Source organism: Carassius gibelio, chromosome B18, assembly GCF_023724105.1.
Source record: "Carassius gibelio isolate Cgi1373 ecotype wild population from Czech Republic chromosome B18, carGib1.2-hapl.c, whole genome shotgun sequence".
Lineage (NCBI taxonomy): Eukaryota > Metazoa > Chordata > Actinopteri > Cypriniformes > Cyprinidae > Carassius > Carassius gibelio.
In genome coordinates this window covers 7592138-7825383 of record NC_068413.1, presented here as the reverse complement: position 1 = coordinate 7825383, position 233246 = coordinate 7592138, and the positions used below count along the sequence as shown (strand labels likewise).

The window sequence follows — 233246 nt, the reverse complement described above, 5'->3', positions numbered from 1 at the left end:
AATAACAATTCTGTAATAATTTAACTAACAAAGCACAGCCTGTTCATTCTTCTGTGGAGCACAAAAACATTTTCCCCAAAAAATATTGTATCTTATTTTGTTTTCCACAAAGACAGTTTGGATTGACATGAGGGTTAAAAAACAGAATGTTCTTTTTTTTAGGGTGAACTATCTCTCAAGATGTAGCTGCAGCATTACATTTTTATGTATCACTGACCAAGCCCTGCAACAGAGCTGTGCCATTTTTACAGACAATCCTGAGTCAATTATAGCATGGATGCAAGTGGTTTAGATGAATCCGGAGAGAGGAGGATAAACCTGGAGTAAAACAAGACCTCTAGTCCCTGTCCGGTAAGAACAAAGGATCCGTCTCATGGCAGTCATTAGCTGGTTAGCACACTCCTTACACCGATAAGCAGGTGTTTATCTGTGGGCCCAGAGACACAATGCCACAGGTGTTGGAATTAACCATTTCTGGCTATGCTTACTGTCCCCTGGGCCACGGTGGTTTAATATCCCATCACTGCAATGCACCAAGGTAGAGACGCACATCTGGTTCTTCTCAGCTGCTGTCACATATCATGCTAGAGGCGCTGGAACCGGATCTACCCTCATCCAATAATTAGTCTCATTTATCCTGCTGGTCCCCTCGGAGTGTTGCTCTGGGCTCCTGCCTGCTCCTCTATGCAGCTTTCATCAGTAAACCATTAAAGTTTCATAAGTATTAACTACTGTCTGATGACACTCTCTCTCAATGGAGCAGCTTTATGAAACTGATGGTGCCCATCACTCTGGAGCAGTTGATAGATCACTCTGCTGCTGGTGCCAGAGAGAGATACGAGACGGAGTGAGAAAATACGTGATCGTTGAACTGACTGCATATGGACACTTAAAAAAGGGAAACCTTGCATTCTTTGTTATTCATATATATTGTACTAGTTTTTTTTTTTTTATCTTATCTTAATTGTAACATCAAAAACCTTGGTTGAACCTAAAAGGACACCAACAAAACCTTTCTTTAAGTGTGTGGAGACATATAAATACATCTGTTTTAAAGATCAACTGACCTTTCAATGTCAAGTTTAAGGGTTACTGTAGAAGTGACTGTGAAGTATATGCTCATTTTGCTGATGCTGAGTACTGTGGATGCCATTTAAAACTGCCACATTCACAGCTAACCTTGGATGGATGATTTGTGGTTTGATATTTTCATATTTAATAGTGAATGCATTAATGTAATGTAAATATTGAAAAATGTATATTTACCATATATGTCATGAATAAAATTGCTATATTAACCAGTAAAGACCTAGATGGTACATTTAGTGAATTTCATCAATTTGAAGGTCTTTGAAGTAGAAACTTTGAGATTGCTTTTGTGTGGATACAAAGACAAATGACTAATGTATATCTGTATACTGTTGCATCTGTTACTGAGTGGGTCCATTGGAAGAGCATAATTGAATAATGTTATAATGTTTTTTTGTCAAAGCATGAGGATGTACACATAATTTTTTATTTAGAATTACAAGGTATTTTAGCTCTACTTAATGTTTCTGATGTTATTTTGCTTTTAAAATGTATGGTTAATGTCAATAATGATAGTGTGTTTTTTGTTCATGTTTCTTTCTTTCTTCTTCAACTAATTTGCCCTTTGTTGATCAAACTCAGTGCAGCGAGTTGCCTCATAAATTTACTTTGAGGTATTTTTTTATTTTTTTACAGTTTGGCTAAAAATGTGAATTTAATGTGTTACATTCAACTTGAAGCCATGATAGAAAGTGTTAAGGATCAGTTGGCAAGCAATGAGCCATTAGGCAAGAAAATAATCCATGTTATTCCCATGAGGGTGTAAACAATAAGCAAACACAGACTGCCCGCAATATCATGGAAATATTATGCATCCATTACAGATGCAACCTCAGAATACATCAATATTTGGAAAAGTTCAATACGCTGAATAAAGATAGTAGAATTATCCTGGTATATGCTGAAGTGGCACGGGTCCTCTTCAAAGTCTGTTAGATGATGAGAGGACGTGTTTTTGATGATGGTTGAATGAGCTCATACTAATGTACTCATGCGCGGTCTGTCTCCTGTTGTTATTGCAGACCCCTTTGCTCTCTCTCCTATTACTGCAGTTTCCCTCTCCATTGTAACAGCCTTAATTAAAGATTAATGGCAGGGTTTTCCCTGTGTGTAGAGTGGAGATAACTCATTTCCCTCGGCTCTTCTTTAAAAGCACCGCACTGCTGGGAGCATTAAAAACGGGAGAGACTGCAGTGCTGCGGAGAACAAAAGCACTCTGGCCTATCCCCTCTCCCACTTTCCCATTGCAGACCTTGTAATAACCGAGCGGAGCCTGTGAAAATAGAGGTGCGACGTTGAGGGTAGTCATTTCAATTTTGGCAGCCAAAGAGATGCAATCAGCTCATTTAAAAGCCTGCGTAGTGGCTACCTTTCTTTGCTCCCATGTGACAATTACTGGTGCCGTCTCCATCAGGCTCTTTAATGGCTCTGCTTGGAGCCTGTCGAAGACCATCAGGCTTCTTTCTTCCTTTTCTAGAGGGAGCTTTAAAAAGTGCCAGCAAAGGAGAGGAACAAATTGGATAAGGTTGCTATTTGCTGTGGAAAGGTTGCTTTTTCCTCAGACATTCCGTGTCAATGGGCGTATTTAATGACATTTCTTTCTTTGCTTTTTTAGGTCATTTGGATAGGATTTCTTTGTAGAATATGTCATTACTGTAAAAAAAAAAAAAAACAACATGAAAGTTCCAGCCATCCCAAACATAATCCAAACTCTTCACAATATGTTTTCTTATAATGGCCAAGAACCACCTACTTAGTCAGAAAAAGACTGTATGGCCAAACAAACATGTAGACTTTGTAATCAGACTTTATTTCTGCTCAAGGGAATGGATATTATTAATAGACATATCACAAAAAAGACAACATAAAAGAATATGCAATTTTACTTGCTGTCCCTAGTAAAAAATAAATAAATAAAATACTAAAACATATTTAAAATACATTTATTTAATGAAAAGTATACTACAAATATATTTAGATATTTATGTACTTAATAAAATACCACTTTAGTGTACTGAAATGGAAGCGTCTTGCAAGTTCTACTAGTACTCAATTGTACTCAATTGAAAGTACAAAAGTACTCGATTTTTTATGTACTTAGGTAAAAAATTACTGATAGGTAGATTTATTTTGCAATTTTATATAGGCTACTTAATTAAATTTTATATTAGCACATATTTTTTATACCACTACTGCCAGAGGCGTCATGTACTCATTATTTTTGAAGGGGCACGAGTGCATTGTGACACACAGCAGCCACAACAGCACTTATATTTTATTTACTTTTTCCTTTTTATTCAAAACATCACCAAACGCATTAACTATATAATGAAATATCTTGATTCTCACCTTATAGATTATGTTGATCTATAGTGGGCGATGGTCAAAGTAACCTAATAATGTAATCTATTAACATGCATAAATACCTGTCTGTTTACTTAATTAACAGATATGGGTGTCATGCCATAACATATTTAATATGACTGACTTTATATTTAATGTGAATTTAGCATTCAAAGTTAATGTGAATAAAAATATCGCAAGTTAGGCCTCTAATATTTTGTTTTAATAAACCATTCTATTTAAAAAGGTTTACATTTTTCTGACTATTATATATGGCTTTACAAGGTAACAGCAGCAGAAAGTGAGAAAAGAACATTATCAAAGAACATTTTCACTTAAAGTCTAGTTCAAGGACTCTCAAAAACTCCCATTAAAATAACTTAAGGTATTTACACTATGAAATTAATATCTTACAGATTCGTACATACATTTGTACTTTATTGTTTCTGGCTAGAGAATTTGCCAGAAAGAGGTATACAGTCAGCGAGCGAGAGAAGAAAACACGATGACTCATCTGAACACATTGAGCGCAGCGTTAGTTCAGTCAGGCCACGGAGGCATAGGCTGTGATCAGCTGATGTGGTCAGCTGTCAAATCGCTCCAATCACTACCAGTCTCCTATCAGACACAGGACATATATATGTGGCACCACTGCTCGGTGAGTATGCTAAACGGCTCGCATCCCTCCCTCCTCATTATAACCATGAGCATATTACAGTGCACCTTCTGGCTGTCGTCTTCTTTGTTTCAGATCACTAAGGCTTTCAAATCTTAGTGGGAATGGACCTCACTGCTGAGAGACACTCATCTTCATAACCATTGGTGTCAAAAGTACTGGCATTCATTACTCAAGTAGAAGTATAGATACTAGGGTTTAAAAAGACTTTTGTAGAAGTTGAAGTATCAACTCAAGCTTTTTACTCAAATAAAAGTGTAAAAGTACTGGTTTAAAAAACTACTTAAAGTATAAAAGTAAAAGTAATGTAGGGAAAACAAATGCCATTAAGAACAAAAGCTTTGGCCGCACCACAGGGGCCTATTGTGCACTACCCCACCTCCTCAAAAAAACATTTTTCTAAAGGCCATAGGCCATAATGACCATAATGTTATATTAAAATGTTCATGTTGAAAAATTTGTGTCCTCTGTTTGTGTTTAAGTGCGCTTGCACTGCTCCACCACGGTCTGCTGATTAAAGAGCGCTGAAAGATGGAGAGGAGACCGGTCTGACGCCGGTTTCTTATGAAATTTAAGGGGACTGACTCTGAGGCGATCGGATACCGGTTCCATAACCAACCCTAATTTTAAGAAATACATTTTTTTATAAACGAACCCAAAACTGGCTATGTCCTTGCTGGAGTGTAATGTGATTTGTGTCATGTGCAGGTGCGATGGATCGCGTACAAACCAATAGGGTGTCGGAATGACATGCTTCTCATCCAACCACAATCAAATTCACTCCATCCGGGTGGCACGATTTATCTGGATAGGTTTTTTTTTTTTTTTTTTTTTTTTTTTTTGAATGATGACAAGCCGGAATGAAAACAAACCGAAATGAAATAGCATTAACAAAGCTATTTTTAAAATGTAAGTAGTAGAAAGTACAGATATTTGCATGAAAATGTAAGGAGTAGAAGTAAAATGTCGGCTGAAAAAATAATTACTCAAGTAAAGTATAGATACCCCAAATTTCTACTTAAGTAAGGTAACGAAGTATTTGACTTGACTTGATACCTCTGTTCATAACCAGGCTACAAGATAGAAGTCACTCTGCCACATCTACATTATTATCACGGTTTGCTTTAAAGACATTATTAAGAGTCTTAATTGTCATGTATTTCTAAGCTGATGGTTCCGGGGGGTTAATGTTTAAAGCTCTTATATGTTAAATTATTCTGGGAGCAAGAACCCCCATAAGGAACCATACCGCCAAAGATAAATTGTGTTCAATAAAGTTCAAAAAATGACACTGATGTTTATGTGTCTGCATTCAAGCATTTCAGTGGGCTTAAACAGCAGATTTAGCTCACAAACAACAGTTTTGAGCTTGAGTTCCTGAAGGGGACCTGAATATATTTCAAAAATTTAATGAAAAACTTTAACAAATCCATTGATTAATTCTTCATACTGGTTCCTCCCCAAACTCCTGTAAGTTTTCTACCACCAGCCAATCAGATTGAAACTGGTAAAAGTGTCATTTTTGTGCTTCATACGCATCAGGTGATCAGTCAACCGCCACTACTCAACACCAAACTCAGCACCTTATGATATTTCTAGATGTGTCAACATATAATGATTACATGCCCTCTGGTGTCAATGTCCTGTGTTTTGTTAGGCCTCTGGTATATTAATCTGTAAGTCATAAGTATGGCTTGTTTAAAAAAAAAAAATAATTATTATGAGGACTCTGATGAGGATCTGTCTTTGCTTTGGACGAGGTCACTTCAATTTGGTTCACTGCAAGAAGACGGTAAGTTCAATTAGTTCAATTTCTCTTGTTAGAGTCTGTCACTTCTGAGCTGGGTAATACTGTCCATATGCAGGCCCTAATTATTTACTCTGCAGGCAGAGAACAAGGTCATACTTGTTATACCATCATCCAATTCACACAATCAGATTCAATCCACACAATCAGATTTCTCAAAAAGAGAACTAATCTCGTTCTTTCACAAGCAATTATCTTGATGTAACCGGCTGGTAGGAGATGCACCGCCCAGCCCAGATGAAGGCAATGACTTTCATTTTGCATCAGGCCCAGGATGCGGCAGAGATCCGTGACTAAGTTAAACTGTCAATCTGTGCTTCTATTGGAAAATTTGAGCTAAATTAAAGAGAGCTCCAGCACTGGATTGTGGCCAAAACAATTAAGGAGCACTAGTATGGACACAACAGATGATACTTAGGAGGACTGCATTTCCCCAGTGTCTATTTACAATCCATGACCTTTTTCAAAGTGTTGTGACATTTTTGAAGTGAAGTCTTTGAGACAGTTTTATATATATAATAGAAAATAAATTAGAAAATGTATAGATCTTTTTTATTCATCAAAATTTAATATTGATAAACAACAACTTTTTTATAAAATGTGTTGAGAACATGAAGAAATGCGCAGCTGCTGCTTTGCTCAAATATCCAACACATTGCAGCATACCAACACAACCATCAAATAATCAGTGTTCTGTAAATACAGAGATATGTTACTGTCTTCCTATCTGTATTGTGTGGGACCTTGTCGAAGGACACGGCTGTTTTTCCCTTGAATTCAGCAGCAGGCAATAAAGAGAGTGACAAACAAGACAAGCAGCCATATGCGATCAATGCCTGCAGAAATGTTTAAAAAGATAGAGAGAGAGAGAGAGAGAGAGAGAGAGAGAGAGAGAGAAGCACTCTCTAAACAGGACTGCACACATTTGCATCAATAAAAGCATATCATGTGATGTGCTGTAACTGAAAATACTCACACATGTTGTCTATTGATGTCTATGTGATGTCTATTTATAATCATCTCAGGCATGCAGGAGCAGTAAGTAGTGCAAAGGTAGCAAAACTTTTTCCTTTATCATATTTCAGACCATTTAAGTTGAAAGAGACAACTATATTTACTTTTCATAGAATGACAAATTGTTATCCCTCTGTATGAAAATGGCACATTCATCTAAACATGTATAGTCTTTCAGCACCCTTTAACTGCTGAAAGATTTATTTTGGCAAATTGGCACTAATGAATCATAGAATTGATAGCTATGACTCCCAATGAATTACACAAGTACACCGATATATAAAATATAGCTTATGCTTTTTGATATTAGAAATGTAATAGATTATTAAATATAGACAAAATAATGTTTATCACATGAAAGATAGCACTTGCTGCCTTTTGAGGGTCTGTGCTGCATTAGACTGTATTGCCATCTGCTGGTGAACAGGCTCTGATTACTACCTCAATTATCTGTAAAATGTTGCTGTTGTGTACATTTGTACTTTTTGTTGATATATAACTAGTATAACATGAATTTGGGGTTTGAATTGATTGATAATGTATCAGGATTATTATATTTGCAGCAGCCTACAGTCAGTGTCAAAAGGCCACAGGGAAATAATGTATTTGGTCTATTTGAGTTGTTCAGTTGTTCAATTACTTAGATGCATTAGTATTTTTAATTAGCAGTGGCCAATTAGAGAAATGGAAACCAACAAGCTTTCTCTTTTCCATTTCATTAATGAAAGTGATGTGCATACAGCTTTGACAAATCATTGTGCATTCATCAGAGAGATACTGTTTTGTTACTCATGAAATTAGTCAAATGTCCTTAAGAGGATTTTTTTTTCTTAATGGAGAGTAATGAAATATATTTCCCTGTTATTTTTTAATTGCTGTGACATCTCAGCTAGAGTGCAAGCAGTGCTTAAATGGAATTGTACAGGCTACTTTTTAGACAGTTTTTCTATTCTTGGAAGGCAGACTTACTAATATATATATATATATATATATACAGTATATAATTGCAAATTATGTTTTGGTCAACTCCTATCAGTCTCAATCCAAATTTACCTGTAGGTGCTAAATAATTTTCTTAAACTTAAAGTTCAAGCTCAATTAATAGCTTAATTTGTTTCTCACTGTGCTTGTTTATGATTTTGAACAATCAGTGTAACCTTTGAAATCTTGTGGTCCTTTACTTTTCTTCTGTTATGTTTTGTCATTTAAACTACATTTTGCTACCTGTGTGCCACCAAACCCTATACCGGTTACTTTAAGATGATATCTCCGGTCTCTTTCCCCCTTCTATTTCCTCTGTAGTATCCTCCCTCTGGATGTGAATGCAGCAACTGACACTTTATGCTCTACTTTAACCTCTTTTCTAGATGATATTTGTCCTCTCTCTTACTCCCTCTAACCCCTGGTTGTCCGATGTCCTTCATGAGCCAACCAAACCAAACTCAGGGCAGCAGAGAGAAAATGGCACAAATCAAAAGATCCGTCAGACCTGATCAGTTTTTGCTTTAATCTTTCTCTGCTGAAGTCCATACTGCCAAATCTTCATAATTCTACAACAAGAACAACATTGTTCCAGACAAACATATTCTCTTAAAAACATTAAATTCCTTCCTCTGTCCTCCTTCACCACCTCTCACCACTTCTATAACAGCTGATGATTTCGTCACATTCTTCACAGACAAAACTAGAAAAATCAGTAGTCAATCCACCCCACACAGGACTTTAAACCAACCACACCCACTGCTACAACTCCCATCTTCTCCTTCTGTTCCCTCACTGAGGCAGAAGTATCAAAACTTCTCCTCTTCAGTCATCCTACAACATGCCCTCTAGACCCAATCCCCTCACACCTTCTCCAGGCAATCTCTCCTAAACTTTTACCAGCACTCACACATATCATCAACACATCTCTAGACGCTAACCATTTAGGTTTCAGAAGTGGCCATTCAATGAGACTGTGCTACTGTCAGTCACGAAAGCCCTGCAGATTGCAAAAGCTTATTCCAAACATCAGTTCTTATTAGATCTACAGTATCTGCTGCTTTTGACACTGTCAATCATCAGATCCCCAAAGCACATCAACTGGTCACTGGGCTTCCTCAGGGATCAGTTCTTGTACCCCTCCTCTTCTCCATTTACATGACATCACTGGGTCCAGAAGTCTGTGATCCGCTAGTGAGCGCCACCTCATGGTACCATCACAGAGAGGCTCAAAATCACTTTCTAGAACATTCTCATTCACCATTTCTGGCCTGGTGGAATGATATTCCCACCCCTATTCAGAATGCGGAATCCCTGGCAATTAAGCAACAGCTGTAAACTCATCTCTTTTGAAGCTACTTGACTTCATCATAAAAAAACTTCCCCTTTATTTATTCATTCTCTTTGTACTTATTTGAACAATGCATACAACTTGGTATTACAAGCACTTCCTGTGTCTGTTTGACTTTTTAAGAAGAATCGCTTTATGTATCACCCAATTGTATGTCGCTTTGAATAAAAGCATCTGCAAAATGACTAAATATAAATGTTATGTGATTGTTTAAAATTTGTGTAGAAATTAGTAGTACTGTCCCGTGACAAGAATGAAAATATTTTACAAATGCTTATACAAGAAACCTGTTTCAGTTTTTCAACTTCAAAATGTCATGTTTTCTTTCAGTGCATTACATGACATTTCTTTATAATTATTTCAGAAATTTACTAGCATTTTTAAATGAAAATTTTTGTACACCATTATTTTTTTTGTGTATATGTGTAAACGCTAACTTATTTCTGTATTTGAGTTAAATACTCATAATACTTCACAAGTGTTCTTCTCATCATGGAAATGTGTGAAATAATAATAGATGTTTCATAAAGAGTTTTAATAAGTATGATTTAATTACATTGGAAGAAAAATAAATATACATTAAATAAATAAATATAATAAACTCTTGAATTGACTGCTGTTTTATTTACATTGTCCATCCCATAATGAAGAAGGGATTGATTTCTGAAGCGCATACAGTAAATACGGGTTTAGCTAAAACAGAGCATACAATTACTATATCGCTACTTTAATACTACAACATTGAAAACAGACACATATTCACAAAATGTAAAAACATCTTTCCGTCGGTTTGTCTTGGGCATCAGTAATACACACTTCTCTTCAGAATGTAAGGCCGTCTTGATTTATTGGTGCGCAGTTGCCTTTTAAGTATATACGGAGATTTCCTCTTCAGTGGACTGTCACTGTTTTGGTCCAGCTCCAGATATTCTTGGTCGTCTTGAAGCTGAAATGAAAGACAAAATGTTTGAGCTGTTCCCCCCCAATGCCACTCAGATTATTACAGGGCTGAAAATCACAGCAACTGGGTGGACAATGCTGTCAGTCAACTGCCATGTCGTGACTGATGCTTACTACATCGCCCGGCTCTTTCTAATCATTGCTCCTCAGAGCTGCACTGAAGTGTGCTTGAATAAGATGTATAACTGATGGAGTCTACTTCTCAAAATGATAGGGCCACACTTTAAAGGCAAGGGCAATTTTTGTGAATTTTAATGATCTGTGTGGTAACCCATCTATTTAAAAAATAAAATTATATATATATATATATATATATATATATATATATATATATATATATAAAGATAGATAGATATAGATATTGTTTTAGTTAACTATATATATATATATATATATATATATATATATATATATATATATGAAATTTGTACTATAGTGCTATTGAATAAAAATCATCAGTTAAATGACAATAATTAGAATGTCCATAAAACATTTGGCCTCTCTGTGTAAGCAATCTTTATTGGCTTGTGTTATGATGCATTTGGCAGCATTACTTTTGAATATGTTATTTCTTCCAAAAGTTTAATGTTTTGCTGCTTTTTTACATAAATCTGCATTAATTATTTATGAACCACCCTATATATTTAGTATAAAAATCAGTCCTAATAAACTGTTAGGTGACTGAAACTGACTGTTAAGCAATTATTGACTTAGGTGTTAGAACATGTAAATTGTTTATTGTCTCAATACCTATGTGTGTCAACTCTCACCTCTCTAGGCTGCAGGACCCTGCAGAGGTTCTGAAGGTCATGCATTTCCTCAAGCATTTGGGCTAGGGAACCTGAAACCCTCTGGTCATAGTCAGCCTGAACTTCTGCGTCCTCCTGCTGCTCCTCGCTGCCCCAGTCCTCCTGCCAAGACTCCCCGAGACGGTTTATCATCCTGCACACATCCTGGAGCGGCAGCTGCCACAGGGGGGCGATGTGCTTGCTCTGCTTTACCTGCACATAGGGTGAGAGTGCAAAAATGTTTACTTTCAATGACTCACTCTCACTCTCAGCTTTATTTCATCTTATAAAAAAATCACGCTGTCTCCAGTCATTACTCTATCTTCAGTCCACTTACAGGGTGCCAATACTGGATAAGCACATTTTGAGTTTTCTCTAGTGTTTTATTGGCCTTCACAGGATGAGTCTAACAAGATCAAGGCCTGGTGTGATATCTGGAAATCTGTTTTCAACCTGCTGGCTGTAGGTTTGTCTATGTCTTATATTACACTGTTCTTAAATAACACAATCACCTTTGAGTCCATATGTTTGATATTAAAAATGAGTGTAAAGGAGTAATTCAAACATATCAAAATGAAAGTTTTTTTCTTATTACATAACAGAGGAAAATGTCACCTGCAGCTGTATGCCATTGAAGTAACTATTTCGCTACATTTAATTAGACTTGGCCAGCTGTCATTTTAAAAGCATTAGCCTTAAAGACATCATATTTAATGTCGGTATTTAAAGTCATAATTTTTAATTTCCTCTGTAGTAGAGAGGATGTCTGTATAGAAAGTCACAAAAGCCAGAAATTGTGGTCCGGGTTAAAAAAAATCTAAAGAAAATTACAAACACTGTGACGCTAAACAATTCTCTATTGATAATGGATAACAGCCAGATGTACTGACGATAGGTGGATAATGGATGTTAATGCAGTGCAGAATATTGCTCAATGAATGAAGGCAGCTGAGCGTCATTTCAGACAATGACACATCATTTGGTCCACCAATAGAGCGTAAAAGCTTTATCCGTTTTGCTTTTTGAGTACACTGCTTCTGATTTGCTGCCTGATTGGAAGCATATCTTTTTTAATCACAGTTTACAAAAATATGTAATTTTGTATTACATTTAACATCAGTTAACATCTACATGTGTGGACAGCACAAAGCTACAAAGGTGGACCATTGAAGACAAAATAATTGTTGAATAATTGGAGCACAAACCTAATTTTACTATAAATCCCTGGGCTATTCTGGTTTCAATGTTAAGTGCCTCTCCAAAAGCCTTAGCATACCGAATTAATGCTTTTGATTGTAAAGTTAGCTGGCAAAGAATATTCCTTATTTTAATAAAAATTCTTCCCCTCTAACATGCTGTATTCTCAAAACCAGAAACCATAAAATAACCATGAGTTACATTTAAAATTCAGCTGCCCCACTGTCAAAGGGCATATCTATATTAAGGCTCCTTACAGTATTGCCTCTGTTGGTTTGCACTCAACAGGTGTTTTAAAAGCAAGAATGTACCTTTGAAGTGAGGAGACTTCTCAGTACCTCTTCCTCTATTGCCCTTTTTCCCTGGTCTATATCTGTAAAGAGGGAGAAAACACACAATGGTGACATGTTTTAAGGGTAGGACAGAGCATATACACATCAAAGTACAGAGAAACCAGATGAGTTTCTTGTCTGCAGCAGTGAATGTGTTTCAAGTCAATAAGATCTGAAGAAAATGTGAAGTGGGTCTGTATTTCATATTATTCATATATTCCAAGGTACTGTAGGTAAAAAAAAAAAAAAAAAAAAAAAAAAAAACATAAGATACATTACTTGCCCAGCATCATGTTTAAATGTATATGGTAAAAATGTCTATAAGACATTTAGAGCATTAAGTGAGTGTAAATTGTAATCCTGCCCAAATACTGTATAAAAACAGAAAATTGTTCGCCAGCAAATTTGACCAAAATCAAAGGACATCCATCAAATTATACATTTTATATATGATTCCATTAATTTAAGGTATTTTGAAGTTTTATCTTAATTCAGCTGCTAGTAAAATTATCTTGATATTTTACTGATTGTTTTACTATCAGTTAGATCAAGATATAGCAGATCATTATCAAAGTCAAAGTTAAAAAAAAAGTCAAGTCAAAGTCTGCTTTAGTGTCAATTCCTCCACATGTACAGCACTCACATACAGAGAACTGAAATTGTGTTACTCTCTTGGTGCAAACAGATAACAGTAGAGCATAAAAATACAGATAGATACATATTAAATAAAAATAAAAAACTATACAAAAAAAAGGGCATGTAAAAAATAATACATCAATATTAGCTATCAAAGATCATCAACATAAAATGTTTACATTTCTTGGTCATTTTGAATGTTAATTAAAATAAGCTTTTTTTTAGAGAGAGATGTCAAATCAGTCTGTATAAATTGATAAGTGTGCCTACCTGAACACAGTCCATTACACAATAAAAATAGGAGGATAACAGAGGTCAGCTGCATCTGCATTTTCTCAGTAGTCCCACAGTTTCTGCACATTCAAGCTGGGCCCAAGTCCCATAGGGTTAAAGGTCATAAAATGGTGTGAAAACAGATGGAAGAATATAGGAATGAGTTGTAAGAGCGTTACAGAGACAGAGAAAGAATATCAGTGCGTCCTGCAGAAGTCACAATGCTAGCTTCTTGGTTTCTTATCCAACCTGTTCGCTGTGTCTTCTCTTGGCTTTCTCAGGAGTGAAGTGAGGAATGGCAGGCTCCATTCCACCCGGTATATAAGAGCCTCTATGATGTCAGAGGAGCGCACTATCGTTCCTACCCCTCCCGTATCCATCTCCATATCTCTCTCTCTCCATCCCTCCCTCCATGCCCCCTTGCCCTGTGTCGCGATGACATCAGCAAACACCTCAGAAACCACTTTGATTGTTGACGTCAAAACTTTCATAATGCTCATTTGATGTTCCTCTCTTCATTCAGCTGGAGGAAGGGGGAGTGAAGAAGTGAATCTGTAATTAGTTCGTGAAAAGTGATGATTAAAGTTGGAGATGATGTGCAATGACTTCATCTGAAACTATTGATATCGACGGTCTTCAAGAATTACACATCAACCCAATAATAACTTATTGTAATTATTTCCATTGTTATAAGTTGCTCATCCTGTGCTGTACATTCACTCTGTACAGTTTGTAATGAAATGGTCTTTGCTTTTGATTGCTTCCAAAAACATACATTCTGTCCGCATGATAGCCAATGTCAAGGTTAAAGGAATATGATGCGTTATGATTCATCATTATACAGTATTAAAGACACTGTCAGTTTAACCAATCACTATCACACGACCACCAATCACCTGAGTTGTGTTAGAGTCTGTGTAAAATTATGAAAGAATTTGGCTACAGGAAAAATAGTATCCTGTTTGTAGTGTAAAAAATATAACATGAATTTGATGCCATCAAATTTCATGAAATGAAATTGATTATATTTGGGGAAAAAAAAGGTTTAAAATGAAAAGAGAGTGTGGCACTGTCAAAATAAAGAAAAATAAAGAAAATCCAAATTTGTGTAGAATATGTTACAGCCCATTAAATAAGTGGGTTAGGTTGTAACATTAACGCTCTTTAACAGTTTGTAATTCATTTAAACCGTGAGCTTATTTTTGACTTTCTAACTGGTTAAAATTGTTGAAGGTACATATGTGAACATTAAATTAGAGACATAGCGTTAGCTGGGGAAAAAAACAGTGAAACATGCACATCTCCATTCTCGAAAACAGGGCAGAGACGCTATCACAATCATCAGCTTCACACAGTTATCCAACAGGCGAGTTTTGTCGCCTCCCTCCGTGTGAAGTGGGCCGGCCCTGCTTGAAACTACTCTACTTTGAAGTTCGCAAGTTATTTAACTTTTTCCACGATCAGCACTTCAGTGGCTCTTTCTTGATTAGGTTTATGCGCCTCGTTCTGTCACACGATGTCTCGGATCTGACCTGTGATCACACTGACGCGCGATGGCTCCTTTCGGGAAAAACTTTCTGAAGGCGCGTTTGAAGAACAGGTATGATTCACACCATCCATTTCATTTAAGATTGCGCAGTCTTACCACAGACATTTGATGGGATAAATAAATATATATTTATTTAAAAAGGTCTAAATACGCGTAAACACTTTTTCTTCTTCTCAGAATCGGTCGAAATTAAACGCGTACAGTTATTGTTATGCGCTGTAAACGCTCGTCACTGTAACAACAGCAAAGTGTTTCGCTGCATGGTCGCAGAGAGTCGAGTTACACTTAATGCTGTCGTTCTTGCACTGGTGCCTCTCTTGGATGCTGGTAGTTAGCAGTAAGTAACGCAAAGTGAGTGTCTCCAAAATGAGTCATTTTTCCTAAATATTAATTCCTGCATGACGACGGATGCGCGTGACGGTGCGTCCTGGGGCGGAATGTTGTTGTGTTGTATAATTTGACCTGTTTATTTTGTTTAGTTTTTAGATTACTATTATTATTAATATAAAAGTTAGTACATATAGCAGTTATTCTTTTTGTCCTAACGTAGCCTACTCGTTTAGCGAATGATGGAGAATGTAATTTTAAGACAAACAACTAGGCTAAAGATTCTGTGTGTGAACTACAGCCTAATTGATAGATTTCCTTATTAAGGCTTGAACCCTCCTTTGAACGAGGTCTAAAAAAAGTTTTAAAAGTCCGTTCTTTTTAATTGCAAGCATGTAGCCTACTTCATCGTAAAAAAATATGCTAAATGTGTAAACTAAACAAATATGCGTAAGCAGGTAACCATGGCAACCGTAATTGCACGTTCTGTGTCAGTATCGACGGGACGGTACAGAAAGAAACATAAGTAGGACTATTTCATATAGTCATTATTTCTCGCAGTGTTAGAGGCGTACACATAATAAATATTACGAAAAAAATGGGTTGCGTGAGATGAACTTCATTTAAGCCTATAAATTACTGCCAAAATTATTTTAAAAAAGTGCTCAACTCTTTAAGGTTCATGTCATCAACAGCATAATTGACTTTGCAGTTTAAGTGCTTTGGTTTTACTTTTGATGTTTCCACGTTGGCTCGTCTAAATGGTTAATTATTCAGTAGTGTTTGTTGTGGGCTTATTAAAGAGGATTCTTTCATGGATGCCACAGTAGTTTGCATCAGGGTTACATTTTTTCTTCTTATGCATGTTCTATGCAGACCACTTATTGCACAGAAAGACATTTTAGCTGTCTTTATCAGTCTTTTTAAGCTTGAGACTCTGAGGGGATATTATAATTTTACGATTCTGTAAAATCACCTAAGCATAATCCAACTGTAATTATCTCAAATGTTCAGAGTGAAATCTAATCAAAGGTAATCTAACTCTTATGTCTGCTTTATTTAATGTGCTCTATGCAGAATATAATTTTAACTGTTGATTTATACATGCTTTAATTAATAGCCATTCTTTTTGTGAACATACATAGGTGTGTGTTCTAACAACGACAGTTTAAACTGGTGGTTATTACACTCAGCTAAACTACCCGTAATTGTATGGGTATTTTAGTGCACCAACACATAATGTCACTCTGTTTAGGCTTAACCTTCTAGAGCAGCATTACAATCTTTAAACTATGCTTTGCTCAAGCTATAGAGAGAAACTGATTCACCTAAACATACATTGGAGATGTTTTGTCTTCTCAGCATATCAAGTAGAGTTCTCTCTGAAAATCTTTTTTTTTTTTCATCAAAAATCTTTCATGCTTTTTACATAGGGCTCAGGAAGCACACTGTTTTTATCACTGCCGCTATGATACTGTTACACCAAAAAAGAAAAAAAGAAGCCACTGAGAAACTGCTAGTAAATTCCACAATTAATTACAAAGAAAAGTAACACATTGCATTAAGTACATTTTTAAGTAGAAAGACTGAATTTGTATTTTCTTGCAATACATGCTCCATTAATCTTTTTTTCTTAATTGAATTTTTTTTACAGTATAGACAGTATGTTTCCTTTGCATTATAATTTGAACAGTTCACTTATGAACTCATCCCTTCACTTTTGCCTCTCTCCAGTTTACATGGTGCTCACTAAAACCTCTCAGATTCCTGTTAATGAATCAGCTGACACAGGCAATACCCATGTAATATGATTTCACATCTGCTCTTAATTTAAATGGTCACAAATTTTACATCTGCCGCATAAAGATTTATTATGTAATCAATATCTACAACTTTGAGTACATGTATTATTAAAAAGATAATGAAAAATGGTAATGAGATATAGCGCTGAATGATCCACACATATTTGTTAAATCAATGTTTAATTTCCCAAGCATAATTTTGTACAGCCTAATAAACCTTGATAGACTGAGTTCAGGAGATTATGTTCCTTGTCCAGTCACTGTGTTGAGTCTGTAGAGCGATACACCGTGTTCTCTGAAATACAAGGCTCGAGTATCACACGTGTTTGTGTTTGCTCTGTGAGTTGAGTTGAGAGGCAGGGTGTTCTGTTCTTTTCACCTTCAGTGGTTCTCTAACAATGTCTCTGGTGTTGGGATTATTAGGGCACAACAGACACATTTAATCTACATTTCAAACCAGGCTAGTACATGTTTGTTACTCCATTCGTTTGCAGTATATCCACGAAATGGAATTCAAAATGTTCCATTGCTTCACAATGCATGAACTTGGTGGCAGGATGTATGTAACAGGATGCTACTGGTCACCAATCATTCCCGCAAGACAAACACAGGTGCTTCCATTCCCCCCCATTTGTTTCCTGTACTCATGACAAGCTTGGAAAAGACTAAATAAAATAGACCATGAAAACAATATTGAATTCCCAGTGTTGACAACAAGCTCTAAAAATGAATCAAAATTGTATAGCAAGCCAAGAAAGCACATTGTAAAGCTGAGTGTGAAGCCTTGTATTGTATTGTAGCATATTGTCTGTTTCAGTGTAATGTGTCTGACATGTGTGGACAAGCTACTCTATACTTTTACTTGCTTATTATGTAAATGATAAGGTTGTACAGTTCTGTTATGATGTCATGTTAATGATGTCATGCGGAATTACGAGCACAGGTGTGAATGTGGGATTAACCCGTAAAAATAGCATTGTATACACTAAAGTAAGTTATGTCATGCAACATTTAACAAATATGAAACTTGCACTTAGTTTGTATACTTTTCAAGCTAAAGGCCTGTATCCCTACAGAATACAGTATATTTGAGGATGTTTTTTTCTTCCCATGCCCCAACAGTGTATTTGGTGGTCTGCTTATGTAAATAGCTCAACTATTTACTTTTGTGTAGGGTAGCAGCAGGGTCTTCTAAATATTAACTAACCACCTGCATTCTTGCATATATATTGCATTCTTCTGAGGTCATTCATTGACAAAATACACCACTTATATTTTTCGTCACCTTTTACAAAACATCAGCAATCAAACTGTGTTTATTTATTGTTGAGAAATAAACATTACCTCTATAAATTTTACATTTATATTTGCGTTTCGCTTTTAATATTTTTGAATTACCCTCTACAGTTCTGAATTAAGAGAGATAATTAGTCATTACCTGGTGTTATGACCTGAACAGAGTGAAAAATTATGAAACAATCATTTCAGATAATTGAGGCTGTGATACACTTGTCATGAAGCCTTCTGCTCATCTGAATAATCTCAGCCATTTAATGTGGCATTTAAAATCTGAGCTATGGATGTGAATCCATCATCAGAGGTGCCAAGTACAGTTATAACTGTAAAATGACTCTTGAATCATTTACAGCTCGTGACGTGAGCTTTATGTATTTCACCTCATTCCAGATTGTATGTAGTAATGAAGAAACCACCCACTCCAGTCTGTCATCATATGGTGTTTATAGGCATGAGTGGAATCACTATACTCTTACACTCCAATGTTACAGTATTGCTTTTACTGTATACTAGCAACTTCCATATGATAAAAAAAACACTAGTGTGTAACAAATTCTTTATGAACAATATGGCTAGTTTATATAGCTTGTTACTGTTTTGTAATACTTGATTATTTGACTTTATTGTATAAAATGACCATATTCGTAGTCATTTTAAGGGATATTAAACTTGTGATTGTTGTGATTTATAATACACACTTGTTATATTTCTTTACCAGGTCTAAGCCTGTAGAGGAAACACCAGGCAAGGAAATCCAGGTGCTTGTGTGTCGAGAAGAAAAAGTAATCTGTGGCGTGACCAAGCACACAACTTGCGCAGATGTAGTCAAGGCTTTATTGGAGGACCACCAGACTTTACCAGAGAGTAAGAGGCTATTACATGGGGAACCTAAAGACTTCTGCATCCTGGAACGGTGGAAGGGCTTTGAGAGAGCACTGCCACCTCTCACTCGAATTCTTCGGCTATGGAATGCTTGGGGTGATGAGAGACCTTTCATACGGTTTGTCCTCATGAAGGTCAGTGATTTTGTGCCATCATCCAAAGCAGCCAAAAGAGTCTCAAAGTCTAGGGGAGCAAAGTCCAAAAGATGGGACCAAGGACCTGCACAGTACGCCAAGACTGTATCTGCGGAGAAGCAGAAGCGCATGGTGAGGAAGGCCTTCCGCAAATTGGAGAAGATCCAGAAAGCAGAGACATCAGAGGGATCCGAAGAGATCAGTAAACTGGTGCAGTTGATCATCTCACAAGATCAGACCATCCGGCAGCAGTTTCACCAGATGCGTGAGATAGACTTGGAGATTGAACATGCAGGGAAAGGACTGAGGAACAGCCCCACACCTCGCTCCAGCATCACAGAAAGTGATGGTGGCCAGTCGTTGTCCCAATATGAGGGTCAGCTTCAGGAGTACCTGCACACCAGTGATGGACTCGAGCAACTAGAACTACATGTCTGCAGGCACCAAGAACTCATTGATCAGCTCTCTCGAGATATTGACCTGGAGCTGAGGAACTGGACTTCAGATTTAGAGGACTTGAAAGGAGCAGCAGCTGCAAGTCCAGAACTAGAGCTAGAAGCTAACCTCTCATTGTCCACCTCAGATCTCTTAGAGCTGGAGAGCTTACGCAGTGAACTTGAGTCAAGCATGAGAGCTGGGCTTTCCCTTCATGCCCAAACTCAGGAAATCGAGAAGGAACTACAGCGGAACAAAACAGACCTGCAGTCCCAGAACCAAGAATACCAGCATCTGGTTGCTCAACTCAATGCACTTGAGCTGGGGGCCTGTCCGGACCAGCCTAGCCCTGTATCTCTGAAGACCCAGATCAGGGCCACTGTCTCTCAGCAGACAGCAGGCAAGGTCAGACTGAAAGGCTCTCCTACAGATGCGACAGACACGGACTCAGACACTGGTATAAGCTCTACTCACAGTCAGGACTCGCTGTCTCCCTGTGTGGACAGGTCACTTCCACTGGACACTGACGTTTAAATTCAGGATTGTCCAATTGTGTTTTTAAGACTTATTTAATGACCCCCAACTAGGAAACACACTGTAACACACTTTCTACCCCAAAAACTGGCATCATTTACTCAGCATTATGTCATTCCAAACAGAAGTTAACCACTGATTTCCACTGAAAGTGACATGGCATGCAGCCAAGTATGGTGACCCATACTCAGAATTCATGCTCTGCATTTAACCCATCCAAAGTGCACACACACAGCAGTGAACACACACCTGAAAGAGTGTGCAGCCATTATGCTGTGACACCCAGGGAGCAATTAAGGGTTCAGTGCCTTGCTCAAAGGCACCTCAGTCATGGTATTGGCGTCCCGAGACTTGAACCCACAACCTTAAGGTTAGGAGTCAAATGCTCTAACCATTAGGCCAAGACTTCCCCACCGTATGGACAAAACACATTGAGACATTTCTCAAAATATCTTCATAGAAGAAAGAAAGACATATGGTTTTGGAACAATATGAGGGGGCAGTAAATTATGGCAATTTTATTTATTTTTATGGTTGAACTACCCCTTTAAACTAATTTGTGCGGTTGCAGTTATACTATATAGATATTGATGCATAAATGAACTGTGTGAGTTTATGATTATCATCTTTAGTTTTTTTTCTCTTTATTAGAATTCATATGCATGTAAATTATGTAAAATAACTTTTAAAAACTTTGTCAATAAGCTGAAAATTTTTTTAAAATTACCCCTCTGATATTGTTTATTTTAAATCCTGCTGATATTTATTAAGCCCATATTTTACACAATTTGAAATATTTTTGTTCACCTAAATACAAAGTTTAGTTTATATATATATATATATATATATATTATAAGAATATATTGTCAGTCCCATTTTAAAAGATTTTTTTTTAAATGAATTAAAATATTTTAATGTAATCTGTAAATATCAATAGCACTATACAATGTTTATAACTATATGAACAAGGTATGAAAGAACATCAAATTGTTTTACATTAAAACAAACTATGGACTTTTTATATAAGCTTTACTTTTTGAACCTGTTTCTGTTTTAAAATGTACAGTATGAACAGGAAACTGCACAAATGACTAAATACAGAGATACATTTTAACACCTATGCATAAATTATTTTTTTCTTTAAAATGTTTTGAACTAAATTCAAATTCATTTGCAGCTTGGAGCCTTTTTAGCATACAGTAGCAATTTCCCATCCCATGCTTTTGCAATGTAAGATGTGTTATCAACTATAGTTTGTAGACTGTGACTCATGTTCCCTTCACAGCTAAAGTGGGTTGCGACAGCACTCTGCTAAAGAATCCATTCTGACACTAATACAAACACAAGCTAAGAATATTTGAATTCTAATGGGAAAACCTTTGTACATTTCTCCAGTCATTGCCAGTAAAGAGACATTCGAGCCCTTTTGCTTCAAGTAATTGCCTCATCCTTTCTTTAAAACCAGCGAACAGCAGAGACTAGCAGTCCTATTAGACTGCGGTCTCATTGCTTCATTGAATTAATGTAGGGGCTTTAATGCCAAGTTCCTGAAGGGTAACAACGTGTTAACGCCGTTGTCATTCAGCGTGACTCATAACAAATGGGATTTTAAAGAAGGCTCCATTTTGTAATGCAAAACAAATGGGTTTTAAAAACTTGCATTATGCAGCAGGCCTTGATATTCAAAGGGTGTTAATGAAGCCTTGCTTCATTTGCTCCTTCAGAGTGCCGGCTTCGCACTGAGATAATAACCAAATTCCCCTTCATTGGCTCTGATCCCACACAGCACCCCCTGCAGGGTGTTGCCAATACAAAGTCCGAAGGCTCTTTAATGTCTCCACTGTGAGCGTCGTGACTTGTTTACCTCCACTGTCAGTTCAGGAGGATCCAGAGAGCTGCCAGGACTCCGTCGTGGCCGTAATTTCCTGTGTGAAAACGGCAATTACTTGACTTTTATCTCTGCTTTAAGTAGTATTTCCAGCACTAACAATTACACCGGCCAGTTCTTGTAAACAGTCCTTTAAGATTGTGTCAGGACAGCTCCCTCATGTTGAACTTTCAGTTACGAAGACTTGTGCATCCTCACAGGCAGGAAAAACAGAACATACTAAAAGTGAAGTGGTATAAAAAGGGATGAGGAATGGACTTTTGCATGGCAAGTAATTTTATCCCCAAGGCCATCGTGTAACAAGACACTTGTATTTTCCTTCACTAGATCAAGGAACCCGTCTTTGCCTAACTTTTTACATTTCATAAAAACGATATAGGTTTTGATCTAACAAGTGATTGAATTGTCTCAAGACAAAATAATCCTGTCGCCTGCATGCTACAATCTTCAAAAACAACAGTCACCTTAAGTTATCTTATCTTTTCAGTTTACCTGAAAGGGCTTCTTTTTTTTTTTTTTTACTTTAACTAGTGATTTGTATGATAATGTTTCTCTCATACAGTACATACCAATAAGTTTTGAACTTGTTCCAAAAAGCAAATAAACTAATTTTAGGATCTCTTTTAGACTGTATTTTTTTTTTTGCCATTGTTAAGAAGAAACTACGTGGGTTAGGGTGTATGTTAACAGGATTACTGAAACCACAGAATAGCTCGCTTGACAGCAACTCATCGTTCTTTTGTGTTAAATCTCATAATTACATGTTGAAAGCTGTGATATCATGTATTAAAGAGTACCATTTCAAATCATGCTGTACACGAACCCGACCTTATGTGAATGACTAGCTAATTTAAGTTGTTGTCTCAGTTAAAACAGAATGAAAATACTCTAAATGTGTTAAACAGAAACAATTACTTGGCATGTTCAAGTTAACATTGCAATCTTAACATTATGCAAACACGTTTTACGGAGTTTTTCAGCCTTGTGACAAGAATGTTGTATCCTTGTATGTACGTTCGAAGCGTTCAGGCGAAACCGTGTGCACTTGCAGAATCGTGTCATGGAACAGGTTCATCTATTTTTTATGAATCTCATAAAAATAATTGCAACTGAAAAGAGCTCACTGTGTCTCTACCTCACATAAACTCACTCGACATGTCTGAACTTCTTCCCAAGTTGAAAGTAATTGGTTGGATAAAAGCAGTTCAAAAAGGTGACACCATTTGACCAAACGCTTTGAATTCAACTCAACTTAGTTTAAAAAGCACTCATAGCTGGTTTCAGTTTTATAAGGTACAAATTTTGATAAATGTATCTGATGAATTTATGCAATAAATATTGGCATTCATTTTGTGTCAACTCATTAATAGTTATTAATTTAAAAGACACTTCAAAATCTCTTAACGTGTAGTTTTATGTTTTCTGTTCATCTGTTTATTAAAACTAAATTTTGGTGGGATATATAAATAATTGTTTATCCCCTTTTTAATAGCCAATTCATCAATTATTTTGTACAGTCTTAAAAATATAGATCCTTTATTGGTAGCAATGGTTCTATACAGAACCTTGGACATCCATGGAACCTTTCAAATGCAGATTTTTTTTTTATAGTGGAAAAAGATTCTTTAGATTTTTTAAAAATGTTCTTCAGAATGGTACTTTTAGGAACTGTTCACAGAAAGGTTCCTTTGGGGACCAAAAAAATGGAGCCTTCAATTTAATCCTTAAGCATAATATATGTAAAATAATTTGGAACAGTCATTGTTTGCAAGTGGAATTAGGTAGAGTAACATTCTTATTCTCAAGATAAAGTCTGTAACTTTTATACAATATACTTTATATCTGATAAAAGGTTTATTTTGTCAACTTGGAAAAGGTCAAATAGGCTACAATTCTAACTTTTGAAATCTAAGTTGAATGTGTAAAGTGTAGTGATTTTACTTGAACACAAAGCCAAGCCTTCAGGGTTGTCATAAACTGGCAATCAATCTTGCTCCCCCAGACATACTGTAGAAGCACAGCAGTAGTTCTATTGCAGTGCTCTAAATGAATTTATATGAAGGCTCTGTAAATGCTTGCACAAGCCTCTGGTTTGAAACAATCGTCAAACACACACACACACACACCTCTCTGGGGTGGTCTATTGTCTCCAGAGATCATTCCCAGAAGGTGATGGCGGGTCTGAAACATCTTTATGTCTATATTTTTCTCTGTCTTGCCTGGCTCAGACATTAATGTGCTCTTATTACGGCTGTTGTTTCTCAGAGCATTTGCTCTGCCACAGGTGTTCGCCAAGGCTCATCAGCAAACCTCTTATTATAGCTCCAAATCTGAGAGAGAGGCAAGGGGGTTGAATGTTGAGATACAAAAGAGGAAGGAATTAGATTAAGACATTTACTAGATAGAAACAAGTGGCTCTGAGAGAACTTAACCTGACTTGGCGTAAGCTTTCAGAAATGCTGGTTAACCAGAAGGATTAATGTAGTTGTTTGGATTGTTGCCATGCAGGAATCTTGACTCTACTTTTTCCCTGTTGGTTTGTATGAAGGACTTGATGTTTTTACATGGGTTTGCATAAAGGCGAGACATTTTCCTGCTTCCCCTCCTCCATTTTACCAGCCCTCATAACCCTGGTGTGTCTCGCTGATTAGCTGCTTATATAAACATTGCTTTTGCCACCTCACCCTCTGTGCTTGAATCCTCCTCGAAGCCTGGTCCTCGTCTCCCAATCTCTTCCTCTGAGGCCCGCTCTGCGCTTGTATACGCTCTGATTGCCTACAGCATGGAGAGTTTATCCATTACAGCTAATCAGCTTGAAGCCATGACCCCATCTTGTTTCTGCTGATTCGTATGGGGCGGAGGAGACATTGGTGGTGCTCATCTACAATTGAAAATTGTAATGAACTGAAAACAATTTTAAATAAAATCAACACTTCTCATGAATATTATTTGTGCGAGTGAATATATTAACTTTCCTTCAGATTCCAGTTGAATTCAAGGCTAAATATTCTCACATTTGCCCGTTTTTCAGTCCCATTGATTTTAAAAGCCTTGAAACCTCATCAAGGCGGTTTAATCAACCTCAATAGCAAATTCATATCATCCTCATCTTCCAGATGAGCATTTCTTCATTTGTTTTTAATCTTTTGATTCACCCGAGATCAAAACATGAGAGGAGACGTCGCTGAGTGAACGCACAAACACCGATGCCGCTGTCTTTGTGACACCAGGTATATTCAGAAGTGTTTGTGATGAAGACTTTGAACTGAGGTCTTCACTCTCACCACTTTTATGGTTTGAAGTACCAATTATGGAGAACCCATCCTTGCCTGGTTGAGATCTTGTAAGGCAGGCCTTTGATCACATGGATGCCCTGTCTCGCTCTCTCCCGCTCCTCCTGGCTTCCTCTAGAATGTGCTGGGCACAACACTAATCTTGATGAACTTCAGTCTTCTGTTCTCTCCTCCCCAGTTTGCTTTGCCTTGATTGTATACAACGTTATACAATGCAAATGTACATTGCTAGCTTGGTGGTTGTATTGAAAGAATACTAAAGTGGGGTGTCATATATTAATGCATATTAATGCCATTGAAAATTAACTTGTGCTAACAAAGACTGCATTTATGTAAAAAAAAAAAAAAAAAAGTGAATATTTTGAAATACTAGTATACTATTTAAATGTTAATATATTCTTAAACCGTAATTTATTCCTGAAGCTGAATTGTTAGCAGCCATTACTCCAGTCTTCAGTGTCACATGATCCTTCAGAAATCATAATAATATGCTAATTTGGTGCTCAAGAAACATTTTATTGTCAATGTTGAATACAGTTAATATTTAGCTTAATATTTCTGTGGAAACTTTGATATTGAAGTTTTTCGGGATTTTGTTAAAGGAAAAAAAAAAGACTTTGCACTGGGTTTGACGGGGCAACAAATAAAAGTCCCACCAGATCTGTGAAGGCCTTCATATATCTGAGCTATACTGATAATATAGTGACGTTTGTGAGTCTCTTTCCTCTTGCTTTTGTACATTGTATGGGAGTGGTTTCCTCTGAAATCAATAGTCACATTTCCTGTTGAAATCCAGAGTCAGAGCTTAGGAAAACATTGCAAACAAAACTGAGCAGTTAAAAGTATAAGTCCAGCAATAATTAAAATGTATTGCTCATTTACCAATTTGGTGTAAAATGAAAATCTAGCTAATATTGCAAAACAAAATATTGCAAGATGCATCTTTCTTCAGTGGGTCCAGTAAGATAGATATACATTATACCTTATGTGAATGATGCTCACGTTTTCTTAACAAACAATTGTATTTCAGTCCAATTAAAAGCCATGTTGTTGATCTTGTCATGCTGTTTCTTTAGTAAGGTTGTTACAATTTTATTAAATATTTTTTTCAAAAAAAGACAAGTTTCCACAAATAAGAAACATTATGAGTGTTCTTGGCGGGTTCTTGAGGAGTATGCAGTTCTTCAGTTGATTTGCAATACAATCTCTGCAACAGATGGCTATATATAAATTAATCGTCGTTTTGAAAGGGGACAGTAGAAAGTGATATTCTAAAGCTTCTACAGTATAAAGCAAATACATTTTTGTCAAATCAAATTTGTCATTTTAATCTAATTTTAGTGTACCATGTTAGCCAAAATGAACCGCGGTTTTACTACAAATAGTAGCCTACCAAAAAAACCTCAGTTACTAATGGGAACCACAGTTTTGCTACACTAACAATAGTTTAAAAATGGTATTGGTAGTAAAAACGTGGTGGTTATTGAAATGGTGATCAATACGCGAAAAACAAAAAAAACTTACTATATTTTTCATATACTAAAATCATTGTTATTTTTTGTAAGGGCATTCAAGATAAAACCGCTCTTTAAAAGTAAGATAGATACAACAGTTAAGTAAACAAAAATGATCCATGAATAATGTTTCATTTGTCTATTTAGTCTATATTTCGTCGTCATACAGCACCAAATGAAGTTGAATCCGAGTCTAAATGTCTGAGCAGCACACAATCACGTTTAATTCATTTGTAATCCTGTTTTTGAACGAATCGATTCAGTTGAGTGATTCAGTAATTCACTCAAAAGACATTAATTCGTCAGTCACCACCTACAGGCACTCATAAGACCAGCAGAGAGCCACTGAAAATCCTCACCAGTGTTGCTGTCTTGTATCAGTACTCTGAAAAGTAGCTTTATAGTACAGTAAAGTATGTAGTATCCCAGTGAATGTGTAATGAAATTGGTGACCTAGTGAATGGTTTCTGTAATTATATTGTGCTCAGTATGTAGGAGGCAAGACATCTAGGCAGAAAAAAAAACACAAATCATAATTTGTCTCCCTGTGTTCTTATCTCTAGCTATTACAATAATTTTCACTTTTTACAAAACACCAAAATAGGTAAGTGGAAAATGCCCTAAAGATACTAAAATTGTAATCCAATTTGGTAACCATAGATTAATTTAATGCTTCCCACCCCTGACTGGCACAGTAAAAATGTTCCTGGAGGCGAGCAGATCGTGTACTTTATATGACTGAACAAGATTATGAACCATAATTTATTTTAAATAATTGGACCACTATCAAGGAAATGAAACAATGCTTAATGACAATGAGCTGGTCACAGGAGTAGACTGTCCCTAGAGTAAGACCAGACCGGCCTCTGGAGCAGTGGCCCAGATTCCCCATGCAAAAAAAAAAGGTGAATTGATGTAACCCCGAGGGACTGTGAAGATAGGATATCACTAGGAACAGAATGGAATGTGTATTGTAAGCACGCTTGCAGAAGGGAAACATAACAAACTTGTAGGCTTAAGACTGACAGCATTATTTTGTGCTAACTAGAAATTTGAATTAAAATGTTTTTTTTAAACCAAACTTAAAAACTATTCTAAAAATAAATTTATACTTTAATTACCTGTACATGTAGAGATATATTATACTTCGATGTAATTATATTGGTATGATTACATTTGTATATTATATTGCATTGTATTGCCTGTTTATTATATTATATTATATTATATTATATTATATTATATTATATTATATTATATTATATTATATTATATTATATTATATTATATTATATTATATTATATTAAAATAGGATACTTGCATATAAACTCCTAATAAACAAACCTAATAACTAAATGTAAATGTAATTAAATATGACCAAATATACTTAATTGTATTTATAAATATATATTTACATTTTATTATAGTCATATAAGTACATTTCTATATTATATTCTATTATATAAATGTAATTAAATATAAACAATTAAATATGAACAAATATATTTAATTCAATTCATACATATATATTTAAGTATTATATAATAATTCAATATGAATAAATATTAACTTCAAAAAATAAAAATACATCTTTTTTATTATACTAACAATGAAATATGTTTAGGTAGAATAAAATAAATAATTATTATATATGTGTGTGTGTGTGTGTGTGTATGTGTGTGAGAGTTATATTAAAATAATCATAATTTTTTATATTATATTTATATGTGTTATATTCTATCATTATTTCATGTTTTTATTCTATATTATATATAATTTTATTTGAATATGATTAAGTATAAAATATGACCTAACTCCATTTAATAATATTTAAATAGAAAAAACAAAATTATTTTTTGAAAACAAACCTAATTCCATGAACTATAAAGAATGGTAAGAGTAGACATTGTGTATTGGTTGCCCGAGGAGGATTGTGGTATGTTGAAGTATGTCCTGTAAAAAGTATTTTTGTATTCTGACCTTTCTTTCTCCGCTGCCTCAAGTTTTGCTTTCTTTGGCAGTGGTTAGATTTGATGTGCCTTTGTGTTGTAGGGTGATGTCAGCTGGGTTATTGGGAACACCTGCTGAATTACGCACAATGCTGCCAAAAGAGGGAAAAAAGGTTGAGACCTATCCCTTCTGTGAGTGCATCCAAGTTGCAGTGTGTGTGCATGTGTACACATGTGCAACCCTGGAAATCCAGCTTATTGTCAAAGAGGCAGCGTGCTTCCTCTGCTTTCTAAACTCCCTCACCATCCGTGTTCCTCATTTCTCTTCCATCACATTTAATGTCTCTAATCAGAGGGTTTGAACTAGAGAGTGAAAGCCTTCATTTTAGGAGGACAACACCCTTCATTGTGCCCTCCATGGCCTGAACAGTATTAGTCAGAATACTCACACAAGGTGATCAGTCTTTGACTTGAAAGAAATTGTTCAGTCAAAAAAAATGAAAATGTTGTTTCTGCATGACTTTCTTGGAACACAAAAGGATAAAAAGGATAAATGTCAATAAGTGCAAGGCAACTTATTTCTAATGAAAGTAAATGGGGATCTGCAGACCATAACGAGAATTAAAAAAAAAAGTAGCCATACAACCTTTTCTCATATATTCAGTTTCTTTTGAAGCCATAGAATATCTTTGAATGCGAGACTTGAAGCCTTTATTAATCGATAATCTTCTCCTCTCCTGTGACAATTGATTTTCTTTCATTTTGCAGTTCAGCAGCCTGAATCCACATTACTTTGTAATATTAAACTTTGAACTAGAGTTTAAAGCCTTACTATGCATGAAACTTATGGTGCATTTTTGCTCAATTGACAGCTTGACAGTCTCACTTTCATGATAATTAAAAGAATGGCCAGGATATTTAACATTTCTCTTTTAATGTTCTAATGAAGAATGGTCTGGAAGAAATCTAATCAACAATAATTAAAATGCTTTGACAATTAAGAAAACTTTTTAATACAGCCAGTTAATTACTGTAGAAGACTGTTCCCATCACAGAATAAAATAAAAATAATAAAATAATATAAAAATAAATAAATACAAATTAAAGGTAATTGATTTTGAGGCTTATTATTTATTAAGTGAAATTTTGAGAAAAGTCAGAATTGTGAGATATAAAGTAAGGACTGATTTTTTTTTTTTTTTTTTTTTTTTAAATACTAGATTATATATTTTTGTTTTGTTCTGTTGTTGCTCTTTTTGACCATGGAATAAGATCATTTTAAAAATGTACATTTAAAAAAAAAAAAAGTAATAGCAAACTTTATATTTCACAATTCTGAGATAGAGACTTACAATTAGCTTTTTTATTTTTAATCCAGTGGCAGAAATGGGCTTCCATAATTTAGTTTTATTCAAAGACTGAATATTCAAACTTTTACCCTTCAAGCTTGCTTGCTTGAGTTTGTTTATTCATTTATTTTTCACAAGCAAATTGCACTGCACGATTAAATCCCTATTGTAAATATTTCACAAGTGTAAATATTACTGTTTGCTTGGGTTTTAAAGAGTAATTTACTACTTGAATATACTCCTTCACTTACACCACCACTAAAATAAAAAACAAAACGATCCAACAAATAGTTATGTCTAGAGTGTGTTCTAATTCCTCAGCCGCCTTCAGACTGTATAGTCTCCCGTGTAGCGTTCAAGGCGGGCAAGCCTGAGGGGGAAGTCTTTGTTTTGACACTGTGGGAAAGCAAGCTTTGTTCTTACTTATCTTATTCCTCAGGGTTGCACTGTGCTCTCTCTCACAACCCTGAGCACAGAGCTGCAGACATGCACTCAGAAGTGGAAGCTTTGATGTGGCTGTATCAGCACACATCCACAGTCCCCCCATCTCCAGCGAAGACTTGGAGCAATGGAGGCATTTTCAAAATAGTGTGTGGCTTTGTCTTAGTATAAGTTAGGAAAGTGTTGAATATTGGGTCTTTTCATGTGGCATATATTATGACTGACCAACTACTGTCAGTGTTGGGAAGTAACTAGTTACATGTAACTAGTTATATATGTATACTAGCATATATATATATATATATATATATATATATATATATATATATATATATATATATATATATATATATGCTTTATTTTTAAGAGTAACTGTTTTTTCCAAGGCCATGTGTTTTCTGTCAAATCTCTGCAAAAATTTATTTCAAAAACAGTATTATAGCTACTAAACTATTTCTCATTATGCTTTTAAATCTGTATTTAACCTCAGAATGAACTCAAAGTAAGGCTGATTTTGTGGTGGCTGTGCTTTCAAAATTAAACTATTATAATCTTAATTCAACTGATGAAGGATTTCAAAAGTGACAGTAATCAGTGTTGAGTACTACTGTAAGGTTAACCCTGCCTTGTTTACTTTTTAGACATTTAGAAAAGTAATCAAATATAATCAGTTAAATTTGTTTAAGTAATTGAAATAGTTACACTACTTATTACATTTTAAACAGAGTAACTTGTAATCTGTAACCTATTATATTTCCAAAGTAACCTTCCCAAAACTGCATACTGTAGAAAAAAATACCTGTGAGAATGGTTAACAGTAAAACATCAAGTACAGAAGTCCTTTTTCATTCTAAAGCTAAAAGAGTGTTTGTTTGTTGTTTGTTTTTAATTTTTTTATTATTATTATTATCATATATTTTATTTTAGTTATTATTTTTTATATAGGGGACACTAGTTGTAATGCATTTTACTCCTGTAAACAACTTTTACAGAGTGAACTACTTTAATAAAGTTTCGCAAACAGATCTTTTTTGGTCTTGGGGCATGTTGTCACAATGGAACCTATTGAAAAAAACAGCCTACCATATGCTTTTCAGCTAAATTTTTAATTACAAAATACTAAGTTCTAATGTAAATTTAGCTGAAAGGAATTTTAGCTGAATTAATTTTTATTGTGAAGACAAAATTTATGAAACAGAATAAGGTAAATTATATATCAAGCTACTGTTTTGACCAATAAATAAAACAGAATTTTATTTTAATTTTAATAATAATTTTATTAATATTAAAGTGCCCCATTATGCTATTTTTAAGGTTGCTAATATTGTTTTACGAGTCTCTTAAAACAGGTTTACATTCATGCAAGGTAAAAAAATCTTTTTTAGTTTTCTCACAAAATTCATAAACGAATCGTGCAAAGCAGTTCAGAGAATCAGTCTCTCTAAACACCCCATTTCCGTGAGTCCTCACTGCTGTGATTGGTCAGATGGCACAGTCCTTTGTGATTAGTCCAGAGCTGAAGAGAGATTGGCTCAGAATTGGTCTAACGCGTACAGTACGTGTCAGAAACGAAATGCCGATTACCATGATAAAATGGCAGCCCTTGAGTCTAGTCAATACTTAGAAAAGATGTTATGGATTGAAGTCTACTAATTTAATCTGGAGTCTGATGATGAAACAGTTGAACTGGCTGACTGACATGAGACAGATTTGTAAGTATGACTGGATCAGGACATTTCTCAGTGGTATAAGTGTTAAGTGTTGACAAGTTTGTGGTAGCCTAATTATGAGTTGTGATCAAACACATTTACTCACACAGAGTAGGATACAGCATCTTCTCGACATGATGTTAACCGCACAAAAATTTTACTGTTTTTATGGGCAGGCAAGTTGGCGACTTAAAACTGGGCGGATAATATGCAAATGTGTTACTTTGTGACGTAGAGCCGTAACAGAGTGAGATTAAAATTCCTGACAACTCGTTTTGGCAATTGAGAGCTACATGTACATGAGCTACATGACACACTGCATTAAAGGTATATATATATATATACTGAACAAAATTATAAATGCAGCACTTTTGTTTTTGCCCCCATTTTTCATGAGCTGAACTCAAAGATCTAAGACTTTCCTATGTACACAAAAGGTCTATTTCTCTCAAATATTTTTCAAAAATCTGTCTAAATCTGTGTCAGCGAGCACTTCTCCTTTGCCGAGATAATACATCCACCTCACAGGTGTTGCATATCAAGATGCTGATTAGTCTGCATGATTATTGGCAGCTGGCAGCCATATCATCCTGGAGCCCAAGACCGGTTTCCCACTGAAGCTAAGCAGGGCTGAGCCTGGTCAGTACCTGGATAGGAGACCACTTGAGAAAACTAGGTTGCTGCTGGAAGAGGTGCTAGTGAGTCCAGCAGGGGGTGCTCATCCTGTGGTCTGTGTGGGTCCTAGTGCCCCAGTGTAGTGATGGGGACACTATACAGTCAACAAGCACCGTCCTTCAGATGAGACTTTAAACCGAGTAGAGATGTAACCTCGGCATCCTGGCTAAATTCGCCCATTGGCCTCCGACCATCATGGCCTCCTAACAATCCCCATATCCGCTGATTGTCTTCATCACTCTGTCTCCTCTCCACCAGTAAGCTGGTGTGTGGTGGGCGTTATGGCGCACTATGGCTGCCGTCGCATCATCCAGGTGGAATGTTGGTCCACTCCTCTTCAATAGCTGTGTGAAGTTGCTGGATATTGGCAGGAACTGGAACACAGTGTCGTATACGCCGATCCAGAGCATCCCAAACATGCTCAATGGGTGACATGTCCAGTGAGTATACTGGCAATGCAAGAACTGGGATGGTTTCAGCTTCCAGGAATTGAGTACAGATCCTTGCAACATAGGGCCGTGTGATAAAACTTCACATTTTGGAGTGGCCTTTTATTGTGGCCAGCCTAAGACACACCTGTGCAATAATCATGCTGTCTTATCAGCATCTCGATATGCTACACCTGTGAGGTGGATGGATTATCTCGGCAAAGGAGAAGTGCTCACTAACACAGATTTAGACAGATTTGTGATTTATTTTTATAGACTTATGATTTATTTGTCAGATTTATTATTATTATTTTTGTAATATAATATAATATAATATAATATAACATAATATAATATAATGTTCTGTCCTGAGGTAAAATATAAGTCACATATCCATAACAAGAGAGAAAACATTCCATAGGGAACATTGTGACAAGTAACCCAGACCGGTTTTCTTCTAATCCTATCAGATTTCTTAGAGAGGTGTTAAACATGAAGGGAGGGTTAAAAGAGGACAGTATAAGCTCAAGGCTATACAGAGAAGGGGTTATAAACTGCCAGTCACATTCACAGGACAATGCGTTTTGCAAACCTCATGGATTTGGTGCATAAACGAACACCCCCATTAAATGTTTCCTCTCCACCCCTAATTGAATGAACATCAGCGATGTTTGCCACAAAGACACACCCACAACCTGCCACTGGCATTAGATGTTTTTCATATTTTCAGCATCACATGATCAGATTTTTCCTGAACATTTACTAATGTGCACCAATGTCTCTTCACATTAAATGGTAAGTTGTGGCACGACCTCCCTTGGGGTGCATTTCCCACTTTCTCTGCTCCCAAAGCAAAAGCAAGATCATTTGTTAACAAATATAACATGCCTGACTGTAAAGTGCATAAACCTTATACTGAATTCTGTTAAAATGCATGACTGGAGTCCTGAAATGGTTCCAGGGGCTTATTACTTACACCTTATTAGGAAAAAAAGCATTGACGTTTTCAATAAGTAAAGTCATCTTGAGCGGAAAGATCAAGCTGCCTGTATTACAAGCAGCTAGCAAAATGTTTTCTTTGCTTTCTAAAGCAAAAAGATAATACATGATCTATCCTACAAGCTGCAGATTTTATCCACCCAAAAAGAGATTAAGATCTTTTGATGGATTACATTAAACGGAAGGGTTATGAGATGTCTGTTTTTACTTCTGTGATGAATCATACTGTAGGATGACTATGACCAATTATTGAATCTTAGACGTGCTTAAATTACTTGTATAGTCTTTTGTATTTGTTCATTGATTTTCTGTGAAAAATGCATGCATCTGGTTATGGTCTAAATGCTTGAGATATTGGTGGTTGAAAACTTACTGTTTCTGTATGATTTCAGAGGATAGACATAATGCAAATGCACATAGATTCCCAGTGCTCTTTGCTTAATATTCTAATATATTCTTTTTGGGGGCTTTTTATTCCTTATAATGTAGACAGTAAAGTTGAGAGATTACAGGAAATTACTGGGTTGAGAGATGGGAGCGGGACTGGCACAGGACCTTGAGACAGGAATCAAACTCAGGTCGAATGAAAATCAACCTGTATATGACGTACAGTACTATCGCCACTGACCATTTTACATTTAAAATTTTTAAGGAAATTGTGGAGAATTCAAAAAAAAATATTTAACTTCCTTTAAACAGACAAGTGCTGGTCAGCCATTAAATTATTTGTAGGCCTATATCAATATTTGCTACTAATTTTTGTTTATGGAATATGGACACTACAAATTTTCCCAAATTATTTTCTGCTCTAATGAGATTGCCCAGCCAAGCAACAGAGATGTTCATTCAGTGTGAGTGTGAATGTTATGCTAATAAAAGACATGCAGACTTTAGAAAGCACAGTGAGTAAAAATATATTTAAAGAAGACATCGCATTTTCCACAAGATGGTATCTTTAGCGTCTTTTCTTGAAATCTTGGTAACATACTAACCCAATCTCACAGTAATTCAAACAGAAATCATACAAATGAATATGATGTCACTCAGCCATTTCGTAAAATAATGTCCGTAAGATAGCGTTGAACATACTTTGGTTAAAATTCTTCAATAATCATGTAAAACAACCCCGTTTTATCTTTTCAAAAACATCTCTGTTCACGGCAACCCATTTCGGTGCATGTCTCTTTAAATGATAATGAGCTACTGCTCACCCCACCCCTCTCTTCCAATGATCCTCAACACTAGACAGGCAAATATATCCAACCTTACCTCATGGCAATTCATACATATTGGTAAGGTGGCTAATTTGTATGAACTAAAACCCATACAAAAAACTTTCTTTCCTTTTTTTTTTTTTTTTTTTTTTTTGTTGTTTAAATTGCATGTATTATTTTTTTTTTTTTTACAAGGTGCCAAATTTGTACAAATTCTGCAAAGGACCACCTCTAACCCGCACCTAAAACTACCCCTCAGACTAATCATACAAAATCATATGAGTGAGGTCGTAAGAATTTGTATGAATATATATGACTTGGTTGTGAGATTGCGTTGATATATCTCATGATAAATAAGATTGTACGAATTCAAACAAATGAGCCACCAATTCACCAAACCAGAAAATAAAAAACATTTTATTTTTTGTTTACACTGAGATTAATAAAGCAGTGGGTTGAAGACAGATTAAAGCAAGTAATCAAGCCAAATCTCAGATATGTGCATTACATACATTTAACTGTGAGTCCTTCATTTGTACCCATGATGGGAGTTTTTGATTCTGTAAAATCTTTCTGTTGTTTCCAGTATGGCTCAATATGTAAAGGCTGACCTTTCACATTTGAAGACAGGCCTGGGTTTTTGTGCTCCAGACATATTAAATGCTCCAGACAAGATGATGTGACATTACAGAATATTTCCATTAATTATTGTAATGTTGCTCTGTTCAGACCTGTTATTTACAGAGGCTGATGAGCTGAAGCAATGCATGTTTCTCTAATATGATATAACTGGTGAGTACGTTTTAGATTCTTTAAAGGGCACAGACAGTTTAAAAGCATGTCATATTAGCAAACTGCCAAATATTAATCAAATATAAAACCATCAGGTTTGTCCAAAAGGACATCATGTGACTTCTAATAGGCATTTAGCCTAGTCATGGGCTTACGTAAACCTCCTTGCAAAGGCGGAGAATGTTTCTTCTTGGTTTCCTACCAACGAGTAAATAAACTTTGGCCTTTATAAAATTGTTGACATCCCTGCAGTATTAAAACTGGATTCACCATAAAGTTCTGGCATATCCCTCAAAGCTGAAATGATTTCGACACCTCTTTCTTTTTTTCTTTAGATCCTCCTCTAAGTATTTCCAGCCTAAAACCTGGCAATAAAAATGTTTACTTGCAAGACATTGTCCATTTTTAGCAGAGAGCGGTGTTAGGATTTTAAATAGCAATTAGTGAGTGTGGGGCTGAGGAAATTATTTTAATTAAACAGCACAGCTGTGCACTACGAGGGACATTTTAACTAACTAATGCTAATATTGTCAGCATACAAAAGCGTGTCGAGTGAGGCACACAGCATGTTCACTGTCATTTTCTGGTATAGTGAAGAAGAAAATGATTTTGAAGAGCAATTTAGCAAATGCACAAAAGGGTCTTTTTATTGCTAAAGCAAACTGAAGAATGTAACCACTTATTATTGACATCCCTTGAGTTTCCTCTCCAGTAGATTCAGAGAAACCAGTGAATATCTGCTAGGGGGAATTGTGTACAATACTGCAGATTACTTTACAGTTTTTCAATTATGATTCTGGAAGCAACAATACTCCCCTCCATTGTTCAGCATGGAAAACATATGTATTTATGGACTATTTGTTTTGTTTGGCCAGTTGTTTTGCATTTGTTTCTTCCATTTTTTGGATCCTTGTGCCTTTATTGCTTCAGGCATTGGAAGGAAAATCAGTGCATGCAATTGTGTGTTTGTGAGATTTCAAAATGCCATCACAATGTCTCAGTAATAATAAGTAAGGCCAGGAATAGTGCCAACAAAAAGAGCCGGCCTGTTTTATATTTCCCTTCCTTATCAGCCTCAGTAAGTCCTGAGTGATTTCTAACAGGCCCATAAAAACACTCAATAAATCTGTCCAACTTTACCTTCAGCTGTTTCCCCCTGTCATTCTGGGGAGGGCATAAGCAATGCATTTCTCTTTGATGCGCTGATTCAAATCCTTAGCATCAACCTCTGTTTATTGCTTGGCATTAAAGCTGTCTTGGGCAGATATGTTCTGTATGGGTGAATGAGGCATGGGTTTAGAAAAAGGACATTAAAATGTGTCAAAATAAATGTGTTGGTCCCACACTTTTTTCCCAAGTTTTAAAGTAAGGATATGACATTGTGTTACAATATTAAGTGTATGTACAGTAAGCTCCAAAAATCTAAAACCTAGAAATTTGTCAGCATAAGAATTAAGCATAAGTTTTAATTTAACCTTTTAAAGCCTTTTAACCTTTTAAATGTAACATTTAAAGTCTATTAGTCCTATTAAATTTGATCTGAGTAGGGGAGAGCAGGGGCGAAAGTACCATTTTTCAGAGATAAATTTTAAAAGATAATGTTGTATACAGAGATATATTTCTGCTGTGGCCAGTAACTCAGAAGTGTGGTCTAACAATACCAGGTGGTATTTTGTAGAAATGTAGAAAGACTTCAGTATAATTTCACTTTGAACACAAGTTGCACATTGTTACTTTCGACCCCATCGGTTGGGACGAAAGTAACACACAGGTGGGTCAAAAGTAACACAACAATATAAGCTAGATTTTTTTCTGTTAGTCTTATTTTTCTTAAGTATACCTGATTGTGACCTTGTTAATAAATAACTGTAAAACTTATTTTGTCCTTAATCTTTGCAAAAAAAATTATTAAATTACATTTTCATATTTTCATTTTAAATTTAAGTTTAAGTTTCATCAGACTTTTTTTTTTTTATTGTAAATTTCAATGTATTTTTATATAATAATAAAAAAATTCTACAGAATGCACAATATAAAAATGTAATCACATTAGCATAATAAAAAAACTCTAAACATAATGTAACAGTAGGCCTTTTTATGTTTCCATCCAGTTGTTTTATGCATGAATTAAAAATGTGCATTAAAACATCTGGAAAAACTGCAAATTCACAGGTGGAGGTGTAAAGGCTAAGATATGGCTAAAACCTAAATATAAATGTGATGTAGCAGCTGCCCAGAGAGAGATGTTCCTCTATGTCCAGAAACACCCTCTCAAAAACATCTGGATAAAACCAGACCTCTGTCTGTCTTTCTGAACCTCACTCGGACATATTCTTTTGGTATAATATGACATTAACATTTGTAAGAAATGATGCAGGACACATAAATTCACAATATAGCTTGCACTGGAACAAAATAAATACTTTCTGTGACTTTAGCAGGACAAAAGTAACAACTGTTACTTTCGTCCCGACAGGAACTCCTGACATTTAAACTCGATTTAATTTTATATAAAAAAAATTTAAAATGCAAACTTTAGGATGTGTTAAAGCACTAAATAACCTGTAGATTGATCATTACTTTGAAAAAAAAATACTGCTTCAATAATTTACTTTTTGTACTCGAACACAGTTTTACGGACCTAGCTTCGGGAAACGATGAGGAAATCACATGATATTTCTCAGCTCCATCAAGGATTGCACGCTGGACATGCTGTCATAGCTGGGAATGCAAATGCAGAAAGAGGCTAGAAGAAAATCGCTTTGTTACTTTCGTCCCGTGTTACTTTCGCCCCGGTTCTCCACTACTCATCAATGCCGCATCTATTTAATTAGAAATACTGTAAAAACAGTACTATTGTGAAATATATGTTAAATATTTATTTTATTCTAATATGTTTTAAAAAGTCATTTTGAATTTCCAGCAGCCATTACTTCAGTCTTTGGTGTCACATGATCCTTCAGACTACAAAACAAACCAAATGTTGATTTAGTCCTCAGGAAACATTATATATCATCATCATATAACATATAACAACCAAGCAAAGGAAGTAGACAGAATAGAAAAAATTAAGATAACACATGGGAAATTGCACAAATGACAGCCAGCAACTCAATTCAACAGCCTTGATACTTCATTCCCTCCCCTCACATCACAAGTTCAAGTGGCTTTTATAACCTTGTCTTCTTCTAATTCAGCTGCCAGTAATTGGCAGCAATAATTATATAGGCAGTCACATTGCTATATGAGGTAGGGTGTGCCCAGGGCAACAATAGGATGATCAACTCATTCATTACCCATGGGAAACACTTAACATCTCTCTCTCCAGCTTAGCAAAGTTGCAAGCATGTAACAGACAGAAGATGCTCCATTCATGCTTCTCACTCCTTTTGGGAACCATTTCCTAATATTCCATGAACAATCTTTAAGGTTGTAGTTTTATAACCATGCATTCCACAAACGTTCTGGATGGGAACCAAAAATTGTTAGCTGGATCTATCCTCTTTAAAGGCAGCGAAAGAGAGCACTCTTCTGAAGTAACTGCAACTTTAATCAAGTATGGAACTGCATAGTCTGGCTTGCTTTCTTCTATGAGGCTTAAGGGGAAAAATGATAGTGTTAGAATGCACTATAGAACACAACGACAGAGGTGACTGATGCAGTAGTCGGGAGTCTATTATATTCCTCAAAGATAAGTTTAATGCCGTGACGGCGTATAGGGACAGACTAGAGCTATGAATCTCCTCAAAAGGTCAATCATACTCAGCATTGCTTTCCATATTTTATTTATATAGCTCATTCTTTGATGGCTGGGTGGTCATGTGAGGCTTGCTGAATCTTTTAACTTATTTTTTAACGCTTTTTAAGACTGCCTAAGAGCCAAAGCTGTTAAAGTCAATCCAAGGATCAGGAAGACAAAGCACTGAAATACAGACAGCAGACAATTCAGTGACTCAGTGTGCAATACCCATTAAATCAACCAAGCTCAACATATATATCTCTGCAGGGAGATTCATAAGCTATTTTGAGCTGGAGCAATTATGTGAATAGCATGCACTCTGACTTCCCTGTCACACTGTTCTTAAATTGATTTGGTTCATTATGGATCCTACGTAAACGTGCAGCATATTCCGATGAAACGGCCTGCTGAGTGTTTAGTCACTCTTACACAGGTTATTAGGCTACATGGGGGATTTTTGGAGGGGGGATGTTGAGTCATCCACAGGTAAATTGCAGTGGTATTAGACAAAAAAAAAAAAAAAATCAGTTCTTGTTAATTAAACATGAACAAACATCAGGCAAGAATTTCCATCTTCCTTCCTAAATGGACTTAATGCTCCATTTCCCTTTAAAACAGTAAACACCTTGCACCAATAAATGGTTAATCATTAGCGAAAAGAGCTATCATTTGGGAAGTTGAGTAAATACTATAGGCTTGAAAGGCTTCCTGGAATGTGAGGAATGTTCAAGTTCCTGTACACAAAGAATTAAAGTGTGGAATTACAGCCTCTGGAGCAGGCTATTATTGCATTTGAAATAAAGCATTACACAAAAGTTAGATCCAGGCATCCATTTTAATTGGCATTTCAAAAGTATTGTTAAGAAAAGAAAATGGGTTATATAATAAAAAGATGGGTATTATCCCAAATATCTGATAAATGCTGTTTTTAGTAGACTTAATACATGACCAATCAAATGTTTTGAGTCAACAAGAAATCTGGCTACATTTCAAATAAATATGCCTATTGTTTGAGATTCATGGTTATCTCACAGAATCCTGAAAAAAAAAATTATCATCACAAAATGATTAAGAAGCACTAATGATTTTAAAATTGGTAATAATACATGCACTTGAGTTAGAAATCATTATAATTCAAAGGTTTCTAGGATCATGTGACAACGAAGAATGTAATGATGACTGCTTGAAAATTCAGCTTTTCCATCACAGGAATACACGGCATATTACAATTTAAAACATATATTGCAACTTGTAATAATATTTCATAGTATTTCTGTGTTTTTGACCAAATAAATGCACCCTCATTAAGCATAAGAGCTTCTTTCAGATATATTAAAAATCTTAAACTTTTGAATAGTAATATTCCTTCATAATAATTAATATACTTAAATCTATTGAAAGGAGATTTTAGGTTGAGGCATTGCCAGGGTTAAAATAAAGGCTACTAAACTAATGAATGAATTTATTATTCAGTCCACTCATAGGCTATAAATGCTCGATAGGCTTTGCCCTGACAGATTAAGATTGTTAGTGAAACCACACACGCTGAGCTGATTGACCAGTATGGCGGATTGGCAGCTGAATACTGATGAACTTATATTTGAAAAACACAATCGCCCCTGGGACCCCCTTCTCCACGCACAGCAGAAGAGGTTGGCAGAGACCACAGAGCGTGGCCTCTCATTTCCAATCACTAGGGAGGCTTTAATGAGAGACAAACACCAGGCGTTCCCTCAGGACTATGAGGGATACGTTCACGCTGAGTGATTAAAATGGCAGACAGCACAGGTGCTGAGTTTGCTCAATGTCAGGGACATCACAACTTTCCCGTGCTGAGTTGAAGGGTTTCATATTGAGTTTAGTTTTAGGCTTTTTATGTCTTCAGGCTAAACATGTGCTAGACTGCCATCTGCTGGAAGGAGCACAATCAACTGCTTAGCCTGAATTAGTTTGACTCACAAATCAGAGACGGTCTGTGTAAGAACTATAAATGCTTTATCATATTTTAGGTGCCTGTGTGCAGTGGTAGATATATATTAAGACAACAAATGTTTGGAGATTTTATAAACTTCTTCAAAATCTTTTTGTCTGTTTAGTTAACTTTGTTATTATTATTTTTTTTTTTTACCAGGCGTGAATCAGAAGACTGCTCATTGAAGGAGAACAAACAGAAATGATGAATCACCGCATGATGTGTGTAACATCAAATTACACAGACAAACAGACACCAATGAAATATGTTCACAGAATATGAGCATCTTCACAACCATTCAATTTCGATTTGTCTTAGGCAGGCATAAAAAAAGACAAACGACAGAGAATGTAGTTATTACAGTGATGCCGAAAAACAAAAGCTTTGTTCATTATGGCAGAATTGATAATATTGCACTCCATTGACTTTCAGAGATCATCCAAGGATAGCGTTTATCTTCCTCAAAGGGCTGCCTTTAGTCTTTGGGTAGATATTTTTAACTTTGAAGGATAAAACTCAGCATGCAACATGGGTTGTATATGCTTATGTGGAGACGAATCCACTATCATACCAAGCAGATAATAAGTGTGTGAACTGCAGTGTTGGTTTTTGCCAGGATTCAGGTTATCACCACACACACACAAAATCACTGGCATGTATTTTACATCCCACTGGTGATTCAATTCTCACGCTGTTCTGCTCAGTGAATTCTCAGTGAGGTTTTTTTTTTCTATTATAGCCACTTATTTGAAGAGGAGTGCTTTTGATTCAGCCTCAGTTGTGCTGTCACTGCATCCTGAAGAGAAACAGTAAAAGTACCTTGAACCTGGTTACCGTACAAGTGGGTGGTATTTCAAAGATTTCAAGTAGCTTTTCTAATCTATTTTCACCTTCCCTTCAGAGATGAAATTGTTTTTCATTTAACACCTCAGTTCCCCTGCCTCTAAGTACCCTCACACTTGAGGCTGGATTTCTCAAAGGGTTTATTAGAATATAGCATAAAATCGTGACAAGTGGGTAAAAAAAAAAATGTTTGATATTTAAAATAAAGAATATTTCCTAAACTCTATTTTGTACAATTTTCTATTTTAGATGTTTTGTTCATCATTATATGCTCATTTTAATGCCACATGTATTTAGAGTAAGGATTATATTAAAATTCCAATTAAGGTAATACATTTATACTTAACGAAAGCTAAAACAAAAATTAAAACAATTCAAACATTTTTGGTGCTTAAAATACAATAAATGATAACTGAAATGACATAAAAATTCAGTAATGATGCAGTAAACTAACTACTAAAACGACAAAACACCGCAAAATTAAATTGAGAAAAAGAAAATATAAAAACAAAGGCTAATTCAAAATATTAATAAATATTAGTACCCCAATTATACTATAATAACAATGGTTAAATAAGATATTATTATTATTATTATTATTATTATTATTATTATTATTGTTATTATTATTATTTTAATGTCATATGTGTTGTACTTATCAGGGAATACTATAATGAATCTTTTTTTTTTCCTTAATTTTTTTATTTTATTATTTTTTTTTTTATTATTATTATTTTTTTTTTGCAGAACTTTTAGTAAATTCCATTAAAAAAATTCTACTTTATCATCTTGCAGGTTGTGCCCAACTGAAACTCAATTTTTAAATGCAATTTATCTAAAGCTGATAAATCAAATACAGCTGTTCAGTCACAATATTAGTTTGTAGGTTAACCAGCAAATCTAGCTATGCTATAGAAAAAAATAATAATAATACCTCAAGTAATGTTAACTACAGACATTAAAAATTGCCAAATCTCTTCCATTTCTGAGGATTACCAGATTCAATGCTATGCCTTACCAATTCTGTACCAGCAGGTGGCAGGATTCAACACTTTTTTTATTTTTTTTTATCAGACCCAGATTTTTTATTTATTTTTTTTTTTAGTAGCTTTACCTATTCTGATCAATGAAATCCATCTGACAGAGCGTTTAGGTGCTGCTTTATATTTGTAGAAAAGGATCTAAATGAGGCTTTTAGATAAAGTGCAACGTGACCTTTAGTTTCACAGAGAATAATTACAGTAAAATCAGAACTACCACTAAGCCTATCAGACTCTTGATTCTGTGCACCCCATGGGGTGAAATCCCAAAGGGGCTTCGGAGGTATGGACTTTAGCTACTTAGCCCATCACCCTGGCCCAATAATGAGAGCCACGGGGGGGTGTTAAAGCTCTTTCCTCAGACCTGATTAAAAGAACTCATTGGTTATCAAAGAAGCAGAGCTGTGTTTACAGTACAGTTCTCCGGCAGGCTCTGTTACATAACCCCCTTCAGAGTAAATCTGTAAAATCAGCAGCGTCACTTGAGAGGGGTCTAGCTTGAGGCGAGAGCCCACTGTCAGTCGACAGGTGATTATGTTCCTCATTAGTAAGGAATTCTTATCACCTGCCACAGCAACCTTCACAAATAAACAACGGCACCATTTCCAAAACATCCACTACGTTTTAAGACATAATCTTAGAATAAACCACTGACATCTTCAAAAAAAAAACTATTTTGACACCTATATAGCCTGGATATAATAGTATGTGGACCTGGATATAAGTATGTCAGATTTGATCCGTATACATACATTATACCCATGTACAGCAATATATACTGTATACACCTAGAAAGTGATATTATGGATAGAGGAAACGTATTTTAGCTATAATTAGAAGGTTAAGACGCAATCATGCAGCTTTTCACTTCACAAGAGAACTTTTGGATAATTTTATCAGCTGTTTGGACTCTTCTTCTGGCGGCACCCATTCACTGCAGAGGATCCATTGGTGAGCAAGTGATGTAATGCTAAATTTCTCCAAATCTGTTCCGATGATAACAACAGATTCATATACATCTTGGATGGCCTGAGGATGAAGTTGGAGTAGCTGGAAAATAAATATATGGTTTACCAAGTCTTTATTGTTTAAAGACAAGTCCAAGAGTAATTTTGCATGAAGGGTACTTTATGCTTTATGAAGTCGTTTCTTTAATATTTCAGAATTAATCTTTGAGGTGACTTGGCCCTGAGATTTTCCAGCTTGAGGAGAATGAACTTCAAAGCCAGTAGGAGAAGGGAAGAGCCGTGTGGGAGGACCTGGCTTGACATTGGAGATGTGGCTTCAAATGCCCACAGGGTCAGCGGATCACATCAATATACGTGATAAGAAACGAACATTTCTACCATTAGTTCATGAGATGGTGACAAGATGATATGTCACTGTCTGCAATCTAGAGATTACTTTTGGAGGGGTTTGAGATCCATGTGTTTTTATCATCAAAGGATGACTTACTTTCTCTTTCAAGACACCATGTTTATCTTTAAACTAAAGTCTGACTTTAAGGACAAAAGCATTTATATTTGGCTGCTGCCATTACTTTGAGTGACCGAGATGGATCTAGCCTGTAATTAAAACATCACATGTACAGTAATTTATTTGACGTAAGTTGCATTTAAACTCCAATGCCATGAATAACAGAAGTAAACAAGAAAGGTCATATAGAGGGGTGTATAACTAACCCCCATATTTCACTTTACTTATTATTAGCTTCTTTTGCAGTGGTTCTTCATAGGGTTTAATGAAGTAAGGCTGAGGGAATGGTGCTTCTCGTGATGTTTGTGTAGATAGAGAGATGAGCCAGTGCAGATGATGGAGATTGAGGGTTTTAGATGGTTCTCTCCTCCTGCTGGGAAATCAGTGAGAGTCCCACTCCAATCCCTGGAGAAGAGGCCACTTGTTTGTCATTTGATACGGGATTGTGGTTTCACCATGGGATGGTTTCAGATCATTTGCTTTCCAGAAAATCATCTAATTTGTGGTGTATGCATGTAACAAACTGAAAACTGCAAAAATAAATACATAAAATAAATACAAACTTAATAAATGCTCCATAATAAAAAGAAACTAAAAAAAGTTATAAAAACAACAAAATGATTAAAACTTTAACAGAAAATTTAAATATAAAAGAATCGTATTCAAAATATTATTACATTTAAAAAACTGTATATCAATGGTACTAAAATAACTGTGCATGTGATTTTTTTTAAATGTTAGGTAAAACATAAAATTAGACTAAAACTATTAAGTCAGCGCTGCAGACTGCTACAAAACTAAAAAAAATGTGACAATAATGTAAAATCAGAAAAGCTTTGTATTCATCCATATGCAGTTTCAATAGGTAGCCTACTGTATCATCTCTAACTTGTGCAAACATAATATGAGCCGTAATTTTCAGTTTGCAAAAAAAATAAATAAAACAGGCTCTTATGAACCACTTCTTTTTAATGAGTCAGTCAAAACGATTCACTAAAAAAGCTCTCAGTCTTTGACTCAGTCAATGAACCATTCGAAGCAGTTACCGAAGAATAGATCACCTCACCTTCACATCATTCTTCGATCTGCAAAACGAAGATACAGAGCAAATAAAAATAGTAACCGGAAGAGTTATATGCTTGATTCATATGGGTTTTATTTCACCTTTTTATGAAATAATTTTTGTTGGAATGGACTGCTCTCAGTGGAGGCCTCTCAGGTTGCATAACACTTTTTATTTGTGTTTCAAAGATGAATGAAATTCAAGGCTTTGGAATGACATGAGAGTACATAAATAATGACAGAATTTTCATTTTTGGGTGAGCTCTGGAAGCTAAACTGAAGAATAAAAAAAAAAAAAATTATAATATATATTTCCCATATCTTTTTCTAGATGTATATTAAGTTTTCATTTAATATTTAATAAATAGGTTTTTCTAAAATGTTAGAAATTCATTTAAAATTAAATATCGATGAATGCAGTATTGTTTAACATAGCCTACTGATGTAATTGAATGTCAAATACTCAGATCTAGACATTACAGTTAATTGGTCATGTCTTGAGTTTGTTTGTCTCTGATGGTAAATTGCCCTGTTTATTGTCTCTGTTTGTCTTGGCATTAGTAAACATTGTTCTCTCAATGGGGTCCCGTCGCATCTGACTATCCATGAGCGCGTTACACGTCACTCTCACAATGACTCACCAGCCACAACAAATGAAGCTAAAAGCTTTCTGCCCACTGATTCAACGGACTGTTATATCAGGAGCGAGTTTCAAATAAAACTCAACACTTGAAATAATTCCAGTTGATATTTTTAGTAACATTTCTATCACCTGATCAGTCTTTCTGTCCTCTTTGTTTTCAGTTCTCAGGTACTAACATTACTATTTGTAAGCGTTTACATCGATCACAGACACCAGCGTTGTGGCTTCTCCTCCTGATCTATATGACTTTGTGTTGATCTCTGAAACAGCCTAGCTCTGTGTGAAAAGGTAATAAAAAAATCACTTCGCACACAATAACTCACAGGGCTTCTTTTGCGCTGGAGACTCGGTTCGGGGAATGCTTTCATTAATCACGAAGCCCAGTATGGACTCTAGCACCACTGCTCCTACTGAACATACATAACTGTCCTGGCAGGAAGAGAGATCGCTGGCCCCTCGCTCGGCATAGGGCTAAAAACATCACGACCTGCTGCATGCTGGGAGTTTTTGTGAATGATGGGACCCAGCTGAAATGTCCATCAGAGAATGTATGTGGCATTTGGATAGAAAGAAAACAAGACGTGTGACTGACTTAAGCAAAGCGCTGTGTATTCTTGTCTGGCTGGTCTTCAGTTCCTAGCACACGAGCCATAAATACCCCAAAGGTCCTTAAATATTGCATTATCCAATATTTCATAACAGGCCATGTTTTCTTTTGTGTCTTGTAATGATTCATATTAAGCCCGAGAACATTCAGTATTATAAAGACAAGAGTTTTGCAGTGATCCATGCTTATGCTGTTGTTTCCTTTATGAGCTCATTGTTTGTATATTGTTTCTGACAATTGTTAGAGACAGGTCTATAGTGTTAATGTATGTCAAATAATATTATAATGTCATATGCAGAGAATGTGATGAAAAACTGTCATCTAACAATATAGCACAAGACAAATTCTAGACATTTATTTTCCTTTTTCTCTTACTAACCCAGGACTCTGGAATTAGACTACTGTTAAAAAAGCTCAGCAAGGCTGCATTTATTTGATCAAAAATACAGCAATATTGTGAAATATTTTTAAAATGTAAAATAACTGTTTTCTATTTCAGTATGTTTTAAAATGTCATTTATTTCTGATGGATAAGCTGAATTTTCAGCAACCATTACTGCAGTCTTCAGCGTCACATGATCCTTCAGAAATCATTGTGACCTGCGGATTTTGTGCATTATTTTGGAACATTTGGTACTTGGGACATTTCTTATTATTAACAATGTCAGAAATAGTTGTGCTGCTTTATATTTTTTTCTAAGAATGGTCATTTTCTCATGATTTTTGATGAATAGAAAGTGCAGCAGAACAGCATTTATTGCACAAAACTACACTGCCATTCATTTTGGCAAAAGTCAGCTAAAACATTCAGCTCTTCTCAGGTCCAGAGCAGTATTTTTTGTTTGCACAGTTTATGCAATTACACTGCTGGTAAAAGCATTGATTTGTATATTGCCCTTCACATTTTTCTGCTTTTTAATTTTTTTTTATTTTTTATTTTTTTTATAATTGTTTTATATTAACATATAAGGAAGTGCATCTCCTTTTTTAGACATTTAAAGTTTTGTATTTATTTAAATATTATATATTTATATATATTGTACTCTATTGGACAATTATGATTAATGCCAGAGTGAGTATAATGTAACGTGGGTGAATGATTGCACTTGGTTGCAAACTTTGACCGTTTGAATGTACTGTAATTGCCCTCGATACTTTCAAATCAAATAAACAAATAAACAAACCTCAAGAATTACAGTTACATATTACCACTGACAGTGACGTGACATGTCTGACGTGTGCTATTTCCTTTGGTACAGCACCAGTTGGACGTGTGGGTTGAGAGAACTGAATAAGCCTTCCACACGAAATACATAGTAAATGTGTTTACTTGCGTGCTGTAATTATAAAGACCACATTGTGCTTGAATGCAGAGTAGGGCCAAAAATGTCCATCAAGGAATTGTCTGGAGGACAGCCATTCATAATCAGGGCATACATTGTCGGACAAGAGGCATTGCATCACTTTCCACACAAAGTCCTGTGTGTTTTGTTTTTGTCGTTGCACTTGTCTTAGAAATGTCTTTCACAAAATTCATGCCTGCTGTGTGCAAGTCAGATTGTTTTTATTTATTATAGGTACTTTATGTGTGGTTTTTGTTTTACTAAACTATGAGTGCAAATGTTAATATGACCAACTAATTTTTCAGTACCATCTAATCACAATTTTATTTAATTTTATTTTAAAGAAAGATCAAAGGGAAAATATTAAATGCATAGGTACATTCTTGAAATCAATGTCAATGGTGCTTTAAAATTAGATTTTTTTTTCTTCCCAACTGCAGGTCTGGAGTGTTTGGCAGCAGAGAGATCCGTCTCTTTCACGTGCCTCACTCCCCCAAGCGTGTGAGGGTCTTTATTAATGAGCGTGGTTCACCCCAGAGGGTCAAACCCATTCGGCCTGCTGATGGAACTCATCTGCAGCAGAGTGTGCAGGGATCTTCTGCCTCACATGTGCTGCACCATCAGTCTCACAGTCAAGATAAAATACACAAATATTAACAAAGGTTCATATCACTACCGTCGATACAAAATACTAAGAATAAGTAATACATATGCTTTTATCAAGTAAATCATAGAATATAAAAAACACAAAAGATTAGATGTTTTTGAACTCGTTACATAAACATACTGTATGTAAAACTAACTTAATGATTACATTTCTTTTCAATTAAGATTTAGAATATGAATCCCTGTGTTATTTTTAATAAGTACTGGTATTTACTGGGTATATCCAAATTAAGAGTTTACCATTACTCCAGCTGTTAAGAAACTTGATAAAGTTGTGTTTATCTCAAAAGGAGAAATATGCAGGCAAGTGTAAGCAGAGGAGTCAATACTAAATCAGAATATTTTTAAACACTGCTTATTTTGTCGATTTACTCAAAAATGTATATGGATTTTAGATCATAACTTCATTTAAATAACTAAATAAAGGTGGTGGGGTTGTCACAGTATCAACAAAACTATTAAGCAGCACAACTGTTATTATGTAAACTGTAAATATATTTAAAAAAAATGCTTCATGATCACCAAATCAGCATATTAGAATAATTTCTGTAAAATCATGTGACACTTAAGGCTGAATGGCTGCAAAATTCAGCTTTGCCATCACAGGAATAAATTACATTTTTATAATATATCAAAACAATAGACCTAAGAGAGTGAAACAAATAGAAACACATACAGTAAACTGTAATTTTAATGAACTTTTATTACCATAATATAAAATAAACAATTGCAACTCTGCATGTGGCAATGTGGACTAAACCACAGCTAGAGAGCATTAAACAGCTTTGCTGCAAAGCACAAAGACATAGTGTTAGTATGTCGACCATAACATCTCTGTCAAAGTCATGAGAGTATAATACTGTCGAGATCTGTGGCCTTCATATTCACAATGACAAGAGATGCTAAGACAAAATAAGAACAACTACTGTTTAATCACGAGGTTTCTTAAATTATTTTTGAAAGGACAGACAACTTTTCCACAACAGTCTATAATTGCGGCTGATATTTTTTTGTTCCAATAAAAAATAAAATAAAAACAAATTCACGAAGTAACTGGCTGTACTGTTATAGGTTAAAACTGTTGAGATCAGCACTATTAGAATAAGTTCAGAGTTCACATGGTCCAAGATATGTTGGCTGCATGTTCCTTCGCCTTCATCCGCAGCACAGCAATGCTGGAGGACCGCCGTTCAAACTCAGGTTTGGTCTCGAACGCAGCGTGACTGTTCGCTGAAGGCGCCAGAAGTGAATCGGCGAAGAAGTTGTTGAGAGACATTCCAAACTGATTTTGCTGGTGATTGGGGAATCCCACGTAACTGTGCTCGCCGGCTCTCGGCGAGTGGGGATAGGGAGACGTCACGCAGGGAGGGGAACCGCGTGGGATCATGCAGGACGAGACTACAGAGCTGCCTGCAGTGGGACCTGTCCATAAGTTGTTGGAAATCTGTGTGGAAGGAGGAATAACGTAAAATCAAAATGAACTATAAAATCACAACACTTTAGGGCTTCTCAACTATAATAGTTAACCCTGCACTCTCAGAAAAAAGGTTTTTTGTACCTTATTAACCCCTAAAGGGGGAATATTAGTATGTTAAAGGCACATGTTAGTACCTATGGTGTGCATAGTAATACCTTAATGATACATATTAGTAGACTACCTTTTGAAAGTGTAATGTTCCAGTGGCAGCTTTTGAATTATTATTTTTTTACTCCGAGTGTAGGTCATTCTAAAACACAGGTAAACCTGATCCTGGGTAATCTTGCTTTTAAGTTTCACACTGCTCATATGTTACCCAGGGCTAACTGACGTTTCACACAGTACATTCCTAAACCCGGTTTAATGTTCTTATTTCCATATGTTGGGTGTCATTGTTTAAACAAACGCAGCACTTGATCTGTTTTCATAAATGCTGTTGACTAGCTATAATATTTTTTTTTTCATGAATAGACATTATACTGGGGCAGGAAGTCACGAAGCAAAAAAATCCATAATCAAAATAAAGATATCCAAATGTTTGGAAATTCATGGTAAATACACATAGATTGTGATTTGGAAAGTTAACTCGATTTTAAAATTTAAATCGATGCATTTTAGTATGCCTGGGAAAACGCTTCGTTATAAACCGCGATGACATCATATCAGATACACCCTCAATCTACATTAAAATACAGTCACAATTATGTCCAAGACTTTAAATAAATCCAGACCAGGCTTTTAAGAACAAACCCTGCAGCCCGCAAAAATGTATTTGTGTTTACCACAAAAATCTGGGCATAAGGCAAACACAAGGCTTAGCACCCACCCACCTCTCCTTACAACATGCCAGGTGCAATAAAGACCTCTCCTATAAAGGCACACACTTTTTTATGTGACTATGGAAAACACACAAGTGAGGAATCTACTCTCTGATGAAGGAAATTGAGGTCCCGTGGTGCCATCTAAATCTTCATCTCCTATAGCTTTTGTCAGTTAGCGTGAGGCAGCTCTCTGCAGTCTGACTGACTACACACACGTCAAAACAGTTTAAAGCGTTGTCAACAATTCATGCATTGTGTTTGAGTCTGTAAGGACCATATGCTATTCGCTGAAATTTGGTCAAATGTTTTGTGACTTTACAGTCAAATTTTCTAATCACACACAACAGTAAATACTTTGTCACCTTGAATAATAGGTCATGAAACCTACTTATACAATGTATAAATGTGATTTTTTTTTAGACATATATATATGTGTCTAAGCACAATAAAAAGTATGGTTTGCTAAAAACACCAGGGAAAGTATTCTTTTACATTTGAGTGGTGACCTAATAGACAGCCGTGCACTGGTTGATTTTATTTTTTGCCAATGTTTTTGTAAAACCATGGTGTAGATAAATAAAATGAATCACCTGTGAGTAGCTGTCTGTCCGGGGCAGCATTGATATGTCATAGGTCGCTGCAAAGTGGCTTTTGGCCTGCTGGATCTGTCCGTATCTTTCTCGCTTTCTCCACTTGGCTCTTCTGTTCTGGAACCATACCTAAAAAATAAAAAGAAAAGTTATTTTTCCATGATGTAAAATTGTTGATTAATATCAAGTTAGAATTTTACATAAGCACAAATTTACAGAAAAAGTTTTATATTATTATTTGTTTTTTTTTTGTAATGTAGCCTTCTTTTTATTAAAACATTTTGGTGTAGTGTAAATGTGAAGCCATAAATTCAGGGCTGTGAGATTAAGTTCATCAACTTTATCTGTTATAAATGTCAGGTATGTAAAACGTTGTCATCATTTTTATCACATTTAATTTTTATTAGTTTTATAGGGCTAAACTTAATTAATCGGTAATTACAGTCATTTACTTTTGGAAAAGAGGAAAAAACAGTGCTTGCTGTACGGCATCTTTAGCACCACTTTCATTTTAACTTCAACGATTAAGGCAAAAAGTCCGTTTTTTTTTTATGAGAATTACTTCTAGAGACAACTAAGGCTTTTTAAACCTCAAATGTAATGACGTTATTCTCAGAAAGGACTTAAATTAGCATTGACAATTATGAAGTATAAAAACATCCAGGGAAACTGAGAGAATCATCACAAATGAAAGTGAGCCGTTACCTGAACCCTGGCCTCCGTGAGCTCTGTTCTCATGGCCAGTTGTTCTCTCACATACACATCTGGGTAATGGGTTTTCTGGAAGACTTTCTCCAGTTCCTCTAGTTGAGCGCTCGTGAAGGTCGTGCGATGGCGTCTCTTCTTGCTGCTCGACACGTTGCTGTCGCATTTTTCGCCGATGTCGTCCAGGTCTGTTTTGTCTGGTCTGCAGCAGTTCTCCATCGCGTGCAGGCTGCTGTCTTCAGTTTTAGGAGCGCAGTAATTCACGCCTGAATCTGATCATTAAAACTCGAGTAGTTAACACAAGAATACACAAAATTTTAGCAGCACCCTATCTTAAACTACATCTAAAACTTTAAACCTTTTTTAAACACTAAATAATTGTCTCATAAAAACACCCGAATGGAGTAATTTTACATCGTATGATCATTTTAAAAATGACAAAAAACCTTAAGACCATAAATTTGGATATAAGCCTATTTGCATAAAAATAAGAAAATGCTCATGGATATTTATCAACGGCCAATGTAACTTTATAATGAAAGGAAAGTATTTGAATATAGCCTAGACCTGTGTAGTAGCTATTTGCCCATTTAGTTCATGTAGGCTACAATGAGGTTAAAATTATGTTTAGGCTATTTATTTGAATATTCAGCTTCAAATTTAAATAAATAAATTATTTGCAGCTTTAGATTTACGAATTACTTTTTTAATGAAAAGGTACCAAACAATTAGGCTAGTGGATAGGATTTTTTTTTTAAATAATAATAACAAAGTTTATTTAAAGTTATAAAGAATTAGACAAAGGCCACGTTCCATTAAAATGTTAAACCAATTTTATTTTTTTATCTTTCTCAACTTTTGAAAAACTATTTGTAATTGTTAGAAACAAACAGATCTTTTTTTTAATGCTAATCTTACAAAGGCTACTAAATCTGCTATATGTACTTTTTTACATTTACTTCAAACAAGTGATTTCATCAATAAAAAGCCTACAACTGCTAGTACCCTAAATGGTAACACATTTCTTGTAGGAAATACAAAACTGGCAATAGCTTCTAAATCCGACGTAATCTGGTTTTCTTATTTTGTTAAAAAATGAAAGTTATTAAATTACTTTTATAGATTGGTGCCAGGAGAACATTCTGTCATCCACAGAAGACTTTTGTATTTTCAGAAATCCACATAGAAAAGCACATATTTCGGTACTTTAAATAATCTAGACGACTCCAGCGCACTGACATGAAGAAACTCTTAAAACGTGATTAATATCTGGAGAGGCAAAAAACATATTTTACTGATCCAAGGTGTTGCAAAATCACCGAAGAATTTTAAAATGGTACGCAAAATGTTTTGTTACATTTAACAAAGAAAAAAAAAACTTTGGGTGTGTGTGTGTTTAAAGTCAGACTTACTGTTTTGGTTGTCACACGGAGACGATCTGTCCATGGTGGTGTGTTGATCATTGCTCTGCATCGAGAAGGCCTGGACGCATTTAGGTGATGTCTTGTTGTAGTACTGCACATTGTCTAAAGTCTCCATGACTTGGTCCATGTAGTAATCGCTGCCTTTAATCGCTTGACTTTTTAAGGAGAACTTGTCGCTCAAGTACTCCATCATGCTCCTCTGGCCTCGTCTCAAGCATGTAGCGCGTCAGTGGACACCATAAATGTTTTAGTGATGTCAAAAATGAAGCAATGCGGCCAATTATTTGTACAAGTCGTTAATTTGTCTTGTCTTAAAGAGACCGAGGGCCTCTCTTTATACGGCAAAGAGTGTGAGCTTCAAGCAGCCACCCAACTTCTGAATATGGAGAAGGTGAAACTCCACCCCCGCGCATTCACAAGCACTAAATAAGATTTATGAAACTCGGAGATGACCAGAAATTAAACAATTACACTTGCTTTCGCTTTCAGTGTGTTTGGATACCTCTAATGGTTATTTAACTGATAAATCGGACTCAAGCAGGGCGCTAGTGTTAAACCGTCTTAACAATATGAAGTAGCCTATTTCAGTAAACAGAAAAGTTGGAGACAGTTTAAAGAACAGCTATAGAGTATGTTATTTGTGAAGAACAGTGGAGAGTAAATCTTTAGGAGCAAAAATAAATATATTAAATAAAAATATTTTACGTTACTTTGTATAGCCAACCTGCAGTTATATTCTCTTTTTAAGTTAGCTTCTATAGCCTAATATGACGATGACTAACGTTTGTAAGAAAAAAAAGAAAAGAAAAGGAAAGTATGGCTACACTGCAAATAAGTATTTAGCATCCCATTTAACTTGGAAAATGGCATCTTTGTTCCAACGCATAACTGAGTGTTATTTAAACTACTTTTTTTGTTCATAATGGGGAAATAATTTTAAACTACCCAATTTTGGTTTTCCTGTTTATTTATTGTATTTTATTTAGCTAATTGTTTATTTTAATTTACGGTATACACATAAGGTTAGTTCCGCTTTGAATAGCTAGCATTACGGGACGGCATTTGGGAGGGTGACAAATACATTTAGACTACTTTTCTGAAGTTACATGTCATTAAATTACACAATGTTATTTAAACATTTTATTTAATCTATTATTAGAACTATTCGAAGGATTATAAAGCATCTTGTTTCAATAATCTTTAATATTTTAAATCGTCTTGTTAGCAATTATTTTTTAAGACGCCTAGCCTACACAAATATAAGTTTTCAGTTAAACAGTAAGAAGGTAATTACTACAGCATTGTTTTACATAATTACACATTTTTAACACATGTATTACTTTATAAACTAATCAACTTTTCTCACAATTTTAAAAATATATAGCTAGTCATTAGACTAATATGTTTACAAAGATTATGTTCTATATTAAGGGGAATGAATAGGCTATGTATGTAGGCTATATTATTTCATCCAACATCCAGGGCACAACAAAACTGTGTTTGCAGGTCTCATGAATGACAATATGAATCTTCCGAACAATAAACGAATAATAATATCACGACGGCATTCAGCGCATATAGCCAGCACAGAAATGCTGTTGCTATGACCTAAATAAAAATACAATAAAAATGTATCACGCAGATTTAAATGTGTGTTAAACATTTCCAAGTTGCATAGATTTTTTTCTAGAGGAAAATATGCTGTAAGAAAAACGATGACATGATCACACTAGCATAGCTAATATTAAAGAGCCTTTTACAGCGAACTTTATTCTGCTATTATCAATAGTTTAGCTCAGTTGACACGCTTGGGTTTAAAAAACAAACTCCACTGATAAGGCGAACAACGCAGAGCTTTACACACTCCGACAGTAACAGTGTCGACACAGTGAGCATGAGGCCGATTTTTGAATACGAGACTATAAAGCTCGGCACCGAAATGATTTTGCGACCACCTGAACGTGTATATTTCAGACAGGAAAGGCGTCATCCGATACCACCCTCACTCTAAAGAGTTTGTAAGAGATCACACATAGAGAAGCCCTCTCCTTTCTGCCAGCAAAACCTTACCACCTGCCAGGCTAGCCATATCTAAGGGTCACTTACAATGCTTGGGGTTTGATGGTGCCACTCCAAGAAAAAATGAAAATAAATAGGGGTGCTCTTAAGTAGCAGGGGGGTGTCTTATTAAGGCTCTGAAATGACCTTCTATTTGGACCCCTTGCTGAGGGGAAAATGTGAGAAATTCTCTGTGGTTTGTTGAAATTTTGTCTGCGGATTAAAATTAAAGCACATCAAAGTGCAGAAGATGCTATAAGTTACGGCCTAATTTCACTCAGTTAAGTTCAGAAGTACATCAAGAAATCAAAATAAGTGAGCATTAAAGATAGAAGAAATTTGAAACATTTGATCTGCCATTTGTTCCTTTTATTACAGAGTAAATATTCTCCATTTTGAGTCTTTTTTTAATCATTACTTTTTAATATTATTATTTTATTTTTTTGATTTTGCAGGCAGGCAACTTATGTTTTATATGTTTTAACAAACTGCAATTATTAATTTACATATGCTAACATAATGTTTATATCACATAAAAATATTCATACTGCCACCAAATTGTGATGATCCTTGCATGTCCCTGAAATTATCAAAAATATACAATAAGTATATATGTGTGTGTGTTATATAATATAACAATTATATAATTCAAAGTTCTCCTTAGTCTGAGCCATGTCAAATTGGTACAGAGAGATGTTAGTATTTTTCTTGATTATAAAGGTACATTTTTAAATCATATTAATGGTTTAGTACTGGCCACATGAGGCTTTCAGGCCACTGACATGTTTGCCATTGTTTATTGCCTCTCTCCGTTTTGTTCCTTCTCTCACTCTCTTATGTACAGAATGAATCTCGAGTGAAAGTCAGAGGTCAGTACGAGCGTGTCAGCTGGGTTTGTGTACATACGCCTTTGCAGTCACTTAAGTAATTAAAATGATAATAAACGGTTTGGCCACAGCCACTTCTTCCAGCTGCTGCGATCGAGCTGCTCAAGTCAGGCCAGATGCATTGAGCTTGCAAAGTCAAATTTGGTTTGAAAGGCCTCTTCACTTTAGTGTGAAGGATTATTCAATGAGTATTTTCTTTTCCCTATAATGTGTTCCCGGACAGTTAAATACAACGTAGTCTATTAGAAACTCAAACAAACCAATAGGTTTTATATGACTCTGAAGGGTTTTACTAACCGTATTCAGATCTGCTCTTGCTGGCACTTGAAAAGATTATCTCTCATGGTTTGCCTATGTTTTCTGTGGGTAACAACTGGCATGAATTACTCTCTGGCATCAGTCTGCGGATTCAGTCTGTTATTCTGAGATTCAGCTAAAGTGGAAACTTGGAAATGTACTGTCTTTGGAGTCCCACTATAACCTTTTTGCAGTCCTATAGTCTGTCTATCTATATACTTTATCTAGTCCATGTGCTCAGAAAAAAGGTACAAAATTTTCACTGGGGTGGTATCCTTTCAAACATTATCTTTTTATACCTTTTTTCTGAGAGTTTAAGTATATAATATATACTGTATACACACACACACACACACACACACACACACACATAGTTGCAAAGTTACTCATAGTCAGTATAGTGTAACCTTGTTTTATGCCTATTTACAGTATTTAATGTATATTTATGTGTATATAATTCAACAAGACAATACCACAGCAGTCAGCCAGTGTCTCTTAAGTACGAGACCTATGGGCCGTCTGCCCAAACATGATGCCAAAACTCCCACTAATAAGGCATCCCTTTAAAATATTTTACCATTTCTATAGCCATAAAAATGCGAGAATGTTCTTTTCCAATGACTGTTTTGAACACTCAGCTTTTTGAAATCCAAAGAAAAACACACAAACAAAGATATCCTTATCTGACACTAACACTAAAGAAAACACTTTTAACTCTGATGTATGCATTTCTTTTTACTTATTTTTCTGCCGCTTTTTGTAAGATTATAACATAGGTGTTTGAGGCAGAACTGTGTGTATAGCAAAACATTTATTGACAGTGAACTTTGATATATTGCTTTCAGTAAATGTGTATTGTCTTATTTTTAGCTTTAAGAACAACACAAATTCCCAGTATAAAGAAAAAAAAAAAACTAAATTAAAACAGGAACGAGCTGGTTTCTATTGCCTGTCATTGTCTGCATATTAAGCATGTCATTTGTAAATGGTTTCCACCAAGTCCATGGCTCGCAGTGCTCATGTTAAATGGAGTGATACTTGAAAGCAATACATATCCTGTGACTGCCTGCAGATATTTGGGCTATATCTCATCCATTGCTTCTAATTCATTTGCAGGAGAGGAAGCTGGATTTTAGTAAAAACAGCAGCTGCAAAGAATTTCAGCGGAGATCAAATGGGCATTGTAAGTCTTGTTAAGGGCTTACATCAACAAGACATCCATCACACTCTAAATATATACATGGACGCAAATACGAAGGGCGAAAACAAAAGAACAAACAGAATCAATATTATCTCAGTGCAACAAACACAAGCTGATGTAGTTATCTTTTTACTTGTTCAATTTGGCTCTCTTCTTTCCTCCACTCCAGCCTCCACTGTATAGTACTGGGTTGTCCCCAAATGAGATGCTTTCATTTGGATCGGAGCTGAATTGACTCATGTAGGTGATGGCACTTCTGTTTCTGTAGCGACAAAGATACAAAGATACAAATGCTAATACACCTGATAAGACTTTGACTGACATTTATGGAGTTTCCAACAAACACAGTTCTTTCAAACACATAAAACAAAGCAAGCTTTTTTTCTCTAGCTGATGCGTTCCACGTGTAGAACCCATGGCTGCGCTCAGCAAGAAGTCATATGCATTAAAATGAAACGGCAAGGAAAACTACATCGATTCGGGAGGCTACCGTGCACCACTTATCTTCCTGCACATAACTCTAAAACACAAGATGTTTTTAGAATTAAAAAATGATCCATTATTTTTATTTCAAAGATTCAAAGCCAAGTAACTCTTCTGATCCCTGGTTCTTAAGAAATGTAACACATTTTACAAATGTAGTAATTGTTTAGCTAACACACATTTTAGTTTTTACAACATTTGTCTTAATTTGTTCCCTGCCTTTGCCGATTCAAGTTGAAAAAAGCAGACATCTGCTCTTGATGGATATTAATCGCACTTCAAACCCTGGACATTTACATTCAAAGAGACACATGTTGTTGCCCGTGTTCTGTGGGCTGATATTTAATAAAATGGCCACACACTCACTTAACCGCTGTGACCAAACAAATTGTTTTCAGCCATTTTGCTTCCATTACCTTTGAAAGAGGGCAAAAAATGAGGCACCAGGAGATTTCCTCTACACATAATGAAAACGTTTATGGCTTCCTAAACTGCTCTTTATGGCTCGGCCCCAGTAAGTAGAGGGTATCTTGTTGCATTAAACCTAAGAAGTATTTATAGAGTCCTTATTGTAATTGAACATCTTACTAAGCATGTCAACTTTGTGCTCATGACCTAATGACTCACGATGATTTCATTCAAATGACAAGAGGCCTATGAGGAGCTGGGAAAATTTGTTTTATGTTAGCTGATAAACAGATTAATTCACGACGGGAATAAAGCGTTCTTTTCAGAAAATGAGTAGTGATATTTGCATGTAAACTGTAAAGTGAATTATCTAGAAGTAAATCTTTTCAGTTCTCTTTGATCTGTAGAATCAGCCCTCTCTCCAATAAATCGCCTATAAATACCTCTATGTGAAAGGCTTGATTGAGTTTGTCATTCAGACAGCCAGTCAGTCATTCAGTCAGGCTGTCAGCAGCCTCGTGGATTTCATTTTCAAATCATCATCAGAATCCAATTTAGCTTCATTAGGACAGACAGTGAAAAGCCTTCACAGTGCGTCATGACTGTGTTAAAAGCGCTGAGACCTGCTTGTGTCCGTCAGTGGTATCTTTGTCAGGGTGAGTCCTGAGTGGTATAGTGTGTGTGACAGAGCTCGCACTTAATCAGTGAGCTGTCAAGAGGTCTCTCGCTGTCCGTTTCCTGCTGAAAGAGAGATCCCCCACCCCCGTCCCCTCACTGACCCCGGCATCTGTCTGCAAAGATGACACACGCAGGCAATTATACACAAACACATTCTCAAAAATGCTTGCATTAAGCAGAAGTATCCAAGAAAAATGTTTATCATGCATTCACTTTTTAATAAGGTGGAACAAAATTACAACTCTGCATTAATATATATATATATATATATATATATATATATATATATATATATATATATATATATATATATATATATATATATATATATATCAATAACAAAAGTGCTTGTTGATGTAGCTTTCGACTATTTGAAATCAGATTTGTGTGAGGTTGTAATGGGTTATCAAGTGAGCCAGATGATGTGTACAGTCATGTCAGTTTCCATCATGTGCTTCACGTCACACCCACTGCACTTTGTGCGCAGTATTTGATTTGGCACCTGACCCATATGATTTAACTTCACATCATTGTGTGAAGTCTGCAGTGTTTTAAAATTCCACCTTAATTAATCCCATCCCTTAACATTTCAGAAATTATTACCGGGATAAATCATACGGAGATGATACTCTGAGTAGAACCCAAAAGCTGGCGCCAAAAAAGAGATATAGAAACAAAAAAATGTATCCAATGGTGTGCTGTGTGTATTCATAACAGAAGTGGAGAAGGGAGTTTTGACTGCTTTCAAAAAACATGCTCTTTTGCTTGTGTGGTATTATCAACAGTGCAGGCACAGATGTTTCTAATGTTAATGGGGCGTTTGCATACTCTATAACTTGTATTTAAATGGCAAAATATGGTCAAATGTTTGGAATTATTAAGATTTTTTTATGTTAGTGAGAAAAGCCCCTTGTGCTAACCAAGGCTGCATTTATTTAATCAAAAATACAGTAAAAACAGTAATGTTGTGAAATATACTGTATTATTTAATTTAAAAACAATTAAGAATTTTCAGCTTCCATTACTCCATTCTTCAGCATCAAATTATTCTTCAGAAATCATTCAACATTAAAATAAATAATTATTCCAAACTATAAGAATGGTAGTATATAGAAGAAAATAGAACACACGAACATGCAGAAATGTACTCTCCTGTAAACAAATTTACTTAATTCAAAATTAATTAACACAGAATCCAACAGTACTTGTAAAAAAGTGAACAGTGGCATGTTAATGTAGATTTTAGTATAATAAATGATCAAAAATAATAGCTCTTACCACAAGCTGCACCCTCCCACCATTTAGAATATCCTGGCCAATATCAGGGAGGAAATGATCCCTAAAAAGTCACTTTGAATAGATTACCTCTAACACAATTTACACCACAGCACATTCACAACATCTGAGACCACTATAACTGATCACCATTGTGAACTGTTAATAACTTATCTTCCATCTGTGTATATTTTTCAGAAGAATATAGTTCAGAGTAATGTGTCTCACCGTCCCGTGCCTGCGGAGTCTGTCGGGATGAACTGCTTGTGTGTGGAGCCACTGGTAAGTTCTCTCCTTAAAATTGTTTTTCCTCCGCTTTCGGTAATTTGTGAACCTCATTCACTGCTTGGTGAACTGCATTTGACATGAAACAAGAAGAAAAGCATCCAAAACCATTTTTTCTTCTGACATATCCATTTAAATATTTACAGAAATAAACACGTTGAAAGGGGTTGTTTGCCAGGCAACTCCTGATAAGTTAATCAAAAAAGGAGTAGTTTTGGACTGTAAATAAGAAGCAGAAGAAACAAGTCTGCGTGGTGGATAGCAAATGCAAACGACAGTTGTTATGGGAAATTCTGTGCTGTATATTTATGCCTTCTGAGCGAGAAAAAAGAAAAAAAAACTAAATGAAGTATGTAGGAAGTAGGGAGATTTATGGACAGTATCAATACCTGTCACCAAAAAAGCCCTAATTCAAAATAAACATGTTCTTGTTACAAACTAACATGAATTGATAACGACTTCTGACAGCCAAGTGCTGGAACTAATGAGCCATTTATTTAAGTAATTTTCATGGTTTTGCCAAAAAGTAAAGCGCAGACAAGGTTTATGGGTTACAGTTGTCATGGGTTAATTGAAAATCCACTAAAAATGTCAAGTGATTAACTCCTCCCTAAGGGCTGAACAAGAAAATGGAAAAATGGAAATCTACATTTATTCCTGATGAAAAGTCCACAAGTTAAACAATTATTCAGCATTAACAGTATGTTTGCACTTTCAACAGACTTTTCATACACTTTAGGAAATGCAATAAACAAATAAAAAGAATAGATTTAATACAACTATTTGGACCAAAAACATTTGGACACTTAAATATGAACGCATAAAATGTATGAATTATATTGCATTCTATAACAAAATATCCAACAAAGAGGACCCTGCAAACACATAATGTTGTTTAGTCATTTTTTAACCAACTGGCCCTACAGTCATTTTTATTTGAACAGGGTGCTTGTGCTAATTTTCTTTAAAATGAATGGAAACTAGTTTGATGTTAAATGCAATAATATTCATATACATTAAAGTGAGACTGTGTCCAAATACCATTGGGGCCACTGTATGTAAAATAAGTATTAGAATAGAATAGAATAGAAAACATTATTTATATTAATAGTTAATTTATAGCATATATAGCACTTGATAGATTTAATGTACTTGATGTCAACAATCATAAAACTGTTAGTTGAGTTCATAAAAAGTGTGCATTGAAAGGTGCATGGTTCAATAAGTATTACTATTTGCTGAAAAGTTGCAAGAAAAACAGGGCCGAAGTTGTGTGTTATGCAGCAAACACACAGATTTAAGGGAATGACCTCTAGAGTTAACCACAGATGTTATATGATAGAAACTCATGCAGCATCCAGTAGCTGTCAAACCAGCTTCCCCCCATCAATCCCACCCTCAGGACATTGGGGGGCCAGGAGTCACGGCTGTTAGAAGGGCTCTTAAGTACATTAGGCTGTGTAGTGCTGCTATGGCGGTGACAGGAGTTAGAGAATCAGCTCTTTCACGAACGAGGGTCAGGATGACAGAACCAAACTGCTGGGGGTGAGTGGCTCAAAGTCATTTCCTTAAGGATACTGTGCAGGTATTTTCAGAAATCCTGCTCTTCCTTGATATGGATACTAGGCAATAACACAAAGTCAATCCTGATAAAACCAAGATAACAACTGACCTCTCCTATAAAAGAAGTATTTAAAATATAGATTATATTTTGATGCGCATATATATATATATCTCGCATCTCATGTAATGTCTATCAAAAATGCTTCCACAGACTTTCCAACTATTTTTGGGTCTGACTTACTAAACTGGAATTTGGAGTCCAAAATGCCTAAATTGTTTCATTGCAATGAAGTCACTCCATGCACACACGCATAGGCTATGCACAAGATGTGCATGTGGGGGATTCTTGAGTGTGTGTGTGTGTGTGTGTGTGTGTGTTTGTGGGACTATGAGACATACCCATGGGGCTTTGATTGTTTGGGAGTTCTCCGAGCAGACTCAAAGAGGGAGGTCAGGTCTTTTATCGTGAGGTTCTGTCTCCCACTTTCCTTTACCCTGGGTCAAACCTTCACCTCCAGAGAGCAGGCCACAGGCGGTCAACCAGCGGTCAACACACACACACGAACACACACTACAGAAAGGTTCGTATGAATGCATGAAGTTTGTCGATAACATCAATCTGAAGGAATCAAAAAGTGCACCGAAATGGAAGAAATCTGATAAATCTTTGCGAAATGGAGGCAATCTTATAAATCTTAATATGAGATTTTGAGAAACAAATCCTTAGTTGCACTGGTGCAGAAAAGCAAAAAAAACAACGTTCATCTGAACTTTCTAAATTTAAGAATTGATGTTTTCCTTTAATACCGTGGAAAAAAGGGAATTAGTAATTTGTTTAGAAAATCTTTTTAATTTAAGACCTGATGTTTTAAAAATCATCTGATTATTTTAATTTCTTTTACTAAAGTGCACAAACATACACACACAAACAGAATAATTAGGAATGAAAGGAATCTGCTAAATCTTAATGTGAGATTTTGAGAACCTGTTTTATTTGAACTTTTTACATTTAAGAACTGATAATTAAAATGACCTCTGATAACGTTAATTTCTTATTACTTAAGTGCATAAAAACACACAAAAAAATATAAAAATTAGGAATTTGTTGAAGATATTGAAACATTCCGATAAATCTTAATGTGAGATTTTGAGAACCTATAAATCCTTGGTTGCACTGGTGCAGAAATTCAAATAACAAAATCTGAATATTTTATTTTACTAAAGTGAAAAACACACAAATAATAATTACTCATTTTAAGGTGATTGCCAATATATATATAAATATGGCACATATATATGACCTTAGTAAGACATTGCATTTCAGTTAATCTCTTTCAACTGATCTAAAGTATTATTTTCCACAAAATCTCACTCTCTTCTGTGATTTCCATGCAAAGGAATCCACTCAAACCAAAAGCATCATCTACTTGAGAAATGATACAGTGCCAAGCCCAGCAGATACAGGAGACTGGAAATAAATGACACATACTGCAAATCAAACACAGGAGAGCAGCGAAAACTTGCAGGTTAATGCAAAGCAACTTTACTGCATTTGACAAAAAAATAAAAAAAGTGTCAAATGATTGCATTTCTTACTATTAAAGATGCTTAAACCAACATAAGCAGGGCATCGTGAAACTGTGTGTCCTGGCTTTGGGGTTGGGTAAGGCTACCTGCTCTTCCCCTATGCTGACCTGCGGAAGGCACCAACCCCATTAAGGACGGCCCCAAGCCTCAGGCTACAGGCTGGCCGCCGCTCCCCTGCTCTCCCCCAGCAGGGGCTTACATTTCAGCCGAGCGCTCCAAGCCCCCTTCTGGAGGTGATTAGCCCCCTGAAGCCGTGACAGATTCTTTCCGAGATATCCGCCTCACTTGTGTTTATTTTATCTGAGCTCTCTTTTGTGGATGTGCTGGACATGAAGTAACCCACTTGAAAATGGGTATCAGCTTACATACGCCACGGGACTGGCGGAGGAGTCGGAACAACAACAAAAAAAAGTAAAGACAGAAAGCAATAGTTTGCATGTATAGAGTATATCTTTTCATTTATTTGCCCTGCTCTTTAACATGACCCTTCATCTAAGCCTTATCTCTTACGCTCGACCCCGCCTCGGTAGCATTGTGCTGAAAGCCAACCCCCCTCGGGTGGCACTAGGGCTGCAGACGGCGCTCTCTCTCTCTCTCAGTCTGGAACCCCTAAGTGCCCTACCTCCTCTGTACTTAACTCAATTTCACACTTCAGGTCCGCTACAAAGTCTCCTGAAATACAATCATCTTGTTTATTCTACACCATCCCAAACAACCTAATAGCTAGCTATTTACGATCCCATCATGTGCATTCAATTTAATCGGGCGATGTGTATGTTTTCGTGTATTACACGCAAGGTAGATCCAAGCGTGTCCCAAATGACTGGATGGATCCAGCCCGTGGGGAATAATGAAAATGGATCAGTTCTCTTAGAATTCAGGAAATTATGCAAACTCCATCAAATGTTGACTTGTATATTATATAACAACTTATTTCCTATAACTAATCAATGGATTTATATGGAGAATCACTTTTATTTATACAAGGAATAAATGTATTTGAATGGTGAATCATTTGATTAGTACTGGGTACCATTCAACTGATTCAAATGGTGAATTCTTTTATTCAAATAGTGAAAACTAGATCCATTTGGTGAATAAATTGACTCATATAGTGCCGAAAAAATTATTCATATTTCAAAAGTGAATCAACTGAATCATAATGATTCAAATGATTCATATAGTGAATCAATTCATTCATTTAAATATAAGTTGTGTCCCAACATCCCACACTTAAATAAGTAGTTCATTTGGGTGTTTAAAGTAAAAATACATTTGTTGGAATTTTCTGTGTGGATACACTAATCATGGAATTTATCCTACAAAATGGCATCTGATATTATGTAAAATGAGAAACATATTCTTTTAATTTATATAGTGACTCATTTGAATAGTAAATCAATTAATTCATAGAGTACAGAGATTCAGTTGATTCATATTGTTGCAACAACAGATTTATAGGTGAATAAACTAGTTTGTATAGCAATTTAACTTATTCATATAGTAACTCAATTAATTCATGCAAATATATATTTTAGATGTATATAGTAATTTGTTTGATTTGTGGTGCATATATGCATGAATTCAGCCATACCTTTAAAGCTGTCCTTGAAAGTAGGACGTGTTCGCCTTTTAGTTTTTGTGGAAACATACTAGTTAACGTAGCTACTGAACAGGGCCAGAAGTGGATTTGGGTCTAGAACACATAACGCAGACAGGAACACAGTCACAAATGAGCTCATACGAACGCAGGATTCATCGAGCAGACAACCGCAAACAGAGAACTGACAGAAACCAAAGCTTCATTTTCCATTACGAGACCAAAGGACCAGTGGAGCAGTGGCTCTGAGAGTTTGACACAGGCCCTCATTTCATGGGGCCATGATTGGATTTGTGGCATTAGAGTCACGCACTTCTGACCTTGATCAAAGCCAGCTTCAGGCCAACCCTGGAGGATCCAGACCAGGGCCAGCACTACCGTGTCTGGGATTCTTCTCAGACTCACGCCCCATTGAACTTACGAGCACTGATGTTTTCCTAGCTCCTAGTAATGAAGCTGGTTCTGGGCCCTTGGACCTCAAAGCACGATGGAATATATGTAAGAATGTTTGCAGACAGGCCAATCGAACATGACAAGGCATGGAGAAGGGTGGAGCTGGTTGATGTTATGGCAGATTAAGCTTCTCATGGAATCACAAGCTCCATGCTAGTGTGGCATGACTGTTTACCAAAGACGTAGAGAGGGAAAAATTATAGAAAAGGGTTCTGAAGACTGGCATAAAGTTTTAAGGAAATTGGCATTGTTTCATTAAATGGATAGTTCACTCAAAAAATAAAACACTATACATAATGTATTATATTAAGAATTTGATTTTCTTAGAAGTGTCTGTGTCAGTACAGATTGATAGCAGTCTTTTTAGAGGTAATGCTTTTAACTTGACTAAATATTATATTAGTATTATCCACTGTATCTGTACATGCTAATACAATATATTGTATCACAGACAGTGGTTCTTAGCCTTTTTGACTCCAAGACCTCCACTGTTCACAACAATATTCAAAGGCCTTTTCCAGTTGTTTGTGATTTCCTGGATAAGGATTAAAGATAACAGCTGTTGAGGGAGTGAAAAAAAAAATCAATTTTATTAAAATGTTTTAGGTGATTTTAATGCTTGTTTTTTTTGTGTTTTGAATCATTTAAGTCATCTTGAGGCCCCCTAAGAAGTTTGCTGAGGCCCCTAATGGGCCCTGGCCCCCTGATAGAGATGCACTGATCTAGGACCCAATAAATGGTCTATTGATTTAAAAGTTGAATGATTTTAAGTATAACTCAATTTTTGGAAATTGAGATTTATACATTACATAAAAGCTGAATAAATAAGCTTTGCATTGATGTATGGTTTATTAGGATCGGAAAATGTTTGGCCGAGATACAACTATTTGAAAATCTGGAATCTGAGGGTGCAAAAAAAAAAAAAAATCTAAATACTGAGAAGATTGCCTTTGAAGTTGTCCAAATGTTTTTAGCAATGCATATTACTGATCAAAAATGTATAATATATTTACTAAATTTACTAAATATCTTCATGGAACATGATCTTTACTTGATATACTAATGATTTTTGGCATAAAAGAAAAATCGATCATTTTGACCAAGACAATGTTTTTTTTTTTTTTTTTTGGCTATTGCTAAAAATATACCCCAGCGACTTAGGACTGATTTTGTGGTCCAGGGTCACATATAAATATGCTAACCAAATAACCTCTTCTGCTTCTTGCCTTTCATTTTGTCGGCTCTCTTCGGCATGAGAAAGACAGTGGACTCATTAGTGATTCCCCTGAAACAGAAGTTAACAAGAGTAACTACACTGGTCTATAAACATTTAAATTTAAAATGATTTCCTGATAAATTTGATTAAAATTGTGGCACCAAAGTGAAACGACTAAGAAACACGAAGACAGTAAAATAAAAAAACAGCATAAGTATGCAGTTTCTAATACAAAGACTTGCTTTTTTTTAAAAGATAGATAACATTCATGCTGCCTGGTTGTAGAACATCAAAGTGCATTCAACAATCTCTACATTTCCACAGCAGCAGCTGCATCACATCACAGTGCCGCTACCGTGATAGAAATGGCCAGCTCTCTCTAAAGAAAAGAAACCGCAGGAGAAAAAGCACCGGGCTGAAAAATGACATCTGCTGACGAGAAGGAAGTTTGAGGCGGCCTAGAAAGTAATTGTGTTTTTGGAGGCAATAAATTCGGCACTTAATCACCCAGAGAGACTCTGATTGTCCTGGCCCACAGACAGAAGGAGGGTCCGTAGGGCTGTTACCTTTGGCAATGGCAGCTGTTCTGAAAATGGCATCATCTTGGCCGGTAAGGCTTTGGAATCCAAGGTTATCCAGGCTCTCTCAACTGCTTTCTATTCACAACAGGACACAAACAAAACCCAAGAGCTGAACACGGACTGCACCAATCCAAAATGCCATGTGATGTGATTCTACAGCTGATTAAGTGCATCTTGATGTTTTCATTATTCCTTCAAAGCAAGTAGCAGATCACATTAAGCTAAAAGCACTGAACTGGTTTCCTGTGTGTGACAAACACTTGAAAATGTATCCACTTCAAAACCGATTTTTTTCCCCCCGAAGTCGTGACATGCAGAAATTGGAGAGCCAACACATGAAAACCTCCAGAATTGTTTGATGTAGACCAGTAATACAGATCAATTTAACATGACATCGTAATACACTATAATGAATCGCCTAATAAGCTACACAGATGAGCTCACTTAGCGTAATGTGTAGGTTAAGCCAATGTTAAGTTGAGTAAACGTGATGCAAATGGGCAGAAAATAGCAGGTGACATAAGACAAAGAAACAACGTTTTCCTTCCCCTCTTTCCCGCTCGTTGACTGCTCTTTTTCAATACGTAATCACAGCTGACAGCCGACCGCCTCACGGTTCTGAGCGCTAGTTTAAGGACTGTCAGCACAACGGTCCAGGCTATCTGTCTACCGACTTCACCGTAATGGCAGGAACACCAAGCATCTGCTCATACCTCATCAAAAATTAATTCGTCCATGTCCACCTCTTCTAAGTCCTCATCGCTTTCTGTGATCTGAGCAGCAGCTAGAGCACAGGCCAGCTTTTTCCGCAGAAAGCAGCCCCTCCATGCAGCCCACAGGGGCAACACACACAGCCATGAATCACATGCAAGCATAAATATTGTGTGTTATCCCATTAGGAAGATAAAACATGTTAACCTCTGTTTAATTGCCCCACGGTCTGCAGTTTGAACTTTTGGTGACTTTGGCTTTATAAGACAATTGTAACACCGGGATGCCTTTAAATCTGTGTATTCCCCGTGGGGAAAAAAAGACTTAACGGATCAGAACCCTAGCGCTCCCACTCCAGCGACACGTTGGAATCTGATTAATCATTTTTTTTCTTTCAGTTTGAGTCCTTGGAGACTCATTAAACACATAGAGAGAGAGAAAATATCCCTTAGAAGTTACATGTGAAAGAAATAGCCTGTTTTCAAAAGCACTAACGTTACCTGACGACTGAAAACAAGCCCTTGGCAGTAATAGGTGTAATGAAGATGATTTAATTTTATTCAAGTTATTTATTGCATTCATAAAAGGAGGCATGGAAAACACATTTTCAGAGATATATCAAACAATCCTTGATCAAAACCAAAGTGAACAGAGGATTAGTTTTTTGTGAAAGGAGCAAAAAAATGAGTCTCACCTGAATAACAACAGTTAGCACGTTCTCTCAGGCCCCCCAATGCAGGTATCTTCCACCTTATGAAGATGTGATTTTGTGTTAGTTTTTTCAATTAAGCCTGGGAGGCCCTCACGTCTCTGCAATACGCATCTCCTCCGCCAACATCGCTGGATCGCCACAGCTGCCGCTCTGAGTGATAGCAGAGAAGACAATTTTATCTGATGACTCACCAAAGTCACGAGAGACTAAATGAATGTCACTGAACTCATGCCTTGGATGATTCATCTGCGTTAAAACATCTGGAGAGAGACCCAGCAGGGGTGTAATGTCCACCGAATGATTTAGAGATGAGCTTTATTTTGATTACCTTTAGCTAAAATTAAATGTACCTTCAAATCATGGGAGATGTTTACAACATACAGAAATTAAATGTAAAATTTAAAAAAATGTGTGTGTGTCATACACTTTAAGGTTCAGGGCCTGAACAGGTTCCTTCTCACTTTGTGTCTGCATGCAGTCAGCAGATCGTAGCTCAAGGTCAGCTTGAGAAAATTGAGTCTTTTTGTGTTTCTGCCAATCTGCTGTATCCCGGAGACACATCTCAAGTCTTCTTGTGATAAAGATGCTTCAGAATAAGTACATGAACTACTGTAAGCAGCTGCTGCCAGTGTAGAATCCTCCGTAAAACAGCTGTTGATATATTCATGGGCATAACACTGGTCCACTGCCATTCTGAGCAGGTCTGTTTGGTGGCCAATTGCAAGAAGCTGGGCATCCTGTTGTGAGGGTGCAGAACTGTGCAAAAAAATGCAGACAAAAAGCACAACATTTCAGATATTAGGAGCCGGAGCCATTCACATAGAAAGCATTTTTGCATTCCACTTCATTGCTTATAAACTTTTTATATAAACATGTGGTGGACAGATATGTTTGGCCATAGTTCTTGCGACTTGAGTCTTTTGCAACGTCTTGCAAGTGACACTTCACTAAAAAAAGGTGCCGTTCAAGTTAAAAGAACTTTAAAGTTTTAAAAACATTTTCTTTTTCATTCTGTGGCATTTTTTTAAATGTAAAACGCAAGTTTGAAAGGCTCATTAGAATCTTGGTAACACTTTACCTAAAGGTCTCATTAGTTAACATTAGGTAATGCATTAATAACAATAAGCAATATATTTGTTAAAGTATTTCTTAATCTTAACGTTAATTGATAAAAGTACTGTTCATTAATAGTTCATGTTAACTCAGTTCCATTAAATATAAAAAAAAGTAAATAATGATATTAATAATGTATTAGTAAATGTTCAAATTAACATTTATCATATGCTTGATGAATTATATTTCCATGTTAGATCATGTTTACTAATGCAGTTAACAAATGGAACCTTTTTGTAAAGTATTATTGATGAGGATTTAAAACTAGCCTTTACCACAGAAATATGAAAATTTCTTGCGAGATGTGAAACTGGCTTATAATGAAGTTTTTCAACAAGTCGCTACAAAGGTGTCTCAATCCCATTCTAATTATTCTATTAGCCGTGGCTGGTTCAGCCCTCCTGCCCGTGACCCTTGAGCCTGTCTTTGCTGTCAACATCAGAAACCAGCTCTGTCACTATAGAGTCCCTGCTATTCTAATCCTCTGACACGGTTAAAGGGGCATTTGCAGCCCTCCAGCATACACTTTGTCCAGAATAGAGTCATAAAAAGAGCCTTGCAAGAGTCAAATGCAATGTACATTTGTTCTGGAACACAAAACTACTGTCGAAACATGTTGAAATTCAGTACAAGGACAAAGATGTATAACAAAATTGCTAATTTGATTACCTCATTAAAACAAATTAATGTCAAATTGCATATACAGTCATCAACGAACATTCCGAAAGCCAAACATTATTACAAGCTCTAAAAATCAAGCCAAGGCAAATAAATACAATCCTAGACGTTACACAGTTTCCCTACTTACTGACATCTGAAATTACCTCCGAGAAAAACCGGGAAAGATTTTCTTTTTTTAGATATTTTGAAAAACGTATGCAGCTTTTGCAGTAACACAACATCATTTATGATTCAGTGGCATAGATTCAATTTTATTGCTGTGGTATTGGTTTACCATTGTATGGCGGTCAGACGGCAGTCTTCACCTTGCCAAAGCTGGGGACTGACACTGGGTCAGGTCAGATGTTAAACGGCTGCAGTGGTCCCGACGGGTGTGCAAAAGACCCTTTGTGCAAAATGTGCTGCGGAAGGGTTAGGGGGTATCTCTAAAGTCCTCTAAGCCATAAGAGACCTCAGTTTGAACCACAGGACACACAGACTTCTGCCAATCATGTTTCATGAAACATGGCAAGTGTTCTGGTGTATTTGCTGGTGGTCTGCAGCAGCATCTGAGGGGTCTTTTGTATCGAAAGAAGTGGATATATAATTTAAATTTGTTTTTATATTCAGCATGAACAGGCTCAAAGAACTAATTATACATTTCTACATACCACAAAATGTGAAAATAATTCAACTCTCAGTTTAAAATTTCTCTGCCATACCACATATAAAACATAAGTAATTTTATACATAAAAACAAATTATTATAATAATAAATAATTATATTTTTAAGGCCTGGATTTTCAGATTCTCTGCAAAGATCCTCTGCATAAATTATCATTTGTTTTTAATTTACCTACTATTAAAGTGATTAGTAATTAAAATTAAATTAAATTAAATTTATGCATTTAGCAGACGCTTTTATCCAAAGCGACTTACAGTGCATTCAGGCTATAAATTTTTAACTATCATGTGTTCCCAGGGAATCGAACCCCCAACCTTGCGCTTGATAACGCAGTGATCTACCAATTGAGCTACAGGAACTATAATTTTAATTATTAAACTATAAACTAAATATCACATGCATTTTGCGTAATATACTAAATGATTTACATTTTCAATTGGTCTTTATTAATACAGTACTTTTGAAAATACTTTTAAAAACATCTGAAACTGCTAGTGTACCTGATCTCCATCTTTTGCTGCTAGAGAAGTGAATCTCGTCGCTCTTGTTGTGCTTGACAGAGGGCCTGGAAACGCCACTGCTGTTCTGGACATTTATGGGGCACAGCAGCAGCAGCAGTCTGCTCATTATTCAACTTAATCAAGCCAGGCACTGTCTCCAAAAGCAAGGACCTGAGGGAAAACAGGCATTTACGAGATTTACCTGATGAAAATGTAATGTGAAATGACCACACATTGTGCTCAAAGCTATTTGAAATCATTGCTTTAATTGTTAGTGACTGTTTTATTTTATAAAGTTAAAAAAAAAGCTATAAAGTTTTAAAGCAAAGTTATATAAAAGCAAAAAAGGGATAACAATTTTTTTTTTTATTTATAAAAAAGATTCTAGATTAAATATAAAGACACAAAAAATTATAATAATTATACTTTAAATAGCTTCTTTTGCAAAACAATTAGCTGTTCAGAATAATATGTAAGGTCCATTGCAATCATAAAAAAGTAACGGGTAAACTTTAGTTCCAGCCCCTCCCTCTCTCTGTCTCCATGGGCTATCTATTGGAGAATATTTATACTGAGCAGATGAAATCACTTAGGAAACGGGGAGAAGACATTTAATGAGTTTGACATTCTGGACCCAGGAGAATCAACAGAGCGCCTGTGCATTGACTAAGAGGTTTAGTCGGAGCCTGCCTTTCTCAATGATGACACTCGGCTTGGATTAGAAGTGAAAAAGGGTTTGCTGGCCTCATTTCAGAGATGTGACAGCCACTCAAGTGAGCCTGTGTTGTTGTTGTTTTGGATCTGTGTATTAATTTGCAAAAGCGTATGAGAAAACACAGGTGTAGCCTAGTCTTTGCTGAACCCTGCTGAGTGAAGAACAACTGAAGAACCAATGAGTGTTAATGACTGTTATATTCAGTAACAATTAAATTGCTCAATGTTTATTGCAGTCACTAATTTGAATTTTTTTTTTTTTTATCATTTATTATTATTTTTACATAAATTGTAGCTTTTTATCTCTTTGTCATAATGAATACTTTTACATGTGTAAAATATTTAAAAAAATATATAAAACCTTTTTACAAAATTTTCTTTGTTATTGTTTACTTTAAAGACAGTATTTGTTCAAAAATAGTTTTTCAGTTGTGGTATATTAATACTCAGTTAATTGTAAAAAAAAAAAAAATACACTTGGATAGGAAATATAATTAAGTGTTGGGAAATTCTATCCAAGCTGATATTAACATAAAAGAGGATCAAAGAGGTCATTTCTAAAAGCCAAAACTGGAGGCATGGTCATGTGACACACTTTTGCCCATGTTGTGTCCGGCAGCCAGGCTCCTATTGCTACAAAAAAAAAAGAACTGACTCCATTCATTACTCATGAAAACTTCCCTGTAAACAAAAGAAACTTACAGAAGTTTGATTAATCTAGCTAAAGTCTCCTCTCCCAGACTCTGAACACTCGTGCGCTGTGTATTTCTCTGAAATATCCTTCGGTTCTTTAATTTAGGCTGTGTTATCACTGGACAGGGATGAAAGGACCAGAGGAGAGTGAGAAAAACACTGGGTCTAATTCCGTTGTTGGCATTGAGGGTTAGACAAAGTTCAGTGGAATTCTAAGCCAGACTCGAGTGAACTTCCTATCCGTCATTACAGAATAAAACAGAAACAGATATATTTTAACTAAAATCTTCTTTTTGAAAGCCACATGCAAAATGTGGAAAATAAAGTTTAAAAAATTACTATTAAAATAAACAGCTAAAAATATCACAAGTCAATTTAGTAATACATTTTTGTCAGAAAAACAAATGTGTTGCCAACATTAAACTTTTTAGGCCTTCTAAACTATAAACTCATGACAGTCAAGAAATCTCTTTGGTATGTATGATGTTATTTTTTCCATGTTGGCTGAATGGACTGGATTACTTCTTGAGAAATTAATTCCAACATGGGTTTGTATTTTCCTGATATTCCTATTCTTTCTCTCTCACATTTTTTCTAGCACATAAGAACATACAATTTGCAAATTTAAAAAAAACACTTAATTGCTGGCACTTTAGGAGCACATTTGCTTAAAAAACATTTCCCCACTGAACAAATATTTTCAGAATTACGAGCACATAAATCCACGTGTGTACAGATGTCACTGGGTAATCCAATAGCGGACACAGATACAATGGCCGGTGCAGTGATATGGGCCGGAAGCTCAGCGGTAAAAAGGAATGTTTATTCTACTTTAAACGCCTGGTGCATTTCCAGCCAATGTCCCCATTCACATTAGTTTCACATTCTCTGACAATTATGAAATGCTTAGTGACTTTTGCTGGAATGCACACATGACAGCTTCTGCCCAATCCAAAATAAAGCTCTCCATTATAAAAAGAGGAACCTAATTTCCTTTACATACTAACATTAATTCTCAACAACAAAAATACTCCGGAATTTAACTTCGTGCCAGTGAGAAACTGAAAAATGAACTTAACTGTCAATGTAAAAGGTACTTAACTGGGTCCTTGGGTCACACCTACCTCCAGTTGCTTTCCAGCTGTAGTGGGTTACCAGTCAGGTTAAATTTTTGAAGGCTGGTGCGTTTCTGGAGATTCAGACGCATGTTCTGTAAATCTAAAAGGGAGTCAGAACAGAGATTCTTAGAGAAACGTTGCAATTTACTCTGCAACTTAGGTCGCAGGTTCCGTCGTTACCAATGGAATTCAATGGAACCAAAGTCCCTTTGAGGCAAATCGTGTCACTCTGCGGCCATCTTTGAAACGACTCTCTGGCATACGGTACAAGCGCAGATCCTATAACTTTGTATGGAGAAACATTACATTCTCCCAAACTGTTCACTTAGCTTAAGATTAAATTTCATATTTGAAATCACCAATTAAAACTGACAACAACTGTGTCATAAATGTAGTTTATTTTGCTCAAATAACTTTATAAAAAGCTTATTTTTTCAGGCTAGATTAGCCAGTGTGCATGCGCAGTCCTAAGCACTCTTCTCAGAATGCTGACTGTTTCTGTAGCAACCAGGACGCTTCTAAGGGCAGCTACAATGATGCGCTTATTTTACTGGTTAGTGATTGGCTCTTTCATTCAGAAGGCGGGGGGCTTCCTGCGATTAAGCAGCCATATTGAGCGTAGCATTTTCCCCCATTCAATACTATACGACTGGCCCGTCTTGCATATATTATTGTCTTTGATGGAACTAATGACCATAGTTATCTAAATGCTTTTGGGAAACGCACCCCTGGTCTTAATTGAAGATACTCAAATACTATGAGTTGCTATTCAGATCCCCGCAGATATGTTTATGTGCATTCGGGCCCTTTTTGCAAATAGCCTTTGAGTCTAAATATTAACGTTATGTTGTATAAATAACGAAGCATATTCTATATTAAATTATGAGTTGAATCCCACTGATTAAAAACTTGCTATCAAATGCATCAATCTACTGGTCATGTTCAGCGCGCGCAGCTCAAAACAGAATGCAGAACATTAACTGCCAAACGTTTTAGGCTAACGTTAGAATAAGAACACTATTGTAGAAAAAAAAAAATGTGTTAATTGTTATGGTTTCGCCGAAGTTAAGTGTTAGCAATCTGTTCATCAAACCATACAACATTATTTACCCCATATATATCTGCATGGTGTTTGTTACACATTTTCCCTGTGTGTTAACATCAGTAATTATGTTAGTCGAATATCTCACTTGACTCATGTTAATGTATTTTGCCCCACTTCAAACATATGATTCAACTATCCGTCGAATATCGGCAAGATCCGAAAATTCCGATTCGACTATGAAAATACTAATAAACACAAAGACTGTTATTGTCGATGGTATTTTAAGGAACAGTACAATAATTCATTATTAATAAGTCATTATTGACTCATGTCATTCATGCCAGTTAAAATGTGATTGTTTATATTTTTTCAGTGGACCACACAGATTTTATTTTGAAAAATATTTATGATTCTATTTATGAAAATGACATGCAGAATCTATACAGCTCTATTTCATATAAAAACAATATAAAGTGTCTATTTGACTTACACTAGTCATCTTCTGAGGTCATCTGAAGTTTAATAATAGTTATGTGTAATGAAAAGAAAAAAAATAATACATAACAGCATATAGGTAATACAGGGGAGTAAGTGATTTTTTTTATTTTGGGGTGAACTATCCCTTTAAGAATGAATGATATAAGACATGGAGATATGAGAACAGAAGTCTTCTTTTAAAGAACTGTTTGTTTGTCACAATGATCATCCATCCATATTCAAGAATAAAGACCCTTTCAAGCAGCCGAAAACAAAAGAAGCATGGTCAAGTTGACCCACCCTACTTCATAAGCTCACCTGACAGACAGTTGTGACTGGCATCCTCAGAGAAACCAGGTCCAAGAGTGGAATTAAATGAGTTACACTGAGGGGAAAGTGAACCCTCATTTGAAACAATAAAATATCTTAGCACTGTATAATTGTAGGTTTTTATATTACATTTTACTTAAGAACTTACTGTATTTAAACAAAGTCTTAAGACTTCTGTGCTTTAGTAGAATTTAACTGTAAGACAGTGTTAAGTTCACAAAACGAATAGGAAGAGACTCAAAACACTGTGAGCTGCTAGCCTAGACAACACCTGCAGTACGATGCCTTCGGTAGGCAGCTCACTAGGTTTTGAGAGACAGCTATTCTGCATTGAGGCCTACCTGTTATGGGACATATTGAGGTTCTGGAGCAAAGGCAGCCGATAGGATTCCAGATCATCAACAGAGGATAGAAGATAGTCATCCAAGTACAGGTCCCTCACAAGAACTTGGTTCTGCAGGACAGGCCCGGAAATAAAAGCAACAACAATTCCTTCTTGACCAGATGATCACACAGGAAGTCATTCTTTCTGTTCCAACCATGAATGTCCCATGAGCTGAAATGGGTGGAAACTCATGGCTCATCATGAACATGACTAATATCTAAACGATAAGCAAAACAGATAATGATAATTCAATTAAAGTGATGGCAGCCCAGGATTGCAGTCTAACCGATGAGGATTTTTTTTTTTTTTTGTATCATGTAATGAGCACAGTCAAGTTACACATTTTCTGGACACTGGGATAGGAAATATGTTCCTAAATAAATTTTTTAAAGTGGTGAAATGTCGGGCTAATTAGAATAAGAACATAAACCGTTCTCAAATACCAAAGTAATGAAAAATTGTGATTATTGAGTGATATTGAGATCATTGCTGAAGACATGATAAGTCATGATCTCATCTTTCAACTTGTTGTTAAGCAGAGCACAATTCTCCAAACCCTCAACATGGCTTAGATGGTTGTACGAACAGTCCAGATGGAGAAGGGTATACATTTCGTTCAAACCTCCTGTGCTGAGCAGCTGGTTATGGCCCAATGATAATCGCAGAAGCATTTTCAGGGGTCCTAAACCACCTAAGAAAGCAAATATATATAATTTAGTCAATGCTGGTGTAGATGGAGTGAATGAGGATAATTCTAGGCCATGGTGACAATATCTAATACCAGCCAAAGGATAATCTAATATAAAAGGCAGCAGTGGCAGGACATCATCTTACACTGACAGCAAATACCTTTAAACTGCATTTATCCTTTTCTTTATGATACATTTATTCATATTTATTCAATATGAGGCCATTTTCTTAGAAATGAGACACATCTAGACATATTTTAAGAGCAGAGTGAGGGCAAAAGGCCATTTGAAGACACCAAACTGGAACAATGGTGCCCTCTTCTGGATAATGACAATGTTGAGCATTAGATACTAATTCTGTCACACGTGAGATCCAGATATCTTCAACTGACCAACTATCAGCATCTCTTTCTCGAGTCCTACCAATGCAAAATACATAAAAGTTAATGAACACTTCTAATGAAGATACTCACTTATGTGAGAGATGTTGTTGTGTGAGAGCTGAAGAATTTGCAGGTTTTCAGCTCCATCAAGACCAGGAATGTTCATTAGTTGGTTCCTGCCTAGAAAGAAAAACCTGAAGGTTGGCCAAACCTCTACAATCAACAAATGATTTATATTTTAAATAAATACTGCTCTTTAAACCTTCTATTTATCAAAAAATTCTCAAGCACAAAATCAGTGTATAAGAAGGATTTCTGAAGAATCATGTGACACAGAAGACTGGAATAATGGCTTCTATAAAAATTAAACTTTCCCCTAACAGTTATTTCATTTGTAATAATATAAGTGTAATAATTGTATAATATTTGAATCAAATACAGTAAAGTAGACCTTAAAAAAAATAATTAATCTGAACTTTTTAATGGTAGTGTAACTGTATATCATGCATAATGGATCATTTGACAAGGAAGTTTGAAAATAATGCAGACTGCACTGGATAGTTTGTTTCTTATTTGTACATCAATAAATTTGATCTAAGCACACTGGTTCAATACATCCAAAGAAGTGAGGCCGCAGCGTCTTACGGTCAAAGCCTGCAGATTGTTACACTCGGACAGTGTGGACAGACTACATCCTGGTAGGTCTTCCAGCATCACTGTCATAACCTGATTTTATACAAGACAATTACAATAAAGCCAGCATTAACATGTCATAAACATAAAATGGGCTTTCAAGTTTAATTTCTACCTGTTTGAAAGAGCTCCAAGCTACTGTTTTGGGAAAAGTGTCCACAGGTAAGCTGGGTATTCTTCTTTTTCTTGGGCATCTTTTTTTGAACTGGATGATTCTTGGCTTTATGGTTTATGGTCCTCAAGCTCAACAGCTGTAGTATTTTGAAGCCCCCTTGGGTCCATCTCTGGTGCTGCATCTCTCCATCTTCTCCCTCTGAGCGTGCTCTTCTTCCTCAGTCCTGTTTCTCTTCTGTTCTCTCTCCTTCTTCAACTTCTCCCATTCCTTCTTCTCTTCCTCTTTCTTTTTCCTACGCTCTGCTTTGCTCCTAATGTTCCTCTGAGAGCAGCTTGAATCTTTGTTGCTGCTATGCAATGAAGTTTCTGGATTCTCATTGTCCTCTCTTCCTGAACCTTCTCAAAAGCCTGTTTTTCCTCGTAACGTTTGAAATTAACCAAAAAATATTGACTGAAACACTTACTTCAGTAGATATTTGTGAGGCGGTATATAGTATAAGGTTATAGGAGAATAAGGTTAAAATCGAATAACGTTTTTAAAATAATAATTTTACTTAGATACACATTATTTACACAAATATACAGTACACATTGGGGAAAAAATGGTGTAGAATTTACTTTACTTGTGTAGGGTAACAAATTTCACTCTGCTAGTAAACTAATTACTGACTCAAGATTGAAATAGTATTTTTTAGTAAATTGTTCTCCAATAAATTTTGTTTTATTTTAAACTTTGAAAAAATATTCCTCACATTATAAGTTCAACAAATTATATAATTTTTATATGTTCTATTTTTTTTTACATAATACACCAACTCATATATCATACAACTGAATTAAAGGTTAAAATTTTCAAAGTTAAAAAGGTTAAAATAATAAAAGGACAAAACACAGATACTTCTCCTTTCCTCTGTTATGACTCAGATGGTATAACGATCCCATTTCCATTTAACCACAAACAAATAACCATGACTCATGACTCACTTGCTCTTTCCACTTTATGGGGTTGTCTATGAAATCTGAAGCTGGCTCATTAGTAGGATTATCATTTGTGATGAAGGTGAGACAGGTTCTGGCTTGAGAAGTCTATAAGTAAACATAACGGGAGAAAATATACAATGCCCCCAATAAACAATTTAGATCATTTTAATTAAATGCATTATTTTAAATGCCTTCTTACCCTTCTCTTCAACATGTTCAAAGATTAATTGTTCAAAGGCATTCTCTCACTTTCTTGAAGCTTCAGCATATGTGAATACAGAATCAGGCAACTCATCTTCTTTATGCAGCTTTTCTGAAAACAGAAGTGATAGTGCTGCACTGACAAGTAAGTTATTAAGTAAACATTCATATTTTTGGATGGACTACTTGAATTATCAGTTTATGTTATTATAATGTCAAAAAAGTGGGATAGATATAATATTCAGTTTAAATAATGTTGCAACTGTACAAAAAAAAAAGCTTTTTATAATAAAGTGGTCTGAAAAACAATGTTGAAAAGTAGGCTGAACTGTAAAGAAAAAAAAAGTAGAAGCGAAATTAATACCTAATGAATATAAAAGCCAGTTACATCGTCTGACTCGGAATCATTTTCAGAAGGATGTAACGTTTTTGACTTCTAGATAACGTTTCATTTCATCAGCTTTTTGTGCGCGAATCTAACGTTACAGTAGAGGCGAAAATTTGCCAATGAACCAAACTATATCAACGTCATAGCAACGGTATAAAATACTAATGATTAATACAGAAAAGCGTATCACAAGTATTTATAAACACACCGTCTTTCTGACTCTGCCTTTATTTGACGCCAAGCACCTGTTTCTCTGTTTACCTCATGTTTGTACATTCGCCCCCCCAGTAGTTGCTATGAAAACAAAGTGTACAGGTTGGCGTGAGGGACAAACTTCCGAGGAAACCTTGTGCTGTGCCATATTTGCGGATGCACCTCTTTCAAATGTTTTAATCAATTTACGAGTACATTTTGATATTGATAAGTAACTAAGTAAGTAAATACATGTACAGAACCAAATGGAAAATTGTAAAAAAAAAAAAAAAAAAAAAAAAAAAGGAAAAAAAAAAAATAATAATAATAAAATGTTACATAAAGATTTTAACAACTGTTTTTACTGAAGCACATTTGTTTTAGTTATTAACTGGGCAGTTATTTCCAGCAAACATTATTTTTTAAATCAAGTCAAGTCTGCTTTATTGCCAATTCTTCCAAGTACAGTACATACACACAGAAAATTGAAATTGCGTTACTCTCAGACACTTGGTACATACAGATAACACTAAAAGTAGAACATTAAATACAGATAATAAAATATAAAGTACAAATATACAAATAGGTCATGTAAAAAAAAGAAAGATAAGTAAAGCAGCATAGTGGCGTGGCGCTTTAGTACACACAAATTGAAACAAGACCAGTCATTAAAAAGAAAAATAGTATTTTGTGGTTAACAACTATTAGGCACAAACTTATTTCAAAGGGAGGCTGAGATTAATCATTTGATGAACTAGCAGAATCATTTCTCATCTCTCTACAACAGAGTAAGTATTTTGTCATTTATTTCAGACTAATGTTGATGTTTTGTAGTTTTATTGATAATGTCTACTGAGTTTGACCAGCTTCTCACTTAAATAAGTCTTTTATTTACATTATTCATTTGGTGTGCAGTCTTTTTTTTATTAAAAGCATTCAACTACATATTTTATTCCCTGAATATGGGACCAATTTTGATTATCAGTTCCTCTGAGTGCCTGCTGGAGTCTGCTTTTGAAGTCAAATCAACTGTCCGTGTTTCATCAGATCCTGAAGAAACATTCACCAAGTTCAATTGCTCAAAAAGGCCCCATCAGCAAGCCTTGTCCGCTTCAATTAGCGAAAAGTGGCATCGACCCCTTTGTTAGTGGGCAAGGTGTCCGAAGCTTTTGTCTGAGAGCATGGAACCCAGACAGAGACTAGACAGTCAGTGGCTGCAGATTTACACTGCAGATTAGGGCAGTCAAAGCCTGCTCAGCTCTGAACAGAGCTCAAGTTTGGATAGTGTCCCTGTGTTTATACTGTGCAGGGTTTTCTGTTACTGGTCTGTTGCTCTTCAAACTGATTGTTTCCATTCATTCTTTTAGAGTGGGTGAGAGGGAGAGAAAGAACTTGTTGAATAAAAGGCAGCTTCGGATCTGGGCCGCTATCTGTGATCGTGGATTCCTCCTTATGGGCTACTATTATAAACCACATAAAATTACTGGTGAAGAATTAGCCGTAGCATTATTGATTTCAACTACATATATATATTCTGTTAACCAAACTAGTCCTTATTTCTAGGTTTGCACAGGTGTCCCTTTTTAACCCTGTTACTGCAATTGCCATATTCCATTTCATATGTGAATGTTCCAGTTTTCAAAGTCTGTTGTAACTCTGTATTTCCTTCCAGTTTCTTTCTCAACCCTCAGATTATTCCATAACTAAATTAAACCCAAAGTAACCAGCCAATTTTCCTGAGAAAGAAGACTTTAGGACCACACTGAAATTAATCTCCTCATTGTCAAACATCTCCAAGAGCTTGTGAAGGCACCACTGTCCACTCCAACTGTCCCACAATAATTCCATTATCTTGGAACATGGACATTTAAGATACGACTAAAAGTATTGGACAGATGGAGATAAAAAAAGTGAGATAGAAATAAAAAAAGGTGGGGAAAGTGTATTATCTATCTATTTTTATCAGGATAAAGGTATACATGGGTGGGTTTCATCAATGCTTTGTTATGTCAGACTATATTAAATACTGGTTCACTCAAGGATCTTGTGAAAAGCCTCCTGTTCTTTTGAATGCTGGACACTCATTCAGTCCAGCACTCTTTTAAATGTATATTTTTAAGATTGATATTTAAAAATCTATAACTGAATACTTTAAATTATCACGATGATTAAACTATTCAACTCAAAATATTGTATTTTGATTGCACCACAAGTGAGCCAACAACTTTACCATCTGTTATTGATGGGGGAAAAAATAGAGCAAAACTTGTGACAGCAGCAAAGCATCGTGTTACCTAATTCATGGTGTAGTTAAGCACATTAACTATTTAACAGTTAGATAGAACAACTTGCCATCTGTGACTGATTGGTGTGTGTTTTTTATCATCACATGCTGGAAACATTCTCAAAATAATGCCCTTCACAAAAGAGCTTGATTCCGATGCAGTGATATTTCAATATTTTAGATTTAGTTGTAGTCCATTGAGCTCTCTGTAGCATATACGCTTCATGTTTCATCTAATGATGTCATGGATTAAACCTTATCATTAATGGAAACTGCTCCTGTGCCTCATCGAAATGTGCTGAGTGCATTGCAATGTCACACTAAAGTCCCGGGAACATCTGACATTATGATCACCCCCAGCTATCAGCAGAGGATAGTCACATGTCACAAACAGCCATCAGCCTACTGGGAACAACAAAGCCCTTTATTACTAAAAATTATATACATGTTTTCCAATTAGCATAAACTATAGACTATCAGAGTCATTTTCCAGAACTTGCACACTCATTGTTCCTCAATGGTGGGAGTGACTAAAAACAGTTTTCTGCAAGCACTTGCTCCACAACCTCTGAACACATGTTCTTACAAGTTCAATTAAACCAATTTTAGGAACAAGCTCTTAAATTAAAAAAGGGCCTTTCCCACAAGAAAAACTATGAAGGCTGCTAATTATTTTAACAAGTCATTTAAGTCATGGCAATTTATTTAATTTATAAAGTAAGTGTTACTGTTATAGCACACCCTTTTGCTAAACAGCATCAAACTTTGCATGCTTCCACAAGTTCTTGCTTAAAATAAGTATACAGAATGAGTTTTATGGGAATTTTTACAATTTTATTAATTTGAATGAATTAGTTTTACTTCAAATAGTGCATGTATTCATTGATCAACATAAGAGCCATGCTGATCTTAAACTTGTTTTTGACTTCTAGATAATCTTTCAGCTAGATATATTGAGCTCAGGTACAATCCTAGGATTAGTCTGCAGAATGTGTTTTCAAAAATTAAAAATTAATGACTGGAAATAAATTAGAACATGCATACAAAAAGTATTTGTGGCGCTTCATAAAATTCAGACTGAACCACTGATGGCAGATGGACTATTCTGACGATGTCTTTCATACTTTTCTGGTCCTTGATAGTGCAATTTATTTACTTGGCAGTCGATGGGACGGTCACAATCCTCCCGTTTTCATCCAAAATATCTTACATTGCTTTCCGAAGACGAACAATGCTTTTACAGGTTTGGACATGGGGGTAAGTGATTAATGACAACATTTTCATTTTGGGGTGGAGTATCCCTTTAAGTCATTTTGTTTTCTTTATAGCCACCAATAGTTTAATTTACCCATATTTATTTCCTGAATAGGGGCGCGCATTTCAGACCTTTATTCCAAATGTTAAATGTATAGTTAAATGTATGGATATAGTTTTAAAGCCTATATCCAGTTTTAAGACAAAACAAAAGGCATAATGAGATTCCAGACAAAACTGCACCAAGCACATCGTTACTGGACTCACATAAGCCTGTGTCATTATCTTAGCCATTATTGTAAAGCTGATGTAAGACATCCAAGCATGAGGTTACAATACCGGTACACCCCTAAAAACCAGCTTGTGGGCGCTCTAGTGGGTTGTACCATTCTTTCAATTATTAGGGGTGGATTTAGATTTAAAATCATTTTACAAACGTAACGAACGCGATTAAAAGCAAAATGCTATGTATTACTGTCATATTATTTGATATGTTCAAATGTATTAGCCTACACAAGACACGCCTAGTTCAGTCCTTCAGGGAACTCAAATCAGTTTCCTCTACAACCTCCTGTGGGCGAACGACACAGATAGCATCCGCGCGCGCCTCCTGCATCATTTACATCAGATTGTGTATGAGCTGTACTTCTATGTCCAAACCATCCAATACAAAACGCCTGCAAGTCAAAACAGCCCATTTTAAAACCTAAGCTCATCTTCTTTTGGTTCGTTACAAGGTAAGCTGTTTTTTTTTCTTATATTTGATTGTGCTTATTTGACACCCGGTAGGATGAGAGAACGGCTGCGCAATCACATGCAGTGAATGATGAAACCTCGCACATGTGTGACATAGTAAATTGGGGGTGGGGGGGAGAGTTATTTACAAATGTATATTTATATCGTAAATAATAATTGCTTTCCGCATTAGCGTAATTGCATATTATGAGTCAGTGTAATAAAACCGTCAAATCATTTTCCCTAAAATAAGAGGAATTTCATAAATAAGAGCTATACATATAGACACAATGGGTTTTGCTGATAACAAATTATTTACTTTAGCCTATAATCTTGACATCCTATACGCATATAGATTTCATCTTTTTTTCATGCGTTTTTGTATGAGCGAATCTTATATTTTTTATAAACATTTTATAGAATTTAGAGTAAAATTCAAGCCTATATTCAATGACGAAAAGGCCAACATGTGTTCTACTGTAAACTGGATTATAAAAAGGTGCCGCCTTGAAGGAAATCTATTCATCACACGAGAGCGCGCGGCGCAGCATCATTCACATGTGTACACTCAAGGTTCAATATACAATGTACAAACCAGACCTTCTGAGCCACAAAGGATCGATTTAATAACGTTATTACCATAATATTATTTTTTGATATCAAAGCTGCAATCTGCTTTTCGGGGGCGCTGCGGCCACGTGACTAAAGGCGCGCTCTTGTCTGTTTGTGTTCGTATGCAAATGAACCGACCTCGTGCTCAGGAGAGGGGCTAAATTATTTAGATGCGAAATATGATAGTGTTCCGAATGGTCCAGTTGGCCTGAGTGACATTTAATGTCAAATGTAGTAAACTGTGATACAAGTGATGGTTACTGACAGCCTCCTGCCACGGAACACACTTGTGTTGTGCCTTTGCATTGTGCATCACATAGGCTAAGATGTGAATACAATAAAGGTGAAACCAAAATATGTACTCTACGCGTTTTTTCCGTTAACATAATGCATAAAATTTCCCAAATTCCTGAGATATTCTGGGAATTACACTTGTCTCAGCAATAGGATATAATCGGGGTAAGGCGCGCTTATTTATCCGATTTAAAATCAGATGTGTGTGCCTGTCAGTCACTCTTAGCGTTGGGTTTGATTGATAAGCCTTTAAGGTGGAAGTTTTCAAAAAGTGAATTGGAGTCTAGTGAAAGTTATTAAAACTGTGTGCAATTTAGTGACACATTGCATCATGTGAGGGGAATTAACCTGTCTAGTTTCTGTTTCATTGTTTTTTTTTATCTAACAGGAAACCTCTGTCATGAAAATGAGAAGATAAATATTTCATCACCCACACTTTCCTCTATCCATTGACACAATCCCATTCTCTGACATCATTTTGTAAATTTCAACTCAACTTGCCCTGCCAACACACCAAATAATTTAACCCATTGCTAAAATAAAAAAGACATTTTCAGATGCCCAAAAACAGCAAAACCGTCAAGAGAGAGATTGACGATGATGAAGTTACAGAATCTGTCAAAGATTTGCTCTCCAATGAAGATAACTGTGAGGACTCTTTCAAGAAGAGCTCTCTAACGGTAGGAGATGTTCCACAGAATAAGGAGCGGGATGTTGAGGAGGGCTCAGAGGAGGAGGAGGAGGAGGAGGAAGAAGAAGAGAGGCCTGCATGGAGCAGCAAGCTCCAGTACATCCTTGCCCAAGTGGGCTTTTCAGTGGGCCTGGGCAACGTCTGGAGGTTCCCATATCTGTGCCAGAAAAATGGTGGCGGTAGGTTAAGGTTATATTTGGATTATATAAAGTAATTCACCTTGATGAGTAGATCTATATCTTTCTATAAATCTAGATATATAAACAAAACTGAAACTGCTCACAATTCTAAAAATATTCTCCATTCAGATAGATAGATAGGAATGGAGAATATTTGAGAGTGAAACTGGGCTGTATCTGTTCATTAATAACGTACTTAGACACAAAGGAAGTTTGTTTCTAGACCGAAAGCCTAAAGACAGACATATGCCCAACACCTCATTTGCAAGTTCTCATTATGCATTTCCTCCTTCATTTCCTTCTTCAAGTCAAAGGTCTTTCTTGAAAAACCACCCTATTAAAGAACAATTATTAGCATTTTGGGGTAGCATAATTTATATTTTACCTAAGCAATGCATTTATAGTCAATACAAAAAAAGACGTACCATAATGAAGTGATAGTTTAGCACTATGTGTGAAAACTCTTCAGGCTAATCAGCTTTAATTTCTTTTGAAACCATAGAAAGTTATTGGAGTAAGAATTGTACCAAAATGACGATAAATACATTTATTGATCAATAAAAACAAATTAGAATTGGCTTTATGAAACAGAGATCTATGTTGCTTGGCAATGAAATGAGTGTTTTGCATGTGCAGGATAATCACAGGCTATATTACACATCTCTGATTATACAAAGCTGTTTAATGTCTAGATAAAGCAGATTACAGTTCTTTACTCTGGTCTCCCTGATAGCAATGACGTACATTAGATATGATTACTCATCTCTTTGTTCACCTTATTTCATTTTCAAAAGACACTTTCAGAGTGAGTGAATGAAAGAAAGAAACAGGAAAGAAGCAACCGATGTAATGGCTATCGTTTTATAAGGAATGCCAATTTCTTACATTTGGGTTTCACAAAGTAGTAACTATTGTGTTTGTACTGTATACAGCTGAACAGTAGTTTGTGTCAACTAACAAGGCCTGTTGTCTTGCATGAGAGATTGACCACAACCTGCCCTGTCTTACTTTCCAGGTTATAATAGGTGAGTGTGACCACCCTGCAGTGCAGGTCAGTAATTAGATTAAATAGGTCACTGTGTGTGGGCCGTGTCTGTTTGGTCTTTGTCAGGGCAGAGCAACCACATCACTGCACCATCTGCGTGCCATCAATGACAGCAAGTTTTATCCTCAAAGAAACACAACTACAACATTTTGCTGCCTTAGTCTGCCAGATGTCATCTCATTGACAACCTGTAGAGTCTCCAATTTTTCAACCAGCATCCCACAGTGCCCCAATCTGACCTACATTACAAACCTTAAAGGAACACTCCACCTTTTTTGAAAATATGCTCATCTTCCAACTACCCTTGAGTTAAACCGTTGTGTTTTAACGTTTCTGAATCCATTTGGTCTAGCGGTAGCACTTTTAGCTTAGCTTAGCATAGATCATTGAATTTGATTAGACCGTTAGCATCTTGCTAAAAAATTACTTTGAAATTTTTCCTATTTAAAACATGACTCTTCTTTAGTTTCATTGTGTACTAAGACAGACAGAAAATGAAAAGTTGCAATTTTCCCGGCTGATGGCTAGGAACTATACTCTCATTCTGGTGTAATAATCAAGGAACTTTGCTTCCATACCATGGGTGCAGCAGGCGCAATGATATATGTAGTGTTGTCACAGTACCAAAAATTCAGTATTCGGTAGTAATACCAGTGAAAATCCATGGTTCTCAGTCCCAATTTCATTACCAAAGCAAAACACAAATACATGGCAATTAAAAAATTGGACTATACTTTCATTTAAATCTAAACTGTGTAAATATAAAATTTTAAAGGGCTTTTGAATTCTAAAGCCAAGAATAACAACTAAGTTAGCTAAAAAAAATAAAATAAAAAAAACACCCCTGAACTGATTTTCTGACTGATATGACAGAAACAATGTTAACCATTTTTACATTCTCTAACAGGCATATTTTTTATTTTAGAAAATTTTTAAATATCATCATATCCTCCTGTTTTTTTAACCTAATATAAGTTATAGGAGCATTAAATGGTTAATAAATAAACTTAATTCTAATTCTCAATATATAAGCGTTAGACACGCATATGCAAAGAATTAACTACACTAATATCAGCGTTCATTTAAATTCGACATTGAAATTAAAATATTTAATTCATAACAAGCATTCTTTCCCCACAGCCTTGCACTCTATTTGTGGCAGCATATATATGCAGATCCATTCTCTGCCAGCAGGAGGAGCTTGTAGAGCGAAAGAGAGGTTTCCCCGGTAACGGCTGTAATCAGATAAGCACTGAGCCTGCGTTCACAGAATTACAGGCAAGATTAAATGAAAATGACATCCATAACTTGCTGAAGACATTCGGTTTTCTTAAGAAATACAGTGATATCAAAACACCCGCCCCAGGTTTCGACTTTGACATGTGCAGTGCTCAAGTTTATTCAACGAATTCAAAGAATTCCCAATGTATGGGAAACACTATGAAACTTACCACCATGAACGCTTTCATTTGATCTAAAATCAACTAAAACTAAAACAAATGTTGAAATAAAATATACGGAAGTTTACAGAACATAAATGACACTTCAGTTTATGTTGCAATCATCACAATTGTCTTTGAAGCTCAGTAGGGTTCTGTGTGTTAAAGCACATGACTTCAACATGTTGGAGGAGCAGCAGGCCTAAAGTACTCTCAAAGCAGTGCCATTGTATTGAAGTCGTTCCCCATAAGGCACTGGGAAGGAATGTTCTATCCTGTGCCACTGGCAATGCTTGAACAGTTTGAAAATGTCAGTCTTGTCCTTCTTTGGCTCTCTGAAAAAGAGTTTAATTCAAGAGACAAAATATTTGCTAATATTTATAGTGGGTTACTTCATTCATTCGTATTTTGTAAAATACTGCAAGACCAGTGTTGTTATTGTAAACTAAAAATAATATAAAAAATGTGTTTTGTTAATTTAAATAAAATAGAATTCATTCATTCATTCATTAGACTTTATTGTCCACCTTAGTGGAAATTTGTCTTCGACTTCTCCGAACAGAAATACATCAATGACATTTAAACTTACATTAAAATACACACAGTTAAGAATACAATACTAGAATAGAAAGTTAAGTAAAATGTTGCCTTGACCATTTTGACATACTAAAACATTGAACATCGAATTACAGTAAGTAAAGTTTAATTTAAAAAATACAATTCAATTTGAAAATATAAATAAAATATAAAAAATATTACAGTTCTTTTCTTTACAGTTTTTTTTTAACACACATCTCCAAACTCAGGTCACTCTTCTCAAAATAGTTACAGTATAGTGAGCTGAACACTTTGTAAATGTCCTTAACAGACTGTAGTATTCCTAATCATTTACAGATGTATCACAAATGCAATGACATTCTCTTCCAGATGTAAATGAAATGCAAAATCAATTATTCAGGATAAATCATGTATACAGCAAACACACACACGTGTGTGAATACAGTGGTGGCCAAAATGATAAGAACACCAGTATTTTCTCTAGCTAAAATCAACCACTGTGCTGTAAAAGACTGATCTTTAGCTATCAGAAAAGTTTGCAGTTCTTGCTGTTAAAGGTGGCATAAACAGCATAAACATATTTTAAGTTTAAATGGTGATGGCATATTTTGAGTAACAACTTTTATTTCATTTAGATATACACAATATATATCAACTCCCTGTCGAAGAATTGCAAAAAACATGTATTTTTAGTAGCATATTTGTGCATCTACAGCTGAATGTGTTTTCTAATCAATAGAGAACACACCTATAAGTTTGATGTTAATATTTACTTTTAATAAATGCATTACTAGAAAAAAAATTGTATATCTCAAGTCCTGTGCATAACAAGAAGTTTGGAAGTTTGGTTCCTAAATAAATAGGGCCATAACCATAAGTTCTCCTTTTGTAGGAGCGTATCTGGTTCCCTACCTCATTCTGCTGGTGGTGATAGGGATTCCCCTCTTCTTCCTGGAGCTAGCAGTGGGCCAGCGCATCCGAAGAGGCAGTATTGGGGTGTGGAACTACATCAGCCCACGTCTGGGTGGCATCGGCTTCGCCAGCTGTTTGGTGAATATCAGTGCTTTCATAAGGACGCACCTTACTTCAAGTGCACTGTATAAAAATAGCCTAAGTCCGATACTGTCTTTACCCAGGAGAAAGGCACCTAATTAAATCTTTCAAAGAGTATAAGCTGCAGCATATACATTTGACTGCATTCTCTTTTATTGCAGGTGTGCTTTTTTGTGGCTCTTTACTACAATGTCATCATCGGTTGGAGTCTCTTCTACTTCTCACAATCCTTCCAGCAGCCTCTTCCTTGGCACGAGTGTCCCCTGGTCAAAAACAAAACGAATACATGTAAGACAGCTTAAAGAATTACACTTAGAATTTTTCAAATCCATTCGTTTAGGCAGAAACTACACATTTTCATTTACCGAACATCTTTTCTGATCAATCTCATTATGCTATACAAGACTGCATGTTTCATGTTTTTGTTTAGATGTCGAACCAGAGTGTGAGAAAAGTTCAGCCACTACATACTACTGGTATCGTGTGGCCTTGGACATCTCTGATTCCATCTCTGAGAGTGGAGGACTTAACTGGAGGATGACTTTGTGCCTGTTGGCTGCTTGGACCATGGTGTGTCTTGCTATGATGAAGGGCATCCAGTCTTCTGGAAAGGTAAATAAATGTGTTTTGTATTTTGTACTAAGAAAGTGTCCCTATGGTCACGCAGTAAATGTCAGCTAAGACCTCAAGGGATGTCCTAAAAGCAACACAGAGAGAAACACTGACCTTCAGACTGATCCTGCCTATGTCAGTGAGAACCACTGGCCTCTCATGTGATCCATGCCTGCATGACGCTGTGAAACGTGATGCAGCATCATACGGATAAGACCACATGTGGTACTCTGGCATCCGTGTGTTTCTGACCCAAGCTCACTTTAGACAGCGGAGAGTTTTCTCAAATCTTGTGAGTACTGAAACCTTCTTAAAGGAATAGTTCAAACAAAAATGAAAAATTTCACACCCTCAGGCCATCCAAGATGTAAAAGAGAACAGATTTAGAGAAATGTAGCACTTGTTTACCAATGGATTCTCTGCAGTGAATGGGTGCTGTCAGAATGAGAGTCCAAACAGCTGATAAAAGCATCTAACATCTTGTGAAGTAAAAAGCTGAGTTTGTAAGAAACAAATCCATGTATTGTATGATAAGCGTTAAATGCCAAATTCCTATAAATACTTCTTCATATCTGTTCTGTTTAAGAAACAAACTCATCCACATCTTGGATGGCTGGAGTTGTGAGAATGTATAAGCATATTTAAATTGTTAGGTGAACTATTCCTTTAAAAAATAGGTTGAGGGGGTTAATTTTTTTAATTATACATTTTTACAGTGGCCCCATACTGCACAATAGTGATGAACAATAGAAAAATATTTGGCCCACCCCAGACCGCCACGCAAATAATGTAAAATGTATTTATCCGCTCCGACCCGGCCCACGGGGTCCGCGGGTTATGAGACGACCCGCGCATCGGGGACATCACGCAAGTTACGTTGCTACATAGACCTTCGTATTGTAACCTTATCAAAGAACCTAATAAAATATGAAAATATATATTCTAAATATTTAATATAGGCTATAGTGAATTGCATGCAACATACATGTTTTTTTTATTATTATTTTGTTTTTAATGACCCACCCCATAAATAAAGTACCAATTTCTTTACGTGCCCGACCCACGGGTAATGAGATGACCCGCGCATCAATACTGCACAACACAATGGAAACAAACCACAACAAAACTAAATTAGCAGCAGAAACAAGCCGCAATGCAATAAAATTAGCACAACACAATGGAAACAAGTCGCAACACAGTGGAAACAAGCCACAATGCAACAAAATTATTCTATTCTCAGCTAAAGGGATAGCAGATTGATTCCTACTGTTTAAGTGTGGCCTCTCAGTCAGTATATTATGGTATAGGATATAGTATACTATAGTCTGCAGGGGATAAGGACAGTCTTTGAAGCTTAATCTGGGATTTACCTCACAAAGGAATACCACTGTCTCATTCAACATTCCCTGAATGCATATTTCCCAGAATATAAAAAACCCACAGTGGCATTCTTTTTTCTTTTTAGTCATTTTGTGTGCACAAATAGCATGGCAATGCTGGTTGCCATGCTTTTATGTGCACCATCTCCATTCACAGTTCAGTGGCACAGCACCAAATAACCATACTCAGCTACAATTATTGGTGACTGAGGATACTGTACTGTAGAATTAGAGCTGTGTCTGCAGGAAGAGGACTTGATGGATTTAATGGATCTTTGTAAAACGTTCATGATGCTTCATTTTTGGGAAGCCACAGAAAATGTGTGTCTTTTAATCTTCAAAGCTGTGGGATAGTTCAACTTTAGCATTTGTTCTTACACTTTAAGGCTGGTCCACCCTTGATGAATCAGAATTGAGTCAGTAGCCTTTTCAGCATCATGGCCATACAGTAAAAGCAAGATCAAAGAAAGCCAATAATTTCAATCATCTATGTAATTCTTTCCGTTTACTTTAAAAAGTGCTTTTCAACTTAGCTTGTTGAACCTATTTGAATGCCACAGTACATGTCTCTAGCAATGCCAGAGTCATGGGTTCAATTCCCAGGGAATATATAAACTGATCAAATACAATGAAAATCACAGGTTAAATAAAAATGTCTGGCAAATGCATAAATGTGAGTGTAGAAAAGTATTTACTGTGTCATTGCAAGCATGGTCTGTCCATTCTTGTATCTTCATGATCAGCTATTAAGGATTAAGCTAGTTATGAAGTGCTGACATTATAATTCTTGTTAAGTAGATAATTATGAAATGATGTTTGGGGTGTGACTGCATGACTTAAGTAAACTCTAAAAAAGAGAAGCAACTGTTCCCACTAGCGCTGGATTCTCAGTCACACCTGGTTTATTGTAGTATATTTATTTATTGTAGTATATTTATTTATTTAGCAGAGGCTTTAATCCAAAGTGACTTTAATATTAGTTTAGTATTATGTATATATTTGTTATTTATATACTGTTATAGTATTGAATAATATTTTTAATATTTATTTTCAGTTTTCATCTGAATTTTAGAAATTTTTGTCTTTAATTTGTCTGTTTTTGTTATTTTTTTATATTAATAAAAAGCTTTGTTTCAGTTTAAGTACTTAAACTTAGTTTAAGTTAGTTTTTATTATTCGGTTATTTACTTCAATGTTTTAGTTAAACAAATGTTTCTGATATTTATGAATGTATCTGATAATTATAACAACAATACAATAATTTAGCAGCTCTATTTCTGTTAGATAGAGACATGTTTAGAGAACATTACTTAAAAAAATCTTTTCTTCATTCTGTGGATGACTATCACTGTATTGACAAGATAAACTCTAAACACTTAACTCTAGGCTTTGTTCAAACAGGCAGCAAAAATAATATATCTGATTCAAATGCATTTAGTAAGCACTCTGAAAAATAAAATATCACATTTTCTTAGAACCACATCCATTTGCAATGGTTTTGGAAATATATTTCAGTCTGATCAGACTGGCCAGATCAGATTTCAGAAGTAGCTTTTTAGTCAGGGATGTAACATACATCATCCACAAAGCACAGTAGTGTCTGCAGCTGTTTCTCAGTTCACTCTGTGATAATAGCATGTGGCATTCAGGCTTAGTTAATTTTGTCATTCAATATTAGCTGCATTTTTTCACTAAACGTCTTTGAACAAACAGATCTGAATTCTTCACTTTCAAAATGATGGACTGTCAAGGTGTGAAAATGTAACAAATGTAAAGATTTGGGAAAGAAATCACAATTGGATGCACTGTGGAAAAAGTCTGTTGACTGTCAGCAAGTGAGGGCATTTTTCTGCCACCTATGTGTAGAAAATGATTTAACAGTTTAAGAAACATTAACATAGAGAAAAACATGCAAATGACTCTTCATAACAGAGGTCACTAGCCTTCTCTTTAATACTGCAGTACTACAAACTACAAAGCACATTTTACATTGACATTTTTCGATAATCTGTTTGGTCATGTCTAATTGCAGGTGATGTACTTCAGCTCTCTGTTCCCGTATGTTGTGCTTATTTGTTTCCTGGCCCGTGCTTTCCTGCTCAAGGGTTCTGTTGACGGCATCATTCACATGTTTACACCAAAGGTACGACTCCAAAGAACATGATCAGTGTATGTGTGAACAGATGACACATTACGACAATGGTTAGACCAATTTACTTTCCATGCTCTGGTTCATACAGCAGCAATTAATCCACTTTACTAAGAATTATGGTAACCATCCATTACTAATTCCCATGTGTATCCATCATCTCAGTCTGGTGGAGACCAGTAGATGTATCTATGGAAACAATACCCCAGCCAGATATCCCAGCATGCATTTGTGATGTGACTCGACAGAAGTGTATTAACTCTTCCATCAGCACGGACTGAAATGCAGCAGACTGTCTTGTTGTGCCAGCTATTTTACACAATAGTACACAGCTAACACAAAGACACAAGATGTGGTCACATTTCTCCTCAGTGCAAGGGGCTATCAATGTGTCCCTTGTTGTGCTGTGTGTCACTTCAGTGTCTAATCAGTGGGTGGTTTGTGTAACACACAATTAAATGATAGTATATAGCCTCTGCTTTGGCATAGTACTGCCATTGCGTTACAAACAATGATAATTAGAACCGAGCCATTACGAAAGCTACACTGTAGCTGAAATGCAGGGAGAAAAGTAAATTTGATAATTAAATATTTAACATTTTTCTTATCATATTAAATCCCATTTTTAATTAGACCGGAGCACTGATTTTACTTCTTTGTTATCAAGGATGCAACTCAGTATTTAAAAAAGCTGATTCCATAAAGTCCATCACTCATGGTGTTACATAGTATATACAATTCTTTTTTAATTAGCTTTAATTTTTATATTATCAATTGTCATTTACATTTAATCTTTAGGTCTAATTTATTTTTTATTTTTTATTTCCAGTAATTTTTGTGCTTCAACTTAAACTTATTTCATTAAGTAGCTAATGTAAAATTTCAAATTTTCATTTAGTCAAAGTTCTCATATCAAGACATTTTTAATATGTTAATTCATATGATTAAAAAATTGTCCACTTTGAGATTACCGGCTTCAGACATTAATCATAGCAAGATTAATACATGTTTTCAGATATTTAAAGTGGAAAGCATTTCACAGCATCCAAAATGAGCATGTGACAAAAAATAAACTACAGTATCTTCCTACAGCTGGAAATCATGCTGGAACCCAAAGTGTGGCGTGAAGCTGCCACACAGGTCTTTTTTGCTCTGGGTCTTGGTTTCGGTGGTGTTATCGCCTTCTCCAGCTACAACAAGCGAGACAACAACTGCCATTTCGATGCTGTGCTGGTCTCTTTCATTAACTTCTTTACCTCAGTGTTGGCCACTCTGGTTGTCTTCGCTGTACTGGGCTTCAAAGCTAACATCATGAATGCCAAATGTGTGGAAATGTAAGTTCAAAACAACTTAACCATGAGAAGCAGTTTAGTAGAATATATTCATAATAATAATAAAATACACTTGCAGTTTTTTTTTGAAACCGTATACAGATCAAATGACCTGTGGTTGACTTTCTTGTATTAATGTATCTTAGGAACTCAAAGAAGATCATTGGTTTCCTTGGAAAAGAAATCAATCCAAGCTTGATCCCACACCATATAAACTTCAGTAATGTAAGCCCTGAGGACTACCAGCAAATGACCAACATTATCCAGGGCGTGATGGAAAACGATTACCCACGCCTAGGTTTAGATAGCTGCGACATCAAAGAAGAGCTCAACAAGGTGAGGAGGAACTTAAAGTGAACGGATACACCTCGGGGAAACCTAAGAGACAAACTTTCCATGGAATACAACCCCGGTAGCAAGTTAATACAACACAAAGGAGCACTACCCATCAAAATCCATAGTCAGTGGCTTCAATTCATTTCTTTAACTCAGATTATTTTTAAATGTCAAAAAGAATAACCCCAAGAAAATGTAAAATTAATGATATTTGTAAAAAAATAAAAAAATAAACAAATATTTTCAACACTATTAATACAAAATTTATATTTTATTAGGCAAGGATGCATTGAATTAATCAGTAGGTGACAGTAAAGACTTTCAAATAAATGCTGTTCTTTTGAGCTTTCTATTCATCAAAGTATACTTAAAAAATTTAAGAAAATATAAAATAAATAAAAATATTAAGCAGTACTACTGTTTTCAAAATGTGTAATAAAAATATTTTTTTCTTGAGCACAAAATCATCATATTAGAATGATTTTGAAGAATCATGTGAAACTCAAAACTGGAGGTAAGACTGCTAAATATAAAATAAAAATAAAAAATATATATATATATACACTAGACAACATTGTAGAAGATCAAAATTATTATACCTTTTTTTTAAGCTTTTAAAGGAGTTCTCAGACATAATCTCAGACATTCTTATCTGTGACGGACACACAAATGTAAAATGCTTTAAAAAAACAAAAGTTTCTGACCACAAAAAAGTAAACTGCAGAGGAAGTAGTTTAGCGGACCCATAATGCAGGAGGCACAGAGGCTTTCTGCTGTGCTGTCATGGAAAGAGGTGTGTGTGATCAAGAGAACACCGCATGATGAAACAAACGGAAATAAACGCGGTGCGTGTTGGCTGAGGCGATGCCATAATGAGATTAACCACAAACACACTTACAAGAACCGTCACAGGCTTTAGGCTTCTAGAATATAGGGCTCTTTCTTGACACAGTCACTTAACTCCTGCTGCTTTGATGTGTTTTCTTTTACTCAGACCTATTTTTCAGTTCCTGCTAATTTCGAGGAAAACCCTTACGCTGAAACCTGAATAACTATAACTATAAGCAAGCAAAATACAGCATTTTAACAGAATAGAATCAACAGCTATATGTATCACTGTTATAGCGCCGATCACAATTTTAGAAACCTCAGCTATATGATTAAGTAAATGTCACTTTTCTGAATAAATATGTTTGCCAGCACAAAACCAGTCAAGCCTTGTCCTTATACTCGTCCAGGTTTTTACTAATCAGACATCATCTCTGTATTTATATGTGTTTTTACATGTTTTTGAATGCATGCTCAAGTCCAACCTTTATCTTTTTTCTCACAGGCTGTGCAGGGCACAGGCTTGGCCTTCATCGCCTTCACTGAAGCCATGACCCATTTCCCAGCCTCACCCTTTTGGTCTGTCATGTTCTTCCTAATGCTGGTCAATCTGGGTCTGGGCAGCATGTTCGGCACTATCCAGGGCATCCTCACCCCCATTGTGGATACCTTCAAAGTCAAAAAGGAATACCTCACAGGTCAGAAGTTCTTAAATCTACTATATGGAGAAAGGACGCATCCTTTAGTTCTTATTTGCTCACATATGAGAATAAGCTATAGCAGAGCCTAAATGGTATATTTGCATGAAATTTGAAGTTAATCAAACACTAATATGGCGTGTAAGTCAAGATGCGAACATTCTGAAAGAAAAATTCTAATATAAAAGATCCTGTTTGCACTAATTCAAAAGTTCGTTCCTCTGTATCACAAACATTACTTCTCTCTGCTTTCTCTACAGTTGGTTGCTGTGTACTTGCCTTCTGTATTGGTTTATTATTTGTCCAGCGATCTGGGAACTATTTTGTAGCCATGTTTGATGACTATTCTGCTACTCTGCCTCTCCTCATCGTTGTTCTTCTGGAGAACATTGCTGTGGCCTGGGTCTACGGCACCGACAAGTATGTTACGCTCGCTTCCTCCATTAGACAGCTTACAGCGCCCTCTAGTGGCACGAGCGTCATATTGCTATGAAGAATATTTGTTATCTACCCTGATTGAATTCAATTTATGATTACATACCAACCAAAGAAAATTTAAATTCAAATAAAATTATAGTTTAAAAAAGGGGGGAATTATAAAAACCCTATAGACTGCTGTACAACACAATCAATCTCTGATTGAAACTCATCTTGAGAAAAAGCCAACGTTTGTTTATTAGAGAGAAACACATTCCATTCAGACTTTATTTTTTTTTTTAATTTTTTGAAAACTTAAAACTTATTCACTTTTAAGTGTATTATTAAAACATAAAACTATTTAAGATAAGTAAAACTAAAGTTAAAATAAAACAGTCATTTATGTGAGACATTTAAGATTGAATAATGAACTTCATATTGATATGAAAAGTATCTGTTGTCAACTCTACACACACACACACACACACACACAGATATATAAATATATATATAAAATGTATATATGTATGTATGTGTGTATAATTAATCATAAAAAAGAAATGACAAAAAACTAATAGATTGCTTTTAAAAGACAAACATGATATTACATAGAAAATAAATAAACATAACAATATATCACAATAATTATTTACAAAATCTTAAAAACAAATCTTGAAACAATAATAATTTGCAATAATTGTCTCCTGTGGGTTCATTCAGGTTCTTTGAGGATCTAAAGGACATGCTTGGTTTCACTCCATACCGCTATTATTACTATATGTGGAAGTTTATCACACCAGTGCTGCTGCTGGGTCTTCTGGTCACAAGCCTAATTCAGATGGGACTGTCGCCTCCAAGCTACAGTGCATGGAACCAGCAACTGGTGGGTGATCTCGATCGAAGCTCTGAGAAAAGAGGCCAATATGCAATCTAAAAGCCTAATACTTTAGATACAGTATCTGAAACATGTTTTTAGTTCAAAATATGTCCAACTGTTTTTGTTGATTATTTCACCTATAGGTGTTCTATATTTTGTAAACTATTTAATATTTAAAAGTCACTTAATAATTCATTATTAATACATTTTGGGTGTATTATTACTTTAAGCCAGGGTCAATTCTAAGGCTTTCAATCCAGTTTTACCACAGAATTAAAGTGGCATTATTCCTCTGCCAGAATAATCCAATTGCAGTGTCTGTTCTCAGGCTCAAGAACAGTCTCTCAGCTATCCGCCCTGGGGCCTGGCTGTCTGCATCTCACTGGTGGTCATTGCCATCCTCCCTGTGCCTGTGGTTTTTATCCTGCGCTGTTTGAACATCATCGACGAGAACGCAGGAGGCCTGTCTGCTGTCTCCTACAAAAAAGGCCGCATTATAAAAGACACCGCTTGCAGGAACAGAGAAGAGGACGAAGACGATGCAAGTCTTCTCAATGCGAAGACGCCGAGCGAAGCCCCGTCACCCATGCCAGCCAATTACAGGAAGCTGAGCGGACCTGCTTCACACGCAGACGTCATGCTCAACGGTAGCTGCAACACTGGATACGTAATGCCGAATATTACAGACATTCCGGACATGCCCGAATCTAATTTGTGAGGACCTGTTTAGCCTCACCTGTAACTGTGAGGACCAGTATCAATTCATTTGCCCTGTAAGAACCTCTTCATCGAGTTCCAGACCTTGTCAATCATGATTCATTGAGTGGGAATGGAAAAAGACAGCGTCCTCCTATAGCTCCCTTCTAACAGCCATCTTCATTTCACAATGGTGTAGTACACACATTTCAACATTTCCTTGTATTGTATGTGTAGCTAGCACTATGCTCCCGCCCCCATCCCATCACCCAACTGTTGCACGCACTTAACCCCCTCTGTAGGGGCCTGTAGTCCCCTGGTTTATGCTCTACTGTAGAATGGCTTTTTGTACAAACAGATTATGTTGCAAGTCAGGGCAGTTACTCTCTACAAAAAAATCGAGATTAGAAGCAGCTTACTATCTTTGGAAAAGTCTAGGATGTAAATGTATGCGTAACATGTGTAAAACATGCAATACTATTATTTTGGATGTAGTTTTAATCATTGTACATCGGTGTATGGATTTCATTTAATACAACCCTAACTCATTGTTCGAAAATGTGTGCCTAATTCTTTCTAAAAAATTTTAATAGAATACAAGGCATGAATGTTGTACATTTAAGGTATTCTGTAAATATATTATGAATAAATTTATTCAAATATAGTTTGGAATACAGATCATGTTTTTGGTAAGAAGAGCTTAAAAACCCAGTACGCTGACTTTTTTTGTTTGTTTGTTGGATTGTATGGTTGCTGATGTGCTATCATTGTAAGTGGAGTCTCGACTCCTCCCTCTTCCTGTAAATATTTGGATTTTTTTCTCTTGCTATGCATTTCCTCTCAGTAATGAAATTAAAAGATAAAATGATTCAAACACACCATTTGGCTTTACTACTTTGCTGCACTCCACAATAACGTGACCGGAAATGAAATGAGAATCTGGCTGATGTCAATTATTTTAATTTAGTTATAACTGGCTGAATTAAACAAATAAAGTTAAATTAAAATAACTATTTTGTTCAATAAATCTCAAAAAAATAAAACCACACATTACAAACAACTGTAAAAAGTGATACAACAGAATTCATGCATATAATGAATCATTTTGGAGATTTAATAAAGAATATATTTAGTAGTAATATGAATTTATCAGCACCTTTAAAGATGATAGCAATGGTTTTTGGCCAGTATTTATCCATTATGAACATAATTTAAAAAGAAGAAGACAAAAAAAAAAAAAGTTAAAGCTCTATTACCTAATAATAACTGATTAAGTACCAATATATCATGCATCCCTTTAAAAAAACAAAACAGGTTTGACAACATAGGTGGGTTTAAAACCTTTATTGTCCATATTATCCGGTTTTGATTTGTTCACACATTGGAAGGTCATTTTCAACAATAAAAATCTTAAAACAGGTAGTGTCTAAAAATCAATGACATGACAGTTATAAAATAAATGTTAAAACATTGTTACAATCACATATTCAAATAAGCCTCTGCTAAAAAGCAAATGAGTGTAACTTGTCATCTATTTGACTTTTCCCTGAATCATTTTAACTCCACATGGTTCTTTAAAATGAAAACATTTGAAAGCTAAAAGCAGTGCAAACAACAATCATACCATTTTTTTTTTTTAAGTAGACATGATGTTTCTAGATTTCTTATTACTCTCATGACACGTCTTAAGTGTTAAGGTGTACAGTTTGGCTTATACTGACTTAGCAAAGCCCACTCGGTTGTTCTCCCGATCGAACACTGTATAGTACTGCCCAATGAACACATCACCCAGAATCCACAGGGGTCCAGCAGGGGGTGGGATATCCAGGCCCATGAATCCACTCAGACAGATCTCCTTTCCTCCCTGGCTTTCCTGTAAACACATACAAACAAAAAGAGAGCGATACCATGTTTAGAACGTTGTTGTGATTAGCAAAAATCCCTTTAGTGTTTTGCTTTCCCAATACTGGCTAGCTGCATGTGGTTTACAAGGAAACAAAACTCCAGATACATTTTATTTTTTTATTTTTTTATTCTGACTCATGCATGACCTTTTCACAAACAACACCTCAATTTCACAGCTCCACTGATGCAAAGTGTTGCATCAAAGCAACAGCAAATTCTAAGACTGACCTTGAGTATGTACTGTTCTCCAGTCAGTGAGTAAGTCTTTCCACCCAGGATGAATGAGATGGTGGGCAGTGTGGGCACTTTCTTACAGTCCACCATATACTACAGAGAAAACATGTTTAATTAGAGAACATGATCAAAACATTATACGTTTCAATAAATAAGTTGCCATTAATAACGACACACCAAGAATGCATACTTTGTTGACCAGTCTTGCAATAAATAAATAAAGAGTTCATTTTAAGGCCAGTTCGTTTTGTCCTTACTATATTTAAATTTAAAAAAAGGAACTACAAATTTTTACAGTAAATGGTACTGTATATTTGTATTCAATTTAAAGAAATTATACAATATTTTATTTGAATTCCACATTATTAGAGATCTATTTAGGTCACAAGGCTTCGATGACGATAATTATACAAAGATTTAAAGTTGCAGTACCTCTCCCTGGATCAGAGGGATTGCACCAATAGCCTTCTGCAGGGCTTTGATTTCAGCAGCTGGGCCGGTGATCAGAGACGTTCCAGTGTCCACGATGGCTTCACATCCTCCTTTACACAGAGTCAACCCACTGCCGATGCTCATGCTACACACACACATAAACACACACAGAGCACTGTCAACACTAGATTATTGTTACAGGGATTTCCTGCAGGGGTGGTTCAGTGGTAAGATTCTTGCCTCTCACGTGACAGACCAGCATATTTCACAACATATTACATATGCATGCACGCCTTCCATTTTTTTGATTGAATGAACATAAAAAGGGTTTCAAAGGTAATGCAATTTTTGTGTGAAAAATAAAAATCACATTGCCTTTACAAGCCGTTATATCTTACAAGTTAGTGTTTTCAAAACAGGTGCAGCTTTCATGTTAACTCTATGAACTAAATAGAGCATCAATAATTACAAAAATATAAAAAGTTTTCACTTTTATGCATTTGAGTAAAACAGCACTGCATAACAGAAAAGCTGAAACAGCAATTAATAACTTGAAGTTAATTTCAGGCAAGAAAGTATCTAATTTCATTTCCTAGCTTTGATTTCTAAACATATATTTGCATAAATAAGATAAAAACTGCATTACACAGTACAAGTACAGAAAAATCTCTCACCCATCCATGTGAATCTGCCAATAGGCCTGTCTGCTGATGGCCACGTAGTTAAAGTCTCCAGTGTAATATTTAGGGTCTGTGCCTCCAAGGAGCAGCTCACCACCAGGTTGAGTGTCCGGGTTTCTGTGGAAAAAATAAAAACTGGGTCATCCACAACAATCAGGCATGATTTTGATAGAACATTGTGTAATTGTTTAATTCATAAAATCCAGAGACAGATGAAAAGGACCTAAATAATAATGTACCTGTTCAGATAGAAAGAGAAAATATTTTTCTCCACTTTCTTCTGGCTCATCATCATGTCAAAAACAGGAGGAACCCCATCCACAGAGATGCGAGGATAAGCCATGCCCAGAATACCATCAAACTTGGCTGCGATGAAGGCCACTCCTGGCTGTTTGATAGCTTCTCCAAATATCTGCTTCTCAACCACAATATCCCCAATCTAACAGAGAAGTAACAGATCAGTTGCTGTCACCATTTGAACTGATAAAATCAAAAAATATATAAACGTGTTGCTTCTTACTGTGCACGTGTCCTGGCTGAGATAACCAGACAAGCTTCCAGAACCATATTGTATGGCAAATTCAGTCCCGTTTTTCACATAGGTGCTTGACTTGCCTCCATTGTACTTGTGATGAAGCACTACAGGGTTTAAAAATATTATAATAGAAAATAAATTAGAAGTAAGCATCATGCTGATATAACTACTTTATGTAACATTCACAGAGACCAATTATTAACCTTAGTTTACACGCCAAGCCCTTTATTCTCTAGTAGAAGAACAGAACTGAATGTATTAATGTTTTAAATCGAAATGTAATATTTAAATATTTGTAATTATATATTAAGTGTAGGCACTTTTTTATATATGTAAATTAATTTCTAAAGAGGGTTACGTAAAAAGTATCCATAGTACATTATTTGACTAAACATGTAGAAATAACCAATTATTCACACCAAGTAAAGGACTTCTACATCGTCACTGAGGCAAGGCTCTTTATTTGCAAGAGTTAAATGCATCTAACTAGTCTGAAAGGGTGAGATACAATCACTGACATGTTCAGATAACAGGAACAAACATGCTACCATCAAACACGCCACTAACAAAGTTGAGCAACATTTGGCCTTTCGTCATCTTGTTTTATGAAGAAATCATTTTGAGGAATTTTCATGAAGGTGATCATGGTTTGATAAATGAATTGATAAAATGACCAAAATGAAATAAATTTTTGAATATTTATTGGCACTAGACCATGATTAACTTCATATAAATAGCATTCCTCAAAAAAGCATACCGTGTGTGAGTGTGTATAGAGTTTTAAGATCTTAAAATGCCTAGGCTCTCGGTGGACTTACAGCAGGCAATGTCAGTCAGGGAACAGTGGATCGAGGGCACCCACAGGTTGGAGGATCCCGTGTCAAACACCACAGTGAAGGTCTGGACAGGAGTGCCAAGACCGATCTCTCCATAGTACTGAGCCTGTAAACAAAAACCCTCCAATCATTCAAAATTCAGTGCCATAACAGACCGTCTAAAACGTTTCCTCACAAGTTTAGAATTAATAGGTCTTCAGAAAAAAAAATGAAACCTTAAGTCCACAAATTTCAGTTTCACTGTGAACTAAATTTTTTTTTTTTTTTTTTTTTTTTTTATGAAATAAATGTCAGGTTAAAAAAAGGTTCATTCATTACTATGTATCCCATTTTTTACAGAGTTACTGATATTCCAATGTATAATGAACTAATGGCAACAAATGTAAAATTTTGTCAAATTAATTGACTTCAAAAGATTGAAAGAAAACAAGACAAATCCTTTACTTGAATCAATATGTATATCATGCAAAAATTAATGAGAGTCCAAAGAATTTGCATCAATTACCAAAGCTTGGTTACAAAACTACGATCAGCAATAATATCAGCTGCTTAGTGCTTTTTCCAAAGAGGATTGTTGTGGCCTGCTTTGGTAGAGGCTTTGTTTCAGAAGCATGACAAACAATCTCATGACCAGCTGTCTGACACAACCACACATACCATCATGGTTATGACTGGAAACAGACAGGCAAAATTTTTTGCTGAATAACAACTATTGTCAGTCACATTTCAACTTGCAGACATAGTGGAATTTATTAATCACATGACATGATTAAGCAAAAGGATTGTAGGTTAAACTATAACAACTGCTTGGCCTCACTTTTGCAACTTCCTGGATGTACACAGCTTTGTGTAATGTATGCAGTCTAAAAGAGCACAGACATTTACGTGCCTCTGACAGCAAATGCTCTGATTAGCAAATGAAAGCATGCCCAAATTAGAGATCATCTGAGAAAAAGTATAAACTGGCCAACTAGTGATGTTTGGTAAATGATTAGGGGCCATTTACTGTAATTGAGTGTGCAAGATCAATGTGGATTACAAACCACGGCCACCCTACACAGGAAATGACATTTACAAGCAGTACTCACATCGAGGTAGTTCTTCAGGGTTTCTGGAGTAGGACCATTGCTTGCTGGGAAGCCCAGGTTGTATTTCAAGGATGCAGAACTGGACACAAGCTCCTCTACATCTCTGCCAGAGTCACTCAGTGTCCGTCTGATGGAACGAAACTTCTGTAGAGGAATCCTGGAGAGAAAAACAGAAAACATCAATGAAGTGGGCAGAGTTCAGTTCAGTCAAAGCTCCTGCAGCAAACTACAAACATTCTCATTCAAAAAGGGATTTCCAAATCACACACTTAAGCACTACTCTATGACGTTTTGTAGTATAAATAGTGAGAGTAGTGAGTTCACACTGAAAATTCCAAAAAAGAAAAAGCTGCACTTTAAACACAATAAAATAACCTTACATAATTCATACACTACATGGTTGAGTACATATTGAGTGCATAATGTATAGTGTGTCATTTGGGATGCAGCTTCAAAGCTCATTTTCACCTACTTCATTTTGATGAACTCAAGTTCTATTTTGTATTTATAGACAATGCAATGTAATTTGATTTGAAATGTGTTGTAAAAAGGCTAAATAATGCAAGCTGGGTAAAAATGTTGTCAATTGCTGACTATGCATAATTGCAACAATACACAGGTAAATTAATTCTTTAAATTAATTACTTGATTTAATTGCGCACTCATTGCATGTATATGAAAATATGTGATGCTGTTAAATCATCTGTTTTGGACTTTGATAGGGTGGTGGTGAGTCAAACTCAGTATGTGTGTCAACTTCAAGACAGACAAATCAGGTCAGTTTCTAACATTCAAAACAAAGGCAAAAAAGAAACAAAGGGCTTCCACCATAAGGACTAAAATCAAGTCATAAGAGATCACCTTGTGTAACTGATATACATACACATTATCCACGTGTTTTGAGCCAGCTGGGATGAGAGCTATCAGCTTAAGTGCACTAAACTGGATTTCTAAAGGTTGAATCTTAAAGGGCCCTTCCTACTGATCTATAAACAGCTATTAGTTTCTGCTGAGTCACAAACCATCTCTCTTTTTCTAGTGGGAGAACTACATAACCTCTGGGCGTTTATAATCGTCAAAACAAGGGCTGTGTTTCAAATTCTGCGTTACCTAGACAGCGTTTTTATACGCTTAAAAATATATAACGGTAGAAAATTCTCTAAGCTTTAAAAGACAACTATTCTTTGTTTCAATTGCTGGATAAATTTATATTAAAACAGTCTAGACTACAATATACAACCCACATGAAAGAGCAAGAAAGATCTCACTGTGTGGTTTAGCTCTAATGATCGGATTGTGTTGCCGTTGTTGTTATTGTTATGTTTGTTTGTTCGACCTTACCGTACAATCGCGTCGGACGTCCAGAAAAAGGCAGCAGCTAGCAGCAGGCAGGCGACTCTCATGTTGGCGAGACTTCGGGAGCTGTTAACACATCTGAGGAGTAGTATCGATGTGTTGTTGTGTGACCTGATATGTAACGTTAGGACAAACGGCTACAGTCAGCTGACGCGAAACTGCTGCTGAGCAACTTTGTCTCACAGTCATGTGATGATGCTTTGAAGGACGTCAAGGCTGCGCGGGTTTCTGCGCAATCAGTGGTTGAATAATGGTTCTGAGGAAATGGTTATTAGATTATTGGTAATTAATCGAATTACTTTTTGTATGTAATAAATTTAAATAAATCAAATTAATCTTATTTTTAATTCAATCGAAATATATGTAGTATATATAGACACGCACGCGCACACACACACACACACACACACACATAAAGTAGCAAATTAAATATCTCAGTATCGACCTTTATAAATATATATTGATACGCATGGCTAAATAAAACCAAAATATTTATATTTCTCTTAAAGATCCAGTTGGAATGAAATGGTGCTGACTTGGTTGACACTGGTCCTGATCATTTTAATTAACTTAACCTTACATTTAGTTATATAATTTACATACATATTGCATAGGTTAAAACGATGGAGGACTAGGAGAGACACTTAAAAAAGAAGAATAAATTATCAGTTTAGTAATTTAAAAAAATTGAAATAAATTAATCACTTATAGAATACACAAATTAATAGACCTTGTTTATTTTATGTAATGTAATATTTATTTAGTTTCTAAATTGCATTTAAAAACATTAATTACACACATATTGCATAGGTTAAAACTATGGAGGACTAGGAGAGACACTTAAAAAAAAAGAATAAATTATCAGTTTAGTAATTTAAAAAAATTGAAATAAATTAATCACTTATAGAATACACAAATTAATAGACCTTGTTTATTTTATGTAATGTAATATTTATTTAGTTTCTAAATTGCATTTAAAAACATTAATTACACAGTGAAAATTACAGGTGGATCTAAATAAATTAGAATGTTGTGGAAAAGTTCATTTAATTCAACTCAAATTGTGAAATTTGTGTATTAAATAAATTAATAGCACACACACTGAAGTAGTTAAAGTCTTTGGTTCTTTTAATTGTGATGATTTTGATGATTTCACATTTAACAAAAATCCACCAATTCACCATCTCAACAGATTAGAGTATGGTGACATGTCAATCAGTCAATCAACTCAAAACACCTGCAAAGGATTCCTGGGCCTTCAAATGGTCTCTCAGTTTGGTTCACTAGGCTACACAATCACGGGGAAGACTTCTGATCTGACAGTTGTCCAGAAGACAATTATTGACACCCTTCACAAGGAGGGTAAGCCACAAACATTCATTTCCAAAGAAGCTGGCTGTTCACAGAGTGCTGTATCCAAGCATGTTAACAGAAAGTTAAGTGGAAGGAAAAAGTGTGGAAGAAAAAGATGCACAACCAACAGGGAGAACCGCAGCCTTATGAAGATTGTCAAGCAAAATCGATTCAAGAATCTGAGTGAACTTCACAAGGAATGAACTGAGGCTGGGGTCAAGGCATCAAGAGCCACCACACAACTGGCTAAAGTTGGTGTTTTCCTGGTGTATGTTAATCCACTCCTGAACCACAGACAACGTCAGAGGTGTCTTCCTTGGGCTAAGGAGAAGAAGAACTGGAATGTTGCCCAGTGGTCCAAAGTTCTATTTTCAGATGAGAGCAAGTTTTGTATTTCATTTGGTAACCAAGGTCCTAGAGTCTGGGGGAAGGGTGGAGAGGCTCATAGACCAAGTTGCAGGAAGTCCAGGGTTAAGTTTCCATGGTCTGTGACGATTTGGGGTGCAATGTCATCTGCTGGTGTTGGTCCATTGTGTTTTTTGAAAACCAAAGTCACTGCATCCGTTTACCAAAAAATGTTGGAGCACTTCATGCTTCCTTCTGCTGACCAGCTTCATTTTTCCAGCAGGATTTGGCACCTACCCACACTGACAAAAGCACCAAAAGTTGGTTAAATGACTATGATGTTGGTGTGCTTGACTGGCCAGTAAACCAGACCTGAACCCCAGAGAGAATCTATGTTTTGAATTACTGAAATAAATGAACTTTTCCACGACATTCTAATTTATTGAGATGCACCTGTATATTTTATAATGTAAATTAAATAAAAATAATGTAAATGTCTAAATAAAGTGATTTATTTATTTCCATGTTATGTGTATTATTGAACTGATAAATGACAATAAATATTCAAATAAAATCCAAACAGACATAAACTTAGATATTTAAAATACTTATACATTTTAAGATCTTTTGAAAGAAAAAATACGTTTAACTACAAACAAATATAGGGGAGAGCGGGGACGAAAGTAACAAAGCGACTTTATCAGACTACATGCCTTCCAAGCTGCCGCACATTCAACACGCAACCCTCGACTTGGCTGAGAAATATCCTGTTTCTATCATAGACTGTGGGTTTTTATCATATCAGTAAAATAAATGGACACGGCGACCCCATTGGATTCAACCATAGACAGTAAGATTTTATACAGTCTATGGAAATATCACGTGATTTGATAATCGTTTCCAGTGTGGGGGAGGGGTTAGGATTAGGCAGGGCAGGGGGTGGAAAATGAGCACAACAGATGGGCTGTGTATCTCGTATCTCATGTGTCACAGTTATGATCAATTTACATTAGTCATATTTAGATTTGAGCCACACCTTAGCTTTTACACCTCCACCTATGCATTTGCAGTGTTTCCAGATGTTTTATGCTCTTTTTTTAATTTATGAATTTAAAAATCTAGCTTTTATTGTTTAGTTACTTTTGACCGGGGTCGAAAGTAGCTAATGTGCAATTTATGCTAAAATTTAAATTATAACCGAATATAGCTACTTGTGCGATTTTCAATGTTTCCCTAAGGACAGCACACTTCCTACATCTCTTTCATTCATCCGTATTTGAAACTAAACGTGAGTTCGCCGTTTTACCACTAGATGTCAGTGTGACCTAGATTATGTTCTCACTGCGGGCTGAGAATGTGATGAGGGACTGTCCGGACAGCAGAATCTACAAATTTGCAAGAGTTTGTGCTCTTTAACTTGCTCAGTATAACTGAATGCTACAATATAAAACCAAGTGCCCCCTTATCACTTTTCATGTCCCCAAAATGGGTCTCCTGGCCTGGGGTAACTATGTAGCACTCTTTCCAGTTAATTGCATATAATACTGTTTTAATATTATATCTATCTATCTATCTATCTATCTATCTATATAGATAGATAGATAGATAGATAGATAGATAGATAGATAGATATATAAAATACTGTTGTTAAATCTATAGCTAAATGTTTACATCTGAATTTATTATATGAGTCCTTGCTGTTGGGTTAAATGATTTTATTTCCCATATGATTTACAGACACATACTTTATGAGCAATAATTATTTTACAAATAAGCATTCAGAATAATTTCCAGGGACTCATATCATGTGAATTGTGTTAACTTTGGTTGATTTTACATTCCAACGTTATGAATCTCATCTCAGCTGATTTTCAAAACTTACTTTTTTTGATAAAAAGAATAATAATAATTTAATAAATTATTAACTGTAGTAACTGTCTTTTTCCTAGCTTCTTTTGTTAATGGTTCACTATGCATAAAATCTGTTTACATGTCAGCTGTAGGTAATTGGGTGTTTCTGGGTGGTTCATACTGAAATTAACACTCTAATGGACCGAGTGTCACAAGCGTACTTTGACCTGTAATGAAGTCTGAATGATTCTGTCAGCCTGTTTAAGTGTTTTACAGTGTACTGAATAATGATCATGTGCATTTGAGTGCTGAAATAAATGAGGGGGGTGATAGCATTTTGTTCACATGAGCTTGTTTATTTGACAACTGAGCTGCATAATTTCAAACAGCAAATGTGTAAAGCATTAAGGAAATGTGCAGCAGTCGCTCAGTTTAGGTTTAAAAAAATCCATAGATTTTTTTCTACAACATGAACATTAAACATACAGCATATTCACAAACTATATACATCCACATGCCACTTTTTAGGCAAATGACACTATAGGGCCCATGAAATGTGTTACAATGCAGAAATAAATGGTAGCTGGTACATCACTGTTCCTATGCATTCATAAACCCAGGTCTAAAAAATAAACACATTCAAGAAAACTTCCATGATCTCCTGATTGTTAAGATCTATCCAATCTAAAAGGTCCGGTTACATGTTTATTCATGTCCTGTTTTACAGTGCTCCACAACATTAAACAAGGCTAAACACATTTGATATAATCACGTCTTTAAAGGTTTTACCTTCCATACATTTCAACCGCTGTCTCAGACCAAAATGAGCCAGCTCACACGTTTGAATATACCAGCTCAAGAGTATTATGATGTCATACATTTATAGATACATATATTCCAACACTTGCCTTGTATTTAAGAAGATTTTCTTAAGAAAAGCATATCATAGTTTGAGTTCAAAGGGCATTGGCTTAAAAACGAAGAGTGAGGATTGTGTTATAGGAAACTGAGAAGGCAAGAAAAAGTGCACTTTACCTCTGGATTAAATAACTACTTTTATCAGAATATATACAGTACAAATTTTTATATCTACCAAAAGAACACAGATTACATTCAATATCAAAGTTCCATAAGGTGCTATTATACCTTGTACATTTTTGCTAGAGGTGACACAGGACAATGATGTCAGATTGTTGGCAAAGTACTCTCAGTGATGACTGACAGGTGATTGGTCCTGCCATTCTGATCTGGACTGTTGATTTCCTTCAAAAGAGATTCAGACTAATTGTTCAGGAGAGGGAGAGAGAGATATGGGGACTGCTGTGACATTACATCAGAGGGTTGTTGCTTACTCCAATTGTCCAATTAAAATCGCTCGAAATGTTTTGTCACCACCCCTACCAGAGGAGCATCTCTAAGAAATGAGTCCTGGCCCAAACACTATGGTATGTTGAGGTATGTAGGTAACTCTTTCAAGCACTGAACTTTGAAAAGAGCAATATACAACCGAAAACCAGTTGTACTATAATAGAAAGTTATATATCTGACAAATACTGCAGCAGTCACACCAGCCTGCTTGAGGTCAGTATCAAACATTACATCCAAGAGTCCAATATGTGACTTCCAAATCTTTGAATGGAACATTCCGCTAGGATAAGTGCCGTCCGTTAGCTTAAAGAAGGTTAATATGTACTGTGCTAAACTAAGATTCTTCATAAAAATGAAAAAAAAAAAAGACACAGTTACAACAACGAAAAAAAAAAAAAAGCAAAGTCTGAAATTTCACACATTTTCTGGTCAATACTAATACGCCATTAAAAGGCGAGACATAAAAGTTGCTGTCAATTGGATTTTCATTCAAATATCTCAAGGAATCAGTGCAAAAGGCACTGGCTGTCCCTCACTCTCCACAAAAAAAAAAAGTAAACCAATATGTTTTGAAATTTTGAGTCCTCATAATAATAATGCTAAAAAAGCAACAACAAAAAAAACAAATAAATGAACAGCCTTTGCTTGGAAATCCATAGAAACACTATAGTAAATACTCAGTGACAGATCAATTAAGATGAACAGATAAATAGCAATTTTACAAGCAAACTAGTGTGCACTCAAAAGATCAGCTTTATGTACCATCGTTTTCATTTCTTTGGGGCTGATGAATGGCATCACTCTCAGAGCCATGATGATCCCCAGACACAGGAGAGGCCAGGTCGGCCTCGTTGGACAGGTCACCATCGGGAGACGGCGGTTCGTCGTCTTTTAAGGATGATGCATTAAATCCAGAGGTTTTATCACTGGGGAAAGCGATGGCAGCGGCGGCTGCGGCTGCAGCAGAGGCTTGCGTGGGAATCCCAGGGTAAAGCCACGGGAACGGGGTGGTCAGCGCCGCTGCTGCTGCTGCTGCTGGATACACCAACTTCTCCAAATGACTTTTATCAAACAAAGGCATGTACGATGCAGCTGCAGACGGGTTTATGAAGTAAAACGGCATGCAAAAGGGAGTCTGTTGTCCACTAACACCTGCCATTCCCATTAAAGAGTTCATTAACGCCACATCCGGCCGGGTATTGGTGGACTCTGACGCACCATTCGCGGACCAGTTCATTTTGGCTTTTTTGGTGACACGTTCATCTCCAAACTCCTGCTTGATCTTAACTCTTTTGGCCATGTCACACACTTTCTCGCATTTGCCATCACCTTTCTCCGCCTCTCCTCCGTATCCACTGTCGGTGTCCGTGTCGTTCTCATTGAGCTCGAGGTTCTGAGTCCTCTGGATGACAGGGACACAGTTGGCTTGAGTATCTCTCTGCGGGTCCCGATCTGGAGCATCGTCGCCTGGCAACGGCCGCTGCAGGATCCCTGCGCCAGGCTGGAACTGCGCGGAAACTTTATGTAAGTGGTTGATGAGTCGCGTGCACATCTGCTCGCGTGCCGTCCAGTTCTCCACCTTGTTCAGATACTGCAGGACTTCTTTGGCACATGCTTGAAAGCCTGAGTGAAACGTGTCTAAGTCAGCGTGGAGGGAGGACTTCAACGACCGCTCCCCTGTCATAAAAGAGACAAAACTCCTGTCATAAAAAAACTGAAATACAGACATACTGATAGATAGATAGATAGATATTCAAAATAACCAACATATATAGTGTAGATTTTTTTAGACACGAATACATAGAAAAATAAATAAAAAAAACAAGATAGATGAATAGACAGACAGACAGACAGACAGACAGACAGACAGACAGACAGACAGATAGATAGATAGATAGATAGATTATTAATAAATCAAGAACACATGCAACAAAAAAGTGGTCTATAAAAACCCAACATTGATAAGAATAATTGATATAAAAAAGTATATACATAACTGCAGCTATGTGCATTTTTTTAAATTGCTGTACTTTAATCTCCATTTACTGTTTTACTCGATGTGGCATTGATGTTTCTCCGATTGCACTGTGTAGGTTGCTCATTATGTAATTTACCGTTCTGCAAAGCGATGATCTTCTGGTGCTGTTGCTCTGTGACAGCTGTCAACGCGTTCAAATGCTTCAGAGTCAACTCAAGAACTACAGCCTTTTCCAAGTGACCTAGAGTCTGTAAGACAACACGAACATTTATCGGATTTCCCTACTTTCTTGCTTTGCTTATATGGGTTTAAAATTACAAAACACATTTTAACAAGACCAAACTAAATTCTTTACCGTAAGTTTCAGATGTTCCGGTAATAAATCTTTCAGCTGCCCAATACATTCATTTATTCGGTCCCTCCTCTTTTTCTCGATCAGTCTGTGTGGTAATTTATACGCATCCTGCGAATAAGAAGTATTAGCCATTGCAAAAAGTTCTTAAAGTAATAATTATAACATGGATTATTAGGGACTCGCGAAACAAAGTGATAGCCTACGTGAACTTGACGGACATCACGTTTCCATCACGGGTCACAGTTTGCTTACCTTTCCTTCCTCTCTCTTCACTCCTCTTTTGGATTTGCACATGTAGAGGGACGAATATTCAACCCTAAAAAAAAAAAAAAAGAAAACTCTAATTTTTGCTAGTCTATTAATTTCTTCATCAACCTCAGACATTTAAAAAAACGTAACATTAGTTGCGTTATAAAAAAATAAAATAAAATGTAAGCATAAAAACTTAAAAATTACCCCAAGAAATCCGCGTGATCCAGGAACTGTCTGCCCTGCATTCTCGGAATTCTTTCATCCATAACTTTGTCCAACTTTCTTGTGTGCTTCTTTTACAGTCAGGTTTGTTAATCCAGTATCTGCGGAGCGCAGTGCGTTGTGTTTGGTCTCGCGCAGCACCTCTGAATGATGATGTGTGTGCGCTCGCCTGAGCTGACACTCTCGCGCGCGCACTCTGCGCGTGGCGACTACCGCGCACGCGCGCTGACTCACGTGTAAACTGCACCAGCTCTAGAGTCTGGGAATTAAATGGGCTTGAAAGTTGTCAGTTTATTACTGAAGAGAGGTTGAAAAATAAAACCCACCAACATATTGCTCAGACGCGTTAAACGAATTGTTTTTGAGCTCCCAAGGATAACATCTAGCCTACATACACATCTAAATGTGTAATCTAAATAAGCATATGTCTTATTGCTTTTACATAAAACCAGTTAGAATTAGGCCTATTATAGTCTAAGTCGACTTTTTGGCATACAAAATAAAAACATTATTTTATGTTTTATTTTCTTTCCAATTTAGGCCACCCCTAAAGGTCTGCAAACTAAGTAAACAAACATTTATGGACACATTAATTAACTTGGCTAAATGCATTTTCAGCCATGCTTCCTATTATTATTTATCATGTTTACTATATATATATATATATATATATATATATATATATATATATATAGACTAGTAATTCATATCTTTGAGGAAGAACTTCTGCAATGTCAATGTGTTATTATTATTATTATAAATTATTATTATTTTATTAATATTTTATTTTTTAGTAATCTCTATAAACATTTAACATGTACCTGCACAGTATATTTCGTCAATATATTTTTAAATAGGCAACATCTTTTTAAAGATTGGTAAATACTTTGCCTGCTAGTCTAAATTGTAAAAAATTATAATTGTTCTTTACGTAGATCAACAAACTGCTAAGAAAATATTTATGATAAATATTTTATGACAAATAATTTATTTGCAGCATTATAATAACATTTCTGTGCAGCATGTTTAGCTTGAACTAACATCTAAATGTACTGAGATTGCTTTGCCTATTCATGCCATCTGATACGAGGTGTGACATAACACAAAAGCACATAGAATAGTCTGACTGAAAATATACCACATTCCATCAATATCCATCCTTCAGAAGGCTTTAGCAGATGAAACCATTATGAGATTATAAATCAGAGTTTTTCCAGCATGTAAAAAATATAAATTGAGTCTTACAAAAGCTCTAGGTGAATACAGACATATTCATTATAAGAAACATGCCCTGCATGTGGTTAATGACTTTCCATAATTAACAAAAAATGAAATGAACACGTAGCATTTCTGCTTTCTCTCATAATATTCATAAGAGATTAACTGTAACCCGCTCACATGCCCACAGGTCACGTAACTTCATCAAAATCATGTGACTGACTCCAGGCTGTTATGAATAGATTACACAGTGTGTTGCAGGAGCTTGGCAGGACTCGAGCACTCGCCCACATGTTTGCCAGAGACAAAAACTGTTTCTGCTCTGTAAGATCCATGTTTCCTGTTTAGTTTTCAGGGAGACTGGTAGCTGTCGTGTGTTGGAGTCCCCCTTTATGTCTTCCCTCCCCTTTCCAACCCTCCCTCCTTTCCATCTCCTCTTCGGTGCTCTATATGTGGCTCTTGTGGAATCTGCTCCAAATGTTTTCCATATTAGTTCAGAGTACTTTCTGATTCCGAAAAGCAGGTATCGCGTAGGGAGCGAAGCCTCCAGTGAGGAGTGAGGGGAAGGGCACGGGAACAGTCCAGCTAAAGGTAGCAAAAGAAACGGCAGACGAGAAAGAAAAGGAAGGACAAACAGATAGAGGACGAGTGCAAGAACGTCCAGTCGGCCTCAAAGGAAGATTAAGAATCTCATCACGAGACAGGAGGAATTATGGGGTCGGGGACGAGTCCGATGAGGTCGGCTGGAGAAGGCAATGCAAATGCTGGCACGGAGAAGAAGGGACAAGCAGAAACTGGAAGCCCAGTGCTGGAGGAAGCCCAAAAGTGTTGTGGCTGCCGCTTTCCTTTGCTGGTCGCTCTGTTACAGCTTTTGCTGGGCATCGCAGTAGCTGTTGTGGCCTTCCTCATGGTTGCCATTAGCTCCTCTCTGCTGGCCAGGGAGACGCCCCATTGGGCCGGCATCATTGTAAGCTTCCTTTTGCTTCTCCCTCAACTCCCAGCATGCCTTGTTTACTCTTTTTGGGCCATGCATGAGGCCGTCTCATATCAGATCCATCGGCCACACTGCCAGACTGTACATAAGCATACATAAACAATGTTACAGAGAGCATGCATGCATGTCCAAAAATTACATAAGTGAGAACAATGAATACATCCCTAAAGAGACTCATAAGTTTTAAAGCTGTTATGAGAATCATCACTGAGGGTGTCATATTGCAAATCTGGAAAAAAATACAAGCTCATATGCTAATGAAATTAGATTTTGCTTGCTCAGTTGTGATATTTAAGTCTGTAACAAAAAAATAATAATATTTTAAGTTTAAAAACAACACAGGTTCCATAGATAAAAAGACTACTAAAAATGCTACAGCTGTATGTTTGTTTGAAAATCACTGGAGAGTTAGAACAAACTGTACCTTTATAAATAGAAAACAAGTCTTCAAAAGATTGAAAACCATCCCTCTGTGCAGACATGCATGTCCAGTCACGTAGGCCGAATGACAACAAAACAGGGCTGAAACATGCACAAGGATAACTTTGCAAGCATCCTTTTTTTTCTCTCATGTGCTTACATAAAAAAGTACATTACTTAATGCTTGTTAATTCTAAATTGGCATTGCCACCAGCCAAAAAATAACTGGTCTTTTACAAATAGCTTGTGAGTGCTACATTATATCATCACCAAACCTTAGATTAGGTCTTTTCTCTCTCTCAATTTGTACAGGTTTATACAGGCCTATGGTCAATCATTTACTAAAAGAAGTACAAATACCTGCGCTAATTAAACGAGGTGATAAAGTGAAAAAGAGAATCTTTTGTGTAACAAAAATAAAAAAATTACATTTGAATTTCTTTACATTTTTATTTAAGTTTGCAATTTTGAATCGTGTTTGCTACCTACATTCAACAAAATCCGAAATGTAGTCTCGGTTTAATTCTAAATGCCACACAAACCCAAAATAGAACTGTTTTATTGGGTAAAACATTAGCTATTATGGCAATAAAACAAAGTTTTATGAGATCGCTATGTTAGATAAACATTTAAATTAATGGATGCACATATAATTGGAGCGATAAGGTAGAGCAGAGAACATTCTCAAGTTCAGCCCTCACGAGACCAGTGCTGCTGTTCCTGGAGAAAAACACTGAGGTCACCAAGACTTCTCTGCCTTAGATCCTGGGAAAAACAATCAAATTAGATACCACACGTTAGTCACAAGACTCCAATCATGCTGAGAAAAGGAGCGGGGAAAACCCAGAGAGGGACAGAGGAGAAAAGTGTGAGATAAAAAGCATGAAAGATTAAGTTATCTTGGAGGTTGGTGGGGGGGGGGGGGGGGGGTCAAGCTATTCGATTTGCAACAGCAGTCAATATATTATCAGATGACAACTCAATGCTGAGTTGCACAATGCTGATTACAATAAGGGCTATGCTTGGCTCATAACAAGCCTGGCAGACGCAGAGGACATAGGAGGTCTGCTGCACTGCAAATGAGATTAGAGCAACCCAGTATTCTGGTATGTGTTCATGACAACAATGACAACATTTTGCAACAATGGACTCTGAGATGCACATGATCATGGTGATCACCCTCCAAATGGCCTATTAAAACCTGATTAGCATGTATGATTAGTTTATATATTGTTTATATATAAAGTCTTGTGATTGTGGTATGCTTATTGCTTCAAAAGTTGTGATCATTTGTGAATGTTATCATGATGAACAAAATGTGTCCTAAACGTCATAGTCACAGAGCTCATTTTATTCAATAGTCCAAAAGCCAATACACAAATGTCAAGGGAATCAGGGTGATGCTAATTTCTGGGTTGGCCTACAAAAAATGTCATCACTGCAGTACTCTATAAAAATACTCTACGTTGTGTTTTGCAGATGATTGTGGTGTCTCTGCTGGGATTCATCCTCTTCTGCATCACCAGAGTGCCTGATGAAAGAGCATCAGCTCAGTTTATTGTAAAGGTAAAAAAAATGAAAGCATTTTTTGGATGAACCAAGATTTTCCTCATCTGTAAATGCTTTAAAAACATGTAGAGATGCGACTTAGCTCGGATAGCAGGGGATTCTATGGTAAAAATGTAGTCGTTATCCAGCAATGGTCAATTTACACTGTATTGAAAAAATAAAAATTTCTGGACACGTTTAAAGTTGAAGTTGAATCATGACTTGAATCGAATAAAATGGCTAATTGGGATGGTTTCATTCAAGTATGGCTGTATACGAAATTACATGCTTTCTGAGAAGGTATACTTATTTTGAAAGTAGTTACTTTGTGAGCATTAAAAAAATAAGCTCTATATGAATCAGCATGTCTGTCTTGAATATGAATGAAAATCCAGACATACTTCATTTGACATTTTGTCAGTGTCATCATGTGACCTACACTTCATTGCTCATTCATAAAAAGATTTAGGTTTAAGATCATTGTTATGTTCTGGGTTCTGATTCTGATCTTCTTTTGTGTTTCACAAGAGTGCTAATGACAAAATCAACATTTTCAACTGTTTCTGTAGGCATATTTTTTATATTTAATGACCAGTTGACATTGGCAGTAACATTCCTGAGTCATCAAGTAGGATTATTGAGCTGGTTTTAAATGAGCAAGTACAGGCATTTTAGTCTATTTAAATCTGATTTCCGGCACCTTGCCTTAATCACCACAGATGACTGTAACAGCTCTCTCACTTCTGCCCAGCTCCTGTACTTCTTTCTGTGCACGATGGGGCTGGTCATTTCCGCAGTGGTCATCGCCTTCCAGTGCTACCATTATGCCCTGACTAACAGCTACAGCTGCAAGGAAATGGGGGAGCATTGTACGTGTACCCTGGACCCTGAGGATCCCATCGCCCGCACTTTTTCCTACAGCGGTGTGACAGCCTGCAGTGCCATCGTAAGCACTCTACCCATGTATTACCTTCTGCAGATGGTGCTGAACCTGGCTCAGGCTATCGTCTGCCTGGTGGGAGCCTTCCTCATATGGAAGCACAGGTACCAGGTGTTTTTCGCTGGGCTACAGACGGGATCTCCTTCTGCCCAGACTTGGCAGAAAGTTTAGGGAACTGAGAGATTTCTCTGGAGAAGTAAACATGTGGAGCCTGGGAGTGTTTGTGCCTTTAGGGAAGAAACTGTTTGCTGCAATATCTGCCCCACTGGGAGTTTTATGCCATGTGACCTTTTATCAAAGCAGCCGAATGACTCTGTGTTTGAATTGCCATATTATAAAATTTTGGAAAGTTTTATGCAACCTTTAGCATTATTGTAGCTTTCTACATTGGCTGTTTGAAAATTTCCACTTGTTGAAGTGAACTTTTTACACCACTGCCAAGGAGAGTCTTTTTATTTATAAAACCAGTAAATGGCACAAAACGAGACATGACATTTTAGAAAAATGAGCGACACAATGTGTTGTTGTGGTTGTTCTTGATGTGGCGATGCCATGCCTAAAAATTCCTCTAACTGCCAGCATTAAATGTTACGCAGTCAAAAAATAGCAAAACACGTTTAAAATGCAATTATTCACAAATTGACCTTTTTCTAACTTCAGGTGCATTCATTGTTTCTGAGACAAAACTCCTGATTGTTCAATTACTGTTGGGGTAATTAAAATATTGTACAATTATGCAATATACAGTGTATTGTATTAGATTTCATATTTTCATGTTTGCATTTTTATTATGTGAAACATTATCTATTGTTGAATGCATGTTTTAGCAAAATCAAGTAAAATATTGGTCTCTAACTATTAGACCTACAAATCTGATTTTATTGATCTTCTAGTTTATTAATAAGCCATATTAAACACTCATGAGAATACATACAGAAGCAACACTCTTTAATATTTCTTAGATGAAACATGATTTCTAAAATATAACATATCAATTAATAGAATACAGTACTGCTTTACCTGAAGAACTGTTTAGAGCACTTAAAAACAAAAAGCACTTTGTACACAGCAGTCAGAAATAATCGGTGTTTGCAGTGACGAGGCTGGACAGGCTTGTGGACTGAAGTCACAGTTCATGCAGCCAGTGAACAGCAGTCAGTCAGGGTACGGGGGAACTCAAAGGGGGACTTTGACAAACAGCAGGTCATTGCCTCCAGATTCATGCAATGCAAGGGCAAATGGCCTTTAATTTTTTTTTTTTTTTTTTTGGTCTATTGCATTTTTTAAATTTGTAGCAAGGTGAAAATTGAGCAAATGTAAAGCCTGACAATCAAACCAAAAAGCTCTGTTTGTTATCATTAAGTCCTTGTCAATGACGCTTGTAAACCAAATTAATACAACTGAGTGATCTGAACACTGCCAACAGGAAGAGAGCTGCCTGAGGTGTTAAAAGAGTCTGTTGCTTTAAAGAGACCTTCAGTCTGGTGTTTGGAAGAGATGGAACATGAAAAAAAAAAAACACCCATAAATGTAAGCTTTGTATGACTCATCTTTCCTTTGAGCTGATTTCTATTAAAAGGCATTTACATAACCTTCTCTCCTTCATCATTCAATTGCATGTCCTTTAAATATTATTTACTGAATTTTATACTTGTGTGTTTCTCTCTTGTTTTCAAGCAATCACAAATATGCCATCTTTGGATCCACAATGATGTAAATGTAATCTAATTATAATAATAATAATGAATATAATATACTAATAATAATTTAACATATTAAACGTTTGTTTATTATTAAAATAAATAAGGTTTGTTCAATTTTATAGTTTATTGTGACCAATACTGTACAGTGCCGTTCAAAAGTTAGGATTTATCAAAAACACAGTAAAAAAGTAAAATTGTTATATATTAATAAAATTTTAAATAACGGTTCTCTATATATATTAAAATAAAATGTATTCCTCTAAAGGCAAAGCTGAATTTTCAGCAGCCATTACGCCAGTCTTCAGTGTCACATGACCCTTCAGAAATCATTTTGTTCCCCCAGAAACATTTCTTATTATTATCATCAGTGTTAAAAATGTTGCACTAAGCATTGTTTTTTTTTTTTCCGTAATTCTTTGATTAATAAAAAGTTTTTAATTTGCAATATAAATCAAGTCCTTACAGTCACTTTTGATCAATTTAATGCATCATTGTTGAATAAAAGTATTTATTAATTTAATAATAATTATAATAATAAAAAAATGAACGGTAGTGTTTGTGGCTCTGTAATGTGAATAGTGACCATTGGCTGAAGCCCAAAAAAGAAAGACTGATATGGTCACCATTTTCTTTGACTGTATGGAAAAAAGCAGCATGAACATTTTAGATAAACATCTTTTGCATTCCACAGAATAATGTCAAATGGGTTTGGAATCACATCAGGATGCATAAATGGCATAATTAAAATTTTTGGGTGAACTATTCCTGTATATATTCTTGCAGATCTCCTCAGTCTCTGCAGCAGAACTTCAGCGAGTCACTCTGTACACTATTAAATTAAGCAGGAACGCTGAGTCAAATGAAAAACCCCCCTTGATTTGCAGTGCTTTTAGGAAAGAGTGCAGCAGGGGTGATCTCTCGCTGCTCAGATACGAGCTCATGTGACAGATCTCATCTGCTCTCTGACCAACCAGCATGACAACAACACGCACAATCACATGCAGACCCATCACATGCAGAAAGAAGGAAGGGAGGGTGGTATATTTAGATTAATGAGCGTGTTTATGAGTGTGTTTATGCAGGATGTTGTTCAACTGCACACCTGCATGACTGAACTGTGAGAAAGAAGGGGGGGGGGGGTCAAATCTGATCATCATTAAAAGCAATTAAATTTTTTTTTTTTTTTTTTTTTGCAATAGGGCATTTCAATGACATGAAACGATGGAGGCAAAAAGTGGAAAGGATCGGAAAAGGTCCAGAGTGTTGCCAAATCTGCGGAATTGGGCTACTTTTGGCACTTGGGTGGTTTTTCATGTCCGTCTGTTTAAGCGACCCCAATAACGTGATATTTAGCCCCTGAAATGCTAATTCTATCAGAGGATCCACTTCGAAACAAGACTGGGCTAGTTTTGAGTAACAATTGGGCAGGTTTTGTTGTAAAAAAAAACAAAAAAAAACCTTGCAACCCTGGCTGGGACTCGAACTCGGGACGATATATCGATGGAATACCTGTTCAAATATCAACATGCACGCTGAGGGAAAACTGAATTTTATGTAGTATAAATGACACAATAAACCATTGAATAACTGCTATTGACCATATTCTCCAGCGAAACAAGCACGTCATTATCTTTAGAATATTGTCTTTGAACTTCCATTTGTGTGGTAGCTCTGTATGACATTGCTGTCAGAGTAATTTATGCCGAGTTCACACTGCATGATTTTCAAAATCATTGGATCACTGTTGTTTTCACACTGTAAGACTATAGGGATATAGCATTCATCTGCTGCGACAGGAGATTACACACTGCGGGACTCCTCCCCAAACAAACAATAACAAAGATTCGTTGTTAACAACAGGGGCCTACTTCTGCTGGGAAATTTTTATATAGGCCTACAGAAATGTACCCGAAAGTGAAACATAACGTTTTGTGCATTTTACAATGAGCTTGTTTCTTGATGATACAAAAGCCCTCAAAGTGATACAAATGAAATAATTTCATTTATAGAAGAATATGATTTACAGGAAAAATCCTAGCCCCCTTTTATGTTTAATTTATAATTCATAGCCTAACTGTAGCCTATGTCTATTTTCTAATGCAAAAATCTACCGATATGCTGATTTATTGGCTGCAGGTCATCGCCGATGTATTGTTTTTCAGTCAGAGCTCATTTCACACAGCAGGATTTTGATTCGCCGACAGGTCCAGATATTTAGCATGCCAAATATTTCACGGGGGTCGGCGACACATCTGCTCAGATCGCGTCTTTGATAATTCACACTGCATGACTGTCACTCACGTGAATGAGTAGGCCTACAGATTTGCCTCCGATTTCAGACATTTGTCAGAGATTTCGCAAAACCTGTCGGCGAGTGAAAATCAGGGCTAAAATCGTGCAGTGTGAACTTGGCATTAGCTAGTAAAGTGTATCTATGTAGAGTTAAAAAAAGTAATGTTCAAAGCAAAAAATACGAGCGGGTCCTTCATAAATTGGTTAGATTACATTGGAAAATTGGAAATAGCCTTACAAACGGAAAAAACAACAACCGACAAACACAGAGCTAAAAAGGGGCGGGGTTACATAAGGTCAATATCCATGACATTTGTTTCTATTTTTGATTGTTCCTGTTTTATGTAAAGACGTGCCTGCCGACGGATAAGTGATCAGTAAGTGAGAGTGGCAGTTATCCAACGGTCTTCTCCTCCCTGATGGAGCATTCCAGACATGCTGGACTTTCCCCTGCTTAGTGACAGCTGTGGGCTATAATGGAGCCGTCAGGGGCTAATTTTAACTTGTGCCCGAGTGAAGGCACGAGCAGACGTGAGTCTTCACAATCTCACGTAGTTAAACTGAATCATGTACCCAAAAACAAGAGTAGGCTACTATAGGTTAAATAAAAAGTTTACCCAAAATAACATTTGCTGAAAATTTACACACCCTCAGTTACATCACTTGCTGACAAATGGATCCTCTGCAGTGAATGGGTGCCGTCAGAATGAAAGAAGTCCAAAACATCACAATAATCCACGACTTCAGTCCATCAATCAACATCTTGTGAAATTAAAAGCTGATAGCTATAATAATATAGGCCAAGCTGATATAATATTAGAAAAACAATTATATTTGAAACAATTGCGGTTAGTTTCTACAAAAACGTTAAGTAGCACAACTTTTTTCAACATTGATAATAACAAAAGTTTCTTGAGCACCAAATCAGCATATTAGAATAATTTCTGAAGGATCATGTGGCAATTCTGTAGTATTTTCAAAAATTACAGTATAATGCTGCATGTCTGATTTAAATCCACTGTTTTTGTGTAAATCTGAACTCTATACACAGATCTGAAAACAGATTGCCTCGTATCAGCAATCAGTGCGGACACAACAAATACATATTCATCATTTATAAAATGATCTTTGATATTCTCAATCCTTGCATAGATGCCTAAATATCCCAAAAAAGGACTGCTTCTATGGTTTCACATAATTTAACCCTCTAAACCTTAGAGTTTCTAAATGGTTTAAAGAATAGTCACAGTAACCACTGTAATACCAAATATACATTCTTTATTATTTTCTGTACAACTTTATATAAGGCAAGCACAAATATGCTAGAAACATCTCCAACATAAAATACATAATAAAAATGATCATCATTTAAGAGTTAAGACTAGCGTTTAGGTCTTCGTAGAAGGTGACACTAACAGATTCCAAGGCACATGATTGTCTGATTATGAGATAATAATATTTCCAGTCTTACATCTTTCATTGAAGTTATTGTGAGTTTGAATTATAAAAAACTATTAAATTGTTTAAAGGCACTTTATCTTTCCAGTATTTCCCTCACAGACTGAAGTCCTCCTTGAATTACAGCAATACTCCAGTTGGACAGGACAATTAAAATGTAAAGGAGTTAATACTTGAAACTTAAAAAAAAAAAAAAGAAAAAAAAAGAAAAATTCAGTCAGCCCTTCCAAAGACTGTTTGAGTCATCTGATGTGAGCCCTCATACGCACAGGGGTCATGATTTTCCAAACAAACACACTCAGTATATTTCCAAACGTAATCCGTCTATACGATCTAAATGAGAAAACGCTTAGAAAACGACACTCATTAAAGCAGGATCTAACTGGACAACCGTCATGTCATGATGTAAAGTGTGATATCACCATGAGTGTAGTGTTGTCCGTGCTGTGAACATCAGCATCTGTGTGTGAGTGTGTGTGTGGAGAGGTGCGATGGGTCGTCCTCAGTGTGCAGGGGGAATTTGATGGTTCACCTGTGATGGGCCCAGGAAGCCCAGTCTCTGTTTATTCTTCCTTTGCTCTGTCATCTGTACAAGTGCAGAAAAACACACACGTAAAACAGGGAAGCCAATTCAGTTGCATCAGATCACAGCTTAAAATGATCAGCTATCAGCTCCAAATAAATAAATAAATAAATAATAATAGTTATTTTAACAGTAAAAACTGTAAAATGCTGCTAAATGCCAAAACTGTTAATTGGTTAATGTAATATTTACTTATCATATGACTGAATTTTTTTTTACAGCTCTAATCAGATAATATTACAGTAAAATACTGTTTTGAGAAGTGAAAAACAAGTCATTTGTGTACCAGCTCACATTTCATCTTAGTTTTATCAGATATGCTTATTATGGTTTTAAGTCTTTAAGTCATCTAATGTTGAATGAATGTTTATTGCTTTATGTGTTTTATATTTATGTATATTTGTGTTTTATATTTGTGTCTGACACCATGCACCACATATGTTATATTCATAGCAATATAAGATATATTCATAGCAATCCCAAATGTTACAAGATTTAAAATAGTCTTAATAATAATTCACTGAGCTGTATACAATCATTTCATAATATTATTTTTCCAAACCAAAATATATAAAACACAGTCTTATTTGATATTTCAATTTTTTTTTATATTTTTCCAGAAGAAATTAAAAAAAACATCCTTAATGTAATTTATGAGTAAAAATAGATAGATTAAATAGATTGAATCATGTGGCTTTTTTGGTATCAGTATATTGTAAATATTTTAACTGTAAATTTAGAATTTTAACAGTAAATTAACGGTCAATCAATCTGTAAATGATACATTTTAACAATAAAATTCTAGTAACCAAAGCTAACACTATTTACATTTATGATTTTGTGGGCAATATCTATTCAGTTTGAAAATGTTTATGCAAATGTTATTCATTTTCAAGTCATTTTCAATAATCTGCCGTATTGACCAACAGAAAGCTGCTTGGTTTGAAAGTGACTTCTGAGCAACTCTACTGACATTAAACAATGTTTTTTTTTTTTTTCACTGTGAAATTTTACCAATGTGACAGCACAGACACAATTATTCAAGTTGCCTCCATAATAACCATTTTAGAGTGTAATTTCTTCACTCTCAACGTGAAGTCTGTTTAAAAGGATAGGACTTGACAATGACAATTTTCATTTGTGGTTGAATTGTTCCTTTACAACATTGTGTCATTTGCAGCAATATCAAAACAACCTCTCATTCCATGGGTCACTTTTTACTTTCCCAAAAACACTGGCTTTAAACATGTATCTTTTTTTGACCTCATGGCCACTCCAGACAAAGAGAAGGAACTTTCAAGTAAACAGCCCTAGCAAGAAAACGGAGGAGGAACACACTGTGCTACACTGAATCAGAGAGAGAGAGAGCCTGTTTGTCTGAACACATGACAAGTTTGGATTTCGCCTACCGCGTCTGAGCTGGAACTCAGCCTGGCTCGAGCTGAGAGGTGAGGAGGATCTGTTTAATTAGGCCTGGCTGTCGGAGAAGAAATCACTTTAATAAGTTATTTAACATCTAGCACTGCCAGGAGAATTACAGTAAGCCCGCTCCTCGTGACCGGCTGGAATCAGAAGGACCGCTGGAGGATGTGAGCGGCACCACGATGTGGTCAAAAGTTCTGGTTCCACTGTTTCAAGCTCACTGGTTTGGATCAGTGCCGATTCCCAATGACTGTGCAGTTTCTGTGTGTTTACGTGCGAGTACAGTTCAAATCTGAAGTCTAAGGTCAAACAAACATTCAGACCTTAGTGAGGAACTTAAAAAAATGAGCCATTGGGCAGCATTTTCTTTCTAACATCATCCCATTAGAACCCAAAGCTCTCCCTCTCCCTGTGTCATGTGAATCGGTTAAACTGTTTGTGTGGAATCACATGTGGGTCAGGCAGGTGATGGCAGTGATCCGACACAGCGGAGCACAGCCGGAACATCCATATGACCCCGGGGCACCGCCCCACCCCTGCTCTGACGCACTTCCACAGCAGGGCCTAATAGTAAACACTTCAGAGGCCCTGTGAGGAGAAACACTGTTTTGCTCTGTGAAACCCGGGTGTCGCATTGCTGTATGTTACCTGCTCTTTAAGCTCAGACAGCTGGGAAGACAGCTGAGCCACGAGATCAACGGTGGTTTCCAGTCTCTCCTGCAGCAATCGGATCTCGTTCTGTTCGCTCTCTCCCTCAGAGCTTACCAAAGACATGGCCCTCATCCGTGGAAACCAGTCCAGATTCTTCTCCTGAAGGGGGAAAAAGAGACGTGAAATGTCACCTGGAAAACGTTCCAAACATCTTATAAATGAAACAGAATGTAACTATTTTGTAGCAGACAAATTTTTCTTTCAGACATACTGGATTTTACACATTTACATTACCATTCAATTCATTAAGCTTTTTTTTTTTTTTGAAATTAATTAATTCCTTTGAACTTTATATTCATTGAAGACTCCTGAAAAAACAAATAGGTTTCCACGTCTACTTAATCACAGTTTCTGCTGCTTAAAATATTAAGCAACAACTGTTTTCAGCATTGATAAGGAATGTTTCTTGAGAAGATAATCAGCATAATAGAATGATTTCTAAAGGGTCATGTGATGCTGCATTTCCATTAGCCTTCAAATTGCATAAACTGAAATTGCGAATTGAAAATTTGTCTAATGCAAATGCGTACATTTTGCAAAAAACTCCCATATATCACAAAAAGGCAATTAGAAAAATGAATATAAATCGCAAAACAATTTTTTCTGCATTTATGTGTCACCTGCTGTAAGTAAAAGTCACATGATCAATGTAATATAACCTCTGAGAAACACCTCATATGTGGCCGCTCTAAAGTATAAAGCACTTTCCTTGCCATTAATGTGTGGATAATCCCTTTTTGTTTTTTTTACACTGCGTTATGGCTCTGATACAACCACTGGCCACTCTAAGCAATGATGGTTTATACCAGCTGCGCTGCGGCATGCTTCGGAAGCGTCCCAGAAGTGTCTCTCCGCACTGCTTCACATGCCTGTCTCTTTTGTTTAAAAATAATAGCAAGTGCGGTGGCTGCAACATACGTAAACCTACGAACATCCATCACCATAGCTCATCACTAGAGGAAAAAACTACATTTTAGTCACTTAAAATCGGTTGATGGAAATTCATAAATAGATTTTTATTTAACAATGTAAAAGTCTTAAAAGTGTAAAAGTATTAGAACTTTCTGACCCAACGTACAAAGTTTAATTAATCAGAACACAAATTCATTGCATGGAGGAATCTATTCATATTAGATGTCAACATTAAATTGCTTTGTGCTAACTAGACTAGAGCATGGATGACAAAGTTGATCATCACGACCCATATTTACATGCAAAAGCAAGCTCATAAATATGAGCCAGTGTGCTGAAACTCCCTCAAGCTTTTTCCTTCAAAGGCTAAAGCATATAGCTGGTAAATCTGGACACTTTAAATGCCTGGATGCAGGGACAGCTCTAGAAACAGGAAGTAGTCATGCAAATGAACTGCAGTTTTTTTGTGTTTTAGATAATAACAGTGAGTCATTCTGTTTGTAAAGCATGTGTGCCCACACAGTAGCTCACATACACGATATTTGTTTGCGTTCTACAATTTGCTATGTGTGTGAGTGTGTGTGTGATTAGTGTGTATATATGAGTTTATCTAGTCTGGGGTGTGTGAGATGGGGGGGGGGGGGGTTAAGAGAGCGGTGGCTCATCACAACAGTTATGTAAGGTGCTTTTCACAGTCAGCCTGACGGGAGCACTGCAAGGTGCACAGAGTTTCAGGATATGTTTAGAGGTGGGAAAAGACTGCCTTCTCTTACACAATCATGAAACACGCTCACGAGGTGACACACCTGGGCATGCGCATCTTCTGATTCGAACACAGTGCTTTTATCTGCTATACAATAGGGAATGAGGCTTTCCAAGAAAAACACACTGGAAAAACACACTGCTCTTCTAAGAAGCAGGCACATGAACAAGGTCAAGCACACATTCACATCAAATCTCGCTGGAAAAGAGCAGTCCGGTTTTGCTGAAGCTTGCAATGGGATCTTTAATATGAAGAAATGGAAAATTAGAATTAGCTGCTTATTGGTTCCAGGGAATGGTGCATTATGAATCTAAAAAAAAAAATTAAAGGATGTGGAAAACATAGGTGAAGTGAGGACAGATGAACAGAGATTAGATTGTGAGGGGTTGAGTCTCATGACCCACTCCATTTTTCACGAAGGATACAAAGGGGGCTAAAAATCTAACAAACAAGAAAACATCATTATTATGACCGTTATGAGCGAGGGGCATGAAAGCTGGACACCACTGAGCGAGTTTAGTCAGGGTCAACTGATCATAACTTATATTATACATGATTAATGAACACTGAACATTCAGTGATAAGGGCCTTCCCGATTGAGGCAAGAAAAATATTAACATTCATATATTCAGTATGCACTACTGTTAAAAGGTTTGGGACACTAAAGACTGCTGAAAATTAAGCTTTGCTATCACAGAAATAAATGACACTTTAAAATGTATTTCCATGGAAAACCGTTAGGATATTTCACAATATTAAAATCTTTACAGTATTTTTCTCAAATAAATGCAGCTTGGTGAGACTTCTTTCAAAAACATTTTAAAAAATCTTACCAGCCCCAAACCTCTGAATAGTGTATGCAAACAAGCAAAATAACCTGCAACTAAGATAGACACAAATATTTTACCGTCAAAGAATGACACTAATCGCAAATAGCACCTTATAACGTAGCAGCTAACACTTCACAAAAGTACATGCACACATATACGCTTCAGCATTCAGCATTAACGCCGCTGCAGACTTGCGTGTGGGAAAGGTGTTTGAGCTGTCATTAAAGTGCCATTAAACTTCTTTTCCCATCTGACAGACAGCATAAATCGTTCGATCACGTGTCCTCAGCTCTCATCACCATAAAGCTGCTGTTTTATAATGGAAAGGTGGTTTCAGAGCATTGCCATCAAACCGGCTCTGGAAATAGCAGCAAGATTGCAATAATCAGTTTGATTAGCGTGGCTGGCCACTGCACATGCACTCCTGCAGTTCCGTTCACACACACACACACACACACACACACACACACACACACACACGAGAAGCAAATCCAATGGTGAATACGTGACCTTTGAACTCGCATTGATCACAAGTCTAGAGGCCGATGAGTTTTTTTTATTCTCGTTCCTGCCGACGGTTCATGACGATGGTGTTGCCAAGGAGATGCCTGACTCACTGTGTGATAATGAGCGGCATAGCAGGTGTGTGTGTGTGTGTGTGTGTGTGTGTGTGCGTGTGTGTGTGGGACAGGAAAGCACGTGTGAGGATAGGCTGAGCTAATAGCAGGCCACTTGAGATGGGTTACATAATGCTGTGACTGCTGCAGTACCTGCTCGCACTCTTTCCAGCAGCCTGTGAGTGATAATCACACACACACACACACACACCTGCTTTGATGTAAACCTGCAGATGAAACTCTGTGCTGCACTCTTCTCTTTGAATACAAGCAGTGAAGCTAGCGTGAGCTGGTTTGCAGAGATCTGCATAAGTTGTGTTTTCAGGTGACTGGGGTCCACACACACACACACACACACACACACACACACACACACACACATCATTTAAAAGCTAGACTGTAGTATTTTGCATTCAGGTACTGTTTCCTGCTGCCTGCTATACTAGAAAAGCTGAAGATCCTTGTATGAGACAGAACAAACTAAACCAGCGTTATTTATGCGTCACCCATGCCTCATCTCTCCCATCTCAGCTTTAATGAGGGCCCTTGTGTTTGCAGCAACTCACATTAATTAGTTCATATAGTACTAATAGAACTCTGTGTGTCATCAGTAGGGCTTCATGGAATCTGGGCCTGCAGAAAGCTCTGTAGATTTCCACAGGATACAAACACCTGTCTACTAACATGCCTTTTTATTGGCCAGGCTGATAAAATGGGCAACCTTCGGCCCTTTTCAGCTTATCAAAAAGTAAAAGTATGGCAATTATGTGCAGTTAAAAATAATGTTAAAGGGGTCATATGACGTTGCTAAAAAAAGAACATTACTTTGTGTTTTTGGTGTAATGAAAAGTGTTTATGTTGTTTAATAAAAAATAAAAAAAACATATTTTCCATATACTGTACATTATTGTTTTTCCTCTATGCCCCGACTTTCTGAAATGCGTCAACTTTTACAAAGCTCATCGGTCTGAAAAGCGAGGTGTGCTCTGATTGGTCAGCTATCCAGTGCATTGTGATTGGCCGAATATCTCATGCGTCTGACGGAAATGTTGTTACACCCCTTTTGTCACCATATTGACAAAAGCAATAAAACTCATTATAAACGAGGGATTTGTAGCATCCAGTGGGGACACATTTACTAATTATAATGACTTTAACTGTCTTTTTATGCGTTGCATCATGCAGCGTAAACATAAAACCACGTCTGCATTTTTGATTGGAGAAATGACAAACAATAAGCGCTACTCTAAACTGCTAAAACTCACGTTTGAATCATCAGTGGCAAATTCTTCAAACATGAAAACATACTTACAGGCTGTGAGTTAGAACAGTCTGCATTATAGGTTACTCTCCCAGGAAACATTACTTGTCCTCTGTAAAATGTCCTGCACCTATCTGAATATTTGGGTTGAACTGTTCTGTAACAGTGTTGTAAATACAACTCAACCACTGATTTCTAGTTGTGTCCTCTTTTGGAAGACCAAACAAAGTAGTTTCACTTTTACAATGAAACAGCGTCTCCATGACATGGCGGCAGCAGCAACAATACTACAGCAAGAATAAAAGTTACACATTCTTTCTTTGTGTGAACATTTGGGCTGTGGTATGCAAATCTTCCCACACAGTGACGTAGTCTTGTGGGGGCATTTAAACGAGCCGTTTTAGGAGGGTGTGGATGAGTCTTAACTTTTATAAAGAATATCTCTTTGGGTTTGAGATTTTAGTATTTGCAACTTTATTCACGAACAGCTTGTAACATTCCAAAGAGAAAGGAAAACTTGAAATAGCATATGACCCCTTTAAACAAATCAACTATTATATTTTCTCTTCAATACTTCATGCGGCTTTTTAGCAGCAGTACCAATGGCGGGTTTTTTTGCCACAAAATTGTATGTATGTATTTAAATACAATAAAACTTGAGCAAATTCTATATGTGTCTAGTCATTTAAAACAGTTTTCTTGTGCAATATTCATTATTGCACAAAACATAACTGGTTTCCTTTATGAAACCACACAGACTTCTGTTCTCCTCTCCTCCACTATGAACATTTGCCCATTATTATAAAGAGGAAGCATTCTTAACAAGGGTTCTAATTACTACACTACTTTCAGTATGCTCTGAGATACCAGCAGAAACAGAAGGTCACACACACATATAAACAAACAACACACAGACACACACACACAAACTTTAGGAACTCCATCTAGGGAGTCTTTCTCTTATTTTAAGGAAGCTCATCTGATTAATTAAAGGAAGTCTCCTTTTACTGGTGTCTACTGATGACACTCTGCTCCAAGTCAGAGACAGAGATATAAACACACACACACACACACACACACACACTTTCCCAGCCAGTCCTTGGTTTGTCCCTGCTAACAATGTTCTAAAATGACAATGCAAACAAGAATCCAGTTATATTATATTAACTGTACAATTAAGTGTTTTAGTATTCATAAACATATTATTCATGAAGTAAAAGACATATATTTGACACATTGTTAATTAATCACTCATGAATTACAACTGGAGTTAAAACAAGAAAGTCAAATGATGTCAGACATACAGGCACAGACATAACTGAGTGAGACGAAACAAACAACATTCCTGAAACTAAATCAGCTGATGAACATACAGCTGAGTCCAAAGAAGTATATGGACATTTGAAATGTCTGAATTTCACTGCATTACATAAGAGAATTATGTAAATCAAATTATGCTTTTCTTATAACTACTTTTTTTGTCTTTATGTACTATATGAAAGCTTTTTTCTGCCACAAAACCAAAAAATATAAAAGGCAACTGTGATTATCTCACAACATTGACTGTTTCAAAACTACAAATTTACGTATATCACAATCACAAGTTATAAGTCACTACATCTCACAACTCTTAAGAATTGAGAGCTGAATTTACATTTTAAAATTACATCTCACAATTTTGACTATTCTCGTAACGTAATCCAACTGCAGTCTTAATTTGGACTTCTCCATATTGCAAATTTATCTCAGAATTGCGGTTCTAAGTTTATGATCATGACTTTTTTCACATGGTGGAAACAAGTTTCCCTATTTACATTTAACCAACTGGTGTGGTAAGTAATAGTTGATGTATGAAAACAGTTTCACACAGGTGTTCCCATCAGAGTAAATACACATTAACCATGAACACGACAACCAGAACGTATCCAAACACATTTTAGGGGTCATGGCACCAAATGAGATGATGAACTAACCTTAATCATTTGGGCTACGTAGCTCTCGGGGCCCGTGTACTCAGTGGGGTCCTTCACCTTCACCAAGACCAGGAAGTACAAATAGTGCCACATGTTGTGCTCTGACTTGATGTGCTCCTCAAACGACACGGTCTTGTTATCAAACTTGTCTCTCTCAAGGCCTAAAGAGGAGCAGATCATAAAAATGAAAAGTTCTTCAAAGAAGGAGCCCACTCGGTCTATCAAAATCAATCATTTTATTCATGGTATTCCACTGTTTATAGTCACTATAAAACTTTCTCCCACATCAGTTATACTCCAACATAAACTTTATGCCCTCCTTAGCGGACTAAACGTCACCATGATCATAGTTGAATCTATCAAATAAAAAGCCCTGTCACAGTCCTTATACACAAATTCAAAGGCAGTCAGAGTAACAGAATGTGACAGGGCATGACATCTGCTGAGAGTCGCCCCACTGGCTAGTTCCAAGCCATTCTAAGATGTTTGAGGCTGTGCAAATGTTGAAATGAGCTGTTTTAAAAAGGGCTATATCAGGGATCCTCAAATATGGACCTTGAAATTCACTTTCCTGCAGAGTTTAGCTCTAACCCTAATCAAACACACCCAAGCATGCTAATCAATGCCAATCAATGTCTTTGGGAACATTAGAAAATCACATGCAGGTGATTTTGATCAGGTTTGAAGCTAAACTCTGCAGCGCATTGGACCTCATAATTTAGCTTTATTGGACAATTTTCTGCTCTCACTCTATCCCTAATGAATAACCGTTTTTGCTACTTTAACTATAAAGTAACTTCTGCATGTGGAGTAGACTGAAATATTATGCTTCATTATAGCACTCAACTTATTCAAGGATTACCAATTTTTGGGATCAATTTGATTCTTCAAATTGATATTCATTTGTACTAACAGGATAATTCATTAATTAATTCATACCCATTTCTTAAAGAATCATACCTAGGATTCACTGATTCAGTGGAAAGATTCACATGAAAAAAAAATGAATCTTTGGACGTTTTTAATAAATCACATACATGCAACTAATTTTGAAGTTTTTAAATTCAGCTAGATATCTTTATGTTTTACAGCAAGGATCACTGTTATGACTGGCTAACCTCTGTTTACTAATCCCGTCTCTCAAAATATGTTCCCTTCAAACAAGACATACCACAAATGAAGCAGGTCGTCTTCAGAATTTCTTCCTTTCTCTGTTTCTCACTCCTCAGGTCAGCGAAGGTGTCAATGATCACACCGAAGATGAGGTTCAACACAATGATGATGACAATGAAGAAGAACAAGAGGTCATACACGACGCGTGCCGGGAACATGGGCTCCTGAGGAGCAACAGTAAGGGAGTTATAGTTGTATATACTGACACGTTATGTATACTTTATATACTGTTTTATCTCTAAAAGCAATTTTTTTCAAAAAGTCATCCCTAAAATAGACCCTTTGAAGCTGGTGCGACTGATTTTGCAATGCTTCAAAGCATAAAGACATATGCTCAGAGAGAGTAGAGCCGAATGCAGGGGTCTGTAAAAGCATGATGTACAGATGGCTGCAGATTCCACAGTGTTAAACATGGATTATACTGACAGTATTAGTGATGCTGGAGAGGATTTATTGGCGTATCTCATGTCTGAGTGTTCTGCGTTGATGATATTCTGTTCACCTCTTTAGAGAGCTTGCGCAGAACATCTGCGATTCCTCCTCCGTTCCTCAGCCCGTGGTTCAGAACCGTAATGATGCACATCAGCAGGGTGTCACAAACGCGCTCTGTACCATCTTCATCCTCTTCTTCCACTGGGATGAACATACACACCAAAATACACAGGCACTGATAAAAAAAACTGTTTCATACGTTTGTGACTATGTATATATTCAGATTTAAGGCTTCATATTCAGGATTTTTACTAAGCAGTACTTTAGATGTTGCAAAAATGTTAGAAATCCATATATATATATGTATATATATATATATATATATATATATATATATATATATATATATATATATATATATATATATATATATATATATATATATATATATATATGGATTTATAACATTTTTACATATGTATTTGCATATATGTACATAATATATTCAGAACTATAACTAAACATTCTGTATAATTAAATTAATTATCTATTCATATTATATATTTTGAATTATTACTTATACATTTATTTTGTAAATACATTTGATTCATTTGTTTGAGTCAATAAATCAATTCATCCCTCTATTTCTATTAAATGATTATTTGAGATTTACACAGGTGGACTCCACTGTATATGCAGTATATATAAGTTTAAAAGGTATACACTTATATATATATATATATATATATATATATATATATATATAACTTTTAGTACAGACCAAAAGTTTGGAAACATTACTATTTTTTATGTTTTTGAAAGAAGTTTCTTCTGCTCATCAAGCCTGCATTTATTTGGTCAAAAATATAGAAAAAAAACCAGTAATATTGTTATATATTATTACAATTTAAAACAATTGTTTTTACATTTATTGTACTTTAAATTATAATTTCTTTCTTTCTTTTTATTTTTTAGGATCATTATCACATGACCCTTCAGAAATCATTCTAATATGATGGTTCATTATCAAAGTTGGAAACAGTTCTGCTGCTTAATATTTTTTCAGAACGTGATACTTTTTTTTGGGATACTTTGATGAATAAAAAAGAAGAAGCTATGTTTTTAAAATATAAATATTTTGTAATAACAATATACACCAATGGTCAGTAATTTGGGGTCAGTCATTTTTTTCTTTCTTTTTTGTAATAAAATCAATACTTTTATTCAGCAAGGATGTGTTACATTGATAAAGTGATAGTAAAGAAAATATATTATTAGAATATATATTATTAGAATTTTTATTTTTATTTTGAATAAATGCAGTTCTTTTTAACCTTTTATTCATCAAATATATTAGACAGCAGAACTGTTTCCAACACTCATAATAAATCATCATATTAGAATGATTTCTAAATGATCATGTGATAGACTGAATGTAACATGTGACACTGAAGGCTGGAGTAATGATGCTGAAAATTCAGCATTGCATCACAGGAATAAATTATTTTTTTAAAGCATATTCAAATAGAAAACTATCATTTTAAGTTGTAATAATATTTCACAATATTACTGTTTTTTCTGTATTTTTGATCAAATAAATGAAGGCTTGATGAGCAGAAGAAACTTATTTCAAAAACATTAAAAATAGTAATGTTTTCAAACTTTTGGTCTGTACTGTATATATACACACACACACACACAGTATACATAAAGAAAAACAAAGACAAAGCAAGAAAGACATGGAGATCAAAGAAATGATAATTGAAAGGTAAGTAAGGAATAAGTGAAGGACATAGAGAGACCACAGAGGTCAAAAGAAGGGAAGAGGGTGAGCGTGCGAGAGAGAAAGAACGTGCACGTGTTGATATCTAGAAGAACAGTTGATATTTAAAGACTCACAGGGCAAAGCAGAACAAAGAAGCACGAGTCATCTCCTCAACACACATACACACAATGTCACGGGTCAACTCAGCTTCTTAACCCCTATAACAGATACTCAGGACCAGCCCTTTACAAACAAACACTTAGGAAAACCATAAACACACACGCACATGCAAATCACATGACATGTCACCACTATTACAGATTGTGAAAGATCATTTAGCTGAAGGGTGAGACGCAGGTGAAATCACAAGAGGAACTGCAATGCTGCACAGTAAATACTGAATTATTCTTGATATCCTTCATAATATGACACTCAAATCAATTAAAATCCAAGATTTTACAGCCTAATGATAGACAAGCACAGCTGGATGGAAATCACACTGGAGACATCATGCTTCTCAAACCATTTCATGGTTTGGTTTATGGATCTATATAGTGAACCACGGTCCTAAAAAGTATCACTTTAGTAACACCTAAATCACCAAAACGAGAAAAAAAAAAAAAAAGCATGGTTGTCCTCACAATATATCAAACCAAGTGGCAACAGTGTAAAATAACTAACAACAAAAAAAAAAAACTCCAGTTAAAAACCATTTGGGTGTCCAAATACATTTTATATTGTAAAAATTACTTAACATTACGTAAATTTAATTAAAAAGCTTTTTTTTACAAGATTCTTATGGTGACATGTTTTGCTTGAAAGTGTTGCTATATTGATTATAGCATTTGTCTATATATATTATATGTGTAGCCTCAGTGTCCAGAAATTGTTTGGGGTCACTGTAAAAATGGTGACTTACCGTGGTGAGAACTAAAAGGGGAGTTAGAACAGGTCTCACTCTGACAGCTCGTGGGCTCCTTCACATTCATCTTCTCTAAAAGAAGAAAAAGAAAATATACACAAGTTAAATACGGTCTCATTTTTAAAAAGGTCAAAATCTACATTCATAGCATATGCTTAATTCAAGAGTCAAACATTTTGTATTGCCACAAAATAAAAATGTTTTATTAAACGGTGTATTCCAGTGCACGTGTGTATGTGTGTGCCCTTTCTGTCCCCAGTGCTTGTACAGTGATGCAGTGCACAGAGGAAGTGATTACGTAAGGGAGTGTGGCCACTGCTGGGTTATGCAACAGGTGCCATGTGCTAGCAGGTCCTCTCTCACCTCAACATCGCTACATGGCCATGTGTGTTCATATAAACACAAATATGTTCACATGCGTACATGAATGCACAAACTGAATATATCACAGATGTGGTCATCGCTCTAAAAGAGACATTTTAGTGCTATTCATACCAAGTTGTTCACACAAACGAAATGCAGGGATGCATATTAGCAAATGATATTGACTTCAATCATGCAGAACATTTGGGAAATTTGAAATGAAAAGACTAAAACCACGAATTCTACATAATGTGCAGCTGGAAAGATAGGAGGCCACCACAGCAAAGAGCGTGACGGGGACACCGTGTACACTTTATGCTTACTTAAAGCAGGGAGGCGGTCGACTTCCATGAGGAAGTCATCTTTAAAGAAGAGGAAGCCCACAATGGAGAAGAGGTAGACCAGGATGATAGCCAGAACAGCTGTGAGGAAGATGGAGCGGCCGTTCTTGGTCACGCTCCTCATCACGTTTAGAAGTGTTTCCTCTCGTCGCACAAGATCAAACAACTAGAGGGAATAGAAGAGGAAATTATAAAAACATGTTGATTATGAAATCGTCACTAAATCCAAAAAGAAATTATACATTTAGTATTTCATTGATCAAGTGTCAGTGAAGACTTTTACATTGCGAAAAAGTTTTTATTTGAAATAAATACTGTTCTATTGAACTTTTCATTCCACCAAAAAACGGAAAAAAAACCCTATACTTTTCCCACAAAATAATAAGTAGAACAACTGTTTTCAACATTAATAAAAATAAGATTTTTTTCTTGAGCAGCATATTATGAACATTTTTGAAGAATCACGTGACACTAATGATTGAAAAACTGGTAGCTAAACATTCATCTCTTTAAAATATACACAAATTTTACAGTTATTTAAAATGTTTGACAATATAAAATGTTCTTTTTTTTTTTTTTGAATAAATGCATCCTTGGTTAACATAAGAGATTATAAAAACAACAAAATAAATTGCCAACCCCAAACTTTTGAACAGTAGTGCATATACTTTACAGTAATAACATTTTTTTTCCCTTTGCTGTTAAAAACTAACACAGTCAATAAAATAAACTAGTTGTAAATTAAATTTTTAGAAGCTGGAATGAAATGGTAAGTATCAGTTAACTTTTCATGGTTCGGTTTGTTTCACGTTTTAGAGTCACAGTTTTCGGTATGGTTCGTTATGTGCTATGTTTATGGAGAAACTATATATATAAAAAAAAATCTAACCACGAGCAACAGCACAAATAAATGCGGAGCGGGTTTCTCACTGCTCGCACAAGCTAGCGTCCTCTGGCTCTTAAATGTTTAAACTGACAAAGATTAAATGAGTTTGGTTTAAACACAGATATCAACGAGTGCTGTTCAGGTCTCATCTGTGCTCGCACACTATCAGCACCCAGGTGATGACAGAAAAAATGACTGCTTATATTCCAGCATAAAAGACATTCACATTGAACAAGAATGCATGGATTGTCCAGGTTTTTTATGTCTGGGAATCCAGAATGCGCATGCATCAACATAAACATATATTAGCTGAACCCTGTTTGTTTTACGTGCTACTTATAGCAAACCATATTACAGATGCTTTGTCAGATTTAAGTTGAACCGCGGTCCCAGCACGTGCCAAACCGTGTGTGGTGAACCAAATTTTTTTTCAGCGAACCGTGTCACCCCTAGTATCAGTAAAATAATATTCAATAAATGTATTCAAATATTGTGCTAACTTTTTAATTCATATCCTAACATTATAATTTGTCAGCCATTAAAATACATAGTATTTTTCTCCAAAAGCAAGCATCCATGGACTACAATTTTTAACCTCTAAATTAAATCATTAATTTCATTTATGGCTAAAAATTATACTGGAAAAGGTGTGAAGTCTTACCAGAATACTGTAGAAGAACTCGTGTACGAACAGACCCAGCATGCAAACGATGACGTAACTGACATGCAGAAGGAAGAAGACGTCCATGATAACTGCTTTGTATCCTCGTGTGAACGTGCCCTGGTTCCCCACAAAACTAACCAGGAACACGATTTTATTCAGCAGCTGTGAAAAGACATTAGAAGATAATGCTCTAGCAATTAGCATCCTTATATAATAACATTAAAATATTCAACTGCCTTCAATTAAAGCACTCTTCTATGGAAGTCCTTTCGACCTTTTATCTTACAATTCAGACTCTTTTTCTTGCAACTGCTAGTTTACATTTTACAATTCGGACATTATATCTCACATTTCTGACTTTTCTCACTTAATTGAGTTTATATCTCACAATTCAGTTTTTGTTTCCACTAAGTTACAGAAAATATTTGATTTGTGAGAAAAAGTCGAGAAAAAATGCTTAAATACTTTTGAGTAATAAAAAAAAAAAAAGACAGCTGCACCTAACTATATAAAGCATGCACAGTTGGGAAAATATATAAGGCTATAATTAAATAACTTGTAAATGAAAAAGAAAATGTTTCCATATCCTTTTTGGCTCACATCAAAGTAAGTGGGTCTTGGTTGAAGCTAGCATGATTAGGCAGACACCAACATGGCCAGTTGTGTGACAAAACCCTGAGCAAGTTGGAAGAAAATATATACACGAGTTCACTTGCAGTGAGGATACACAGTTTGTGGCGACCACTAGAAGACGTGGCGAGTGGCGTGTAGTATAACAGATCCCAGACTCCTAGAATCTGTTTCAGCACATGTCTCTGTTGGTTCTTCATGTGGTGCCATAATGGCTGAGGAGACGGCAGCTTGAGCAGACGCAAACAGACTGACACAACAGAGGGACGTGTCAGCAGTTTGAAGGCTGAAGCTCCAGTTGGCTGGGAAAGAGGCATGAAATCGCTCTCATTTTTTATCTGAACGCACATCAAGCACATCAGCCGCTTCTGTCATCGTAACTGACACTGATGCAAAATGGCAACACTAGTTCCTCTTCTGCCATCTTTCATATTTATCCAGCTATCGAGTGGCTTCTCGTAATTAATCGGTATTAGTGAATAATCAGCGAACATGAGGTGTTAGCGGCTGGACTTTTCAGTTGGTTTATACATTCAAAATACACTTTGACATTTAATCAATTCATGGATGCAGAGTGCTGATGGGCTAAATGAAGTGTGAATGGTTGATAATGAATTTGCCTTACATTGGCGGCCCCCAAAAGCAGCAGTGTGGGTCCTAAGCCCAGCGTGTAAATAGAGCGGAAGATGACTGTGACCAGGAACACCAGGATTCCTCCACGCGGGGGAAGAACAAACAACGTGAATGTGCTCACGACCACTGCAACCCAAAGCAAGATGGACAAGAACGACGGCAAGACACCTGAGAGAGAGAACAAAGAACTGCATGAAAATCCCTTTAAATAATGCCATTATGTAGGGCCCTATGAATTCAGTTTGATTTCCCTCCCGCCCAAATTTGGTGTTTTCAGTTTAAATGATTTTGAATTCAGTTTTAATAGTTTAAATTTTATTAATAAAAAAGGATATCAAATCAAGTCAATACGTAAAACGTTAACAAAATTTATTGTCGATTTAAAATTGCATTGCCCAATGAAATGTTAAATTTTTTGTGAAATTTTTATCTGTTGTAATTTGTCTGGTTTTTATGTTTTCTGATTGATTTTAAAAGCATACAACTTAAACCATTTAATTAACTTTTAAAATATATTTTTTCCTTTTTTTTGTTAAACAAAATTCTGCACAACATGTTTTAAAGTTTAAATTTAAACATGGATTAAACAAAAAGTGGTATTCCTATAAAAATAATATTTTTAAAAAATATTATCATTTCTGTACAATACACAGTATATTTCTGTCATAATTTGTTCAAGTTAAACCAACCAACTATGATTTAGTAATCCAAATTTGGTAAATTTTGTTATATTCTGCATCATACAATAAATAAATAAATTTCACTATGACTGGATTCTGTTATTCTGTCCACATTTTCCACAGTTTGGAAACAAAATGGCTATAATTAAGCAATTTTTTTTATGTATCAAAAATCAAAGCCATACCTTCATCTCCATCATCTCCAAATGGGTAGAAAAGAGCAACAGCCAAGTTGATTAGCACAGCCAAGTTAAAGGAGATACTACCCCACAGAGATATATGTTTTGACACCCAGAAAAGTGGTGCATTATCTGCAAACACACAGCAGTACATCAGCATAATGACTCTGACACAGGCTCGAACTGGTGATAAATTGTTACATTGTTTTTGCAGAAAGCAAAACAACCCACTTCTTATTTTCTTCTGCCACCTCATCTCATTGTAGAGGTCATCAAACTGCTGGAAGAAGTCGTTGACCTTGCTGCCCTGGTCGTCCCGCTCGGTTGTTGTGAACACGCGCACTTTTGATTCTTCTGTTAAGTACTCACAGATGTTAGGAACAGGAAACACAATCTGCTCCATTGTGCGGTCATGGCGGACGATCTGAAATCAATCATGTTTAACGGATTTGTTTTGAATTAAATTGTCTGATAAAGGCACTGATAAGTAAACGAGACTTCAAATATGTCATATTAAAGCTATAGAAAAGCCAATTAAGTGCAAAATAAATTAATAATGGGAAACAAAGGTATCTTTATAAGTTCTCAAACTGTCATACCTCTATCTGAGCAGTGTGGTTGGCATAGTATAGGAGCGCTGCTTCTCCTTCTATGGATGGATCTGGGCCAGGTTTCAAACTCTGCTGGAGGTTTTTTCTATGGCGTGCCAACTGATCATCAAAAACACTTCAGTCAAAATCACAGATTCAACAGATTCAGAAACCGCAGCTCAACGTCAGGGCATTTCTTCATAGACTCACTAGTTGATTTGTCTACTAATAATGTCAATTAGACATAGATGCATTACAGGAAAATTCTGTAATTTTTGCTCAAAACCATGACCATTTGCTCCACATTTGTTACATTTGTTAATGTTTATTTTATTTGATTAATATCATCATAGCTTTTAACATGCAGTTTATAGTTTAATACTTCAAATATGGCTCTGGGACAATGGTACACACTAAAATAAACATCTACACATCTGAAAAGTAGCAAAAATAAATGGAGGCATTAAAAAAAAGTTAACGTTAGATTCATATACTATAAAAAAAAAGATATAAATGAATAAATATAGCTAAAAGTCAACCTCTAAGACTTCAAAGTGTTTGAAGTTGCAGGGACAACCATTAATCTATTAGTGACACATGGGTGACTTGGCTAACACAAATCCCATTAGCAATTTAGCAGTTTCATAATGCCAATGCAACCTCTGGACGAGTCAATTCATAAGGGGTCAGGACTGATCAATCGGATTACTTCAAAATCAAAACATTTTAAGAGCTGCCTACACAGAGGAACTCTGATGTTTATCTCAATGACTGAATACCCTCAGTGATGTGGCCAAGATGCATTAGTGAGACAACAGCATTCAGAGACAACCTAATCAAAAACAGTGCTCCAAAAATCATTTCCAATAAATGACAAATCAAAGGGCAACCAATGATCAGTGACGCTCTGCAAGATTGAAGCAATTCATTTAATTAATCTTGCAGTTTATACATAAGTCTATTGAATCAAACTAGTTACCTTTCTATTAAGCACCATGTCTGAAAGGAAGACGGACACTTTTAACCTCCAAAAAGGATGTGTCCTTGAAGCAAACAAGTATTCATTCCACACCCTCAGTGTCCCTTTATCACATAATGGCCTTAATGCATTAAATGGGAGCGAGGGATTTACATGCTTGTTTTCTCACAGGCTGAAGGAGCACAAAAGATGTGCGCCACTTGAGACACCAAGAAGGTGAAATCACTTTGTCTCCTTTTAGACGTCTAAGCCATCATGTTCACAGTGTCCTTTTGAGTTCAGATCAAAGGTAACATCAGGAATCGGTTTATAAGAGCTGGAGGAGAGTAAGGCATGCAACAGAGACCTAAACTGACACCAAATAATGTCATTTACTTTGTCATGTACCAAGTAAACACAGGAGGATCTTGTATTTGGCAGCTGTTTTTTTAGCACTGGAGCTAACACAGTCTAAAGAAACAGTGTCAACAGTGCTGAACAAATAAAAAGAAATTAAAACCACAGGAGAAAAAGGACATGGGGATGTTCTTTGTGAAAACCGCCTACAGTACTATCATTCAGTTTAACTTTCCTAGGGCCAAAGAAACGTACACACATTTCTACAGGACAATCCAAAAATGTTTACGGAGCTTTCTCGCAATAACTCAAAATATGACTGGTTCTGGGTTGTTCAAAATGCAAGTTACGTAGTTGTATTATTTTATCATGTTGCCACGTCGAGTATTCTGGGTGGTTGCTTACTAGAGAAAAAGCTAATTCTAAGTACAAACAATTGCAAAAGTGACATTTCCTTAAGCAAACACTATTAATTAAAAATAAATGTCAGTAATTAATAATAACCGTTCAATCAGTGTTTAAGCACTTCTTAAATTCATTTCTGTTTATTTCTTTCTCACTGTCAGCAAGACTGGAAGATTTGGACTTATTCTTATTTTTGTTGACAATGAAAAGGACTTCTTTATTGCTGACTAAACAGCAAAATGAGACTGACAAACACTGATTTAGATGGTCCAACTGATACAAAACCTCCCCGACCAGATCATCCAGCCATAGGCCAAAGTTTCTCAAACCAGAGGGTCCGAGTAAAAGTCTTGAATTCTGAACAAAAATCTCACCGAAAACTATGTCAAGAGTTTGCCAGGAGATACATTATTCCAGGAAAGCTAACAGCGAGAGAACTACTGTATGCACACTTCCACTTTCTTTCAGTCATCTGTGTGAGTGCGTTTGGAAAAACAGAGATAGACGTACACCTGAAGTTATGTCATTATGAAAGCAGCCGGTTAGACAGAAATAAACTGTCTAGCAGATGGCTGAGCCTGTCAAGAATGCATGTGGAAGTGAAAGTGAAGACTGAAACTGAGAAATGCACAACTGGCTTGAGGATTTCCTCGCAAGAGACCTTAACCCTTCCTTATGAAGAATTATTCTATTTTTACAATAGAAAAACTTAATATTACACTTATTATTATTATACTGGATTGCCATTATTATTATTAAAGGCAAAACTATAGACTTAGTTGAAGGAAGACAAAGCCTCGCAATGTAACATACTCTTCTTTTTCCTTAAAAGGAATCTGAAAAGTTCCTGTGTGATTAAGCATTTAAATTTTACCTGATGGGCCAGGATGTAGATGTTGTGGCCAACATCTTTAGGTCTGATCTGATCTGATATCTCTTGATCAATCTCACTCTCTTCTCCTTGAACGTAAGCCTCCTTGATCACGTCAATCTAGAGATGTGACACCAGATCATCACTTTAGTTATGGCAAAGAACAGGCCTGTTTTTGCTGATAAGAAATTATCCAAACTATATTCATTAACTACAGTAAATACTGTCATAACTGCAGTACTATTGCATAATATTAGCTCACCAGTTCATTGGGTCTCATTTTGTACAAGATCTTCTCTGCATTCTCACTGTCATGACGACTCTCCATGATGGCCAGAAGAAGTTTAGAAGCATTGTTCTGATTTTTCATGGTAAAGACAAGAGCAGTTTTGAATTCAATTACTGTGAAGTAAAGAATATTCACTATTTTCCTCCTGGAGATATGTTTTTACATGCCAAATCAAAAATTTGCAATGCTTCAGAAAATTCTGTTATCTGTAAAATTGCATTATACATCCATTGCTTTCTTATTCAAACTACGTGAGTGACTGCAACAAACAAGTACCTTCAGCTCCAGCACGAGGTCAAGTCGGTTCTTCCCCAGCGGATCAATTGGATTCACAATGAGAGCGATGATGATGTCAATGCCGTTTGACTCATGCCTGGCTATGCATGACTGCGGAGGATGAAATACACAATTTATGATCCCAAACAGAGTCTTAGATATATAGAAAATAAATTGTTCTTATTCATGCATAACCATTAATAAAGATTTGATAGCAAATCTGAAACTTTTTTCATGTGGAAACAGATTTGTTCCATTTTTCCAATGAGCACGATTTCCAATTCCTGTTTACCATGGCCTGGCTATAAATTATTGGGACAAGATGTTACCCTTGGATTCAGTTTTCCATGTGGAATAAGATTTGTCCCCATTTTCCAAAAAGGATGCCATTTCAATACCTGGTTTTCGTGGCAGGGACCCTGGCAGTACTCCGTGATGGTCTCTAGTGTCTGTTTGACCAGGTCCACATTCCTCTCATTAATGTAGAGCCCCAGCAGCCCCAGTCCTCCCGTCGTACTGCCACAGATACAGTCAAGAAACTGCAGCGTCTCACACACCAGGTTATAATTGGTTTTGTTGTTCTGATCTCGCAGAAAGTTCTGTATACAAACGAACAAAGATTTGGACTAACAACACAAGTCAAGTCCTGAGTGGCAGTAATTGGTATCTCTATTCAGACAGACTCGTTCATACTAGGTCGGGGGGGTCCCTTGAGATTTTTTTGCACAGGAAAAAATGTTTACTTTTCAAACATCAAGGTGCTTTTTCTTCTCACAATGGAAAAACATTTATTTAAAGCCCTCTGATTTGCTGAAACGGTGAAGGCAGCGTCACTGTATTTGAGTTCTAAGCACACCATGTACCAATTCACACTGCGGTGTTTAACACAAGTAATACACTCAAATGATTCAAAGCCAAGACAAACAACAGCTGAACAAAACCGGAACAATGAAAATGATTTGCATCACCTGCAGGTCCCGGTTATGATTCTCACAGAGCAGCTGAAGGAAGCGTAGGATGGGATTCATGATGATGATGGCCTGGCTCATCTGGGTCTCCTCCACCACCTCCTCCATCCCGTCTACCCCCGATCCCATCGGCTCAATCTCAGGGTCCACTTCCCGGCGAAAGGTGCTGTAGGCTTTGGAGGTGACCGAGGAAGCGTCTTTTAGCTGACCCCGAATGTCTTCTCGGAGTTGCAAGTCTCGAACTTCAATAAGACACGAGAGATTTGAGATTACTAAACTGTTATTTATAGTTCTTACCATATCGGTGTTATTTTAATTATTAACATATTATTATAGTATTAATAAAAAATGTAAAAAAAGCTTTTATATTATCGGTTTTCATTTTAATTGTAGTATTTTTATGTGCTTTTTTATTTTTTAGCTTTCTATTTAGCTTTAATGCATTTTTTCAGTTTTAGTAATTTTAGTACTTCTGTACAAGATGTACAATTGTTTGCACTGCTGACAAAACACATTTAGGTACAATAATATCACACAATTAAGAGCTGTGATTCATTAATAAGCATAATATTGCTTTCATACAATAACATGAGGTTATATTTAAACTTTAAACAGTACTGAAATGAATTCAACAGTTTCAAACAATGCCATAGAAAAATTCATTGTCCAATCAACACACATTAATAATGTTTCTGAATGAGTCGGTGAAATTGATCGAGTTAGTTTGTTAAATTATTCACTGTGATTTGCTGCAGAATAAATCAGTATTTTTGAATCAATCAAATAATTCACCAGGCTGTTCCAGAATGAATCACTGCTGAGTCAATGATTCACTCATAAAGACTAAAAGCCCCATAATGATCGACTAACATCCTGAATATTTAGAGAACATGTTCGCCTCATTGTTTATAGTAAGCAACTGCCACGATTATTTTCCTTCAAAAAAAATCACTGATTTTTGAACAATGTACTAATTGAGAATTGATATATCTATCCAAAGTTATCCATAGAACACTGTAGGTACTGATATTGAGAGTTTTAGTCGTTTTTGGATATATATTTAGGCACATTTGAAGCTTTTTTTTAAAACTTGAGCGGTCAACAATATTTATTTTATCAAACGATTATGTCTCGTGCACCACACGAGGCGAACTTGAAATCTTTTCTCCTTCTGAAGTGTTAAAAAGAACCTTCAATAAGGTGCCATTGACCCCCTCAGGTGATGCAGCAGTTATAATAGGGACAGATACTATTCTTATGCCTGATATTCATTTCATTTATGCTGCCTCAGGCCAGAGCTGAACTCACATGAATAGCTATGCATTAAGGCACACTTGTTTGTGATAAATGGGCTATTCAGGGGACCAATGACATACTTCTAGTTCAGACGCAGCATGTCATTAGAGAGTCTAGGTCTGCTTTTTAAGATTTAAGCATGATGAAGCAGAACATTGCAATTAGGACACATCCCTATTTTCAGCGAGACACTGAAAGAGTGACTTCTAATGGTTTATTTTTAGACTTTAAGACATCACACTTGGTTTGTGTTTCTTTTTTTTTTTTTGAGGCCTGCCTTTGTTAGAGATACATTTCCAAAAAATGACCAAAGTCAGTCAAAAAAGCATTTTTTTTTTCCACCTATTTCACTTGTAGTACAAAAAGATCATGATGTGGAAAGGCAGCATCATAATGGATACATATGAAGCTCATCCATAGACCAGACTGTAGATTTGATATATTATTAAACTTCCACTTCAGATTATACCAATTATGCATGGTAACTTCTAAATTTTTTCATTCAGATCATTATTTTAGTAAGGTGACCTTCTGAACTGGAGAAACATTTACACATATACACACACAGAGTCCTGTGTGTATATATACACACACATTATATATATATATATATACACGTGTGTGTATGAAAAGACAAGTGTGTGTGCGTTTGTGTGTGTATTATATATTTATTATATTAGTTTTCTAGTCATTAGTCTGCTAAATAAAGGCATAAATAAATATCAATCAATCATTGTATTATTAAAAACAACAAAAAGGCAGGCTAGATTTCCTTGAAGGCACAATATGTATGTTTTTGCTGTTAGAGGTCGCATGTTCAAAACAATAGAAAGCTATGTTTGATGACGCTATGAAGGAAAACGGACTGATGGGAGATGTCATTTTCACCATCATGGAATTCACCAATCATGTTCACAGATGAGGTAATACATTTTTTCTTACCTGTATGCTCCACAGTTATTCAAACAGCAAAGAAATTATACAAAAGCGAGCAAAGAACATTATATCTGATTTCAGTCTAGCCAGAGTTTAAGCACTCTCAAAAAACTCCCCTTATAATCAGTAAAGCCGTCTATACTCTGTTTGATTAATCAATCTCTTAGGAAGATCATAATTACATCTGCACTTTGTTTATGATGAGAGAATTTGTTAGAGGAGAATTCAGTCAGCATGCACGCACAATGAACAAAAACTCTGGCGTTTCAGCGATGACTCATGTGGACACCTCTGATTGGCCATTGTATTCATAAGATCAACAGACTCATGTGTGTGATAAATTATAACGCGCAACACTTTAAAAACAAGTAAAAAATAAAAAAATAAAGAAAATAATAAAAAAACAACAATGCAACATCTGGCAGATCTAAATTTAATGCTGCAGTCACCACTTTTAATTTCAGCCATAATGGATTTAGTTGTCCTGTGCAGCGGCATTTTTGTTCATGCTTGTAGAAACTGAGGATAGTGTGGATATTACATCACTGATTGTCTGACTAGGGACGACCGATTTGACCGATTTACAAATACTTGGGAACTTTTGGGATAGCAAAGTACAGAACTCTGTGAAATATATAACACTGAGCAAGTCGTTTTTGGATATTACTAAAATCTTACATACTGTGCCTTTTAATTGCTATTGTTTATTGTTCTTTTGCTGTTAGTGTAAAATACAATGAAAAATGTCTTTACTGTTTTCATAATATTCACTGTGCTTTAGTAAATCTTTTTCTCATGTTTAGACAGAAATACCTTTTTTATGTCTGATCCCAGAGCCCTCGCCCTCCTCCTCTCTCTTCCTGCAGCTGAGCTCAAACATGTTGACTGACACACTGGAGCGGATCTCTTTCTGCGCCAGCTCCATTCGATCGTAGAAGACCTTGAAGAACTTCTCAGACTTCTTCTGCTTGTGCAGTTGATTGTAGAAAGAGTTCTGCAGGGAGACATGCAGAAAATGACATCACCTGAATCTTACATATTTCCTGTTGGGAATGTGTGACCCGTTTATACCTGAATCTGTGTATTTCCTCCTCTTAGGAGTGCAATGCCCAGTAAAATGCTCTCCTCAAAGATACGGTCGTTCTTTGTGCTGACGATGAGGTCGATGACCAGCTCAGATGCTCCAACGTTGTCCAGAGCACACTGGATGTCTGCTACGCTAGTGCCTGGCTTATCAGAGTCCTGTCCTGGAGAACCACCTGTATGAGGCATGTATGAGAGGAGCAGAAGTTGGTCGAGAGGATGTATATGGTGAGCCAACAGTGCTTCTACTGATGATCATTTGTGAGACGTACCTCCAGAGGAAGAGCTGTTCCCGCCGCTGTACTCCAGGGCTTTGGCGTGGGGCCGATGGTTGCCAAAGTAGTGTGTAAGGAGACTCTTCCTCAGTGTGTTACCCTGAGGAGACCAGAGAGGAAGGCAGGCATCCTTTAGAGTGGATATTTCAGAGATGAACATGTGTCAAATATTCAAGAAACCCCATTCAGAAAGGCATTATTCTATAACTTACAATATAATTGAAAGATTAGAAATGGTCTGAAACTACAGTATGTTTTGCACATTTATAAAAAAAATTTTTTAAATTAAAAACACTTGCAGCTACCTATATACTATATATGTGTATATGTGTGTGTGTATATAGATAAATAGATATCTATATCTATATATCTATATATCTATATATCTATCTATCTCTCTCTCTATATATATATAAAATAGATAGATAGATATAGATATATATAGATATGCTATTGAGACCATCTTAGCAAATTTATCTTTTATGAATTTATCACAAACATTTCCACCCTAGCTCCACTTGTAAAGAAAAAAGAAAAGAAAAAACCTGGAAGCACAAAATTACCACAGAAAACAATAACCTTAAATAAATATAATAAAATATAGCTGACCCCAAAAAATTCTTTAATTTATTATAATTTTTTTAATTAAAAAAGCCATTTTAATTTAAAAAAAGCCAAAGCCATAGCGGACTGTGTGAAGTGGCGAGTACTTTTCCTGTCCATCTTGATTCTCTTCAGACTTTGGAGTGTTTTCCACCCAACTGTGTTGAATAAAAACACACACTCGCATGGAGAACTTTTACATAACTAGTATAAACTCTAGTAATTGCTGTAATTATGCCAGAAGTGTAGCGAAACCTCGGGGAGGCGAAGGGTGAGACGGCGAGTGCTGAAGGTAGAGAGCAGACGGCTGCTTTGAAAATCTGTTTCCCAGTGGGAGAGAAACTGAACGTGTGAAAAAGACCAAGGGTGGGGGGAGAGTGGCTGGCATAGAGACTGACAGTGAGTGAGAGAGATAGATTAACACAGAGAGAGAGAGAGAGAGAGAGCGAGAGTTATGTAACACCTGGTGGCGGCTTGCTGAGAGACACGAGGAAGACATGGTAGAGGGAGCTGGATGGTACTGATCGTTTCTCCCTTCTTCTGTCTCCTGGATGAATGTTCTTTCATTTCTTTGAATCCTTTCTGTCTGTCTCATTTTCTTGCTTTTATACTTCTGGCTAGGGATGGTTCCAGCTATTTTTGAGACTGAAAGACTGTATTCACGCAGTCAGTGTTTGAGATTGACAAACCTATTTACCAACAGGTGTGACTAGAATTGTCCTGTTCATTCGACAGCTTGCAAGAGCGCGTCAAACAGCATTTGTATGAAAGAATAGCAAAGTCAAGCACCTCTTGGAAAAGATGTTAATAACAGCTGTAACTATATTGACAGTCACTAAAAGAAATCTCATAGATGGACACTTTTATTGCACCAGAAAGTCTTCACAACAATCATGGCATTTCATGAAGGAATCTAAAATAAAATAAAAGACGAAATGAAAAAATAAAATGAAATGGGGCATAACAATAATAAAAAAGAGGAATATAAAATAAAATCCATAACTAATAAAATGGTAAAAATAAAAATAAAATAAACTGATAATAATAGATAACTAAAATAATTATGAAATAACTGACTAAAAATAATTTTATTTTATTATTGAAACACCATTAAAAATTCAATAAAATAAATTAAAAATATAGAATAAAATAACAAATATACCAAAATAAAATAAAGTAACAGGTAAAATTTAAATATTAAATAAAAGTGGCATGAAAATGGATAAACAGAGGTGTGACATGCATTCTTTTCAGCTCATTAAAAATTAATCTTGCTGCCACGATTTAACATAAAAATTTAAAGTCTAACCTTAAAATGATAATTTAAATTACCTTTCTAGTTTTATATACTTTATGTAGTTAATAAGAATATTGGTAACACTTTAGCGTCCAGCTCTGACTTTTAACTAGAGTAGTTAGTAAATAGCATGAATATTACTGGGATATAGGCTGTTTATCATTATTTAAAAAACACATATTAATCTCTTATTCTACAAGACCTTATTCTAAACCCTTATCCTATCCAATTCTTAAACTTAACAACTACTTAGCTAAGTATTAATAAGCAGTAATTAGAGTATACTGAGGCAACAGTAATAGTTAGTTAATAGTGAGAATTGGACTCTAATCTAAAGTGTGACCAGAATAATTTACGCAGTTATCTATTATTTATTTGAAAGAATTAAAAGAACGGTTTCATGTCTATCCTTGTATCATTAACTTTGAGGTTGACACAGAATTTAGAAAGTAATTAGTAATAAGTAATTAAATACTTTTTGGAGAGTTATTTGTACAGTAATCTAATGACACTATTGAAGATATAATCAGTAACTAGTAATTAATTATGTTTTCAGAGTAACTTACTCAACATTGATTGACAAACATAAAAAAACTATTAAATAATAATAAAAAAACAAGTAATAAAATGGTTCATATAAAAAAACAAAAACATTTAATGAATAAAAAATTTAAAATGTAATAAAATAAATATTTTTTTTTATTATAAAAAAGTAAAAATAAAAATGAAATAAAATTAACAACAGTTAGAAAATGTGAAAAAATAAAATGTTGAGGTATTCAAAATGTTAGTTCTAAAAACATTATTTCCCTTCTGAGAAAAAAGTATTTAAATATTGACAACTCAAACTGCACAATACATTCTACCAATTTTGTCCATTCAAAAGCCAGAATGACGATGACCCTCCTGCTAACAACACCTGCAACCAACTATTAAATCTCAAATAACGGTTCATGAATACCCTGTAGATGGCCAGGAAAGGAGTAAGGTGGTGGACAGACCCTGACATTTTACTGACTTCACCCTTCCACACTGTCACCCAGGAGGATAATGAAACCCAGGGTGGCCGTGTGGCCAAGCATGCGCCGACACAAGAGTGACAAACTGCCAAAGAGAGAAGACACTTCTCTCTCTCACTCTGACAAGCACGTGTTGTTGCTGTTCCCACTCTCTCAGTAAACACTCATCAGCAGTCAGCACAGACTGTGTCTGCTTCCACTGTCTGGACGAGCCGTCACACAAACACACACACACACACACCGAAACAAAGCAAGCGATGAATTAGTGAATTAATGAAGTAATGAAATGGCTCATCAAAAAAATGAAAATCCTGCCATCATTTACTCACCCTCATGCTGGTCTCAAACCTTTATGACTTTGCAAAACATGAATAATATAATGATAATATCTTAAAAAGAATGCTGGTAAACAAACCATTTCAGCGGCCATTCACTTCCACTGTAAAGTATATGGAATAAATTTAATACAGAGACATTTTTCAAAATATCATCTTTTGTGTTTCACAGAAGAAAGTAAGTCACTCAGGTTTGGAACAACATGAGTGTGACTTAATGATTTTAATTTAATTTTAATTTAGGTGAACTATCCCTTTAAGTTTCATAAAGCATCATCTTTAACCATATTTGCCCATTTTCAGGGCGTCGTCATGTCATTTTCTTCTCCTGTTCACTGTAATTGGACATGCTTTACTAGAAGCTGCTCTCTTTCCTACAAAACCAGCTGTAATGGGGGAGTTTAGTGTCTCCTGATGCTGCAGTCTTTCTTGCACTTCTGCGGAGGACTTGATGAGAAGAGCGAGGAGGAAAGTGAGAGATGAAGGTAGCAGTGCCGGTCTGACTCATCCGTCTGCTGCTGCATGGCAGAGAAAAAAAACCTGCGCAGGTGAAGTGAGGACAAAAGAGAGAGAGACAGAGAGAGAAAAAAAACAGATAGGAGATAGAGAGAGAGAGAGAGAAGGGGGGTGAAGGAAAGATGGAGGGATAGATAGAGCAGTGAGGAGGAAAAAAACAGACAGGCCGACTTTTTTTAAAATGTGCACGGGCACGCCACACTGCGGCTGGCCTTGCTAAGCCTGGGATGCTCCAGCAAGCTTCAAAAAAGCCCTCCGCTGCTGTATGCAGGTACCTGAGAACTCAGGATGGAGGGATCTAGAGAATGAAAGAGAGATGCAGCAAAAGGGAGGGGTGCTCTGCGTTGCTGGACTCATCAAATCAGGTTCTGTCTAAGGCCTCAAGGTACACCCCTGGGTCATATCGCCTCCCGTTACAACACATGGGGCTCTACTCTAAGGTTACAGCTGCCAGGCCTTCTTCTCCAAGTTTTGGATGTGTTAAAAAATTGAATAGAGGAGGGAAAGAATGGAGAAAACTAAAAAGTAAAAAAAAAAAAAGATGACAAAATATAATATTTTCCACACACACACACACACACACACACACACACATATATATATATATATATATATATATATATAGTTAGGGAAGTAATGATTCACTCAACTCGCAATTCAATTCGATTCACAATTCGATTTGATTCATGATTTTATTTATTTTTTAAACAAAAGATATTTAAGAAAAATTATGAAATAAATGTGTCCTTTTATTATTGCTTGGACAAAATTATGTACACTTCTTTGTGAAATTTAAATATAACTATGATAATATACTAATATACACTTGCATTTCATTGCTCTTTTGTTGGTTTTGATTGCTTTTATTGTCCTCTTTTGTAAGTTGCTTCGTATAAAAGCGTCTGCTAAATGACAAAATTTAAATAGAATGTAAAATGTAAACAACAAAACAAAAATGACATTTTAAAACAAGCACCAGATCAAATAGGTAACAAATAAAATAAATATCTTCATATAAACAAAGTAAGGCTTTGTCTGTACTTTCCATTTAAAATTAAATGCAGCCACGGATGTAAATTATCAATCATGCTGCAAAAATCCGTCAAAAAAAAAAAAAACCTTTCTCACCCAAATTAAAAGGCATTTAGTTTAAATAAAATGCTAGTAGCAGGTTTATAAAATGAATAGATGTGATTATGGTCATTTAATAAAATGAAGAGAGCGTGCCATACATTTGAGATCATTTTACTGACTGCTGAATGCTCCTCTTTAAACTTTTTCCTGGTGCTCGTTGTTGTATTTAAAAAAACAATTGCAATGCCCTTAATCGTTGACATCCCTAAATGCAACATTAACATTTTAACCATGATCCAAACAAAGATGCTACATACATGCAACATGAGTATTCTTTTAATTAGATTGTATAATTTCGAAATTCTGAAGCAAAAACAGAATGGTTTGACTTCAGTTTTGTAAAACTATACATTATAAAAATATCTGCATGAAATGCAGATTCACTCTCTGCCAGCAGGTGGCGCTTAAAGAGTTTCCTTGGTTTCTGCTGTAAACGAAGCAGTGCCGCATTATGAACTTTAAGATGCATTATATAGAGGCAACATGAAAAGAAAAAATACCATGTAAACTTTTCTAAAAGTAAGTTCCCCTCAGACATGCATTCATATTAACTTCTACCCCTAACTGAATTGCGATTTGTTTAGCATCGCAACCGATTTGAATTGTCACATATTTTAATCGATTTTCAACCGGCTCGTAGTTATTTGTTACATCCCTATGGATAGCATTAGGGATGTAGAATATGGTCACGCAGAATATGTGCTTTATGTCCATTTCGGTGGAAACGCAGCAAATGCTGTTCTTTTGAAATTTTTATTGATCAAAGAATCCTGAAAAAAATATATATAATTATTTCCATAAAAATATTAAGCAGCACAACAGTTTAAAACATTAATAATAATATAATAATATAAAAGTATTTATTGAATGACAATTCACCATATTAGAATGATTTCTAAAATATCATGTGACACTTAAGACTCACTGGAAGACTTTGCCATCACAGGAATAAATAATATTTTAAAATACATTAAAATAGAAAGCAGTTATTTTAAATTGTAATAATATTTCACACTATTACTGTATTTCTGTATTTTGATAACATAAGTGCAAGCTATGGTAAGCATAGGACACTTACAATGCATATAATCTATTATAAATATAAAATAAACATATAATGAATTAAAATAAATGCAGCCTTGGTGAGTATAAAAGTTTTTCAAAATATTTTACATTTCTGACCAAAAACACATTTGCAGTATAATAATATAATTTGTTCAGAGGGTGATCAAATTTTAGAATTAAAGTCTGTGAAAGGTGCTGAATTAAGCCAGATAACAAATTGTATGTGCTTTATGCATTGAAGCGGTTGTGTAAACATCTCCCACACCACAAAAGGCCTTCAAAACAACTTCATTGGCACTTTAAAATTAATGGACCGAAACTTTTCTACGATGCATTCCCATTTTTAAGAGCAGAGGGAGGAGTATAAGTTTGGGTGGAACAGATTTATGGAAGAGAAAGAGTGTGAGAGAAAAATCAATACACCTAAAATCTTGTCAGGCAGTCTAGACATGAACACAATGAACACATCTTCTCAGAGTCGAGATCTTGCATAACAGAAACCAGGGAAGATAGTGGAAAAAGAATGAGAGAAATATACTAGTTCATTTAATAAAGGATAGCTCACTCAGAAATGATAAATAGTTCACTTTAATAGTGCTTCTGCATTATTTTTGAAGCTTAAAAGCATTCCAGGATGCAAACCACAATGAAAATCTATTAATAATTACATTTAAATCGATTTAAACTGTTGCAAATGTAGATGAAATTAAAGTGATTTAAGTGTTAATTATTTAGATCTTCTCACTCTGCATGAGAGTTGAGCTTTACAACCACCAATCACAGACATTTCTGTTGAATTTATGAATACAATGGCCAATCAGGGGAGTTTAGATGAGTCATTTCTGAAAATGCAGTTTTGTTCTGTCTACATGCTCATTGACTGAAATGTGAATCTGCACTCTCACAAGTTTTCTCTTCATAAACAACAAAGTGCAGATACGATTCAAGTAAGAGATTCATTTTGCAGAGTGCTTCAGTGATGGGGGACATTCTTGCTGCAATTTATTTAAATTACTCACAGTTTGTTTGTTTCAACTAAAATAACCTGAATTTCTGCAGGCTATTGTTTTTAAAAATTAATTTAAGTTGTGTTTTATTCTATATTAAATACATAGTCAACCAATGTACATTTAGTAATTATAACAAAGTCCTTAAAAAGGTTAACAAATTCAATTAAGGGGGGCAATAAATTAAAAGTAAATTTTCTGATCCTGTATGAAAGTAATTTGCACTTTATACGAAGTTTTCTGAAGCCAAAATGTAAGTTATTATTCACTTAATAGCTCTCACTATTCATAAGTGTGGGACAAATCATTCTTTTGAGTTAGATCATTTCACTAAATCTGGCTTACAAAACTTATCTGAATGACTCATTCACATGTGAATTTCCTCACGCAATTCTGAAGTCTTCAGAATACATTCTTTTACTTTAAAAACATTTCAAGATCATGATCATGAGCTCCATTTGCATTGTTCTGGACTTGACACCTAACACTACTCTCCAATATCAATCTCTACCAGCATTTATCTTCCCACAGTCAGGAGGACAAGTGGGAGTCTCTAAGTCTGGGTTCCTGTAAGCATCCGCCTAGTCCAGTGGCCTGACCACTCTGCGATTGGTCCAGAGGTCCCTTGTGACCTGCTCTCAGAGGTAGCAGTGTTCAATGTGGCTCTCCTCATAAACAGTGCTACAAGCAGGAAAACAAATTAGCCTTGCATGTAAGAGCAATTGGAGAAATTGTTGATTTGCAGGCAGGGCCAAGACAAACAGCAGCAAGGACATAAACAACCATTCCTGAAGATGACGGACCCTGGTGTCGTTCAGAAGTGGGGCATGTGATCACCTAACGTCCTTAGGTCATTGACCCGTGGATGCTTGGGCCTGGGTTTCGGACAGACCTGAACACTTGGAGCCCACCGAAGTGAGCATTTACACACAAACAGTACTCAGCATGAATTCACAGATGCTGAGTCTCATGCACAATTAATCTTCATGATGAATCCACTTAAATCTATCAAATATACAAGCAAAGGGCTGATAAACAGCCAACATTAATAACATCTGTTCCACAGCCTTTCGTGGAGGCAGTTATAAAAGCATGCAGGAAAGAAATATACATCTGTATCTCTATCTTTGCATGTATGGAGAGAATGTTGATTTACAGGCAAGGCAAATACTTTCTCTCTTTAAATGACATTGCATTCTAAATCCACAGACATTAACATGCAGTTGCTCCCCTCTTTATGGCTTTAGCAGCTTCCAATCATCTGAAAAACAAAAGGGCCTTCCCCAAACTGTTCTCACAATGTTGGAAGCATAGCATTGTCCAAAAATGTCTTGGCAATCCCTGAAAAACAGCCCTACAACAGTTACAGTCTGCATAATGCAGTCAGGCAGGTAACATTCTCCTGGCATCTGCAAAACCCAGACTCAGCCATCAGACGGCCAAAGCAAGATTTGTCACTCCAACATGTTTCAACTGCTCTGGAGTCCACTCCATCTGATGCTTGGAATTGTACTTCACCAAGCTCTTCAGACTGACCCATTTTTTCACAAATTTCACAAAAAGCATGCCTAGATTTTTTAAAATATTTTAAACAAGGCTGTATTTTATTAACGTAAACTATAGTTAAAATGCATGCCCGGGGCCCAAGACTGCTCTTTAGATTTACCCATAACAAATTAGATCTCATGTTTAACCATTATAGAGACAACAGAAGTAGTGGCAAATTCCAGAAGATTTGGTGTGAACGTGACATGAGTGCTGAACGGCCTCTGACAACCTGGAGCCCACACCTCCAAAAAACTTTAAAGCAAATTTTCAAATAGACATTATCTTTAACAAACCGCATATTTGAAGTCTTAAAAAAGTACATTCTCACCTAAAAATAAGAACTCTCAAAACTGTATTCCATGACACAAACACAGTATTATTTATAAAATTATAATGGATTTGGACATAGCTTTGATACTCACAATAAGAAATAACGCAAGAAGAGTGATGCAAACAGTTAAGAGTTCCAATATCACTAGAATTTATTTATCTTTTTTATTTTTTTTTAATACAAGATTTCTGTTCTCAGCCATTTTTGATAAAAAAAAAATACAGCTTATATATTTAGTCGAGCTGTAATACTTTAGTAATGCCCTGTAAATAATAATGTGGTGAAGATTCAGACACTGTACTAAGCACTGGCCTTGCTTGGATTTTCCATTTGCGACCCTGGATCAAAAAACCAGTCATAAGTCGCTGGTGAATGTTTGTAGCAATAGCCAAAAATACATTGTATGGGTCAAAATTATTGATTTTTCTTCTATGCCAAAACTCATTAGGATATTAAGTAAAGATCGTGTTCCATGAAGACATCTTGTAAAATTACTACTGTAAATATATTAAAACTTACATTTTTGATTAGTAATATGCATTACTAAACTCTTCGTTGGGGAAAATTCAAAGCCGATTTTCTCAGTATTTAGATTTTTTTGCACCCTCAGGTTCCAGATTTTCAAATAGTTGTATGACGACCAAATATTGTATTATCCTAACAAGCTTATTTAAGCTTTCAGGTGTTGTATTAATCTCAATTTCAAGAAATTGGCCCTTATGACTGGTTTTGTGGTCCAGCGTTTTTTAAGATTCTATTGTAAAAAATATCCTTACAAATTAACTATGGTGCTTTCCAATGGTGTGAATGCAGGACAAGCTGACCAGGATGAATATCAATACAGAACATGATCTAAGCTGTTGAGAACATTCTGCTCTTAAAGTAAGTCTCTTCACTACAGCTTGGTCCTGCTGCGTACTCTGGACCTCCTGTGGATCATCTACAGGTGTGCTTTTCTGAGGAAAAGGAGCAGTACAGCATGTTCTGGGCTCATTTCCATGGTGATCACACACCTCTTGCACCATGTTTGATGACTTATTTAAACAATGAGGGTGGGACGGCAAAAAAAGCAACACCCTTACAAATACACAGTTGCTAGAAGGAAGAATTTTCTACAGTGTAAGAGATAATGCATTAAAACACAGTACAAAAATTTGGCCCCTTTATCGACACCTGTGGCTAAAACATGAAATTGCAAGTGATATACAGTAGAGTCGAACGGAAGGACATCTCTAAATCTAAAATTAAACACTGTAGGTTTACCAGGGTGACTTGGGGGTAAGACAATATTTATTTAAACACAGATTTTTGGATGTACTGCTTTTTTACAGTGTATTTCATTTCTAATTTAGAAATATAAAATTTAATTTGAGCAATGCAAAACTCAAACCGTTTAAAAGTGCAGAAAGAAAAATTTGTACTTAAAAAAAAAAAATCATATAAAAATATATACATTTCATATTATTTTTATTTAATTTTTATAAGATGAAAAAAAGTGTATTTATATAAAAAAAGAAAAAAGGATTACTTAAGATTTACTTGTTTACTCATTACTCATTTTACTTTATGGTTTCTTTATTCAACATTTTTTTAAATCCTCAAATTTAGCTTATATTCAACTTTTTAATCCCAGATATTCAACGTGGTCTCAAACCCGTTTGTCCCCGACTGTCCAGTAATTAAATGCACTGCAAATGTGTTTTGTATAGATTTTTTAACAGTCGGGACACTACCTCCCTGAACAGGTATGCTAGCATGTGGCTTTGGTGAGACCCCTGGGTTAAACGTGTGTGTGTGTGTGTCCATGTAGGCTTCGGTCTAAGAGCTCTGGCAGGATTTGTGTGTGGGCTGAAACAGTCGTATTCCACCGCAGTCATCGGGGAGACCTGCTCGCACAGAGCTGATTTATGTGCATATATTTTAGAGCGTGTACATGTCCTGTTCCCACCCCCAGCCTAGCATTGTGTGTGCAGTGATGTGTGTGTATCTGCATGTGTGAGGAGCTTAACCACTTGAGGTTGGTAATCTGGAAAGCTGCTTTGCCTTTTGGGCGGTAGTGTGAAACTTGGCTGAAGAAAATACAGGCAGGATGAGAGAGAGAGAGAGGTTGTTATGTAACAGGGCTTTTCTTTCCTTGGTCAACAAACAGGAGAGTCCTGTTTATACACACAAACACACACAAAGCTAGTCACCAAATACTGGTGGGAGAGAGAGTTTACTTCAAGGGTACACCTAACTCGTGAGACTCGTGAGGTATTACTCTAAATAAACACTCTGGGACAGGCTGCGGTTAATGATTTGAAACAAGAGCTGGACGCAATGAACAGAAACATCTTGGAAAAGAGAGAAAGTATGCAAGGACCAGAACTGGCCTGGCTGTCTTACTGAAGGGTTTCACACGTACACCGAGCCACACTCACTAACACATTTATATCACGTTCTGCAAAAACACAAAGTCTGTGTGGTGCATCATGAAAATGGTGCTGGTGCTTGTGCCAGTATTGGATATTTGGCCAGAGGGATTTATAAACAGACTAGTGTTTTCATTGACGTAGTTCACTGTTTGAACACAAACATAGCACAGAACATGACGGTCTGAAGTTTCAGATCTTTTTGTTTTAATGCCCAAAGTCATTTAAATCTGTGCCTTAAAGCAGTGAGCATCAACAATTTGGCTTGATTTAATAAGCAGAATTTGTTCAACAGATGTAATTATTTGTAATTTGTAATTACTGTTCTTTTTTTTTTTAAGAAAAAAAAGGATGCATTCATTTGATTAAAAAAAAAAAGAAAGTACAGATTTTTACATCTTATATTAGAAAAAATAAAAAAAAATGAAATAGGAAAGAATTACATTTAAAAAAAACTTTAAAATAGAAAATTGTAAAACTTTTTATAATATTTTTAATATAAGAATACTAATATTAATAATATTCATATTATTACTAAATAAATGCAGCCTTGGTGAGCATTTAAAAATTCTGTTAAAAATCTAACTATTAAATTCATAATTTTGAGATGGATAAATAAAGTGACTACACAGTAATTAACAGGGAATGTGGTCACAATACTATTTGAAATGTAAAAAAAGAATTAGAAATTCTAGAAAACTTTATTCTTAGTTTATTTTATGACTATGTCATGAAAATATTTAAATGATTGCAGGGGCTAGTGGAAGTTAGTATTTTTAATGAAAGATTACGAGGGAACACAGAAAAAAATATGCTAATTTAAGTCAATATATCAATTAAAATTAGAACAGTCAAAACCACACCCTCCCTGGAACCACAAGTCCTAAACACAACTACACATACGTCTTCCACACTGAAAAAACTGAATAAACACACAGGAAAATACACGGATACTCTCGCCACTTTGAAGCTTTGTGCTTGGCTTTCTCTGCTGTGACCGTTTGGCCAGTAACACATATCTAAAATTACAGCAGAACAACAGCACCTGCTTGACATTTTAAACATTTTGTACACTGCGTGCAGACACATGCTCACGTTCAGCTCACCACACTGACACAAGTGATCATTCGAGAGAGAGAGACCAATTATATCTGCTCATGAGTCATGACCTGCTGCTCAGCAACCAAATCACCAAGTCATTGGCGAGAGATAGAAAAAAAAGAGAAAAAAAGAATGGCTTCGAGCTAGTATGAGAGAAATTCAACCCAAAAACAAAGACTTAAGAGAAAAGGGACTGAGATAAACAAGTGCTAAATGATGGGAGAGACCGAGCGAGTGAGTGAGAGCGAGAACATGATGAGCCACGTGAGGTTGGCTCAGACACTGCAGGCCAGTTATGTAAACACCCCCCGCTCCGTCGCCTCATGGACTCGGCAGACACCGCACCTCTCCAATCCCTCCGCCTGCTGCTGTGCCACGCTTTTTTCTCTTCCCTCACATGGCTTATCACATGCTCGCTCCCTCCCTCCTTCATTCCTTCGCTCTCCCTCCTACTCTCTGTCTCTCCGGGGAGCCAGCGGTCTGTGCCGAGCAAGTCTGCTTGAAACCGCAGCACCACTCTCAGGGCGGGAAGAACACGACAAAACAGCCAAACCCTGTGGAGAACGAGAGCTCCAAGATAAACAAACACATATGGTCGTGGAATTACGCAAACTATCTTTTTTTGTGGTAGAGAGGCGGAACAAATCAGAGTCACTTTTACACTTCAAAACTTAAAATACATTTAAGACTTTTCGCCACTTATTGTGATGTCATAATGACATGATGTCATAATGTTTATGATGCAACAACATGGCAAACAGCCAAACCAAGTGGAGAACGAGCATTCCAAAATAAACACATACAGATTTGGAATTGCGCAAACCATTTTTCTTTGTTGTTGTTTTTTGTGGGTGGAGAAACTAAACAAATCCTTTTTAAGGTGTGGCCATATTTATCGCTGCACTGCGATATTTTGAGGGTGAATTCCAGCTGTTCTAAAATATATCTGTGCGACTGGACGGATTGCGCAAGGATAAAAAAAAAAAAAAGTTCCCCGCACAAATTTCGGTCACGTTGTGCTCCATACAGCTCGACATAATCGACGGATCTGTTTTTCACACATGAAATTTAGCTGAAAATTGCTTATTTGACCGAACCTTCTAATTTAGTCACAAGTCTTGCTTGTTACGTTTACAACATTCTGCAATGCACTGCGATATCATAATTAGGAATGTCCCAAGCCGATCTCAATCGGGGCCGATTAAGTTTTTTTTTTTTTTTACTAATCATAAGCCAATCCACCGATGATTCATCAGCTGTCATGCCGGTGTCGTTCAATAGGTGGCGGTATGCACTTTCAACAGCCCACTGCAAGAAGACCCTCAAATGTGCGTGTGAGAAAGGCAAAAGCAATGAGGTCTTTTCTAGTGCATCACACGTATTCAGGAATCCGTGCTTAATGTTTTGCACAAGAAATCACTCAACAGTAATTTATTCACTATTTATGTTTATCTGCCCTCGTTACCATAATGTTTGGGCTATGTGCTGACTTGAGTCTTATTTTGGAAATGACTGACAGACTGGCATTCACAAATGTCATGCTTTCTAATCTTCTCAATTTTTTTTTCCTTTATGTTGTAAAAAATTATGATTATGAGGTCAAAATATTTATAATACACCAACACAGCAAACACGGCCAAAACACGGACATAGATAAAAACTATTTTGGCAGAGAGACGTAACAACTTTCAAGGTTTAGTAACATCTACTGTTCAGTCAAATTCAGTCGTCATTCTAATAGAAATCAGTGTCGTGTGATTGGGAGTTTCGTGTAAGGGTGAAAAAATTTCAACGCACAAAACAAAAGAAACCTACTTGGTTTGAAAGCTGTACTCCATGTCACTATACTATTGAAAAAGGACCTTTTTTTGCATACAAAATTGTGCTGAAATCTCGCTAATGAAACCATGCCTTTATACTTTTAAACTTGTCACATGTCTTGTATGTTACAATGTTACATTTAAGACATTCGACCAGTAATCACTTATGACATGTTTATGATGCAACAAATTGGAATTAACCTGCTAGAGCTTTTCGTGTCCTTTATTCATTATTTTTCTTGTCTTCCTTTTCTTTGTTTTTCCTCTAACTCTCTCTCTCCATGTGCAAGGCCATAGTTAGATCTCTGCAGTATTGATTTGTGGCGCTGGATGATTTGGCTACTTGCTCCAGCACTAAGAGAGTGTCCTCATGTGCCTTTGCTTATGTAACAGAGCGGGACTATTTCTCCACTGAATGCTGATTAACTGTCTGGAGCTTTAGGACTCCCAGCATTCATCCTGCTACAGATGCCAACAACACTGCAGAGGCCCAGGAGCCGCGCTTCACTATGCACGACTGCACGCACACACAAGCACTCTTGGCTCAACGGGTTGAGGGGAGGGGTCATCAGGTTCACAATCCTTGGTTTTGGCACTATCGCCCTCTTCTGGTGGTTACTTGCATGGCAACAACATTCTGTAATGGCTTTATGACATCACATGTGGCAGGTGCGTTTCTGATGTTCACTATAAACCCTGAGCTGATCTGCTGTTTGTTACTGCTCATTAGTGGCAGGCTGTCTAAGAAACACATTTTCATAATTACAGACAAAGAAAATATTCACTCATACAAAAAAAAAAAAAAAAAAAAAAAAAAAGCGTTAGCAAAAAAGGCCAGAATAAGGTTACGGAAAGTTCCCACCACATTTACCTTTTCCTCGAATATTTCTTTCCTATCCAGCATCTCTCGCAGGGTCTGCAGGATCTTAATACACAGCTTCTCCTCCTTCTCCATCAGTTTCTTGGTGTGTTTGATGAGCCTGAGAAAAAAAATATTGTATCACATTTCACACTAAACATGTAATATAATTCAAGTATATCCACTTGGCCACTTGACCAGTCACATCAACTACAAATGTTTTGCAACTACTGTATGCATTTAACTATAATCAATACATACATTTAATAATGTATCAAAAGTTATTTTCAACTAATTTTTTACCCTAAAATATTTAGAATTTAATTATTTGTATTTCATTTGAGTAACACTGGCTTAGATTGTATTTCTTTGGAACAGATAATGCAGGTAACAGTCCCATTTACAGGCTAGACATGTGACAAAACTGGATTTTATATAACAGTCAGATGTTATTTAAATATTTAAGGACTAAAAATACACTACTGTTAAAGTTTGAGATCAGTAAGATTTTTTACTAAAACAAGATTTATTCCTGTGATGTCAAAGCTGAATTTTCAGCATCATTACTCCAGGCTTCAGAGTCAAATGATTGCTCATAAATCAATCTAATATGTTGATTTGGTCATCAAGAAAGATTTCTCAATGTTAAAATCAGTTGCGCAGTGCTATTTTTTTCAAGATATTTTTGTGACAATGAAGAAGTCCTCACTGTTGCTTTTTCTCAATTTATGTATCCTTAAATGTACAAAACTATTAATTTCCTTTAAAGGAAATAATAATAAAAACGAACTGACCCAAAACTTTTGAAAAGTAGTCTACATTGCAATCAATCCATATATTTGATATCTGTAAATAAAATCAAGTGATTTGCAAGCCAGAATTTAAGAAAAAAAGTCCAGCCACATGTGACAATATCACATACTATTGGGTTGGCAGTTTCAGTTCCATGAGTCATGTTATTTCAATAAATGGAATATCCAAAAACATTGTGACACATAAAACAGGAAGTCATGTAGACTTATATAATCACACACAGACAGTCTGTGATTTTAAATCTTGCTCAGACTCGGATATAGCAGAAATAAATTCTCATGGATTTATAATGTCATACCTATGGCTATTTTTAACACTGCCAGTGGACTTGTTTAATATATTCGTCGCATATGACGCACGGTTTTAATTAGTTTGATGTGGGTGCGTGTCTCACTTCGACATGAAGGCTCCATCCTCACTGCGGAGCTGAGGAAACAGCATCTCTGGGCTTTGCAGTACGTCTACTAATACAGAAAACTCTGCATGCACCTGCGGACTAAACTGCTCCTCCAGATACACAATGACCCCCTGAAAAACATACACATAACATCCAATCAAAAGCAGTAGTCAGTGTAAAAGACAGAAGACATTTAACATGCACAAACACTATTACTGTTATCTCATCAGCTGTGTAGCATAAGGTAAAGATTGGATCAGTGATGGTGTGGTATACTATTCTTATAACTTTTTTTTTTAATAATAGCTTTCTGGAAGGCCATATTCTGGAAGGAAAACACAACTGCACAGGGTCAAAACTGAATTGTACTGATGTTTGTCATGAAAATCTTGAATAAATACACTTTCACATAAAAAAAATAAAAATAAAATAAAATAAAAAACATAGTTGTGGCATCACGTTATTATTACATTCAACTCAAATGATATTTCAGTATAAACAAACGAACTATAGTGGCATTAATTACAAACAACATTTCTTATAAATGGCAAACCTAAATGAACTTATTTAAATCGAAACTGAAAGTAAATAGTCGCATTACACTTCCGATGATAAAGCAAATTTACAATTTGCATTCCAGAAAATATGGTACTTGATTCTGATTGGTCAGCTGCCTTTAGAAAACTGTCAGGGACAGTTTTAGATCTGAAGGTGATGTTACCTGAAGTTTCTCAATGATCCTGTAATCATGGGCCCCAAAAGGCTCCTTACGGGGCCGGCCGCGGGTCGACAGCTTCCAGTCTTTCACTGCGCGCTGCACCATGCTGGTGTGTGTCTTTAGTGACAGGGTATTGACCTGACCGTCCAGGTCCACTGGAATGGGGATTGCCCGGCTTTTTGCTGGACAGGGTTGGACGGAGATGCTTTTATAAACTTTATGCATTTTCTTACATTTAGCTTGTTAAATGTTAAACACATTAATATTCTCAAACACTAATGGCAAACACTCTTCTGTATTTTTCTTTTATTTTCTGGGGACATTTTTATAGTATTTTTTAGTTTAAATGCTTCCAGCTAATTATTCAATGCTGACATGTTTTTTAAATATTGACCATCCTCCTTCAGATTTCTAAATTCTGAAGGAGGGTGGTCAATATTTAAAACATGCGAGCATTGAATAATTAGCTGGAAGCATTTTTAAGCCATGGTGAAGCTACCATATTTGAATATTCATAAAAACAAAACTTTAATCCACAAACCAAATCCCTCTGTCACATGGGGGCATTATATTTGGGTTAAGAATCATCACTGCCAGATGTGAAACTTACCCACGTCAGCAAGGGTTTTGATGCACCCCTCAATGTTAGTCTTCTGCAGGGAGTTGAGCCAGGTGCAGTTATAGAGTTTAAAGGCATTCTGCAGCAGCTTAACGAAAGTTGCTTGATGAGCCTGACAAAAAGATAGAAATATCTTAATGTCAACCAGCATTAGTAAAGCAACATTAATATGCTTCATAGAGCATAGGGAGAGAAATACGTCTTCTCTTCACATCAGACCGAGATGAGATGAGGGGAGGAACTCGTGGATTGAACTTTGTAGCTCTACCTGCAGGTTTGAGTTGCTGACGGAGAACTGCGAGCCGAAGAAGCCCTTGACGATGGCCATGATGGTATCTGTGACGTATTTTTCAAGCCATGTATCCGCATGCTTCCTGTCTGTGGTGTTTTTATACACCTACAACATCATCATCATTAGTTCAGGATGCTTAGCACCCACAAAGCAAGTACAAATCAGTCACAGATGATTTAAACAGCTCTTTAAGCCTGTCTATTATGCCTCACCAATTGCGAGGGAGGGAAAACGGGAGAGATAGAGTTAGTTGGTGTCAGTTAACTCACAGTTTCTATATCTCCAAGGAAATTGTCAAAGAGTTTCCAAATGTGGTTGCTGGTGTAGATCTCCTTCATCTCCACCTCAGTGTCCACATAGCAGTGGTTCACGAAATTTACGTATGCTATTTTTACCTGCAACAGATATAAAAACAACAATCAAAAAGTCTTGCTGAGGTCACTAAAAAAAAAAGTCTAAATGTAAAAAAAAATGTTCTTTGTAATGCCATAAAATATCTTGGAGTACCAGGTAAATACCATGTATTCTTTAATCATTCAGTACCTTGGTATACTGTGGCCTTAAAAAAGGTATTTGGAGATCTAAGCCAAACTTAAAAAAAAAAAAAACTAATTTTTGAAAATTATTGTATTGGTATGGTATGTTATCTAATGCAATCACATTCAAATGTTTTAAATGTGTAGGGAAAATGTTCAAATGTTTTTAAGAGAGATCTCTTATTTTCACAAAGGCTGCATTTTTTTTATTAAAATATAACACCAATAATGGTTTTCTACTTTAATATACTGTTTTTTAAAATGTAATTTTTCTTTAACGTCACATTAAGAAGATTATATTTTGTGTGAACTGTAATATATTTTTTCAGGATACTTTGATGTTCAAAAGTACAGAAATAATTTGAGATAGAAATGAAATGACTTTTCCGTCAATTGTGACCAATTTAATGCATCCTAGATGAACGAAAGAATGAATTTTTTTAATCCGACTTGATGCACACAATGGTTGCCAGATTGACGACACCAACAAGAACAATCGCACTTTTTCGATGAATGAAATTAAATGCACAGTTTTTTTCACAAACTGGCAACCCGAGGTGCCGAAATTCTATTAAATTGGCAGAAGGCGGGTTTCAAAAACCAAAACAGAGATGGACATTCCGGCCCGGAACGCACATTTTCAAAAGACAATAATTGACTTAAGCATTGCTTTTCAAATAAACAAGTATGTTTCTTAAATATCTGCAAACATATTATGGTATTTTTATGCTTTAGTAGAGTCAAAAACTTACATACATAGCATGAGCAAACATTTTGTTCAACCATTATTAGACTAATGTCATTAGATAACTTATAAAAGCATCATAACACCATAATCAACAGCTGTAGCACTTTTCAAATATGCCATGGTGAGTATTTCAAGAGAGCATTCAGGTAGGGGTTAATGTTCCATCACCTCTGGAATGCAGCCTTCGTACATGACCACTTTGACAATGTCATCAAGCGGCAGAAGTGAGTTGCACTTGAGCTCCGTATCAACGTTCTTGCCCTCGGTGCAGGCTGCCAGCAGCTCCACTAGGGTGATGTGGTACGCTAGAGCATCATTCTCCTCCCGCGGAGACAACATCATATTTTGCAGCACCGGGAAAGAGGCACGGTCATTGTAGAAAACCAACACGTCTTCTCCTCCATTCACCAGCTACAGCCCAAAACAAACACAATGTCCGATTTCGCTCTACTAACACATAACTTCACTTTTATGTGAAGGGAAGTCTATATTGACAATTAGTGGAGAGTGATACAAAAATGAGTATTACAATATTTTCAAAATAACTAATAAGCATCACAAAATTATAAAAGAATAAAACAATAGATATTAAAACCTAATTATTTTCAAAAGATATGATTAATTATAATTATTTTAAAATATGTTCAAACATTTTAATATTATAAGTATATATTCTAAGTCCTTCTGACCTCATTCATGACTTTGCATTGGCATTCCTTCACGTATTTGCCATCGGCTTTCACGATGGTTTGGAGGAAGCGCAGGTACTGCACGTGGCGGCCGTGGGTCTCGATGCAGTGCACGAAGTGATGTACCACGCGGTCGCTGATCTCATTGCACAGGTGGTAGTTGTTCCTGAAGATGTAGCACATGGTTTTCGCCTCCAGAAGCTGAGAGAAGCAAAGTGAGAATGAAATAAAACAGCATCAGAATTCCCTTTTAACACCAAATAATCTTTCATTAATAGAAAGGACGTGTAATGCTCATTAACAGTATCCTCAGCTGAAATCAACTCAGTGGTGACACGCACCCCAGGGGTGAGGAAGAGGTTGAGGTGTTTGTGCAACAGCGCCTGGTTCTGAGGGTTATCTCTGCAGAAGTACTGAAGGAAAGTGTGGGCTAGAGACATGATCTCGTCCATCTTTTCATCCCCCTGAAGACAGAGAAGCAATAGTTTGGCGGCATAAGGATCTCAATATGACAATCTCCATGTGTATATTTATTTTACAGGAGCATATGATAATGTTACGATATGGTTAAACCACTTCTTAATTGATGAACAAAATTCGTTAATGCCTGGTTGTGGAATCTATAAAATACTGAACTTATCTTAAAGCACTGAAGGTATGTCCACTCACCTTCTCATATGGGATCTGGAGGAGGTCCAGCACTACAGTGTGAGCTCCCATGTTCTTCAACAACCTCTGCTGCTGCACACGGATCTTCTTACCGGGAGAGCAGAGTTTACTGAGACTCAGCAGGATCTGCATCAGGAACAAAATCACAAGTTTGAAGTTTTCAAAAAATATTTCAGAATTAAAACTGAAGAACTCGGTTTAAAAAAGTCCCCACCTCTTTGACGATTTTGTAGTTGTTGGCTTTGTTGCTGTCTATTTGAGGTTTATTGTTCCCATCCTGCACTGGGCTCAAGATACCTGCTTCCTAGAAACCAGAAATGAAGGTGTGAAATCAAGAAATTGTGCGCCTCATAAGAGATAACCATTTAACTCTTTATTTTAGAATTATTTATATACTACCATTATATTATATATTATATTTTGAATAACATTTTATTAAAAAAATGTTTTTCAATTTAAGTATTCATAATTGTATGTAAAATATGCAATTATGTATACATATAATTTTATATATATATTTTTAATTTATTATGTGCTTTTGATATAGATTTTTTAAAATATTTTGAGTAGTTTAGTAATTAAACTTAAATTAATATTAAGATTAAAAGAAGCTAATTGAAAAGATTCTGTAAGGTTTTTATTTTTAGTTCTTTATATAAAGTATTTATATTTTATTTTCAGCATAATTTCAATAAATAATTTACTTGCTTTTTGACAACAAGAGCAAAAAAAAATTATAATAATTAAAAATCATCACTTAAACTACAAAGAAAATAAAACAATGTGCATTATGATTATTACTTATATCAGTATTATGAGTTTATCACAATTTATCAATCTATAATTATTAGGACAAAATTATTAGTGAACTAATCTTATGAGGGTCACAAAATGAATCCACATCAAACATCAACTGCTGTTTCAAAGTCTTACAAAATAAGATGGCAAACGTATTCTCTTTGCTGTATCTACAATACACTGCAGAGAGGAAGCAAATCTGCTGTATCACAATTTAGCAATATGCTTGCAGTGTTACTCCAGTAGGTGCACACCTCCAAATTCTGCTCTTTGTTTTGATTCTCCCCCATGTCTTCATTGCTGTAACCTCCACTCTTCTCAACCCAGAGCTCAGACTTCTCCACAGTCAGCCGCAGCTGGTCCAGACTTGCCTTAATCTTCTTATAATTCTCCACATCCTCCTCAGAAACCAGCAACTGGACCTGCAAAACACCATTTTAATTGGCCATTAGCACCAATAAAACATGTGGTTTTCCATTAAAACAGAATATTTAAAAGCTGTGCTATAGTCTCCATACACTGATGAGAAGTATGAGTGAGAGTGAGACCTGTTTGAAAGCCTGCAGAACTTCGGCTCTCTGGCTGAAGTGTTTGAAGATGAGCTGAAGAGAGCCGGAGACCAGCGGAGGGTAGTCCTGCATGATCAGGTGAATAAGCACCCTCAGAAACGTCTGACCGCCTTCATCATCGAGGTCCACCGAGCTCCTCTCTTTAGCACTGTCAACACAAGATCGGAATCAGTAATGATGAAGCCAATCCTAAAATCAAGTGTTTACATGGAAGTCCTAAAGACACAGCAGCAAAAAAAAAAAAAAGAGAAAAAAGGCACAATTACAGAAATTTAAACTAGTAGAGTTTATTGTGTTATATCTTGGGCAAGTTTGTTCATATTGTTTATTTTTATTATTATTATTCAATCTGAGTAGCTAACAGCACACTGCTTCTTTTTATGGTCATTAAAAAAAAAAAACACATAAAAGGTAAAAATGCCTTTTGAAATAAATTTTTTTTAAAAGGGGGGAAACGTTTTATTTACACTACCGATCAAAATCTAAGGTCAGTAATATATTTGGTTTAAAAGAAAAACTTCTATTAAGCAAGAATGCATTAAATTGATCAAAGGTGAAACAACTTGTAACAAATTGTTACAATACAATTTCAAATAAATACTGTTCTTTTGAACATTCTATTAATCAAATCCTGAAAAAGGCAATTTCCACAAATAAAATATTATGCAGCACAACTGCTTTTAACATTAATAATAATAATAAGACAACATTTATTGATCACAAAACCAACATATTTAATTTTTGAAGGACAGAATGATTTCTTAAGGATTTTAAATAATGTAACGACTGCTGAAAATTCAGCGTTGCAATCATATGAATAAACTGAATATTTAAATATATTAAAACATCAAACAGTTATTCCAAATCGTAACAATATTTCACAATATTCCTGTATTGACAGTCGGACTTATTTCAGCTCATTTAAAAAAGGTAGTATCAGTGTTAAAAGTGATTCAGGTATCACATATTAATCATATTTTATACACCAAAAAAAAAGAAATCATTCCCTCACCTCCCTGAAAACATGTTCTCTGCTTTCTCCGCAATCTCCTCAATGTTTGGCTCTGGAACATACCACAGTAATATTAAAACATACCAAAAATAAACTAATCAACTGCATGGTGTGGTTGGAAATGAATTTATATGATTGTATATTTCATGAAACTCTCACCAGCCATGACAGGAACTTCTGCCAATGAAACAGAAGTGTCCAAAGTCTGGTCACCAAACTCTTTTTTATAGATAGACAGCAGATAGGTGATGCGGTAATCGAGACGCACATTCAGAATGAACTAGAAATAGAAAAGGATGCCAACATTTAACAGAACCTCCAAAACTTGAGTCCGTGTTGTATAACTGCTCAATTTAGTTCATTGAGATGCAACGGTCTACAAGGGCATCACCTGCAGAATCTCAATAATCCTGAGCTTGGTGTCCATCACCATGACGTTCTGGTTGTCAGGGAGACAGATTTGCTTTCCGTGGATTGGCTGAGCATCAGGGAGACAGTGAGGCATTATCAAGCCTCTGCTCAGAACCATCTGAGTCACCATCTCACCCACACCGTGGATGGTACGCATGACATTATTACCTACACAAACACAGCCTGAAGTGTTACACCGCCTCAAGGACAAGCAGCTATTATCTTGCAAAACAAACACTGAAGACAGCTTTAAAATGGGGTCTCACCTCCCTCGGGGGTCTTGTTGAGTTTGAACATAAATGTGGAAGTGGGTTGGATAATGTCAAGGATGGCCAGCAGTGTGCGTGTGAGGCACAGCAGCTCATTAAAACTGTAGAAGCCAAAGTAGACCAGGTTACGCGCCAGGTGGACCACCTGTTAGAAGGACAGACAGAGGAAGAGCAATTCAAATTCAAAGTGTTAGAGACTGAATCATCCGTATTCTGGTAGAGCTAATGCAGCCGATCTGCTCTGTCCTCTGGACACGTCACATAATACACTGTAGAAAAAACATCAAAGCTGGCACACAAATACAAAACACACAGACACACGAGCATGAAGTGCAACATAAGCTCCATGTGACTGATTCACTAAAAAGAACACAAAATGAGGCACTACAAAGAACCAATTCAATTGTTCAGGAATCAGTTTGACTTCAAAATAATGCCTAACAAAACACAGTACACCCTTTTGGAATCCAACTACATTGGATGTGCTGTATGCTTTTCATTCACTAATAGAGACATTCACTCAGGAATCGACCATTTGTGCTGAATGGATAGAGTTGAATGATCAAATTAATTTGGCAGTCAGACTACACTGGATGTGCTGTGTTTTTGATTCAGTAAATGGAGCCTATTCCTTCGAATCACTTGTTCAGGAATCAATGCACTACATGAGTAGTCAAGATTCACTAAAATAAAAGCAGCTTGTAAGAGACATTAGTTCAGGAACTGTACTACAATGTTTGCGCTGTAAGGATAAATCTGATTTACTAACAAAAAAACACAAAACAAAAAAACTCTTTAATACCATTAAATTTGAAGAATTATACTCTACTGGCCATGCAGTGATTTTAACCAACTCACAACTACAGTGAGTCACCAGCACTGACTAGAATAGTCATGCTATATGAACAAATCTGCATCATTAAAAAAAGCCTAATAAAGTCATCAGTCTGAGAATTGGACTACACAGTTTGATGGTTTTGATTCACTTTAAAGAATCAACTCTTCAGAATGATTCATTGACTACACTGATCTTGCTACATGAATCAATCTAAACCACAACCAGAAAAAAAGACTCATTTTCAAGAGAATTTTTTTTTAAATTGACTACTCTGGGGTGCGTTTCCCAAAAGCAACTATGCTTGCAAGTTCCGTCATTACCAATAGAGTTCAATGAAACTTAGCACCATAGTTAGCTAACTATACTTTGGGAAACGCACCCCAGGTCAGGCTCTATGTTTCACACTGTAGATTTGGTGTTGGCTGAATAGTAGTGCAGGAAACAATGTCAGAGCATTTCAGAGTGTTTATAGTGTTCTGTCCACATTGATGGAAAACTGCACACGTGAGAACCGTTGACGGAACCAAACATCATCTCACCTCAAGGGTCAATTCATTCTTCTCTCGGTCTCCAAAGGGATCAGGCTGACTGACCACATCTTTCAGATATTCATCCACAAACTGCATAGTAGGCGCAAACTTTCTCTTCATGTCCTCTCTGGAGGTGTCTCTGAACTCATAGTCATACCTGTTCAACAATTGTACAGTCAGATAATCTGAACAACACAAAGCAGTCTTATAAATAAAGCCACATAATGGTAGAAGCACCAGAGGCAAAGAGCAGTTTCCATCTTACTCATTGACAGAGATCTTGGAGGGTATCTCAGTCCAGAGGCGTGCATAGCGAACAGGAACCACAGCCTCCTGAGGGTCGCGGTCCACATGCATGTGCAGCATCAGACGACAAAATGAGGCACGCAGGTTGTAAGGCAGGCAGTCATCAAACATGCAGCGGAGGATTAGATCTACTGGCAGCTGACTGGAAATCTGATTGATGGCCAGATACTGCCGATCCAGGCACATTTTAGCGAAAAGATTGAGTTGACACCTGAAAATGGATAGACATTTATACGTATTTATACGTTAAAAATAATAAAAAACCCTGCCTATATGATAAATCAATAAATAAACTAAATAAAATGAAATACACTATCTTTCAAAGATGTGATTGAACTCTAACCTGTAGTAGGTGATGACTTCAACTTCTGATTTTTGTCCATCCTTGGCATCCTGAGCCAGGTGTCGGATGGATTTCCCATGAGGCTCTTTGTCGTTATCAATCCAGTATAGCCATACCTCTTCATCATCACAATCGTCCGGGAATAAAGATGACTCCAGAGAACTCTCTGTGTGTGGGATCAGTCTACGGAAACATAAACCCAGTCATACATCTTAATATAATGCAAAATGACCTTGTCACTATTAGAGTTATTAGAGTTTCATCCCATTTTTCGGAGTCATTGTTATATAGCTAATCCCAGGATCTCACTTGGTCTGGATGAGGATGTCGGCGTTGGTAGGGTTCAGCATGAATTTGCAAATCAGTTCCTGAGTGACAGGAATGGCTGTTTTGTTGGAGACGCACAGGTCAGACAAATAATCCAGAAACCTGGGGAAAAAATGCACAAGAAACTATACAGTTTACTAAGAGACCACCACTAACCAATGAGAAAACAGCACTTTTATCAAATGCAAGAATCAAAGCTTCATTCACGCTACTGTTTGAAAGTATCAGTAATATTTTTTATTCAGTGCATTACATTTATCTTAAGTGACCGTCAAGACTTTTACATTGTTGCAAATTTTTTTTGAAGATAAATCTGGTTTCTTTTCATTTTCTATTCATCACAGAATCCTACGAAAAATATATCACTGTTTCCAAAAAAATTGAAAATCAAGCAGCAACTGTTTTAACACTTACAATACAAAAAAAGCACCAAATTAGCATATTAGAATGATTTCTGATAGATTATGTGATCCTGAAGTCTGAAGTAACAGCTGCTGAAAATTCAGCTCTGCCATCACAAGAGTGTATTTTATTATATTTTAAAACATAAAATCAAAAATGTCATTTTAAATTGTAATATTTCAGAACAGAACTAATCTGGAATATAAAATGTACTAATGGGACAAATAATCTTATAAATAAATAAAATCCTAATTTGAAAAAACAATAAATTATTGTCTATCCAGCAGAATATTACAGTATGTGTTTTAAAGATCTCTTATTTGATCCCAATACATTGGTTCCAAATTACAGAGGATCCATTCATTTTCCTTAAAGATTTCATCATTCCTTTAGCATTTTCTGCCACTACTGGTTAGTGCCAAACATTTGAGAGGATGTCTAAATCTCTGGGTCAGACCTGGGCTCTCGGTTCCTGCGCAGAAGTTTGACAAAGGTCTCAATCTCACGTGCAGTGATGTGTTTCTCTAACAGCTTGCGGTTGTTGTGCAGGAGAGCAGTGATTGTATCTTCGGCCAGGATCTCATAGCCGATTTGAGCCTGCATGATGGAAAAATTCTTGGCTATGTACTCCTGTGAGAAAGAAGCACGTATATTAGTCTAATGGACAACCCTAATAATTCGAACTTATAACTGAAGATGTTCCTTGCCTGATTCTTGCGGTAATCTTGTTGGGAATGGCGCAGAATTCTGTAACACAGTTGTAGCATGTACTTAAATGGAGCATTGCGCTGCTCCCCCATATCTTCCAGCTTCGGCATGGGCGAGTCTTTAACCTCAGAAAATGGGGCTTTAAGAATTCCAAAGATCTGCAAAGATAAAAATGACAGTCAGAAATTTGCCATGCAATTCACGGTCCTTTAAGAATCAACTGTTCGAGCAAACCTGTGCCAGGATGTTCTGCTCTCTCATGAGTTTCTGCCGCTCTCTGTTGGGGTTCGAGATGACCACAGACAGCACGTCCTGTCCGTTGTTCGGCACATCGCATACAAAGAAGATCAAATCCTCCAAAAGCTTAATAGTAAACCTAAACGTAAAAATGAAAGAAAAAGTATGTTTTTAAAACTATAAATGCATAATAGTGATCTCATTTTACTTCCTTGGCTTGAAAGTGAGTTCTGTGTGAGCTGTGCTTCATACATTTCTATGCTATTGACAATGGACAATGATTGTGTGCAAAAAAAAAAAAAATTCTATTGTGACTGCACCTTAAATTCAAAGGCCTTCAGTGAGTATGATGTATACCTGCGTTCATTTGCTACTGCGAAATTGCTGATCTTCAAAATATGCACAAACATCTCCAAGACCTTGTTGGCATCGTTGGCAAAATCCAAATCTCTGACTTCTGACAGGGGGACAGAATTAATGGAAAACGCCTCCTTGTCCTCCTTCATGTGGCAGGTGCCGATCTGGTCAAATAAACAGAGAAATTACACAAGCTTTCATTGACTAATTTTTCTTCAAATAAAAAGAAAGGAAATAAACAACCTTGAGCATAACGGGTCGTTCCTCCTCGACATCGATGGGAATGTTAGTACTGGTCACCCAAGTGTTTGTGCACAAGTTCCTGAGTCTCACATAGGAGTTCCTAAAAAAGGACATATTTTCAAGGAATCGAACCCATGACCTTGCAGTTGTTAGAATAATGCTGATTTTTCAGCTACTAGAAATACCCAACAGAACATTTGGCATAGTACAGACTCCTATCCCATCGATAGCATGTAATAGGGACTTGAATAAAAATACTAATCTGGAAAAATGGCTTCATAAGTATATTTTTAAATCTAAATGGTTGCTCTAAAAAGGCTTTGTGAGCACTTGAATGCATTGGGAGCACTTGTTCTAAAATCATTACTCCCTTTCAAACCCTTACTGCTGCTTTTCCACACCTACATCTCTTAGCTTGTACTTCTGGCCAATTTTGGAGCTTGTCTCTTTAGGGAAGATTGCTTTTCCCTTTCCTCATTTACGATAAAAGGGTTTGTTAAACAAATAAATGCAAAATCTAAATTGAAGTGGTTTTCATTCTAATTTGATGGTTTTAATGATTAAAAATCATTTTAGTGTACAGGAACAAACCTGGGAACTAGGCAGTCTGCCCGCTGTAAGGTGGTGGCATCCAGTTCGAAAAGAGAGGCGATGTCATTGCCATGGGGCACTGCAAGAAGGGTGTAGGGGATCTTGTCAGCCTGCCACTTCTTTTTAGAGTACAACGTGTCTGTGCTGGTCTGAGGTTTGCACAGAGAGACAGGGGAAAGTCACACTGGAGTATAAAAATCCACATATGACAATGCAAGTAACACAGAGTCTGTGTGTACTGTACCATTAATAGTGGTTATAATATATACCTTTTCGTGAATATTGATTACTGTATGTATTTTTTCCTGAATCTACACAGATTTATTTTTACTTTAATTTCTTTTACATTTTTACATAACTCAAACCATGGTTATTATAGTTAACTAAAATTAATCTTAAAACCTTTAAAAAATCTGCATTAATGCTACTAAAATATGAATATGTATTATATTATAGCCAGTTGCCAGGGAAATGTTTCTCATTTTCACTGATGTCCTAAGATAACAGAATAAGAATTTTTTTTATTTAACAATATAAAAAAAAATCTAAAGCTTACAGAAATGACAAACAAAACAAAATTACTAAATGGAATTGATTACATTTTTTAAGGAAAACATTAAACTAATTTAAACAACAAATAGTATATCAATAATAGTAAAATAACAAAAACTGCCCCGCTGAATAATAAAATAAAGTAAAATATATATATAAAAAAATACAATAAAATAACCTATTTATAGTAATGCACTTCCAACGGAAGTCTATGGGGCAAAGCATTTAAAAGCAGAAATATGCAACTCTTATTTTTGTTAAAGCTCTTTGCTGCCTAACAGGATTTGAAGGTTGCATATGACAAGATCCTATTCAACTACTACACTTTCATTGTTTATGTCTCCTGGCTCTACTTCCATAAAATACTGCATTTTAACTTTTATTCGGTTCCAATGTTATTGCGCAACTGTAAACACATTTTTGCTGGTTTTTACAAAACTGAAAATTGTTATTCGACAGCATTGAACCTGCAATTCCTACATGGCCACAGCTCAAATGGATCTTGCAAAAAAATAAAGAAAATCCAGAGGAAAAACCCAGAGGTCATCTACAGTGGGGATATTATTCAGGACTGCATCTGTGGCACTGACTGTTTTCACCGCAGCTTTTTGATGGAGGGCTATTTGCAGAGCAGCATTATAAATTCTCCTCTGCTCTGACTCTCTGCAGCTCCTCTGACTCACTCCTCCACTGAAGCAGACAGCACGTCTGCCTGACTCTCACGGGGCACCCCCAGATTCAGACATTATGTAAGGAGCCCCCTCTGCGAGTGTGCGTGCGTGCGTGTGTGTGTGCGCGCGAGTGTGTTTGTCTGCGAGGCCGCTGAAGCAGAATGCTAATACAGTGGAAAGGTGCAGTGAGAGATACAGGCGGAAGAGAAAAAAAATCTCTGGAGAGTAGGAGGACGGGAGTTGTGTGAGTCTGTCTGTTGCAGCGTGAAGGAGGGGTGAGAAGCAGATTACGTAATAGTGAAATTGTGCAGGAGAGTTGGGCTGAGCCGCAATGCTGTGTAGACGAGACAGAACGAGTTCTGTTTACTTCAGCAGAGCGAGTCGGACACAAAACTTCAAATACAGTTCAACACAATCAGCAAATCTGATTAATACTTCAAAGATAGTGTCTGCAAACTTCTGTCACACTTTGTGGTGGCTTTGAGGGGGAAAAAAGTTTGGATTCTGAAGAATGGGAAAAGGATCTTCCGTGGAACTCTGCAGATATGTGTGTGGAATTCTGCCAGCCTAGTTATGACTCAGATGGGTTGATCCAAGTGAGGTCTGACTTACCTCGTTTTTGGTGCTGATACTGTCGGTACGAGCTTTGAAATCAGGATTCACCTGAAAAAGAAGCAGAAGCGTTCATGAAGGTCTTATGGAATACACACAGACACAAAGGGGGGGTTGTTACATCATTTGTATCTGGACAATAAGCCCTCTGTCTGCCTTGTGCACAGTGGATGGCTGAGACTGATTCTACAGCACTGTGACAATAACAATGAGAAGGCTGCCACCTGCAGCCCATCTTCTGCACTTTAAAATGTATATAAAAAAATAATGATCAACCTCTGAAAATGTTATTTTGGAAAAGTTGATCTTTTTATAGTTTAGAAGACTATTGAAGTTACATGTATTCTACCATTCTAAAGTTTGGGATTAGTAAGTTGTTGTTTTTTTATGTTTTGGAGAGAAAAAATTGGGGGCGGGGTGGGGGAATTTTATTTATTTGATCAGGAATACAGTAAAAATAACAAAATTTTAAAATATAAATTAAAAAAAATAATTTTTTTATTATTATTAATGATTTTAATAAAGCAGTTGTGCTACTTAATATTTTTGTCAAAACTTTGATGCATTTTAAGTTTACTAATTCTTTGTAACATTGTAAAAGTACGATCACTTTCGATCAATTTAATGTTTTCGCTGAATTAAAGTGGTAAACAAGTATTCAGTTGGTCTCAGATGTTTCTCCTAAACAAATAGTAATTGAAAAAAAAACCGAGACACATATACATATACATATACACACACACACACACACACACACACACACACACACACACACACACACACACACACATATATATATAGACAGATCGATTTATATTATTTATATTTTTCACTTGCTATTGGGGCAAATGGGAATGTAAAAATTATATTTGTTGTAACGACTTCCACTTCTGAGAATTAGGAGAGAGTGTCCATGAAATTATTTGGAATATTAAAGTTCAGATAATGAGGTGTTGGAAGTGTTTGATGAGAAATATTTGAGTTGATATTAAGATCTTCTTAAACTTCTCGCTGTCTACAAGAAACAATAGTAATCTCAGAGAGAACTGCTAATACATTCTTACATTCTTCTGAAATCAGCATTCAGTTAATGTGTTATTGATTTCAGGGTCAGTTGAGTAAATGCAGCTAAATCACCCAAGTGGTGCAACAGTGAGCTTACCGCTCAAGGAAAAGCTTCATGCGTGCAGCATGCAAATCGTTTTAAACCACACAAAGGACAAACAATATAGTAAACAGCTCTTTGACCATAAATGAATAATGCAAAACAGGCAGGGAGGAAAAACTGGATGAGTTTCAGGGAAGGACTAAATGTAGTCAAGGAATGCACACCTCCGCTGCAAGGTAGTGTCCTGTGGCCAGGTGTTTGAAACGAAACAGGCTGTTCCACTGGCCAGCTCCTCCTCTGCAGGGGTCATAGTGGACAACCTGAAGCACACGGGGCAGGATAAGAGACTCCAGATTAATTCAGTGGAGCGTCATATTGTTCGAAACTTCTAAGTAAAAACATATACATTCAAAAGTTCTGGGTACGATGAAGTATTTTTGTACAAGAATTTAATATTTATACATCAGCCAGGACAAGTAAAATAGATTTAAAAAAAAAAAAAAGACAGAAAATAAAATAAAAATATTAAGTAACATTATTATTTCAAATAAAGGCTGTTCTTTTGAACTTTTCTTTTATTAAAAAAAAATAAATAAATATATGAAGTTTCCACAAAAATATTAGGATGCACAAATGTTTTCAACATTGATAATAGGGGTGCACCGCTCAAGATCGGCCGATCAAATGCGCATCTCATCAGTAAAGCCGGTTCTCTAATCAGCGGTAAATTGCATCAGGTGCGTGATTTCACATAATGCATCTGTTACTACACAGAGCCGGTGTTAACTGACTAGCAGCGCAAATTCACGTTCATTATCAGCGTTTATTTGCGCAGCTAGTCAGTTAACCACGGAATTTGCCGCTGATTAGAGAACCGGTTTTACTGACGAGATGCGCATTAATGATCGGCGCACCCCTAATTGATAATAATAAAAAATTTAAAACTGGAGTAATGACTGCTGAATATTCAGCTTTGTCATCACAGAAATAACTTTAAGTTACTCAAAGATTTTTCAATTAAAAAAAAAAAAAAACTCATTGACCCCAAACTTTTGAACAGTAGTGTGTATCCCATTTATAAACCATAAAATTTTATTATACATTTTACTTCACTACATACATATAGATAACTTTTAAGTTTGTGAACAAGAAAAACATACGTACCTCCACTTCCCATAGTGCTTTTGAACTGGTGGCGGAGGTTGCTGATTGACGGAGAGTGGTTCGTAAGAAGACATACTGCTGCTTTTTGTACTCATCACAAGTAAGAAACTTTTCTTGCTCGGCATGAAACAACCTCACCACATCCCCCTGAGTGAATCAGAGAGAGAGACAAATGATTAGACAGATATTATAAACCACATTCAATACATCACTTCCCACATATCTTATAAACCCCAACATAAGACTCACCCCTTTTAATACGTCGTCTCTGTATTCACTGAACTTCATGAAAAGAGTGACCTTCCAACTGGTGTTGCAGTTCAAAGCGTTAACCTGACAGACCGGAAACACAAAACATCGTTATTTCCATTACTTTTTCATGACATTTCTACTTATGTGACTGATTAACTGAAAAGAACCAACTCTAAAAACAATTATATCACAAATCAAAATTTCTTTTAATATCACTTTTCATACTATATATTTTTACTTTAAGACATTAAGATTATTGCAAATATTCTAAAAGTACATTCAGAAGATTTTTTGTAATTTACAGTAATGTTGTAAAACGATTAAATCACATCCAAAATAAAATATTTTGTTTACACGTCTGTGTATATTAACATATTTATATTCATATATATTTCATAATATATAAATATATATTTAACAAAATACATGTACAGTATGTGTGTGCATTTAAGATAGATAGATAGATAGATAACATATATAAAATATATATATATATATATTTTTTTTTTTATTTTTTTTTTTTTTTTGTGAACAAAAACTTTTATTTTGGATGCGATTAATCATGATTAATTATTTGACACCACTCATTTTTTTATTCTTCGTGAATGTATTATCTAGACTGATATATTTCAAAACAAAGCAAAACTTGAAAATCTCTATAGAAATTTCCTTGACTTGTTCAAGATTTATAACATTATATGAATTTCTAAGCCTGGAATCCCACAGTTTGCCTCATATTTACAGGTTTTCCACCACCATGGGAACCCGGTAATTAATACAACGCATCTCATGATCTCACTAACAGTCTGACCTCTTTGCAGCCACGGTTATCCAGGAGTTCGATGTTGCTGGCGTGGAGAGGCTGTCCTGCGTTTACAGGCATTAGAACCACTTTATCTCCAAGCACCACCTACAAACACGCACATATATAACACTTCATCCAACCACAGAGGTTTCTGTTGTTCTGTTTCTGTTGTCAACAATGGAAGAAACCAAATGACATCACATCCTGTGACATGCAGAGTTTGGAAACTGGTGTTTTAGACAGATTTATACTTGACCCCATGAAATCTGAAACCACGTCTTTTTTATGCTAGTATACTAAGGAGTCAACTGTGTTAAAGCAAATAAAAACATAATGCCACTTATCCCAATTTTTTTATTCCATTAATAATAATTGATTAAATAATCATTTGTACGTCAATTAAGTTGTTCATGTGTAAATTATTTACCTTTTAGATGCTGTCAATACATCAGTAAACACAGTTTATAAATTGTAGTCTCTACATTGTTTACTATGAATTAACTATAGTTAGATGTATATATATTGTACTACTGTATTCAGGTAATAATGTTACCAACAAAATAAAGGTCATTGGATGTTAAGAAAGAAAAGTACATTGTCACATGGGAAAGAAACCTGCACTTGTCAAGCCATCTCATGGGGTCATTAAATAGCATATACTAATGAAAAATGACAGAGATCTTGTTTATACACACATATATAATATCCACTGCATGCTTAAAGATCTAGTGTAAATGCACAGTTTGTGAAGAACATGTGAGTGAAGTGTTTATTATTCTTTTTCTCTATACATAATATAACAATTGCATACAACCAATCTCACCCAGAACACAAGCCACTGATGCCAACAGTGAATCTGAACCGGCTTGGATGACATTTTATAATTCTATTCTGATTTGAAAACTATTTGCATACTAGAACTGATTGTATTTGGATGTAATTTTAATAGTTCAAGACTGCAACAGGCAGTTAGGGTTGCATGTCACATGCATGTTAACATGCTGCATACTTCTCTGTGTACAGACACACACACACACAGCATTCGCCAAATATATTATATACCTTCATGATTCAGTTGCTGAGATGAAAACAAGAGAAGAGACCAGATGAGGTAACAGCAAAATGTTAATATAACGATGAGAGGTGATTAGCTTTTTAAAATAATGATGCAGTAATTTCTTCATTGCATGTTTTAAAAAATTAAAACATGATAAAGGTCAGAATCTAAACACAGTGATTGTTTCTGAAGTGTTTGTTGCGTTAGTGGAGTAAAGCTTACATTGTCTCCTTCGCTGCGTAGCTTCCAAAAAGGTTGGATGTAGAACCAGGAACCCTCGTTTCCTGAAGGGTCCAGAGACACACGCATGGCGTTCTTCTCTAGCAGGGCCGGAAGACGCTTATTCACTGTCAGGAACTTATTACTCTTAATATGGAGAAGCTGAAAATATAAGGACAGATTATTGTATTAAAAATACTGTATTACATACATTATGATAAAAACATTTGTGGTCTATAGGATATTTTTTTTGAGCAATGCATTTAACTGATCAAAAGACATTTAAATGACAGTAAAGACATTTACATATTACCAAAAAAATAAAAAAATAATAAAAAAAAAATAAATTATATATATATATATATATATATATATATATATATATATATATATATATATATATATATATGGTATTTCTAATTAATGCTGTTCTATTGTAATTTCTATTAATCAAATAATCCTGAAAAAATGTATTGCAGTTTCTATAAAAATATTAATATTACAAATTTCTTTAGTACCAAATGAGCATATTAGAATGATTATGAGTAAAATAAACTGCAATATAGACCAATCATAATTCAAAAGTGAAAAGTCTGGCTCTTTGAGACTATACTCTGATACTAAACTGAAACTTTCAGTTTATTATCAGATGCTAGATATACATAGCTAATTTCAAATCATGTTTTTGAAAGAAAAACTCAAGGCCACTCGCACACACACACACACACACACACATTAATTTCAGTCAAGTCATTAGCCTTGAAGCCAACTGCAAAACTCAAAGGAAGAGGCACGTTTGGTCCGATATGCTTGGCAAAATGTCAGTCAGCATGGTTTTTGTATAAGCCCATAGAAACACTTAAAGTGACCAATCAAACATTAATTTCCCTCTATCGGTTCTGGAGCCGTATATCACCCACACTGTCAAACGCCTCTTTGGCCCTTGAGCGGGGCACTGGCAGCCTTGGCAACAGTGTGAAAACAAACAGAACGTTCTTGATGTCCAACCAAAAGTGTAAAGAACAAACATTTGTTGATAAGAAGAGGGAAGCTCAACTGTACCTGTATAACCCGGCTATATTTGACAACCTCTCCCAACAATTTCTTGTTCTCTGTGTCATTTTGTTTCTGCTCCAGTTCTGCTGCATGCTGCAAAACATAGTAGAAAGCACAGAAATCTTTAATAAGCGATCCTTAAATGTCCAATATTAGAATTCTATTGCATAATCAGTGATGTTAAAAAAAACGAAGATGCATATCCACTGTGAGCATGCAGTGTTTTTTATAAGGGCACCTGTAATTTCTTGAAGAGATCTCCCTGTGTGTTGTTCCCATGTTTACCCTGTTTTGCCTTCCAGAACTGTCTCTGTGCAGAGTACCTATTCATAGGACACACCTTGAAGAGACAATCTAGAAGACAAAAAGAAAAACAATTAAGAAGTTTTTTTATACATGCTTTATGCAAATATTTTTTAAAGCATAATAGATATTTCTATATAAAATTATTTGTGTGTGCATATACATACTTTTAATTATATTATACTATAAAAATAAATGTACACTGTAACTGTAACTGTGTCTTTGAGTCAAATAAAAGGACAGCACTGACAAACACAAGTCTGTAATTTTTACTTGCAAACCAAACAGATCCAGGATTTCCCCTTGATGTGAATCTACTGGGCACAAACAAAACACTTTGAATACAAACTCAAATACACTTCCTCAAATGTTCCTTTTGGCAAAGTGACAACTGAGTAAATCCAACGGAGTCAGAGTTTATTTACTAATTGAGCGTAAATATGGGGTTAAGGTCTGGTGAGTTTGCTGGCCAGTCAAAGCACACCAACACCAACTTTTGGTTCTTTTGGCAGTGTAGGCAGGTGCCAATTCCTGCTGGAAAATTAAATGCTTCCTTCTGCTGACAAGCTTTTTGATGATGCCTCATTCAGTGCTCCAAAATGTTTTGGTAAATGGGTGCAGTGACTTTTGTTTTCAAAAAACACAATAGGCCAAACCCAGCAGATGACACTGCAGCCCAAATCATCACAGGCTGTGGAAACTTAACACTGGACTTCAAGCCAAGGGCTATGAGCTTCACCTTGGTTTACAAATGAAATGCAAAACTTGCTCTCATCTGAAGAGAGAACTTTGGACCAATGGGCTACAGTCCAGTTCTTCTTCTCCTTAGCCCAGGTAAGACGTCTCTGACATTGGGTCTCATTCATGAAACAAGAGCAGAACGATTTTTTGTGTAAATCATGTGTAAAGTGGTTCTGGCATAAATTTTCGGATTCATTCAAATGTTCGTATTTTCCAAATGTTAGTTGGTACGAAAGAAATCTACACCTGCTATCAGCCACGCGTAAATAGTGCGTTTAACATCTGAACTTTTTGCTCATTAATACGGCTGCATTATAATTCACCTTAATCGGGTACATATTTACACAGCATTTTGAAAAAAATATTAAATATAGTAAATACATACGGTTTTTCTTTTTACTTCTATTATGAAAGCCAGTAATAGGATCTGTAATATGCTGCCAAGCTTCCTTTTTTAGGACCTGATACACCACTATGTAGCTACGCTTGAAAATAAAATGTGGCGTTTTGAATGAACTTCTGATAATAAAACTTCAATTTCTGCAGCGGAGAAATTTGTCTTTTTCAGTCGCTTTTGAGAAGACATGTTGAAATCCTTCATTTGTTGTCATAATATGATGCCCATATATAGTTGTCAGTCGGATTTAATGGGCAGGATTTATGGTAATTGAGAATGAGCGTGCACGCGCATCCCATTTACGACTGATTGTAATTCATTAACACACACACACATTTCACTATCACATCTGACGTTTACAAAGTATTTGTGAATCAGGAGAAGAGTTTTCGGGAAGGTCTCTTTACGCGCAAATCACTCACATATTTACTCGTATATTTACGAATGTTTCATGAATGAGACCCATTGTTTGTGGTTCAGGAGTGGCTTAACATACGACAGGAATACATAAACTGTAGCCAAATTCCTTTACACATCTGTATGCCTTGACCCCAGCCTCAGTCCATTCCTTTTGAAGTTAATTCAAATTATTGAATTAATTTTGCTTGATAATGCTGCGGTTCTCTCGGTTGGTTGTGCATCTTTATCTTCCACACTTTTTCCTTTCTGTTAACATGCTTGGATACAGCACTCTGTGAACAGCCAGCTTCTTTGGCAATGAATGTTTGTGGCTTACCCTCCTTGTGAAGGGTGTCAATGATGAAGTTTCACAATTTGAGTTGAATTACTGAAATAAATGAACTTTTCCACGACATTCTAATTCATTGAGATGCACCTGTACAGTGATATAAAAACACCTGCACCGGTTTTTGATTTTGAAACGTGCAGTGCTCATGTTTATTCAATGAAGTCAAAGGCTTTTAGAAAATCTATTTATGGTGCTCAATTTTGCGGCCCGCCACAAATAAATCAATGTATGGGAAACCCTGGATCTCTTACTTTGAAAAATCACCAAGTACACAAAAAGCACAAGTTATCACATGTGTGGTGTTCCAAAGAACAGGAAGCTTGTATTGACTTGTACAGCCCTTTGGAGCAAGTGTTTCAACCTTATACAGTCTATGGTTTCAACAAAGACCTCCAGGACAAGAGGAAAATAAGAGTTTACAGTTGCTGCTATTTCTGATTCTCCAAATTGCACTTGAGGAACAACATTGTTTATCCACCTCAGCTAACAATTCTAGTCATTAGGCAACAGCCAAGGCACCCTACTGAGATCTCACTATAAAGCTGAAGATGTGGGGTTGTAACAGACTGCGTGGCCTTGGCGAGAGCAAAGATTCAGTGTGTAGGAGGCTGCTACTGCTCAAGGGCTGAGTAATTAATCAGTGGCTGAGCAGGTGTTAAGAAATACACAGAAAACTACAGCTACATATTTATTTTGCCCGTTGTTGGGATTTCTTTTTGCCTGCCACTTTTTATTGGTACTACAATGCTGGGGAGTAACTAATTAAAAGTAGCGACACTAGCTTAACTACATTTTTCTTTAGCATGCAGCTCAAGTTTTTCAAAACTGCTTTACAAGCTACTTCTTCCACCAACTAGTGTAGTAGCTTGTAACACAGCTATTACTTGACTGTAGCGGCGCCTCCAGCTCAGACTTGGCATCGGCACGATTCCTATTCACCGTAACTGGCCCTTGTCTGTCTGTAGAGTCCGGGCCACTTCTGGAAATGACTCTGCTCTCTCATAGAAGGTTACATTAATATAGCAATAATTAACATAAAACTGTTTTAAACCTGACTTAAGACCTTTACAGTTTCCATGTTTAAATGGCGTGAATGTCAAAAACTAAATATCTGATATAAAATGTAAAAAACAAATAACCAAAAAAAAAAAGAAAAAAAATTAAAAAGTGCTTTATAGGACAGAACATTCCCTAATATTTATAAACAATAGCCTTTCTAGATTTACGTAACGCAGCTGGTCAATCTTTTATATGCTTGTATGTATTTTGAACACGCTTCATTTGCGCTCTCAGGTGATTCATTCACCTTCACTCGTGCAGTGTGGGTTCAGTCTCATACCCATGCTCGTGATTGCTGTCCGTCATGTTTTTGCGGTTTGGATGCAAACAAAACAATGGATTATTTACCAAGAGATATGGATGTATGGACAAATATAAAACACTTCTGGTAAGCATCGTTGAGCATTTATTTTTAGTATTTTACTAGCGCAGGTGCTCATAAGCTCATAAAGGAACTCGCAAAGTTCACCTCACGTGTGAAACGCAAGTTAAAAATAAATGACCGATATCTTTTTCATCTTTGATCTAAGTATTGTTGTGTGTGTCTAAAGTAGAGTGTCTTTAAGCATCGATATCGCAATGTACGAATCCACGATAGTCACATCGCAGGATGAGCGTGCGAGCGAGAGAGAGAGAGAGAGAGAGCAAAAGAGCGAGCGAGAGACAGAGCGCGAGAGAGCGAGCGAGAGAGAGAGTGCGAGAGAGAGAGCGAACGAGAGAGAGAGCGAACGAGAGAGAGCGCCAGAGAGAGAGCACGAGAGAGAGAGAGAGCGCGCGAGAGAGCGCCCCGGCAGCACGCTCACAGTCTTCAAACACCACAAGCGTCTTGCTCTCTCTCCCTGGTGCATATTAATCAACTGACACAATGGTGTCGATGTTTACATCATTTAATATGAGAATGTAAGTGTGCTCACCCCATTTTTGTTTGTAAGAAAAATTTGATTAGATTTCATATCACAATATAGATCACAGAAAAATAAAATATCGCAATGTCATTTTTTCCCAATACCATGCAGCCCTTGTCTAGAGTGTTTACACTGCAGAAAACTGACAAGCAACACTATGGTCCGGCAACAAACAGATGAGGAGGATTATAACGACCAAGCATTTAAAGAGAAAGGTTTGTTTGTATTTCTAGCCTCCACTTTCTTAATTTTGTAAATGCAGTTGCAACAAACATTGTTTTCCCACATTTTTCTAGCACGTGAGAGTGAAGATTTGTTTTAGTGTTTATAAGATTGTTGTTTTCAAATAACGTCAACTAAATACACAAGCTAATAAGCTAGTTTCAGTTATTTTTATGAGAATGTACTGCAGTCATATGTGCATCATTATGTCTGAGATCATCTGCAATATGAATTGAAGCAGACTGTACATGTACAGATGCTCATCTCTGCCAAAACTACAACACAAACACATCATCACTGTTCATCACTTTTGTTGCTACAGTAATTGCTGCTTCTTCAAACCTCTGACTTTTGTTTTTCTGAGATCTCAGAAGAAGATACTTTGAAGAATCCTGGTAATCAAACCCACCAAGTTTGTCAGGTATGGACAGTATGAAGGGCACTAAATTAATTTCTTTTTTTTTTAAATCATGCTGGCCACAGCCACTTTTTGTGCTGTCATTGCAGTTAGTGCTGCAAATAGTCTGTCAAATAATAGGTACATTGCTACAACATAAATGTAATGTAGTTCACATTGATGCCTTTACGTTATACCTTTACTTATAGATAATTGTATATTATTTGCTCTTTACAAGTGCAGAAATAAAAGCTCCCAAACAAAGATGTCACCAGATTAAGATGTGGAAAGACATGTTACACCACCGCAACCATATATATCCTGAGTGATTTGAAAATGGGCAACAACCAAGGAAAAGTACTCATTGTTTCACTCAAAAATAATCCATGGTAATAGTTGTAAATGATTAGATTACGATTAGAATAAGGTATCATTAGTTAACATTAGTAAATGTTGAAATAAACATTCAATTATTTATCAAAGCAATACATTTGCTACAATATGCATTAATCTTTGATACTGCTAAAAAATGTTAGCTCTGATCCATTAAATAATGTCAACAGGCACAACTTTTGTTCTTAATGTATAAGTAAATGTTGAAATTAACTAGGTTAATACATTAACTACAGTTAACTAAGGTTAATATTAAGTATTTGCCATGTAAGGTCATGTTAGATAGGTAGCTAATGTTAAGAAAAGAAACCTAATTGTAAATTGTAATGTGTCACCTGAGTGTTTATTGTTTATACTTGTTTAATTTTAGTATCCAAGTATAAATAAATGCAAAGGTAATTTTGCTAATGTTATGTTTTATATATACTTTCTATATAACTTCTGATTTATTTATTTTTTTATTATTTTTCTGTGATTGCATGGTATTGTTAATAAATTGTTGTGTAAATAAATTGCATATCAATTTTAAATTAAAGATTAGTGAACAGTAAGTAGAGATTAAAAATGAATCCTGGCTATGTCCGGCGTGCTGTGCACTTTAATGTCAGGCCGATTCCAGCGTGGATGTGGCAGTGTCAGCTAGCTAATGGCTGCCGCATGCGGCCCAATTGACTGGGACCAGATGCGGCCAGTGAGTTCACAGGCATCCGGCCCGAGTGCGGCAGACGAAGTCTCCGGCAGGTGAGAATCTAACCAGAAGTGGCCCGAGTGTATTTTGCTATCTGGGTTGGGTGATAATGGTGCTAATATGTTAGCACTGGGTCATTTAATGTGATGAATCATGTCGGACTAACTCACCTCTGAATTTTTTCGGGGGGTTTGTAAGATCCCCAGCCTCTGGTTGCACCACACATCTGTCATCCACCAACCTGAAAGAGAAAAATATTACAAAATATGGATTTATACATTAAAGGATTAGAATTTTTTTTAAATTAATCTTAGACAAGCAGCAAACATCAGATTAAAAAAAAAAAAAATACAATTATGACCCTACCCAACAAGTTGAAAATGTATGCAATTATAATAAATATTATGTAAGCACCAAATCAGCATTTTACAATGACTATTCTGAATCTGTGAACAAATACACACATATTTGTAGGGATGCACCGAATGTTCGGCAACCGAAATTATTCGGCCGAAAATAGCCAAAAAAGCACTTTCGGTGTTCGGCCGAATAAGTACAAAGGCCGAATAAATTTTGCCGAACAATGCCGTTTTTAATGACGCAATCAAATAACCCGCGTAGAGTGATAGGCGCGCGCTTTATGCAGCAAACATGTCAGCAGTGTGGAAACACTTTAAAAGTGTCAGATAAAGATGCAAAAACGGCCGTTTGCAGACATTGTTCTGGATTTGGGAAAGCCGCTAGGTGATGGAGACTGTCAGGTGATGCACAGCGCAGGAGATGAAAACAGCTCAGAGAGTAAACGGGCTCGTACTACAGATGAGCCGCGCACAGTCTCGCTGTCTGACATGTTCGATGAGATCCTCCAAGAGAATAACCCATTTGCAAGACAGAGGACAAGCTCGACTGCTCAACAGTTAGATGGGCAGTGTTGTGCCTGAACGCGTTCATTGAACTCGTTCATATTTTGGGCGAACGTGAACTGAACGTGCTGTATTACTGCCTGATGAACGTTACTGTCAACTCGTTCATTCTGGTGTCTGTGAACGGCACGCTCTCTCAGGTTAACTTCGTTCAATAGGGTGCCAGATTTCTATAGAGCTTTCCAGGCGAAACCCCGGCTAAAACACACAGTAAACGGGTCTTAATATGTAGCGAAAAAACACCCAATCTGGCAACACCAGCCACCAGTGGCGCACAGTCGTCCGCCGCATGCGCGACGCGTCATCAAAAAAAAAGAAAAAAAAGGCGACAGCAGCATGTAGCAAGAAGGTGTATGATCATTTAAAAGAATTTTTTATGATGTTTATGACAATGTCGCTGAGAATGGGAGACAAAGCATTAAAGCAACAATGGGGGAATGCTGTCCCTCAATCCTAATGTAAACCCTGTTTGGATAAGGATTCAAAATTGGATATTATATGAAGATGAAATCTGAGCATAGCTTCATTGTTAAAACTGATAAAATAATTGCTGTCTGTGATTCTATATGGGCTGTGGCAATAATTGTGAAAAATAATAGCTTGCAGCAACATATGGAAAAAAAGAACTATGAACTAGTTCATTTTTGGAACTTAGTGAACTTAGTTCAAAATGTTGTAGTTTGAACTATGAACTGAACTAGTTCATTTTAAAATTTGTGAATTGAACTTTGAACTAGTTCATGTAGAAAGTGAACTTTCCCAACACTGTAGATGGGTATCTCTCAGAAGTCCCCATCCCCAGGAGCAATAACCCTCTCGAATTTTGGAAGACAAATCAAGGCCGCTTTCCTGACCTGGCACAGATGGCACGCAGGTAGGCTCCTTGTATGGGAAATTAATTTAAGATTTTATTTATATTTTGGATTATGGTAACACTTTATAAGTAGTTTCTATTTTCAACATTAACTAACAATGAAAAACCCTTATTAAAAGCATTTATTAATCTTAATGTTAACATTTACTAATACAGTATTAAAATTAAGTATCACATTTGTAATTTCTGAATTAAAAAGTATCAAAAGTGGTAGGCCTATTTGTTAAAATTGTTAATGCACTTATACTAACATGTCCATACCTGCAAACTCAGAAGGACTGAAAAAGGTGACAGATTGGCAAAATAAATGGAAAAAATGCGAAACACCGCGTTCGGTATTCGGCCTTCGGCCTTCGGCCAAGCATTTCATTATTATTCGGCTTCGGCTTCGGCCAAGAATTTCATTTCGGTGCATCCCTACATATTTGCTCACTTTTTCCCTTAATAACCAACTATGAGATACTCAGTTTGAATACAGTATGCATTTTTTGGAAATAGTCTCAATCACTTATGTTTGCTGGGGCACCCTGCTCAGCATGCATGTCATGGTAAGATGCTATGTTATACATGGTAAACATGCAAAATTTTCACTAGATACTGAACAAATGGAAAATATTATATAACTTGCAGACAGCCACTATTAAAGATCAGATTTGAAACCAAATCAAATGTGCATTTAATCAGTGCAAACAAAGTTTGATCAGTTTCTAAGCTTGCACTTTGTCCAGTGGTGGATGTACAGTAAAGCAGCAAATTAGTCCAGCATCATTTACTGAAGTCCCGCTGTGTGACTGCTTAATGTGATTAATTATGAAAATTTCTTTCAAAACACAAGAAAAGATACTCAACGGAGTATATCAATCAAAGCAAACAGTTTCCTCTCATGAAGGACTCAATTGCTTGTAATCCTAAAATCAACAAACTATTAAGCTCTCTTTGAATGCAGAGCATATTTGCCCACTCTATGGTCAATGCAAAACCACCCAGTTAAATTTAATTACACACTATCCTCGGTCGCTGTGACCACAGGCTCCCTTAACAGAGTAAGGCTATGTTGAAACCTTTCGGAACACAATTTTCTTCAGTTTAAAGGAATGGTTGACCCAAAATTAGCATCATCCTACCCTCAGTCCATTCAAGATGTGGTTTGTTTCTTCATTAGAACAGATTTGGGGATGTTTGCATGTTTGTAATAAACTGCTTCTGACCAAAATGTGTCCAAAAAAAAAAAAAAAAAAAAAAAGTACATTCCATTCAGTACATTCAAAAAGTTGCCCTCCCACATGCAGCTTTTTGCTTAACAAAAAAATCAATCATCAGTCATGTGGATTACTGTAAATTTTTATCAGTTGTTTGGACTCATTCTGACGGTACCCATTCACTGCACAGGGTCCATTGGAGAGTGAGTGATGTAATTCTAAATTTCACCAAAACTCATCTACATCTTGGATGGCACAAGGGTGAGTAAATTTCCAGCATATTTTAAAGTTATTTCCTCAGTATTAATCAATCAACCAGAGATTTAGGAGCCAATTTAACTGAAACGCCTCTTTGTAAACATAAAGAGGCTTTTTGTGAAAGCCTGAACAAAGTTTAGATAGAGGAGGAAGCCGCACTGCTCTTTGTAGGCCTGATAACCACACCAACATTCAGGCTTTCCCCACTGCTGCAGTTCATACTAAAAATAGGAAATTACTTATCAAGGGCAACTCATGGTTTTCTTAATGATAGCACTTGTCTTAGCTTGGCTATCTTGTGAACACAGTTGCCTGAAAATAAATACTTCAGCAATAAAATGTAGAAGTTCACACTGCTGTGTTGAACTGACCGGAGGAATGTGGGTGTGCACAGACACTTAAAGGTCACCTACATGTTGTTGACAGTAAAATAGAGTTGTTCTTACTACATGTTTGTTTAAACTGAATTCATGAATGCTTATTTTGTGAAGGAAATCTAATCGCTCAAGGCATCAAGTAAATCATTGTTCAATTAGAAGACACAAAAAAGAATTGAATTGTGTAAGTTCACACTACATACACTACCACATTTAAAGGAAGTGCCACACATCACAGCATATGACAGAAAGGCCTTATCTGAGCAGTAGCATTACTTTGTAAATGTTGCCCAAGAGCTGGGCAGCAGCAGTTTCCCCAAAAATGTTTGCACCCCTTTGTACCTCAAATACCCTTTTGTCAACAACAAATAAGAAATGTGTTTCGCTTAAAATGACAAAAACATGAAATATGAAGTGAAACCCATCATTTATGAAAATTAAATGACTATGTAGCAGCACAGTATTTTTGTAAAAAATGTATCATTACATAAGACCATAGAGTGTGGGGGAAAATTTTTGTAGATTTAGAAAGAAATGTTTAGTGTTCACAAGCATTTTGATGCATTTCAACTTACGATTATGGATTATGTATTACTATGCTTTGTATTACTATGCTTTGAGACACTGGAAATGACAAATAATTTCAAAGCACAGAATAAACAGCACTGAACGTTATACATTAGAATTGTTAAAAAGAAGGAAGTGCAAATAAAGCGGGTAAAGAGTGCTGCTTCCTGAAATCTAATTCTGTCTTGTGCTGTTATAATCTATTGACAGCCATAGTATGTTCAAATCACAAATACTGTTTTTAGGTTTAACAAAGCAATATTTTAAAATTGCTTATGTGGTATGCATAGACTTTTTATAGGTTATAATGTGCAGGCTATTAAATTCTGAGGGCGCACCATTCAACATTTTAATTACAGTAAAAAGTAATTTCTCTTGAATTGAGTCGAAATTGCAAACACCTGCCTTTCAGGTCTACATCATCAACTAAGTAAAGCTAAAAAAAATGTACAATTGTTTTTTTTTTTTTTGATGACAGTCTTCAAGGTCACAGAAAACTATGAAAGCTCTAAAGTGTATGTATGGGACATGTTATGCTATTTATATTAAATGCCGTCTTATCAACAAGGTAAATGAGCAAATATCAGTTAAATCAGTAAAAAAAAAAAAAAAAAAAAATGTAAAAACCTTAATGTTTTATTTTTAAATCAGCAACCACTGTGCTACCAAACCACCACAAAAAGAGCCACTCTTCCGATTGACGATGACGAAGCCAAGTAAATGCTGCAAATGGATATTTTCATAGTGACAAATTGCTTTATTGCTATAAATGACTATGCCAGCACACTTCCTCATCTTCCTGTGTATCTGTGCAGCCATATTAAACAAAAGGCATTAAGTACATTAATAGGATGTGTTTTAGAAGAGGGAGTGGAAGGCAGGAAAGGTGCCAACAGCCCAATTTTAAACGCTCATAAATGAGTAACAGAGGGCTTCTAGTTCTTTTTAAACTCTTTGACAGCCAGCAATCTTCAAAAGACACAATGAAGTACACCAAGTTAAACATGAACCAAATGCAAGCCTGGTCGGCAGTGTTCAAACATACTAATTATAGCTCCATTACTTGATGACATGAGGTAAAGGAGTTAGACCTTGTCCAAAGCAAATTAATTGTGCCTTGCTTGCTACAAGCTAAGTATGTTATAAAAAATCCTATTCTTTCACTTAAACATTTGTATTTTATATGGAAGAAACTGGGAGTAAGTCTACACAGCCATGAACTGAGCCCTATATAGAATGAACTGAGGGACCACCTCTCAAATGATGGTCATAAATGTTTATTATGTTGAATTTCAACCAATTAAGCTTCTTATCAGTCTTTTTCCTCTACTAGGGTTCTGCAGTACAACAAGTCCTTGGTACCTAAACAAAGAAAACCCCATTCAACTTCCATTATATCTCTACAAACCCATGCCAGCCTCTGGGAAATAATCCAAGAACGCCTTGTTTAGGATCAGAAGAAAAGCTCTGGCAATGTTCGGTATGGAATGCAAGCAAATTACGAAATACTGCACAAGATACACTGCATCCTGACTACGAAGTTTGCAAAATATTAAGAATAGGCAGTGCAACCATAAAAAACAACAACTGTAGTTTGATTCATATGTGAAACGTTTAAATTATGACCATTTTTTTTTTTTCGTTAATGGTTTATAAGTTATAAATCCGTTGTTCTATGGAGAAAATAATTGGAATTTTAACTTCTGAACCTGAATGTTGTAATCTTTTGCAGTTTTTTTTACTGTACATTTCAGCAGATACAGTCTGTCTGTCTGTCTGGCTGATCCGAATACCAATTTTTGAGCTTCAAAGCTTCGGTAGTAATCAACACCAAATATTCGAAGCTCCAGAGGGATGGGCTGAACATATTATTCTTTTTAATACGGGCAGGAATCTCAGCGTGTCTGTCTGTTTGCATTTTTATAATGGCGTTAACTGTTCATTCAATTGACTTCAAGCATGGCGGATGTGTAGCTGCGGTGATACACTAGTGATACAAAACACACAGGTCTGTTAAAAGCAATACTTCTAATATAGACAAAATTATTATTATGCGGGGCTACTGTACGTTTTTTATGACTGCCGCATTCTCAAGTGTTTTCCAAGCAAATTAAGAGCATGTTTTTATCATGTGCAAAACTACTGATTAACATGGAGGATAAAATACACTTTTTTTTTTTTTTTTTTTTTTAAACCAACAATATACTATACTATACTATATATACTATAATACACTATACTACTTACTAGGGCTGCACGATGTGTCGTTTAAGCATCGATATCGCGATGTACAAATCCACGATAGTCACATCGCAGGATGTGTGATGTAGGCTGTAGTAGTTGATCAGTTATTCATTAACTGTAAGAGCGCACGCGCACGAGAGAGAGCGAGCGCGAGGGCCCCTTGCGCATATTAATCAATTAACACGATGGTGTCGATGTTTAAATCATTTAAAATGAGAATGTAAGTGTGCTCACCCCATTTTTGTTTTTGTTTTAGGCCAGTTTAAAATATCTGGCACACTGTTTTTGTCTTGTCCTCACGCAATTTAAAGTGCTCCCACGCAGCTGAGGTCTTCTGAATTTTTGTCTTCTCTTAGCGGTTTATTTGTCTTTTTGATCAAATAGTGTGCATCCACTTGGCTAGCTATGGAGAAACTTGAAAATTGAATGCCAACCCACCAAACGAATATTCGAATAATCAAATATTCTTGTCCAACCCTACTGTGCACACACTCTCAAATAAAAGTGTAAAAGCGGTCACTGGGGTAGTACCTTTCAGAAAGGTAAAGATATGTACCATACTAATGGGCTACTAATATGTATACTTTAGGAAGTAATTTGTACCTTTAAGGTACTTACATGCACACTTTAGGGTAATTATCCTTTTGAAAGGGTACCGCCCAAAATGATAGCTTTCGTACTGTACCTTTGTTTCTGAGAGTGCAGTATAAACATGCACTGCAGAGACAGTAAGAGTAGTATGTTAATAACCTATAATCAACATACTCTGCCTGTATGTCATATCGGACAACATATCTGGACAAACAAGTGCAAACAGAAGACAACAAAAACTGGAACATCAACTATGCACCACAACACTGAACATGCAGTCTGACAGCTCTCTTTGACACAAAGTCTGCTCAAACTGAACACCACAATTTTCAATGCAAGTGCACATTACTACAAATGTGTGTAAATGAGCTTGCATTATGCTCCAAATAAAACCTAATCACTTACGTTTGAATCATAGCAAGAAAGTGAAAAACCACACATTACGATTTACAAACGTTGAAACTCCAAAACAACTAAACAGCTCTGTCGTGAATTGTGAAATGACCACAGCTGTAATCCCCCGATGCAATGCCACAAAAAAACTTTAAAGATTAGACACTGAAGCAAAGACATGTTGTACATATATTGACCGCACCATTCTGAATGCCACAGAGTTTAATGCAACGGTGCACTGAAGCCTCATTTATTCTGCACCTTAATTGCTTGATGAGTCATTGCACAACAATGCAAAAGTGATTCAACGTGCGACCTGAAATGGAGCTGGGCGTTTCACCTCCATGTGGTTAGATTCATGATACTCAAGATGTGTTCCTACATGCCATATATATATAAAAACACACATACACACACAAACCGCTTATTGAACAGTGCAATCTCAGAAACTGTAATATTTGATTAGATTTGACATTAAAGAAATAGTTCATCCAAAAATTTAAATTTGCTGAAAAATAAATTCACCCACAGGCCATCAAAGAAAGTAGATGGGTTTGCTTCTTCATCAGAACAGATTTAGAAAAATTTTTTATTTTTCTAAATCCAAACAGGAGATTCTTACAAACACACAGCTTTTCACATGACTATAAATGACTGACTGAAAGCATGGTTTACTTGTAGATGATGTTTTTACTCTCATTCTGATGGCAGCCATTTACTGCAGAGTAGGGCTGCACAATTAATCGAAATTTAATCCCCAAGGAAATAAATCGTTAGGCAGAAGCTGCGATTGTCATGCATATCTTTCAGTGAAGCATGGTTCTGTGATCAGTAGTAAACCTCCATGCAAAGGCCAGAGGACGCTCTCGCACTGAAATCCAAATTTGCCCCGAAGTAGAAATCCAAGAAATGCCTAGATGCAGCTGAATAAACAGATGATTTAACTGCTTTCATTGATTCGATATGAATAATAAAGACATGACTACAGCAATACATGTTTTATCGAAGTTCTTCATATTATAATTTTCATCATCATAAAGTGCATCTATAATGAAATGCTAATGACATAGCTTTTATCACTGCTTGGAATACTATGAAATATTGTGTGCCTTAATTCTTCTGTTTATGAAGCCACATCATCTCACAGAAGGATTTCAAACACTTGACTGCATTATGAAGTAAGTTTGGAGTTAAAAAATGTTATTAAATGTGGGGGTTTTTTTCACGTTCTCTCAGATGGAGCAGCATTTACTACAAATAGCCGTAGTTCACGGGGAAAATACGCAAAGAACTGTCATTATCACAAACGATTTCATCGACTTCATAATCCTACAATTATATCATCTGCGATTATGAACGCAATTTTTCATAGCTTGTTAGAGAACTATAGCTCGGTCTAGTAAATGCTGCTCCACCTGAAAGCAGGTGATGGAGATTTACTGATCCATTGTGGAGCAAGTGATGTAATGCTACATTTCTCAATAAAAATCACCTACATCTTGAACGGCCTGAGGGTTACTACATTTTCAACTACTTTTATTTTTGGGTATTCCTTTAATAATTAAACGTGCACTCAGTAAATTTGAATCGGAGTTTAGTTGGATTTTACTCATTCCAAAAGTACCAATTATCCTCATTTAGTTTGGATGGGTAATCGGCAGGCATCCTGGACCATACAGTTACCATTTATCCACTCGGTCTGGTGCCGGAGCTGGTGCTCTGCCAAGAATGGCACTCATTCAGAACAGGATCGCATTCCACTTCCAAACTGCATTCAGAGGTTCCCTTGTTCGAGATCAGTACGAGTCAAGGGCCGGTTCGGAACCTAGATCTGTAATCCAAGACTATTTTTCCAGCTCCAGTGGAAAAGTGGTAAGTGTTAACTAAGATTCCATGCCTGCAGCATGTATAATGTGATTGTTGTTATAATGTAAGGATCTATAAATTGAACATACTAATAATCACAGCAAGATTAATATTTAATCAACCATTTGCATGACAGATCAGGTCAAATGATATAAAAAATGGTGCAATCCAAGGGGCAGTGACCTAATCCATGTAGATAAATTCAGCTTGTTGTGTTTTATTTGTATTTTTTTAGTAGACTAATATACTTGGAGATTTTATTTCATGTGATGCAAATAACTGCAATGCTATTGCGGTTATTTTTTTCATGTAGGCTTTAAAGCTTTTTAATTAGCAAAAACCACTACATGCACCTTTAAATTGTGCCTACATTGCTATATTAGCGTCACTATGTAAACTAACTGAAAACTTTGCATTCCTGTTCAATGATTTGCATGCTTCTGAAGCAATGCTGTCACATTGCACCTCTGGCCTGCAGTGTGTGCTCAAATCACTTCCTACTTCCACTCAACAAACTTCTGACATGAGGAGGACAAAACATACATGAAACAGTATTGCATGTTTAATATTTGTAACACTGGATTTTAGAAAACATATTAACATCGACGTATCTGCACTCAATATCTAACTGCCATGATTACTCCCGTTTAAGACTAATATAATGAGCAATGGGAGGCAACTTACCCTAAAGTGCTGATGAAACCATTGACAGTTCCCTCCGCATACAGAGACACGATATCCCCAATGTGAAGGAAACAGGACCGGTGTTCCGACATATCTGCAAATGTTTGGTAGTTTTTCGGATACTTTAGCCCCTCTGATCAAGCGCAGTGTGTCCAGGCGACTCAGTGTCTCAAGCCACTTGTTTCTTCGCTTTGACAGTAACACATTGTAATACAGCCGTCCAGAGAAGAGATGTGCTGAGCCCGTGACTTTTGAGTTGTGAATCCTCTAACTGTCGCGTTTCTTCATGTTTTCAACTTCTTCCTGTGAGACAAACGAGGCTTTTTCTCACCAATATGCCACTCGAGTGGGAGGAGACTCGCTCTCTGTCCCGTGAAATCAAGGAAGTGATGCTGTCCGTCTGTCTTAAATGCTGTGGTATGTTACTCAAAAAGTGAGAACACGACCCGTATGTTTGCGCATTTGTGCAGTCGTGCTTGCACTTGCGTCGGTGGTGTACAATTATACCGGAAGTTTGTCGTGAAACTTTTTTAAAAATTTTATTTTATGAATGAGTTTAAACAATACTGTTATTCTTTTGTATAGGATAATGTAAAACAAGTATTAAACGTTACTATTTAATATAAAATCTGCATTTCCGTGAATTGTCATCCAGCTATTTTTTGTTTGTTTATTTTATTTTTATTATATATCCGTTCGGTTTAATTTTATTTATATAGCACATTCAAAAATAACCACGGTTGATCAAAGTGCTTAAAAAAGTTCAGTTATTGGATACATTAATTACACACACACACACACACACACAAAATACTACTTTAGAATCCCCTCTGCATTTTATGAATTGGTACAGTTCTAAATATTTAATAAAACAAATAGCCTAAAAAGCATAGAAATAAACGTTTGCATATATTAGCCTATGTTTTAAAAATGTAGGCTACTCTTTGTGTTTGTCTGGTTGATGTTCATTTCATGCCTCTTTTGTGCTAGATGAAAAATCTAAGTCCCTTATCTAAGTCCCTTATATAGAAAAATCTAAGTCTGCAATGCAGCATAAATGGCTGCCCACTGCTCTGGGTGTATGTTCACTGCTGTGTGTATGTGCACTTTGTATGGGTTAAATGCAGAGCACGAATTCTGAGTATGTATGGGTCACCATACTGTATGTCAATTCACCCGCTTTTTAGCCAACAGTCCATGGGCGTGACATCTGAGGCTGAGACAAGAAATCCTTAGACCAACTGGATTCGATCAGGTCACTTCACCAGTGTAGCAATCGAATAATTAAAAAGACACACTTGAGGGTTTTAGGCTTTCTTTTTATTAACGAGAGCTCCTGAAAAAACCAATGCTTGACCTCTCCCTAATAACTGACAAACTTCTAGAACTTTCCCGCGAGACATAACACTGATCTATATATGACTGGATCGCTCATCACGTTCTAATCTGCCAACAGTGAAGACATCAGAAATGTTCGATCCCCCATCTTTCTAATCCCTACCGGCAGAGAGCACCACTGAGTCACATGCAAATAGCTGACCTAAATTGGAAGCAAATCAGTCAAACAGGATTAGTTTTAATATTATGTGTAAGTAAATTCATTTTTACTTCAGATGTTATCTGCAGTGTTTATTATGGTCTTTTTGGTCAGGTCAAGCAATATATTTAAACCGTTAAGGTGTGTCTGCTGCGCACTGCCGACACAGGTAACTGATCCAACACAAAATATAGCCTATTTCTTTATATACGTTATTATTCAGGAATTAATAAACATGAACGTATTAGTAGGCTATAATTAATTGTGCCTTTAAATCACACCTGACAGAGCATAACACACTTTTCAGAATTGCTACAATAGAAATGAATATACATATATAATAATGAATTGTTTTACATGTTTAATTGCTGTCCATCAAGTTTTATTTTGATTATCGGGCATACACTTTTCCACTTTCTTTTTTTTTTGCTTCATTGGTTTTGAGGATTTTAATGTTCAGTGACTGCAATGTACAGGTTTACAGAGATGCACAAGGAAGGTGTTCAAGTGGTTCAAACATACAAGTATTTGGGCACAGTATTTGACTCACACTTGAATTTCAGAGAGAACACTGATAGCATTATTAAGCGAGCAAACCAAAGAATATACCTACTGAGGAAGTTGAACTCCTTCGGGGTTTGTAAAAAAAATTTATGTACATTCTATCAGGCATTCATTGAGAGTCTATTAACTTTTTCTTTCTTGGGTTGGTTTAATGGTTTAGCTGTGAAAGACAAAAAGAGTTTGAACGACATTGTTAAAGTATGCTCAAAAATTACTGGTACCCAATTAAATGATCTCTGTTCTCTCTGGGGGAAAAAAGAGTGGTCCAAAAAGCAGATAGAATACTGTGCCAACCAGATCATGTGCTCAGGTATGGATTTGTGCTCATGCAGTCAGGTCGGCGGTATTATGTGCCAATACGGAAAACGAATCGTTATGCAAACTCATTCCTTCCCTCTGCTATAAAATTCTTGAATGAGAACTCATAACTACATAAACGGCTCTTGGATTCCACTGCTTTGTTCTGTCACTGGCAGGTGAATGTGTGTGTTGTGCTGTATGTGTGTGTTAGGGTGTGATCGTTGTATACATTTTTAACTTTATAATCCTTATATTATTGTGTGCTAATAACCTTATTGGATGGGTTGGCTGTAGAACTGAATTGCCCCTTTGGGGCTAATAAAGATATGTGATACTGAATCTGATAAAATTGTCATAGCAATTGTAAAAAAACTAACAAGGTGTAAGATTTACTTAACTAACCTCATTTATCTTATATTAGTTTATTTACTATATTACTACTTTGTGTTCATGTGGTGATGATTTGTAAGTAGTAAAAATAGAAACATAAAATAGAATAGAGCATAGAATTGATGGCTGGATGAAAAGAAGGGCACAGAAGATTCCACATATATCATATTATTATATGAGTAGGAGTTATTTTAAAACCAGGGAAGACGAGTGTGTTTAATTGCAAACTTTATTTAACAGATGACTGAATTAATAAGGCAAATCTATAAAAAGCAATATGTATGTGTGTGTTCATGTACATGTTGTGTGTTCTTTAGGAAAAAATTAGCAGAGATCTTTATTTTATTTTAACAATGGTCTGATAAATATTAAATGAGCAAAGCTTAAAAATAACATCCATCAGACTTTTGCAGGTCATGTGCTAGACATGAAACAGGTCTTCAAAAGGAATAAAGCTTGTATTTGCCATCACTTTAACTGCAGTTTTCTTGGTTATTATCTGGTGTAGCATCATTTCTATTTGCCTCAAAATGATTTATTTTCAATTCTATCACAGGCAAGAATAACATGCTGTTCCAGAACTTTGACTTTCTTGACTTGCTTCCTATCATTGATTTCAACAGTGAAGAATGTGAGTGGCTCCTTGCTGATGCAGAGGTTCCCTCGAAACTTTTTTCCTCCTGTAGAACACACAGCTATCACCCTGCTTGCTTCACTGAAGGGAAAGAATGACTGAGTTGGCCTGTCCCAGGTGTTGATTTTGTCAACAAATTTCTGCCATTCATTGTTTTTGTTTGGATCAGCTGGTGTGTCTTTGCGTAGGTGATGGTCAAGGAAAGTGGCATATGCATTCTGGTTTACCGCATCATTACATGGCTGACTCAGAGAAGTGTGGAGCACAACTGTCAAGATGATCATGGATGACAGCATTTTTTGAATCTGAGGGTGTGGCGAGTGGGGCGGGGCCGAGAGGTGTGGGAACGAGGAGTGAGGCCAGTGTAGTGATTGGAGATGAGCTACACCTGCGCCCCACAGCCAGTATCGAGTCCCACGTAGGAGATGGAAGGATATAAAACTGGAGCGACTATAGTGAAGGACGAGAGAGGACCAGGCCTGGGTCATTATTTTATATTTTGGCTTTTATTTGTGCACGTCAGTCGCCGTGAGGGGCTGACGCGCTGTTTTGTTTATTTTTTTATATTAAAATTATGTTTTGATTGTGCGCCGGTTCCCGCCTCCTTCTTCCCGATGATTACAAAGGTTATATCGTTACAGTGGTGCCGAAACCCGGGAGAAGGAGGGACGCGCTGCTGAAGATCCCTCGCCGCTGTGGTGAATCCGCGGTGCCCTCGAGCAGGCGAGGTATGTGCCGCCATGGATGCTTGAGGCGGTGGGCTGGAGCGAGTTGCCGGGGATGGGCGAGCTCGCTGCCGACCGCCCACGATATGGAGGGGCGCCTGCCGTCCGTGAGGGAGCGGAGGAGTCGGCGCCGTTCGCCAGGGGGCCGGAGCCTACCGCCTCCGTGATGGAATCCGGAGGGGCAGGGAACGGGGGACTCCTGCCGCTGCCCAAAATCGGAGGAGCCATCGCCGTCCACCGGGCGGCGGAGGAGTGTCGTGCCGTCCGCCGAGGGCTGTCCAGTGCCACCGCCGGGCACCGCGGAAGAGATCACCCAGCTGGTGGAGGGCCGAGCAGCAGTGCGTCTGGGAACCAGATTTTTTTTTTTTCTCTCTCCCCTCTCTCGTCCCTGTCGCTCCTCCTTCCATCTCCTTTTCTCTCGCCTCGTCTGTCCTACCCCCAGGTTCCCGCAGGTCCCCGTGAGCGCCCCCCCCCCCCGGAGGGAAGGGGGGGGGGGAGTAGAGCGCAGTCTCGAGGGTACCCCCCGGCCTGCGAGGGGCGATGGGGGTATGTGGCGAGTGGGGCGGGCCGAGAGGCGTGGGAACGAGGAGTGAGGCCAGGTGTAGTGATTGGAGAAGAGCTACACCTGCGCCCCACAGCCAGTATCGAGTCCCACGTCTCTCGGCCCCGCCCCACTCGCCACAGAAGGTTTTAATGAAAGATAAAAATTTAATATTTTACATTCACTGCAAACCAATACAAAAAAAAAGTTAATATTTTACTTGTTAAAGTCTATTTTTGCTTAAATTCAGAAAGAATGTGAAAAATAAAGGTCATACATTATATGAAATGACTTTACTATGGAAAAAAAAAGAGGTTAGGGACAGGTTTCATGGTATGATCTGAGGGATAGGTCTAAAGTTATAGAAGTAATTACAAAAGTGAATTAAATGTAATTGTATGAAGGTATTTATTAAAATAAACATGTATGTACACACTGGGTGCATTTAGGGCTGGGTGATATTGCAAAAAATGTATCATGATACAATTTTTCATATCATTTCATATCGTTAATTATTACAATGAATTACAAGTTGTAACCGGACCATTAACTGTGGTTTTAAACTAGGGTCAGATCATGACAAACATTTTAAGATTTTGAAGTTTTTTTACTTTTTCAGTTATTTTTTCCTTTTTCAGTCATAATTTCCTCGTTTCTGCATGTTCTAATGAGTGATGATTGTTTCAAATCATGAAACAGGTTTGTGTTGCCTGACTTAGATGACATTTATCTACAGCCAAGTTTGTCTTGGCTGCAATAATAAAACTACAAAAATCATAAATTTAACAATATTAGAAATGCACATTTGACAATAGCTTGAGTTGACGGTAGTAACAGCCTGAGTTAGAATGCAGATATTAATTTATGTTAATGATCAAAAACAGTAACATCTGTAAAAAATAAATAAATAAATAAATAAAACTCATTTGTATATGATTAAATTGAATTATTCTGATGGTTTGAGTTTTATTCAAATGAGCCATCGCTCTTCCATAGTAGCATACATTTAGATCATAATACCATACCACACATTGCATCTGGTAAAAATGTAACTATATGGTTTCTAGGTATTTGTATGAAAATAAAAATTGTCTGAATACAATGTCACTTAGTATAAATACACAAAAGAAATAATACATGTCTACATTAACAATATAATACAATTCTATATGAATATCCCACATTTCTTCTTAAGTGTTATTACTGCAACACCCTTTACATGTACAGTATAGACTGCTATAAACTGCATAGTGAGTTCTTGATGGGGATTTCTCAGTTGATTTTTTTTGTTTGATTGCTTACACCCTCAACAACTGTGTGCTAGTGAGCACAAATGAGAAGGGTCTAGACAGCACCATCAATTTGACAAGTGCCAACAATTGGACACTTAATACTACTGCATATCACTAGAAACAAAATAGGACAGGATATAGGCTTCAAATGCCATCTGTGCTAGAGAGACATTAACAGAAGCCACTAGACTATTGTCATCTCCAGACTGCCAGCATGACTTCTTAAATCTTTGCATCTAAGGAAATAATGGTCTGAACGTTGAATCAGTGCCTTCCATGCATATTCCTAACTATCTCTGCAGACCGCCACCATTTCTAGGAGAGGACTTTGTTAAACACTTTGTATTTCCCAGAGGAGAGGAACTGGTATTCCAAAATTAAAAAAAAAAGTATAATGGTAAGGACACCATCACAAACAACATCACCGGCACATGCATACAAGCACGTGTCCATCATCAACAGCAACATTTTTTGATGCTTCAGAGCGATTGGTTATTAGTGGTTATTAATGTTAAAAGCTACAGTGACATAAGCAGTGACACTTTTTTTAAATGAAAATGAAATGTAGACTAACAATTATATATAGCAATGATACATACCATGATGACTGTGAAGGATTCTAGAGAAGATGCTGAGAACTTAGTGTTGAATCTGCTCTGGATTGCAATTTGAGACGAGGAAATGTGTTTCATTTATTCTCTTCTTGTGTTTGCCCTTATGTAAAAACGAAAGATAAGCTACAGTTCTTGTAATCCTTAGCAGGGATGTCTCTATCAATGTCTGTTTGATGAAATTTGCAAATAATTCCGTTAACCAGATATAGTTAATAAATTACTACAGTATAATAAAGTCATTATAATTATAACACGATATTACCTTTGATGCACATTGTAAAGCATGTGTGTCATGATTCTGCCTTCATGTCCTTGATTTTTCTCAGGTCTTGAGGCAGGATCATGACAGGCCTGTGTTTTGTGTGCAAGCACATGGCCTTGTTTTTGGGTCATGTGCTTGTGTTGTCTTGTTTCCTTGCCCTGCCCCCTTATCCTTGTTCTGTAATTATTGCTTCACCTGTGTCACCTGTTATGTTATCATTAGTATCCCTATTTCAATCCCCTTGTGTTTGCTGTCTAGTGCGGTTCATTGTTACACTTTGACAAAACGTTGTGAGACCTGTGGATTGTTTTTCTGTAGTGTGAGTACCAGAGTGAAGAGTCTTTTGTTTTATTGTTTGTTTCTAGTCTAAGTCTTGTTAAGTTATTTGTCTATTCCCTAGTCATTGTTTTCCCCCTCGTGGGTTTTGTTTTCCCCTTTTGTCATTAATAAACCCTGTGTGTAGTGCATTCTGTCTGCGCCTGAGTTCATCCCCCGCACCCGCTCGTGACAACCTGAAATACATTGTAAGGTTGGAACCAGCAGCCTGGATTAAGAAACTTCTATAGGCAGCGTATGGCAAGATGCGTCTTCTGAGAAAGCATGTCAGAAACCAAAGCTGAATGATTTCAAACTGTGTTTTATTAAAGCACAATATATGCATTGCAAATCATTTTGGTAAGATATGGCCAACAGTTGTGGAACCTTTTCATCAGTGAAGACTATTTTTATGTTTTACTCCATCACTGTTTAAATACGTTCAGGTCATTTATTTCTATTTACTGCAGATACTATGGTTATCTTCAGAATACCAAGCATTATGCTTTGGATGGGGGGCTTCTACTGCGGTTATAAAAACAACCTTTCCTTGCCTTTGTTAAGTTTAACTTGCATTTATTAAATGCATTTTAATTTAAAACTGAGCTAACAATGTGATTTTACTTTTTATAATAAAGAGTACAAATGTTGACCTATTTAAAGAAAGTTTCCCTGCGTCAGAGCCAAGTCTCTCAATCCCCTTAACGCTTAAAAAACACAAGTGAAGCAGGCAAAAGAAGAAAAGCATCTTCAGTGGCCTCACGTATACGTCTAATCTGAACATGACAAAATTGTAATTACTGAGGAAAATAACTTATAACAGCATTGAACGTAGTGCTCCATAAATGTTTCTGCTTTTCTTAGTGTTCTCATAACCCAATTTCTATAAGCCTTCATTACTGTAATATTTCAGAAAACAAATTCATGCATTCATGCAGCATATTATATTTTTTTTTTTTTTTTGCAAAAGTGAGAAAACTACAGCATTATCATTAAAAAGTCTTCAATATTGTCTATACAACACTGAATCACAATTGTTGAACATTTGGCCATGTTTCAAACCTGCACAACTCTAACTGGCTCACATCAATTATCTTTATTTCCATAGCCAACCAACCCATCAAGGGACTTCTTGAATTTGTGAGCTGTCTAGGTTCAGTGTGGAGAAACTGATCTGGTTTGACCTGATGGGACCCAACAAAAATAAAAGAACGGGCAGTAATTTCCTCCGTTTATTAGTGTACTACAGTATAAACAGAATAATTAGATTAGAATGATTTGCATGTTGCTATCATTTTCACAAATGTTTTGTAAAAAAAAATAAATACATATACATCTCCAAATAAGTCATGTGACTATATGCTAAAACTCACAGTATTTTCAGCACGCACAATAAAGCCAAAACTAATAAAGTGTTTTTTTGTTTGTTTGTTTTTTAGTCTATGAAATTGTGCTGATTAATGAGTAATGGGAAACATGAACATAAGAAAGCAACCTGATGAATACAAACTTAAAGTCCATGAAAATGAAAGTAACATAGCATAACTGTGACAAATTTCTAAATCTGTCATTGATTTACAATCTAATAATTGTACCCTATAATACAACAAATTTTACTCTATAATAAGATCATCGTTCATTGCATTTTGTGACTATACAGAGTAGGTTTTGCCCCCTTTTGTGCAACACTCTTAAAATTAAAGGTTCTTAAAGCAAACTTATTCTTAAGTTTGCTGATGATACAGTTATTGTGAGTTTGTTGGTTGGTGAGGAGAGGCAACACGGCCAATTGTTAATTATTTTGCAAATTGGTGTCGAGAGGCTGGTCTGCTTCTGAATGCTGAGAAAACTAAGGACATGTGCATTGACCTGCGGCGAAATCAGGCAGCAGTTGCATGTACTTTTGTCAATAATCAGATGATTGGTTGAATTGAATTGATGAATTGGTTGATAGTTATAAGTACCTAGGTACTATCGTCGATAACAAACTAAATTTTGCAGAGAATACTAATAGATTGTGTATGATGATAATATTGATAGGACACTGATGATTGCTTTTTATATGGCATAAATTTGGTTTAATAATGTAACTCATTTCAAAATCACACAAGGTCCCCATATAATACTAATCCCGTACGAATAGTGGTTTAGTTAACAAAAATCAAATAAAAACCTATTGTTAACATACATATAGAAATATCCCTTTATATTACTCATTTCACCACCATGCTTTTCCCCTGTGTCATTCCCTTTTATCACACGTAACTTAATTTCTGAACTTATTTGATTTGTTTTATTTGTATGTTTGGATTACTTGAGTTGTTACCGACATCTGGTGAAAATTTTGTGTTAACACCACCATTTCCCCTTTCTCTTTTTTGTTTTCTTCATTGGTTTTGAAGATTGTTCAGTGACTGCAATATGCAGGTTTACAGAGATGCACAAGATGGTGCTAACCACAAGCATTTCATGGAAACATGCATACGTCCCTATTATCAATAAATTTTCTCCAAAAAATTGCCCCATATATATTTTGTGTATATCATAGCCTACATACAGTATATGTGTATATTTAATGCTAGAAATTATCTTAAATACATGTAGCAAGCACTACACTATTTTTTATTTTCATCAGTAGGTGGTGTTGCTTTTAAAAATAGTCCTGCTTCTAGGTCTCATACACTGCACTTAAACATTTATTGCTTTTAATTTTTTTATATTTACGCCTTTATGTGTTTAAAATCATCAAATATCCAAGTTTTCCACATTATAAGACCAGCAGCAAGCCCCCCCCCCCCCCCACCAGAATATAAGTGAACGAGTGTAACTGCATTCATATGTTTAATCAGTTATTATGATGAATTAGCTTTTCATAAAATCAGTAGACATCTTTGGTCCGTCAGCATTTATATACTATATAAATATACTTATGAGGTCCTCATTCAAATACTGAACACTACAGCATGAAAACACTCACCTGTGAGGGCCCTTGAGCAGGTAATTTATTTGAAAGGCTTATAAATGGAAAAAAAAATCTACAGATGTCAATAGATTTGTATGACTGGCAGATTTATCATGGTTGGGGTTTAGAAAATTAGATTCATAGAAAAACCACTGTGTCTATGAGTTATCCCCAATTAGCTATTTATCCACCACCTGTCATAAATGACAAGACACCTCATGATTTTTTTCTTCATGTTTGTTTTGGTGATGTAGTGGAAGAAATGTTTTTATACTTCTATCTGGGAAGCCCCTATCTATGTGGAGTCCCTGGGGATGTGGATCTGCATTTCCCTTCAGAATGTGTTCAGGTTTGATTGACAGACACTTGTCAGGGAAAATATATTTAAGAGCAACACATAAAAAAACGACCAGATCATTCCAGAATGACCAACACAATCTACTAAGACTAACAGTGCTAATTAGCATCTGCTTTAAGACAGGCTTTTTTGGGGTCTTAAATAACTGCAAAAACAACAGTAAACTGACTGGCACAAACCTTAGTAAATCATGTAGCATGATTCATATAAAAATTCCTCTCTCATGAATTTTGTGTCTAAAAAGAAAATTCGGTAACACTTTAGAATAATGGCCCATTAGTTAATGTTAGTTGCAAGAACGATCCTTCTACAGCATTTATTAATCTTAGTTGATGTTAATTTCAATATTTTCTAACGCATTATTCAAATAAAATGTTGTGCTTTTTAACATTGCACTGTGAATAAGCATGAACTAACAACGGTTAACTGTATTTTCATTAACTTACATTAACAAAGATGAATAAATACAGTAATAAATGTATTGCTCATTGTTTGTTCAGGTTAATTAATGAATTAACTAGCATTACATTTTTATCATCTAAAGAGTTTATTCTGGCACAAGCCCTTAGTAAATTTAAACATGCTAATTGTGTAACATAACAGATGCAAAGAGATCTCAAATAAATAGACTCAACATCCCCAAAGCAATAGCAAAGCCACTTTAATAACACAGAACACATCTCAATTTATACACAGACAGAATATCTGAAATTTAGTTAAGACAATTAATCAAGCAAGAGAGTCATTGAACATCAGTACCTTAGCACTGTAAAATTAAAATAAGCATTTAAGAAAAAAAGTTAGTTAGTTAAACAAGCCCCCTTTATTTGAGTGTTTGAACCACAAAGGGTACAGTTTTCTGGTTCACAGCGGTAGAGTGGAATGTGACTAGCAATCATCTGAAATTTCTCTCTCAGCTCATTTGTTCTGTTTCGATCATGATGCCAGATGTTTTTGAAAACAAAAGCTTTAATTCCCCCATAGTTTTTTAATTTATTAAGCCCACCTATAATGTTGAACTTGCCTCTGTCATTGAGACAGGTTTTCATACAGGGAGAGTTTAAGGTGTAGAAAACCACACAACCATTCTTTCTCTTATTCAACAATCTTGTCAAGGGTGAATCATCTGGAGGGTTCATCAGTAAAAACTCTGAATGAGCAGGGTTTGGTGTCGTCTGTACACCTGCAGCAATGAGTTCTTTGCCTTCATAAACTGGATTTTTATCAGCACTTATGATCTTTCTCACATCTACATTTCTGTCTTCTCTCAGGAAGTCGCGAGATGTTGACGGTTTGAAACCTTTCTTACACTGTTTCTTTGGGACATTGATGGCTACTGCATACTGCCCTATTTCATAACTGAAAAAAAAAGAGAAAACAGACATTTTCACAATTACATATTCAAAAATGAGGTACTGGTCAAACATGCGTGCTGCAAAAGTGTGAATGAGAGCAAATCGATCTATTATCTCTTCTTGTATTTAGTCTGAATATAATAAATTACATGTAAAACTCAAAATGTAATCAGAAAGTGCCAAAATTCCCATAAACAAATACTTCAGTAAAATGAAAACTTACTTCTGATGAAAGAATCTTGTAATTTCGTGCAGAGTGTTAATGTCCACAGGCTCACACTCCACACTTTGAGAATAAAGATGAAGCAGAGAGACTAGGAGAAGGGCTCTGGACAGCACAATTAAAACCTAAATTGTTGAAAAAAGCAAAATCATCAGCCGTCCTATTGTATCTGTGTATTACTGTATATTACTGTTTGAACTGCACAGCATACCTCTCCAGTTTTATGATAAAGTTACAATTTTATTCAAAAGAGTGCATTGATAAATGAGGTTAAAAGGTTAAAATGGACTAACTGAATATAAAATATAGTAAGGTTGCTTACCATGTTGTCCTTTTTGGATTATCTAACAGAATCTTTATTGCGCTCCAAAAATGATGTGGACTCACAGTGGTGATGATGAGGAGCAAATTAATTTATTCAGATTTTAGACCAGCCCTTTTAAAACCCAGATTGGGATAAAAATAGTAACTGTTTGTAAACTGTCATTTATGGTGTTAAAAGGGAGGTTTATTTAATAGCTTCTTTTTTTTTTTTTTGACTCCTCTATAGTGAGACGTGTAAACCACAGAAACTCTCCACCCTCTCAGTCACATCTAAAATATTCTCTGAAATGAAACGTAGTGTATTTTGACACAGAAACAAGAACATTTTATTTGTTTAACCCAAGCTAAGAAATAATAATATGCATTTGATCAGACATAACTGCAGTCCAAGATTATGAGATGCATTATTTGAATGCTTGGCCAAAGAGATGAGTCTATAATCTAGATTAAAACAGAGAAAGCATTATCAGGAAAGCTATTCCAGAGTTTGGGAACCAAATGCAATAAAGCTCCAACTCCTTTAGTGGACTTTGCTATCCTAGGTACTACCAAAAGTCCAGAGTTATGTGAACTTGGAGACCGTGCTGGATTGTAGCATGGTAGTAGACTAGTGGTATGCAAGAGCTAAACTATAAAGGGCCTTGTAGGTAAGTAATAATAATTTTTAACTGATACAGAACTTAATAGGTATGCAGAGACTGTTCTTTACACCATGACAATAACCACTCATTTAAAGCAAAAAGTCTACTGAACCTTTCATGTCCTTGTTGATATGTGGGAAGAGGTCCTGACAAAATGATTGGTGTCGCAGGCGATGTGCTGCACACCATCTCGATCAGGCTCCTGAAGTCCCTCTTTAGTGTCTCCGTCAGCTGCAGCTTGGTGTCATTAACCCCGGCGTGAAACATGACCGCTCCGGGGCTCTCGTTGCCCTTTATGATCGTTGGTATCTGCGTATGTAAACGGAGGCCAGCGAATAGTGCTGTGCAGGTAATCTTCAGTCCCCGATCTAAAGACACGCAACAGCAACTGACGCTGGTGGCTGTAGCTACCAGCTTTGAATACCACTATTCCATAGTTTATTACAGTATAAGCTTGGGTATACCATCCGTAATGCTGTAAAGTTGCAATAGCCTACCTTTAAAAATGAGAATTCAACAGTTTTTACTTCCATTCAGTATTTTATTTGATTATTTGTTTAGTTAAAAGAAGTTCATTTGCAAAACATTGTACAGTAATGGCAAACAGCAATACGATATTTAATATCAGTTCATCATTTTAATTGTAACAATTGAAAAGATGAACTAACCTGTTCATGTTTAAAGTGCAGGACAGACTTATCTGTAAAATAGGCTAACTGAAGTTTTGTCTTTGTTTTGTCTTTCTTACTGTATTTTAAAGGACATTATTATTATCTACTGCAAAGTTACAGTAGTAATTTAGCACACAAATGTTATGAACATCATTTTATAATACTTTTAAAGGGAGCTATAGGGCAGATAACAACACAATCCTTACAAAGAGACTCGAACCCACAACCTTTCCAACCAGTCAAACTCTCTAACCACTAGGCCACGACTTTCCCAATAGAGCATGTTAGACCACAGTAACCAGAAATTAACCATGCTTTTGCTACACTAACCATAGTCTAACAAATTCTAGTAAAATTATGTTTGTAACAAACCACTAAAAAAAAACATGGTTACACTTTTACAGTTTTTTACAGATGCTAGGACACATTTCTCAATACTTAGGTCACTTTTGCAAAACTCTTCACACAGTGAGCACAACAGAAGTCTATGTGGGCTAAACTGAGGATCGATTATCATTGCTTTGGCACAAAATGCATTCAATGACTACATCTCTCAAATTTCATGAATTATTTTCTCATTCAGACACAACAACTGCCAAAACTCTTATACGTACAAGTCAATTTGCACATGCTTACATACTGTTTTCAAAACTGTTAAACTTATGTTCAAAACAATAACATAATACAAAACAGAATTTTGTACATTTCTACAGTAATATTTGAATGAAATATATTTTAAATCTTAAAATGAAATGCTATAATAACAATTGGACAATTAGTAGATTAGCATTACTATTGAATCTGTATCAGTGGATGGTGTGTATACAATATCTTTTATTTAGGAATTAATTATTTATAAAAATAAATAAAGGACATAAAATATTGACAAATTTTGCATCATGTCTGATTCCTTCCAGTAACATGTATTGCAGTGAATTATAAACAGAGATGTGTCCTTGTTTTACACAAGAAAACATTGTATAATGCTACATGTTGTTAGTGTTTTTTAGGTCATTGTTTTGTGGGTGACAAACTGTGTTTGTCGGCTGTCAACCTTTGCTAGTGTTCTGGAAGAATGAGTTGATTTGAGACCTGAATGAATTGTTTTGGTAGTTGTAGTGCATTTTGAATGTGAAATGAACTGCTTTGCCAAGCTGAAAGCTGGTTAGGAGAACTGTGTGAAGAGTTTTGCAAGAGTGACCTAAGTATTAAGAAATGTGTCCTAGCATCTGTAAAAAACTGTAATGTAAACCATGGTTAATTTTCGTAAGGGAAAACCATGACTCATGTTCAGTATTGTGAATTTTCTGTAAAGATATTGTCATCGTGTAATTATTATTGTACTAATTTTGACATTTAGGCAATTTAGAATATATAGTTTTGTTAAATTTATAGTATTTAAGTTTTAAGATAAAACAACAACACATGTGATACTTTAAACTGAACTATAATAAAGTTATCCACATAAAAGTCATCCACATAAATAACCACAAATATAGTGGTTTAGATAGCAATAAACACAATTTGGTTTTGCAAAATGTTTAATTTACTGGAACTGTCAAAGCAGTTACATTTACAAATTTAAATATGACGACAGTCAGTATTTGTTATTAGAAGGGCTCACTGAAAAGTAATTTCTAAAATAAACTAAAATGTAAAAGGAATATGTAAGAAATGATTTGAAAGAAATAACATCAGACATCACATGAAAGAAAGGCTACATCGTCTAATGAGCACATCAATTAACCTGAAGCCTTACTTGGAGAATATGAATTAATTTTGTTAATATAATTTCTAAATTCTTCAGTTGTCAATGTACACTCCTCTGCTATTGGTGTGCTTGCACCTGGTATTCCACAAAGGATACATTCATAGAAACAGCGGTAGAGAGGCACAAGTTCAGCAACCTTACCCAGTTCTGCACGCAGAATACTCTTGTTTTGTGTTTGGTCAAACTCATAAATATGTTTGAAAGCAAAGGCTTTAATTCCTGTGTGTGCATTTAATTCATTAAGACCTTTTAAAATGCTGTCATCATTATCACTGAGACACTTGTCTATACAGGGGGAGTTTAAGGTGTAGAAAACCACACATCCATCCGATCCTTTTTTTGCTAACAATTTTTTCAAGTAAGATTCATTTGGAGGATTCATCAGTAGATCTTCTGAATGTTTGCCTAGAAAAACTCCTGCTGCAATCAGTTCAGTGCCTGAATAGATCGGTATGAATTTTTGGAGATCTTGCCTTACATTGTTCTCTCCTTTCAGGAATGTTGACTCATCAAATGTGAAACACTGAACCTTTGGGACATTGATGGCTACTGCATATTGCCCCATTTCATAACTGAAAAAAGAATAACATATTCAAAGCAAACTACTACTCAAACATGCATGCTGAAAAGGGTATGAGTCCACACAGATCTGTTATTTTTTATAGATTTTATCAGAGATCTCTAAAAGTGTGCACAATCAAATGTTTCTAACCTCTGTTACAGTATTGTGAGAACTTACTTATTTCGAAAAAACTCTGTAATTTTGCCAAGACTACCAATGTCTACAAGTTCATCATCCACACTTTGAGTACAAAGAGGAAGCAGAGAGACCAGGAGAAGGGCCCTTGACAGCACAGTGAAAACCTAAAGTGATAAAAAAAAGCAAAATCATCAGCACAACTGTACATAATATGTTTAATATAATAACATGAATAAACCTCTGCTGACAGATTTAAATGAACACAAAGTTAAAGGAGAAGTATGTAAGCCTCCTTTCAGGAGCTTCCTTCAAGCCTCACCTGGACCAAAGTTAGAAGGTTTAAAATCAGAGAAGGGCAGAGAAATCAATAAAACAAAAATAAACATCACCATCGGTGCTAGATTTTGATAGTACAGCTGGGATGGCTTGCAGTGACAATGAATGTTGGTATTACCATAAGCATCTTTTATGGTGGGGATGAATGGGACATGTCCCCACCATTTTTGCAATGGACGATTTTGACCCCACCACTTTTTGAAAGCTTATGTGAAAAAGGGAAAATTGCTTGCAACAGAGATATATCTTATACAGGAACTATTTGTACAACAAGAGTTTTCATTTCATTTGTGTGTTATAAGTAGTGATGTTGGTGTTATAATTTACATTTTTTTAAGTTTTGCTGTAGTTGCATTAGTGGAAATGTTCCCTTGAGCACAGACGCATACTGCACTTCTCTATCAATGATCCATGGCCTGCTCTACGTATATACAATCAAATCATGAAACAAAAGCAAACAAATGTAACCCTGCACCCTGCAGATACAAATATGACTTATAGTACAGTCGGACTTGCAAATGTGGTGTGTGGATAGACAGTAGCATTTTGTTCCTTAAAATGTCTCTGGTGGTAGTGCACACAGACGGTGCACAATGACAAGCACATTTACCTTTAAATATCCACTCCCCTACCTGTTGTAACTTTGATTAGTAAAAATTCCAATTACAGAGCGCTCTAATTCAAGTTTTACTAAATATAATTCAGTTAACATAACAAAAATAGCATTTTTATTGTTAAAATTACATTACAGAGATCTACAGCTGAATTACAGATATCAACATATACGATACATTATATACTGAAAACTCACCTCTGTAGCCAGGCATACAGAACATTTCATATAGTCAAAGGAGTTAAGTTGGAGGACCATGGACATTTTTATTGAGCTGAAATAATGCTGCGGGCTGCACCTCTTACACGTACAGTCAAGTGTTAACATCCTCATAGTGAGTTCTTTATGGGGATTTCCTTTTGATTTTCTTTGTTTGATTGCTTATTGCCTGAGAGAAGGGTCTATAGGCAGCACCATCATTTTGACACAACTAAAGTGTCAGCAATTGAACAATTAATACAACTGCATATAACTAGAAACAAAATAAGACAGGATATAAGCTTCAAATGCTGTGTTTATAAGAGAGACATTAAAAAAGCCAGTAGCTTATTGGCATCTGATGAGACCTATCCAATCCAACAGAATATGCCTTTTTAAAAATTTGCGTCTAAGGAAATAATGATCTGAACATTGAATCAGTGCCTGACATGCATATGCCTCACTATCTCTGCAGACCTCCACCATTTCTAGGAGAAGACTTACTTTGTTAAAGGCAGTCAAACACTTTGTATTTCCCAGAGGAGAGGAACTTTCAGGTGGGATTCCAAAATGTAAAGTATAATGGTAAGGACATTATCACAAACAACATAACCGGCACATGCATACAAGCACATGTCCATCATCAACAGCAACATCTTTTGATGCTTGTGAACGATTGGTTATTAGTGGTTATTAATGTTAAAAGCTACAGTGACATTAGCAGTAACCATTTAAAAAAAAAAAAAAAAAAAAAATTTAAATGTAGACTAATAATTATATATAGCAATGATACATACCATGATGGCTGTGAAGGATTCTAGAGAAGATGCTGAGAACTGAGTGTTGAATCTGCTCTGCAAGAAAATGTGTTTAATTTATTCTCTTCTTGTGTTTGCCCTTATGTAAAAAAAGAAAGATAAGCTACAGTACTTGTCATCCTTAACAGGGATGTCTCTATCAATTTCTGTTTGATGAAATGTTTGACATTGGCAAATAATTCAGTTAACATCGCAGAAAATTTGAATATTGTGAAAAGGTTCAATATTGAAGACACCTGGTGCCACACTCTAATCAGCTAATTAGCTCAAAACACCTGCAAAGCCTTTAAACGGTCTCTTAGTCTAGTTCTGTAGGCTACACAATCATGGGGAAGACTGCTGACTTGACAGTTGTCCAAAAGATAACCATTGACACCTTGCACAAGGAGGGCAAAAGACAAAAGGTCATTGCAAAAGAGGCAGGCTGTTCACAGAACTCTGTGTCCAAGCACATTAATAGAGAGGCGAAGGGAAGGAAAAGATGTGGTAGAAAAAAGTGTACAATCAATAGGGATAACCGCACTCTGTAGAGGATTGTGAAACAAAACCCATACAAAAATGAAGGGGAGATTCACAAAGAGTGGACTGCAGCTGGAGTCAGTGCTTCAAGAACCACTCTGGAAAGATGTATGCAAGACATGGGTTTCAGCTGTTGCATTCCTTGTGTCAAACCTTTCTTAAATAACAGAGAGCATCAGAAGCGTCTCGCTTCAAAAAGGACTGCACTGCTGCTGAGTGGTCCACAGTTATATTCTCTGATGAAAGTAAATTTTGCATTTCCTTTAGATACCAGGGTCCAAGGGTCTGGAGGAAGAGAGGAGAGACACACAATCCATGTTGCTTGAGGTCCAGTCAGTGTAAAGTTTCCACAGTGAGTGATGGTTTGGGGTGCCATGGCATCTGCTGGTGTTGGTCCACAGTGTTTTCTGAGGTCCAAGGTCAACACAGCCGTATACCAGGATGTTTTAGAGCACTTCATGCTTCCTGCTGCTGACCAACTTTATGGAGATTAAGATTTCATTTTCCAACAGGACTTGGCCCCTGCACACAGTGCCAAAGTTTCCAGTGCCTGGTTTAAGGACCATGGTATCCCTGTTCTCTGTTCATATCCCTGTTCTTACTCGCCTGACCTTAACCCCAATAAAAATCTATGGCGTATTGGGAAGAGAAAGATGCAATATGCCAAACCCAAGGATGCAGAAGAGCTGAAGGCCACTATCAGAGCAACCTGGGCTCCCATCACACCTGAACAGTGCCACAGACTGAACGACTCCACGCCACGCCGCATTTCTGCAGTTATTCAGGGAAAGGAGCCCCAATTAAGTATTGAGTGCTGTACATGCTTATACTTTTCATGTTCATATTTTTTAGTTGGCGAAGATCTCAAAAATCCTCTTCTTATTGGTCTTAAGTCTATTCTAATTTTCTGAGATACTGAATTTGGGATTTTCCTTAGTTGTCAGTTATAATCATCAAAATTAAAAGAAATAAGAGCCTGGATTAAGAAACTTCTATAGGCAGCATGTGGCAAGATGTGTCTTCTGAGAAAGCATGTCCAAACCAAAGCTGAATGATTTTAAAATGTGTTTTATTGAAGCACAATATATGCACTGAAAATCATTTTGGTAAGAAATGGTCAACAGCTGTGGAACCTTGTGCAGAGTACACATCAGCTAAGACAATTGTTATTTTTTACTCCCTCACTGTATAAGTTCAAATAAGTTTATTCATTTATTTCATTCATTTATTTTTATTTACTGCAGATACTACTTTATTGTCTTCAGAATACCAAGCATAAGGCTTTGACTAGGGATGGTAAAACATTAAATATCACAAGGTTATTTCCATTTTAAAAGTAGACATATATTTTTGCTTCTACTGAGAAAATATATCTAGGTTATAAGTATAAACAACTTTTCCTTGCCTTTATACAGTATTGTTCAAAATAATAGCAGTACAATGTGACTAACCAGAATAATCAAGGTTTTTAGTATATTTTTTATTGCTACGTGGCAAACAAGTTACCAGTAGGTTCAGTAGATTGTCAGAAAACAAACAAGACCCAGCATTCATGATATGCACGCTCTTAAGGCTGTGCAATTGGGCAATTAGTTGAAAGGGGTGTGTTCAAAAAAATAGCAGTGTCTACCTTTGACTGTACAAACTCAAAACTATTTTGTACAAACATTTTTTTTTTTCTGGGATTTAGCAATCTGTGAATCACTAAACTAATATTTAGTTGTATGACCACAGTTTTTTAAAACTGCTTGACATCTGTGTGGCATGGAGTCAACCAACTTGTGGCACCTCTCAGCTGTTATTCCACTCCATGATTCTTTAACAACATTCCACAATTCATTCACATTTCTTGGTTTTGCTTCAGAAACAGCATTTTTGATATCACCCCACAAGTTCTCAATTGGATTAAGGTCTGGAGATTGGGCTGGCCACTCCATAACATTAATTTTGTTGGTTTGGAACCAAGACTTTGCCCGTTTACTAGTGTGTTTTGGGTCATTGTCTTGTTGAAACAACCATTTCAAGGGCATGTCCTCTTCAGAATAGGGCAACATGACCTCTTCAAGTATTTTAACATATGCAAACTGATCCATGATCCCTGGTATGCGATAAATAGGCCCAACACCATAGTAGGAGAAACATGCCCATATCATGATGCTTGCACCTCCATGCTTCACTGTCTTCACTGTGTACTGTGGCTTGAATTCAGAGTTTGGGGGTCGTCTCACAAACTGCCTGTGGCCCTTGGACCCAAAAAGAACAATTTTACTCTCATCAGTCCACAAAATGTTCCTCCATTTCTCTTTAGGCCAGTTGATGTGTTCTTTGGCAAATTGTAACCTCTTCTGCACATGCCTTTTTTTTAACAGAGGGACTTTGCGGGGGATTCTTGAAAATCGATTAGCTTCACACAGACGTCTTCTAACTGTCACAGTACTTACAGGTAACTCCAGACTGTCTTTGATCATCCTGGAGGTGATCATTGGCTGAGCCTTTGCCATTCTGGTTATTCTTCTATCCATTTTGATGGTTGTCTTCCGTTTTCTTCCACGTCTCTCTGGTTTTGCTCTCCATTTTAAGGCATTGGAGATCATTTTAGCTGAACAGCCTATCATTTTTTGCACCTCTTTATAGGTTTTCCCCTCTCTAATCAACTTTTTAATCAAAGTACGCTGTTCTTCTGAACAATGTCTTGAACGACCCATTTTCCTCAGCTTTCAAATGCATGTTCAACAAGTGTTGGCTTCATCCTTAAATAGGGGCCACCTGATTCACACCTGTTTCTTCACAAAATTGATGACCTCAGTGATTGAATGCCACACTGCTATTTTTTTGAACACACCCCTTTCAACTAATTCAACTAATTGCCCAATTGCACAGCCTTAAGAGCGTGCATATCATGAATGCTGGGTCTCATTTGTTTTCTGAGAATCTACTGAACCTACTGGTAACTTGTTTGCCACGTAGCAATAAAAAAATATACGAAAAACCTTGATTATTCTGGTTAGTCACATTGTACTGCTATTATTTTGAACAATACTGTATGTTCAGTTTAACTTTATTAAATAGATTTTAATCATTTAAAACTGAGCTAAAAACGTGATTTTACTATTTATAATAAACAGTACAAATGTTGATCAAATTAAAGAAAGTTTCCCTGCGTCAGAGCCAAGTCTCTCAATCCCCTTCAAGCTTAAAAAACACAAATGAAGCAGGCAAAAGTAGACAAGCAACTTCAGTGGACTCATGTATGTCTAAACTTAAAATGACAAAATTGTCATTACTGAGGAAAATAACTTATCACAGCATTGAACATAGTGCTCCACAATGTTTCTGCTTTTCTTAGTATTGTCATAATCCAGTTTCTATAAGCCTTCATTACTGTAATATTCAAGAAAACAAATTCATGCATTCATGCAGCATATTAGAAACTGTGTTGTTTCTAATGTGAAATAAAGAACACAATTTTAAGCTTTTGGCAGAAGGGGGAAAATTACAGCATGAGATGCTGCAGGTGTCAAAGCAAGTTTTCCTGTACACTAAAAGCTTCATCTGTTTTGATGATATTCAAGTTTTATATGTGCACAGATGCTTTATTACACTGAACCTAACTCCAAAGAAGAAAGGTAATAAAACTCACAACTTGCATGTAAATTTCCAACAGACAGATACTAGAAAGTACTCAACCACAGACAACATTCAAATACTGTACTGTTTTACTGCGTCCATAGACAGGTAAATGAATATAGATGTAAGTTGAAGTCTGACAAGAAAACCATTCACTGAGAAGGCCCTTTTGCATTTGATAAGATATGCATCTGAGCAGAACCTTTGGTCATGTTTAAATCCTGCTCAACTCTAACTGGCTCACATCAATTATCTTTATTTCCATAGCCAACCAACCCGTCAAGGGACTTCTTGAATTTGTGAGCTGTCTAGGTTCAGTGTGGAGAAACTGATCTGGTTTGACCTGATGGGACCCAACAAAACAGAAAGAACGGGCAGTAAGTTCCTCAGTTTATTAGTGTACTACAGTATAAACAGAATAATTAGATTAGAATGATCTGTATGTTTTTATCATTTTCACAATTGTTTTGTAAAAAACAACAACAACAACCAATAAATGTAAATAAGAAGTAATTAATGAATTAGGTGTCCTGCTGGATAATAATAAACATAAATAATTAAAACTTTTTAGTAGGATTTTTAACTGATGTTCATATTCATCATCTCCAAATAAGTCATATGACTGTATGCCAAAACGTACAGTATTTTCAGCACTCACAATAAAGCCAAAATAAAGTATTTGTTTTTAAATCTATGAAATTACAATTATAATAGACAATTACAGCTGTGATGATTAATGAGTGTCAATAGAAACTGATGAATAATGGGAAATATGAACAAAAGAATGAGTGATGAATACAATTAATACTGATGAATACAAACTAACTGCTGATGAATACTTTTTATTTTAATTTTAATCTTTTTTTTCACAAAACATTCTTCTGTTTTTTTACCTGTAAATTTTCTTTATTTTTTTTACACATTAAAACAAATTGTTTTATGCATTACTGGAAGTACATTTTACAACTATTTACAAAATAGCTGAGGTTTAACATCAGAATTTTTTTATTTTTATCGCAGCCCTGTCTCCATGTTTTCTGTGGACTAGGGTCTTGATTGTGGCACCCCATCCGTGTTGCACTTCACCTCTCAGAAGATAGTAAAGGTGTGTACAGTATTGTTGCGGAAGGACATTGTAGCCGGAGCTACTTCTCTCTGTTTATGTCTATGAAGAATCACCAAGGTACTGGGTTACTCCGCATCGGTACCCCTGAAGCAATCTAAAATAGTCAGAATATAAACACTTATTATAGGTGCACCCTAGTGATTCAGGACAGGCTAAAAACACGGTTTGGAAAATGGATTCATGGTGTACTCGCTTATTATATACATTTTGTATACTTTGAACACACACAAACAAAAAAAATTACGGACCGCAGCTCTGATTGGTTCTTTCTCTTAGCGCTCCCGGTAAGAAACATTACTTCTGAATATACTGAATTCAAGGTTATTAAATGTAAAGTTGCCTACTAAATATACTGCTGGGTAGTTTAATCTACAACAATGCATCATGTTTGAAAATACCATATTTTTAGCTTTGCTGTCTTTGAGAAAAAAAAAAGAAAACTTAGTACTTCATATTTGTTCAACAATACTTAACGAATATACTTACAGTCCACCTCTGATTATTTTGAAAATGAAAGTATAAATATTTTGTCAGACACATTTTGCTATCAAAGGCTGCATCTGAAGGACTCGGACCAGTCGAACATAGCACTCTGAAAGCTGCCACTGAACATTGAGCTGTACAATGCTCTATTTTTATTTATTTTTCAGAATTTTACTGTATTTTCGCTAACTTGTCTACATTTGGTCACCTTGGTCAAGATAAAAAAAAATTGCACCTTTGTAAGATATCAGTCAGCATTAGAACTGCTATGTGTGTGTATGTGTGTGTGTTTTGTAATTTTTCATATGTATCATTACATTATTCAAGCTACAAGACAATTCATGCATTTTAAGTTGTAATCCAACAAAGGATGCAGCAAACCAGTGTAACTTACCTGGCCTCGGTCCTGGCAAAGCCTGACGTACAGCACCGTCTCCGTCCATTATGATGTAAAACACAGGGTGACCAAACATGCCATTTTCCCAGGACACGTCCTGTTTTCTATATTGCCTAAAATATCAACACTTTTGCTTTGTTTGCACTGTGCATACCAACTGTTGTATGACAAAGTAACGTGAGAGCTCTAGAGATCAGACAGCTTCTTGTGTTTTTGAATTTTGTCAATGAAAATCTCAGAGCAGGCAGCCCTCTAGGGGCCCTTAGGCTAGCCCTAAGTGGGCCCATAAAGTGCCAGTGCAGGCTTGTTTGCAGGGTCTGCTGCTTATATCTTCATGCAAGATACCATAGGACACCTTCAGGAATCTACGCCTCAGTGGGTCGGCTCGGTTTTGACAGCATGTTAGGCAGGTGATCATAAATGTTTTGGTTCATTGTATAATGTTTATTTGTTAGTAAGTTACTAAAATCAGCTAAATACCATGTGTACAATGTAATTCTGAGCCATATTTATCTGACCTGGATCAACATGTTGAGGGATAGGTTTCCAGCATGGATTCTGCCAAGCTTAGGTTTGGTTAAACTCGCCTGCACTGCCATCTAGTGTCATTAGAATGAAATAAAATAAATAAAGTCAAGGTCGCATGCATGTTTTTTTTTCTCAATTGGTAGGCTACTTATTTTTAATTTCATTATGCAATTATTTTAATTATTAAAATTGTACATGTTGAAATTGCTAAATGTAGGTTATAATACATAAAATATACTATCGGGTTCTTTACATACACATTTCTGTTTTCTTTTAACTTCAATGCTTTTTTCTAGAAGTTAAGGTAAAGAAGAAAAAAGCTATTTATACAAATAATGACTTGAATGCAACTTTCCTATGTAACATCAACGGATGAATGAGATGAGAGCACGCTACAGACGTGATCCTTACGCTACCCCACTGATTTATGGGAAGTGTAGTCCCAGATTCGTACATCACCCTGTTACATGATTAACGAATTCACTTTTAGATACTAGTTAAAATGGCTTTCAAAACCTAAATAATCATGAATAACAAGGACGTTTCTTCGTACGTTTTTTTAAAAATAGATGTTACAAAATCAGTCATCCTGATTTATACCTGATTCTGTTATAAACAACGTCTAATAATTAACTATAACTCAGTAAACTAAGTGACTGGCCCTATAACTAAACTAACTAGCTAAATGTGAATAGCAGTGGAGTAATCAACTTATCACGTGGTCACAGAAAGGAAAGCTAAGATGCTTGACATTTGCTCAGAGTTTCCATGAGGTTACAGCTCATGCGAGACTACGAGATCTACAGACTTTCTTACCTGAATCTGTCTAAATAAACACGAGGTCATCACGCAGTACTGCTCGCTGCACAGGGCACACCTCTCACACGCATATACTGTACATATCAACACAATACAGATATGCTCCACCTCCATTGACCTGAGGAGACAAGGCACCAGACCGAGCCACACAGACAGAGCGTGCTTATTTCACTTTAAACGGAGCTGGATTCTGTTCTAACGTGTAATATTTTTCGGATAAACATCCTGTGTGAAACTATAGCAGAGGCATTGTACATTTGGTTCAACTCTTTTCCCTTCCAGCAGCCCGATTCTCAGATCACCCGCGAACGACAAAAGCGGTAAGTGGCACAGACGTGTCGAATCGTCAAAATAACTGGCTTGTCTGGAAACATCTGTGATCGCACGATTTTGCTTAATAGAAAGAAAGAAGTAAGCTAAGGTATTTACAGCATGTTTTATTACATCAGCATGGCTTTGACTGTGGATTAAAAAAAAGAAAAGATTTAGACCGTAAGCCTACACTAGTTGCCCATGTCTGTTAGAGCAGGATCAGGTGCCTTTGTTTCCCACGCTGCAGAGTGATGGTGCGAGTCAAAGTTTCTTTATAATGCGCAACAATAGGGCATGTGGTAAACAAATATAGGCAAAGGCTGAAAATGTACTGTAGTTGGGTCATGCCTTATAAAATTTGCCCTCTGTGTTTCCTATGAACATTTGTAAACAATGACAATAAATGGTTTTGAATATAGAATTATAGGCACATTATTGTTGACTTTCTGTATGAAAGATGTGTTTTGCTTAATTAATATATAAATAAACCTTGTAGATTCATGACCTTCAGCACCAGGCTTGCAGTGACTAAATTAACTGTAAAACTATTACCTGATGGCACAATCAATTAAGAAACAAGAAGGCATTATTTTCAGATAAATTGTATATATAAATGGAATATGCGTTTTAAAATCACATTTTTCAATGGAAAAGGGACCCAGTTTCATGTAATGACCAAGTTTCTGCAAGCTCCACAGAAACAGACAGGCTAATAGTTCAAAGTTAGAGACTGAACATACAACATATAAACACACATACAGTATGCACATTCTAGTGATATAATTATTTCTACAATATGGACTCAAGAATATCACTTAAGAACGCTGTATGATAAACTACAAACTGCCTTTTGAGAATGTGGTAAATAATCCTCCTGACTTGTTGAAAATTGCATAACGTTTATAGGGGCTTTCAATGTCTGGGTGCTTAACATCATAAGTATTGGTAAAAGCAGATTAACCCATTTAATCCAATTCGTGAACAAAATTTATGTTGGAGTTCGAATGGCCTTAAAAGAGTTATTGGTGCGTTATACAGAGGTCTTATTGAGTAACTTTCTTTAGACGCAAGGGGTCTAAAATGAGCATACTGTACATGGCTAGTTCTACAAGAGTTGAAATAAACATAGTGGGTGGCTTTTCTAATTCTTTCTTGCTTTTCAGAAGCTCCACAGACATGGATTTTGGGATTGGACACATTTTTTGTGGGAATGACTCTAACCAAACTTGCATCTGATTCTTTCTCAGTCCTATGTTATATATATAATGCCGGATTACTCAAGATGACTGAGTTGAATTATGCTTTCATAAGTGAAAACAGGAAGGAAGTGGATACAACTTTGGACTGGAGTTACATAGACTGGCATGAAAAGAAAACGGTCAGAGGGACAGATGCACAGACCCAAACCCAGTGCCTACAAAGTGAAGACAAAGACACACAAACTGCTAGTCCTTTCTTAATGCGAATAGATTTAGGAAGAACGCCCTCCAGACTGGGGTACGGTTCCCTTACGGAGTCTGACGGCATGCCTCCACACTTATTTCAGTTTGACAGACAAGCTCCAGGCCGCATCTCCACGTCTCCTACTCTGAGGAGAATGAGGAGCATGAGAATCTCCTACCGAGATCCAAGCAAGTCAGACGGTCCTTTAGGAGAGGAGTCTCCCACTCCCACGAGTCCCCTTTCTCCATTATTCCGGCAGATATCTCCACTGGCGGTTCAGTCGGATGGAGAGAATGGGAACATTGAATCTTTAGAGATTCATGGGACAATAAGATCACACAGATCAAAGACCCTTGACAATGGAGTCATTTGCAAAAGCAAAGAGTCTCATGATTCAAAAGAGCCAGTTTCTGATGATAATGAGAGCACAACCGATGACAATGACCAGGTATAAATGAGTTCAAGATGTCTTAATTTTTTTATGTCATTAAAAAAAAAGTTTCAAAATTAAAAATGTATTTTCTAATATAGGTTTTGCATTCCAAACCCTAAATATATATGAACATTAATTATGATACTTCGCTGAAATTTATTAAGTAGCGCTCCGGATACTTGATTCTGAAGTCAGTAAAATTTTTACTGATATTTAAAAAAATATATATATTCCATGCTGTCCATGGCAAATGCAACTGGCACCTTTCTCTGTATTATGGTATAATCTATTTTATTTTACCAGAAGGTTGAAGGTATACAAGTAAA

At 36.1% G+C, this 233246-nt stretch overlaps 11 protein-coding genes and 1 long non-coding RNA gene across 17 annotated transcripts in view; 4 read left to right on the top strand and 8 right to left on the bottom strand.

Annotated features, from left to right (window-relative positions):
- Positions 1–9777: 9777 nt before the first annotated feature.
- On the bottom strand, positions 9778–13987 carry LOC127977907 (neurotensin/neuromedin N-like). Its single transcript, XM_052583131.1, has 5 exons — positions 13697–13987; positions 13445–13540; positions 12518–12579; positions 10992–11222; positions 9778–10207 (listed from the first exon to the last, which is right to left on the bottom strand). The coding sequence occupies exons 2-5, from the start codon at positions 13533–13535 to the stop codon at positions 10064–10066; spliced, it is 528 nt and encodes a 175-aa protein (XP_052439091.1). The 5' UTR covers positions 13536–13540; positions 13697–13987; the 3' UTR covers positions 9778–10063.
- A 909-nt stretch (positions 13988–14896) lies between these two features.
- rassf9 (Ras association domain family member 9) lies at positions 14897–22920 on the top strand. Its single transcript, XM_052583130.1, has 2 exons — positions 14897–15047; positions 19140–22920. Exons 1-2 carry the CDS (start codon positions 15001–15003, stop codon positions 20404–20406), a joined length of 1314 nt encoding a protein of 437 aa, XP_052439090.1. The 5' UTR covers positions 14897–15000; the 3' UTR covers positions 20407–22920.
- Positions 22921–50732: 27812 nt separating this feature from the next.
- On the bottom strand, positions 50733–82505 carry LOC127976926 (ALX homeobox protein 1). Of its 4 annotated transcripts, XM_052581508.1 has the most exons (16): positions 82231–82505; positions 81841–81954; positions 80662–81746; positions 80499–80579; positions 79944–80033; positions 79404–79472; positions 78738–78850; positions 76551–76644; positions 74020–74190; positions 71044–71817; positions 69624–69713; positions 62357–62707; positions 55055–59771; positions 53643–53914; positions 52938–53066; positions 50733–51493 (listed from the first exon to the last, which is right to left on the bottom strand). In XM_052581508.1, the coding sequence occupies exons 13-16, from the start codon at positions 55257–55259 to the stop codon at positions 51164–51166; spliced, it is 936 nt and encodes a 311-aa protein (XP_052437468.1). In that variant the 5' UTR covers positions 55260–59771; positions 62357–62707; positions 69624–69713; positions 71044–71817; positions 74020–74190; positions 76551–76644; positions 78738–78850; positions 79404–79472; positions 79944–80033; positions 80499–80579; positions 80662–81746; positions 81841–81954; positions 82231–82505; the 3' UTR covers positions 50733–51163. The 4 variants fall into 4 exon arrangements, with proteins under 4 accessions (XP_052437468.1, XP_052437470.1, XP_052437471.1 ...); XM_052581510.1 differs by lacking the exons at positions 69624–69713; positions 71044–71817; positions 74020–74190; ... (6 more) ...; positions 81841–81954; positions 82231–82505 and adding an exon at positions 64601–64764 and having other exon boundaries at positions 62582–62707; XM_052581511.1 differs by lacking the exons at positions 62357–62707; positions 69624–69713; positions 71044–71817; ... (7 more) ...; positions 81841–81954; positions 82231–82505 and adding an exon at positions 61024–61161.
- Positions 82506–86528: 4023 nt separating this feature from the next.
- Positions 86529–102767, top strand: slc6a15 (solute carrier family 6 member 15). Its single transcript, XM_052582377.1, has 12 exons — positions 86529–86697; positions 87990–88471; positions 92406–92563; positions 92728–92854; positions 92997–93178; positions 96590–96700; positions 97799–98040; positions 98184–98373; positions 99707–99899; positions 100160–100319; positions 101037–101199; positions 101522–102767. The coding sequence occupies exons 2-12, from the start codon at positions 88159–88161 to the stop codon at positions 101909–101911; spliced, it is 2229 nt and encodes a 742-aa protein (XP_052438337.1). The 5' UTR covers positions 86529–86697; positions 87990–88158; the 3' UTR covers positions 101912–102767.
- Positions 91457–99825, bottom strand: LOC127977492 (uncharacterized). The gene is made up of 3 exons (XR_008158249.1): positions 99687–99825; positions 93038–93170; positions 91457–92829 (listed from the first exon to the last, which is right to left on the bottom strand). It is a non-coding gene; the product is annotated as an uncharacterized LOC127977492 (long non-coding RNA).
- A 451-nt stretch (positions 102768–103218) lies between the features above and the next one.
- Positions 103219–109147, bottom strand: LOC127977491 (cathepsin D). The gene is made up of 9 exons (XM_052582378.1): positions 108941–109147; positions 107600–107756; positions 106494–106617; positions 105661–105779; positions 105380–105579; positions 105135–105257; positions 104461–104605; positions 104023–104121; positions 103219–103762 (listed from the first exon to the last, which is right to left on the bottom strand). Exons 1-9 carry the CDS (start codon positions 109000–109002, stop codon positions 103601–103603), a joined length of 1191 nt encoding a protein of 396 aa, XP_052438338.1. The 5' UTR covers positions 109003–109147; the 3' UTR covers positions 103219–103600.
- Positions 109148–112839: 3692 nt separating this feature from the next.
- LOC127977672 (class E basic helix-loop-helix protein 41) lies at positions 112840–116891 on the bottom strand. The gene is made up of 5 exons (XM_052582658.1): positions 116662–116891; positions 116458–116521; positions 116206–116313; positions 115987–116098; positions 112840–115549 (listed from the first exon to the last, which is right to left on the bottom strand). Exons 1-5 carry the CDS (start codon positions 116721–116723, stop codon positions 114627–114629), a joined length of 1269 nt encoding a protein of 422 aa, XP_052438618.1. The 5' UTR covers positions 116724–116891; the 3' UTR covers positions 112840–114626.
- A 1076-nt stretch (positions 116892–117967) lies between these two features.
- Positions 117968–123390, top strand: LOC127976987 (sarcospan-like). The gene is made up of 3 exons (XM_052581590.1): positions 117968–118864; positions 120791–120877; positions 121611–123390. Exons 1-3 carry the CDS (start codon positions 118610–118612, stop codon positions 121968–121970), a joined length of 702 nt encoding a protein of 233 aa, XP_052437550.1. The 5' UTR covers positions 117968–118609; the 3' UTR covers positions 121971–123390.
- Positions 123391–127055: 3665 nt separating this feature from the next.
- Positions 127056–205479, bottom strand: LOC127976986 (inositol 1,4,5-trisphosphate receptor type 2). Of its 2 annotated transcripts, XM_052581589.1 has the most exons (57): positions 205090–205478; positions 195284–195354; positions 189499–189614; positions 189267–189353; positions 188208–188366; positions 186935–187033; positions 186121–186204; positions 185872–186018; positions 184932–185027; positions 183600–183650; positions 181765–181913; positions 181174–181273; positions 180931–181094; positions 180571–180712; positions 180336–180494; positions 180086–180258; positions 179209–179328; positions 178900–179082; positions 178516–178767; positions 178260–178407; positions 176880–177027; positions 176594–176781; positions 176362–176482; positions 176203–176254; positions 175170–175338; positions 174876–175043; positions 174038–174127; positions 173824–173949; positions 173496–173618; positions 173155–173355; positions 172634–172876; positions 171451–171576; positions 171158–171286; positions 170881–171001; positions 170274–170452; positions 169550–169683; positions 168355–168463; positions 153294–153396; positions 153010–153197; positions 152752–152932; positions 149707–149948; positions 149137–149337; positions 148739–148849; positions 148436–148531; positions 148177–148293; positions 145592–145702; positions 145224–145416; positions 144999–145124; positions 144126–144301; positions 142868–143032; positions 141303–141486; positions 140614–140688; positions 138000–138130; positions 137496–137661; positions 136325–136485; positions 129906–130067; positions 127056–127838 (listed from the first exon to the last, which is right to left on the bottom strand). In XM_052581589.1, the coding sequence occupies exons 1-57, from the start codon at positions 205179–205181 to the stop codon at positions 127755–127757; spliced, it is 7992 nt and encodes a 2663-aa protein (XP_052437549.1). In that variant the 5' UTR covers positions 205182–205478; the 3' UTR covers positions 127056–127754. The 2 variants fall into 2 exon arrangements, with proteins under 2 accessions (XP_052437549.1, XP_052437548.1); XM_052581588.1 differs by having other exon boundaries at positions 144999–145416; positions 205090–205479.
- Positions 205480–216337: 10858 nt separating this feature from the next.
- LOC127976943 (uncharacterized) lies at positions 216338–217552 on the bottom strand. Its single transcript, XM_052581534.1, has 3 exons — positions 217484–217552; positions 217162–217286; positions 216338–216942 (listed from the first exon to the last, which is right to left on the bottom strand). The coding sequence occupies exons 1-3, from the start codon at positions 217484–217486 to the stop codon at positions 216384–216386; spliced, it is 687 nt and encodes a 228-aa protein (XP_052437494.1). The 5' UTR covers positions 217487–217552; the 3' UTR covers positions 216338–216383.
- Positions 217553–220325: 2773 nt separating this feature from the next.
- LOC127976961 (uncharacterized) lies at positions 220326–223265 on the bottom strand. The gene is made up of 3 exons (XM_052581554.1): positions 223213–223265; positions 221308–221432; positions 220326–221140 (listed from the first exon to the last, which is right to left on the bottom strand). Exons 1-3 carry the CDS (start codon positions 223213–223215, stop codon positions 220540–220542), a joined length of 729 nt encoding a protein of 242 aa, XP_052437514.1. The 5' UTR covers positions 223216–223265; the 3' UTR covers positions 220326–220539.
- Positions 223266–230663: 7398 nt separating this feature from the next.
- Positions 230664–233246, top strand: part of LOC127976963 (pleckstrin homology domain-containing family G member 7) — a 16715-nt gene continuing 14132 nt past the window's right edge. The window contains exons 1-2 of one of the 2 annotated variants that reach the window (XM_052581557.1): positions 230664–231052; positions 232208–232935. In XM_052581557.1, the coding sequence (XP_052437517.1) occupies positions 232255–232935 (681 nt within the window). In that variant the 5' untranslated portion in view covers positions 230664–231052; positions 232208–232254. The remainder of the gene's footprint in view (positions 231053–232207; positions 232936–233246) is intronic. The other variant, XM_052581556.1, reaches the window with a different exon arrangement.

Coding starts and splice junctions, on each gene's coding strand:
- LOC127977907 (XM_052583131.1), bottom strand. CDS start 13,535: ATGTGCAGAAACTGTGGGACTACTGAGAAAATGCAGATGCAGCTGACC. Junction 11,223..12,517: donor GAAGTCTCCTCACTTCAAAG/GTACATTCTTGC, acceptor CCCTATGTGCAG/GTAAAGCAGAGCAAGCACAT. Junction 10,208..10,991: donor GGGTCCTGCAGCCTAGAGAG/GTGAGAGTTGAC, acceptor CTTTCATTTCAG/CTTCAAGACGACCAAGAATA.
- rassf9 (XM_052583130.1), top strand. CDS start 15,001: ATGGCTCCTTTCGGGAAAAACTTTCTGAAGGCGCGTTTGAAGAACAG. Junction 15,048..19,139: donor AAGGCGCGTTTGAAGAACAG/GTATGATTCACA, acceptor TTTCTTTACCAG/GTCTAAGCCTGTAGAGGAAA.
- LOC127976926 (XM_052581508.1), bottom strand. CDS start 55,259: ATGATGGAGTACTTGAGCGACAAGTTCTCCTTAAAAAGTCAAGCGATT. Junction 53,915..55,054: donor TCCGTGTGACAACCAAAACA/GTAAGTCTGACT, acceptor TTTAATGATCAG/ATTCAGGCGTGAATTACTGC. Junction 53,067..53,642: donor TCACGGAGGCCAGGGTTCAG/GTAACGGCTCAC, acceptor TTTATTTTTTAG/GTATGGTTCCAGAACAGAAG.
- slc6a15 (XM_052582377.1), top strand. CDS start 88,159: ATGCCCAAAAACAGCAAAACCGTCAAGAGAGAGATTGACGATGATGAA. Junction 98,374..99,706: donor TCAAAGAAGAGCTCAACAAG/GTGAGGAGGAAC, acceptor TTTTTCTCACAG/GCTGTGCAGGGCACAGGCTT. Junction 101,200..101,521: donor GTGCATGGAACCAGCAACTG/GTGGGTGATCTC, acceptor GTCTGTTCTCAG/GCTCAAGAACAGTCTCTCAG.
- LOC127977491 (XM_052582378.1), bottom strand. CDS start 109,002: ATGAGAGTCGCCTGCCTGCTGCTAGCTGCTGCCTTTTTCTGGACGTCC. Junction 104,122..104,460: donor TCCCTCTGATCCAGGGAGAG/GTACTGCAACTT, acceptor TTTTCTCTGTAG/TATATGGTGGACTGTAAGAA. Junction 103,763..104,022: donor GAGAACAGTACATACTCAAG/GTCAGTCTTAGA, acceptor ATGTGTTTACAG/GAAAGCCAGGGAGGAAAGGA.
- LOC127977672 (XM_052582658.1), bottom strand. CDS start 116,723: ATGGATGAAAGAATTCCGAGAATGCAGGGCAGACAGTTCCTGGATCAC. Junction 116,099..116,205: donor CGGAACATCTGAAACTTACG/GTAAAGAATTTA, acceptor GTTGTCTTACAG/ACTCTAGGTCACTTGGAAAA. Junction 115,550..115,986: donor GATCATCGCTTTGCAGAACG/GTAAATTACATA, acceptor CTTTTATGACAG/GGGAGCGGTCGTTGAAGTCC.
- LOC127976987 (XM_052581590.1), top strand. CDS start 118,610: ATGGGGTCGGGGACGAGTCCGATGAGGTCGGCTGGAGAAGGCAATGCA. Junction 118,865..120,790: donor CCCATTGGGCCGGCATCATT/GTAAGCTTCCTT, acceptor TGTGTTTTGCAG/ATGATTGTGGTGTCTCTGCT. Junction 120,878..121,610: donor CAGCTCAGTTTATTGTAAAG/GTAAAAAAAATG, acceptor ACTTCTGCCCAG/CTCCTGTACTTCTTTCTGTG.
- LOC127976986 (XM_052581588.1), bottom strand. CDS start 205,181: ATGTCGGAACACCGGTCCTGTTTCCTTCACATTGGGGATATCGTGTCT. Junction 178,768..178,899: donor GAAGTCATCACCTACTACAG/GTTAGAGTTCAA, acceptor ATCCATTTTCAG/GTGTCAACTCAATCTTTTCG. Junction 153,397..168,354: donor AAGAAATATTCGAGGAAAAG/GTAAATGTGGTG, acceptor TGGTCTCCTCAG/GGTAACACACTGAGGAAGAG.
- LOC127976943 (XM_052581534.1), bottom strand. Junction 216,943..217,161: donor ACAAGATTCTTTCATCAGAA/GTAAGTTTTCAT, acceptor TTTTTTTTTCAG/TTATGAAATAGGGCAGTATG.
- LOC127976961 (XM_052581554.1), bottom strand. Junction 221,141..221,307: donor ACAGAGTTTTTTCGAAATAA/GTAAGTTCTCAC, acceptor TTCTTTTTTCAG/TTATGAAATGGGGCAATATG.